At 34.1% G+C, this 285,791-nt stretch overlaps 15 protein-coding genes, 4 long non-coding RNA genes and 1 other non-coding gene across 34 annotated transcripts; 11 read left to right on the forward strand and 9 right to left on the reverse strand.

Annotated features, from left to right (window-relative positions):
* The first annotated feature begins 7,083 nt into the window (after positions 1–7,083).
* On the forward strand, positions 7,084–71,447 carry LOC138125997 (uncharacterized). Of its 4 annotated transcripts, none has more exons than XM_069041629.1 (8): positions 7,084–7,196; positions 8,430–8,625; positions 38,465–38,548; positions 42,690–42,905; positions 60,466–60,811; positions 61,181–61,588; positions 61,638–61,782; positions 71,210–71,447. In XM_069041629.1, the coding sequence occupies exons 2-8, from the start codon at positions 8,438–8,440 to the stop codon at positions 71,341–71,343; spliced, it is 1,521 nt and encodes a 506-aa protein (XP_068897730.1). In that variant the 5' UTR covers positions 7,084–7,196; positions 8,430–8,437; the 3' UTR covers positions 71,344–71,447. The 4 variants fall into 4 exon arrangements, with proteins under 4 accessions (XP_068897730.1, XP_068897732.1, XP_068897733.1 ...); XM_069041631.1 differs by having other exon boundaries at positions 42,693–42,905; XM_069041630.1 differs by lacking the exon at positions 7,084–7,196 and adding an exon at positions 8,227–8,325.
* On the reverse strand, positions 71,343–104,090 carry LOC138125991 (uncharacterized). 2 transcript variants are annotated; one of them, XM_069041613.1, is made up of 9 exons: positions 103,951–104,090; positions 98,059–98,236; positions 80,843–80,975; positions 78,555–78,870; positions 78,025–78,484; positions 74,063–74,216; positions 73,605–73,814; positions 72,782–72,961; positions 71,343–72,728 (listed from the first exon to the last, which is right to left on the reverse strand). In XM_069041613.1, the coding sequence occupies exons 2-9, from the start codon at positions 98,117–98,119 to the stop codon at positions 71,444–71,446; spliced, it is 2,799 nt and encodes a 932-aa protein (XP_068897714.1). In that variant the 5' UTR covers positions 98,120–98,236; positions 103,951–104,090; the 3' UTR covers positions 71,343–71,443. The 2 variants fall into 2 exon arrangements, with proteins under 2 accessions (XP_068897714.1, XP_068897715.1); XM_069041614.1 differs by lacking the exon at positions 103,951–104,090 and adding an exon at positions 99,095–99,202.
* Positions 101,116–102,175, forward strand: LOC138126008 (uncharacterized). The gene is made up of 2 exons (XR_011157571.1): positions 101,116–101,931; positions 101,990–102,175. It is a non-coding gene; the product is annotated as an uncharacterized lncRNA (long non-coding RNA).
* LOC138126006 (uncharacterized) lies at positions 104,059–109,709 on the forward strand. 4 transcript variants are annotated; one of them, XR_011157568.1, is made up of 6 exons: positions 104,060–104,181; positions 104,331–104,519; positions 105,237–108,949; positions 109,013–109,153; positions 109,217–109,358; positions 109,419–109,709. It is a non-coding gene; the product is annotated as an uncharacterized lncRNA (long non-coding RNA). The 4 variants fall into 4 exon arrangements; XR_011157569.1 differs by having other exon boundaries at positions 105,237–105,854; positions 105,908–109,153; XR_011157566.1 differs by having other exon boundaries at positions 105,237–109,153.
* A 9,949-nt stretch (positions 109,710–119,658) lies between these two features.
* LOC138125989 (proteasome adapter and scaffold protein ECM29) lies at positions 119,659–126,590 on the reverse strand. The gene is made up of 20 exons (XM_069041611.1): positions 126,432–126,590; positions 126,170–126,300; positions 126,000–126,116; positions 125,680–125,948; positions 125,489–125,627; positions 125,284–125,423; positions 124,964–125,233; positions 124,477–124,914; positions 124,148–124,364; positions 123,900–124,098; positions 122,862–123,839; positions 122,635–122,809; positions 122,295–122,583; positions 121,939–122,181; positions 121,541–121,885; positions 121,332–121,488; positions 121,122–121,280; positions 120,696–120,973; positions 120,482–120,645; positions 119,659–120,433 (listed from the first exon to the last, which is right to left on the reverse strand). Exons 1-20 carry the CDS (start codon positions 126,460–126,462, stop codon positions 119,701–119,703), a joined length of 5,472 nt encoding a protein of 1,823 aa, XP_068897712.1. The 5' UTR covers positions 126,463–126,590; the 3' UTR covers positions 119,659–119,700.
* On the forward strand, positions 126,534–157,253 carry LOC138125987 (putative autophagy-related protein 11). 2 transcript variants are annotated; one of them, XM_069041607.1, is made up of 13 exons: positions 126,534–126,668; positions 126,753–126,998; positions 127,057–127,274; positions 127,324–127,820; positions 127,870–128,042; positions 128,096–128,206; positions 128,415–128,554; positions 128,608–128,836; positions 128,890–129,067; positions 129,161–129,351; positions 129,404–132,703; positions 156,298–156,438; positions 156,497–157,253. In XM_069041607.1, exons 2-13 carry the CDS (start codon positions 126,912–126,914, stop codon positions 157,136–157,138), a joined length of 5,907 nt encoding a protein of 1,968 aa, XP_068897708.1. In that variant the 5' UTR covers positions 126,534–126,668; positions 126,753–126,911; the 3' UTR covers positions 157,139–157,253. The 2 variants fall into 2 exon arrangements, with proteins under 2 accessions (XP_068897708.1, XP_068897709.1); XM_069041608.1 differs by lacking the exons at positions 128,415–128,554; positions 128,608–128,836.
* A 136-nt stretch (positions 157,254–157,389) lies between these two features.
* sud1 (Prolyl 3-hydroxylase sud1) lies at positions 157,390–159,520 on the forward strand. Its single transcript, XM_069041628.1, has 5 exons — positions 157,390–157,679; positions 157,729–157,890; positions 157,951–158,609; positions 158,664–159,179; positions 159,232–159,520. Exons 1-5 carry the CDS (start codon positions 157,664–157,666, stop codon positions 159,493–159,495), a joined length of 1,617 nt encoding a protein of 538 aa, XP_068897729.1. The 5' UTR covers positions 157,390–157,663; the 3' UTR covers positions 159,496–159,520.
* LOC138125999 (transcription factor cwo-like) lies at positions 159,507–168,253 on the reverse strand. The gene is made up of 6 exons (XM_069041633.1): positions 167,729–168,253; positions 164,119–164,184; positions 163,990–164,068; positions 163,726–163,928; positions 163,215–163,667; positions 159,507–160,301 (listed from the first exon to the last, which is right to left on the reverse strand). The coding sequence occupies exons 1-6, from the start codon at positions 167,791–167,793 to the stop codon at positions 159,899–159,901; spliced, it is 1,269 nt and encodes a 422-aa protein (XP_068897734.1). The 5' UTR covers positions 167,794–168,253; the 3' UTR covers positions 159,507–159,898.
* Positions 168,254–168,969: 716 nt separating this feature from the next.
* mor (SWI/SNF- related protein mor) lies at positions 168,970–177,648 on the forward strand. Its single transcript, XM_069041612.1, has 3 exons — positions 168,970–169,284; positions 169,333–169,566; positions 174,756–177,648. The coding sequence occupies exons 1-3, from the start codon at positions 169,168–169,170 to the stop codon at positions 177,249–177,251; spliced, it is 2,847 nt and encodes a 948-aa protein (XP_068897713.1). The 5' UTR covers positions 168,970–169,167; the 3' UTR covers positions 177,252–177,648.
* scaf6 (SR-related CTD associated factor 6) lies at positions 177,597–192,438 on the reverse strand. Of its 2 annotated transcripts, none has more exons than XM_069041623.1 (8): positions 192,248–192,438; positions 192,001–192,171; positions 191,555–191,945; positions 191,395–191,466; positions 190,486–191,338; positions 178,764–178,897; positions 178,258–178,623; positions 177,597–178,208 (listed from the first exon to the last, which is right to left on the reverse strand). In XM_069041623.1, exons 1-8 carry the CDS (start codon positions 192,270–192,272, stop codon positions 177,914–177,916), a joined length of 2,307 nt encoding a protein of 768 aa, XP_068897724.1. In that variant the 5' UTR covers positions 192,273–192,438; the 3' UTR covers positions 177,597–177,913. The 2 variants fall into 2 exon arrangements, with proteins under 2 accessions (XP_068897724.1, XP_068897725.1); XM_069041624.1 differs by having other exon boundaries at positions 192,001–192,122; positions 192,248–192,436.
* Positions 192,439–192,648: 210 nt separating this feature from the next.
* On the forward strand, positions 192,649–193,922 carry Theg (Testicular haploid expressed gene). The gene is made up of 4 exons (XM_069041634.1): positions 192,649–192,968; positions 193,025–193,168; positions 193,220–193,581; positions 193,631–193,922. The coding sequence occupies exons 1-4, from the start codon at positions 192,730–192,732 to the stop codon at positions 193,792–193,794; spliced, it is 909 nt and encodes a 302-aa protein (XP_068897735.1). The 5' UTR covers positions 192,649–192,729; the 3' UTR covers positions 193,795–193,922.
* Positions 193,795–199,158, reverse strand: AP-1gamma (adaptor protein complex 1, gamma subunit). 4 transcript variants are annotated; one of them, XM_069041619.1, is made up of 13 exons: positions 198,559–199,016; positions 198,306–198,367; positions 197,926–198,256; positions 197,638–197,876; positions 197,512–197,588; positions 196,886–196,906; positions 196,101–196,742; positions 195,517–195,863; positions 195,232–195,466; positions 194,877–195,153; positions 194,660–194,823; positions 194,342–194,434; positions 193,795–194,285 (listed from the first exon to the last, which is right to left on the reverse strand). In XM_069041619.1, the coding sequence occupies exons 2-13, from the start codon at positions 198,346–198,348 to the stop codon at positions 194,184–194,186; spliced, it is 2,571 nt and encodes an 856-aa protein (XP_068897720.1). In that variant the 5' UTR covers positions 198,349–198,367; positions 198,559–199,016; the 3' UTR covers positions 193,795–194,183. The 4 variants fall into 4 exon arrangements, with proteins under 4 accessions (XP_068897720.1, XP_068897717.1, XP_068897716.1 ...); XM_069041616.1 differs by having other exon boundaries at positions 198,420–199,016; XM_069041615.1 differs by lacking the exons at positions 196,886–196,906; positions 198,559–199,016 and adding an exon at positions 199,044–199,158.
* A 22-nt stretch (positions 199,159–199,180) lies between these two features.
* On the reverse strand, positions 199,181–200,099 carry Arfrp1 (ADP-ribosylation factor related protein 1). The gene is made up of 5 exons (XM_069041638.1): positions 199,958–200,099; positions 199,736–199,906; positions 199,604–199,685; positions 199,383–199,554; positions 199,181–199,328 (listed from the first exon to the last, which is right to left on the reverse strand). Exons 1-5 carry the CDS (start codon positions 200,048–200,050, stop codon positions 199,238–199,240), a joined length of 609 nt encoding a protein of 202 aa, XP_068897739.1. The 5' UTR covers positions 200,051–200,099; the 3' UTR covers positions 199,181–199,237.
* A 261-nt stretch (positions 200,100–200,360) lies between these two features.
* On the forward strand, positions 200,361–201,698 carry LOC138126002 (leukocyte surface antigen CD53-like). Its single transcript, XM_069041637.1, has 4 exons — positions 200,361–200,502; positions 200,553–200,741; positions 200,798–200,968; positions 201,112–201,698. Exons 1-4 carry the CDS (start codon positions 200,446–200,448, stop codon positions 201,475–201,477), a joined length of 783 nt encoding a protein of 260 aa, XP_068897738.1. The 5' UTR covers positions 200,361–200,445; the 3' UTR covers positions 201,478–201,698.
* TRNAL-UAG (transfer RNA leucine (anticodon UAG)) lies at positions 201,008–201,087 on the forward strand. Its single transcript has one exon. It is a non-coding gene; the product is annotated as a tRNA-Leu (tRNA).
* Positions 201,684–211,828, reverse strand: Mi-2 (chromodomain-helicase-DNA-binding protein Mi-2 homolog). The gene is made up of 9 exons (XM_069041610.1): positions 211,640–211,828; positions 211,100–211,182; positions 210,922–211,047; positions 210,577–210,867; positions 210,205–210,522; positions 208,696–209,903; positions 208,293–208,633; positions 204,898–208,227; positions 201,684–202,246 (listed from the first exon to the last, which is right to left on the reverse strand). Exons 1-9 carry the CDS (start codon positions 211,674–211,676, stop codon positions 202,110–202,112), a joined length of 5,871 nt encoding a protein of 1,956 aa, XP_068897711.1. The 5' UTR covers positions 211,677–211,828; the 3' UTR covers positions 201,684–202,109.
* A 187-nt stretch (positions 211,829–212,015) lies between these two features.
* LOC138126001 (macro domain-containing protein RSc0334-like) lies at positions 212,016–213,177 on the reverse strand. The gene is made up of 3 exons (XM_069041636.1): positions 212,604–213,177; positions 212,388–212,556; positions 212,016–212,339 (listed from the first exon to the last, which is right to left on the reverse strand). The coding sequence occupies exons 1-3, from the start codon at positions 212,925–212,927 to the stop codon at positions 212,044–212,046; spliced, it is 789 nt and encodes a 262-aa protein (XP_068897737.1). The 5' UTR covers positions 212,928–213,177; the 3' UTR covers positions 212,016–212,043.
* A 69-nt stretch (positions 213,178–213,246) lies between these two features.
* Positions 213,247–241,360, forward strand: LOC138125993 (proto-oncogene tyrosine-protein kinase receptor Ret). 3 transcript variants are annotated; one of them, XM_069041621.1, is made up of 14 exons: positions 213,247–213,591; positions 213,755–213,791; positions 213,846–213,947; positions 214,573–214,603; positions 238,285–238,515; positions 238,578–238,810; positions 238,865–239,145; positions 239,190–239,359; positions 239,409–239,580; positions 239,631–239,685; positions 239,741–239,894; positions 239,950–240,172; positions 240,225–240,310; positions 240,365–241,360. In XM_069041621.1, the coding sequence occupies exons 3-14, from the start codon at positions 213,882–213,884 to the stop codon at positions 241,024–241,026; spliced, it is 2,364 nt and encodes a 787-aa protein (XP_068897722.1). In that variant the 5' UTR covers positions 213,247–213,591; positions 213,755–213,791; positions 213,846–213,881; the 3' UTR covers positions 241,027–241,360. The 3 variants fall into 3 exon arrangements, with proteins under 3 accessions (XP_068897722.1, XP_068897721.1, XP_068897723.1); XM_069041620.1 differs by having other exon boundaries at positions 213,247–213,791; XM_069041622.1 differs by lacking the exons at positions 213,247–213,591; positions 213,755–213,791; positions 213,846–213,947; positions 214,573–214,603 and adding an exon at positions 235,630–236,623.
* On the forward strand, positions 219,131–225,443 carry LOC138126007 (uncharacterized). Its single transcript, XR_011157570.1, has 3 exons — positions 219,131–221,025; positions 221,082–221,179; positions 221,226–225,443. It is a non-coding gene; the product is annotated as an uncharacterized lncRNA (long non-coding RNA).
* Positions 234,601–235,339, reverse strand: LOC138126009 (uncharacterized). The gene is made up of 2 exons (XR_011157572.1): positions 234,936–235,339; positions 234,601–234,880 (listed from the first exon to the last, which is right to left on the reverse strand). It is a non-coding gene; the product is annotated as an uncharacterized lncRNA (long non-coding RNA).
* Positions 241,361–285,791: the final 44,431 nt, after the last annotated feature.

Raw genomic sequence — 285,791 nt, forward strand, 5'->3', positions numbered from 1 at the left:
ATGTGCTAATTTAAAACTTGATTTGTGATACTAGAATTTAATATCATCATAAAAATTCAACTTTTGTTCATTTATCAAGTCTGAGGAACTTATACTCGTACAAACATAAACACCTAGAGCCTGGTACTCTATTGTTACCTGCAATTAATCATCGCAATTTAAAGAAATGTCAACTCTATCCTATCCACATAAATTTTCGTACATATTTGCCATATTTATCCACAATCATTTTGAGTCACTCAATACAAGACGCTCACATTTTCCCAATTCTTGAAGTGAATCATTAGAGGTTTAAAAACAGGATGGTCCCGATATAACCTGAGTAGGTACGTATTTTTGTGGTCAGTAGCGTCGAATGGTGGTGGATATGGGTTAATTGATCCCCATTGTTTTGGACCTAACGAAAATGGGTTTTTTGGACTTGTTAGATCCTTTTAATGACCCAGATTTTTTTTGACAGGTTATATCGGGACCATCTGTATACAGTGTGGTGATAAAGTAAGGAACAAAATTTATAATAGCGTAATGTGATCTTTTTAAGAAAATCGCTCGGACTGGTCGATTCTATTTCGAAAACTGCTATCCTGTGACGTACAATTTGTTTAAATGACGTCATTGGTTTTTGCGCAATAACGTCATCATCACTATTTTTTTTAAATTGCAACCCCCACTGTTTTCTTCTCTTCGTGATAAACCTTCCTGCTACCTCAGTAATGAATGAAAATAGTAATTAACGTTATAAGTCCGGGAACTCATAGTTTACAGTCCGAGTAAAACGTTTGACGTCTTGAAACTCGAAACGAGTACTGTAAAAAGAGTTCACGGACGAATGTCGTTATGTATTTTACTTTATCCTGCCTCAAATTTCGTTTGAAAGAAACATTGAAATTAATTTCAAAATAATTCAACAAATGCACATTTTTGGAACATGATTAGTAACGGCTGTTTGGCAATTGTTTGTTTTGTTGATTTTGTTGAAATAATTTGGTGCGTCAAAATGACTTCTAAAGCAAATCCTCCAGAAGCAGCAGAAGCAGCAAGAGTATAGTCCAATTTTTACCCTTTTGCGATGACGTCATTATCTAGTAACTTTACGTATGTTTGAGCTAGGATCAGAAACAAATTTGAATTGATCATAAATAACTATAAATGTGTCAAATTTGTTGACAATTGCTTCGAAAGGCTATGTTTGTAATCAATGTAATAAGTGAAAGAAATTAAAAATTCTCAAATTGACAGGAGCATAAAATAACCTCAAAGTGACCATCAATAAATAAACGTGCCTTTTTTTGTTTTTTTTCTGTTTCTGTCGTTTCAATAAAGAGAAAGCGAGGAAGGAAATCGTGACGTCTCCTCAAAAGGGTAAAAATTGGACTATAGCAAGTCTGGTGAAAGGTATCAAAAACAATTCAGCCATTTTTGTAAATGGAAATCAGAAAATAATGTGAAGAAAATTACGGAAGAGGTTATGCTGGCTGGCCTGTCTTTTAGATTTGGTTTAAATGGTTGTATTATTTTATTTGTGAACTAACGTTTTTAGTCTGAGAAAGTAAGTGCATCATCATCTTCTTTGTGGCCCAAATAGTTAAATTGTTAATTTGTATTTAGATCTAGTTTTGAATAAAACATTTCTTAAACCTGAATAATTGTTATTGCGATTGTTACTTTTGTGTTTCCAATAGCAACACTTAACCGGCGTCCGGCCGTTTTTTGCGTTTTCCTGGATTCAAACTGATGACGTAAAGTATTGAAATTTGACACAGGATGAAATAAAAAATGCTACCTTAGATAACAATGTTTTTGAGAAACTGACAAATGTTAGTTTAAAAATTTAATTTTAAGCCCTTGGTGCAAAGAAGCCATCGATTTCATTAATGTCATCGGAAACCGACTTATTGTGGAATCAGGCGATTCAAAATCAAAGAAATTCCATTCAACGTGGAAACTGCAAGCATTCGGGCACGTTTCCAGATTCCGCATTTATTTAATTTTAAATTAAAAAAATGTAATTGACCTCAAACAAAAACAAACAAACATCTAAGGTTAACAGTAAAATTTAACGCTAATGTTGAAATTGTCTTCCGCCAACCATTTGGTACTCATTGACAAGAAAAAGTGGGGTTTGTCATTTAAAAAATTGGTGATGACGTCATTGCGCAAAAACCAATAACGTCATTTAAACAAGTGGTGCATCACAGGATGGCATTTTTCGAAATAAAATCGACGGGTCCGAGCGATTTTCCAAAAAACATCACATAACGCTGATATAAATTTTGTTCCTTACTTTATCACCATACTGGCTCAAAGCGAATATAAAAAACATCACGATATATTCGCTAAAATTATACACATGAATTTAGCTGTTAAATTCAATTTATTAAAGAATACACAACCACATTATAGTTATACACCAGAAAGTTGTTTGGAAAATGACAGTTACAAGTTATATTTTGATAGAACAATTTTAACTGACATTCATATTAAGCATAACAGACCAGACATTAGAATTTTAAATAACAACAAAAGCAAGCATATCTTTTAGATATATAGTAAATTCAAAAAACTCCTGGACTGTCAAAATTAAATTTTAACTAAAATGCTTGTTTTGACTGTACTTAGGTATAAAAAAATTTCGGTAGAGTGTACCCACGTCAAAATCTAGTTACAAAATATATTTAGATTATGTGTTCCTTTTTAATTATTGAACTAAAAAGGTTTTGAACACTTTTAGAACACTTGAAGCGAAATGCAGAAACTAAAAGAACTGGACCAATTTAATCAAGTTTATAAAAAACACAAAGAAAAACAGAAGGTGACACACGACAAACTGAAAACAGATAACAAACTAAACAACCAAAATTGAAAATCGCTTCCCATACCTTATCTGAGTCAGATTCCGCTAAAGATATATTGTGGGTGGAACATCCTTAATATCCACATAGTTAACCAGTCAGCTTTAATTAGGTTTTCATTTTCATAATGCTGTTTCTCCACATAGTTGGGTTAAAATCAGAAACGTTTTTTGTTGAAGGTATGGCTTTATAATATAATAATTTGCTCTATCCTCTCGCGCCAATAGAACCACCCTTAATTCGTTTTGAACTTTCCATTTTATCATTTTAACCTTTTTACAAAACATAATTTTGAAATTTATTTGACAATGTCAATTTAAACAAATGAATAGTTTGAAAAATCAAAACCTAAGAACTGCAATTTTAATTTTGACAGTCCAGATGTTTTTTGAATGGACTTTAGCTGTTCCAAATTCACATAATATAACACAGACATATAACACAAAAATTAATAAATATTTAGAGCTCTCCGTTGCTATGAGAAATCTTTGGTGTTTAGAAAAAATTTCGATTTTACCACTTGTAATTTCAGCAACGGGAATAGTACCGCAATGTCTTTTTAAAAATTTAAAAATTCTGGATTTAGATAACACATTGGTAGTTGAAATTCAAAAAGGTATATTATTATACTCATGTCACATCGTAAGGAAGTTCCTTAACATTGACACAGAACATAATAAAACACAACAAAGTCAAAATGTGGAGGCGAGACGCCGGTAATTATGTTGATAAGCACTGCACTATTACTTGATAGTAATATCCGTAATAGTGTATGTACTCCGGCAAAATTGCCGTGCCGCCGGGTGGAGGTGGAATTTATAATATATTATTATACTCATGTCATATCGTGAGAAAATTCCTTAACATTGACACAGAACATAAAACACAAAAAAGTCAAAATGTGGAGGCGAGGCGCCGGTAATTATGTTGATAAGCACTGCACTATTACTTGCTAGTATTATCCGTAATAGTGTATGTACTCCGGCAAATTTGCCGTGCCGCCGGGTGTAGGTGGGATTCGAAAAAATATACCGGGTATCAACCACCAAACCTGGCCATAGGCACATTACACATATTAAAATAATATATCAGTTGCTATGAAATATATTATTGTGTAATGTCACATTGACAGCTATAATTTATCATCCATACAAACAATGCCATCAGGAAACTTTTGATGTAGGTAACGTAGAAAGTAGAAATACTTTTGAAATTTCAAAAAGGGAAGAACCATCACAGAGCAGTATTATGCTCAATTATTGGGCAAATTTGACGAAACAATAATATGTTTCATAGCAACTCATATATTATTTTAATATGTGTAAGGTGCCTATGGCCAGGTTTGGTGGTTGATACCCGGTATACAGTGTGGAAACCACTTATGGAATAAATTCAGTAATTTCAAAACTAATGACATTTGTCAAAAACGCTGAAACAAGTCGATTTTTATTTCTCATGGTGCTTATTTTAAGTTACTTCACGTGTTCATGACGTCATCCATTTTTGAGCTATGACGTCATCACCATTTTTTTTAAATAACAACACTGACTTTTTTCTTCTTTTTCTGATAGACCTTACTACTACCTAAACGATTAATGAAAAAAAGTGGTACCTTAGATAACAATTTTTTTGAGAAAATGACAAATTTTACTTCAAAAATGTAATTTAATTTTTAATGTAAAAATTTTAATTGACCTTAAACAGAAACAAACAAACATCTAAGGTTAACAATAAAATGTAGCGTAAATGTTGAAATTACCCCCCGCCAACTTTTGACACTGTACACCGCGCTCAATAATGTCAGGGCTGATTTGTTCCATTTCAGCGCGAATTCTCTGTCATAAATCTTCTAAATTGTTTGGTCTATTAAAGTAAACCCTCGATTTTAAATAACCACATAGAAAAAAAAATGAATATGTACATTAAAAATTGAATTAAAGTTTTGAAGTAAAATTTGTCATTTTCTCAAAAAAAATTGTTATGCAAGTTACCAAATTTTTTAATTCATAATTTAGGTAGTACGCAGGTCTAGCAGAAAGAGAAGAAAAAAGTGGGGGTTGTCATTTAAAAAAATTGGTGATGACGTCATAGCTCAAAAATGGATGACGTCATGAGCAAATGAAGTAACTTAAAATAAGTATTATGAGAAATAAAAATTGACCTGTTTCAGCGTTTTTGACAAAGGTCATTAGTTTTGAAATTATTGAATTTATTCCATAAGTGGTTTCCACACTGTATATATATTATGGTTAATCAAATTAAGATCCCCTGCGCACTAGCAACTTTTGGGAAGGAACTATTTAGTCATAGAAATAGAACACATTTAACTAAATGTAACCTCGCGCACGGGCGATTTTTAAATCGAAGCAACTAAAAACTTGTCCTATTTTAGGAGGAAACTGTTGCCGGTAAATGAATCAAGTTTGTTCTAACGTAGCGCCGCGCACCCGGCGATTATTTAGTTGCTTTTTCCACAAAATGTCTGTGTTAAAACTGATCTGTATAAGCAACTACAGTCTGTTTTTTAATCAAAGAACCACAACACCGCAATTTACACCTAAAATAGAGCTGACAACATTGTACACTTTTGACCTAGGGTGAAAAATCTCATCATATAGAAATTGAGGTTATTAGAGATATTAGAAGCGCAGCATGTTAATAAAGTTAACAATAACTAATAACAACTAACTTGAAAGTTTAATAAATGTCTTACTTTGCGAGGCATTTTTAGTAACACGTTCAAATTTTAGATGCGAGTTTGCGTACTTTCAAGGACATTAAAAATGACAGGCGTTGGCTGGTACAGCCAACAGATATCATTAAATTTCCTAAATTTAGTAAAATTTTATATTTGCAAACCTAAATCAACAGGTCGTAATTCTTTGATTAAAAAACAAACTATATTAAGTTGCCAGTGCGCGCTGCTCGTCTTTTTCGGTGACTAAACTATTTAGTTGCCTATAGCAAAAGTTGCTAGTGTGTGGAAGCCCTAAGGGCCGAGCAGATGCTGCGGCAACTACAACGTGATTAAGAATGATTGAATCTGTTGGTAACAATGAAAATTTGAATGATTTTGGTACCATTGTAATCAAAACGCATTTCCGGTTGTCAGCTTTGACAGAGTTGACAGGAGAATTTGACGTTTACCACCGAAGGGTCATTTTTGTAATAGCATAAACATACCCGACATAACCTAATTTTTTTTTATTTCGTGTCGAGTTAAAACATCCGGTCAATTGCAATTACGAAACAGAAAAACACCAATATTTTTCAATTGTTTCATTACCAACAGACTCAGTCATTGTTGATCACGCTGTACGTAGAACGTGGAAAAAATAGTAGATTATACAGGGTTATTCTAAATGATTGTAGTCGAAGTAGACGTGAAAACTGAATGTAAAATTTATGGTTGCCGCTCCAAACACACACGGGAGTTAAACTGGGTGCAAAACAACTCAATATTTCTGGATTCAATCGTTAATTAAACAAAAATAAATAAAATTCCCATCACCGCACTTTTAACCTAAAAAAGGACAGTAACAACGACAAAAATTGACAGTTCACATGAAAGCGGCAAAAATGTCATAACATGGGCCTGGCCTACTTCGACTGCAATCATTTAGAATAAGCCTGTATAATTAAGAATAGAAGTGACTCTAGCCCAGAACTTGAAGACCGAGACGAAGTAGTCTTCATTTAGAGTAGAAACTAACCATCCTGTAGAAGTGTAGAGCCTGGCAACATTTCCAACCTATCTGTCTGCCTCTATTTTTTTTATTATTAAATTTACCGTACTGTTTGGAATCTCCAATATTTCCGAAATTCGTCTGTGGGACAATACTCAATACGATCATAAATAAACTATACTTCCAAATAATTCATTTACGTTGTTGCATGCGTAATTAAAGTTTACAGTTTTTCGATTTAGTGTCTTACGAATTTCAGTTTGAATGCGATGGTGTTAAATAGATAATATTTAATAGAACTAAATTATTCAATTTTCACTTGAATTTTCTCCCCCACTCTCCTTCGAATATTTACTTATAAAAACAAATTAAACTTTCCCCGCTAATAATATAATTAGTTGTTTTCGTGCTAATAGCATTTCATCCAATTTAACTCGCACAACCTCCACAAAAAGGTATCCTCTTGCAGGAGCAATACCGAGATCTAATTCTGTCGTAGTTTAATCTCTGCGCATGTCAAACGTTAATATAATTAGAATCACGTTAGATGGTGTCATGTCTCCAATTGTCATTATTTTTTTCGACACTTTTTTGCCCAACTTAATAAATGAACCAGTGCACATCTTTACCTTGTTCCAGCACTTGAACCCTCGTTAAGGTAAAACTGCATTAATTTCGTTGAAACAGCATCACACGCTCGTCACCCGACATCACAAAGCATTAAAAGTTTTACTCGTCGTAATCCTTATCTGGCCAACAATGAGGTCCTGCAACCGACAAGTTGTCGACGAAGACGCGAATTAAAAAGTTTCGTCCTACCATTGTACCAAATGGAATTTTGATTCGACCAGCTCGATCAATTTAAGTTTGCACCGCTTCATGCATTAAGGCCACCACCGCCTCTACTCTTGAACGTCAAAACGGGGGTTCTAAAATCAGATATATTTTTATCTTTTCCTATCTACACAAAAATGTGGAATATCAAATTAGAATAGATTATTTAATTTTTTATTTTAATTTTCTTATTCGTTAGAAGTTTGTTATACTCGTAGAATGAAAACGTTATGAATTTTTCAATTGATCTGGAATCTAAAATGTATCACCTTTTTTAATAATAAATTATTATTTCTCTACAAATTATATTTTTATGCTTTTCCTGTAACTCGCGAACATTTCGGTTCTTCAGTTGTAACCTATCACTACCTAAATACGTTTCATTAATCAAATCAGACATCTTTGTCAGTCCACAGTGGCAAATATTCGATATTTCATTTTTCGTGAACTTCTCATTATCGATCGCATTACCTAATGAAATTTTGGGGGGAAATTAATTTTAACAGAATTATTTTTATGACCTTAGAATATAGATCAACAACAAACAAATTTTTGCTACTTGTTTGTTTCTTTAAATTTTCCAATAATACAATTGTTACAAAAAGTTATCGAAACCTCTCAATTTATATTAAAATTAAAATTGCCTTTAAATATTTAACAACATTTAGCTTAATCCAAAGTTTAATACGCAGTCATTGAGTAGACCTCTATTTTTAAAATCTGAAAACTTATGTTTATCAATATGCAAGAATGACTGGTAGGTAAAGCTACTATAGGTATCACCAATTTTTTATACATTATATAATATCTAAATACAATATTGTACAAATTGTCCAACAGGACAAATCTAGACATAAGTTGTCAGTCTTAGACCGCGTCAAGGAATAACTTCCTGACTGTTTTTATCTTTTAAATTAAAAAGTTATAAAAACTTTAATGATACTAAATTGCAGGTTGCCAGAAAAACTAAACAATTTTCTGTTTCGTTAAATAAGATCTAACAGCATGAAAACTGATGTTCTGGCTCCAATCCATTTGGTTATTTTTCTGTTTGCAGTCCCGACGATGTCTTACGGTTATGTTCCCCAGTACGTGACAGAAGAGCAAGAGTTATCTGAAAGCGACTGTCCATCAGACGGCCAGATGATGCAGCATGTTACATCCGACGTTACAGAACTGTACCGGAGGAAACATCAAGCCGTAAACCATACCCGGAACTCGGCCGGAACTTATTATCACACACACATGCCGGGGTAAGTAGTTACCACCGCAATGAAACTTTTCTAATGGAAATTTGAACACCTGACATGGTTGTTAAGAAATTGTAAACGCGGAAGACATTCTGTTGTACTTGTTGCCGCCGGAGAAATTTTAATTTGGACCTAATACGAAATCATTATATATAATTAGGATTCAAAAAGACAAAAAGAATTCTGAATTGGGTCTAATAAAAATCGGATTTTTATGTTAAAGCAGATAGACAGATATAATAATAGTATATTAAAGTATAAGTGGATATTAAGGTCTTTAAAACACGCGCGATTTCGAAATATAGCAAGTGTTTTAAAGACCAGTTATCCATGAATACTTTACGATATTTTTTTTTAAAGTTAAATGAGTTAACATTTAGACGTCACGTTTCTCCGGTCCTCTCGGGTTTGGTGATGTTTCCAAGGAAAACGCGCAATGTTGCCATGGAAAAGAGCGTTTTTTAAAGTCCGATTTAAACACGCAAAATTGGTTACCAATAAAAAAAAAGTTTGAGAAGAAAAGAGAACTGACATTAATTTTATTAGGTACACTCCGTAACAAAAAATTTAGATTTAGACATTTTTACTTGTAAATTTGTAACAAAATAAATAACTGGAATCAATTTATTTCCTACTGACATAAATGTGCCTTGATTTAGTTATTTTCTTTATGAGACAATCCATCAATTTTTTTTTTATATTTGAAAGAATTATAAATCACATGTACAGGTTCAATAGGCTTGCCCGATATCGATTGACGCGCCGCCAAGCGGCGAAGCGCGGCATTTTTCAGTTTGTAAACAAACAGTTTCGCATTTGACGACGTGTAAAATCAGCTTTTTGAAAGTAAGAAATTCAAATTATTTAGAAAAAAAACAGACTGATCAATCGGGGAGGTGTTTGCTGTGTTCCGGGTTTCAAAAATACCGAAAAAAAGAATCGGTAACTGAAATTTTAATAATGTATTTGGCATGCGTACTTGGCAACAACAAAGAACCTCTTATTCGTGAGAATTAAAAAACAACAATTAATTGTTACTTTTTATACAATAAATAAACAATAGACGCATAACGCAGTTAATTTCAATTGGATTAATAATTTACAAAGTACGTAAAGTAAAACCATTGAATGTTAGAAATTAGTGTCATCAAAACATTTTTATTTCGTTGCATCTTAATATGCACTTGATCTTTAGGAGAATAGACAAAAAATCGCAATTTTGTGCATGAAATTGCTCTTTGGCAATGAGGATGTTCCAGATACTATTAAAATCGCGCTTGTTCCTCTTTAAATATGTTTTTATATTGCTAAATCTCAAAAATCACACTAAAAACATTCCGAATCGAAATTCTGTCGTTGAACTTGCTCATTTGTAGGTATGTATATAAAATATAGCAACAATTTCCGAATCGAAAAATTTTACCTTTAGACAATTTTTTTTCCGTAAACAGCTCGTATCAATCGACTAAAAGCCGCAAGTTATTATTATTTGCATGATTTATTGTACACTTGAATGCGAAAATTTCAAAAATTCCTGTGTTTTAATGAGTGATATTACATATCAAGACAGGCGGAATTTTGAAAACACGAACTGAAAGCTGCGCACTGCCTCCGCGAGGCGGCGCGACAGTCGTCAGAAAACGATATCGGGCAAGCGTATATTCAACAGTAATATCCCAAGTGCATGAAAATAAGCGATTAAATTTTGACGTTTGGTCAAATGTTATGTCGAGTAAATTTTCCACGTAACAAAATTTTGGGTGGAAAATTTACGAGAAATGACAAAAATCCTCAAATTTTAATCAGGTGATTTTCATGCACGCGGGGAATTCGAAATGATTATTTCCTGAATTATTATGAACAAATAGATTTTATAACGAATTATTTATTTGAATTTACATCAGTACAGTAAATAAAAAAAAGTACAATTTTGAAAAATTTTGCCATTTTTTGCATCTGTATTCAAAGATATGTTAGAAATTGCACTTGAAAGTGTCTTTGAAATCATAGATTCATTATTATCGTTCTTCGAAGTTGAAGGAATCGGGTCTTCAGGTTCTGGTAGAATAAAAAAAAATTCAGAAGCGATTAAATTTTGACACATACTCGTAGATATTTACCAGATTAAATTTTGACGTTTCAAGTTGAACCGATATAAAAACCAGACCATAGCAACTACGGCTTTTTATATGTACAGGCTGTTTGATAAAAAATGCCTCAACCCATAACTTTTTTATTTGTTATCCGATTTCAATGAACAAAAAAACCAAAGATATGGTTTTTTTATGCGCTACCAAGCATCCATAAATTATTTTTTTGGCGTTATTTTCAATAGCTAACGATAGTCAACTTTTTTTTTAAGGGACACATGTAGTTTTTTAGGCTCAGTCTGGTAGAGTTTTTTTTTCTAAATCTAATGATGTATTAATGATGTATTAAAATATATTATATTGATATTATATTGATGTATTAAAAGTTATCATGTGGTCCATAGCTAGGTAAGTGAAAAAAAATAAAAAAATTTTTAATTGTGGTTCAGCTTGTTATAAAATTTTCAAGTAAGCCGTGAAAAACAATTGGAATACAAATAGCAACAAATGTCAAGTGTCAGTTTGAAAATTTTCAGGTGCAATCTTGCGGTGTTTTATTATTATTTTCTTGGAAAACATGAATTATGTATTAAAAATAAAATTTTATTATTATTTTTCAATTAAATTTTTGTTTTTGACTAATTACGATTTTTATTACACTCGAATATAAAATAATAGTCAAATGACTGCTATCCTGCATGACTGGCAATGTTGTTATTTTATACTTAAATAAAAAAAGTTTAAAAAAGCAGATGGAAATTTATAAGCTGACGTTTGGATAACATTTACCGCACTTTGTATTCCGAATGTTTTTCACGGGACTCTTAAAAATTTCATAAGCTGAACCACAAAAAAATATATTTTTTTTCAGTTAACTATGGACTAAATGATAACTTTCAATACATCATTGGATTCAGAAAAAAAACCTTACCAGACTGAGCCTAAAAAACTACATATGCCCATTAAAAAAAAAAAGTTGACTATCGTTAGCTATTGAAGATAACACCAAAAAAATATATTTTATGGCTGTTTTGTAGCGCATGAAAAACCATATCTTCATTGAAATCGGATATTAAATAAAAAAGTTATGGGTTGAGGCGTTTTTTATCAAACAGCCTGTATAGTGATTTTTTTATAAACAATCGTCAATGTCAAAATTAAGTAAAAAACCACTCTGTACCGTCCCAAAATGTGCACATATGAACCAGCTGTATAACAATTTGACACCTAATCAGTAATCATAGTTAAGGTTATGTTCATTTCACTTTCCGGACCTGTTTTCCGCGAATTCATTTTCAAAACAAATTTAATGAGAAATCAGCGGAAATATTTTTCGAATTTGAAATAAAGTCTCCCTCGTCAGGGCGAGACGAAGTCGAGGGCTTTTATTTGATAATAATTGGTCTTCTGACCGAATAATTTATGGATGTTTGAGTTCATTAGCAAAAAATTTGCCGATATTAAAATTTTGCACGAGGGGTATACGGCTGATTATTTCCTGAATAGAATGAAAACAAACGCATTATTTCCAATCCTTTTCATTCAAAATAATTTATTTAAAAAAAAATCATGTACCGACATTTTTTATCCGATTGTTGCACAGTGTGCATTTTAGAGAAATTTTATCGGGTTGTTTTTTGTTTTCTCGTTTGGATTGGTCAATAGGCAATTGGTTGCTAAACATATATATGAAGGAAATAATCATCTTTAAGAATTTCACTAACCTTTAAGAAAATAAAGCAGTAATAGTATATTATGATACAAGTTTATAAGGAAGCCTTTAAAGCATACGCGACGAGTTTAAGAGCACGACGCGTAGCGGAGTGCTTATAACGTCGCAAAGGCCCTTATAATCGTGTATCATACGCTATTTTTTATTATACCTGCACTACAATCTGAAAATTATAACAAAAAAAAGTAAATTGAAATACCTTTTCCGGAGTAATCTGTGTCCATCAATCGTTGACATAGAAATGGTCAATTGTTGTTGTTTCGTTGCTATAGTGTATAAATGTCTATTTACCATTGTTCAAAATATAGGTGAATTTGTTGTTACCTAAGCGACCTTAAAGCTTTAGTGTTTTAAGGGCCCTTTTTCGCACGCCTTTTAGTTTCAAAAACAGGGATTATGATTCAGGTATAATAAAATAGTTATTTATTTAACGAGTTTGTGTGTAATTTCGTGGACCTTTAAAACTCTCGTTTCACTCGAGTTTTAAACTGGTCCACTCATGCCAAAAAAAGCCCAAATTACACAAAAACGAGTTGAATACAACGTTTTTTTGTTCGACGAGCCCCTTAAAGGCTCCAAATCGCCAAAAATCTTTAAAATTAGTTTGACGTTTCGTTTTGACAAGTTGTCAAATTTATCAAAATCCGTTCACACAGGAGAAAATTCTCAAATTCTGACAGTGTCGAACAAAAAAATTATTTTTGATTCTCTATCAGATATAACAAAGAAGAACAATAATTTAACATCGCGGTCATGCAAAAGTGAACGATAGCTTGCGAAAATTTCCGTATTTTTCGTTACATTAAATCAGGCTGTATTCATTGGCGTTCGTGCAGCAGGCGTTACTATTTTAATAGTAAAAAGTTGTAATAAATATTTTTTAATAAAAATGAGACTGAGAAGCACACTTCTGTTCACTGAAAAAGCACACACTTACATTTTACTTGTGTAAATCAGATTTACGAGTACCTAATGTCACTGTCATTGTCAGTGGCAGATATTTGAAATAATTCGATTTCAGTCGAAGTATTCTTTTTAAGTGTACTTAAGCATCCCTCAATGAAGGATTATTCTCTATGTTCAAGGTTTATTGTGGATTCTTTAAGTCTGGTATAATGAAAATTCGTTGGTAAATTCTTACCTGATACTTAAGATGGGTAAACATGGAAACAAATATCAAGTAAATTTACATAGCCAAAAACTAGCAAAAATCTCTCCCAAGACTAGTATGCTTTTTCCGTGAAGTGTAATTAATCCATTATTAAAGTGAAAGTAAACTTTCGTAAAGAAACCTTTCCAATACCTATTCGCATTGGCCTCTCAAGCCTGTTTTCTTGCCAACCCCTCTTTGTATTGAAGGATGCAAGTCTTACTGCAATAATTCTGTCGCCACAGCAGCCAACGACCAATTTTCTTCTAGCTTTGCAATAGCCCTAGCTGTCTGCATCGGAGTGAGATGTGGCATTTAAAAAAAATAGTTTCAATAATTTTTTTATCGTTAGTGTCAAACTTTGACATTTTAGGACGCCTATAATTTAAAATAAAAAAAATCAAACTAAAAAAAAAAACGTTCACTTTTGGATGGCCGCCATAGTACACTCTGGCAAAATTTGTGAGGTTAGGTTTGGATGTTTAAGTTTTATTTGCTTGACGATATTGAACACAACACAAGTTTTCATAGCAATACCCTGTATTATGATAATTTGTCCATTTTCCTCTTCACATCTTACTACACAAATTTTTCCAATAGATGAATTGTTGAAGCCATATAATTGAGAATTACGTATTAAATCCTGCATTCATCTGTAAACTTACAATATTTGTGTGTCTTTATCGTTTATATTATATAAAACTATACAGGGTATTTCACGAGTGATAATGAGCCTGACGGAATAATAAATTCAAGCCACAATACATTTTCAAAAAAAGCCGGACTTTTTAACTGTGGCTTGCATTTTAAATTACGTCAGGCTCATTATCACTCGTGAAATATCCTGTATATATATACAGTTACTCCTGCAGCTCTGCACTGACGTCAGTCAGGTCACAACACAACGTAGGTAAAATGAAAATTTAAAATTGACAAGTGACGCACAGTTGATTGTTTTTCGCTCGCTCCGCTAAAAACTCGACTTGATTTTAACTTGCCGTGTTGTGCTGCGAACGATTTTCGCTGAGCTGCGAACGATTTTCGCTTGTGCTGCGAACGATTTTAGCTTGTTCTGCGAACGATTTTACCGTGTCGCATGAAACTAATTCAGTATCCGGGAATAAAATGTATGTGGCGCGCCTAAAGAAGTTCTCACTTCAAAAAAATTTGTATTTTCAAGTGGTCCAAAATCGCGCCTTTGTGTATCTCCATAGAGACGGTTAAACTGTCATTTTTTTCTGAGTAGAAGTCCTAGGAGTAAAAGTGTCCCACAGGCGGCTCGACCGGGTCAATTGTAAGGTCATTTGAAGAATAGGTCCAGGGTGTTTGGGGTATAAGGTAACAAACTTCTCCTGTGTAAAAAAATAGACAAAATAAAACTTTTATTCTAGTAAAATTTTTTTGTATGTGTTATAATTTTCTAGTAATCATTTTTTCAATTTGAAGAACTACTGTGTGAAATCCACCGGATTTTTAAATTATAAAGGCGGCAGCTATGGCATTTTCCTTTACAAATCTTTATTAGCTTGAGCTTGGTATTAATAATTACAGCTTCGAACAGTGGTTCTCAAACAGTGGAAACAGAGTTTAGTCAGTTTAGTTCAGCATAATAAAAAAAGCAAATTGAAAAAAATGTCACTAAGAAAAGTTGTTCATTTAACCTAGCTGTGCATCTCAGAAAAGTTTGTTACCTTAAACACCAAACACCCTGTATGTCACGATTTATTTATCAATTATCAGTTACACGAAATATTTAATAAATAAATTATCCCCATTAAGATAAAGCCTCTAAAAAAGCGAAATAACGAAATTATTATCCAATATTTAACCGATTCGATTCGACTGTAGTAAATAAAGACGAGCCTCCCATTGTGGGACGTGGGTGGGCGTGTCCGTGGATGTCAGATCAGATGTCAAACAAATGTCAAAAATAGCGCAAGACCCTTCAGTGTTAATAGGTAAACAGTTGTAAGTTGTAATCGTTTTCTATTTACGTTTTGATAACATTTGTTGTATTTAGCGAACATCTGAAGTGTGTACTGTGTGTACTCCAAAATTGATGCAGCTCGCGGCAAACTCAATGTAGATCTAATCCGAACCGAACACAGTCCCGGGCGAAAAGTGTATGATTTCTACTATTACGTATACAGGTGTCCCAGAACTCGCGGATCAAACTTACAGGGCGTTTTCCTTGGTGATAACTGGAAGCAATAGCGTTTAAAAAAAAGGGCAGGGTATAATCGATTTTTTGTAATGAATAATTAAAGTTGACCAATCAGAAGGACGCTGTTAATTTGAATTTCACGTAAATTTAACCAAAGGTTTGAATTGCCTAGCAACATAATTCTAGTAAGAATGGTATGGAATTTCAAGTAAATGTTTGGGCAACTGTGAAGATTTTGACAACGTCAAGTTATAATTTGATTCGAAATTGTCAAACTTCGTATTGAAATCATGTATACAGCTGCAGAGTATGTCGAAATGCTCATAATTTATGGAGAATGCCGGCGCAATGCACGTGAGGATGCAAGGGAATATGCAATACGTTTTCCACGGCGTTTGCCACATCCAAATTATAACTAAAGCTCGGATTATATGCACTGAAAAATGAAGAAAATATGCGCATATATATGCATGATTTTTAGCTAAAATGCATTGAAATATGCACAAATATGCACAAAATATGAATAAATATACTATAATATGCTTTATCACTTTTAAAAAAAGACAAATTTCGCAGAATTGATCTATTTATTCAAAATTTATTAATATAAAAACAAAACTGAAAATATATATTTTAAATTATATAATAGTCAATACAACTTTATAGGAATTATATCGGGTGTTTTTTTTTAATTTCACCTCATAGTAGGCGTTGAAGTGTCGATTGTGAACGCACTATACAGCTTACGGATCACGGATCATCTGTTTAAATCTTATGGTTGGTTGCAAAAATTGTCAATTTTATTCTGGCAATTTCCATTTTTTTTTTGCAACCAACTGTACGTTTTATACGAGTGGTGCATTCACAATCGACTCTTCAACGCCTACTACGAGGTGAAATTTAAAAAACACCCGATATTAAAAAATGAATGTTTTAATTGGAGGTAAATTAAACAAAATAACTTCAAATTTTTATCGTTGAATATAGAATAAGTATTCCTACTTAGTAGCAAAGTAACATTTTTTTTCCCAAATTAATTAATGCAGGGTCTATCTGAAATACGTGTGTTAATTTTAACCATTGGAAGAACTCGCCAATTCATGAAACTTTTCTCTATAACATTTTTACGAAAAAGCTTTACAAATTGATTTAAAATTGGGAATAAATTAGCCATCAAAGTGTATACTCGTCTATGGGTAAGGGCGAAAATTTTCTGTTGTGCTAGAAATGGAGCCTTGTTAAAAAGTTACATTGTTATGGAAAAAAATATATAATTAAAATTTAAATTCTCATCTTTGAATACTTTTGCGTTTTGCAAAATGTTATAGAGACAAGTTTTATAAATTGGCGAGTTCTTTCACTGGTTAAAAGTAACACACGTATTTCAGATACACTCTGTATGTATTCACACTCAAATACTCAAGTGCTTGCTGCAAGGCCTTGCAAAACACCTTCCCTGAACTATCTTCGAATAATAATTCCGGATATTGTTACATCCAAGCAAAAATTGATTCAGATATTTTCGGCATATTGTTTTTAATTTTGTTTGTGATTGAATGTTGCAAAATGCAAATTCACGTATAGCGATTAAAATTCTTGGAAAGAACGGGTCGACATCGTTAGCCGGAAGTTTTAGAAACAGGAGATCTGTTCATTCCATTGTTAAATTTATGGTCTTATTTCTCTGGAATTACGCTCTACCAAGAAGTCCTATGTTTTTAAAGCAAGCGGATATTTTCTGATTTTTCAATTTTTCAAATTATGAATTTATTTCGGAAGCTAGTAAGGGATTGTTCAAATCTGGTTCTTGTGTTATAATTGTGTAAGAAAATGTACACAAAATATTCAATTATGTGAATAGCTCGGTGGTCAAGTTCCAAAGTATATATCCTTTTAACAAGGCAAAAACCTTACGGTACAAAAACATTTAAAATTAGCTTGACGTTTCGTTTTGACAAGTTGTGACATTTATCAAAATCCGTTCACATAGGAGAAAATTCTCAAATTCTGACAGTGTCGAACAAAAAAATTTATTTCGCTGGTAGAGACGGGTGTCAGAAGCTAGAGTGGCGATTCAGTTGGGACTTCCGAAAAGTTGACAAGATCTTGACAAGACAAGACAAATAAAATTTATTAGCGAAGTTATGTCCGTTTCACATTATAGCGCTCTTTGTTGTGTCAAAGAATGACCTTGACGACCAAAATTTATTGCTCGCGACTGTACTTACTTACTTAACCCTCCACCATGGTGTTCCGGCATTCAGGAATAGTGAATAGAGTTACAAGTATGTACGAACATAAATAATAATAAATTATATGAGAACATTCCATTCTGAACACTCGTGAAAATTAACAAATATTCAACACATAAGTGAAGCCGGTTTAAGAATGAAAATTTCTTCTGTTTACATTCTGTTTGATTAAACATTGAAAATACGCTTCACAAAATGAGAAACGTATTGATCGGAATCTCCTCCAAATCGTTGAGATTAAACAGAACGGATGAGAGCATTATTGTCACAGATGGCCGCTCAAGTTATAAAATTGTGCACTCAACGATCAAATTAGAACGATTTATGTCAGAATCCTTCTAATAAGGTTTTACTATATAAGACAAATAAAAAGGTATATGAATGATCCAGATGACTCTTCCATGATACTTCCTTCACATATCTTTGCTATTTATTAATTAGAGTTAAAATTCTAATTGTTTAATTATTGGATTGATTAAGCTCTTTACACGAAAATGATATGAATAACTAATAAATAATAATAGTACCACAATCTCTTTTTAAAAATTTAAAAATTCTGGATTTAGGGAACACATTGGTAGTTGAAATTCAAAAAGGTGAGGTGAGGAAGTTCCTTAACATTGACACAGAACATAATAAAACACAACAAAGTCAAAATGTGGAGGCGAGACTGCACGGCGAGACTGCACTATTACTTGATAGTAATATCCGTAATAGTGTATGTACTACGGCAAAATTGCCGTGCCGCCGGGTAGTGGAGGGTTAAAAACGGGACATGAATCGTTTCCTAATGTAAATTTGGTTTTGTCCATTAGTCATTAGTTTCTAGATCTCGAAATCGTCCAGAAACACATGCGTAGCCGGCCTAGTGCGGCAAAACGTAGGGATTTTGAGTTGTCATCGTTTTCGGTTGGCATGTGTTATCAGAATTCTGTCAAGCGTCAATGTTAATTCTGTGCATGGCTCGTTAAAAATGTTTTTCTATTTACAATAACGTACAAACTACAAAGAAGCAATATTTAACTAAAATTAATTAATTTTATTTGTTCCCTACTTGTAAACATTAGTTTATCAAGTCACTGTATTCACCTTGAAAATGTCTCTTAACTGGCTACTACTAGCAGGCATGTAAAATTTTACTGGCTAGCCAGTGCTAGGTTAATAATGAAAATTATTATTAACCTTGGGAGAGAAATTCTACTTCTGGGGTCGGTTCGAGAGTCAATAATGAAGCCTTCTGAGACTAGTAGTGGAAAAAAGTATTCATTGTGCATTTTATAGTGTTGGGTTAATTTAATACAATTTAAAATCTCTCAATCTCTTGCTGGACGAAGTTTACCAATAAAACTAACAATCAGTTTGCCAAAGAAACGTTTACAGACTTTGTATAGCTAAGAATTATTACTTAAAATATATTGGATTAATAACAAACAAAAACAAACTTTTTTGTTCGACACTGTCAGAATTTGAGAATTTTCTCCTATGTGAACGGATTTTGATAAATGTGACAACTTGTCAAAATGAAACGTCAAGTTAATTTTAAAGATTTTACGCGATTTGGAGCCTTTAAGGGGCTCGTCGAACAAAAAAACGTTGTATTCAACTCGTTCTAGTGTAAATTGGACTTTTTTTGGCACTCATACCAAAAAAAGCGTAATTTACACACGAACTGGTTAAATAAATAACTATTTTTACCACACGATTATTGTTTTTGTATAAGATGGCAACTTCTATTTTTTCCGCTTTAATATTAAACTCTTTTTACAAAACTACTTTTACAACTTCTTTAAATTCTTTCAAGTCATTATAATCGTACTTCTTGAATTCCTTTCTTTGAAAGTTGTTTTAATACTATTTTTATGGTATTTTTGCCTCCCGAGCATCTTTATGATTAAAATAAGTTACAAAATATAATCAAAGAAGCAGGAATTTTTCACGATTCCATTAACTATTCGCAATGGCTTGCTTATGCATCCCTGTTTTGAATATTAATATACTTTATCCGTATTAGCTAGATAAGCAATACGTTCTGTTTTTGTTTTCGTGTTATTATTATAACCTCGCAAATGTTTACATTTACAGATGCAAAGCCAACTTTATCAATAATTCCAAAAATTTACATTTCATTGTCCCAAACACAAGGGTTTCATAAATAATAACGTGAACGACTTATATTTATTCTTCAATCCTTAAAATCTGAAATGAATCTTATCATAAAAACTCGTGTATTGATCGACCCGCGAAAACCTCCTTATGATATAAAAATATTAAATTTCTTGTAAGCGGCGGAGAATTCATAAAATGTTCTTTCTTGATGATAATGAATATTTTGTCTGGACCCGTTTGTGCATGCATCGAATTTTTTATGTGACGTTCACTCAAAACCTCATTATTAAAATTGTCCGATGACGGTTTCCTTAATTTTTCCAAAGTCTTCGAGTGAAATACATCACATCTGTTTTTGTCCCGGTTGGCATTGTTCTGAACGATTCATTACAGAGTCGAGGAATTCGCCGAGCTTTTTCGTAGTAACAGAAACCTTCTCTAAACTTTGGAATGTTCAGACCGTCCTCCGAAAACTATGTTTCGACTCCTGGCACGACGAAAAGGTTGAGTTTTTTTATAGGTACGAGAGACGCCGCTTCGCTTTCGCTTTTTTTTTTAAATAAAAATCCCGATGATATGCAGATGGAATTTGACGAAATTAACTGTCATCGACGAACAATTTTTTTTTTTCATACAATTGCAGTGTGATAATAGTATATTATTATACGAGTTTAATAAGACGATTTATTATAACACGTAAAGCACGACGAGCGTAGCGAGGACGTCTTTAATGGAATAAGTCTTATTAAACGAGTGTAATATACTATTTATCTACTTTGCTTTACTAATTTCTGAAATTTCGGGTGCTTCATTTTTCATATTAGACTGGGGACTTTTGCGTAGGTTGGTAACAGACATTGACGATTTCTAATAGCCGTGAAACAAGTTCAGTAATATCTGTCATTCGTTCTAAATATTTAAAATACTACTAAATTTACTTCCTAGCTTCACACTTTACTTTGACGCCTGACGTGAAACGGCTGATGTTGCCAATATATCAAAGCTAAAATTTACCAAAAACAGTTTAATAATACGATCCATTATTAAACTGTTTTCGATGTAATAATGAGCGAATGAGCCCATTAGTAACGCACAGTAGATAAACTACGGGGTGATCAAGAAGGACTGTTTAAGTTGGTAACACTGAATGGTATTTTAAATCGTATAACAGGAGTAACTTTCGGTTGTTGATGGCTTCTCGTTGTTAATGCTATACCTATATCAGATATTTGTAAAATAAACCAACAAAACATATCCAGTTGCAGTGTTATAAATAACCGAATTAAAAAATTTTCTTAATTGTACTGCCAACTTAAACAGTCCTTCTTGATCACCCGGTATTATTAGTAGGTATATTTCATGACCCACATACGGGTTTTAAAAAAATTACTAATTTTCGCTGGATGCGAGGGTATTTCCATCATGTAGTGCGGATTGTTTTGAAATTTATACAGAGTGTCCCGAAAATGGCTCACTACGGTGTAAAACAGATCACCGTAAAGGTGAGGAAAATGTTAAAAAAAAATCTATTGGACTTATTTGCTGATTTGGCGGTCTTTGAAAGTGGCACTTAACAGGTCAATTAGTTCGAAATAAATGTATTAAATTGTGATGAAAACTACCTCTAATTATTAAATCAACATAAGTACATACCTCTAATCGTATACTGGGTGCCCCAAAATTCGCGGAACAACGTAGTAGTACATTGTTAAGTAGTCGTTAAGATATCAGGTAAAAATGTTTCTAAAAAATTAATCTTTTTTGTAAAAGATATGCTTCATGTAGGTACATTTAAACATCCTCGATAAGGTAGTAAGTAGTTAGTGCGCCATTTTCCGGACACCTGTATATCCTGCTAAGTGGACTTACTTTTCATCGTTGAAGATAGTTAAATTAAATTAATTAGTTGGTATTCAGTGTTCAGAGGTCATCGACAATAGAAGTGTGTTGCAGCTTCTCAAATTTCCTCTGTCTCACATTTTCAATAACACTGCGAATACAATTAGAGTTCCCACTACTGCGTTTCTTCCGTTAAATTCTACCGGTTTCTCGTAGTAAAGGCTACATTCTGACCAAGTATACAAACATGTTAAATTTCGTCAACACATTATAAATTCATTCCAAGTATAGGGTGTCTCAAAAATGGTGCCCATTCTCTTGAGGGGTCAAACTATTTGAAGAGTTGAGTTCAATTTCGTTGTGATTTTTTTTTTCCTTTGACTATTTTCTAAGTTATACACATTTTAAAATAAGCAAATTTGGCAACATCGGTTGGTATGCACAATCAACTAAACCAATTCTCCTTTGAGGTCAATGTTGCCACTGTTATTTTAGCGTATTTTGGTAGGTCATTACTCCAAAAAGAATTAATTCAGCTGTAAAATTTGGTAATAAAGGAGATACATCTCTTTGAAATTACCATATTTAAGAGCAAGTTATACAAAATCTGTTGGTCCGATCAAATTTTGTATTGAGATTTACCTTCCCAGACTTCTATTCTTTAAGACCCTTAGAAGATTGGGCGCCATTTTTGAGACACCCTGTATAGTCCATTTTTTTTAAATCAATTGTCAAAGTGTTATCATGTTGGTATAAGCCACTGGTTATTTGATAGTTAGGTATTCAATTGGCAACGTAAAATGTCAACTGTATGTCAGTCATTTTGATGTGAAGGCACTTGCGCTATTGAATCCGCAATTACATTTAAATAAAAATACAAAGTTAAATGAGTTTCCGAAAACAAGCATAACACAACGAGAAAAATTGGGTATGATTAAATTACGTGAAGAAATGCAGACAGAAAAACCGACCATGCTAAATTGCAGTAAAGATGCACACATCATATTCGAGGTATTTTCTTTTAATATAAAACTATCGGTTCGTCACTGCGAGGAACTGATTAGAGACGACTGGAAAAAATTGATGCGAAATCTACCAAGTGAGGACATTCCTCTTCCGCAGAATCATATTCGGTAGACGATTGGGGGCTAGATTCTGAAAATGAATAGGTAAACTGCTTATATGTATAACCCATTAGGTAAATAAATTCCCATTTTCCTGTATACAGGCTGTTTGATAAAAAACGCCTCAACCCATAACTTTTTTATTTATTATCCGATTTCAATGAACAAAAAAACCGAAGATATGGTTTTTCATGCGCTACGAAGCAGCCATAATTTTTTTTTTTTTGGCGTTATTTTCAGTAGCTTACGATAGTCAACTTTTTTTTTTTAAATAGACACATGTAGTTTTTTAGGCTCAGTCTGATAAAGTTTTTTTTTCTGAATCTAACGATGTATTAAAAATTATCGTTTGGTTCATAGCTGACTGAAAAAAAAAATAAAACAATTTTTAATCGTGGTTCAGTTTATTATGAAATTTTCAAGTGTGCCGTGAAAAACAATTGGAATACAAATAGCAACAAATGTCTAGTGTGAGTTTGAAAATTTTCAGGTGCAATCTTGAAGAGTTTTATTATTATTTTCTTGGAAAACATAAATAATAATTTAAAAAAATATATTTTTTTTATTATTATTATTTTTTCTATTGACTTTTTGTTTTTGACTAATTACGATTTTTATTACACTCGAACATAAAATAATAATCAAATGACTGCTATCCTGCATGACTGACAATGTTATTTTATACTTAAATAAAAAAAGTTTAAAAAAGCAGATGAAAACTTCTAAGCTGACGTTTAGATGACATTTATCGTACTTTGTATTCCGATTGTTTTTCACGGCACTCTTAAAAAATTTATAATAAGCTGAACCACAAAAAAATGTTTTATTTTTTTTCAGTTAGCTATGAACCAAATGATAACTTTCAATACATCGTTAGATCCAGAAAAAAAAACCTTACCAGACCAAGCCTAAAAAACTACATGTGTTCATTTAAAAAAAAAAAGTTGACTATCGTTAGCTATTGAAGATAACGCCAAAAAAAAACATTTTATGGCTGTTTTGTAGCGCTTGAAAAACCATATCTTTGATTTTTTTGTTCATTGAAATCGGGTAATAAATAACAAAGTTATGGGTTGAGGCGTTTTTCATCAAACAGCCTGTATGTTCAGTTGCACTTTTCAGTGTCATTCTCGTCTTTATTTCTTGTCTTTTGGTATAAAATTTGGTTGCACCTGAAACTTTCCTGACATTTGAAAATTACTGATATAACCTCAAACCTGATCTAGGGAGATTTTACGATAGAGGTGTCCCGAAACGAAAGGTTTTAGGGTGGTACAGCCTGATCTTTGCGGGAATCTTGACATTGACAATTGATTTAAAAAAAATTGGACTATAGAAAGAAGGTTTTTTTGTGCTTCGCCCAGTTGCAACCTCGACTTCGTTTCGGTCTTCAATCTCTGGACACAAAAAGACTGACTTCTACTATTTATGATATAATCTACTAAAATTATGTTGTAACAGCGCGGCATTACTTAAAATATAATGAAGAGAGAACAAGTGAGGGGGAAAATATTATTAACTTTTCTTTTTATTAAACACACAATGCAAACAAATATTCAAATTTATATTTGACGCGTAGCGGACAGTGCGACCAATGGAGAAGTGAGATTTCAAATGCACTCCCAATGTTCTCCAAAATAACTAAGTACCATCGGATAGCAAAAAAACTGGTACAGTATGTTACTGTAGACACTTCAAACTTGATTGAGTTTTGGAAGTGTCTAAAGCAACACATCGTACCAGATTTTTTTTGCTACATGGTACACTTGCTTTCAAAACTTTCCCGTACACTTATCTTTCGCTGTATTAAATCAGGGTAGTAATTAATCAACTCTAACATTTAAACTTTTGAAAAGTCAATGCCTCGACTGGCAGAGCAAGACAAAATTTTGATGCTTTCCAAATTAGAAGAAGAGTGGTCCATAAGAACGGTTGCTACTCATAATGGGCTAAATAAAAGCACTGTTCTCCAAGTAAAGAAGAGGTGAGAACAAGAAGGGACCGTGAGTAGAAGACCGATCATAATTTTTTTAGTTGCTGTCAATGTCATCTTTAACCTAATCTCAAAATTACCCGTTCACACTGTTTAAATTTTGCAAAATCGTTGTTACTTGATTTTGAATGTGTACGCGATAGTTTTGAAAGCAAGTGTACATACAGTAGTTTTTTTAAGAATGGCCATAGGGATTTACATGCTAATTTTTCAGCCCCCTGTTAACTTTTGTCCTCATAAAAATAGTCAACCCAGTTTTATAGCAAAGTTGTGGGATATGATAATGTACTGAAACAATTTCAATTTAATAACCAGAAGCAAGGAATAAGCTAGCAAAATGACGTTTTTCGTCAAACGTCCGTAAATTATGAGTTATGACATTATACTGCTGCATTGATAATGCTAAAGTGTCACTTCAATGTCATGGCATCTAACGAGCTGACCAGCGTCCGTGAAGTTATTATCTCCGCTGAGGAGCGTCAGTGAAGTTATTATCTCCGCTGATGAGCGGCTGTGAAGTAAACTAGCTAAATCGTTTGAAATTTCTACCTCAAATTGTAACAAATTCGTGTCTGAATGTGAGATATTGAAAGCTGAAGTGTATAAATAAGGGTTAATCAAGAAACTTGTACATTATTGTAAAACGTACGTACAAAATCTATCCAAATAAAAACGGGTTGACAGATGGATAATTATTTCGGATTTTGTTCACAGCGTTGTGAATACTAGTCACAGTCATAGTAGCGCTTTGCAAAACGAGCTATATTAATTTGTCAGTCTACCCAATCTCCTACCTGGTTTCTTAACATTTCTTAAATAATGTGTTATGATTATGAAGGTTTGAAGAAAAAATAGTATATGTTATTCGGAGCAAAAATGGTTTGGTTCCATTTTTGCTCCTCATAACATAATATACTACAAATTATATTATCTACGATCGTGTAAAAAGTAGGCACTTTTTGCACTAAAAATCGTTGTCAAAGTTGACGTTTAGTGAACTGATGGAATCGTGCCATAAAACTTTTAGTGCACGCTTTTATGGCACAGAACTCTGTCAGAATACAACAATACAATTTGTTGGAAACATTGTTTAGAAGTAGGTTGCAATCAATGATAATTATTTTATACAAATTTATGTTATTATCTCACGATCGTAGATAAAATGTTGTAAGACATACGTGTAAAAAATTCCTTTGTTGCACTCACATCCTTTAAAATACTCCCTCGTACCTCGGTCGTATTTTAAACCCGTTCGTGCAATAAAGGATTTCACCTGAAATTTGTAATTTTCATATGTAATTAATTGATTGTGTAATTGTTTAGCTGCCTATGGAGGCCATTTTAAACATTTCATTTAATTTTTAGATTATAAAAATTCCTAATAATGATGATTATAGACTATGTGCTAAAAAAATGGCAACGCCTAGAAGAAATATAATTTATTTAATTTTACATAGATTGTTTATTTTGTCATACTACGAATACAAAACTTTATAACAAAATCCTTATAGGAACGAGACCAAATTCTACCTGTGGTTCTCTGGTGGTTAGTCATATGAGAACAGAAGGCAACGGAGTCGGAGGTAAATATAATTGACTATTTAATTCATCTGTCACTTAATGTTCATTAACCAATGAAACAAATTTAATTTTAGTGATTTCCATGGTAGTCCAATCAATATGGAGTTTTATCTTGCAAAAGGTACAGAAAAGTTTATACTTGGCAGGTATCTTCTATCAGGCATATTATTAATATTGTTGAGTTTGCGACCTTGGGGTTTGCCACTCGCCCCGCCATATTGGAAGATAGGGGTGCAAAATCACATTTTTCCGATTATTTCATTATCCATGCGAGATACCTCTATCTAAGTTATTATAGAAAATGTAGAGCATGCAATTCTCTACATTTTTTGTTATGTTTTTTGTCAGATCAATAGTTTCGTAGTTACAGCGTGTAGAAATCGAGAATTTCTTTTATTTTTGTACTTTTTATTCTTTTCCACACCACCACAGAGGTAGAGCAATAGGGTGCGTTTTTTTTTGATGTGGTGTCCCCAGTGGGCATAGTCCACGATGCAGTAGAAGTTTACTGTTTTACTCTTTTTGATCTCTTTGTAACGTAGACGGACCCGAATGATCTGGATCGAACGGTATAGATGAGCTAAATTCATCAGAGTTTATGAATTCGGGAATTCCTCTTGAGAAGTTTCCTCTTGTTCCTCAGGGTCATCATCATCATCATCAAAAGTATAAACTTTTCTGTAACTTTTGCAAGGTTTTATGTCTCTATTGACTGGACTAGCGGATATTGGACTAGTACAAATATCAGCGACTATTGTATTAGTAATCGAAGTGAATATTTTAAACAAATGGAAATCTTCATTAATTTTTTTTTTATCATACCTGAATACCCTATTTTTGACACTAAAATACGTGCGGAAAATGGCCCTTAAAACACTAAAGCTTTAATTTTGAACAATGATAAATAGACATTTATACACAATTTATAACAAATATACATGGCAACGAAACAACAACAATTGACCATTTCTATATCAACGATTATTCATCGCACAGATTACTTCGGAAAAGGTATTTCAATTTACTTTTTTTGTTATAATTTTCAGATGTAGTGCAGGTATAATAAAAAATAGCGTATGATACACGTGAAAGAAATTTTAGGAATCAAGTACAAAAACCCTTAATCAAACTAGTCTTTAAATTAATACCTAATTGACATTAATGCATTTATTGTGGCATATAGCATCATGGATTGAAGTAATTTACAAAATTGAAATAGGAATCTAGTGAACTATTTAAAGTGTATATTTGGCTGCCTGACTTTTTCTACAGCATTAAAAAATGAGCTATAGCAAAATCATACTCAAAGGTAAAAGGTGCCCGTCAGTCAGAAACTTTAATATTTGCCTATGACATTACTGCTCTCGATCATTTCCATAGAAACATTAACAAAGTAGTGTGCTTGCACCTAAAGTCTGTCTCAATTCTAAATTTCCACCAACACTGCATTCTACGTTGGAAATACAACCGGCAACACTCTTTGGTGAAAAATGCCTCAGATTGTACATATTTGTTAGGTTATCTGTCAATTTCCGTTTTTACAACTCAAACTTTTAGAATAAAGGAAAAGAACTAAAACCTTTTTTAAAATGCAGCAAGTAGGTAGAAAATCAAATTCTAAAAGCAAAATAAACTTATGAACTAATTTTAATGTTTTCGAATCATGTTTGTGAAATAATTATATTGCCAACTTTGGTTATTAAGAATCCCAAATTTAGAAATCGAATTATTTCAATTACCTGTCACCGAGAATGACAGTGACATCAGGTAATGATATATAGTCGTTTTCAGTGACATCCGTGCTGTCACTATGACAGGAGGTTACGTGACAGTATGTTGGCATTATTTGCTGTTTCAGTTTAGTAATTTTGAATTTCCTAATTTGGCAATTTAGCTTGACGCGGCAAATTGACAAATTCAAATTATTTTCTAATTTCAAACAAATCAAAGAAACCATGTAGTCTGATTTGGATTCCGAGGATGACCTGGTTTAACTATGTGTTTCTCCATGTTGAAGACTGAGTTTTATTATTTGTTGTTGATGTTTGACGAAATAGCAATTTTCTTTTACCATAACCTCAATTTCTTGTTTGACATTTTTTTAACTAGGATTTGCTTATACTCTGAATCCTGGTAATGATTGGTATGTAGAATCTGCACAAACATATTAAAAATGACACTGACAGCACAGATGTCGTTGAAAACGACTATATCTGATTTACACAAGCAAAATGTAAGTGTATGCTTTTTGAGTGAACAGAAGTGTAACGATAGCTAATGAAGTGAACAAATTCAGACAAATTTTCCCTATTCATAGGCGTCGAAAATGCAAAGATATAGGGTAATTTCCATCCATTTGATTTCAACTTCAAAAGTCATCTACGCAGAATTATTTTGTATCAAGGATACTCCACATTTTTTTTCCAAACTTATTTCAGAATCACCCTGTATACGGTGGATTCCCAACAGATTGTATAGATTTACTCGTGAAAAAAAAACTAAAAACAAAAGCCTATTGCCAGAAAGATCTTGATACTTAAATGTGTTGAACTGAATAAAAAAAAGTCGTGGCCATTAACAACGACTAAGATCATTTCTAGTCTCATCACTAGCAATTAAAATGACTTCATATTAGGAATTTTTGATCCAATTAAGCCGAGTCATTTTAACATTTTTCATTTCATAATAAACTACGAGAAAAAGATTAATGGTCTATAAGAGACTTGAATTTAAATATTTGGAAATGTTCACGACTGTAATAGAACGCCGCCCTAGGTTTCAAATTAATTCAAATAGAGAACAATAAAATTTTATTTGCGATAGTTAATATACAGGGTGACTGACGAAAAACCTTTGACGCTGTATCTTACTTATTCTTTATCCGATTTGAATAAATGACACATCAGATGAAATAGTTCGAAAAACACTTCATTATTATCCTATTCGATATTTTTTTCCACATCTATTTTTTGACAGACGATAGCCAACTTTTTTTTTCAAATTACACTGTATACCGGGTGATTCAGATTGGTATTCGCGCCCCTATATCTTTTTTATTTTAAGAAAAAAGTATAGCAAACCATATATATTTGTAAATCGCTTATGAAACTACAATAGATGACGTTCTCAAATCTTCTCTACGATGACATATGTCAAAGTTAAGACAGTCAACTTTTTTTTTAAATAGTACACTATACATTTCTTAACCTATTCTTGTAAAGCTTTTTTTTCTACATTTGAATGTGTAAAAAAAGTCGACACTTACATCAGAAAAAAATCGAGAAAAAAAATAAAATATGATTTTTTAATTTATTCGAAAGTGTTATTTTCTAAAAAGAGCTAGTTAGCCATGGAGACAATTGAATTTTGACATCAATAGCGTCAATTATTAAAGTACCTACATTTAAATAAATAGCTATGTTATAACCTACATTTAAATAAATAACGATGATAACATCTGGCTTCCTGACTATACCGCTTTGAATGCATACACGATGAAAATATGTAAAGTCTATCTCAATTCTAAATTTCCACCAACACTGCATTCTACGTTGGAAATACAACCGGCAACACTGTTTGGTGAAAAATGCGTCAGATTGTATTTGTTAAGTTATCTGTCAATTTCCGTTTTTACAACTCAAAATTTTAGAATAAAGGAAAAGGACGAAAACCTTTTTTAAAATGCAGCAAGTAGGTAGGTAGAAAATCAAATTCTAAAAGCAATATAAACTAATTTTAATGTTTTCGAATCATGTTGATAAAATAATTATATTGCCAACTTTGGTTATACGAATCCCCAGTTTAGATATATTTTTATTTTGCCAACATAATTCAACAGGTGGTGGAAATTTAGAATTGAGACAAACTATAGTTGAATTTTGATAGTGCATGAATGACATGATGAGTCTTGGAAATCGTATTCGAATTATTCGAATATTTGAATAGCTGACTATTAAAATTCAAATAAGTGTAAATTCTAATATTCGAATAAAATAAATTCAGGATGGATTGGGTGTTTCACGGTCAAATAATTTTATTTTTTAGCTATGTAATTCTTAAAATAGTGAGATGCAGGGAACCAACATAACGCGAATTTAGCATAGTAAATTCAGTATGGATTTGGTATTTCGTTCGAGTCCCAGTTTTCTCGCCGAGGCGCACCCGAGGCTGAAACAAACAAGGTCAAATAATTTTATTTTTTGGCTACGTGGTAGTCTTGTAAATAGTGACATTCAAGGGACCAACATAATGCGAATTTACAAATGTTTGGCTAACTAGCTCTTTTTAGAATATAACGCTTTCGAATAAATTAAATCATATTTTTTTTTTTTTCTCGATTTTTTTCTGATGTGTCAACTTTTTTTACACATTCAAATGTAGAAAAAAAAACTTTACAAGAATAGGCTAAGAAATGTATAGTGTACTATTTAAATAAAAAAGTTGACTGTCTTAAACTTTGACATATGTCATCGTAGAGAAGATTTGACAACATTATCTATTGTAGTTTCACAAGCGATTTACAAATATACAGGCTGTTTGATAAAAAACGCCTCAACCTATAACTTTTTTATTTATTATTACCGAAGATATGGTTTTTCATGCGCTACGAAGCAGCCATAAAATATTTTTTTTTTGGCGATATTTTCAGAAGATTACGCTAGACAACTTTTTTTTTTAAATGGACACATGTAGTTTTTTAGGCTCAGTCTGATAAAGTTTTATTTTCTGAATCTAACGATGTATTAAAAATTATCGTTTGGTTCATAGCTGACTGAAAAAAAAAATAAAACAATTTTTAATTGTGGTTCAGTTTATTATGAAATTTTCAAGTGTGCCGTGAAAAACAATTGGAATACAAATAGCAACAAATGTCAAGTGTGAGTTTGAAAATTTTCAGGTGCAATCTTAAAGAGTTTTATTATTATTTTCTTGGAAAACATAAATAATAATTAAAAAAAATATTTTTTTTTAATTATTATTATTTTTTCTATTAACTTTTTGTTTTTGACTAATTACGATTTTTATTACACTCGAACATAAAATAATAGTCAAATGACTGCTATCCTGCATGACTAACAATGTTATTTTATACTTAAATAAAAAAAGGTTAAAAAAGCAGATGAAAACTTCTAAGCTGACATTTAGATGACAATTATGGTACTTTGTATTCCGATTGTTTTTCACGGCACTCTTAAAATTTTTTATAATAAGCTGAACCATAAAAAAATGTTGTTTTTTTTCAGTTAGCTATGAACCAAATGATAACTTTCAATACATCATTAGATCCAGAAAAAAAAAACCTTACCAGACCAAGCCTAAAAAACTACATGTGTCCATTTAAAAAAAAAAGTTGACTATCGTTAGCTATTGAAGATAACGCCAAAAAAAACATTTTATGGCTGTTTTGTAGCGCTTGAAAACTCGTATCTTTGATTTTTTTGTTCATTGAAATCGGGTAATAAATAACAAAGTTATGGGTTGAGGCGTTTTTCATCAAACAGCCTGTATATGGTTTGCTATACTTTTTTCTTAAAACAAAAAAGATGTAGGGGCGCGAATACCAATCTGAATCACCCGGTATATTTTTTTATTTGTTCTTATAAAGAATCTTCTTCTGAATATTCGTACATTAAAAGAAAAAACAAAAAATGTATTTTAAATGAAAAAAATTGAAAATAAAAAATCAAGTAATCAAATTAGTAAACAATACAAAATCTATTCTAGTTGCTCAAAATTTCCTCAATGCTGTTGCAGACACTATCGATGCCTTCTAGAAATGCCCACCTTTGCAATCAGTAAAAAATTTCGGGGTTTTTCCTGACATACTCGCACTATCTTTTTTCTTAACTCTTTTTGGGTACCTGGTGGGGTCAAACAAACATTGTCTCGAAAGTTTCGAATGAATATAAAGAAATCCAATAGATTCAAATCTCCAAAAATGCCACACCACTGGTTAACACTAAATCGTCTTTGGAAATTTTCTTCCACAGCAACAATATAATATTATTATTATCAAACTGTTTCGACAAATGAATACTCAGAGCTTATTTAGTCATTTTTAGCATTTAGAACAAACTTCTCTCTTGTTTATTTTGGTCACTTGATTTTTAAATTTTGTACATTTAGTCTTTAATTTCTTGACTTTTGTTTCATGAATGGGTATAGTTTTTTGCATTTTTATATTCAGAAGACAAATCTCTACAATACTCAATAAAAAAAAATAAATGTACAGTGCTATTTGAAAAAAAGAAGCTGATGTTCATCTGTCAAAAACTGGACGCAATATATTTTTTTTTATTTAATTGGTATTGAAGTGTTTTCAAAATTATTTTATTTGATGTATCATTTATTCAAATCGGATAAAAAATAAGCAAGATACAGCATCAAAGGTTTTTCGTCAGTCACCCTGTATCTGAACGTAAGTAAGACAATACTCAAGTGCAGTGCGGTCAATAAATAGTTGAAATGATTTATCATCATGAAAAATAAGAATAATTAAAGTTTGCACAGACCCTGGCACGACAAGGAGCTGCCAATGTATCTTATGCTCGGATAATAATAATTAACAAATAAAATGAGAAAACCTAGAAAATACGGCGGAAATCATATTTTTTAAATAAGGTTTTATTATCCAAAATAAGTGATTTAAAAAAATAGCATGAGAACTTTTATTTTATTAAATACTAATAGTGTTAATTACATGCCGCCATAAATAAATGAACACCCAGTACACGTTTATAAATTTTAATAAAAATTTCAAGGAACATATACAGGCTGATTCACGTAGCCCGTTCATTAGAAGGTTTTTGATTTCCCGAAAACATATTAATATGAAAATTGGTAGTTGACTATAATCGACTACTCCAAGTTCAAATGAAATATTTTCAAAATGGTGGCACTTCCGGAAATACCGGAAATCGACTCCATCTTTATTTTTTTTAATGGAAAGGCCTCATTTTGACTTCACATTTCGATTCTACGTTAAATTTTGAGTTTAGAACGTCTTTTTGTCAACACTTATCTGTCATCGTTTTTGACCTATGTCATCTTTTTTGCAAAAAAGCGAGGTTGCAGGGCTTCATTAACAAATTTATAACTCTTGAACCATCGGAAATAAATAATTGATTTTTTTTTTAGTTTAAAGCACTTGCGACGTTAAAAGCACTCCGCTACGCGTCGTGCTCTTAAACTCATCGCGCGTGCTTTAAAGGCTTCCTTATAAACTTGTATCATAATATACTATTTTTTTTATCAAACAATTGTTTTATTTGAATTTTTATTCAAAAATCACATGCAATAAACAGTAGATATCAACGAAATAATAAAAAATAAGCAAATTAACAAAAAAATATTTTCAATGAAATCATTTACATTAAAATATTTTTTTGTTAATTTGCTTATTTTTTATTGTTTTGTTGTTATCTAATATTTATTGCAATGTTATTTTTGAGTAAAATTTCAAATAAAACAATTGCTTATAAAAAAAATATTTTATTCAAAAAATTGAAATTACGCCTAAACGGCTGCAAATAGGCATACATAATGTTAATAAAAGTGGCCTTAAAATTTAATTTTACATTTATATCTAGTATCAGAAACGGTAGTTGATATTTAAAAAAATGAAGCTTTCGACATTTTTTTATTATGAATTTTAAAAAACTGCAGTAGACATATGAAACATAAAAAAATGTCGTTGCTAGCGCAAAAAAGCGGCCAAAGCTTTAATAAGTCAGTAAAGGAAAAATAAATTATTTATTTCTGATGGTTCAGGAATTATAAATTTTTTAGTGAAGCCCTGCAACCTCACTTTTTTTCAAAAAAGATGATATAGGTCAAAAACGATGACAGATAAGTATTGACAAAAAGATGTACTAAACTCAAAAGTTAAAGTAGAATCGAAATGTGAAGTCAAAATGGGGCCTTTCTATTTAAAAAAATAAAGATGGCATCGATTTCCGGTATTTCCGGAAGTGTCGCCATTTTGAAAATATTTCATTTGAACTTGGAGTAGTCGATTATAGTCAATTACCAATTTTCATATTAATATAATTTTGGGAAATCAAAAAGAGTCTAATGAACGGGTTACGTGAATCAGCCTGTATTTTATTCGTACTAAGAAAGGTAGAAAATTTCAGCAAAATACACGTCAAATGTAACATCGTGCCTCGCAATCAAACATTTTTCATTTAACCATATTTCGTCAAAAACAGGAAACTCTTGCTTAAAGTATTACAATTGCAACAATTTCTGAAAAATTAGTTTAAAATAATTAGTATTCAGTCCTAAAATTGGCTATTAAGTGCAGCACAAAGAAAACTTATATATTATTATATTAAAGTACGAGTAAAAAATTAAGTTGACTATTCCATTCACCTGTCATTTGTTAAAAATGGACCAATAAAAACACAATTTTACACATTTGTTACCATGGTTTCAAAAAATTGGACCGAAATTCCCACTCGTGGAAATTGTATCGGTAATACCACTAGTGATCCCAGCGATAATTTTTAACAAATGAATGCAGCCTTGAGAATTGCTTCCAAATGGACTCATGTGTCTTTTTTGTGTTGTTGGAAACATTTTCTTCGATTTCTGCGTTAATTTCTTCTTCCAATTTGCTGCCAAATTGCCAAAGTTGGTTCATGGAATAGTCCTCCGCATACAACTCGTAGTCCAAATTATGTAGACTATTTTTCAAACTGATTTCACTCATTCAATTGTGCTTGGAAATCCCACTCGTGCTGACGCACTCGTTGATTCTTTCCCCCGCACAATTGATAATTCGTCACCAGTGACCTCATAAAAATTTGGCCAATGAAAATGCTGTATTTTTTTTAAATTGTACAGCGATCATTCAGGGAATACTCATATCGAATTGCCCTCGTGATTGAGAAATTCCATATAATTTTGTTAGTGGCCCACTCGTGGCTGCTGTTTGTTAAATTCCCTCCTGCTACGCAGTCGGGAATTTTTACAACAGCAGACACCAACACAAAATTATCGGGCATTTCTCAATCACTAGGGAAATTATACTTGATTATTTCCTTCATACATATAAAAAGCCGTAGTTGCTATGGTTTTTCTGGTTTTTATATCGGTTAAATTTGAAACGTCAAAATTTAATCGGGTAAATATCTGTGTCAAAATTTAATCGCTTCTTTATAAAATCTATTTGTTCATAATAATTCAGGAAATAATCTTTCAGAATACCCCCCGCGTGCAAGAAAATAACCTGATTAAATTTTGACGTTTTTTGTCGCAACGTTTTGCTTAAAGAAATATTTTTATTTTGACAAAACGTCAAAATTTAATCGGTTATTTTCATGAACTTGGGATATTACTGTTGAATATTCACCGAATAATCGATGCAACTTAAATTTAGGCAAAATTAAAATTATAATAAAGATATCAATTCATATTTAATTAATATTGATGATAATGGGCCGTATCACGACACCGTTATTAAAGTTGCCGTTAACTACAGGGTGTTTTCGAAGTTGAGGCGTTCCTTTTAACATGTGATAGTATGCCGTATTCTAAAGAATTTTATCCAAAATCACCTTAGTAAAATGTGTACGGCAATGAAGATACAATAAGTTAATTTTTTTGAAATTTTTGAAACCGGTCCTGCTCAAATTTGCGCTGATTTGTTAGAAATTGGAATTGACAAAAAAAAAATCAAATGAGGATGGACGTTAATCAAAACTACTGTCAGAGTTGTCATGTAATTAGTCGAAATGGCTTTATTATTAGGAAAATAATGAGCTCACAAATATGTTGCAAATCTATGGGCAATGTTATCACGTTATCAGAATGCATCTGCAGCGTCCAGAGAGTATTGTAAAGCGATTTCCGGAAAGACACCATTCTGGGCCAGGTTAGTTATTAATCTAGTACAGCGGAGAAATGGACAGGACCGGACTCAAAATTTTATAAAACAATAAAAATATACAATCAATTATCTCAGTTAATACAAACATTTTACTAAGAAGATTTAGGCTAAAATTCTTAAGAATAATGTGTAGTACCTCGTGTTACAAGGAACGCGTCAACTTCGAGAACACCCTGTAGAGTCGTGATTAAGTAAACATAAAACGATATAGATTTATGCAATTATAACCTGCCAGAAAGAGATGAATTCGTCACCAAGATAATTAGAGTCATAATTAAAATTAATAAGGATGTCGTGATACGGCCCAATGTGTTTTCTTCAAATAAATGCTATAAAATCTCTGATTTAACTGACATGTCAAAAAATTGTCAGTTTTAATACAATGAGTAGTGTTATGCCAATTATTTTTATGGTGGTGTTACGAATGTCAACGGCGCTGAGATATGAATTTGACTAAATCTAACAAAAAAAAAGTTCCAGCTAGTTCGTCATTACAAAAATAAATTTACTATATCAAGGCCACGAAATCATTCTTTAAGGTACCGAGAGAAAAATTGTCGCCGAGGCCGCTTAAGGCCGATTCAGGACAATCTCGAGGATGTTAAAGGATTTCGCGGCCAAAGTGTAGACAAGATTTTTTGTGCAACCGAAAATTTGTAATTATTATAAAATGAACAAGTTGAAAGAATGCCAATGTGAATAATTAGTCAATACATTACTTTTCAGACGACCACTGTGAAATATGGCACATTTCACACGGTTTTTCCTTAGTGAAAATTTAAAATTGCAAACGATTTCAACACGAACACGAACGAACAGCCTAACCGTGTACAATGAAAAATTTGAGAAATCTGATTGGCCGACAGCTGTGTGTTTTTATATTGTACACGGGCCGATGATTAACGATGTCTATCTCCGCGCAACGGCATAATTATTTTGTCCGCAGCTCTGTCGAATGATATTTGAAGTTTGAAGGGATGCCGAATATTAGCGTTTTTTTGTGGTCGTCGGAAAAATATGGTGTATACCACGTGTTGAAAATTCGATATCACACTCGTTTGCTTAAGCCACGCGCCTACGGCTTGTGGCTCAATTCTGCAAACTCCTGTGAAATCTTTCATTTTCAACTCTTGATATACAATATACTATTGTTTAATAACCACAATTAAGACCATACTCTTATTACACAATTCTTCCACAATTTTGCACACACTAGCTCCACATTTACTTATAACGCTTTTACGAATACCACTTTATTTATTATTCATTTATCTCAGGCTACAAAATCAGCTTTTGTACCTAAATTATCTGGTGACTTAACGCCTGACACAACGTACAGCGTTTTCAATAAATGTCATTCATTAATTTGATTTAATTTGTCAGATTTGTCACAAACGATTCAGATATTGTTGCTTAGATACAGTCATCCTTACAAACACTAACAATTAACTCCTGACTAGGTACAGTCGATGGACAAATAAAACTGGGACAAAAATGACAATCACGTAAGTCAAAATTTACAAATTTGCATCGTTTAATTACGGCTTTATCATAAATAGGTTAACTTTTGTATGACATATTATATAGACACTGACAAATATATTGACAATTCAATGGTCTGATATTACATAGATTAAATTTTAAGTGTCCCAGTTTTATTTGTCCACCGACCGTACGTATTTTTTTGGTCAGCAGCGTCGAATTGGTGTGGATAGGGGTTAATTTATGCTCATTATTTTGGACCTAGTAAAAAGCAGTTTTCCGGACTTGTTAGAGCCTTCTAATGACCCAGAATTTTTTTGGCAGGTTATATCGGAACCAGCCTGTAGCTAATAAAGCTTTCTTTAATTTTAATCATGTTTACTTGTTTTTTTTAATTTAAATTTCCCAACATTTACTAATCATACCTTACGTTTCAGTTGCATAGGAGAAAAAGAAAAAACAGAGAGGACATTACAATGTGAAAAGAACAATGGGACTTTTCTTATGGCCTGTCCGCTACCGTAAGTGATACATAATCCATAATCCAAATTCGAAAAATAATTCCAAAACATGATAAAACTGTAAGTATTACTTTCTGAGAAAAATCCTCGAAGAAATCAACTTTGTTTCTAAAAAGTGCATATTCTTCAGTACTTTACTTATGTTGGCAGCTTTTCATCATCAATAATTTTTTTAAATGACAACCTCCACTTTTTTCTTCTCTTTCTGATAGACCTAAACTATGAGTGAAAAAAATGTGTACCTTACATGACAATTTTTTTGAGAAAATGACAATTTTTATTTCAAAAATTTAATTTAATTTTCAACATAAACATTTTGTTTCTATCGATTTAGCTAAAATCGATGGTTTATCTTAATAGACGAAACAATTTAGAAGATTTGCGGCAGAGAATTCGCGCTGAAAGGAAATAAATAATCCCTGACATTATTGAGCGCAGTGTACAAAGTGTCGTTAGATGTTTGTTTGTTTTTGTTTGAGGTCAATTAAAATTTTTACAATAATAGTTATTTATTGTATAAGTGTTTTAGATAGCATTTTATTCACTCAAAAATGTTTAAACGCGAGAGCTTGCTCGAGCGTTTAATTTTCTTAAGTGAATAAAATGCATCTAAAACACGCATGCAATACAACGTTTTATCCACAATCACACACTCATTTAGAATCAGAATCACCGAAATTTTATCTGATGTCATCCAAAATTAATTTGACATTTCACTCTGACAGCGGCTGTCACCTCAAAAATCATTGAAATTTCGCATTGAATGTTTTATGGCGTGTTTTATGACTTATAAAACACTAAAGTTTTATTGACCACATTAAAGGTTGCCAAGCTATTGAATTATGACCTTATAATACAGGCTGATTCACGTAGCCCCTTCATTAGAAAATTTTTGATTTCCCAAAATCATATTAATATGAAAATTGGTAATTGACTATAATCGACTACTCCAAGTTCAAATGAAATATTTTCAAAATGGCGGCACTTCCGGAAATACCGGAAATCGATACCATCTTTGTTTTTTTAAATAGAAAGACCCCATTTTTACTTCACATTTCGATTCTACGTTAACTTTTGAGTTTAGTACGTCTTTTTGTCAATACTTATCTGTCATCTTTTTTGAACTATGTAATCTTTTTTGCAAAAAAGTGAGGTTGCAGGGCTTCATTAAAAAATTTATAATTCGTGAACCATCAGAAATAAATAATTTATTTTTATTTTACTGACTTGCCAAATATTTGGCCGCTTTCTTACGCTATCAACGACATTTTTTTAATGTTTCATACGCCTACTGCAATTTTTTAAAATTGATAAAAAAAAATGTCGAAAACTTCATTTTTTTAAATAGCAACTACCATTTCTGATACTAGATATAAATGTAAAATTAAATTTTAAGGCCACTTTTATTAACATTATGTATGCCTATTTGCAGCCGTTTAGGCGTAATTTCAATTTTTTGATTAAAATATTATTTTTTATAATCAATTGTTTTATTTGAATTTTTATTCAAAAATAGCATTGCAAAAAATATTAGATAACAACAAAACAATAAAAAATAAGCAAATAAAAAAAATATATTTTAATGTAAATGAATTCATTGAAAATATTTTTTTGTTAATTTGCTTATTTTTTATTATTTCGTTGTTATTTACTGTTTATTGCATGTGATTTTTGAATAAAAATTCAAATAAAACAATTGTTTGATAAAAAAGAAACAATATTTTACTCAAAAAATTGAAATTACGCCAAAACGGCTGGTAATAGGCATACACAATGTTAATAAAAGTAGGCTTAGAATTAAATTTTACATTTACATCTAGTGTCACAAATGGTGGTTGCCATTTAAAAAAATGAAGTTTTTGACATTTTTTGATTAGCAACTTTGAAAAATTTCAGTAGGCGTATGAAACATTAAAAAAAATTCACTAATGGCAGAAAAGATCGGCCAGGTTTTTAGGAATTCAATTAAAAAAAATCTATTATTTATTTCAGATGGTTCAAGAGTTATAAATTTGTTAACGAAGCCCTGCAACCTCGCTTTTTTGCAAAAAAGATGACATAGGCCAAAAACGATGACAGATAATTGTTGACAAAAAGACGCTCTAAACTCAAAATTTAACGTAGAATCGAAATGTGAAATCAAAATGAGGCCTTTCTATTTAAAAAAATAAAGATGGCGTCGATTTCCGGTATTTCCGGAAATGCCATCATTTTGAAAATATTTCATTTGAACTTGGAGTAATCGATTATAGTCAACTACCAATTTTCATATTAATATGATTTGGGGAAATCAGAAAATTTCTAATGAACGGGCTACGTGAATCAGCCTGTATAGTGATTGTGGATAAAAAAAATTTTTGTTCGACACTGTCAGAATTTGAGAATTTTCGCCTGTGTGAACGGATTTTGAAAAAAACGTATTCAACTCGTTCTTGTGTAATTTGGGCTTTTTTGGCACTCGTGGACCTTTAAAACTCTCGTTTCACTCGAGTTTTAAACTGGTCCACTCATGCCAAAAAAAGGCAAAATTACAAACGAACTCGTTAAATAAATAACTATAATGAATTTTTGAAGTAAAATTTGTCATTTTCTCAAAAAAATATGTTGTGTAAGGTAAAGTTTGTCCAGCGAGAGATTGGTTGACATAGAAATCACTAAATTCTATGTAGAGAAAGAAATATGTATCATCAAAGGTTGAATAGGCTGTTTTTTTGCCCAAGAGGAAAAAAGATGACTAAAAGCTTGAGTTGGCTACGGTTTTTTGCCCAAGGGGAAAAAAGAGCCACTTTACTCAATACAATTAGGGAGTAAAGTTGCTGATTATATACAGGTTGTGCAAAAAAGAGACTTTCATAACGTGTTGTACACACTATTTTTTTGCATATCGATGTAAGTTGAGAAATTTGGTCTAAAAGGATTTATGAAAAATAACAACAAAAAAATAGCTACGCTTTTTTGACAATCATCTCCAAGGAGATGGAATAAAATTATGCAAAAAAATTGCAAAAAATTGTTCAACACGCATTCCGTTTTGGAGTAAACACGCGTCAACCCTGTATAATGAGGACCTTTGAAAGTTGTGTAATATCTCTGGCGTAATGGCCATACACTCATCACGAATTCTTTGAGTTCTTCAATAGTGAGTACAGGTGTTTGGTAGACTCTTTCTTTTAATACGCCAATGAAAATGTGATGGGGCCCCATCTTGCTACAACCACATACCCTGTTGTATTGTTCGTGTATTAAGATCCAACTCTTACAACAATAAGAGCTAACTCATTTTGTAAAAAATGTAAATAAATAAAAAATGAAAATATGTATCTATACCTACGATTTGGATACCTCTGTAGATACAGCTCCACAGCGACCATGGCATTTTTACGACATAGATGATACCCCATACATGAGAAACATGCCCACTTTCTAATCGTTTGAGTCATAATAGTTAATAACCAAGTTTTAGCAAAACTGTCAAAGCAAAGTTGATAATTCTCACTTATAATATCCCTCGTGCATTGATTATTTCCGGAAATTTTTTCGAATGCATTTCTAAAACGTATTAATTAGCCCGAGTGGAACACGAGGGCTAATTACGTTTTGCTCTATGGGAAGCAGCTTTTTGAAGAAATATGTCCTATAGTCTTGACTTCGTTCCTAGTGACATTTTTGAAAACGTTACGGATCCCAAGAGGTTCAACTTACAATGAGAAGTCAAACGTCGACAACCAATATCCATATAATTATTTTAGGTACTTATTTTTCACGAGGTCATCAACTCATTAATATTGTGTTGATATTGGAATTATAAAATAAAATGTAAACTAAAATCGGACTTTTTTCGTCAGACAGCCCTCGTACTTCGTACATATTTTCTTCCCTAAACGTAGTAGAAAAATATTTCGCTTGCTGTTTGATATAATGACCATGATTCTTGTGACAAATTTTAAATAGTATTTCATCTTTTTCAGTAACTAAATTATAACAATACAACTTGTTGTGAATAACATCTTATCAAGTTAAAAAAAATTCATAGCTTTGTTACACGAAAAACACCTTTCAGTATTTAAATTAGGTGAAATACGTCAATGCAGTTTCCAATCTAGAACATCCAATCTATTGTGTAATTTTGTTTTTGTTTCAGTAGTTACTACGAGCAGCACAGCCGACTCCCGACGACTTGTGCGTGTAATCTGCCGCCTGATCCCAGATACTGCTATTACAAAGCGGTCCCTCAAAACCAAGAGGGGATGTTCAGGAGTTCCACTCACATAACACCAAACTTGAGGACGTGTCCTGACACAAAAGCTGCCTCCGCAGCCACCATCAAGAAGTATTCCGTCACAGCCAAAACACCAAGGTAATTTACGACGGGAGAAAAATATTATTTTAACGTTGCCAGAAGTTGCCCGAAATTACGTAGTTATTCCACTCCATCGATTTGTTCGCGCATATGTGGCTTGCTTCTGGCTCCTCCATTAAATAAAAATTAATAATCTCCCGGCCGTTCGTGCATTTTAAATGTACACACCAAAACTAAGTTATTGTCGGACGGCTTCGGCTAATGGACGCTCGTAAATCATAAAAAAAACACGTGAAAATTTCAAGCGTTATTTCTCTTCAGTACAAAAGAAAGAATCAAGTATTGCTTAATGCCTCTGTAATCTGAAAAAATTGCCCCTGAAAAATGAACTCGTCGGCGAAAGTCGATCCTGACGCTTTTCGACTCAATCAAAAAGTGCTTTCCAGGCAAATCAGCTTTTAATGGTGAATAGTAGGCGCTGGCTTTTGGTAAATATCTTCGGAATGTTGATCGAACTTATGATTGTCATAACAAACGGCAATCAAATTAGCGTTAATAGCCGTACAATGTCCGATAGCACATTTCAGTCACCCGGAACGGCACGATATCATTATACTGATCTTTTAACAAAGGAAGGAATGAAAATAGAAGTTCATTAATTTTCATTACATTTAATGTTACGATTCTACAAATAACCATTACGAATACATTGCAATCTTTTTTTATATCCTATATCTTCACAAAGCGTTAATAAACAATGGATAATTTGAAAGCCCCTACAATGTTGTGAAACTGTTACATAAATTTATTTAAGATATTTTCCTATTTACTGTAAAATAGGTAGTTGTATATATGTACTACAAATTAAACAAGTTTCAGCATTTGAACGCAGACTAAACGCTTTTTTAAATCAATTTAACTGACTTTATCTTACCAGGAGAGGTCGCTAGATGTGCGACGGTTATGGACGGCTTTTTAAACAAAAAAATCAGGGCGGTTGCCCCTACTGCCCATATCACCTCCCTGAAAGGAAACGCCCGAACGCTCGTAAATTTACGAGAACAAAATGGTGGGCCAGTCGAAAATTTAAATCTAATTTAATTTTTTATTCACAATTGGTTAGTAACGTACAGCTTTTATAACCTCTTAAAGGTTAGAAAGTGAGCGATTAGTTACTCGTGTACACATCAACCGATCAGTAATGGTGAAAAAAGGAGTCAGTAATGAGTCGTAAGCGGTCAGTAATAAAACCCATAACTGATTTGTGGTGGCGCTACTGTCGCACCAATCGCGAAAATCTCTGTACGTTTTTCTGGTATCGTAATTTGCTTTTCTCAGGTAAAAGATTTAGTGTTAATTTGTGTGCAGATTTCCGCAGTTCTGGGGAGGGTACACTCTATTTTACTATCGCACATTTTGTTTGTTAAAAAATGTGAGCAAATGTCAATTTGGTTTGACTTTTGTGAACTAAAATTTAATACAATCTCAATTGTGCGCGCTTACTAAGTTTTAATATTTTGCCGAAATAAACGATAATATTACGGAGGTTGGTTTTTATTTATTTTTTATTATTATAATGTTGCTTGCTCGAGGGCAAGCCTCTCGGTAAACTATTATTCTCTCGACAGGACTGGAACACTTTCCTCCTCGATATGTAATCTATATACAGGCTGATTCACGTAGCCCGTTCATTAGAAACTTTCTGATTTCCCCAAATCATATTAATATGAAAATTGGTAGTTGACTATAATGGACTACTCCAAGTTCAAATGAAATATTTTCAAAATGGTGGCACTTCCGGAAATACCGAAAATCGACGCCATCTTTACTTTTTTAAATGGAAAGGCCTCATTTTGACTTCACATTTCGATTCTACGTTAAATTTTGAGTTTAGAACGTCTTTTCGTCAACACTTATTTGTCATCGTTTTTGACCTATGTCATCTTTTTTGCAATAAAGCGATACTGCAGGGCTTCATTGACAAATTTATAACTCTTGAACCATCGGAAATAAATAATTGATTTTTTTTAGTTGAATTCCTAAAGGCCTGGCCGATCTTTTCCGCCATTAGTGAAATTTTTTTATCTATCATACGCCTACTGAAATTTTTCAAAATTGCTAATCAAAAAATGTTAAAAACTTCATTTTTTTAAATGGCAACCACCATTTGTGACACTAGATATAAATGTAAAATTTAATTCTAAGCCTACTTTTATTAACATTGTGTATGCCTATTCCGAGCCGTTTTGGCGTAATTTCGATTTTTTGTGTAAAATATTCTTTTTTTTAATCAAACAATTGTTTTATTTGAATTTTTATTCAACAATCACATGCAATAAACAGTAGATAACAACGAAATAATAAAAAATAAGCAATTTAACAAAAAAAATATGTTCAATTAAATCATTTACATTAAAATATTTTTTTGTTAATTTGCTTGTTTTTTATTGTTTTGTTGTTATCTAATATTGATTGCAATGCTATTTTTGAATAAAAATTCAAATAAAACAATTGCTTATAAAAAAGAATATTTTATTAAAAAATTGAAATTACGCCTAAACGGCTGCAAATGCGCATACATAATGTTAATAGAAGTGGCCTTAAAATTTAATTTTACATTTATATCTAGTATCAGAAATGGTAGTTACCATTTAAAAAAATGAAGTTTTCGACATTTTTTTTATTATCAATTTTAAAAAATTGCAGTAGGCGTATGAAACATAAAAAAAAACGTTGTTGATAGCGCAAAAAAGCGGACAAATCTTTGGCAAGTCAGTAAAGTAAAAATAAATTATTCATTTCTGATAGTTCAGGAATTACAAATTTTTTAATGAAGCCCTGCAACCTCACTTTTTTGCAAAAAAGATGACATAGGTCAAAAACGATGACAGATAAGTATTGACCAAAAGACGTATTAAACTCAAAAGTTAACGTAGAATCGAAATGTGAAGTCAAAATGGGGCCTTTCTGTTTAAAAAAACAAAGATGGCATCGATTTCCGGTATTTCCGGAAGTGCCGCCATTTTGAAAATATTTCATTTGAACTTGGAATAGTCGATTATACTCAACTACCAATTTTCATATTAATATGATTTTGGGAAATCTAAAAGTTTCTAATGAAGGGGCTACGTGAATCAGCCTGTATATAAAACAAAGTCGGGTTAGTTACGCTATTTATAACTCAAGAACGGTTGGACAGATTTTTATGATCTTTATATTGTTGGATTTGTCTCCGCCCCGATTAGCAGAATAACTATTAAAACATCGAATAACTAACGAAAAAAAAAAAAATATGAAGAAAATTCATTTTGAAAGGTTATGTCATCTGTCACAATCTGTCATTGTGCGCGCATCGACAATTTGAACTTAATTGAGATTTAACGTCAGCTGAGTTTTAACACCAAGTGTGATCAATGGTGTTCAACAACACCTACTTTTGCATTGTACAGGGTGCGACAACATAACTTCCTTTTTTGAAATGCGGGCTATTCAGACTGTAGGGGTAGTAATGGGACGGGAGTGGTTTCATTCGGAAGCAGTGGTTTTCAAGATTTGTTCCCTATTCCTGTCAGCTGCCATCATGCATTGGAAGAGTGGAAAGCCTGCGTTTGCCGTCGAGGTCTACTTTTCAAACTGATTTTCTGTGATCGCAACCCTTCCGAAATTGCTTCAATGTTGGGTCGTGTCCCGAACCAGAAATCAATTGTTACATGGGTCACTACGTTCAGACCATGATTTCAGATAAACCGGGAGTGCGACAAGACGAAGAACTGGAGTCTCACCTCAATAAGGGGCAATTTGTAGTGGAGAGCCCGCTCGCCGGATTTGTCCCCTGGCAATTTTGTTTGTTTTTTTTAATCTCGCGTTTATATCAACCATCAAAGGACTCTACAAAGCCAACATCCGTGCAGGAACATACCCGCTGCTATGTTATGGGCATGGCTAACGCTAGAAATGGGCTTATTCACTTATTCAGTGTATCGCACCTGTATTTAACTAATTATGCATTTAAGTACTTACGTCAACTGTCTGTAATTATTTAAATGCTACCCCAAGTAATGCTACGTCGCGGGGGAAGCTGTTTTAGGGCTGAACATTTATTGCTGTGCGGCATACCTAACCTCGAAACTATCAAACAAAAACAAGTGAAGAGTGCATCCAAACCATCAAACCAACAAACCAGTGGAACAAAATCTTCATCTACAAAATGTTTTCAACAAACACGCATATGCTTAGTAATTCTCTTTCCAATTTTTGATTTAATTTTCCATATTTTCTTCCCGTCAGATGTTGACTGCATCCCAACCAAACTCATTAAAATATTCAATCCGTTTATGGTAATTGTTAATTCCGGATTATTTTTATACAGTGAATTTTTTTATCATTGAACCATAGAGATTTTCATGGTATAAAGTATAAACTTTATTTCGCGTCAATGGTGTTTCTATTGCTAATTTCAAAATTATTTTTCGGACATGAAATAAAGTTTACACCATGTCAATCCCTATGGTTCATTGATAAAAAATTCACTACATAGTTAGTTACAATTCGGGACACAGCAATTTGCTCTACTACTCATTATACTATCACTTCTTGCAAATGAATTTACTGAAAAAACTTAATTTTTCAGTACTCATCAATGAATTGTCGTAAATTCATGGGAGTTAATCACATTTGCACATCACGTGACGTGAATACCAATAATCTCCGTCAGAGGGCGTAGTGCTTAGCATTAAATTTAAATATTGGGTGATTCAAAATGATTGTGGCCAAGTATGGCAACTATGTACGAAAATTTATGTGGCAACTGTGTGGGTAGGGTAGAGTTTGGTAGAGTTGACATTTCCTTGACAGTTCATAGTCGCGCAATTTTGTAAGTTGTCGAATCAATGTGTAATGGAATTGAAAAAATCAATGCACGCTCATGAAATGTCATACAAATGTCAACTCTACCCCATTCACACAGTTGCCACATAAATTTTCGTACATAGTTGCCATACTTGGCCACAATCATTTTGAATCACCCAGTATGTGTAAGCATTAAATTTGTGTATGCATTAAATCATTAAATTTCAATTAATTTTTTTTATTCATTTTATCTTAATAAAAAAACTTCATTCAATTCAGCTAATAAGTTAACACAACATTTATTGATTCTGAGGCGGTACGAAGTTCGCCGGGTCAGCTAGTATACTATAAACTAACGTCTGTAATAATTAAATTCGCATTGTTTGCCATAACATTTATAATCCGAAACTTGTTTCACCGTTTAAACGTGTGTTTATTCATTTAGGTATAAAATAGTATAATTTTCAACGATATTGCACTACAAAATAACAAAATATAGAATGAATTAAAACTAAAATATCTTAAGGTATTTCGTTAATAAATAACTGTGACTGGTCAAGTCCAACATGAGTCTGTGTTAATATAGTTATTTATGTATTAAGGGCATAATTAGGAGATTATGGCACGAGGGAATGTTTATGCCCGTGGTATATACAACGTTTTATTCTATAGTGTGAACATAAAGTTTGGAACAAAATTCATAGTAGCGTTATGTGATGTTTTTTGGAAAATTGCTCGGACAAGTCGATTTTATTTTGAAAAATGCCATCCTGTGACGTACAACTTGTTTAAATGACGTCATTGGTTTTTGCTCAATGATGTCATCACCAATTTTTTTAAATGGCAACCTCCACTTTTTGATAGACCTTCCTACTACCTAAACGATGAATGAAAAAAATTGGTACCTTACATACCAATTTTTTTTGAGAAAATGGCAAATTTTATTTTAAAAAATTAATTTAATTTTTTATGTAAAAATTTTAATTGACCTCAAACAAATACAAACAACCATCTAAGGTTAACAATAAAGTTTAACGCAAATGTTGAAATGATTCCCTGCCAACCATTTGGCACTTACCGACACTTTGTACACTGCGCTCAATAATGTCAGGGCTTTTCGTTCCATTTTAGAGCGAATTCGCTGCAGTAAATCTTCTAAATTGTTTGGTCGATTAAAATAAACCTTCCGTTTTAAATAAACCCATAAAAAGGAAAAATACATTAAAAATTAAATTAAATTTTTGAAATAAAAATTGCCATTTTCTCAAAAAAATTGTTATGTAAGGTACCAATTTTTTTCATTCATCATTTAGGTAGTAGGAAGGTCTATCAGAAAGAGATGAAAAAAGTGGAGGTTGCCATTCAAAAAATTGGTGATGACGTCATTGGTTTTTACGCAATGACGTCATCACCATTATTGACTAAAATAGAATGAACATCATTTATTTCAAAAAAATAATGATGAACCTATTGTTGAGAATAATCTTTGTAAAAAATGAAATTAATCATTGTTTTGATGCACTTCATCAATAACGATTAAACCGAACATTCCTTTTTCGTGACTTAAATACCAATAAAATTCAATTATTAATAAACGGAATATCGCATTCCCGCCATTTTTATTACTTTCAGAATTTTAATAACAACACTTAAGTCTTAAGATTACGAGTATACGCCGCATTTTAGAGAACGGAATCGTTTTTAAAACAAGAACACCATTAGTACAGTTAAAGCGAACTCAGCTTATAAGAACATCTTACTTGAGTCGTACTTTTTTCGTGTAGACGAGTTCGCCCTGCTAGGTGGAGCAAGATCGTAAATTACACCACTTCACAAAACACTTTATCAAGCCAAGTCAGGATAAAGACGGAAAGCTTTCCTGGATATCTCTCTTCACTAGACAGCACTCTGATAGTAGGTGTTAAATTAAAATGCAGATGTCTGTAGGTATGTTAAACTCTTCCATCAAAGGTTATTCTGAAAAAATACCTACGCATTAGAAGCCTAGCAGCATTTCTTTCAGAAATTTTCTACAGACACGTGTACAATGGCCGGCAATAAAAACTAGCCATCACTTTTCTGTCCCGTCAAAATCCAAATGTGTAATTAATGCTTTAATAACACTGACATTTAAATGATGGCTAACTTTTTTTGTCGCCCACTGTACATACCTACTACATAAATGCATTTTTATAAGTAATTTTTAAAGTTATTAGTAACGTTACGATACGCCGTTTTTACTACAGCAAATTTAATAACTTATCTTAAAAAGAAGAATTTCTACATTCCAAAATTGTCATTGGGAAAATTGTTCATATTTCAGGGGCCTAATTCTTCTCTAAAGGATAATCCTGAGTGTGAATTTTTTCGACCTGTTAATTTAGCTCTCATTCCACGTCTTATGCTCCACCGGGACAATGTTGGTCGTGACTTGATTATTTATTCAGGTACGCGAAAACGTTGGAGAGCTATAACATTAGAGCTTAATTAACTAACTTCATGTGCTTCGAACACTACCTGTACAAGACGAATCAAATATTCTGATTTACAAAAATTTTCAACTTCTCTCCTTCGACTAGGGAAAAAAGAAAGCAAATTTCAGATTTTGTGTTTTGAATTTTTTACATGTAGTGTACTTAATTGTTCGTTGTTTGTGTACAAACGTGACTGCGGGGAACAATATATTCGATTGCACTTTCCGGACGACGACGGTTATTCCGGTAACCGGATCGTCCGGATGTCACCCTCACACGTAAGCTCCAGCGAAGTCCGGTTTTCGCGTCGCCTCACGCCGCATATTGGATCAGTTAGTCGAGTGGAAGTTTCTTGTGCGCCCGCAGGGACAGACGAAAAACGCATTTCTTTCAATTTCAACAGTGTATAAGCTTTTTGTATCGAGCTTTGGAGAAAATCACGTACACGCTGTTATTTACATAAATCAACAGATATGCCCGAAATGCTTGCTACACATTCGATGATTCGATGAAGTACTCGTAATCAGTGGCGGCTCGTCAGGGGTGGCAGTGCCCACCCAAAACCAAATGACATATATTTTTTTTAATTTATGAATTTTAATTTTTAAATTTACCAATTATTTAATTGATGATTTGTTATTACAAAGTAAATGTTTTTATAGGTACATCAAAACATTTCCAAGGCGAATTTTTGTCAGGGTAGACATGTCTTCCCTGAGAGGTGTTCGTTGAAATATGAAAGCTCTACGCGTATTATGGCTAACCGTGCGAAACTGCGAAAGAAAGAGACCGAAGTAGAAACGTTTGTTTAAGCTTGAGTAATTAAGGCAAGACATGTCTGCCCTGAGTGAAAAGCATTCATTTGTACATACATTTTATTTAATTTCTCCCAACCTGTTCAATTGATTTATTCCAAATTTTGTGTAATAATATTTAGGGCTAAGATACATTGAAATAACTAGTAATTGTGAGAAATTATTCACTTAATTTTAAATAAAAAAAATATTAAAATAATTTTTCTTTGACCAAGATTTAATTTTTGCAAAACGCTGGCGTTATTCCTAAAAATATAAAAAAAAATTATAAAAGAAAGTTGAATATCAGAGAAAAATCTTCAAAAACCTCCGCGACAGCATATGTCTAAAATAAACCATAAAGCTATTAAAACGATAATAAATAAATTCATTCGTATAATACTCGTACTCTCGTAGCAGGCCAGACATGTCTTCCCTGTAACTTCGTCAAGAATCGGTACCTAATCGGTAACGTCCGCACAACTTAGTCGTTGGCAAGATCGTTGGTTTTCGTGTGGTAATTCGTCAATTCGTCACGAAGAATTTGCGAGAATTAGTAAGAAATAACGGTGATTTGGTTAATTATTTAATGACAAACGCGTTTAATTATCGTACGATGACAAAGTTTTTATTAAACAATTAGACAGGCGAACCCCTTCATTAAATTCATTCTAATCGTAAATTTAATTCATCGTGTCATTGGCTGACGGGTAGTGAAATCAAAAGTATTTTTTTTTGCTGGCCCTGTCTTTTGTTCAACAATTCCAAATTAAAAAGCCCATCGTGTACGACAGGAGTCGATAATTTGAAGACGGTCGAAAAACACGGGAAATCTAAAGACCATACGTATGCGGCCTTAAAATTAAAATTATTTGGAAAGCAAAACATAGAAAATTCTTTGGAAAAGTAATCGGGAAATTAAGACGTCTCATCGATAGGACAATTTTTTTGGATACCCAAGAATTGAGCTTTTCGAGGTCACAATAAAAAAGAAGACTCGTCAAATCGCGGTAATTATAGGGAACTCGCGGAATTCTTGTCTTCTTATGATTCAACACAATAGATCAATTTCGACTAAATAATCTCAGTCAAATTTCGATAGAAAAAGAATTAATAAAATCATTGCGTAAAACGCATACATTTTTTGACCAGGTAATCGATTATTTCGCCGATCGATTTAATTTATAAAAAAATGTAACATCATTTTTTGTTCATATTTATTTTAGTTTAGTTAATAAGAATGTTATATTTTGTTTTTTATTTTATTTAGAATTTATTTTATGTACTTTATTGAGAATTTATTTTTTGTTTTATGTTTATGGAAAATTTGTTATTTTTGTTGACTCTATATTAACACTCTCATCACTTCCATAATAACAAATAACACTTCCTATTCCTAATTCCTTTCCCGGCAAGAGATTTTCTGAACCTTCCCGTAGGTTCTTGCTGGACACTGCAATTAGCAGTGACTAACACAGAAATTCCTTTCCAGCAATTACAACAAACATAATAAAAAATGTAATAATAACATTAAAATGTCTGCCCACCCAGCCAAAAATGTTACGAGCCGCCACTGCTCGTAATGAAATCAAGTTTGTTGGTCAAGCAGTCAAAGAAACAGAGTCTTTAAATAGCTATTTACGTATCAAGTACGCAAAATAGAGTTTTAGAGGACGAATCGTGATTAAGGACAAGGCGACGGAGTATAGGTACTATTTTTTATTATAACTGAATCGTAATCTCTGTTTTTGACAATAAAATGCGTGTCAAACCGGCCTTTTAAAGCACTAAAGCTTTAAAGTCGCTTAGGTAACAACAAATTCACAACGAAACAACAACAATTGACCATTTCTATATCAACGATTAATGAAACAGATTACTTCGGAAAAGGTAGGTATTTCAATTTACTTTTCTTGTTATAATTTTCAGATTGTATTACAGGTATAAAAAATAGCGTATGATACACGTGTATAAGGGCCTTTAAACTCACTTATTTATTTTTCGTTTCCTACATTGCATTAAAATTACAATCTTCAAATTTGCAGTTTTCAAATTCTAAGGCACTGCAGTGGCGGCTTGTCAGGGGAGGCAAGTGAGGCAGTGCCTCCCCAAAAAAAAAAACACCAAAAAAATTTCCTTAAACATAATTTATTATATTAAATTATTTACTTGATTCGTTTTCGTACGTATATTTCACGAACTTGATGTTGTAAACACTGCAACGTTTAAAACAATTTTTAATTTCTGATGAAGGTACGTATAAACGCGTCCAATTGTATCGTTCTACATTGCATGTAAACACTGCAAACGTGGCCGGAGGCAGACCGTGTCTTTACCTCCCCCAGCTGACCAAGATCCATAGAATTTATCCACACGAGATTGACCTTGAAATTTGCAAATAGCAAGCGTTAAATGCAGGGCAAGGGAAGTATACCTCCGGCATCAAACGCGCCTGCGTCAGAACCGAGCACCGTGGCTGCGTGGATATCAAATTCGGGAGGTTCGGGGTTCAAATCCCTGGCCAGACTGTAGGTGAATATTTTCAGAGGTTTTCCTCGTCTAGTCGTGTAGAATACTTGTTCACCAGGTACGCTTTTAATTTATTGAATAATTATCAAGACAAATTATTTATAAAAGAATTGGGGAGACCACGTCCCGACCTTCCAAATTTGCAAACCGTTGCAGGTAGGTCAAAATGGCGTTTTAATGCTTCGTGAGATAATACTCGTATTTGTAAGTGGCTCACAAGAAGTAATGTACGTAATAAATTGTATTCCTGGCAGTGTATACTTTTTAATCAGCGATCAGAAAATTCAGTATGGTGCAAATTAGGATACAGTGATTTAAAAAATGTATTCCCTTCAAGTGAAAAGCATGGAAAAGTCTAAAGATTAAAGAACACATTAATCCAAGTGTGCCAGTTTCAGTTACTTGGCAAATTAGATGATGCGATAAAAATTCACATTGAGTTTCATAATCTTTACGTTAAATATAATCGCGATATAATTAAAAGATTAATTATTGATTGTACAATTTTTTAATCTTGTCAAAACTTGCCTCCCCCATTTACGAATTCACGAGCCGCCACTGGGCACTAGTAATTTCTACTTCCCTTGTTATTGGTACTTGAAGTTCCTATTAATAAAGTCTACAAGGCTGTCTAAATTATCCGATGTACTTTCTGTAAATTTCCAGTTAAAATATTCCCAAAATGGTGAATGATCGCGAATTGTAATTTTTAGTATCCTGAACTTTAACTAAAACAACAGAGCCCAAAATTTCGATATCTCTCAATGTCAAATTGGTGAAATCATTGCATCACAAGCGCCGGTCAGACATAACCTACAATAATAATAATTTATAATAATTCTTCCTCTAGGGAACTCAGAAATTTTACCTTTGTAGTTAGATACATCATGAGCATTATGTAGGTAGCATACACTTTGCGGGACTTTGGTGAGCTAGATCCTAGGTACACACTGTTTGCCTCGATCTGCATTAATTCTGCGCTACGCATTTCGTTTTCAATTGTATCGGACATTCGGACATACAGTTAATTTCAAAATTATAGAGTACACCTGAAAATCAAGAAGTCGATTTATTACAGTTTTTTCCACATGTAAAGATGTCTTTTTGAAATTTTAATGTCATAGGTTAGGTAAGTTTGGCAACATAAAACGCGGGTGATATTTTAGAACACCATAATATTGTCTGTTTTATCTTCTGCACGGTGTTCCTCGCGATGTTATAATACTGGGCTCTCCTCCGCATCGACCACGACCACCCTTCTGCTAATTTGGAAAGATGAGTACTTTCGCGTTTTCGGTTACATTAGGCATTTTGATTGTCAAAATTGACATTGATCATTGACAAAAAATGTAAGTGCATTTCACAGTGTAGAAAATTAGGTGTTCAATCGCGGCCAAAAGTGAATGTTTTTCTTTAATAGTTTGATTTTTACCTTAAATCATATAGGCGTCCTAAAGTGTTACAGTTTGATACTAGCGTTAAAAAATTATTGAAAGTATTTTTTTTTAAATCCCATGACATCTCACTCCGATTCAGACAGCTATAACGAGTGTTTTTTAAATGTACTTTACGGGTAACGGATCACCGATAAGCTGTTTAAATCTTACGCTTTTATACGAGCGGTGCGTTCTCAATCGACTCTCTAACGCCAACTTCGACGCCAAATTAAAAAAAAAAACACCCTTTAGTCTGTCTCAATTCTAAATTTCCACCAAAACTGCATTCTACGTTAGAAATACAACCGGCAACACTGTTTGGTGAAAAATGCGTCATCTTATATTTGTGAGGTTATCATTCTCTGTGTCCGTTTTTACTACTCAAAATTTTATAATAAAGGAAAAGAACGTGCTAACCTTTTTATCTCTTCGAAACATTTTACTAGAGCATTTTTCATTTTAGCGTCAAGTAAATTACGTTGTTTTCGAATCATTTTTATAAAATAATTATATTGCTAACTTTAGTTATAACAATCCCCAGTTTAGAAATATTTTTCTCCACGACCGTTAGTGAATGTAATACTAATAATTCCGAAATCATTTTTAAAAATAGAAAGTAAAAATTCTCACTCTTGGGATTGGAATATTTATTCTGAAACACTTGCTTTTTATGTGTTTTGCATGTATTTTCATTCCATAACAAGTAACTGAATGAATATTCCATAATTATGCTCAACCAAATACATAGATTGTCATGGATTTCAAAACTGTCAGTGTCAGATATCAATGCGATGTCCTAATTGTTTTGTGACAAGTTTTATTCGGAATCGTATTGTAATATGTACATTCCTAACCTTATACGAAGGCGGAAAGTTAATCATTGCTTTTTATCTTTACTTCCCTCTCTTGGTCAGTAATAGGCCTCTTTTCGCCCTATTATAAGGTTTTTCCAGTGGCGTACTTACTGAAAGTCGAAAAACAGTAGAAATGAAACTGCATCAAATTAATTGTTTGTTTGCTAAAAATGTAATGATTCCGAATAAAATAGTATACAAACCTCAGTGGGAATGTGTTTCATTCCTGTCTCGAGCATTAGTTCACCTCGGCTACGCCTTGGTAAACTATCTTAGCTCTCTACAGGAATGAAACACTTCCACCTCGGTATGTAATCTACTATTATTCGGAATCGTATTGTAATATGCGCATTCCTAACCTTATATGAGGGCGGAAAGTTAACCATTCCTTTTTATCTTTACTTCCCTCTCTTGGTCTGTAATAAGCCACTTTCCGCCCTGTTATAAGGTTTTTCGAGTGGCGTACTTAGTGGAAGTCGAAAAACGTGGAAATGAAACTGCATCAATGTCACTTCATTTTTTGAGAAATATTTGTCTAAGAGCAGAAGCACAGGTCGATAAGAATGTATATCCCTTTATTACATCCGTTTACATAAACATTTCAAAGTGCCCTTAATTATGTTTGAAGCGTTTTTTGACTGTTTTTTTTTCTTCACATAGCAAGATAGCCGTTCAACGTTAAAAAGTAAACTTTAGACTTTAGTGATATTATTGAACCTTCAAGTACTAATAATATTGCAACAAGAGAACTAGGAATTACTGGTGCCTTGTTATAAGTTTGAAAATTGTCAATTTACTGTAACTGCAGTAAAAGAAAATAAATTAGTTCATGTCAATTTTTTTTTTGTTGTCCGCTGATCACCTGATTCAAATCCATGTGATTTTTTCTTGTGGGGAAACATTAAACAATTAGTGTACGCTACCCCGATTAACACTATTGAAGAACTAACCGCTCATGTTACGCAAGTGACTGAAAATATTCGGGCGAATCCCATAGCATCATAATGCTAGTTCGGACACAAGGGAACAAGTCTGTATTGACAACGCAGGGAGGCATTTTGAAAATTTATTATATCTCCAATAATAATAATAATCAAAGAGGTAAATTTATGTATTACATACTAACCTAGCCCAACTACTAACAAGTCGTGCTTTTTTTATGTTAGTTTTTACGGAAGAAAATGTACCCGTTTTTATGTTTATTTGAATGACTTTTTTAGTTCTTTATTATGAATGAACGTCTAAATCGTAATACCACAGGCGTGAACGATTAATTTTTAATTTTAACTCTACAACGGCACATTTTCAGAAAAAATGGTAAATAAAAATGTTGATTCTTTTGACAAGTTCTCTTTGTAGTTAAAGTTTCTACATGAACTTCCATAACACCCTGTATATCATTCAGAGTAGAAGGTCTTTTTGTGCTTCGCCCAGTTGTCGACCTAGACTTCGTATCGGTCTTCAATGTCTGGGCTCTCGAGAAAGACTGTTTTTGAATTTTTGAAAGCAAACGAAGAAATATAAGCCTTGGAAAACGGGGAAAAAGACGACGAAAACAGGCAATGAATAACAGAAACGATATTTGACACTTACCAGAGGCTTGGCGGTCATGTTTGTTGTAGTCTGGTGCTAGATCTTATCGTCGAAAGGTGGCAAACTATTTTTTCCGATTCTACGATACCACAATCATTTTGAAGTACTTTGTAATTTGCGTTCACAATAATCTCATAATAAAGCCCAAACGGGTGTCGAAAGAGCTTTCTTTCTTGTGTTATGTATCGCTACGGAACTTTTTAATAATATCTTCTAATATATAAAATTCTCGTGTCACAGTTTTAGTTATCATACTCCTCCGAAACGGCTTGACCGATTTTGATGAAATTTTATATGTATGTTCAGTAGGTCTGAGAATAGGTTGTTATCTATTTTTTATGCCCCTAAGTGATAAGGGTGGCCTCCCCAAAAAAAATTTTTTTATTTTTTGGACAAAATTGTTTCTTTTTATATTTTTATGATGTGGCATTAAAAAATACATACAACCCTAAATTTTCACCCTTTTACCATCAACCCCTATTTTTTAATAGCGATATTAGTAATTCAATAATTTTAAACCCCGGTCGATAACTTGATCGTTCAGTTAATTCAGTGATTTCATATAACCTCAAAAGTACTCGACATGTGTCACGAGCTCACACCAATGATTTTTATTGTGTTACACATTGTTGGATTTGTCTCCGCCCCGATTAGCAGAATAACTATTAAAACATCGAATAACTAACGAAAAAAAAATTATCAAGAAAATTCATTTTGTAAGGTTATGTCATCTGTCATTGTGCGCGCATTGACAATTTGAACTTTGATTTGAACTTAATTGAGATTTAACGTCAGCTGAGTTTTGACACCAAGTGTGATCTCAATGGTGATCAACACGTATTACTGTTACCTATTTTTGCATTGTACAGGGTGCGACAACATAACTTCCTTTTTTGAAATGCGCGCCATTCAGACCGTAATGGAGCGGGAGTGGTCTCATTCGGAAGCCGTGGTCCCGTGGTTTTAAAGATTTGTTCCCTATCTCTGTCAGCTGCCATCATGCGTTGTCAGGAGGGAGCACTATTTGAAAAAAGCGGAAATGCCGCGTAAATGCGCACTGCCATAAAGGGGTACTAAATGCAGAGCGCACCATGTGGAAAGATCCCAGCAGAGGGCCAGCAGTGTCACTAACGCTTGCGCGAGTTTGTGAAGAGTCATAAAGTGGTACCAGAGAGTGGCCGACTGATACCGCATCTAAAGCATTTACGGTATAGGAGGGCTATAGGGAATGCTCCCTCCTGTTAATACTACCTCCATGGTTGGAAGAGTGGAGATGGAGACCCTGCGTTTGCCGTCGAGGTCTACTTTTCAAACCGATATTCTGTGATCGCAACCCTTCCGAAATCGCTTCAATGTTGGGTCGTGTCCCGAACCAGAAATCAATTGTTACATGGGTCACTACGTTCAGACAAACCGGAAGTGCGACAAGACGAAGAACTGGAGTTTCACTTCAATAAGGGGCAATTTGTAGTAGAGAACTCGCTCGCCAGATTTGGCCCCTTGAGACTTTGTTTATGGGTTTTTTTGAAATCTCGCGTTTATATCAACCATCTAAGGACCCTACAAGACCTGAAGGCCAAAATCCGTGCAGAAATTGCACATCACGTGACGTGAATACGAATGAATAATCTCCGTCGGAGGGCGTAGTGCTTAGCATTAAATTAAGGTACAGTTGGTTGCAAAAAAAAAACGGGAACTGTCAGAATAAAATTGACAAATTTTTACAATTTTCTCATAGTGTGTGAAACCTTCTTACGAGAGATAGGTTAGAATTAGAGCCAAAATTCAGACATTTTTAGAAATTATTTGATAGGTATTGTCGAGTAGACAATTAATTGACAAATGGACAAAACAAATTTACATTAAATAATTAAATAAAAAAATTTCGTTTCCCGTTTTTTTTTTTGCAACCAACTGTATTAAATTTGTTTGTGTATGCATTAAATCATTAAATTTCAATTCATTTTAATTATTCATTTTATCTTAATAAAAAAACTTAATTTAATTCACCTAATAAGTTAACACAACATTTATTGATTCTGAGGCGGTACGAAGTTCGCCGGGTCAGCTAGTAATAATATGTAATATCATCAGATCTACTAAAATTTCATTGAAATTAGTTGAGCTTGAAATAAATGAAACCTCTACAGAAAGAGGATTTTTTATTCATTTTTGGATTGAATTGACTTAATGAATGATGGCAGATTTACACTAACTCATGTGTGCACTTCCCTTTTGTAAGAAGAAGCAGTACTTTATGCATACCTGTGCATGTTGCATAAATAACTAACTACCTTTGTTTATTTTTACTAAAAAATAATATTTACAAATGCATTTAATTTTACAAAGACTGAGGGCCGGTTTCACCAACGTGAGTTAAATTTAACTACAGATTAAAATATACGAAAACATTGTTATAACAATAGGTTACTAAAGTAACGAAGCATTTTAACCTACAGTTAACTTTAACTGGCGTTAGTGAAACCGGCCCTAACAGTAATATACAACAAAATAATATTTTTTAAGTTAAAAAGTAAACTTTAAAGATTAATCATTACGGAGGAAAATGATAGGAATGAGTGTTTTTAAGCTAATGCAGTTCCTATTAAGACAGTATTCCGTAACAACTCATGGATACTCGTATGTGTACGAAGTGTATGCAATTATTTACGTCACTTTTGAAAAGGAGAAGTTTTTTTACACAAAATATAGGAAAGTTTTTGTACTTTTTAAGTTCGATTAGCCAGGCTCCCCAGTTTACTCTCCTGTAAGAATGCAAATTTCTTATGTCTGCATAAATTTTCTTTATCCCTAGGCTAGAGAGGGTAATTTCTTCATTTATGTTGGAAAAACAACTTTAATAGCCTTGTGCCATCTAGTTTAATGTAAAGCGTTCATTTTTTACATGACATTATTATTTACTGCTGTTGGAAATTTTGTTATGGAAATTTTTATCCCACGCGTGTTTCCGCTTCAAGTGACGGGTCACTATTGTAAAAATACAAATGTCCTCAAGAGTATCGCATAATGTGACGCCTTCCCCAGAAGCAAATGCATTCAACCATGTTCCAAACGTGTCCGATTTACAGATATTATCGCTGCGCTCCCACCCAACTGTGCAAACGTCCTTCAACCCTTTGTCTTCCGGTAACGTGTCAACCCGACCCTGCAATGTTCCATCGCCCACGAAAAGCTCCGACGGAAATTCACCATTATCGCGGTCAAGAAGCTGCCTACGCAATTAACGATTACGTCATGAGGACGACGGCGGTCAAGAGAACGGACACCCGTCCCGTAGATTCGGAAGGAGACGTTAATTCCAGACTGAACGATCTGGAAAATCTTCTGACTAAATTCGAAGACGAAGATGACGTTGAAGGGGAACAGCTCGAGATATCTGGAGTCAGCGATATATCTAAAATTTTAAAACCCAAGGTAACGTTTCCGGCGTCTCGTCTTTAACAATTTAACCAGTTCAATTATTATTTTAATTAATAATTTTTTTGCCGTAAAAGTTTGTCGAAGCTGACACTATCTGATTTATGACCGTTAATTACACGAATTAACCGTACATTAAAGAAATTTTTTGTTCTAAAATTTATTTTATGCCGACAAAGTACGCATAAAAATACAAAGGTTTGTCGTTTGGAAATGATACAATGTAAAACATTTAAATTTTAGTTTTGGTATCAAGCCTCGGTCGAAATAAAATCCCAAGTGAAAAATATTTCAGATTCTACTACAACATTTGGAATTTAATACAAATAAGCTTGCACGTACCAGACTTTAATTTATTTGATTCAGGTCCCGGCTTCGGTCAAGGCTAAACAAGATAAGATTTTAAAATTAAGGGCGGTGAAAACGAACGTAACGGAAACTGTCGCAACCACCGAGAACGTTAACAAATTGGAAGTGAAGGAGGCGCCAGAAGAACCCTTAGAGATACTCCTTCAAAGACTGAACAAGGAGAATGTTAAACGGAAAGATGAGAAACATGACGACACGAATGAAAATAAAGAAGGGCTTCAAACGAAACCAGAAATTGGCAGCAGACATCAGAGACAGTCGGTTTACTTGGAACAGAAACCACCACTTGACGACAACTCGGCTCTAGAACTACACAAGTCCAAAAGTTACATTGTCAGTTTAATAGACAAAGCTTTAAGCAAAGAACTGGGTACGGTTCCGGGAGATAAGTGTTCAAGAAAAGAGGTGAGATTATTTGATTACGTAAGAATTAGATAAAACTGATTTTTTTCAGTTTTTGAGTATGAACCCCAAAAAAGCTATAGATTTGGTTAATCGGCACATCTCCCCAAAGATCTACGACAGAACCATGAGTCTTGACCTGACCACACCAGCGAGTACCTCAAAGAAAGACGAACAACAGTGTGTTTGCAAAAACGGTAAACTCATCATAATAAATTACAAATAATGAGGTTACGGTTGAATGTTGAGAATCGTGAAATAATTTATAGCGTGCAGGGTATTTTTAAATTGTTGGCCTTATTAATTTAAATGGGCTGTACTTGCCTGTTCACGTGAATTATTTTACTATTTTAACACGCAATGTTCCATCGATCTCTGAAATTGTCACCCCCTAATTTACATTTAATTCCACACATCTCACACATGATTTTAATAATGAGACAAACTTGTTTCGTGTAATTAAATTATAAATCCGAAATGTGAACATTTTTCTATCAATGAATCGTTTATTAATGGATTTAAGTTTACTACTCAAAAAATTAAAGTAGTCACTTTTTTGAACTTCTATTTTTTTATATTTAAAGTAATTTTAATCAAACTTGGAATATCTATTAAACCGTCATGTATTCAAATAATTACAAAATTACAAAAACTTAGAGCCGCAAATGTTCGAACAATACAAAAACTAAAACGAAAAAAAAAACACTTTAGAATAAATGTTTAAGCAGACTTTGGGCCATTTTAGTTTTAAGCAATAACAGATCAGTCTGACAGTTCACCAACATTTAAAACAACGTATTCCTGAGGAATAACAAACTTTCTTGTGGTTTTGTTTTTGGTGTCTGGAAGTGTTACTACAATTATGCCTTCAGTGGTGTCAATATCTGTCAATTTTAACTTATAAAGTTCGTCGCACCGACAAGTGCCCGTAATTCCTGTTATAAGTACGACCTATAACGAATGGAAATACTCCATACAATCATGGAGTAAAGTTGTTGCTCATTACATAGAGGTCGTGCAAAAAATACTTTTTCTACTTTGCTGACACCTAAAACAGTTTCACAAAGATCAATTTTATAGGTAGCATCGTTTCTAGTGATTATTGAATATGGGGTTTGTATTGATAATAAATTTCAATGTTAAATGCGATGTCATTTGAACCTGAATCCATGTTTTGGATCAAAATAAACTATTAAGGGGGTAGATTAGTATTGGGACTCTAGTCACTAGAAAATTATTTTATATTAAAAAAAATTAAATTAATGAAGCCGAGTAGAAAAAATAGCATGTTACACTCGTTTCAAAAGACATGTTGTCGAACCCGTTCCTTTAGAGCACTCACTGCGTTCGTCGTGCTCTAAACCCTCTCGTTCGATAATAGATTGTCTTGTGCAACTCATATAACAATATACTATTTCACTCGTGGATATGTCTATTATTCATTTGGATGATTACAGCACTCGCCTACTGTTCGAGCTGCAAAGTTCAACCTCGTGAGTAATAGTCATCGTTACTTTCTCATTGAATAATACTATTTGACTACCTAAATCAACAGATAGTGTTTTTTTTTTTTTTAGCACAGATTATTTATAAACTACTAACGGTCAGCAGTAACAAATGTCATTACTAAGAATATTAGTTTCTTAATACTTATCTTCGTGAATTTCGGATTTATAGATATTCGCTGCCCAATGCGCATGTTGACCACTTTCTTGTTATAGGTGTGGAACACGCATAACTCCAACTAAGTTTTTGTCGGCAGGCCAAAGTTAGATCATTAATACAATTTTAAAAAAACTCCTCGAACTAATTCAATTTTCTTCTTATGCTTTCATTGATACCATGTGACGTATTATGTACAGGGTGATTCAAGTTTTACCGCCCGAGCGAAAACACATACTTCTAATCGATTTGAAATTCTCAAAAAATTCAGGAATGATTGTGTAACGCTGTAGAACATTCTGTAAAAATTTCAAATTTTTTAATAAAACCAGTAAATACATATTTCGTTTTCATTCAATAACCGCTAGATTAATTTACATAATTTTTCACTGAGAGTCCTTTCAAACATTTGGTAAAAATTTGATTTCATTGAAATCATGAAAGCATCACCGGTTTTTGAAATAAATGGAATTCGATATTAAAGTGCAAAATTTGGCTATGATTTATTATTAAATTGAGCGGTCACTTAAACGGTCTAAAGAATTACTGGAAAAGTTCTCAACAGATGTTTCCCAACAATGAAGTATTTATTTATGACACTGCAATTGTAAATCTTGATCATTTTTCGCTGTTAATATTAAAATTAGAATAATTTAAAACCGAATCATTTTCTTTTGATGCGAATTTCATAAATATGTTCTTTGAATTAATTGTGAATTATGAGCGTGCACGGAAATAGCTATTTGTGTATTAAGAGCGCAAAGTGATACATGGTGCGATTCTGTTTTAAAATTTACCAATATGGCTATTGTATCTATGCAAAATCAATGTTGTTCAATAACAATATTGCTAAATTTTTAAACAGAATCGCACTAATTGTCGATCGAAATCGACAATGTACTATCGGAGGACATAAAAAACTGGGACAAACATCAAATTTGTATAAAGTCAAAAATCAGAAATATACATCGTGTAAATTTGACTTTTTATAAATCAGGTTATAAAAATTATGACATACTAATGACATATTGTCAGAAACATCAAGTTAAGGTTCAGTTCTTAAATGACAATTTTTATTTTGAGTGACAATTCAAAAGTCTGATACACAATGAGCAAATTTTGGATGTCCCAGCTTTTAATGTCCACCGATAGTACATTTACGCTCGCAACACACAAGATTTTTTCTACAATCGCAACTATGGCTACTACATATTCTTTTATTTGGACCAAATCAATGTAATAGAGATATTTTCATATTTGGTGGCGGAAACAAAAGACTGAGAAATGTCAGAAAATTGTATTGTCAGTGTCAAATTTCTCATAAACGCCGTAAAAAGGAATGTCTAGGTAAATTTAAATTTTCGCTAAATAGATTGAAAAAATAAATTCTAAGGAAACCAATTTTTGTCAGTGGTTCAAAAGGAAAAGTTATTCTCATATAATCAAACGTATTACAAATTATTTCTCTAGTTCGACGATGAATAACTTTCTTATTGCCAATTTGCTGCATTTCTGTCGAAATCACGAACGTCTTTGAGAAATCTGACACTGACAATACATATTTGTGACATTTCTCAGTCTTTTGTTTCCGCCATCAAATATGAAAATATCTCTACCTTCTTAAAATCAGAAACTAATTATTCACAATATTGACATTAAAAATTACGGTTTTTGAAAAGTACTCTATGCTCTAGAAGTGTGCATTCTGGTTCTTTTGCTGCACTTACAATTTCGGGAGGTGTACACGAAAACGCTTCCTCAACAGTGACAGTCCTCGGAAAACGTAAACTTTGCGTTGTCAAATGCAAGCGCGAAGACCTACTTTCTACATCGATTGTAGAAAAAAATTTTTTTTTGGTAAAAATCAATTTTTTAAATTTTATGGCCATGAATGAAGTGATATGGGAAAATTGACTGCACACATTTGAAGCCTTATACAGGATGTCCCCAAAGAAAAACAAGTCGGTAGCTCCCTTATTTATCGGGGGATTTTAATTATCTATACACCAAATTAAATGGTTGTTAATACGATACAAAACGGCTTAATAAATTTACATATAGCTCCAAGAGCTTCAAGACTAAACTGTCAAAATATTTTTTTTTCAAATTTTTTTAGTAATTCTGATGCACGATACACTTACAACGGTATGACAAGTAGCTGTGCGAGAACTGGCCAGCACTGCGCATGACATCATGTGCGAGGCACTTATAAAGGAGCTTATGGCTGGTATCATTGTATTTCATGAAAATTGGTAGTAAAAATAAGATTAATAGACTTTTATACATATTAAATATATTGTTATATTACATATATTATTATATCACTATAAAAAAATTATGATATTATGTATGTACTATTATAAATACACTGACCGGCACAAAAAACGACTCACCTCGCGACTCACTTTGAATTTGTTATTGTTGTTATTTGTCTTTGAATTTTTTTTTGGTATCATGTTGTATTGGTAGGTGCTATTTAAATTATTCTTTGCCAAAGAATATCCGACAAACAAAACATTAAACATAGGAAATAAGATTTTAATGAAAAATGATGTTATTTTTTAGAAAAAAAAATGTACGTTATAAAAAATTGTCAAAATTTTAACAGTATTTTGAATTAGTATCTCGTATTGTCAAATTAAAAATTTTAACAGGTAAAACAACCGACAAAAACACAACATGGAAGTAGCGCAAACTTTTCAATAATTTATTTAAACAAAACAATTCGGTTGCCATGGTGACCATAGCACTCCCCATCATTGAAAATATCCCAATTTAACTATGTATTATAAAAAAAAAATAAGCACAAATAATTACCTAAATTTTATTAAAAGTAAATTATTACTTTTTGAATTATTCCAATTTTAACAGAGAAAAATTACCGCGATTTACTACGAATACAGTTAGGAACTTTTCTAGTAATTCTTAAGTCCATAAAGGGTATATATATATTACTACATAAAAGGTACCATAAACAGTCCATATCAATCTCTTTTGTGGATCGCCCAATTTAATAATAAATCATGGCAGAATTCTGCACTTTAACATCAAATTCCATTTATTTCAAAAACCGGTAATGTTTTCATGATCTTAATGACACTAAATTTTTCCTACATGTTTGAAAGGACTCTCAGTGAAAAATTGTGTAAATTAATGTATTTACCTAGCTGTTATTGAATTAAACCGAAATATTTACCTGTTTCAGTAAAAAATTTGAAATTTTTACAAAATGTTCTACAGCGATACATAATCATTCCTGAATTTTTTGAGAATTTTAAATCAATTAGAAGTAGGTGTTTTCCATCAATGCAATAACCAGTTAAAAGAACTCATGGGCTCTTGCCTCGCATATGACGTCAGACAGGACGTTCGGATGCGCGCTGGCATACCGTTGTAAGTGTATCGTGATTCTGATGGGATTTTAATTCTGAAAACAAACAATGTATCACAATCGTAATTTTTACTATTTTTTTAATAGGGTTAATCGTGCGGGCGGTAAAACTTGAATCACCCCTGTACAGTTGAAACAAATTCTGCAGACTATTGAAAAATTTTGTACTTTCATTTTAGTTGACTAATACCTACTTGTATTCTTGCATCTAGCTTTCGTTGATTTGTCTTCTATATAAATACCAAATTGTCTAGGTAAATTACAAATTACTTTGTGAAAAAGTACAATTACAAGTATCTTAACTACTGTCAGGGTGTGAAACAAAAGTTAAATGTTGGTTGGTGAAAGTGTAATTCTACACCGAAACTAAGTTTGTGTACTTTACCGAACCGAGGAACCAACTTCATTTAAAATAGTTGTTGAGCCGCAATTATGCAGGTTAGTTGTGTACCGGTTGTAAAATTTCAAGTTTTAAGACATTAGCGAATTATAAATACTTTCAAAGGATTTTGAGAAAAGCGTAGGATCTGCACTTTAAGGTAAATTGTCTAAGAATCACAGTTTTTACAACAAACTGTGGAATAAATGCTCGATGGCAACATTAGATGCATTACATACAGCGTGATGTGATCATAAGGTTTAGAACAAAATTCGTAGTAGGGATATATGATGTTTTTAAGAAAATCGCTCGGATAGATCGATTTTATTTCGAAAAATGCCATCCTGTGACGTTCAGTTTGTTTACATAATGTCATTAGTTTTAGCACAATGACGTCATCACCAATTTTTTAAATGACAACCATCAGTTTTTTCTCCTCGTTCTAATAGACCTTCTGCCTTCTGCCTAAAGGATAAATGAATTTAATTTAATTTTTAATGTAAAAATTTTAATTGACCTCATACAAAAACAAACAAAAATCTAAGGTTAATTATAAATGTATTGCAAAAGTTCAACGTTTAAAATTCAGTAAAAATTTTGGATAAAACGGAAAACTACTAAAAAATACGTATATCTGCTAGATTAATTGAATCTTCTTGATTTATACAGGATAATTCTGAATTAAGTTTGGAAAAAAAAACGGCAATTGGTGATTGATGATGAGAAGAAGTCATAGACAAAACTTTTTTCTTAAAATAGTTTTTTGTGTATCAAGGCCAAAAGTGCATCTTTTTCGCCCGAGTCTGGGTTTTCTCAGCGAGGCATAGCCGAGGCTTAAAACAGGCGAGGACAAAGGCACTTTTGGCAGAGGCGCACAGTAAATTTTAGGCACCGCACGAACTACAAAGCAAAAGACATCATTGGAAAAATTACAAATTTATTTTGTATCTACTTTTTTCAAATATGTAGATACATTTATTAATACATACATATTAACAATTTTTTATACTTAGTATTTTTTATATTTACTATTTGCAGTACAATCACTTATTTATATAATTTATGATGACAGGACAATTATTACGATTATCATCTGCGATGTCCGGCGGCGTATTAGACATCACTTTGGCTGTTGTATTAGATATTTCTTCATCACGCTGTTGCTATCGATTATATGAACGTTCATTTCCTTATTGTGCACCAAATAAACACCAGAAATAAACGATACAACACTTTTTCGGGCAAATAAAATAGTTTGGTTAAATTTAACTGTCAAATACTCATTTGTTTTCAGTCGGTTTACTCGGTTTTGTCGGTTTCGTTGTTAACTTACTAAACAAACCAACAGGTGGCGCCACGGTCCATGCCCTGAAAAGTGCGTCCGAAAAAGTGCGTACGAAAAAGTGCGTTTGAAAAAGAGTTACTTCTTGTCCGCAATGGAGTACGTAAAATTACCTTTTTCATTAAGGGTGCCTAAAAAAGTTTTTTCGTTTTCGAGATTGAAAATTTAGCAACAATAATAATAATCAAAGGTAAAAGGTGCTCGTCAGTCACAAAGTTTAACGTTTACCTGTGACATTAATCCTTTCGATCATTTCCAAAGAAACATTTAAAAAGCAGTGTGCTTGCACCTATGACTTTATTGTGGTGTTGATGTACTCGTAATAATGGTTGCTAATGAAGTGAACAAATTTTTACTATTCACAGACGGCGAAAATACACGACTATGGGGTAATTTCATCTCCAAAAGTCATTTACACAGAATTATTTTGTGTCAAGGATAGTCCACATTTTTTTTTCCATTATATCAGAATCACCTGTCTGTATTATGCATAACATATTATCATCCACATGAATTTTATAACTAAAAATATATGCTATAATTCTACTGACTTGGAGGCCGATTTTAAGTTGACTTGCAACTTGTATTGTCATGGTAACGGCACAAAATTGCAAGTTTGAGAAAGATGACGCATATTAGTAATTAATGTGTAGGGCAAAGATAGCTACACATTTGCGCTGCATCAACTATTTGTCACCCTGACTTGAATTCGGGCTCTTGGACTATACTATTTTATCTTCAAGGAGACCACAAAAAAAAATCGGACATGAACTCATTTATTTTCTTTTGCAGTAAAATGACAATTTTTAAATTTTAAGGCACCAATAATTCCTGTTGTAATATTATTAGTATCGAGCGATCAAATTAATTTGTAATCTAGTTATTCATGAATCCGAAATCGTATGTCGTTACTTGAACTCCTCGCTGCAATAAACATAGCTTGAAACACAGGTTAGATCTGGACATATCAATCGCAAAGAATTAATTTGATCGCTCGATACTTCAATGTTCAATAATATTGAGCGATCAAATTAGTTTGTAATCGAGTCGTCCATGGATTTGAAACCGTATGTCTTTTGCGATTTAAATGTTTAATTGTGGGATCTAAAGTTACGTCATTTTAAAGACTTTTTCAAATCGATTTGGTTTTCAAAAATTTTGGTAATGTAATTTTTAAATAGATCTGAAAAAACTGTAGCCTCCACATCTAATTTTGTTGTTAATTTCAATTTTTCGGCCACCGGTTAAATATTGGGTAATAATTTCGTTATTTCGCTTTTTTAGAATATTCTAATAGACCCCCAATGACAAGATCTACAGTGAGTAAAATTGTTGCCAAATAGACAGAAACTGGATGTGTAAAAGATTTGCCACTACAAGGTCGATCTCGGTAAACAAAGAAATGAAATGAAATGTGTAACTTGAAACTGACGAAAATCCTCACACATCTACAAGGACAAGCCAACTTGCCCTCAATAACAATGTGCCCCAATCTTCTGTTTTAAACATATTTAATCAAGCAAAGTATCACACCCACACAAACTGCAACTGATACACGAGTGAAATGAGAATGATCCAGACCGTCGTTTGTAGTTTTGAGAAGAATTAATTATTAATTATTTTTTCTGAAGAAGCCACTTTTGTTTGAATGAATCAGTACATTTGACTCAAGAATTTCACACTCAACGCAAAAGTAAATTAAATGTATGGGTGGGAATCATAGGACGGCGTTTGTAGGACCTTACTTTTTTGAAGGAAACCTGACTGCTGCTAGATATTTAAATTTTTTGCGTTTGGAGTTACTGCCAGCTCTGTCACTTGTTTTTCCCAATAATGAAGATGGCGATATACCCCATGAAAATATTTAGTTTCAAGAAATGCCTCCTCATTTTGGCATAGCAGTCCGTCAATATCTTGACATTACATTTCCCGCGAATGAATAGGACAGCGGGGACCAATTGAGTAGCCAGCACTTTCCACCGACTTAACCCCTTTAAATTTTTTTCTATGGGGTCATTTAAAATCGAGGGTTTATTTTGTGTAGAAGATTTACGGCAGAGAATTCGCGCTGAAATGGAACAAATCAGCCCTGACATTATTGAGCGCAGTGCACAAAGTCTTTACACTCGTGTCGATGAGTTGGCGGGGGGCAATTTCAACATTTGCGTTAAATTTTATTGTTTGTTTTTATTTGAGGTCAATTAAAGTTTTTACATTAAAATTAATTTAAATTTTTGAAGTAAAATTTGTCAATTTCTCAAAAAAAAATTGTTATGCAAGGTACCATCGGCTTCATAGAAATCTAGTAGGTACAGTGGAAAATTGTACTTACCTCAATTTTTATACTCTCATTTAGACAATTAAAAGGGCTACCAGAATCAAGAAAACAAATAGGGGGTTTCCATTTAAAAAAAGTATCGATGACGTCATAACTCGAAAACAAATGATGCTTGAAATTTTCTTTGATACTAAAACATGTATTTTTATAAACTAAAATTGACCTGTCCAAAGATTTTTTTGAAAAACATTTTGTTTAATTTTTAAGTAATTTATTCCATACTTTTGCCGCTCACTGTATATTTGAAGGCCCGATAGTTCTAGAAAGTTTTCATTTTTTAGAATTTATATAAACCGCAAAAACCAGACACTACTCCGTTAAACAAATTACGTCTCATAAATTTGATTCATTCAAAATTTTAGAACTGCCAAGGTGGATCAAAGATACAGCATAACAAAATTGTGTATTCCTGTAATCTTGTTGGAACGAATTTATCATTTTCTAACGTTTTGAATATAACTGCGCTTTACTTAAAGTAATGAGAGAAGACACGTGTGATATGTTTTTTACAGAGGAACCCCTGTACTTGAAACAACTGAAACAACTAAGATGGAGCCATCTGCGACACATTCAACGTGAAGCCAAACGGTTGGCTGACTTGGAAAGATTCCTAGATTCATTCAGCGAGGTCGACAGTCCCCCATAAATGTTTTACACAATTTTTATTTTACAAAATTTATACAATAAACAACAGTCGTATAAAAACAAATTATTTACAGAATTTAAATAAAAAATAAATAATTAATCTAGCTTTTTGAGTCTTTTAACGATACGGGTATATATTTAACTTTTGGACTGACGTCGAAAACAGGTAAGTCTATATAAATAGCTTTGGATTTTTTTGTTGTGGTCACAAGTAAATCGTCCTTTATCGATTCCAATTTCATATCCAGGATGTTTTTCCGGGCATGCATGTCGTCCCTCGCCTTCCTACTCGTTTCACTTGCTGCCGTAGTTTCTGCGACTGCTTGCGTCGTAGTTTCGACTTTATCACTTTTTCTTTTAATTTTCTGGATGTGCGTGTACGGAGTGGTCGATATTTTCCTGGTAGTTGAGTCAACGTTCAAAGCAGGAGGCGGGTCGAACTTTTTGTTATCGAGATTCCTCTTTGCACTACTCGGACGTGGAATCTTTGTTGTACTTGAACTTTTTGTCGTTTCATCATATGACAAAGGTACATACTTCGGTTTCTCTCTGGGAGTAATAATATCACTAATAAATTTCGGAGTGTAAGTGCTTACTAGAGGTAAAATCGTTTCTCTTGCGTACTTTTCGGCTTGTTCAAACATCTTTGCGAGTCTCTGCGGTAGAAATTGTACTGTCATCGCAATTACCTCCAACGGGTTGTCCTCGTTCTTGATGGCTTTGGACCCATCCTCTCGCTTCCATTTGCTCTCTTTTGGCTTAACAGGAGGTAGCGAGGGAATCCACTCATTTTGGTCTTCTACGTCGTAAAAATTGTAAGAAATCTCTTTATTGCCGTTAGTAATTCGCGAAATAAAGTCGTTCTTGACGGCCGGTTCCAGCCTAAAAGCTCCAAAGTTCCGCGACGTCGTCGGTCCCAAAATAGGCTCTGTTATTTCCGGCTTATCTTTATCGGGATCATGGGACCGACCGATTTTGTTCGAATGAGGCTTAAGAATCGGCTCAACAATCTCCTTAATTAAACCATCTTTAGGTTTATCTGATTTGATCGTTTTTGTGTTAAAAGCGCGACTAGTCTCAGCTTCTTCAATGTCGGATACTCGATTGTCGTCATCTCTTTTCCAGTCAATAGAATTTGTAACGCCTTTATCTTTTTTGTACTCTTTCTCTAGGTCTTCAGGTCCAATTCGGACTACTGGAGTTGGAATGAAAGTCTTTACGTTCGAAGAAACGTTCAAGGGAAGGTTCAACGGATTGCTGTCATGAATCCTATCTTGTGCTTCTTTCTTTGGATAACCACCAGGTAAGTTACATTCTCCTGGATAAAGACGTAATATCACTGGTACGCCTGAGTCTAAAACTAAATTCTTCTTACAAACTGAAGACCTGGAAGAGAAAAAAATGCCACAACTGCATCTTGCAAAAGTGCTGTGACTTACGTTTTCCCAAAACTATCACTTATGGTAACTTTGTCCATACGCCACTGAGTTAATCCAGATGATAGCCACCCACTGTATGCAGTGTAGAGGATCTGGATACTGGATGGCTCTGATAAAATTGGATGTGGCACTAAGATACGTGAGATGGATTCACCTAGTTTCATCTCCTCATCTTCTTTTCTGTCAGAAAAGAATAATTTTACATAACAAATTTGTAAAATAGAATGTGAAACCTTCATCTGATGGAAAATAGGAAAATACATCAATAAAGCCGAAACTGTAGACAAAAAAATAAAATAAATGTATAGTAAAGTGTCTATAAAAGAACTTATATCAAGACTCCAAGTGAAATAGTGCGGCTCTTTAATTTTATTGTGTCCAACTATGTCGAGCCGTTAAAACCGTGATATCAGATGTCAACAGTCAAATGTCAAATTATTAAATCTGCGTGTCAGTTGTGAATTCGACGTCTCAATTGTTTTGCTTGTGATTTTCTTCAGTTTTTCTATAGTTTAATTACTTTTCATCTTACAACAGCCTTTATTAAAAACCTGCCATTAATAAACTTACATAACCTCTGTTTTTCTATTTGGTACCACATTATGCTACAGAACGGCAAAAATCAAATATATTCGAATTTCGAATTCCACAGGACTCGTGATATACCTACGTTCTTTTATAGACAATTTGCATAGGTGATCAGTACGCAATAAGTAAAAAAAGGTGAATCGCAAGAATTAAAGCATTATATCAGAATAATGGAAATTAAACTGTGAATAAATAATCAGAGCAAAAAAGATGCTATCCCTCTTATATTGCTTACCTTGTCATCATAAAGGTTTCATTAAGGCTGGAGTCCCCGATTAAAGTTAGTTGAATTTTCCCATAAGACACAATAGGGACAGGACTCGGCGAAGTTTCGATCTTGACATGATACTGATGAGCACAGAAGGGCTCCTCATCTCTGGTGATTAAATATAACTGTCCCCGTCCTTTGGACCTGTCAGCATAGTATCCCATATTTCCGCAGCCCCTTGAAAAATTGAACGAAAACATGTCAATAATCGTTCAAAAGTTCCATTATCTTGTTAACAATTTAGAAGCGACCGGAATCTCGACATAACAATGAATAAGTTACGAGGAAAAATAAAAACCGCGTTTGGAAGTCGAAAATATAAAAAATCTAGTTGGTATTCAGAATGCAGACGCAAACAATTCACGAAATGTATCTTTCGAAATATTTTTCCCCGGCTGATTTATGATATTGAAAACAATCCTTACCTCTCATCGGTGCATGGAAAGCACTTTCCCGAAAGGAAATCTTCATATGATTCACAAGGGAATGCCGGAAAATGACATCGAGGAGAAACCGAGTCGGTAAAGAACTTATAGGCTCGTCTATGGTTACAAAGCGACCGTCCCTCGACGGCAGATGCTAAAATTCAACGTATTTACCGCAAAGCGTGTCACGACAAACAAAACAAAATAAAACCAATATTTATAAACTGTAATCTGAATGAGAATAAATAATCAGTAAATTGAATGAAACGTATATTGATTATATGTACAGGATGGATGACAAAATTCGCCCCGAGTTCTAGAGCTATTAATGTAGACGGTATCGCGACGATCGATACGTTAATTGAAATCGTTTATATAGCAGCGGTAGTCAACTTTTTGATTTTTATTTATTTCTTTTTTTATATGTATTATATGAATAAGGAAAATTTGTCCGAATTTGTTCACTTCATTAGCAACCATTGTTACATCAACTCCATAATAAAGTTGTAGGTGCAAGCACACTGCTTTGTAGATGTTTCTATGGAAATGATCGAGAGGAGTAATGTTACGTTTGTGACTGACGGACACATTTTACCTTTGATTATTATTGTTGTTAAACTACCAAGAAAATCAGATAATCACCTTTAACTCATCAGCGTACTAGCAATTTTGACCAAATTTTCATCATTTGTATCTCGAAAACGAAAAAACTTTTATAAGAAAATTTTTTTGTCTATAACTTCTCATCATCACCAATTACCGGGTTTTTTTTTCAAACCTATTTCCGAATCACCCTGTATAGTAAATTAATAATAATAAGCAAACTAATTCATTTCTGTTAAAAAAATTAATAACATTAACTGATAAAATACTGAAAATTTTACATTATTTTCAACGAACATCACAGTTCTCCTAAGGTCTTTCATTGCATTGACTTTTATGTTAAGAGGAATTTCTAGTGATTAATTATTAAAATCAAAATCGTTTCTGGTGAAGTTATCGAAACTTTATCTTTTTAGTAACGCCACAGAGAAAAGTCGAACGTGTTCAGACCTTGTTGACCATGCAAATCACAGAACCAAACTCTTTCACGTAAAAATGAGAGGAATTGATCCGTACTGAATGTGGACTTTTTGATATTTTGTGAATAAATAACGTTAATACAGAGTGTTCTCGAAGTTGACGCGTTCCTTGTAACACGAGGTACTACACATTATTCTCAAGAATTTTAGCCTAAATCTTCTTAGTAAAATGTTTATATTAACTGAGATAATTGATTGTATATTTTTATTGTTTTATAAAATTTTGAGTCCGGTCCTGTCCATTTCTCCGCTGTAGTAGATTAATAACTAACCTGGCCCAGAATGGTGTCTTTCCGGAAATCGCTTTACAATACTCTCTGGACGCTGCAGATGCATTCTGATAACGTGATAACATTGCCCATGCATTTGCAACATATCTGTGAGCTCATTATTTTCCTAATAATAAAGCCATTTCGACTAATTAGATGACAACTCTGACAGTAGTTGTGATTATTAACGTCCATGCTCAGTTGATTTTTTTTTGTCAATTCCAATTTCTAACAAATCAGCGCAAATTTGAGCAGGACCGGTTTCAAAAATTTGAAAAAAATTAACATATTGTATCTTCATTGCCGTACACATTTTACTAAAGTGATTTTGGCTAAAATTCTTTAGAACAACGCATACTATCACATGTTAAAAGGAACGCCTCAACTTCGAAAACAGCCCTGTATAGTCCAATTTTTACCCTTTTGCGATGACGTCATTATCTAGTACCTTTACGTATGTTTGAGCTAGGATCAGAAACAAATTTGAATTGATCATAAATAACTATAAATGTGTCAAATTTGTTGACAATTGCTTCGAAAGGTTATGTTTGTAATCAATGTAATAAGTGAAAGAAATTAAAAATTGTCAAATTGACAGAAGCATAAAATAACCTCAAAGTGACCACCAATAAATAAACGTGCTTTTTTTTTTGTTTTTTTCTGTTAATGTCGTTTCAATAAAGAGAAAGCGAGGAAGGAAATCGTGACGTCACCTCAAAAGGGTAAAAATTGGACTATTCAATGTCAACTCCGCTAAGAAAAAATGTATACAGGGTGTATCTGGAATATGTGTGTTAATTTTAACCAGTGGAAGAACTCGCCAATTTATGAAACTTTTCTCTATAACATTTTACCAAATTCGCAAAAGATTTTCAAGATTTTTTTGCACCCCAATTTTTACCAAACGAGTCCTTTTGTGTGATTAACTATAGTGAAAATAATGTAAGATGTAATAATTAATGAGCAAAAATTTTGAAAGTATATTCAAAACAATAAATCTACGTTGAAGACGTTGTCATTCATTTGAACAATTCAAACTAAATTTTCATTTTTGCAAGATATCGAAAAGGTAAGAAACTTTAAAAATTTATATGTTCAACACAGGCATTATTTAATGTGCAAAAAACAGCCACACAATTTACTATAAAATTAAAATTTTTATTTTGGGTGCCCCAAAATTTGCGGAATAACTCAATAGGGCAATGTTAGAAAATAAAGAGAAAATTAATTAAAAAATTATATACTTATTACATCTGAAAATATGGGGGCTCAAAAGGTGCACCTTTGATCTCATTTATTTTAAATATTAAAAAAGATTTTGACTATTTGCCTTTTACTAGCCAGTGGCATAATAATTCTGAACGATTGTGAACGTCATACTCGGTATACCGAGTGGAACAAAAGTATCAAATAATCGCTGTAACTTTTTAATTTGAAAAATTATGAAAAAATGTTTAATATAAAAATTGTTTGGTTTATTATCATGTATGACGTTCAACAAAAATTGTCAACATTCTTGATATTGCATTTTATTACTTAGTAAGTTGATTTTATCACCTTTTTTTAAATTTTATTCTTTTTTCCCATAATGGCAAAACTGTATTTATGAACACAGAAAGATACGCTTGTTTGAAAATCACACAAAAAATGTATGGGTGCTATTTAAAAAACCAAAGTTGGTTGCCATAACAGCGAAACAAAAGAAGATAGGAACAAACTAGAAAGACCGGATGATGCAGGATAATACACCAATCAACTTTGATATTAAACATTTTTTCATAAATTGTCAAATTAAAAAGTTACAGCCAATATTTGATACTTTTGTTCCACCCTGTATGTAATAAGTGTTCAAATAATAAATCAGATAAGACATTTTTAACAAAGTGACTTTTATAGTAATTCAAAGAAAAGAGGCAGATACGATACCCGTTTCCATTATTTGAAAAATAAAGTTAATATACAAGGTGTGATTGAAATGCGTGACCAAATTTTAACCACGAGCTTCTGGCTTCATGTAGAACTAGGGAAAAAATATTTAAAAAATTTCAATGGGAAAAATAAAGTGGCATTTATTTTTTGAGCAAAAATTTTATTTTAATTGCACATTATAAAAATATCATATTTTATAAAACGTACACCAATGCGGTTTTCTTGTTTTAAAGCATATTTCCTAGAGTTTACTTCGCATTGGCGTACATTTAATAAAATATGATATACACGGTGTATTTTTAAAATGTGCGGAAATTTTACCTACGATGTTGTGGGACAACGTAGAAGACTAAAAGCAATTAAAAAAAATTGTAGCTCAAAAAATAAATGTCATTTTATTTTTTGACATAGAATTTTTTAAATATTTTTTCCGAGTTCTACATGAAGCCAGTAGCTCGTGGTTAAAATTTGGTCACGCATTTCAATAACACCCTGTATTTTCATCAAATTTTTCGACATTTGTGTGCACTTTTACGCACCCGGCGTACCTAAACCAGTTTCGTTCGTACTCCTTTCAAACTCTTAAATTTTGTGTGACAAAAATTAAAATGAGCTCTGTTGGTTGTGACAGTTTTATTAAGATTAAAATTTATTGTAACTCGATTAGATGAAACCAACTTACACCAAATGATGTCGCTGACCGCGCCCACAAACAAATTGCTGCACCCTTTTTGCATTCTGCCTCCGTTCGGATAAAAATCCACGTGTCCCATCGGCTGATACGACCCCAAGCCTCCCAAGATCAGATTCTCTCCGTTGCTGTGAATGACATCCACAAAACTAGCGTCAGTCTGGTCGAGTCTAGCTCTAGGATCTTGCGATTCGAAAAGGGGCCCGGCGGGGTCCAACCCCGTAATTCTGCTCAAATTACCCAACTCAGCGCCGGCGAACCCCGCCACATGAGCTCCCAAGCTGAACCCTATTAAGTGAGTATTTCTTAATGACAAGCCATTATTATCTACCAATCCCTTAAGGAGCATCGCCAATTGCTTCCCTACAAGCCTAGTGTTTGCGGTAGCTTTAACGTAATTTGGTAGTATTGCCCCGTTCTCCCAATCGACGCAGATCACATTAACCTCCTCCTGTAAGTGGAACATAAACCGATCGATAATTCGATGTCTTTAAAGGACATATTTATGACAAAAGACTTACCACCGCCATCAGAGCGCTCCTCATCTCATAGATCCATATATGGCTACAATCGCTTCCGAATCCGTGTATCAAGACTTTGGTAGGAAGGCTTTTGTTAAACCCTTGCTTAGCCCATTCAAAAGCTTCTTTGATGGACGTGAAAGGCACTTCGGCGGGACTCGAACCGCTGCGTCTTCTACTGTGACCGGGATATAGGAGAAATTTCGTGTCGATCTCCTCCGGTTTGCTTGGCAGCATGTCCAAATAACCGAAAGGGCCGGAGGCTTCGAAACAACCAAGATCCTCATAACAAACCTCCGAATCTTCCCGCTTGATCCTGCAATTCACAAAGCAACGATTAAAAATCGTGCTCAAACAGACATACACCGTGTGTCTCATTCAAATATAAAAATAAATTGGTATTGTTGGATTTTATTTTCTTATCAAAAATACTTAGAGCCGATTGCACCAAAGTCAGTTACAGTTAACAGCAGGTTAAAATGCTTCGTTACTTTAATTACCTATTGTTTTAACAATGTTTTCGTATATTTAATCTGTAGTTGAATTTAACTCACGTTGGTGCAACCGGTCCTTAGCTACATATTTACATTTAATCACGTATCTTATTTTTACAACTACTCAAACATTGATCTCACATTACTTTGACGTTTGAAAATATTTCATTTACATACTTGCTTTCTTACTGCAAATGCTTCTTTCATAATAATATTTTCTGCTGACTTTCTTTTACTATTTCAATACCACATCATCTTATATCTTTACATTTTAACCATTTCTCTTCGTATCGTAGCCTCTTTCCCGTAATCACTCTTAATTTATTTTTTATTGTTATTGGTAGCTACATGTATTTTCACGTCCATCTTTTTTAAATGTTGGTCCCTTTTTGCATCTTCGTTTTATGTGTACAATCACTATCAGATTTTTCACAAAGATGTCTAAATTTGTTTTTTTAATATCCTTTGTTTTTATAACATATAATGTATTGAGTGATTCAAAATGATTGTGGATAAGTATGGCAACTGTGTACGAAAATGTATGTGGCGACTCTGTGGGTGGGGTAGAGTTGAGATTTGTATGACATTTCATATGCGTGTATTTATTTGATTTTTTTTTTGTAACATTGCACATTAACTTGCAATTTTCAAAATTGCGGCGACTATGAACTGTCAAAGAAATGTCAACTCTATCCTACCCACACAATTGCTATATACATTTTCGTACTTAGTTCCCATACTTATCCACAATCATTTTGAATCGCCCAATATATGTATTGGTATATACAGGGTGTCTTAAAAATGGAGTATAATATTTACACCACATGATTCTATGTTGAAATACAAGCAAGAAAACTCTAGTACCAATTTACTGTTAATTCAGCAAGTAAAATAAATATTTCAGCACTTATTTTACCATTTTGGTTATTGGTTTATTTATAATTTCATCTTTAAAAATGCTGTTTTTAATGCCCTGCATATTAAGGTGTATTAATTTTAACATGTATCAGAGCTTGTTAAGTGATTTTTTTTTCTATTTGAATGCTTTACAAATTGATTCAAAATTTGGAATAAATTAGCCATCAAAGTGTTTACCTGCCTATGGGTAAGGGCGAAAATTTTCTGTTCTGATAGAAACGGAGCATTGTCAAAAAAGTAACATTGTTATACAAGGTGATTCACGAATAGTGTCTGATTTAGCGCCTTTATTCCTGCAAAACAAATTACTCTCTCATAGAATAATTCTCTGTTTTTCCATTTAAATAAAATTTTGTGATCATAGTAATCCGATTACAGAAAAATAATAATAAATAATTATATTTTACATACTAAATCAGACAATATTCGTGAATCACCCTGTAGAAAAAAATAAATAATTAAAATTAAAATTCTCATGGTTACAAAATGACTCGTTTGGTAAAATTGAGGGGCAAAAAATCTTGGAAAACTTTTGCGAATTTTTCAAAATGTTATAGAAAAAAGTTTCATAAGTTGGCGAGTTCTTCCACTGGTTAAAATTAACACACGTGTAATAAAAGTTGTAAAGATGATTTCAGCTCAACTCTGCTAATTATGTGTTTCCCTTTATCATTTTTAGAGCGATGTGGTTCTGGTCGAATGAATAACTAAAATGTCGCTCTCCTCAATCCTTCTTGTCTCGGAATATTTTGGATCTAACATTATAAATGATTTATTACTTACACAAATTACAAAATGTATAAGTTAATAATTTGAGCAATAAAGAACTATTGAAGTAACATTTATTTATTTGTAGTTAATAAAAACGTAACTTGCCTGCCATTAATTTTCTTCAGTTCCTGCCTTTTCTGCCATTCATTTACAGAATTGACGACAGACTTGTAAATTTCAACGTCGTTGAGCTCGTCTAATGCTTCCAGGGACGGGCTGAGCCAAGGCACCGAAGTCCCTTGAAAGAAACAAATGCAAATTAGTCTCGTAATTTGTAAACCGCAATATATCGATGTCGTAACGTTAATTAAAATTTTGGTTATAATTATGTACGGTACGTTAACTCCCATGGCGTAAAAAATGTATGTTCATTCAAGAAAAACCTTGATTCACTTTAAATAATGACAGAGACACTGTCGAAAGAGTCACAGTTGTGAAAACCCCCGTCCTGTCAAAATAGACCGAAAGTGGCGTCAAGTTCAAGTAAAATGCGCACGTCAACCACCGGATACATGTAATTTCTATTTTACCCCAGTAATAGAACAAGGTGGAAACAACACTGTAGTTCTCAAAACTTATTAAGTACCGTTCGTTCCGACTACCTACTTCTAACAAATTCACAGAATGAGCGAGCTATGGTAGTAATTAAGAAGAAGCTTGCGTGCTGTAATCATCATCTTTTTATTTGTCGTCGCGAGCTTATGTTACGAAAATGTAATCACGTTAAAATCTACACTAATTTATGTGTAATGTAGTCATATAACAGTTATTTAACGTAGGTATAATTCCCATTTCCATTAGAATGACCTGCTTATTGTCTCGTATACTTAACGTTGAATATTAAAAAAAAATCAGATGTGGACCTACTTTTCTTTTTTTTATGTTGATTATCGCTCCTGTAGGCGCGCCAAATCTCTAAGAAAATGAATAATAATGTGTTATTATTTATAAATAAATGTGTTTTCAGTTCACTTCAGATTTTATATACCTGAATTATTATACTGTTTTAACAAAACGCAACGTTCTGAATTCGAGGTTATTTTGACTCTAATTTTAACTCCAATATTAACAATAATTATTATTTATTTAAGGATTTTTTTATTTCAAGAAAATTTAATAAAATTTTGAATTTTACAGTCTAAACACTCTAAACTAATGTGCTTTCAAATTTGACTAAAACATCATCCCTTTTTGTCAATATACTCAGCTATAATGTAACTAGTGGTATGATTATTATCGATGATATTATGAGTGAAATTGAGCTGTCCTGCTTCAATTTCACGAATTTAATATCATCCATGATTAATCATACCACGTGTTATATTCGATGAGACAATATAATGAATGAAATACAAAATTATTCATTTATTTGTCAAACTGACAAATTTATTTCAATCAAAAATCGTAACGACGAATGTAAATAAGATAATAATTTTTTTGTTTTTTATTATCGCTGTGATAGCCATGCAACTAAGGACTTTACGTGTTTTCATTGGATCATTCATGAATCATGATTCATACATTAATTATATTGTCCTAATAATAAATTAATTCATTATCAGAAATTTAACAACATTAATTCATCCTTAAAAGTTATGAGAATATATTCATTATATGTTTTAAGAAAATTATGATCAACAGGAGCTGTGAAAAACACTCGTAAAGGCATCGAAAACGTGTGGCCCAGCTTTGCTTATTATTATTACACATAATCCCAGACTAAGATTCACATAACCTAACTTAGAAATTGTGAAATACAGTGCTATAGGGCTTTAATCTGACTCTGAAGGCCTGACTAATAATTAATAAAACTATAATTCACCAAATGTAGGGAACGCCATTATGTAGTTGTATTTCTCAAAGTAATACGATTAAATTTGAATTTACTAAGAACACTCCCTACAGATGAGAGATTGAATATTCGTTCGGAGTTTCTACCTGATTTGATAAAGAATTATGAATGAGACAAAAATGATCCTTACGGTCAAATACTTTTAAGTTAAAATTACAATGAAACGGTCGGTACCGTCCCTTCTGTGAAGAATTGAATATTATCGATTTATTAGTCAGGCCTTTAGAGTCAATTTAAAGTCCTATATTGGACTGTATCTACGGAACAGAGGCTCCGTCAAATGATCTTAACGGTGACTCTTTCATCTAGGAACCGTTCTCAAACAAAAACCATTTTCTATCTTCGTTTATGACAACGACAACTATCGTAACAATTTACGGCTGGATTATTCTACTTAAGTCATACATTCTCAAATCTTTTGTTTTTCCCTTCAGGACTCAGACTATAATAGTTATTTATTGTGTTTAGTGTTTTAGATAGCATTTTATCCACGCAAGAATGTTTAAACGCGAGTGCGAACCCACGAGCGTTTAATATTCTTAAGTGGATAAAATGCGACTAAACCCCGAATGCAATATAACGTTTTATCCACAATGACAAGCTCAAATTATTATTTAATATATCACAAAGAATGTCCCTTCTGAAACTCAGTGAAACTCAGAACGGGAGGTGTTGGTTGCTAGGTTATTTGTTGTTTCATTTCATTTTCACTTATCTAGTAGTTTGTTCCACTAGTGGATAAAATACTAGTTAATACGGTTCATAAGAGTGAATAAAAGTCGTTTTAAAATGTGATTGTGGATAAAAATAGTATATATGATACAAGTTTGTTTATAAGGAAGTAGTTAAAGCACGCGCGACGAGTTTAAGGGCACGACGCGTAGCGGAGTGCTTTTAACGTCGCAAGTGGTTTAAATGCCCTTATAAACGTGTATCATACGCTATTTTTTATTATACCCGCATTACAATCTCAAAATTATAACAAAAAAAATAAATTGAATACCTTTTCCGAAGTAATCTGTGTCATTAATCGTTGATGGTCAATTGTTGTTGTTTCGTTGCCATGTATATTTGTTATAAATTGTATATAAATGTGTATTTATCATTGTTCAAAATGTAGGTGAATTTGTTGTTGCCTAAGCAACCCTTAAAGCTTTAGTGTTTTAAAGGCCCTTTTTCCCACCCATTTTACGGCCGGTTTCATAATGTATTTTAAAAGCGGTTTTAAATTTAAAACCACCTTTAACTAAAAATTGTGTTTCATATTCATTAAAGGCGTCTTTAAATCCTTAAAACCCCCTTTAACTTTAAAAGCTCGTTGTTGGCCTTTTATCTCGTTAAAGGTGGATTTAAATGGGGAACATAACCTCAATTACATGACAAGTGACATTTCGCTAGGCTAGTGCATTGCCACAAATTGCTGTTTTTTTTTTGTGAATTAGTAGGTACTTACCGAATAATTAAATCAACATTTCGGAAACTTATAGGTATTCAGAAAATAAAGATATTCCATGAATTCATTAGTTTTTATTGCTCAATTGTTTTCTTGCTAATTCAATCTAAGTCTAATAGGTAACAGTTTTTTCCTTTCATGTTCTTCTCTTTCCTCTCTTCTCTTTAAGTGTAGGATCTTATTTTATACAAGTTTTGTTTTAGATTTATAAAATTGCTCCTTCACTTGAAAGGTTGGATTTGGCATTTTTGGTCCCAATCTTTTATTAATCGGATGTTTTAATTTGGCGCTGCTCCACTAGCAAAATGTAAAATGCAGAATGTAAACAAAAATTAAAATACCTACTCGAAATACAATTCAAAGTCCGAGGGAAACAGTTGCGAGTTACCAAAACTTTCAAACGTTTACTGTAAAATTCCCTAGAATTCCCTAGGAAAATGACTACGTACACACGGTGAATGATTCGTTTTCGAACTAATGCAAATTTTAACTAATGTTTCGATAGTCCGTGTTTATGAAATGCAGTCTCCTTTATTTTAGATTTAAAGTCGCATTTACCTTAAAGGCGCATTTTATTAAAGGAGTCTTTAGGGTCGGATTATGAAACCGGCCGTTAGTGTCAAAAACGGGGATTATGATTCAGGTATAATAAAAACATTATTATGTTATTTATAGATTTTTCTTTTGTAACTGAGATGAAGCGGTTCTTTTATATTTTTTTAAGATGAGTTGATATCAAAATTGCATTGCGGACATTGATATACAGGGTGTCCCAGAACTCGCGGATCAAATTGAAACTGTATATTCCTTGATGGTAATGAAGGTAAAAAAACGTTTAGAAAAATATTCAGGGTGCAACAGCTTTTTAGTTATGAATTAATCAAATTGACCAATAGAGCTCGATCTAATTTTCTCTTTATGAGAAAATTGAGTACTTTCCCTCAATTGCCAAGCAACGTATAATTCGATTAATAATAAAATTATTTTCAATATTAATCTGGTCAACTTGTTGAAACAGACGTCAAAAGTGACAGCTACTTTTGAAATAACCAAAAATGGGATAATTTCGCCAAAGGCAGGTGAACAAATGTATAGAATCTAAATCAGGGAACGCAAGAAGTTTCTTCTTCCGGTAATGAATGAAATATGGTTTGTTATGAGTGTTATGACTTATGAGTGAAAATTTCCAGACCAATTGTAACCTTAAGGGGTATGGGAAATTGACGGGAGGGATATGATGAATTGAACCTTTGTTGATGGAAGGTAAAATGGCGACGTAGCGTCAAGTGAGTAATATATATTACTACCTTAAAATCTTAATAAAAAGTGAAATATGAAGTGAATCGGAATCACAAGAAATTTATCCTGACTCCTGTGCATACACTCTGCATCTGCAACGTATTGGCGCAGCTACACGAGCGGGACTCGTCATCGTCGAAATGAAAGAAAAGACTTTTAGGAACATTCTTGACATTGCAAAAAAAGTTGCAGTTACACGTAGGTTTTGAACAACAGATCAAGCATAGTGGCAGTTCGGAAAGAAAGAAGACAAAACTGGATTGAACTAACCTATTTATTTTAGCATCATTATTAGTAAAAATTTAAGATCAAATTTTATAACTAAACGATGTAAAATGCAACAAATGAAATAAGAAACATGCAAAATAAAAAGAATAATTTATAATAAGTGTTCAAAATGACCTCCTTTCATCTGAAGGAATAGGCGAGCTCGTTTTATTAAATTTTCCCTTGCCAGTCGAAGCATATTAGAAATAACAGTAGCCAGTGTTTCGTGAATTTGGTCATTTAGTTCTTCTAAAATATAGATAGGTTCGCGGTAAATATAGTTCTTCAAATATACTTCTTCTACTATCGTCATCAAAGGACTGAAGAACAGCATCTTCAGTCTCTAGCGTTCTAACTTCTCGCGAGGGACCACCAATTTCTTGTCAGGTACGCACCAAGGACCCAGTGTCTCGAACACGGTACACCAACCGTAGAAATACGTTATAATTTGGATGTGACAAACGTCGTGGAAAACGTATTGCATATTCCCTTGCATCCTCACGTGCATTGCGCCGGCACTCTCCATAAATTATGAGCATTTCGGCCTACTCTGCAGCTGTATACATGATTTCAATACGAAGTTTGACAATTTCGAATCAAATTATAACTTGACGTTGTCAAAATCTTCACAGTTGCCCAAACATTTACTTGAAATTCCATACCATTCTTACTAGAATTATGTTGCTAGGCAATTCAAACCTTTGGTTAAATTTACGTGAAATTCAAATTAACAGCGTCCTTCTGATTGGTCAACTTTAATTATTCATTATAAAAAATCGATTATACCCTGTCCTTTTTTTTAAACGCTATTGCTTTCAGTTATCACCAAGGAAAACGCACTGTAAGTTTGATCCGCGAGTTCTGGGACATGTATCATTTTGTTATTGAAGAATTTTTTTGGAAAATGTTCCTATACAATTAGAATTTCACAGCCACCCTATTTTATGTTCACCTTTAAAAAGTTTAAATATCATACATGATGTATGTACAGTGGGGAGCACGGAATTTCGCACGCCAATTTGTACGTCATTAAAAAAAAACTATCTAGTCTAAGCTTTATTGTCATTATAATCAATAATGAGGTGGGATACGCATGATATATGTGATCATGACTGATGTTTCACCTAAACTGTCACGAAACTGCCGCCAGTAGGTATCTCATTTTAATAAAATTAAGTCAGTGAAATGTCCAATGTGTGCGAAATTCCGTGCTCGCCACTGTACAGTTGCGGCCGTTGAAAACTCAGACACTTTGACAACGCCAAACTTTTAGCTTTGTAAATGGTATTGAAAGTGACGTTTCTCAAAATGTCACTCAAACATTATCCACATTAATTTGTCTCGCAATGGCTCTTATACTCACACCATCCCTCAGTCAAACACATTTTTGCAAATCAGATAATTGCGGCATTTCAAAAGTTACGCGCGATTCTGACCTAATATGTCAAATACTGACACTAACTTTATAATCCTTGATGAAAGTCCTGTTTACGCTAATCAAATTTCGGAATTTATACAGAGTGTTTAAATCTGTCCTGTCTGAGATTTCAACGGCCGCAACTGTACATAAACCAGATTTTTTGGTCTATCCAAATTTGCGAAAAAAAATTGAAAAACTGGTGATGACGTCATTGGGAGAAAAAAGAATTGGGCGGAAATATTAAAATTATTGAATAATGTTTTTTTTATTACAATTGAACTGTTTTTTTTGCAAAATTTAACGGTAAAAAAATAATCATATAAATATAATAATTCTAATAAAAATAGAAAATAAAAGAAATAGTTTTTTTTCTATAGCAGATGTTAAAGTGTGCTGCTTTTATCTGTTCAAATCAAAAGGTCAAATAGCATTTTAACCGCAAGAGTAGATAAAGTCCTTTTTCTATTTTGCGTTTAGAATAAGTCAATTCTAGCACCCAAATGACGTCATTTGAGTGCTTTAATAAGTCGTTGGCGTGTTAGAATAGACTAGTAAAATTTACTGTATTGATGTTGGTAGCGTGAACGTCAACTGACAGACGTCAAAAAATAAATCTCGCAGAGAACAAAGCAAATTAATAAACAATGAAAGAAACGCTTAATTTTCATTCTGGGATTTGGACTTCTCCGGCAGTAAATTTTCTAACGTCTTTTATGCAATTTGCCTAATTTGAGGCGGCGTTAGTGATAAACTTTCTTCAGCATTCATTTTCAAACATCAAAAATCTGACGTTTTAAATTATTTTTTTTCACAGCCGGCTAAAATAATGCCACATAAAAATGTCACCAACCATCGCAAAATTCTCTAAATTTAAAATTTTTATTTTTTTATATATAAAATGGTATACAGCGGCAAAATAGAAAAAATAGTATAAAAGATTCATTGCAGAAGGTCCTTCAAGCACTCATTTGTTCCTCAACTCGCCGCTGCGCGGCTCGTTTCGGAATTTCAAATTCGTACTTGAATAGATGCCTTTTGCAACTTATATTTTAATATACTATTTTTTTTTTATTACCCTAACAACGTTCATACTAACGATATTTTAAAACCTGACACGATTATTAAAAAAAAGTTTTAATAATAAAATACAAATGCTATAGAAAAAATTTAATATTATACACGACGATAAAAGGTAATTAAATTATCTCTCGCTCTCGAAGATAACATACAATTTCATCGTCTTGTATAATAAATAACTACCATTTTTTATTTTTAAAATGTTTCGAAGTATCTACATAAACGACTATTCAAGGCATACCACATTGAGCTTTTAAGATTCAAGACAATTTTTGTAATTTATGTTTCTATCGTTAAAGAAAAAATTGCTTTTTTTTGGTTTTAAAATGTATGTTTTTTAATTAAATTTGCAGTTTGTTGTAAATTTCTAAAATACTTTCCTGCACACTGGTAATAACTAATAAAACACTTTCTAATCCATGGTGTCAATAAGACGGTACTTGACTGAAATGTTACTATGACAATTTTGTGGAAAGTTTTTTCAGTATTTTTTTTTTTGTGATTTACATCTATTTGAGTTAAAAGCTAAATAAATATTTTCTAAATTGAATTGAATTTTTCCTCCGAATAAAATTAAAAGCAGTACGAAAACGATGATATTACATTAATGTACTCGTACATATCTTCATTTTACAAGCTCTAACAAGATTAATCAAAGTAGATCCTCTTTATGAATAATATGAAAAGCAACTTTCTTCCCTGTTATAATATTAAAAACATCTATAATGGAACAATATTATTTAATAATTAATATAAAAGTTACAAAACTTGTTCTGTATAAACTCAAGTTTCTTATTATTAATACAGGTAGTAATATTAACTAAGAGCTTTTGCTGAAAAACACTTCACCTTACCAGTTACAAAATCATTATCTTTTTGTTTACCCTAGGAAGCAAATATAGCCGAAAGCCCAGCTTATTTCATTTCTCGAGAAACGAGAGCTATTTAAAGTACATCACAAATAGAATAATAAAAAAGTCAAGTTGTTTCAATTTGCTATTTAAATTTTACGAAGAGTCGAGTTTAAAATATTTATCAGAAATTTCTTTAAGCAAAACTCTTTCAAATACGTCGAATGCAGAGGATCTCCTGTTCATATTGTTGGTTTAATTTTTATTCTACGTCACACGCTTCATCAGTACCTGCTAATTAACGACAAACACAGACGGTTCGAAATTAAATAAACTGCTAAATTTTCTACTTTCTTTTTAAACGAATACTAATAAATGCAATTAGCACCAATACTTTTACATAACAACTTCCTTGTGTCTGAAACAATTTCCTTTGTTTTTTGGCGCGTAACTGTAAGTCATTGCCAAAGGTTACTCGTTTAAGTACTTAATCATGTACAACGTTTTGAAAGTTTACAAGGATGCACTTCTAAATGTAATTCTTCCGTTTACATTCGTCTTAATCGTACAAACAGGATTCACAAAACACAGACTCGACTTTCTATTTACTAATTATTAGTAGCACGTTCTAATTGCTGTGTCCAATATTTAGCAATGTTTGCTTGGTTTGCGGAATAGCGGAAGCTGTGTCCGGTGAATCCGGTATGACTAGACACATTTTAATTATGATGATTATCATAAGACAGTTTAATGACACTTTGACGCCGTTGTAATAGAATCCAGGGTAAGCTTACGCAACTGATTAATCAATCAAACCCTAACTCATCATCTAGTTTTGGTGCGTAGAAAGTGCGAATTACGGGTATCATGTCAAGTTCGAGTAAATAGAAAGTTCGAGTCCGAACTGAATTTCAATCAATAAACGACGCGAAGGGGTCAATTCGGTGAGTCTTTAAGATCGAGATCAGCGGATGGTTCGGCGAAAAATGAATTTCCGATTGACGAGGAAATTTTACAGACCCGGAACGCAGAATCAAAAATGAGTTGTGAATGAATAGATGAAGGTGGGGAAAAGCAACGACCTGAAAACTTAAAAATCGACCATAACAAAGTTATATTTCTTGATGAACTTAAACGTCCTACAATTTCCAAAGAGCTGAGTCATCCCACAAAAATGAAACGAAATTTCATTGAAGAAGCTGGGATCTTTCTATTAAATTTACCGCCAACTAGCATTATCAATTTTATTTATGTATATTAAAAAATAACAAAACGCAACAACACAAACTACCTTCTTCACCTAAACATGTGTCTCTTCATTAATTATGTTTGTAAAGGTTGTTGACTCAGGGGTGATTTTTAGACGGGCAAGCTAGTTAGGTAGGCTAGGCATCAGGAAAGAAACTGAGCTATTCGATAATACTGGTTAACAAATTTTGACGTTGAATTTGTTTCTTTGATGAAAATATTTTTTTAATGTTTTAACCACCCCAAATTTAGAAAATAAGGTAAAAATAGTACCTATATTATGAAACGAGTGTAATAAGACGCTTTATTATCACACGAGTGCTTTAATGGAACAAGTGTGATAATACGTCTTATTAAACGAGTGTAAAATACCATTTCATCTACTTTGCTTTATTCCTGAAATTTCGACTGCTCAAGTTTTCATATTAGACTAGGGATTTTTGCATGAGTTGGTAACAGACATTGACGATTTGTATTTAAATTTGAAAATAATCTAATAGCCGTGAACCAAATTCAATAATATTTGTCATTCCTGCGCTAAAGGTTTAAAATGTTATATTTACTAAATTTACTTCGTAGCTTCACATTTTACCTTGACGCCTGACGTGAAACGGCTGATGTTAGCAATATAACAAAAAAAAAAACAGTTTAATAATACTTACGATTCATTATTAAACTGTTTTCGATATAATAATAATAAGCTAACGCAAAGTAGATGAAACTATTAGATCTAGTTTAGAATATTTTTAATGAATTCCCTTACCATAGGATGTGAATAAAGACAAACTTTCTTTTATCATGGCATCACTAACCCATGGGAATTTGAGGTAGTTGAAAGCTGGGCCTCTGATTCATGGTCTTTCCAATTTTCCATTATATGTAGAGAAGGTAACAGAACTTTTCTACATTCAACTAAAGAATTATTTTGAACATTTTTTACTCGATAAAGGAGTGATTGTCTTTTCTAATGTAACAAACAATGTAGTGTTGCAATAAATCTTACTTTTATGTACATAATACAAAGAGTAAAATTGTAGTGACTCTGAGAGTCGTAACTTTAAAACAAGAACTCTTGAACGTTGCTATCATATTTGTAATTCACAGGCACGTATTAACCTAAATTAGTTTATTGCATCGAGGAAACATGTTCGCTTTTGACCAATGTAATTTGTTGGATGTGCAAGTTAACTTGAAATAACCGACAAAAGTGATACAGTTACCGAGTTGTACTCGTACTGGCAGATAGAGTATGAGAAGTTAAACAATATCGAGTGTGATCAGTGTTTGGATAGGTGACCGCCGAGGGAAACTACGTTCCATTGAAACTTTTTCAATACTTTATAGCTTCATTACTTGATGACAGTATTGTTTGTAATTCGTATAACGTTGTATGAGCACACTCCGTGCTGTACGCCCACTTTTTGAAAAGAATTACCAAGTGCTTTCAAAAGAATTATCATTACTTGATAGAAATATCCGGAATGATAAATAAATCCGGCATCGATACAGTGCCCACTTTTTAGGCTGGCAAATGATGATAAATAATTTATATATTGTTTTATATACTTTTATAAAATAATAGTATATTAAAGAACAAGTTTTATAAGGGTTGATTTGCCGCACGAGTCCCACGTGTAGAAAACGACCCGTACGGGAGTTTTCTATGGGACAAGTGCGCCAATGTCCTTATAAGACGAGTTTTTTATGTTATTTTTTAGAATTTGCACCCTTTTTTTATTTGTTTAATAAAAAAATTAAACCTCCAAATTCTAATGAATTTCGTATTAATTGGTAATTCAAGGTAACGGATGCAACTACATCTCCAACAGATGTTAAAAAGTAGAGTTTGAACATTAATATTCGAAGTTTTTTAGTGTAATATACTGAAATATTGATAAAAATTTCATTAAAGTACAGTGTACTTTTATAAAGCCATAAACGACTCCTACTGACTGACGTTTATAGACGGATTATAAACGCAAATTCTAAAAAACTACTAACTGCACTCAGACATTACTAATTACTAGATATTTTTGTAATAAAATCATTTTATTAAAAATTTAAATACACTATACTCACTATAGACTATACCATCGTCTATTCCTAGACGTTGAAAGAAACTCGTATGGGACACCTTTGGTTCATTCGTAACATAGTGAAGCAATTTATTTACTATTTATGGGACCCACTGGTGACAACCAACAGATTTGAGATTGAACAGTAATTCCGGTTCGTGGGTGCTAAGGAGACATTTACAACATTTGGAAGCCTTTAAGGATGGTCACGGATTTCTTTTTGCAATGCGGGTGAGCTGCATACTCTTAATTGCATACTGGGACTATACAAATGTTCATCAGGACATGCAACGCGACGCAGGAATGAAGATCTTTGAAGATGAAAGTGTCCCTCGTCGTGATCAGTTTTGGGGGGGAATGAAACCCCCTGTAGATGACCTATACCTATAGTTTGTGACAAACGCATAAGGTATTATTAGTTAGGTATGTACATCTTCGTTCCTGCTGGTCCCAGTTGAATTGAAGGTTCAATTATCGTATGACAGCAACTGAAGTGGTTTATTTTTACGTACAATATTAAGATACAAAGCAGTAATTGTCGAAAAGTTGCGAATAAGTGACTACAATGAAAAACCAGTTTCGTATTACAATTAATAACTAAATTTTGGCATTTAAGTAATAAGTTTCTTTCGTAAAACATTTAAATGAATAATAACTTTATACTGTTGCAATAATAGAGAGTAAATTGATTAGCAAGAACTTTAGTTCTTAATTCAACATGCAAGGTCTTCCTATAATTTCCTCCATTAACCTCAGTAAGGTATAATAACGACTGGTTAAAAATGTGAAATTATACTGCGCAAAAGGTAGTAAGGTCATTAATATTGATTACCTAATGATGAACCTTATTAAAATGGCGCGATAGACAAAATATTTATTGCTAATGTGTTTGTAACGATTGTACCAAATTAGTGCAAACAGTAAAAACGAACAAATTCTTGAAATTAAAGAAAAATACGACCAGACAGACCAGACCAGAAATGAATATAATATGACAATATAGATAATTAAGTTGAGGCGTTCCTTTTAACATGTGATAGTATGCGTTGTTCTAAAGAATTTTAGCCAAAATCACCTTAGTAAAATGTGTACGGCAATGAACATATCGTGTGTTCCACAAAAAACTCACTCGCAGCAAGCCATGACAAAAATGAAGTATGTCTTAGTACCAGATGTGAAATGAACTACTAAAGTAAATTTATAGGTTATCTGTCACAACTCACAATATGATGAAAATTTATAAGTAACAAATGATAAATGAACTACTTCCAATGATCCTAAAATCGACATGACCAGTCTATCTATCTCTATAGTCATGGCATACTGCGAGTGAGTTTTTATTGGAACACACGATACAATAAGTTAATTTTTTTGAAATTTTTGAAACCGGTCCTGCTCAAATTTGCGCTGATTTGTTAGAAATTGGAATTGACAAAAAAAATCAAATGAGCATGGACGTTAATCAAAACTACTGTCAGAGTTGTCATCTAATTAGTCGAAATGGCTTTATTATTAGGAAAATAATGAGCTCACAGATATGTTGCAAATGCATGGGCAATGTTATCACGTTATCAGAATGCATCTGCAGCGTCCAGAGAGTATTGCAAAGCGATTTCCGGAAAGACACCATTCTGGGCCAGGTTAGTTATTAATCTACTACAGCGGAGAAATGGACAGCACCGGACTTAAAATTTTAGAAAACAATAAAAATATACAATCAATTATCTCCGTTAATACAAACATTTTACTAAGAAGATTTAGGCTAAAATTCTTAAGAATAATGTGTAGTACCTCGTGTTACAAGGTGCGCGTCAACTTCGAGAACACTCTGTATAGTGTTCCAGAACTCACGTCCCAGAAAAAAAGTGAAAAAACATTTTTCAGCCTCACATAAGTAACAGCGCTGTTGGACTTTTGAAACTCACCAATCCCAGAAAGGAAAAGTTCAGGGGTTGATATATAAAACCTAGCAACGGAAATGATAAGATGGTTTAAAACCTTCTAATTGGTTAAATTGAAATGTTCTTTTCTTGAATACCGTGTAAGCTAACCAATTTTTTCTTTAAGAATATGTATCTGTGCCTCAGGGCGATTTCTAAAGTTTTCTCTGGAGCGCGAGTTCTGGGACACCTGTATAATAGTCATTTTAGATTATTTAAACCCTCCTGATAAAGAAAACTATTCACATGTACAAGATTATTATAAATGATTGTCTCATCGCAGTTGGCGTTGAAAACCCACACAAATGTTGGATTTGCCGCCAGCCTCGCAACGTTGGACAAACAAGTAAACCATGGTAGACAGATTTCCACTACCGCGGGTAGCGCCACCTATCGGCGATACTAGTCTCACTCATGTTATGAGGCTTGCGGCACATTCAACTACGTCGCCAACGCCAACTGCGATGGGACAATCATTTATAATAACCCTGTATTACTATCAATAAACAATAGAAGACGCGTAAACGTTATGTCATTATACAGGATATTTCATGAGTGATAATGAGCCTGGCGAAATTAAAAATGCAACCCACAATACATTTCCAAAGTTAACGTGGCTATTTTATGCAGTGAGACTGGCCATAGCGTTTTACATTCTAATTTTATCCCCGTTAACTTTTATTTTTGTGAAAATTACAAAGCCTAGCGCTGTTTTTAGATTAAACAATAATATTGTCTAGTTATTTAGTTCATTTTGTGATACCTAAATGGTTCTAATAGACAATTTACAAACAAAATGTTATTTGCAAAAAATAGTGTCAACATTACTTTTTAATAACGATAGATTCATTATTTATGCTATAACAAGGTTCTTTTCTTCAATAAAAATTAAATGAAATGTTCAAAATAGCCTCCACAGGCAGCTAAGTAATTACACGATCAATTAGGTACAGTGGCGGCCATTAATTTGGAAACACCGGCCTAATCTAGTTTACTGGATATTTCTAATATTTGATAGTGTAAGTGTTATGTCATGAACTCATGTCACCCATGACATCGTTGAGCGCATTCAACAGACTGGCGCAGCCGAAATTGATATGTCAATAACATTGTCAAAGTGACAAACAATTTACAATAGAAAAATCTTGGTGTTTCCAAATTAATGGCCGCCACTGTACATATTCAAATTACAAAGTTCAGGTGAAATTTTAGCTTACTTAAAATTTAAAATTGAAGCAAACGAAATTCAAAAAACGTCTTTTTGCAGTTTTTGCTAGCCTATTCCTTGCTTCTGGTTATTAAATTGAAATTGTTTCAATACAATATCATATCCCACAACTTTACTACAAAACTGGGTTGAATATTTTCATGAGGACAAAAGTTAACAGGGGGTTGAAAAATTAGCATGTAAAACCCTACGGCCAGTCTTTAAAAAAAACTCACAGTGTATCGTATTGTTTTAAAATGAAATTATGAATCCATGATGACTTTGCTTCCAATAATTTTATTTGTCACAACTGACATTTACGAAAAAATTAAAATAAGACGATTAAAATTTATTCGAACGATGAGAAAACAGACATGATATTGATTTATAGCAAATGTAATAAAATGCTTCTGCCGTTGTGCAAATATGCAGACACTGAACATTTTCCCAAAAAATCTTGGTTTATTTACAATTTTATTTAACCAAGCGAATGACGTTTATGTCAAAATTTACGAAACTGCACAGTTAACGATGTTTTATGTTTTTTAAATTAAAAAACAAATATCCACGTTAACTTTACAAATGTATTGTGGGTTGCATTTTCAATTCCGTCGGGCTCATTATTGTTCGTGAATTACCCTGTATAAAAACTTTAACGGAATCAAATAATGGAAAGTCAGATGAACTTAAAAATCGTAGAATTATTTTTCAGTTCAAAAGAGAACTACCTACTAATTAAAAATACATATTAAAAATTTAGAAAATATTTTTTACCAGATAATAAGGAGAGACATTTAAATGACAATGAGAATATGTAGCATTGACTTATTATTGATTAAAAAAAATAAGTTTTTATTTACCTCAGTACGTATAGTAAAATCCTTATAGATGTGAAGTGTCAAAATGACGTTTGGTTGGTGTCAGCTAAAATTACTAGGCGCGCGTCTCGGGATTTTTGAATTTAAGTTTTTGTTCTGGCATCAATCGTCCAATGTGATAGATTTATATACAAGCTATAAATTCGAACATTTTATTGAAAGAAAAATGAGTTCACAAAAGAAACGAACATTGCTTTCCGCAAAAGAAAAAGTGTGGGTGGTTAACTGCTACAATGAATTGCAATTTAATAACTATTATAATCTTTTAACAATGTTTTCCATTTTCTGGAGTATAACCTCACTCTTAGCATTTGACATACGTACAGTCTCAGCAAAAACAGTAAATATTTTTTTACAAGGTTTAGCGGTACAGTCACTGAATTTTTAAAAAATTTGACACTAACAATTCACATCTATAATGATTTTTCTTTAATACATTTTTCAAAAAAGTATCATTTTGGCCTCCTCAACTCTAATTGACATATTTATTACACAGCTACGGTATCTTAATTTTTACACACCAAGGAATCTGTCACTTTACCGCACGGAGTGTGTAAACTGACACAAACATTTTAAGGTTTCAGGGACCTACAAAAAAACTGTTAGCTTATCATAAATTAAGTCCATACTAAGACAAGATACCGCTACCATTGATGTGTTCAGTTTTCAAAAATCAACATAATTTTATTGTTTTCGTCTGAAGTCTCATGGAGCCATCTTGTGGTGTAAATAGTAAGCATGTCAGTCAAAGCGATTTATCGGTATACATAATAGAATAACTTTCTGCCATTTCATTTATCTAAATGTCAGTCTGTTGACAGGTTTTGCAAAATTATTGCTTACAAACGAGTAATGGGTCGTCGGTCAAAAAGATTAAAACATTAGGTAAATAACTACGGTACTATCAACAATTACTTAAATAAGGGGCGGCTATGACTTTGAGAGTGTCAGATTTTTCGTATCTTTGCTAATTCAGCTAATGAACGTCAAACAACCGTCACTATGAATCAAACTGTAACGCACAAATGATTTTTACTTCAGAACATAAAACATTCATCTTACTTTTTAATAACGAAGAATGGACATTGCTTGTTTGACCGAGTTTCGGCAAAATTTTCCAAATTCAAATTGAAACAGTATATGCAACCAGAAATACTTGCATGCATCCCAGACATCTGTCGCCATACGGTCAAAATGTCAATGTCTTCTTTGATCTAAATAATTGTTGATCGCACGGTATTTTAGAATCCTCTCGGCAACGTCGCAAAATTTATTCAAAATCAAATTTTCTTAATAGGAATCAAGGATGTCATTATGTCAAATTCATTCCGCTAGTTGAGAAGAAATACTTCATAACATTCACACATTAACACATCAGAGTTGAGAAAATTGTGATAATCATTTTCAATGTATGAATACCTGAAAAATAAATCCACTATGACAGATATACGTAGTTGTATTTTTTAAAAAGTGTTCTTTTTCTATATTGTTCTATATTGTGACCTTTATTTCCGTCACTGTAAATTTTTCAAATAACAACTCTTCCAAAAAGGGATTTACAACAACGAAAACTCTAAATTCTATTAAAGTATAAAAATGTAGTAATGCATATCCTTGAGCTGTAAAACTGGTATGCATTGTTATGTGTAAACTTCTATTGCTTAATGTGTAACTACATTCAATGTTTGTTAATCAGTTCCTCGATTGTTTTCTTACAGCCATAATACAAACACTTGTGGTCTAATTTCACTTACCGGCACAGAAAAATCCGATCAGAACCCACACACATATCTGAATGTACATGTAGGACGACATCGTTCATCACCAAAGTTTTTCACAACCATTGGTCTGGATTTAAGCAACCACTACAATTCTCATCACATTGCACTACACTGAAACCTGATGAGCCAATTCATTTCAACTAGTTTCCACCTGTAACAAAAACCAATTTTTATTATTATGTGATATAATTCCGTGAAGACTTCCTCGTCAAATTTCTTTTTTACGACGAGTCATCGAATAAGAAGTGAACGTACAAATGTGTTAGGAGACTATTCGTACTACTTTGTTATCTGATACATTTCACGAAGTTTCACTTTGACCGGTGCTTTTGACGTGGTGTTTTAATTGTTTTGTCGAAAATGACTTCCACAAAAATTTCAATCGCCTAATACCCCATCTAATTCACCTGTTTAAATGTTTTGTTGTTCGTCAAACAACGAAATCGGTGGAACAAGTCGAACAACTTTAACCAATTTCTAGTTACGACCTTAAAATTAGGCCTCAAGTGAATCTAAACAATTTTTAATAATGGAAAAGATTTACCAATTACCATAACCTTTGACCCAAATTGACAGCTGTTCGATTCGCTACTAACATGACTCCGTTGGAAAAGTACCTTATTAATATATGGCACTAGTACAGTAACCCTGTCACTCTCTCTCTAATGAATTTTAAGTAATGAATGACTTGTTAATGAAAGGAAAATCATATGATTTAGATGGCGCAATCTTGCATGTTTCCCAAATGCTTTCTGGAAAAACCGGCTAACAACAGACTGTAAGATTTTAGGCATAATCAGGAGATTATGGCACGAGGGAATGTTTAAAGCCCGAGGAACGAGGGCTTTTAAATTCCCGAGGGCCATAATCGACAATTATGCCCGTGGTACATACAACGTTTTATTCTATTTTATAATTTCTAAAAGATTCAAACAAATATTTAGTATTCCTTAAAGGAAATCAACTAAAAGTTGTGTCCATGCAAATTTAGTTACTCTCGGTTACTCACCACTTTTACAACAATCTTTGTTAGCTGGCAATAAACCACTGAAGGAATCAAAAGGTCGTTTTAAACTATCGATAGACGCACTTGAGCTATTTTGATTACTGTGTATACAATGTATGATTTTCTTTAATAAAACAATGTTTGATACCATTGTTTGAATAATTAAACCAACCGTAGCTTGGCAGATTTTTGACAGATCTGTGCCATAAAGGCCAATTTATGCCCTCATTTGGGGGCGTATAAAGACGATTATTGACTGAAATAGAATAAACGCAGTTTATTTTCATCAGTTTGACCTTACGTTAACGTTATCTAACTAGTTTAACTTTCTTAATAATTCGACATGCAGTAAAGTTAAGAAAGTGCGCTTCGATTCAATTAACAATTGGTCAAAAAGTGATTCACTAACGATTTAACGTCGAATTTTGTATAATTGACTTCATCGGATTTTTAGAATCTAATAATAACATTTTTAACCAATTTAGTCGGGAAAATTAAATGTGGTGTTGCCATAAGGTCAACAAAATCTTTGCTGTTAATAATGTAAAATTAAGTTTGGTTGAGTTTTGGAAAAATATGGATTAGAAAATAATATGTACATTATTTTCACCATCAACATGTTTTCTAGCTAGAACTTTAAATTTCAATATAATTGAAGAGGTATATTAAAAACAAATAATCATAATGATTTCAAATGAAAAATACCATATATTTAAACGAACAGACTCTCGTGTAGTCGTATTATTGTTTGTAGAATCTACTAAAAATTTAACATTTGTTGGTATCTATTAATAAATTCTGTCAATCAAATTTAAATATTTCTGTTTATCAAACAAGGAATTCAGTAGCAACCGGTAGGTACCTACGTGAAAAAAAAATCATTACTTAGTTATTATTAAACGCAAGTAAAATGGTCTGACAATATTTGTCCAAATTATTGTACTCGATATGTTAACAATGAACTAATTATTTAAACCAACGACCCACCACTGTCAACTTAACGGAATACGTCAAGAACCTAAAAACGCATCGCTGAAATTTCAGATCTGCGTAATCGGTTTCATTCATCTCATCTCGTTATTCTCGTTCGTGAAACAGTCGATGATTATTATTTCAGTTATTTCACTGATTACAACAAACCCATTACCTTCCTTGTGTACACAATAAAAGTAAATCAAATTAAAAAACAGAAAGTAACGTTACTTGCATGTTAATTTAAGTCTCGATTCAGTGTTAATGTATATTACACTCTTCTTTGGCATTATTGTCAACACGTACTGTAATTGTCACGTTGTCATAATTTCATTACTTTAATTAGCTGTCATAATTCAGTAAGTGAAACTCATCATGAAAGAAACATCAATTGTGTCGGCCAGAACCTACAATTTAGTTCTCTATCCGTTGATAGGAACGAACATTAAATCCGGCATTAGTATAGAGTAAAAAAATGTTACCATAACTGAAAAGTAGTTAATAATAATAGTAAATTAGTTTATGAAATAATTGTTAATAATTGTTTAGAGAAAGTGATGATAAACACACATCATAATTAATAAAGGTACGAGTTCACTGAGCATTGCTGCCTAAAAATTATATGTCTATCAGTATCATTAATTTTAACAAATTAGTGAAATAAAAGCTCGTCGTTGCTTTACATTTCAGTAGATATAAAAATTACTTCAAATTTTGTACTTAATATGAAACTATAATACAAAGTGTACCTTCCTTACGATATTTTCAAAATAACTTGAAATTGAATTTTACTTGAAATATGACAAGGAAAACGTATAATTTTTAGTAAGTATGGTAGTAATAGTTTGGTTTTTTCACCCAAAGTGTTCAATGAGGTAGCAAAATTATTTATGTAGTAAACAGCATTAAAACTTTTTTTTTGTTTTAATTCTTAAATAGTTATAATAGACTGAGTTATAACGTCAACATATCGGGTGTTCATTTAAATTTATTCTCAAAGTTGGCGTTGCAGAGTCGGTTGTGAACGCACCACCCGTCAGAGTAAAACACAATCAACTTAAAAAGTGAGATTCGATTTAAACAGCTGATCCGCGATCTGCAATCCGTGGTGCGTTCACAATCGACTCTTCAACGCCAACTTTTAAATGAACACCGATATAATGCACATGTGCGTTTTCATTAAATGTAGGTACCTATTTATCATAATTTTCCAGTGCATCAACCAAACTTAAAATTCTCATTACAGCTGAACTGATTTTACTAAGTAATCAGATTCCTAAAACCAACACCTCTGAATTTTTATAAAACCATTCGCTAAATTCCGTCTTTAGGAATATAATCTAGTAAATTATTTGAAAACAGAGTGTAGGTATCATTAAAAAGTAACGAAATGAAGTAGGTACAGACTATGTATGTATTTTATAGCTATTAAGACAACAAGGGTTTTATAGACGATTTAAAAATCGAGATCGTAGTTTAAATCAGAGCGACCGCAGGGAGCGAGGATTTAATAGATCGAGATGTTTAAACTATAAAACACGCGTTGTCTTCAAGATTTTTTCTAACACTAACATCTTATCAGAAATTTTAATAAATTCAGAAATTATTCGAGGCGCGTCACAATACACAAAATGCGGAGGTTGCCGTGGGTACTATGGTAATAATATCAACAAATTTGGAAAAAAACAATTTTCATCGTTGAAATGTGCCAAAACGTTCCAGAAGAAATAAGAAAAATGGGGCAATTTGTTACCAATGAAGTCTAAAAGTGCATACGAAAAGGTGTATGTTTCGTTTCAAGGCCGGAACAATAAAAAAAGCATCACGGAGGTAACGGAAGACGTCATTTTGGCTTTTCTTGATATGGGGTAAGTGTCTAGAACTTCATTAAAAGTTAATTCACACTACGCCAAGAATCATTTGAAGAAAATGTAAAGATTGCCAGTTTTCGATGGCCGGGCACTTGCATTGGATGAAACAGTAGAAGTTAAAGAAGAAGATGTTAGGAACAAGAGCACGAAGCTAATGTGGCAGTTCCAATTCAATAATTGTACTTTTCACTTTTGTGATAATTACTGTAAAAATGATGAATAAAATGTTACTTGAATGATATGTGTGAGCGTATTTTATGACTCTATAAGATACGTTGCTATTGACGACGTGTCTTATAGAGACAAGCGTATTTTATGGGAAACATAAGGTGTGAGCTCAAATGCACCATGGAAACAGTATAAGATATTAGTGTTAGAAAAAAATTTTAACATATTTCACCAATACATTTTTCAAATATGTAATTTGAAGTCAACAAATGGATTTGTCAAATTATTGCCTTAACGACAGGAATTGTTCTGCATCAGAAATCACCAAAAAATTTTAATCATCAGTTTCCACAAATAACAAAAACGTTATTATAAGAAATGCTATTGTTGTACTTTTATTGTTTATTATAACACATTTTTATAAATCTTTTCTTTTCTCTGTTGAATGAGAATATTTTCGCAATAATCGTTAACGCTCATACACTCTTTTTATTTGTGTTGACTCAAGCAAAATTTATTTACTCAACACTTCGCACTTATTCATTTATAAAAACATATATTAATATCAATAATAACTTGAGTCGCAACGAAGAGGAATATAACACTAACCTTTGCAAGCAAATGAGTTTAACGTTAATATGTTGCAATTTCAGTTTATTATTTCTTTCACGCTCTTTCACGTAATATTAAATTCGTTGTGTAACATTTAGCTTCAGCCTGGAAGAGTACAATGTACTCTTCCGAGCCTTACTTTTGCTTTTTAATTTTTTTGTCATATCTATGTGCTTAAAAATCGCCAGTGAAATTTTTAATGAACTGGTTCTTTGAAAGATATAATTTTAATTAAATATGGGTATCAAAACAATAACCAGTGCCATCCTTACTTCTTTGTACAGCATTATTTATCGATACACAATAAATAAATAAATAAATAAATAAATAAATAAATAATAACACGCTTCCTCTACAGTCCTTACACATTCATATTATTAATGGTCGCATAATATAATTAAATTCCATAAAACTTGGAGAAATTGTGAATTTTAACTTTCACTAAAACATCCAGGAAATTAAAAAAAAATACGAACACAGCAACAACCACACAAACTGCATCTTCCGCTACGACCACCACTGCCAAGGTAGTTCTCTACACACCTCCCAAAGAAACCAAATCAATTAAAATCGATCCGTCACACTAGTCACAAATGTGTTGAAATTTACGGTTGTATAACTTTGTTATTGTTTGACATATCTTGCATTTAAAACTGTAGAAATCATCACTTTCCATGCATCGAATACACACGAACGTCATTTGTTTTGATCGACACGCCAATTTTAAAGACCTGACCGGCTCGATGTAAACCCCCTGTATATGTCATTAGAACTACCGTTGATTAACGGACGATTTTATATAACAAAAATTACTAAAATCAGAAGATAACGGTACGATACGGTGCACCGATATTACGTAATTATTTGGTAATAAGTACATGTGTACAACTGTTACTGCAGGAAATTCATACATTATTTGGTATTTGTAGCAGTAATTGACCTGAATCCTTTTCAGGCTCGCACTGTAATTGCAGTTTATTATCGATCATTTGGACATAGCCACATCGTTACGATGAACTATGGCCATCCCCCTGACGACAGCATAAAAATTTTGAACAAGAAACAAATTCTCCACACTTCATCGATAACCTGTTCGGACATGGATAATACATTTATGCTGCAGTGAAATCGCGTCCAGACGGACTGTCCAGTCATGCTGGGATTTGTTTGTTATTATTATAACAGAAAAGTGCATGGAATTTAGCATAAATCAAATAAAATGCAAAGTTGATTTACCTTGAGTAGGTGATGCGCTATTATCCGAAAAGCACTCGCACAACACGTGTAGAATAGACTTGGAAGAAAAGTGACATGCAACAGACACAATTCACTGCATTAGACTGGCGATGTAAAGAAAGAAGCGGTAAGCTGAATACAGCTGCGGTAGAGAGTGGTATTTCTGTAACCTACTAAATGTTATACCAGTTTCCAATCCAAGTCTATGTAGTGACCTCAATGCGACTGCAGGTGAGCATCACGCCGGACCATAAATGTCATCGATCATCACACGGGAGATACCTAAATTAGAAACAAACACAGTCAAATATATAGTAAAGCATTGAACGCATTTACATTGCTGGTAATCAAGAACAAAAATCATTTTTTGATTTTTTTAGTGTGGCACTAACACGCTCTTGAGCACCGCTATCGCAGCTGTAATCATAATAATAATAAAATATTATGGGCCGCATCGCACATAATGAAGATCAAGGCCGTAACTTTCTATTTTATTAATAATGGGGATTTTATGCTGTATTCCTTCAGGATAGAAACTCGTAAACAGCCTGACTTGATACCAACTTAAAGTGAGTGACCCCTTAGAAAATTATTCAATATTTCACCGAACTGGAAACGAACGTTCGATTAGATTGTCACATTTTGAAAGTCAAAACCGGTTAGAATTTTACGTCGTGACAAGTTTCGGATTTCTCAATAGGAAGGGATTTGTGGAAAAAAAACTTTTTAACCAATCTATCGAAAGTCTGGGACTTATTAATTTATTCCAAAAATAAACGAACCTAGATTTGCTGATTATTTATTATGTCATCATGGCAAAAAGATAAAAACGAATCGTGAAAAAACGTTGTTAGATGCTTCAGACGCAGAAATAAACCTACATGTACTAGTTGCTCTTATCAGCTTATCACTATAACTAACCATGTTTACTCAAGAAAAGGTAACGAATTTTATTTCCTCTGTCTTTTAGACCGCTAGCGTTGTTCTATTCTGGTTTGAAAAATAAACTTCCACACATTTTTACCAGAATAAGAGAAAGGCATTTTGCAATAACATACTAGGTATGCATATTAAATTATTAAAGAGTGGCAACTGATTTATAATCAACAATTACTTTTTTGTAACGATGTAATATAATTTGCATACAAATTTTTACCTCTACAGCTACATCCTACAATCTGGTTTTCTCCAAATTTAATGCAGATTTTTTAATATACATTTGTCGCTTTAAGTTTCTAAGGGAGTGTCTTAACGAATTAAATCTTTAGAAAATGTTTTCATTCAAGATTTCACCCGAGGTCATCGAGGTCTCTGTATTCACAAGACGTCCATAAAATCTGATATTCTCACTTTTGTTTGTACATATCCACGCAGGTATAAATTTATCATTTGCTTTTCACTTAATTACGACGATATAAAATATCCATTATTTATATAAAATTATCCCTTCCTACAATCCACATATCTACTGCTCTTTTTTCTATTCTTCTTTTTTTAGATGTTACTGTTTCTAAACTAAAATTTAGAAGTCATTCTCTTTCTTTATCTTCTTCTTTATTTGCATCTTATTTAATTCTTTCTTAAATTTCACCACCATGATATTTTCCCATCCATTTGGTAACTTGATTAAAAATATTAATGTGCGAACCATATTGCAACATCCATGTCCTTCTTCCAACTGTTTCCATTGCTTTTTTTTTAATGTTCAGTTTATAATAAGCATTTTTACTCTTCCAATTTTTATTTTTACTTATTAAGCACAAAAGATGCTATTTGCTGCAGCTGTCAAAATATAATTTATAAAAGTATTGTGTTGTTTATTTTTTAGAAATAGAAAGCTCATCAGAGTAATGTGCCTTTGAAAATCAAAATGTTCGAAAGCTCACTGGAATACCTTTCGTCAGGTATAACCTCATTCCCAAGTATTTTTTGTTGTAATCAATATTCAATTCTACAGAAACACCTTAGATGCATTTTATTGCAGTAGTGTTTATAACTGCAATTGTTGTCGATGAAAGTCTTCCTACTTACATAAAATCAACATTGCTACCAAATAATCTCCCTTGGTCTTAATAGTATATTGTATGTAAATTCAATAAACGGTTAACGCTCCACTATTTTTCAACACTGATTTGTTAAATAAACAAGTGACGTAGGTACCTAATTATTTATTTCATTTTTCATCATACGATTTCTAAACTATCTGACAACTGAGAATAATTGATTATGAAAACTCTGTAATTGCTAAATATGTTATTAGTTGTAGGAGAGCATGATTGAGAACTATCGAGTCCTCAAATGTTGGTCATTGTGTTAAAAAAATTCAAGTTGCATACTTAATACCACCATCTGTTTACACGATAAGTAAAGTAAGTACATATGACGTCATTGATAATAAAGAATAAACACAATTTTCCGCCGCAAATTTAAATTTCGTGGATTTCGTTGACGGGAAAAAGTTTTTTTTCAAATAAAAAGATCCAGATAAGACATATCAGTAGAAATAAATTCCTAACGGTAATATTTTTATCAATGCATTTAATTTAAGTAAGTTTGCCAGCACGAACTCTGATGAATGTGCTTCGAGGCGAGCGCGAGAAGTACCCTTCAGACATCCGATACATTTTTTATACCCTCTCTCAAGAGTGCCGCTTCAGTTCAGATTCACGCAAAAATTTAAATTTATTGTTTGCACCGAAAGGGACTTTATAAAACATTAACACTCGCCCAAAAACTGTTCGGCATCAGCCGTTAACGGCAAGAAATTGCAGCATTTCGTAAAAGTCCCGTTCTTTATTTGCATTCTAATCAAGGCCGGCACCTCGATGCACACCTCGACCAATTAAGAATTAACTGCGTGAGATAATTTTCAGGTGCGTTTCATTCTGTAAAAAGTCGGTAATCGGACCAGAACAATGGCCTCATCTCACGTAATTCTAACAGTACTGGTATAATTATGCAACGTTTTTATCATATTGTCTCATCATTACGGCTCGATTGTGTCGATGTGAACAGAACTAACTGAACAGAACAGGATTCGTTGAGAAAATTTGATAAGCATCTTACGAATCGTGAAGATTTCGTACTATTGCCTCGAGGTTTGCAACTTAAAAAGTGAAATTGCGATAAAAACCTGTTGGGTTCGAGGCGTAACATCGTCGAAAAAGCACTTATATCCAGATATGAGATTGAGATATAAGAAAGAGAATTAGCTGTAGCGATCTATCACTTAGCCTTGCACTGCAATTTGCAGAACCAAGGATTTATGGTAATCGGTAAAAGTGCATATTTTCAACGTAAGACAGTCACGTAATTAGTAATTACATGCCACAGTTATTTACTGAATAATATACATTCACCTCCACGCTTTTATCATAATGAAGAATTTTATGAAAAGACTTAAAATCAAATTTAAAAAAATTACGAAGTTAAATTTTTACCAACTTCGTAGGCAAACAGTAATCTTACCATCTATACGTCTCCGGTATTTTTGGCTTGCCCTCCTACATTACATGAATTTGTCTGTACAAGAATCGAACAATATTACACTAACTTGGAATATACCTGTTATGCTAATTAAGTAAGGTTTAGAGTTTGAAGTGGTGTAAAAGACTTCTTAGAAATGTTGTTTCCGGCACTCACGCTTTTATATTTAGAAGTCAATGACATTATAAACAGTGCATCTCATTGTCATACCAAATAATTTTCACGAACTTACTGTATTTATAGTATTTCAAAATTATAAATCGCAATTCAAAATTACTTACCTACATACTTAATTATTTTGTAACTTGACGGGCCAGTTTATAGAATGAGAATTAAATATTTAATTCGAATTAAATTTTAATGCGCGATTAACCCATCAATCCGAAACTTCGATTGGTTCAATCTGATCACGTGTTCAGTTAATCTCGCATTTGATTACAATTAATTTAATTTCGCTTCTATAAACTGGCCCTACAACTGTTACCGTGAGCATCACATTAATTTGTTGTTAAAATGCTGAGAATACGGTATTTAATTGGCTTTTAGCGGTCGAACGAAAAAAAAATTTATTACCATAATCACCACAAAATTGGAACAAACTTAATAAAATTATTAATTCCAGAAAATGACTGTTTTTTTTATTACAGTCTTATTTTACCCAAATTATCTTAAGACATAAAAATCTTAAACATTTAAGGTAACTGTATTTTAACATTTACATTTATACATATGGAAAAAGAAAATGTTTGTTTTGTACTATGTATAAAATGGGTGCACAAGCGATTTTTTTTAATGAATTTACATTAATTTTTTAGTTACAAACATCTGCGATTCCATCAAATAAATCAGGGCTTTCAGAAATAGGTATCTTTTATAGTATATTAAGTATAAAGAACGGTAATGACAATGTACCGATCGAAGACAATTGTTTGGAGGAGGAGCTTGCGACGACTCCAAAATTGTCTAAGATCGGTACATTGTCATTATCGTTCGTGATGCTTATGAAATTTTTTGCGCGATTGAATATTTATTACAAATCATTCACATCTAGAATAGGTAGGCCCAATGCGATACGTGTTTATACACTTCACGTCGTGTTGCCACAATGTCGATTTTTGTATCGCGTTTCTAAGGCAATCTGCAAACAACTACCGCCATTACGGTTTTTGTGCGCAAATATCGCCAGTTGTGTTGAAAAACAGGCAGTAAAATGAGTGATATTAGTGATTCCGAAAACGAAGTGGATGTTGTAGAAGAAACTTTGAATGTGGGGTGCGTCACAAATAAAGAATTTTTGAAACTAACGACCTCAACGTGTAATTAAGAAGACAAGGAAAATTTGGGCAAGTTCGCTAATATTATTTCATTGCAGCGGCAAGGAATGCCGACCACAAGAACCGTGTGAGTTTCCAGAAAGTGCTAAAATCTTGTCTTCAACTTCTGTCTACATAAATCACGAATTTTCGAAACCAGCGAACTCAACATGTAATCAAGAAGAGAAGGAAAATCCGGGGTATGAACATTTTGACAATTCTAATGTCGCGGCAAGTCTGTTACTAAAATTGTCTCATTGCAGCGGCAAGGTAGGCCGACTACAAGAGCCGTGTGAGTTTCCAGAAAGTGCTAACATCTTGTCTTCAACTTCCGTCTACATAAATGAAGAATTTTCGAAACCAACGATCTCAATGTGTAATCAAGAAGACAAGGAAAATGCGGGGTATGAAAATTTTGACAATGCCAATGTCGCGGCAAGTTTGCTAATGTTATTTCGTTGCAGCAGCAAGGAAAGCCGACTACAAGAGCTGTGTGAGTTTCCAGAAAGTGCTAACATCTTGTCTTCAACTTCTGTCTACATAAATGAAGAATTTTCGAAACCAACAACCTCAATGTGTACCTAATCAAGAAGACAAGGAAAATGCGGGGTATGAAAATTTTGACAATGCCAATGTCGCGGCAAGTTTGCTAATGCTATTTCATTGCAGCGCCAAGGAAAGCCGACTACAAGAGCTTTATGAGTTTCCAGAAAGTGCCCCCACATCTTGTCTTCAACTTCTGTCTACATAAAAATTATTATAATAATCGATTAATTTTGAATAAACTTTACTTACCGTTCTAGAACACCAAAATTTACTTACCGTCGAGTTTATCGTTAGCAACGAGTAAACAGAGCTTACCGTCTTGTAAACAGACGTGGTAAACGAGCAAATAGAGTACAATCGCGCAAAAAAAAAATATACCGCTAACGCAAAAAAACTACATGTAGTTCCACTGAAAAAAATGATAATATCATTCCTTGTATTCTGTGAAAATGTATTTTAAAAGTTTATAGAAAGTTGTGGCCCTGCCACTAAAGTGACGTATCCGTGTGATTAAATACACCACCACAACAAACGTGAAATTTTCGTAGCTTAATCCAGTCAATTAAAATTTAGTTTGCATTCAATCTAAAACTAAAAAATATATGAATATAGGATATATTCATCCATAAACCATATTATACATGTCTACAGGATTAGAATTTTTGAAAATTGCATTGCACATTAATTTCCCTCCGTAGCGAAAAATACGGCACATACAGTACGATTGCGCAAAGCCTTTTTTCTATAATTGATTCAAAAAGTTGATATTCACGCATAAAGTCCATTCAAAAATCAAAAAACCACCAAAGTCGCATTTTCCTCGATAATTACTATCGGCAACGCTGTCTAGTGTAAAATTTGGTGAGGTTAAATGTTTATTAAGTGTCTTGTTTTTCTGATCATGTTTAAGTAAAAATAATAAAACAATATGAACAAAATTCAAACCAATTGAATTTTATTTTCAATCAAATAAATGTCATAATTTATAGTTATCAACATAGTATGAAAAATTATCTACCTAGGGTTTTTTAAATTTTACCAGCCTAAAGCAACAGGTGGTGGTTTTTTGATTTTTGAATGGACTTTAGTTATCCATTCGTGAAGTGGGTCATTTTCTTACACGTATTTTTTTTACATTATTGTGTTGTAAGATTGAAACTACAGAAACAATACATACCTAACAGTGTGAAATGCGATAAGCTTTTCTGTTTTTCACTTCACACACTGTTTTCTATTAGTTACCTTGCAACAAGGTCACTGTGTTGATACTTCAGATTTCCTTCAGAAATTTGAATTTTAAAATTTAGTTTTGAAAGCAATTATAGAAAAAATATTGGTTTTTCTACAATTGATCAAAAAACGGGTGTTTACGCATTAATTTCAGTGCGCAAAACACGCGTTTTTTAACCTTTCAAAAAAAATTTTTTTTCACCGTTAAAAAAAATTTTTTGCGCACTGCGAAAATTTCTGACATTTCTAAAATTCAGAATAAACTGATAAGAAAATTTTATTGAAACAATTATAACAGGCAATTACAAGTCGACATACTTTATTTTGATATATGAAAATTAAAGTTACAAGCAGAAAAATTACTTCCCGCTATAATTTCCGATTCAAGTGAACATCAATATTTTCTTTTATATTTAGAGTTCCCTTTAACATCAAAAAAGGGACCACAATGTTGACGGCTCCAAAATCTTCGACTTTTCCTCTAAATATCCTATTAGAACGTTTTCTGTTGTGTTATTAACCAAACCCGGAAATCGTGTAAGGTTTTTCATACTGCGGTCTTGACTTCTTCGGCAAAATATTCGCAATAGCTTCATTAGCTACTGCTTCTACATCATATTCAGAATCACTGGAGTCTTCCATGAGTCTGCTAACGTCCATTTTCACAGAATTTATAGAAAACACTTGGAAAGCGACACTTATTCAGATGACAGATTTATTTTCAATTTTTATTTACATTAGTAACTACGGGAACGAAAACCCGTGCAACGATAACTTAAAAAAATAATGCTGCCTTTTTTTTATGAATTCAATATTTTTTAATAAACTTGCTGTGCAATTGTAGAAAAAAAGTTGTTTATATTACGTACGCAAAGTCAGTTTTTTGAGCTTTCGAATGTATTTTTTGTCTCGACCTAACATTCTCAACCTCAAAAAACCTTTACTTTGCGCACTTAATATAAAAATAACTATTTTAGAGCACAAAATTTCCAAAATAAAAAATCGCAGATTATCGCATCATAGCTGATATAGTTTAAACCTGAAACCTTCAAAAGTATGCCACGAAATAATAAATAAAACACATTTTTTTTTATCTACTACTTCGTTTAGAAAAAAATTACGCCATCAGAAAAAAACATTAACGAAAAAAAACCATTTAAACTGGATTTTTTTCGTTCTATTATAAATTCTTAGACAAATGTATTTTAAATTTCGACTTGCAAACAACAACCACAGTGACTGAAAAAATTGCGTAAATTAATAAAAGTAGCAAAAATTAAATACATAGATTCGTCGGTTTGAAACTACATATGTACTTAAAAGATGCAAATGTTTCATTGGCAATAGATGCAGTGATACATATTATAGAAATTATACAGTGCCTTTTTTTTTAACGCTGGCCATAGGGGTTTACATGACAAAAACTTTGGATCGTGTTAATAAGCTTTTTAGCAGGAATTTTTAAGTGAAATTTGGCAGAATATTAGATTCGTATTTTATACATCAATTTCAGTTTATTTTATACTACAGAATAAAATAATTACGGAATTAATTTTACAAAAAGTACTTTTAATTTATTACATTTTTTGCCCAGGTTTTATAATCGTTAGACAGTTACAAAATGTTCGACAAAATTTTTATGATCATCTTGGTTAGTGTCTTGCGGCCTGTAGAAGACAGTTTGAACAATTTATGAAATGAAAATTCAAAAATAATTAAAGTTCTTGAAGTAGAATTTTATTTATTTTGATGTAATTATGATTTCATACGTTTTATGTTTATGAAATAAAACTGCACATTTTTCAAAGTCCCCCATTCAATCATTTCTTTATTTGAAAAGGTGTTTGACGTTTGTTGAGTTTACATTACGTCAGCCTACTTGGCAAGCCACGTGGTAAATTTAATAAACCTGTTTTTGCTCTAATTCCGTGATTATTTTGTTTTGTACGATGGCCCGAACTGAAATTGATTTATAAAATACTAATCTAATATCCTACCAAATTTCACTTAAAAATTCTTACTTAAAAGCTCATTAACAGACCCTAAACTTTTTAGCATGTAAATCCCTATGGCCAGCGTTAAAAAAAGGCACTGTATATTAGTGGGAACTGGGAAGAAGATCTTCGCCATAATAAAACTCAAGTATCCATATGATCATCATATCGCGCATGTCTACCCAGTCCATCAAAAGATCGACGAAAAATGTAAACAACGCAAAGACCACGATTATCTCTGTGACAATTTACACCTCCTGGCCTCCTACCTCCACGTTTACGTCCTTATCTGTCGTAATTTTCCCTACGGAAGCGAATTAAAGTGCAAAACCGTAATTTTAAAAACCTTAACAGTATTTATAAATTGTTGCAACAATTGCCCGAAAATTGCAAGTGTATAATAATATGGTCTAATGCTCTAATGAATAGAGATATACCTATATCATTCATGTACAGTCAAACTTCGATAACTCGAACCTCTATAACTCGAATTTTCCATCATTGGAACTAAACCAGTATTCTGTTTTAAAGTTTGACGGGTTTGACATTTCGCGCTCTTCTAAAATTGTTCTGTCTTTCGCTCAAAATGCAGGCTAGTAGTGTTGTCACAATTCGTAAAAGGACGCAAAGACCATCCGAAAAGCAGAAAAAAGCACTTGTGGAATTTATAAAAAAAATCCGCAAATAATTGCATCAAAATTTTCCAACCTCTTTGCACAAAAAAACGCCGAAGCGGAATGGAAAAAAATTACCCAGAATTTGAATAGTGTTCCTAATGGAGCTATCAAAGAATGGTCCTAATGGCGTAAGGTACTTTATTAAAATTTTTGCATACATTATGTAAGTAGGACTAAACAAATTTTTTTCTATTTTGCACCTATGACGCAGTCAGTATAACACTCAAACGGGTTTCGAAAAGGAGCTCTTTTCGATACACGTTTCAGGAACATTTACTTAAAATTTTAATGTTGGCAGTGACTCATAGTGAGTTGTTGCTAGGTGATTACTGCATTTCACGACACTTTAAATTCAAAACTTACAATTGTTCGTCTATTTACCAGCGTTACCAACCCTTATATTTGTCAAATATAATTTTCTTAGCATTATGTTTTTAACTTTTTTTAAATTCAAGCAGCAAAAAAAAATATTGTATTATACTCGTTTTATAAGCCATTTTGTCGCACTTGTTTTCTTTATAATGCGACAAAATGGTGTCTTATAAAACTCGTATAATAAATAACTATTTTAAACGTGGCAAGATTTACGTGCGCGAACAAAAAACAAAATTAGTATCAATAAAAAGAACGCTCGCAAGACAGGCGGAGGGGAAGCGGAAGAAGAATGTTTGAGTACAGTAGAAGAAGATGTTTTTCAAATTATAAAAAAAGTATCTGTCGAAGGGCATGATGTATCCGAATCAAAAGTGTTTACATCTTTTGATGACGAAGTAACCAGTCCAAGAACAGAACAATTTTTATGAGCAGGCTGAGGCAAGTCAATCTTTATATACAAAGCAAATCGTGAATCAGGAAAACAACTCAGCAACAACTGCAGGATTAAGTACACAACAGCAGAAAATTCAGCCTTTTTGTATAACGCAACAGAAGACTACACAGAAAAAGTTGCCAAAAAAATTGGAGAATAAGAAAATTAAACTGAAAGAAACTTATTACTCTGAAAAATTGACCATTTTGCATGACATTGCAAGATCGAAACAGGAAAAGGTTATAGAGCTTCGCAGAATAGCTGATATTCTGAAGGGTATAACTGAAAAACATGCTTTTGATAATATGTTATTAAATTTATAAGATACAATGTTTAAGTATTTCTTGCGTTTTCAGTGTAATAATTTTAGATTTTCTTAAATAGTTATCTTAGATTTCTAGCTATTCTCATCCGTGCTCTTCTACCATTAACTAATTCCAGATTAACCCGTCGTAGAATTTCATCGTCGTCTCTTCCATTGTCATCATTGTACATCCCAAAATCTATTTCAGGAACATTTTCGTCTTCATCATCGGGTTCTGGAATCCTATGAGTGGTATAAATATATTGTGTAAAACGACACATGCATTAATAATTTTGCAGGCAACAGTTGTTTTATGCTGTTTTATGTTGAAGTCAGTTTCGGGAGTAACCACGTGCGTAATGGATATCCTGAATCCCCTAACAAATAGTAGGTAATCAGTATGACCCCTTTGGTGAAGGTTCTTCATGAATGTCTGCACATTGGAATTATTCCAAATTAATGCATCATGAGTGCTACCAGGATATCTTGCGCATACATTTAAAATCATCATGTTTGAATCGCATATGTAAGAATGAAAATTACTTGTCATGTACATAGAAAGTTAAAAATCTTCGGATTTTTTACCAACTGCACATTTATTGAGTGGTAATGTTTGCTGTTGACATATAAATGCTCTGGATACTCCGGGTCTTCTCTCTTTGCAGGAACTATTGCAGCGTGTGTGCAGTCAATGCACCCAATGACACCAGGAATATTATGTTGTTGATAAAATCTAAAAGGATTGCATTTTTAACAATAATGAAAAAACCCTAATTCGAAACCCATACTCCAGTCTAAGAGCATTTAATTCGACAAAACTATTCGGAAATTTAACCCATTCATTAAAAATCGCCGGATGATTTAGAACATTTGTCACTTCATGCAAACTACAACTCACAGTCGACTGACTGATGTCTAAGAACTTATTCGAAGCTACATCAAATTGGTAACTTCCCCCTGCATAAAACCTTAGCGCTGTTAAAATCTATAAATAGTATAAAATTATAATACAACTATACATAGGTACTCTAGTTTTAACATCAAGATTTCTTCAACGAATTTGTGGTCTCATGTAAGGTTCCAAAAGGTCAATTAACCAACGACAAACATTTTTAGATAAACGGAACATCCGTATAAACTGCCGTTCGTTAAGCAGAAGAAAAGGATCTTGAGGATTGTGCTGATTGTTCAGTATTGGGCCTTGTTCAAGCAGTTCTAAATTTTCTATGGCGAAAATTTGCATTAACTCTTCCATGGTGTGATAAGTAAAACTAGTGTTATTTTTGACATTTAATTTTTATCATTACATCCAACTGCGCTAGCTACTTATCGATTAAAACTTTGCACAAAGTGATAATTATCATAGGTCAAAAATATGTGATTTTTACTAATTTCGCTAGTTAACGAACGATTCGTTACTTATCGAATGGCCAAAAATTGCACCCAAGGTCGCAAACGGATTACTTTACCTGTGGATGACCGATATTTACGATTATCAACGCTAGGGAGACGGCATTGCACCGCACGATGCTTAACAAAGACGCACTTGTCATTTGCAACAGCATTTTTTTCATATTTCTGAACCAAATAAACGCACAAAGGGACCAGAAAATCATAGTTTGGGTTGAATATTTTCCATATAGGTAAGAGCTGCGTTCGTTTATATCATTTATTTCATCCTGTGTCAAATTTCAATACTTTACGTCATCAGTTTGAATCCGGGAAAACGCAAAAAACGGCCGGACGCCGGTTAAGTGTTGCTATTGGAAACACAAAAGTAACAATCGCACAAATCGCAATAACAATTATTCAGGTTTAAGAAATGTTTTATTCAAAACTAGATCTAAATACAAATTAACAATTTAACTATTTCGGCCACAAAGTAGATGATGCACTTACTTTCTCAGACTAAAAACGTTAGTTCACAAATAAAATAATACAACCATTTAAACCAAATCTAAAAAATAGGCCAGCCAGCATAACCTCTTTCGTAGGTAATTTTCTTCACATTATTTTCTGATTTCCATTTACAAAACTGGCTGAATTGTTTTTGATACCTTTCACCAGACTTGCTACTCTTGCTAGGTATTAATTCAGCACAGGCTTCTGCAGATTTTCTTACAATTTCTGGCGTATTTGCTTTAAAAGTCATTTTGACGCACAAAATTATTTCAACAAAATAAACAATTGCCAAACAGCCGTTGCTAATCATGTTCCAAAAATGTGACTAGATTTGGAGTATTTGTTAAATTATTTTGAAATTAATTTCAATGTTTCTTTCAAACGAAATTTGAGGCAGGGTGAAATAAAATACATAACGACATTCGTCCGTGAACTCTTTTTACAGTATTCGTTTCGAGTTTCAAGACTCGGCTCCTTCGTCGCCTCGTCCTTAAACGTCTCACTCATACTGTAAACTATGAGTTCCCGGACTTATAACGTTAATTACTATTTTATGCTAACTTACGTCAAAATCGTTCGGATATTAGACGTCAGAGTCATTAGAGGAAGCTCGATTTGCTAGGAGTATTTCGACCGAGGATGTTGAGATTTTGGAGCCTGTCACAATAGTAGGGTTATGTCTGATTATGTTTATGTGGTATGTGGAACAAGAGAGAAAAACAAGGGCATTTGCACAAGTTTTGAGTGGTGGGAAACGATGTAGGAGGACGCCCTAAGGGTGTCTGGTCAGAAAAAAAGCGAAAATTCGACCGGGAACTAAAGTGAACAATTACCTACCCTATTTTCGTTCGTTGGTAAACATGTAGTTTAGGGACCTTTAATGGCGAGAATGCATTTAGCCACAGCCATCTCTCTAAGTAGAGATGGCTGTGATTTAGCACATAGCCTAAGCACGCTTCGCCCCTAATTGTTTAAGCGCGGATTTTATATATTAAAAATTAAAACGCCGACTACATCTGACCTGACCTGACCTGACCTGAAAAATGATGTGACAGCGTCCTTATATCGAAAAGAACTATTATTTTGCGCGTTTGAACCTGATATCTGGGGCCGCCGCAGTTTCTGATCACGCGCCGGCGCAGCTATGCCAATGCTTTGGCTATGTGCTAAATGCATTCTCGCCATTATAAAGGTCCCTAAACTACATGTTTACCATCAGCCTGTATTAGAATGACCTTCGTGAAGATATAAAGGTTTTTTTTTTTAATTTGGCGTCGAAGTAGGCGTTGGAGAGTCGATTGAGATCGCACCACTCGTGTAAAAGCGTAAGATTTAAAAAGCTGATCCGTGATTCGTAACCTGTATAGTGCGTTCACAATCGACAGTTCAACGCGTACTTCGACGCCAAATTTAAAAAAACACCCGTTACAGCTCTTATTAGGCCACGGCTGCATGTGATTTTCACAGTAACTTGATAATTCTTTATTTTGACAAGAACATAATCATGCATCTTATTTTACAAAAATATATTTCAAAGAGTTTCTCTTCTCCATTGCTTAATATTTTAATAAATTTATTAACAACCAAAATTTACATGCGTGTATCTATGTTGCTCATTAATAATAGTATTTAACATTACTAGCATGGTAAAAAGGGTTTTTACTGGCGACAGAAGGATATGACTGGAGAGCCGAAGGCGAGTGTGAAATCGAATTTTTAACACGTGGTATACACGATACTTTTCCGACGACCACAAAAAAAAAACGCTAATATTCGGTATTCCTTCAAACTTCAAATATTATTCGACAGAGCTGCGGACAAAACATACATTGGTGGCCATGGTTACTACAACTGTGTGCAATCATTTCATTGCGCACAGGCTAGAAGGTATCTGATTGGCTAACCAGTTTCATTGCACACGGGTTCGCTATTTGCATGCAATAGCTAACTTTCAATAATAGTTATTTGTGCGAATTTACGCATTTTTCATAGTGGTCGTCGGAAAACTATTAAAAATTCCGGTATTTGAAAAAAAATCGTATGAGCTTTACACGTATTGCTTTGGAAACGCACATCACTCATATGAGCACGGGTGTAAAATTTTACATGCTTGCTATCATTTTGCATGCTAGCCAGTTAAGAGACATTTTCAAGGTGAATACAGTGACTTGATAAACTGATGTTTACAAATAGGGAACAAATAAAAACATAAAATCACATTATCTGATTAATAAAAAAATTAATATCAAATTCGTATCTTCCAAGGCCAATATCTAGATAACGAAAGCTTGTGGAAAATTTTTGCTTGCATTTTTGAGAACAACTAAATGGTTCTAAATACTACCCAAGTGATAGTGCAGTCCCTTTGAATCACCCTGTATGGCCTTAGACGACGTTGCAAACCATATTGAAATACTTATATTAAAAAACCTCTTCTTTCTACACAAAATGCGTATTTACTATTTACTTACCTGCAATAACGGAAAACCATGAACTACTTTCATTTTCAACAGTGTGTTGGTTGTTACCTACAGAATTTGAATTCGTGAAAAAAAATTCCGTCAATCCATGGACACATTTAAAAAAAAGTAAAAAAAAATTACTTACCGCATTAAACGAGAGATCCTGATACTTATAATTAATAAGTTTGACCCAAAAACATTATTACATAATTAATAATTAAGAACTTGACAGAATAATTCTTTTGCTATCGAGGAAGATCAATTTATATTGAAACACCGTAGGGCCTTTATGTAATAGGGATACTGTTTATTTTACCTATTGGTAACATGAGGAAGTTATTCTTGCAAACGTCACTCAATTTTGTATTAACTTCTGCATCATCTTGTGAAGCTTTTTGTGCATGATTATTTGAAGTTTAATTAACTTCTTAATGTGAAAGTAACAAATTATACTTACAATAAAAAAGTACTGATATGAACATGAACGATTCGGCCTAAATGGTGCCGATTAAAGTGAAATTTTATTTACCACTTAAAGACTTACTTATCGATATCTTTCACTAATTACGAACGAGCTTAAAAATGTCAACAGAAGTCGTTACAGTTTTTTTAATGAGCCCCGGGGGATCGCAGCCAATAAAATACCAGCGTTAGTCATGCGATATGAAAGGGAATTTTTGGCACAGTTATTCTGCACAAATGTACAACGAAAGTCAAAAAATAAGGTTTATCGCTGGAAAGCTCGCTTTCTCTCTGCTTGCAGGTCGGCTTATCTTTCAATATACTCCTTGTCATGATCAAGTTCACTACAGTTAACCGATAATTTAAGGCGAAGTTACAATGAAAGTTGAACCAATTAAGTAGCCAATTATGAATCAGTGAACAATTAAAATTGAACTGAAGAAAGTACTGCCTACCTAAGGACACCATTTCACTTTCCTTAATTATTAGTTTATAACATTGGGCGAGGACAGAAAATTACACAATCAAATCAATCTTTTATTTGCATCAGTTTATAAACTTAATGTTTAATTGGTCTTCAGTAAATTTTTAATATCTGTTAGTCTCGATTTGATCTCTGGCTGATTGTCACCTGAAATATCAACCATTACTTGATCGACCATGTCGCGTAATTTGTTAAATTCTTCTTCGTGGTTCCTTTCCTTCAGTTTTTTACCCATGCAAAACACGACGTTTAGCGACTCTTTGCGAAGTTTCGTGTGCTTCGATATTCCCAAAGCATATTTGACTGCTAAAATTATGTTATCGACAATTTTTCCTAACCTCTTCTGGTCGCCTTCTTCCCACTCTTCATTTAATAAAATTAATTTGTCCACGTAATTATACAGCGCCGACACGACACTAACTTGTACGGACCGTGTTATACACGGTAAACATTTTACACAATGTTCTACAAACATTTCTCCGTATTTATCTTGCGTCACTTTACTCTTTTCGGGCCACGTCTTGCCCAAAGTTTCGTAAGCCGTTTCTTTCAATTTGATATTCTTTTCACGTTTCTTCGCAATTTCATCGGATGAAATATCTTCATCCTCTTCCTTAACCACATTCTCGTCAGTCAAAATTGACTGGATGATAGCGTAAACCTCATCAAACTTATCGACTTCCAGCGCCGATAAAATATTACCCAAAGACTCCAACGCGTCAATCTTATACCCGATTTCATCTTTACGGCTTTCTTTAATCACAGCCTCTATTATTAAATTAACATTGACACTTTGATCTTCTTTGAGTGAATCTCTGAAATGACTGTTTAAACGAAAATTAACGCTCGAATTAGCAACTTACTTGCAACTTGAACAAATACTAGCGAGAGCTTTTAACAATTTATCTTTTCCATTCCACGTTCGTCCAGATAACCCATTTAGTAAAATATTTATCAATGCATTTCGATGTTTGCCGTCCATCGTCGTACCTAATTTGCTTGCAACCGTTGAAACGGCACTCGCAGCCTTATTCGTTCGAGTTAGATATGAAATTAAACCAATCTTTTATTACTGACCTGAGCCTTCATAGTCCACGAAGGTGATTCCAGTGCAGTTTTCAGTATATCGCAGATAGCCTCAATATTCTGCCTGATTCCTGTTTCCGTGCCCGGACTGTGCTCCGACCAAATTTCAGTCCACACATCCAAAGTGTTTTCAGTTTCAGGCGTCTTTTCGCAATGCATTGCAAAGAAAACGAGCGGCAGAATCACTTCCGAGTGTGATTTTAGTACTTCTTGGTTGTGAATACCAATAGATTGGATAGTGTAAGCGCAAGCCGATCTTATAGAATCGTCTAAAATGTACGCAGAAAAAAGTAAATCGTGATTGAAATAATTTCAAATTCAAAATCCAAGTGAAAATATTAATCCATTAAATCAGAAAAAAATCATACAAGCATCAATAAAACTGAAATTAAGTTAAAAACAAACTTCGGCAAATACCTTCTCGCTCAAAATACCAATGTTGCAACTTAGCCAACAGCTTCTCTAAACTTGATTGTTTTGCAGTCGAGACTAGATGACCAATAGCGACCGCGTAATGTTTACGAATTGCTGCATTTCGATCTGTCAATCCGTTTACCAAAGCTGCCAATAGCTTTCCTAAAATTTACAATTAGCAACAGTCACAATACGACCATTACTGACTGAGACCTGTATACGGTTGCAAATCTTGTCCCAGTTGGACAACTAAAAGACTGACAAAATGCGTACAAGCAATCCTAGTGCCTAAACCGACAGAACCTTTCAACAAATCCACAACTTTAGGTACCAGTTCTTCCAAAATTGAAGCATCAGCATACTGCAAACTCTAAAACATTTCGATCAAGTTACTCTCGTAAAATCACCACAGAAGTACTTACTTTCGATACTGTCTCTGTCGTAAAGTGCGATTTTGCGAACGACGCCCTTGCACTATCTATAGCTTCTTGAGCTTGACTTTGAGCTCCTAGCATCGTACTTAAATAAGACAATTTGGTCGATTCTAGTTCACCAGTTGCTTGCAGAAGTGCTGGTATCAATTTTGCCAAGAAAGGTTTCAACTGTGCTCCCGCCGAACCTACCAATTCCGAAATTGTTTGCAAACTAATCAGACGAATCTCTGCGACCGGGTTGGTGATTCCAGTATTTAGTAACGGAGGCAAAATTGCCTCCACCATTTTCAGACCAGCTTTACCTTGACTAACGTCACAACCTCTGATGCATAACTGCAAAACATCTTCACAATTCCGATTCAAAACAAAGCAAATTCCGACTTTACTTTACTCAAAACTCTCGCTGTTTTCGTCGCCATAAGACGCGTAGCTTCGTGGTGGTCGTCCATTACTCTGAACAGTTTGCACCACAATTCATCCATAGAATTGACGCAATCGTGGATAGATCTGTTACCTGAACCTTTCAAGAAATCTTGTAACGCCACACAGCAGGACTGTCTGACTCTGTACTCATTTGAATTGATATTATCCAAGAGATCGGCGAGGATTTGATCATAATATTGATCCAACTAAAAATTGAAATGTACAAATCAGTATCATGCAATTAAAAAGTGAACCCTACATCGACAGACAAAATCGATAATTTTTTTTTTCTAGCATAGGACTCAAACTCAACACCTACCATTTTCTGAGGTTCTGTCACTAAAACTCTCCAAATGTTATGCATAGACGCTTGAATATTTGGAGTTGGGTCGAACTGGTATCTGTAGAGTTTTGGAATGATCAATGGAAGATGCGCTTTTAAATCTTCACCACAACGTTCGGCGATAGTTGAAAACCCAAAAGCGGCTCCTTTCTTGGAATTCCAAATAGCGTTATGGTTCGCCAAATGCATGAACTGATAAATGAGATCGGGTTTGTTTAAATCGGACGCGAGAGAACACAACTCCTTGTAAGTCGTCAAATTGCCACTTTAAAGAAGCAATTAAAAAAATATTTTCTTTTGTTTTTAAACACAATACCCAGTAGGTGCTTTACCCAATTGACCTTCTTCAAATAATTTGGTGTCTTCTGTGACTTGCGTAACTTGCCTCGTCCCAGAAGTCAGTTGTTTTACCAAAGCAGTCAACAACTCTTCAGATTTGTAAGTGTCGTACACAACACACAAACCTTTCGACGCAGCATCTTGGACGATATCTACAATTCCGCATTGAGTTGACTTTTATGAATGAATTTTATGTCAACCCACCGTTATTTTCACAAAGCAAGTCCATAAATGTGTTTTGTAACAACTGCAACTTATTGGTGAACGGTTCCCGCTCACCACATCCTTTCAAAATGGCTAACAACCAAATACATGCTGCCTGTTTCGAATGCGGATGTGTCTGGTTGGCCAATTTCAGCAACTCATCTAATAACCAACTCAAGTTGTCGTCCACCATTACCTCAGTCGTGTTAGGTACGTGGCTTTGGGGTAAAGTTGTCCAAGGATTCCGCGCTTCAGGAGACCAAATACTTTGACAGCACATTACAAGGGATTCTCCGATTGTAAAGTGCACTTCAACGTCTTTGGTTTCTTTCGCTGTATTGAGAAATCCTTGAATTATATCCCTGGCATGGGGGAATTTTTCGCCAACGCATAACAATCCTAAAGCTTTTGCAGCTTTTTCGCGGATTTTCGCCGAAAATTTAGAGTTATTCATGACATCCATTAGTCGATTGGCTACATCAATTTTCGTTATAATATCATTAGCAGGACGTTTAGCGTCGGGACTACCCATCTCTTTAGCTTTGCCATTGTCTAGAGGCAACGAACATGTCCTACCCAAGAGACCTATACTAACACAAGCGGCTCCCACCAATAACGGATTTTGATTTTTCAAGAAAGCTACCAAAGTACTGACTGCTTTTTTATGTAATTCTTGGCTTACGGAAGAATTACTCAACATTTTAAATTCCAGGCAAGTTCCGATACTTAAAATAGCGCCATGTTGGGTCTCTAAACTTTTACTGTCCACTTGTTTCAGTAAATAATTAATGGCGCTCTCAAACTCCTTTGCTTCCGTTGTTTTAAGTACTAGAGCGTACAGAGCCGAAGCGTATTCTCGAACTTCTTCTTTAGAAGAGTTTAATTGATCTCGTATCCAAAGCGTGTCTTTCGAAATAAAAGTATTTAACTGGGGTACACAACCGATGATCTCAACCATGCAACTAAGCGGTTCCATTGCTGCAATTATTTAAATTTTATTTCACACATTGCACAGTGCCCAATTGTTTCACAACTTACAAGGACTAGCCATTAATAACTGTCTAACCAACGAAGTGTACTGAAGAAGCGGATTACTCTCGATTTGTTTAGTGTCATCAAATAAATTTTGAAGGTAATCGGTAACAACTGGTGTATGTTCACATGGGTGACTTAAAATATCTCTAGTCAGAGGTATATCCAAATTTCTAATTAAACACAACCTCAAGTAGATGAGGATCTATAAAACATCAATTTTATTTAGAGTCCCATGCGCTTTTTGGACAGACCTCAACGTAAGTACGTAGACTGAATGGCAAAATGTGATTTCCTATGGTAAATCTTTTAGAAGTATCTCTAACGAGAATTTCGGACTCGCTAAACACGTAACTGACAATGTCGGGAAACACGGGAGTAACAATTTTATTCTTCTTTGATAAATCTATATCGTTTTTCCTCGAGGTACCATACAGCGCTTTAAAAGCTTCAGCAGATACGTCATCTTTGCTAAAAACCTCGTTTAATAAGCAACTGCCACTTAACGACAAATAAAATGACAAATTCAAGCACAATTCAATAGATTCGTCACTAAAATGGTCAACATTAATCAGACACTTACCTGTCCCCTGTTAATAAGAGCAACAAATATTTCGAAGGGACGTGTCCTGGAGGAAAGATGGTGGCCAAAGTTCTTACAGCAGCAAACCTAACCATGGACTCTTCAGAACCCATTCTAAATTTAATCAGTGCAAAAAGAATGTTTAACCGACCATCTTTGTCTGCCTCTTCCAAACAAGTGTCAAATTTATACGCCAAAATTAAATTAAGAAGGCCTTCCCTAATTTGTAACTTTAAATCGGGATTTGCAGACTCCAGATTTTTGAAGTAAGTTTCTAGAAGATTAATATCGTGGTAAACGATTTTTGGAAATCTTTGAGCCAGGGCTCCAATTAAAATGTATGCTTGTCCTTGATGCGTTTCTTCTCCTTCTGTAATCAGTTTTTGCATCCCAGAAAGCAAAACTGGCGCTACTTTACTCAATGGACCTTCATCAGCGCTATACAAACAAATTAATTTTTCATCACACATTTGCTACTCCTACTCACTATCTGACGAGGTTCATTGTAAAATTCAACGCCAAAGTCTTAAGTCTTGTGTTTGTATTAGTGCCATACAAGGAGTCAAAAATTAATTGTATTGATGCTGGAAAAGCAAATGCTTTTCCAGTGATTCGGCATAAATATGTTAAAAGTTTCAGACGTATCCTGGTACTAGCTGGTGATTTAATTTGATCTTCTTTTACATTTTTCGACTGGGTGCCTAAGAACATCATAAAAAGGGGCATTACAACTGCCACCGAACCCCAATCAACAGAGCTACAAATCACGTTTGAGCGATACAGATACAAAATTAATTCAAAGCTTACCCGACAACTTTTTTCAACTCCATATCTGCTAAATTTGCTACGCTGAACCGTGTATCAGATGCTGCTACCACAAGGTGGATTAAAATGTCCTCATCTTTAAACACTCCATGCGCCAAAAATCGTACTATTCCCAATTTAATCTAAAATTATTTTTTAGTTAATACCTTCATTTTTGTAACAAATGCAAATCTAAATTCATTTTTACCTCCTCCAGTTCTTCTGGTTTCATTGGATTATTAACAGTAATTCGTTTAAACGAATTTTGGCTCATACAAGGTGGTATGGGCAGGGTAACATTCAGATTTCTTTGTTGATCACTTTCAGGAGTTTGAGGTGATAAAGCTCTAAAAATTATGATTAACCCACAATACTTTTAATAATTAAATTAATTATTACCCATACGGTAATAACAACATATCAAGTAACATCTCTAATAAATGCTTTGTAATGTGGGGCTTCTCATTCAAACCATATAATGTAGATACTTTATCTGGTTCAGTCGGAACTTTTACTTTACCTAGTACTGGGATAACAAGTAATAAAATACTGTCCAAATGAGCAACAGGTTTGTTAATTAAAGCATTTAAAATAACTGGAACTAATTCAGCTTGTTTCTCAACTGTCAAACGAGGAAATCCCAACTTTATATAAATAATTGTAAAATTCTGTAAAATAAAAGGTAATTTATACAACTAAAGGCTAACTGATAATTATACAGTAACAAAAGATGTAGCAGCAGGATCTTGATATTGCATTAACAATGCCTCAACAGGTAGTTGAATTTGAGGTCGTGTTTTGACTCTTTTATTTACATGAATTAGCAATTCCATCACCTTAAAAATTCAAAAATTACTTTATATTTGATGAGTCATTTACACCTAATTACTTTCTTGCGCACACCTTCTTCTGGTGAAGCTAATTTTAACAAAACGGGTGTTAGAAATTTAGCAAGAAGGTTCTGGAGTTGGTCATCGGTTTCAGCCAGTCCTAGCCGCAAAAAAACTCGCTCCAAGAGCACTGAAAAGTTGATGACAAAAATTTTATGATCAATGTCTCCACATAGAGTACATATACTTAAATATTTTATCAAAAGTTGTTCGCCTACATGTTCGTGGCACATAATAAATTGTTTATTAAAAATAACTCACTTAATTCATTTGCAGTGTCCGCCATAGCCATGTTTATTTATTCTTCGCCTGTCAAATGTGTTACCAATTTTTGGTTATTAACGATTAGGGTTAAGTTACTATCTTTGCTAAATTTTAACTGTTTAGTGTTTATGTTGGTAGTATCGGTTGGGCTAACCAGAACCACTGAAAATGTAAATCATTTAAAATAACTTGTAGAGTGGTTGTGTTATATTTCGGATTTATAATTTTTGAAACGTAAATATTTAAATAGTTTCTTTAATTAATGTATTCCTTATATTTCAATTTTGTACGTCTAAAAAATGTGTGACGTAATTTCAGCCACAGCAGACAACACAAGAACTACAAATTCACCCGATTTCACGGAGCCATGACAGAAAATTCCCGCGTTTGACACTGACGCTGTAAAATAAGTTTTCGCGTAATCCATGGGTTGATATATATTTTTTAAGTCTTATATACATCTACAACAGTTATTTTATGATAAACCAAACACTTGAAAAAATGGAAAGTGACACTTTTGATGCCATCAAGATGTTTACCGGCAACGGGGACAAATTTTTACAGGTTTGTTTGTAAATGATTTTGCAATAGCCAAATAACAAATAACATGTTTTGCGTCCAGTTGAAGACTGCGATGGAAAGTATTAACGATAATCCATCCAAAGAAATATGTATCGACTTTGTTTTAACAAAAATAATCCCAACTGTATTTGATAAAAATGTTGACAACATAGTTAGAGACCAAGCAATGGACATTGGTTTTTGCTTCCTGAAACATGTTAATGTTTCCATTTTACATACCAAAGACCAAGAGAGTATATTTATCTCAATTGAAGAAACGTAAGTAGTAAATAATCATTTATTTACAGAAGTAATTTTGTTTTTAAAGGTATGCAAAAATCATTGGTGAATTACGGGATGCAGGTTATGGAAATTGGGACAAACTGTGGATTTTTTTAGTTCAGTTGTGTGGTGAAAAGCTTCATATGAAAATGAGTCTTGCTAATAAACTTTTAAGGGTGGTTGAAGTAGCTTTTCGTAATTCAACATCAATTGAACAGCGATTAAAGGCATATGATTGTTGGACTGAATTAATAAACAACAGCAGTTTGAACATGGAACATATGTGCAGTGCAAAACAAATCAAACTTTTAGTAACGCCAATGAAGGCGAAATTTTCTAGAATGCCGGTAGTTATATTGAAACGTTGTGATACTTTTGTGTATTTGTTAGAAAAGTTAGGAGACAAAGCAACTTTATGTTTGAAAGAGTTTTTAGAGTTTTGTTTTGGGCCATTTGAAGAAAAGAATGATGAGAAGATGAAGCAAGGCCGCAGTGTTCCTGAAGTTTGCAATAAGAGCACAAAAGTTTTAATGGAAATTATAGGTAATTAATTATAAAAAATTAAGGAGTTCAGTAATTGGTTTTTTTTTAGGTCATTCTCATGATGAATCAGAAAGTTGTATAAAAAATGATGACATTAAGTTATATAAACCTTTGATTAATGAAGAAAACTTTCCAAATTTTGCAGAAATTTTAATTAATTCTGTAATAGAATGTTGCATTTTACTTTCTGAATGGAATCATGATTTTTATAGTAACAACACTGTAAGGCTTATTCTTTTACAACTATTAATTTGTTTACATTTTTCTATTTGCAGATTGTAAAGTGTCTGTGGAAGTCTATTCTAAAGTTAGTTAATTGTAGTACTGATGAGGTTCAGAAGAAGTGCTGTATGCAAATAAATACATTGCTGCAGAAATTATTAGAGGTAACAAAAAAGTGGTTTATTTTCAAACATTTAAGCAAATGCCATTTAAAATAATAAAATTAAATTCTTGTTTTTTGTTGATTGGCAAATGTGACATGGCTGATAAATTTTCTCAACTTTTTTGTTGTTTTTTTCTTTAGAATCACTTTATTTAAATACCATAACTAAGACTCCTTATCAGAAGTGCATGCATATTATTAATTTTCAGAAATCAGAGCGTAAGCAGTTCCACTTACTATTGGGCAATGTTCTCAACTTACTAATACAGGATGAAAAGATCCAAAATTTTAAGGAAATTCTTTTCAATATAGGCATGGATTTATTATGCCACGTTCCTAAAGAATCTTGGTATACACAAAAGATTATTTAATTATTTTTAATATATTGCTGAATAATTTTAGGCCTTTGTCAATGAAAAAACTTTTAAGTTTTCTGAGTTCATGTTTTGAGGCTGACAATTCTTCAAATTTTGATAAAATTGCTTCAAATTATTTCAAACGTGATACAAACGTTGAAAATTCCAATGAATTGAGTGAAATTTGGTTAAAATGTGAACTTACAGTAACTCCTGCTCATATATATTATATAGTTTGGCCAGTTCATCATCTCCAAAATTTTAAAGACATCAAAGTATGGTAGTGAAAGAATAATCAATAATAAATATAATATTACCTAATTTACAGCGTCTCAACTCAAAATGGACTCAACTTTATAAAGGGGAAGGCAAAGCTGAAATCATGAAGGTTATCATTTTGCAAGAAATGGAAAAATTGTTTTTAGAAAATCCTTTGCTAAGTTCTAATGTAGTGTCGTTTCTACAACTGATTTCAGCAACAGAAACTAACTCCAGTAAAGATTTCGGTACTATGCCTTTACTGTTGATGTTTTCCTTTCTATTATTACTTCTACCACCTTTAATTTCACTTTAATCGTTAATTGTTGTATTTGTTTTAGTTGCAAAATTTATGAAAGTAATTGAGCTGGTACTCACTCTGCCCAACCTGTCTGAGAGTAATGTAAAAAAATTAAGCACTATTGTTTTAAAATACTGCAACCTAAATCAGTATTTTTATAAGACTGAAAACAACGATGAAGCCATAGATAAATTATGCGTTTGTCTAGAACATCTTGTTGCAAATCATAAGGCAAAAAATACCTTTTTTTATAAATTCATTATGCTGATCATATACTTTTTAGGATTACACAATTTTGGCAGAACTCGCTTTTCATCTAAGGGACGGCCAACCTAACATTTTATTAAAATTTTCTAAACGTTTAATGTCATTTTTAGAAACATTGATGTTGAATGAAGACAATTCCGTCGCTAATACTACTAGAAAATTGATCGAATTGCTGGAAACCAAAGAAAAAGAACTGAGGTCGGGTTCAGCCTCGACTCGATCTTTACGAATAATTAACATGACTAATACACCAAGATTGATTAACACTCGACGCTCTAGTAAAGAGGTTCATAAGTCTTCACCATTGACTTCAGAAAGAAACAAATTAATTTCGTCTCCACATGAAAGCAATCGAACAGTAGAGAGTAAGAAAAAGAATAGTATTTTAATGAATGATGATAAGTCATCTGACTATGTAAAAATTGACTCTGAAATTAAAATTAATGTGGACAATCTTAAAGAACATCAAAAAGAAATGTTTAAGAAGAGAAGAGACGATATTCCCGCTCTGTATGAAGACCTAACTCAAAGTCAAAGCCAAGATATTTTTAAAAGTCTCGGCAAAGTCACCATCAATAGGACTAATGAAGATCTTTCTACACCAGAACAACTCAATAATGAAACAAACGAAGATCTTTCTCCACCAAAGAAGAAAAAACGAAGTGATTATAATCACAGTGAATATGTTAAGAAGAATGTTATAATAGATCAAGCAATTGAAAATGCCGATAAAGATTCGAATACAGATAGTGAAGCACAAATTTCGAGTACTGTAGAAGGTTTGATACAATTCTTGGAAGATGTAGCACCAGACTTGAGCAGTAAACAATTTGAAAACAAAAGTGTAGAACAAGAATCGGTAAATGGAAGTGTTCAGTTAGACTCTAAAGTGGTAGTTGTAGAACCAAATGTGCCACCTCAAGAAACTAAAGATCAGAATATTTCTCCAAAATTGAAGAACAAATCGGAAAAATCAGTTCGTAGAAGTAAGAGGCTTGGATTAATAGAGATAGAGGAAACATTTGTACAGAATAATTCAGGAAGAGCAGTTGAAAATTGTCAGGAAATTAAGGTTAAAAATAACGTATCAGAATCGAAAACAAAAGAAGAGCCATTGAAAGCATCAGTTTATAAGAATAAGAAAGGCTCTACACAACAAGAGAAAGTTTTGAACGAAACAGAAAAACAACCATTAGAAAAATCAACAGAAAAGATCAAAATAAATCGAGAAAATGAAAATCTGATCCCACAAAATTTTGAAGATGGCCAAAAGAGCCAAGAAAATGAAGATAAAACTAATGACAGTAATTGGATCGACATCGATGAAAATGAATCAACCGTTTCATTGCGTAAAAGTAAAAGACAAGTTCATAGAAAATATCCCAACGAATATGTTATGCCAGTGCAAAGGAAAACTAAATCTGGAGTTAATGTGAAAAAAAGTCAGAGAAAACAACACTATAGTTCAGAGAAAATTGAAAAGAAACAATTTGAACTAAAGCATAAGAATGACGTTGAAGAAGAAAGCAAGGAAAACAGTACATTAGATGATAAAACTTTAAAAGATTCTATACCAGAATTAAAGAAAAAACACAAACGGCACGAAACACAAGATAAAACTACTAGGCATCATAGAAATTCAGATGAATCTAAGGAAGACTCATTAACTAAAATTGATGTAAAAGTAGAAGATAAAGCAGAAATTGAACTGTCACCAAAACTAAAACAAGAAAATATGGAAAAAGATACTGCGAGTACAATGCAAATCGAATGGAGTGAACCAGTTTTGCAGGATGGAAATCAAAACAAGGTCATTTCCTTACCTGTACACCAAACAAAAGTACATAAAAAATTAAGAGAGTTGAAGGTAATATCAACGAAAAACAGCCGGGGTAAACCTGCGAAAGGTAAGAAACCTGCAAATGTTTTAATAAATCCCGTTGTGAAAGTTGAAAACATATTATCCAAAGAAGCATCACCTAAAAAACCAATTGACATTTACGAATTCAAAAATGAAGATGAGACGTTGCCAGTGGAACAAACAAAAAAAACTTTAAAAAAGAAGAAAAGTAACACGTGCTTGAATACGAGGGATTACATCTCCAAACGTCGAAAGAAATCAAAAAAAGAAATAAAAGAAGTAACAACGTTACCATTGAATGTAACTGCTGACTCTTTTAGTTCTCTTCCGTTGAGTGAGAGTCAGTCTTTACGAGTTGTACCGGCACCTGAAGGTGATGACAATATTCTTATACAGATCACACGCAGTCCCCCCCGTCATCAAACAGAAGTCGACGAGAACAAAAAGAGTCCAGAAGAAAATGATACGGTCAGTGATGAAAAAACTGTATCGCCGAAAAGAAAGTCTAGACGCAAACAATCACCCAACTCTGAAGATGTAATAGAGAGCTCACAGATCACCCCCGATAATGATACAAACAAACGAAAAGTTTCTTCGCCCAGAAACTCGCGATCTTTCAAACAGACCAGGATCGATGAAGTCATCAAACCTTTATTAGATGTGACTCCGAATTCCAGCAAACGAAAAGTACTTGATCTGCCGGAAACAGAGACGATGAGTATAAATGTTGTTCCAAAACCTTCTAAAGAAAAAAATGAAGTGATTGTATTTACACAAAACAGAGCATCTCGCAAACTTTCTTTAACCGAACCGATCACTGAAAAAATTGAGTTGAGCAAACGCACGAAACGTAGCCACTCGTTGGATAAATTTGACTTCATAACGGATACTTGTCCCAAAAGCAGTAACCCTGAAATAACCGATACCACACAGAATAGCGATATGTTAGCCGACACGCTAACGTGTGAAGCAGTAGTAACCGGTTTGGAGAAACCGAACGATGTTAGTCATGTTACAGAGAGCCCTGTCAAGAATGCAGTGAAGGAAGAAACCAAGGAAGATTTACCTGGATCACCAATCACGTGTGATACTCCAGATCGTACAAAAGAACTTTTAAACAACACATTAGATATTTCGCCTATTAACACAGGGGGACAGGGAGAAGTAACCACTCCGAGACAACCCACTAATGAAATGAAAAATGTAAGAGTGGCAAGGCTGCTGCAAATGGTCAATTCAAGCATTCAAGTCAGTAACTCGGGTGGCAAGTGGTTCGGTAACAAACATCCATCTCCCAGTACTAGTAAAGTGCGTAAGATGCGAATTAGAAAGGAGGAGAATCTGGACATCTTGACCTTCTCGAGAGAAGTTCCCAGCCCATTGACACTTCCCGCCAGCGGTATATTAAAAAGGAAATTGAGTCATGTGGATGAAGGGACAACGCCACCTCCCAAGGTTAGTGTGCATTAATTTTACATGACACTATGTATTACCTACTTTAAGGTTTGTCGGTAAATACAAGATTAGATAAGAATGAATAAGTTAATCTTCTTAACATATTTTAAAACGCTAAATTTATATCCGACGTACGAATTCCTTGTTCTCTTAGAACTAAAGAATTCCATACATATTTCGATGGAAAATAAAGTACTGCAGTTGTAGTGAAAACCATTACAGCACCTTGCAGAGGGGTGGGGAAGGCACTTCAATAGTAAAGCTAGTGTGACACGATACTAAATTTCACAGAAAATTCTGATCGAGGGTCTCTCTCATTTTCTAACAAATTTTCTACAAAATTTAGCATCGTGTCAAACAGCCTTAACGAAATACAGGTCGACCAGAACAGCTTGGCGGGTAACGCAGTGGCCTGAAATCCCTCCCACTAGCGGAGCGCATTTGTCTGTTGGGTCTGGAAGTGTACAAACGGGTGAAAATCAGCGCTTCAAGCTTCAAGTGAACAGCATGTCCGGGCTGTTTTGAGCAGATTTGCTTCATTGAGTGTACCGTACCTACAACCATAGCCATATCCTTGTCTTACAGAGACTCGCGCGTTTCCTCCTGTACGCATCTCATCCGCCAAGCTATTCTGGTCAAGCTGTAGGCGAAGCAAGTCGGAATTTCTGTAGCAGACATACGGAGCTATTGCTTAGCTGCAAAGAGTTTACAAAGCATTCTAAAGTAGAATTCGTTGATCCAAATTTATGACAATTGGATTTGTATGTTTTAGTCTGGTATCCAGATTTGATATTTACACGTGACGTGATTTTTTGAGTTTTTAAATATTTTTAATGATAGCTTCGTAACTTCAATTATATTTATCTCCAAATACATCTTACATCTGTTATAATTCTCCGTATTTTTAGAAGTAGAAATTTTATTTTTTGTATAGTCGTAGAACTTCATGAGTTTCGTCTTTTAAAATACTGAATTTAATTGCAAGATGTAAACCCAACCAACTGCGACATTGGGAATGGGTTCAGTGTTCGATATTTTGCTTCCCGGTGCGCAGATATCGCTAAAAGTTATTTTGAAAAGTATCTAGTTCAGAATCCAATTTTAACCCCTTGTACCGAGTTTCAACACAAAATTCGTAGATTAATTGTTTTAGTGATTTTCAAGCATTCAATAGGCGGAAATCTTGCGTAAAACCTAACTAAGACAGATAGGACCAGTTTACAGAAGCGAAATTAAGTTAATCGTAATCAAATGCGAGATTAACTGAACACGGGATCAGTTTGAACCAATCGAAGTTTCGGATTCATGGGTTAATCGCACATTAAAATTTAATTCGAATTAAATATTTAATTCCCTTTCTACAGTGTGGAAACTTTAACTGGAATAAAATTCATAACTTGAACATAGGGAATTTTTGTAAAAAATCCCGAAACAGGTCGATTTTTGTTTTTGCTTGCCCACATTTTGGCGGACATATATGGTTTTTGTGTATCTGCTTCCGGAAGTTCGCAACCACCTCTAACTTTTTTTTTTCAAATGGAAGAGTATGCCAAGTCACACCTCGTTTGAAAGCTTAGCAAGGAATACAACACACTATTTGTTTCCTGAATATTTTCAAAGCCTACGTGCTAAAAAATAAAAACCCATTTTATAAGTTGAAGACTAAATACGGTGCGATCAATTAAAAAATAAATCGAGTCGGCGTGTTACCTATGGCAACCCATGCTTTAGCATAGGCTCCAAAGCAAACTCGATTTATTTTTTAAATGATCGCTCGGTATTTAATGCAACAAATGTTCAAAATGGGCACCGTTTCTTTCTTAGCAAATTGCAAATCGGTAGTAACATGCTTCCTTACGTTTTGTAACATTTCCGGTGTAATTTGCCTAATTATGGATGGATCCAAAAAAATTTTGGAGCTTTCTAAGTAATATAAAAGGTACCTCTGGTATTCCCAGTCAATTGATCTTTAACGGTGAAACACTCTCTACAACAATCAAAATTGTTGATGCCTTTGCTGATCATTTCAATGTAAATTATATCAAATCTAATTCAAGTCCTAGTCTAACTGATAACTTAATTTATCACATTATCTCTTTTGGCTCGGTTTCCGAAGATCAAGTCCTCTCTGCTTTAAAGAAAATTAAACCGAAATCAACAACTGGTCCTGATGGCATTCCGGCTTTTCTGCTGCCCAATTGTGCCGCTACACTTGCATTTCCTCTCTCAGTCATTTTTAACCTTGCACTAAAAACAAGTGACTTTCCTTCAACATGGAAAAATTCATTAATAACCCCAGTTCATAAAAAGGGTGATAAGTATGACGTTAGTAACTACAGACCAATTTCACTTATCTGCAATTTTACCAAAACATTTGAGTTCATTCTGCATGAGTATTTATTTACTAAAGTATGTAACCATTTATCCAACTGCCAACATGGTTTCTTTCTGAAACGCTCTACAATCTCGAATCTTTGCTGCTTTACCCAGTTTTCAGCTGAGTGTATTGATGAAAGAAAACAGGTTGATGTGATCTATACGGATTTCTCAAAAGCCTTTGACAGATTAGATCCCAATATTCTTCTCTCTAAATTACACAGTTTTGGGTTTTCTGCTTCTTTGCTAACTTTTGTTAAGTCTTACCTAACTGGAAGGAAGCAGTATGTTTTCTGTAAGGGATTCAAATCTAAAGAAATTATCCCAACTTCAGGTGTTCCTCAAGGATCTGTATTGGGACCCCTCTTTTTTTCGATTTTCATCAATGATATAGTCAATGGCTTATCATCTTTGAAACTGCTATTTGCTGACGATTTTAAGTTGTACCGTGAAATCTCTACCATTAGTGACTGTGTGCTTCTTCAAGATGACTTACTCAAACTCAGTCGATGGTGTCATGAAAATAAATTACATCTAAATCTGAACAAGTGTACTGTAATGTCCATTACACACAAAATCAACATCATTGAGTTTGAGTATAGAATTAATAACGTGAAATTAGCAAGAGTTCAATCGGTTGTTGATATAGGTATTACGTTTGACAACAAATTGTCCTTTGTTCCACATATAAACGTTGTCGTTGCAAAAGCATTTCAGGCACTTGGCTTTATTATAAGGTGTTCCATGCACTTCAGAAATATTGACACATTAAAACTCTTATATTGTGCATATGTAAGATCAAAACTTGAGTATGGCAGCATCATTTGGGATCCAAGTTATCAGAGATATGTGGATAAAGTCGAAACTATTCAGCGTCGTTTTCTCAAATTCTTAGCATTCAAGACTGATGGTGTCTTTCCTGAGAGAGGTTATTCTCAACAGAACTTACTCAAAAGATTTGACTTTCTAGACCTTCAGACCAGGAGAAGAAATTTTTCAATGAATTTTTAAAAAAAATTGATCAAATACAAAATTGACTGTCCTGACTTGCTGAGTCAGATTTCTCTTCATGTGCCTAACAAAGGAACTCGCCAGTCGAGAACTTTTTACATATCCACACCCAGAACGAATGTTTTGAAGTTTTCACCTTTACATCAAATGTGCACTTATTATAATGAGTCACAAGACAATGATATTTTCAAGTGATTGCTGAACGCCGTAAAGTTTCCTGCCCCGTAATTGGATTCGTCTGTCGGGCAGTGTATAATAATAATAATAATAATAATAATTTCATGCCTAAAACCGAACAGTATTGAAATTGAAAACCCTATTAGGCATGAAATTAGGCAAATTTCACCAGAAATGTTACAAAACATAAGGGATGCATGTTACTATCGATTTGCAATTTGCCAAGAAAGAAACGGTGCCCATTTTGAACATTTGTTGCATTGAATAAAATTCAACTTATAAAATTGGTTTTTATTTTTTAGCACGTAGGGTTTGAAAATATTCAGAAAACAAATAGTGCGTTGTATTCCTTGCGAAGTGGGCTTTCTATGTAAATTAATCTGTTTGACACGATACAAACATCCCTTAAAATTGTGTATACTTCTGTCTTTGTCACACTCACGGCATTTATCGATAATGTCCTCTCTTTTAATTAAAAATGAACAATGAGTTAGGCATTTCGATATTGTTTAGTGTTATCGTTAAAATATACAATTTTGTTGTAAATATGCTTAAGTCAGACGCAGAAAGAACAAGTGCGTGGCGTGAGAGAAAACGTACGAGTGAAGTGACAGTTCAGAATGTGAAAAAAACGATGTAAATAATAACGACAATGAACCAGCAACTAGCACCTCGGCTCAGCCACCTCCTCTTGCACCGATCAGTGATAATTACAATATTCTGATTTTCCTGTAATACAAAAGTTTCACTTCTATCGTGCGTCTGTACGACACACTCTTTTTTTTTTAAACCTAAAACAATAATTGTGGACTTGACAGCAAAATTATAACCTTAACTTTTTTACGTGGCAAGTGTGATGAAAAATTATACGTATTGAATCTGGCTTTGATTCTCATTGGTCAATTTATGTGGGCGGAGCAGATAAAAAGTTATAACGGCAATACTATAATGACTTTTTTGTAATATCTAGTTGTTAAAGGTGGATATCCTGACTGTTTGTCACCATGTAAACAACCTCATAACGGCCGGAGTCCGTTATGAGCGGGAGCGGCCGTTATGAATGACCAAATAACTATAGCAACGTAGATCTAAACTTTATTTTTCAACTTTTTTACAATTGGTACAATAATTAATGTTTAATGTTATGGGACACACCTTGAATTAATCCAAATCCGTAAGTCACTAGCAGATGATGCTTCAGAATTTTAACACCGACACAAGCGCGATTTTGCAGGGAATAACGATGACCTCACTTGCTCTGCGGCCATCCGGACATCGGGAATATCTTGATCGCGATTTTTTTTATTGATTTCAGTCGTTTATTTTCAACGGAAAGTTAAGTGTTGAACAAATCTGACAAACAGCAGCAAATGGAGACAAGATCGAAGATGATGCTTCACTAACACCTCACTTCAAGACATCGGGAATATCTTGATTGTGGTTTTTTATTGATTTCATTTACTTATTTTCAACGGAAAGTTAAGCGTTGAACAAATTTGACAAACAACATTGAAACAATTTTTTTTCACAAACAACGGTCGACATGATGACGTCCTCCGCACACTTATTAATCATTCGGTTTTTTCGATGGCGTTGAAAAAAATGTATTTCAAAAAGATAATTGTGAACGAATCGTAGAGATATTACAAAAACTATTGTACAATACACGTCCGTTAGGGCCTTTACAGCCTCGCCAGTATTATTCGACTCGCTCTGCGAGCTCGTCTCACAAAATCTCTGGCTCGGCAGTAAAGGCTATCCTAACGGACTTCTACTGTAATAGTATGTATGTCCGGAAGTGAGGTATCGTTGTTGCCTGCAAAATCGCGCTTGTGTTAGTCTTAAAATTGTGAAGCATCATCTTCGATCTTGTCTACATTTGCTGCTGTTTGTGAGATTTGTTCAACACTTAACTTTCCGTTGAAAATAAACGACTGAAATCAATAAAAAATCGCGATCAAGATATTCCCGATGTCCGGAGAGCAAATGAGGTCATCGTTATTCCCTGCAAAATCGCGCTTGTGTTGGTGTTAAAAGTCTGAAGCATCATCTTCGATCTCGTCTACATCTGCTAATGGCATACGGATTTCGATTAATTCAAGGTGTGTCCCATAATATCAAATATTAATTATTGTACCAATTGTAAAAAAGTTGAAAAATAAAGTTTAGATCTACGTTGCTATAGTTATTTAGTCATTCATAACGGCCGCTCCTGCTCATAACGGACACCCTTAACGGACTCCGGCCGTTATGAGGTTGTTTACATGGTGACAAACAGTCCGGAGAAAGCCACCTTTAACAGCTAGATATTACAAAAAATACTATTACAAGACAAAAAAAATAATGTGTGTCACTTAGGAAATCAATTTTAGAGAAAAAAATCATTACATTTAACAAAATGGTAATCAGATGAATTAATAATATTATTTTTATCAATACATACAGGGTATTTCACCAGTGATAATGAGTCCGACGGAATTGAAAATGCAACCCACAATACATTTGCAAAGTTAATGTGGATCTTTATTTTTTGACTTAAAAAACATAAGACATTGTTAGCTGTGCAGTTTCGTAAATTTTGACATAAACTTTATTTGCCCGATTAAATTAAATTGTCAAAAAACGAAGAGTTTTTGGGAAAGTGTTTATTGTCTGCATAAACGCGCAACAAGTCTGCTCGAACAAAAATGATCCAAATCTGAAGTGTGTATCTCGAAAACGGTCGTTTTTGCTCGCGAACAAAAATGATGAAAATTATCAGGTTTACCCTGATTATGTCCGTCCAACTTGTTCGACAGACTTGTCAATTCGAGTAAATCTGAAGTGTGTGCGGTACACAGTTTTAAAAAACGTCGGTTTTTGCAGTGGTGTAGTACAGTTCATTTCAAAATTATCGAGCAGGTACACCTTAAAAATGACATTCCACATGTAAAGATGCCTTTTTGAAATTTGTGTCATATTTTTATATAGGTTAGGTAAGTTTGACAACATAAAACGTCGCTGATATTTTAGAACACCATAATAGTGTCTGTTTTATCCTCTGCACGGTGCTCTTCGCGATGTTATAATAGTGGGCTACCCTCCGGGTCCTTCTCCTAATTTGAAAAGAATGTGCACTTTCGCCTTTTTGAGTTAGATTAGACATTTTGTTTTTCAATATTGACATTGTTTATTAAAAAAAAATGTAATTGGATTTTACACTGTAGAAGATTAACTGTACCTACCAAATAATAAAACCAAGTTTTGGCAATTTGTATTTCGCGACAAATTATTGTTTGAATATGATCGGCGATACTTAGTCGCACTCATATTATGAGGCTTGCGGCACATTCAACTATATACGTCACCAACGCCTACTGCGGTGGGACAATAATTTATAATGACCCTGTAGAACTGTATCGCAGTCTTTCGTGTTCTTGTTCTTTTTTGCTTTTATAGCTAATGCCGCCGCCACTGCATGCCAATACATATAACTTCATATTTAATTCATTCATTAAATATATATAGGTATATTTTTTCGGTTTACAACGTTCTACGGCGTCTTCCGATATCCATTTTCCACTGTCTTCTGTCATTAATTGTTCTTCGTTGAGTCCCCTTTGTCTCAACTCCTCTCGTATGCCTTCTGTCCAGCTTCGTCTTGGCCTTCCTTTTCTTCTTCTACCCTGTGGTGTCCATAATAGTACTTGTTTTGGAATTCTCTCCCTTTCCATTCGTACCACATGCCCATACCATCTCAGTTGGCTAGTTCTAATGTCTTCCACTATTGTGGTGTTAACCTTCATGATGTCTCTAATTCTCTCATTTCTTATTCGTTCTCTTCTTGATCTTCCTGCTGATCTTCTCCAGAAATCCATTTCTGTTGTGAGGAGCATGTTCTCTGATGTTTTCTTTAGCGGCCATATCTCACTGCTGTATGTCACTATAATCTGTTTCAAAATCAAAAATCCATCACTTGTTGAATTATGTTGGCAGAAAAAAAGAAATCCCTAGAATAAGTTTTATTTTTTAAGTTGGCCCAACCTCCCGCCAAAATTTGACATTGAACTGTTGAGTTTATTTACGTAACACAAAATACTCTCGTGTCAAAAGTGGATTACTCCCTAGAATTCGAACTTTTAGGGAAATACCGTTTTTCATGTTGTGTGTAACTAGAATTTTCAAAAGTTATTTTGAATGCCTAAGGTTGGTTACTTTGAATTGAGAGATTCAATCCAAATAAATATGCCGCCAGTAACCAAAATTGAATGTGAAACGAAAAATCATCTATCACTTAGCGAGAAATTAGTCATTCGCAACTGTTACAATTAATTTGCTGTCTTACATTTTTAGGATATCTTTTGTTTGTCACCAGAAAAGAAACTACATAGCCTCCAACCTAACCAAATTTATGGCAACCTAGTAACGAATATCCCTAAATCCTAGGGAGTAATCCATTTTTGACACGAGAGTAATTATTATGTACAAAAAGGTGGTAGCTACCGTATCATAACTTTTGAGTGATATAATAAAATGAGAATAAAAAAACACCATGAATTACGACCTAAACAAGTGTCAACAGTTTTCTTTCATAACACCACTTTTTCTGACACTTGCAAACACTAAAAACAAAAGTTGACGACGTTGTCGGTTGTATTTTCGAGGTAGAATGCAGTGTTGGTGGATTTTTGATTTTGAAACAGATTAAAGTCCATTCACGTTGGATTTTCCCTGCCAAATTGTTGTTACGTTGTAAACCTGCGCCTCCTTTCCTAGTAATTTTTACATTATCGTGTTTTATTCGTGATAGAGCGATTTGACGTGTGAAATATAGATTTTTTAATAAAATTCTATTCCTGGATGATTTTACCATGGCGAAAAGAAAAAAGGTTAATTTTAAAATTGCGTTAACCTTCCACAACTGAGGTAATGGGACGAAACCCGCAAGCTAATACGGACTCAAGAAAAAATAGATTCGAATAATTCGAAAATTAATTAGTTAGAATCCTTTAATATTTAATGTATTGTATGTATTAACATGATTATAATCTATTTACGACCTTTATTGAGCAGTTTTAACAATACAACGTTATTTTAAAGTAATATGTACATCGAAAAAATCATTAAAAATCAAAATACACCTTTCTTTTGTGGTATGCAATTGTAACAATACATTCTTGAAACGTCACAACCACAATCAAAACGTATACAGTGCATTTTTTTTAACTGTTGCCATAGGGAATTGCATGATAAAACTTATACCCCCTGTTAACTTTTGTTCTGATGAAAATATTCAAACCATTTGTGGAACAAAGTTGGAAGATTTTTTAAACTATCGGATAGATTACAATTCAATATCCTAAACTGTCGAAAAAGTTGTGAAAAAAATAATTTATTTTTCACTTTAGTATAATTGCATGATAACTCCAAGGATACGAAATACGTAAACATGTCCATAACAACCGGGGAATAAAACAGGGCGTAATAAGAATAAGCGGGCGTAATGAATTCATAACGCCCTCATCAATTCATAATTGCAAAGATGCCAATTTTTTTCTTTTTAAAGAACACGTATAGTGAAAAATAAAATCTTGTATGCACCACGGCGTCACCGAAGCTCGAGCTGAATTCATCGTTCTCCGGGCGTAATCATCGTTGTAACGCCCTTGGTGCATAAATAGCTATTCTAGCGCGCCGGAATAATAGTACGTCGAGCGGTCGCCAGAATAGCGTCCCTGTCGGCTCAAGTAGCACCTGAGATCTGACCATCTCCACTTTTGACTTTTGTCACTTTCATTTAAAAAATAAATAGCGAGATCTCCTCGAGGCTATGATTAAATTAGCTTTTGGAAGGCAGAACATGTAAACATTTATTTATTTAAAAAAACAAAACATTAACGCACAAATAACTCAACAAATTAACAGAAATTATTAAAAGAAATGTTCAAAGTGTTCTACTGCTAGACAATGTCCCAAGCGATCTTGAAAATTTCTTCGCGTGTTATTCATGCCCTTAATTCCTCCACAGTTTCTGGTTGATCTTTTATGCGTTTTTTTTAACTGTTGCCGCAGGGAATTGCATGGTAAAAATTATACCCTCTGTTAACTTATGATGATCCACTGCAGATTTGGTGCAAATTTTTATTTTTGTAATCATTAATAATAAGACTGCGTAATGCATACTGTTTGAACAACGAACGACAAGCAGTTTTATTTTACTAATTTTACTCTTCAAAGTGAAATTAATGAACGTAAATAATTTGACAAAAAACGTAGTAGGCGATATGGGAACAAAAATTAGGTTTTATATTTTAATTTATTATTTATTTTAATCATAGCCTCGAGGAGATCTCGCTATTTATTTTTTAAATGAAAGTGACAAAAGTTAAAAGTGGAGATGGTCAGATCTCAGGTGCTAGTTGAGCCGACAGGGACGCTATTCTGGCGACCGCTCGACGTACTATTATTTCGACGCGCTAGAAATATTTTTTCACAACTTTTTCGACAGTTTAGGATATTGAATTGTAATCTATCCGATAGTTTAAAAAATCTTCCAACTTTGTTCCAAAAATGGTTTGAATATTTTCATCAGAACAAAAGTTAACAGGGGGTATGAATTTTACCATGCAATTCCCTATGGCAACAGTTAAAAAAAATGCACTGTATGTGTCTCTGAATAACTAAAATTTTATTGCCAAATTTGTTCCATCATTTAGATGCAATCCTTACTTCCATCGCTTCCAATGAAAGAAACTTCACACAATTTCCTATTGGGTTCATTTTCTATACCTAACTTATTCTGGTTCCTCATCACTCATCATGTTAGTCGCAGAAGGTTAAGTCAATGTAGTCATTAAGGGTTTTTTCACTTAATCAACAACGCAAGCAGAAAAATACAACACTAGTAGGTAGGACTTAGGTAGCTATTGTATGTTCCTATCCTATCATACCGATTAACAACTGACACTATTTTTAGTGCAAGTGATAACAAAATGGATGTATTATTACCTATTGTTATCCTCTAGAAAGTTTAATAACAATATTTGAAAAATGACTGTTTCTTTGCTGACAGCTACGAATGACTTGGTTACTTTATCAGCCCGTATTGGTGACATACACAGCTAAAGCATTTTTGAACCAAAAATCACACCGCTACAATATTGAATTATTTGACCTTGACTAGGAAAATCCAACGTGAATGGACTTTATATGCTCTTTATGCTCTTTATTCATTAAAACCTCTAAATAAAACTGAAGTCTGTGTGCAACTCGTGTTCGTCGTTTTTGTTCGAACAGACTTGTTCGTCGAACAAAAACGCTACACACGGACGTGGATGCCTTGAGACTTGAGACATACCTGTGCATATCTACATGAACGCGTAAACGTCGTCAATGTGGATGCAAAATAAAGCCACATTGTTGAATGCACATACAGAAGAACAAAGAACACCGCGATGATGTTTCTGGCTCCGCCAGAAATTTTGCTCGTAGAGTAAGGCCGGTCTGAGATATGACATTTGGTGGGAATGCGCGTAGCCGTAGTCCATCTTTCGTAAAATAGAGGTGTTCAACAGATTAAAAATCAGCTGACTGTTACTGAACCACTATTCTCCGCTGTGAGCTGTGACCGGTTTTGCCACGCCACTGGAATATTTTGTCCGCACAGATTTTCCCCACCAAATGTCATATCTCAGTCCGGCCTTACTCCAATATAATATATGTCTTTAGTCTGTGCCTTACTCTACCCTACGTGCATGTGTCAAGACATCCACGTCCATGTGTAACCCGCTTTATGTGTCATTAATAAATGACAGTTATTAAAAATACAAAGCTCTAATTTCCCGACTCGGCACCCCCCACTTTTCGTCACGTGTCAGGTCGGGTTTTGTGATCAGGTATTGCGGCAGCCCTAGATATCAGGTTCAAACGTGCAAAGTAATAGTTATTTTCGATATAAGGACGCTGTCACATCATTTTTCAGGTCGGCGTTTTAATTTTCAATATGTATTTACTCTTACAATTTTGACAAGTGGTGCATAGTGGGGGGGGGGGGGTTGCGGATTCGGGAAATTAGAGCTTCGTTTAATTAAAAATCACCTTGAAGTTTTTCTTGTGACATCAAAAAAGCGGAGAGTCAAAAGTTGGGTTATATTCAATAAAGGCCAGTTCACACATATTTGTCAATTAAATGTCAGTTGTGGCCAAGATTCCGTGTCCGGAATAGTACACTTAAAATTAAAATTTTTAATTTTGTAGTAAATTGTGTGGTTGTTTTTTTGTACATTAAATTAAATATGTCTAATTTTAAACTACGACGGTGCAAACGGCTATAATTAACATATAATTTTTTTTATAATCTGCGTCTCTAATAGGTCTATTAGTGTATTCAATTTGGAGTCGTTTTTAACATATGTTGCAGATGTAGTTGCATCCGTTACCTTGAATTACCAATTAATACAAAATTCCCCAGAATTTGAAACTTTAATTTTTTTATTTAAAAATTAAAACAAGAGTGCAAATTCTAAAAAATAACATAAAAACTCGTTTTATAAGGGCATTGGCGCACTCGTCCCATACAAAACTCCCCTACGGGTCGTTTTCTGCGCTTGGGACTCGTGCGCCAAATGAACCCTTATAAAACTCGTTCTTATACTATTAAAGTTTCTTAGCTCTTCGACATCCTGCAAAAATAAAAATTTAGATTTTGAATTGGCTTGAATTGTTCAAATAAATGACGTCTTTTAAACGTGAATTTATTGTTTTGAATGTTCTTTCAAAATTTTTGCTCATTACGATGGAAACAGTCACTAGTTCGCATTTTTGCCGCGGGACTTCTTACATAATTTTAACTATGTATAACAACGTGAACTTCTGTGTATTTTTTGGTGCCACCCCTAAGAGGCTGCGAGGGCAGCAGTCATAAACCCTCGCCTACGTGATTTCTACTTAAAAATTAAGGAATTAGAACAAATTAGGCAAAAAATCTTATCTGTAGATCACGATTGGGCCCCTTTGCGTCATATTATGTATGTATTATTATTTATTTCATACTGTAGATGTAGTAGATGTTCGATTACATTATCAATTTGAGTCCGGTAGGTGTGTTATAGTAGTATCAGAGTCGGAAAGCATCCGGTAAGTGTCGCTGAGCAACACCTACCGGACTGTAAATCAAATCTGACATTGGAAAGTGAAAAAGTCAAAAAATGTTCAGTGTAAAAAGCAATAGCAACGGCCGTTGCCACGGGAAAAAGGGTGGTGCGATTTTTACAATATAATGTGATTTTTTATGCTTTTTTTTTTCTAATTTGCATATTAAATACATGTTTAAAATCAATTTTGGTAATTTAGGGAATTTTGTGACAGTTGGTGACACATTTATTTCATGGTTAACATTTAAAGTAAAATTCTAAATTTGAATCTAGACTAAACATAATTGTCATTTTTCGCAAGTGAAATTGCAATTAAAGATGAATTATACAGGGTGGTCCCGATATAACCTGCCAAAAAAATTCTGAGTCATTAGAAGGCTCTAACAAGTCCAAAAAACCCCCCTTCGTTAGGTCCAAAATAATGGGGATAAATTAACCCCTATCCACACCCATTCGACGCTGCTGACCACAAAAATACGTACCTACTCAGGAATTAATTGTTGGTGTTTGTAAGGATGACAGTATCTAAGCAACATAGGTACCTGTATCGTTTGTGACAAATCTCAAATCTGACAAACTAAATCAAATTAATGACATTTATTGAAAACGCTGTACACTGCATGCGTTAATTCACCAGCTTATTTAGGTCCAAAAGCTGATTTTCTAGACTGAGATGAATGAGTAATAAAATAATAAAGTGGTGTTCCTCAATGTGTAAATAAATGTATAGGTAGTGTGTGCAAAATTGTGGAAGAACTGTGTAATAAGAGTATCGTCTTAATTGTGGTTAAATAGCCAAAATAATGTATTGAATAAATTTATTTTTTCACGATCGGGAGTAGAAATCAACTTTTCGGATGTCAACATCGTGACAGAAGTAGAGCATTTTCTCCCTAGGGAGCAAATATTTGCAAATACTTGCTCCCTAGGGAGTTTTCATTTTTTTGACAGTTGTGACAAAAATCTAATTGTGTTGTCAAGGCAACTACTAATTCCATTAAATTCATCGAAAGATGACAACTCATTTGTCATCATTTTTTTATTCTTAAAATTTGAGATTTTTGTGCTGTTTCTACTCCCTACCGTGAAAAAAATAGTATATATACTTCTGGAGAGAATGCTCATTTTTCCCTCGGTGCTTTGTAGCCCTCGGGCTTCGCCCTCTGGCTACAAACTGCACCTTAGGAAAAATCATGCATTTCTCTCCCTCAATATACAGGGTGGTCCCGATATAACCTGCCAAAAAAATTCTGGGTCATTAGAAGGATCTAACAAGTCCAAAAAACCCCCCTTCGTTAGGTCCAAAATAATGGGGATAAATTAACCCCTATCCACACCCATTCGACGCTGCTGACCACAAAAATACGTACCTACTCAGGAATTAATTGTTGGTGTTTGTAAGGATGACAGTATCTAAGCAACATAGGTACCTGTATCGTTTATGACAAATCTCAAATCTGACAAACTAAATCAAATTAATGACATTTATTGAAAACGCTGGACACTGTGTGCGTTAATTCACCAGCTTATTTAAGTACAAAAGCTGATTTTGTAGACTGAGATGAATGAGTAATAAATAAAGTGGTGTTCCTCAATGTGTAAATAAATGTAGAGATAGTGTGTGCAAAATTGTGGAAGAACTGTGTAATAAGAGTATCGTCTTAATTGTGGTTAAATAGCCAAAATAATGTATTGAATAAATTTATTTACACTTTACATATTCGTACTTTCAACTCTAACTGAGAATATCTACTAACTAATGAAAGGTAAACTAGACTAGAAACATTATTTTATAATAAATGTTCTGTGTGCCTTCCGTTGGCATTTAAGCACATTTGAGTACGCCGCGCCGGTACCAATTTTCATAAACAGAATTCAGCATTTCTGGGTTTTTACGAATCTGGTTCGCGGCAGCTGTGTCGCGTTTCTGGAGTTGGCTTTTTGTATTTATTTCAACTTCGTATACCAAATCTTTCGTGTGGCCCCAAAAATTAAAATCCAGAGGGGTTAAATGGAGGATCAGGGACGCCATCGTATTGGAATCAGTCAGAACCAACCTCACATAAATGCAGATGTAGCTCCACAAAAGTACAACGGGACGGAAGGACTCCTTCAGGAAAACGCTCGCCGTATGGTAGCCTTGCCGGTCTTGAATTACCACGTGCTTCGCCATAGAGTAAATGCAAATCGGCGTATTCTTGTTTCGTGAATTTCATAACTTTTTAAAGGATTCGCAAATTTAAAATTAAACTTGACAAATGTCATAGGTGTTGCAGGTACCGTTGCTAAAGAAATCGCAGCCAAGTAACCAGAATTACCTTTTTAAAAGTGATTAACTCATTAGCGTACAGCAAATTTTGACCAAATTTTCAATTATTTTTATCTCGAAAACGAAAAGACTTTTATTAGAAACTTTTTTTGTGTATGAGTTCTACTCATCGTCACCTATTACTGGATTTCTTCTGGCAGGTTATATCGGGACCACCCTGTATAATATACTATTATACTTTACATATTCGTACTTTCAACTCTAACTGAGCATATCTACTAACTAATGAAAGGTAAACTAGACTAGAAACATTATTTTATAATAAATGTTCTGTGTGCCTTCCGTTGGCATTTAAGCACATTTGAGTACGCTGGTACCAATTTTCATAAACAGAATTCAGCATTTCTGGGTTTTTACAAATCTGGTTCGCGGCGTCTGTTACGCGTTTCTGGAGTTGGCTTTTTGTATTTATTTCAACTTCGTATACCAAATCTTTCGTGTGGCCCCAAAAATTAAAATCCAGAGGGGTTAAATGGAGGATCGGGGACGCCATCGTATTGGAATCAGTCAGAACCAACCTCACATAAATGCAGATGTAGCTCCACAAAAGTACAACGAGACGGAAGGACTCCTTCAGGAAAACGCTCGCCGTATGGTAGCCATGCCGGTCTTGAATTACCACGTGTTTCGCCATAGAGTAAATGCAAATCGGCGTATTCTTGTTTCGTGAATTTCATAACTTTTTGAAGGATTCGCAAATTAAAAATTAAACTTGACAAATGTCATAGGTGTTGCAGGTACCGTTGCTAAAGAAATCGCAGCCAAGTAACCAGAATTACCTTTTTGAAATCGATTAACTCATTAGCGTACAGCAAATTTTGACCAAATTTTCAATTATTTTTATCTCGAAAACGAAAAGACTTTTATTAAAAACTTTTTTTGTGTATGAGTTCTACTCATCGTCACCTATTACTGGATTTCTTCTGGCAGGTTATATCGGGACCACCTGTATAGAAATGCGGAAAAATTTTTTCACTACTAGATACGTTAAAACCCTTTATAATAATTATTATTGATTAAATCATTTTGTCCGATGAAAATTGCTATGAAAATTGAATTTCGTCTGTCTACGTTAACCAATGAAATCAACGAAAATCTTTCGTTGCTAGGTGACGGCTGTTCATTATAACCACTTTGCAGATGTCATCAGCATCACATAAGTGTAAAAATGTTCATTTTCAGTATAATATTTCCCATTTTGCTTTATATAGTTCTACAGAGTTGATAAAATATGTATTTGTTTATGTTTATCGAATAGTTTATTATTGAATTTATCATTTGTTTTTATATTGTTGATGTTTTTGAATTAATTTTATTATATTATTTTGTCTAATCCCGTGGGATAAATGGCACTTATCCCACTAATTTGAGTGGAATAAGGAACTTCATTACCGGACGCATTTCATTACTCCACTCAGTAGGATAAGTGACCTTCATTACCCCACTCAGTGGGATAAGGAAGTCATTATTCCACTGAGTGGTGTAATGAAACTGGCGGAAATAAATAAGATTTACCTTTTTTTTTTAATTCGGGGCGGTCTTAGATAAAATTTTGTACATAACACGTGGGCAAAAGCATATTACAGGAAACTCGTGTGATTACAGATGAACTCGGGCTAACGCCCTCGTTATCTGCAATCTTCACACTCGAATCCTGTAATATTGCTTTTATCCCACTAATTGTGTAAATAACTATTAAATCATTTTTGAAAAAGTTTATTATAAACAAAAAATATTACTATACTTCGTCCAGCGAGAGATTGAGAGGTTTTAAATTGTATTTTTAGAATCTGCGTCTCTAATAGGTCTATTATTGTATTCAATTTGGAATCGTTTATGGCTATCTCTTAGAGCACTCGTAGCTTAATAGATCTCTAAGGGCCGGTTGCACCAAATTAGTTTAACTTCCTTTTATCTCCTAGTCTAGATTAAAGTTAGATTATTTTGTTGTACGAACGGTGATCGAGGGTTGTCTAAGCATTGAACGTGGTTTTCAGTGATCGACTGATATCAATCGATCAAGGATGGATCAGTATCATTTTGACATGTTTGCTATCAACATTTTAGATTAGAATTCCAGATTGACTCACACTTTCAGAGAACGCCCAAATAATTTTGAAAAATGGAATGACTGCGATTTTAGAAATCGATTTAGATTACCCTAAGACGTGGTAAGATTTATCATTGAGGAAATTCATGATGAAATTTCCTCAGAAACAGATAAAAATTACGCCCTTCCACCGTCAGATATGGTGTTTATAACACTGGAGCAAAGGGACAACTAATCGGAGACCACAGTAAGCCGAGCGATTCCCAAAATTATTAATGCAATAGCGAGACGCCGCCGTCGTCCAGAATTTATAAATATGCCGAATAACGAAGAAGCAACAAATAAAATTAAACAAGGTTTTTTTAAACATTAGCAATTAGCTCTGGATTGTACATACGTTAAAATTCAATCCCCCAGGAGGCAATGATGCCGAAATAAATCGTAGTCGTTTTTTTGTTTAGATTTTCGTATTTTCTTTTAAGAACTATTGCAGTTCGATAATTTTCAAACCCAACAATATTAAATTCCTGTTCAATTGCTTTCCATCCATCATTTTTCAATCGATTTATATCTGTATCTGTTTTTTTTATTTTCTACTTTATCTTTGAATTAAAAAACTAAGCCCATTGAGTGATCTTGCTGTGAACAAGAGATGTACAACGCGTCTATTAAATAAACCCGGTTCAGTAATAAACTGTAGTTCAATTGAACCGAAGTTCAGTGTAATTTGGTACAACCGGCCCTAACTGGAACCGCACGGAATAAGAGAATTTTGATTCCACTTATATTCCGGTACTATTTTACCTTTTAACTTTCAAAGAACTCAATTTCCAATTATACCTGCATTTGCGATGACAATAAATAAGTGTCAATCGATCATCGACAAATGTAGGGTTTGCGGAACTAAAGGGGAAACAGTTGAACACATCATTTCTTCTTACACCGTTTTGGCTCAAACCAAATATAAGAAATGTCATGATACATTTGCTAAAATTATACACATGAATTTAGCTGTTAAATTCAATTTATTAAAGGATACACAACCACATTATATGTAGTTATAAACCAGAAAGTTGTTTGCAAAATGACAATTACAAATTATATTTTGATCGAACAGTTTTAACTGACATTCATATTAAGCATAACAGACCAGACATTATTAACAACAAAAGCAAGCATATCTTTTAGATATAGTTGTTCCAAATTCACACAATATAACACAAAAATTAATAAATCTTTAGAGCTCTCCGTTGGTATGAGAAATTTTGATTTTTCCACTTATAATCTTTTTTTAAAAATTTAAAAATTCTGGATTTAAGGAACACATTAGTAAACTCTGTCCACTGATAGATTGCTTGACATAAATGTAACTAAAAGTGTTCACGCTACGCTATAAGAAATAGATCCGGCGCGAAATTTAGAAAAATGAAAGAACAGGTTTACACGTGATGTTTTATTATTATTCTGCATGTTTGCACGTAGGAAAGACGAAAGAAAACTTTAGTATAGGAGGGGTAATATATTAGGTTTTATTAATACAGGGTATTTCAAGAGTGATAATGTGCCCCATGGATTTAAAAATGCAACGCACAATACATTTTCGAATTTCCGAAAAAAGCTGGCTACTGAAATGAAAATATCCAGCTTTTTTTCGGAAATGGCTAAAACAAACAAGAGATTATTTAATATTTAATGCATGAACAAAAATTACCTCTGTATCATTTTCGATGTTTGTAATGTCACTTAAAGTGTTCATTATGCTAGATTCTTGAGGCACGCACTCACTTCAGAAATTCAAAGAAATCAACAAAAATCGCAACGGAGAAGATCAAAACAGCAACACGATCAAAACTAATAACTTTTAAAACCAGAGGAACGCAAAACAAAGCTCTAAAGATGAAAAATCGCAAATCTAAATGCTTAAATCACTTGACAGCACTGATAATTTCAAATTTGAAATGTCATATAATTTATTTTTCGCGTGGGTTTTATAACAACCAATGAGAATCAGTGGCGCGAATGCTTCAAGATATTACCAACACAATCTATGATACTTTCTTAATATTTTAATGTTATGGTTTGGGGATTTTGTTATCTAAGGATATTTAAAAAAATGCATTCTATCAGTGGACGTAGTCTAGTTGAATTCGGCAAAATTGCCGTGCTGCCGGGTGGTGGAGGGAAATAAAGTGTCAAGGACAAACATTCGAAAAAATTGAAATTTTATTGGACTGACACTGACATTGCCATACCGGATAAAAGTCAAATTTACACATTACAATTTTTTTTTATTGGTAACCTATTTTACTTAATTAAAGCACGCCTCAGCGTGTATACATCCAACTTTCAAAAACGCGCGTTTTTTAAAGTGTCCATAGCAACATCAACAGCCCGAAAGGACCTGAGAAACGTGAAGTCTAAATGTCAACTTGTTAATGATTGATCTCACAGGAGTACCTTGTAACGTCAAACAAAATACTATTATACTAAGGACAACGTAACATTTTATCTACCCCGCCCAGTACATTTTCTTAGTTACCAATCAAATAGGTTGTTAAGACGATCTGATTTATACGGAAAAAAAAACTCTGGCATTCGAATTGTCTTAATGATATTTTATTTTATAAAACCTAAAACAATAATTGTGGACTTGACAGCAAAATTCTAACCTTAAGTGTTTACGTGGCAAATGTGATGAAAAATTATACAGATTGAATCTGGCTTTGATTCTCATTGGTCAATTTATGTGGGCCGAGCAGATAAAAAGTTATAACGGCAATACTATAACAAATGTTTCAAAAGCTTAATTCAGATAATCAATAACCTTATCGCCAGTTTATAGAAAGAGAATTAAATATTTAATTCGAATTAAATTTTAATGCGCGATTAACCCATGAATCCGGAACTTCGATTGGTTCAATCTGGTCACGTGTTCAGTTAATCTCGCATTTGATTACGATTAACTTAATTTCGCTTCTGTAAACTGGCCCTTAATCTTTTAAATGAATGTGAATAATACAGTTGGGATTAAGTGACAGATTGCAAATCAATTTTGGTTTTTTTCATTTTCCATGTCACATCACTAATGTATTTATGTTCTTATTTCCATTTCCATTTCAAATTGTACCAATAAAAAAAAATATCGTAAAGTATTCGTGGATAACTGGTCTTTAAAACACTTGCTTTATTTCGAACACTCCGGCTGCGGCGTCTTATACTTTAATATACTATTTTGAATTTGGCAGAATGTGTCAAAAGTCGGTGTCTGAGTTTGTAGGAGCCGCAACTGGACATACGTCGCAGGAAGTAGAGTTCAATCATTAGGTGGTTTAAGATTTTATATTGCCAAATATAACGGTCAAAACAAAAATTTTGAATCACTTTCAAACTATTTTAAGTTCAATGAACATTTATTTTTTAACCGCCCGGTTTTTTGTTTTAATAAATAATACACTCCCCACAACAATTATCGCATAACATATGTTTATACGTGTAAAATTTGAACTTTAACTTAATTTTTTTTCTGTGTTCTGTAATGTCTTGCATACCTACAGTCAACAAAAATTAACACAAGCAGTGCAAAAATCAATTATCATTCCAATATACAGGGTCTATCAGAACTGGCGGATCAAAATACATAATACGGTAAATTCATCATCTTCTGGGAATAATAGGAAAAATGTTCAAAAAAATCTATCTTAAATAGTGATTAGGAAAGAAGCAATTTAAACTGACCAATCCTGTTGTTGATGTTAAGTTAACTATAAATTAGTTTTCCTGCTTTATTTGTAAGTCTAACTATGGATACATTTCAAATAATGCATATTATGCATTGTTTGTGCAATGACGGACGTTTTTAGGTTATAGTATTTTTCAGGTTATAGTATTTCTGCTAGGATGTTCCCTATTGGGAAAACGAACTGCGTACTCCTGAGCAGCAACTGTGGCACTCGCATCACACTGTCTATATAAGACAAGCATATCAAAATATTCTGAAGAAGTAAACATTAAGCGTTTTTAATGACTTTTGTAATTGTCAGAAATAATTTATTATGACATAATATTCAATTATTATGTCTTTGCAACAATCAAATTTGTTTCGATAGTTACCAATATAATTTTTTAAGGTAATTTTATATCTACATGCGATTGGTCAATTAACAACGTTCTTATTTTAAAATCCAATGAGGATGGATTTTTTTTTAATATTTTTTTGTTCGACACTGTCAGAATTTGAGAATTTTCTCCTGTGTGAACGGATTTTGATGAATTTGACAACTTGTCAAAACGAAACATCAAGCTAATTTTAAAGATTTTCAGCCATTTGGAGCCTTTGGGGGGGCTCGTCGAACAAAAAAACGTTGTATTCAACTCGTTCTTGTGTAATTCGCGCTTTTTTGGCACTCGTGGACCTTTAAAACTCTCGTTTCACTCGAGTTTTAAACTGGTCCACTCATGCCAAAAAAAGCCCAAATTACACACGAACTCGTTAAATAAATAACTATTTCCTATTATTCCCAGAAGATGATGATTTCACCGTATTATTTTGATCCGCCAGTTCTGATAGACCCTGTAGAATTGAAATCTTAAAGATTAAATTTAGTCTATTATACTTAAGAAACAAAGTCATGCGATAATTGTTGTGCGGTGTGTATAAAAAAATACGAAGCACGTATTCCTTATTTTTTGTATTAATGTGTTATTTAAATTTTATATAATTTGAAAAAGATAGGCAAATTAACTGTGTAGCCTTGGCGAAACCTGGCCAGTATAGCAATAAAAAAAAACCCAAGGAAATGTCAAAAAACGCGTTATCGTTTCTTAAATATGGCTTGGCCAAGCTATACCTCATTTTTCCTATCGTTCGTATTTTTCAAATAACTCGAAAATGACTCGAATAATGACGTATTTGTACACGCTCGCAGCTGACGTAATGGAACAAGATTCAAAAAAAATTATATGCAATGATTATAGGAGTATACTCTTTGACAAAAAAAAACCTCAATAACGCTCAAACTTAAAAATTTACTGAACAACGGTCGAATTTCGACCGCTGGGCGACCTCCAGTAAAAATAAATTTTTCCATTAAAAAAAAGACACTTATTTGACATAACAGTTTATGTTGAAAAAAATAAAAAATCAAGCCGTTTTGTAGTGTTTTTTTTTTACCATTGTATTGGTTCTTTTGTTTATTAAAATCGGACAATAAGCCTTTATTATTATTATTAAAGTGTTTAGTAATGTGTAAAAGCTCATTAATTTTTTTTTAATCCAAATTGAATCCAAAAATATTGAGTTGTTTTGCAACCAATTCTAAAAATATTGAGTTGTTTTGCACCCAATTTAACTCCTGTGTGTGAACGGTGTGTACTCACTTATTCACATCATTTTGATGTTTTTTATATGGAGCGGCAACCATAAATTTCACATTCAGTTTTTACGCCTACTTGGACTACAATCATTTATAATAACCCCGTATTTATATTTATTTGATACTGGAGCTCAAGTCAACTACATGTACACGGACCTCTCTAAAGTATTTGACAGATAATACCACTTTAAATTGCTTAATAATTTAAACATCTATAGTACCGAGCGATCATTTAAAAAATAAATCGAGTTTGCTTTGGAGGCTATGCTATAGCATGGGTTGCCATAGGTAACACGCCGGCTCGATTTATTTTTAAATTGATCGCACCGTATATTTTTCCTGGTAGGCGGTTGCACGCGCCATTTACAAAATCCTGCAAGGAAATGCGACCTTCCTATTGGTTAGTGCAATAAAGTAACCAATAGAGAGGTCTCATTTCATTGCAGGGTTTTGTAAATGGCGCACGCAATCGCCTACCAGTAAAATATAGACTATAGATGTATCTGATGCGGTGATAAAAATATTTAGTTCTTCATCGACAGAACACAGGTTGTTTTCAGTTCGTTGAAATACAAACACCCCGTGGCTTCTCCAAGGGTCCATTCTTAGACCTTTGTTTTTCATTTCATAAATGAAATAAGCTTAGATCGTGATTCCGAATGCCTCTTACTCGTATGCATGTATGTTGACGACTTGAAACTTTTTAAAAAAATATCAACTTATGCAGACCACGTTATACTTCAATTGGATTTGCGGAAAATGGAACTGTGGTGTGATAGAAACGGACAGTCTTTGAATGTTTCTAAATGTAACGTGATGACATTGTCATTGAAACATACCAAGAGGTTTTATGAAGACAAAATTGGTGACTCTGTCTTACAGCGCCTTTCTACTCTAAATGACTTGGGGATTACTTTTGACCAAAAGTTAGCTTTTACAGAAAGTAGGTACGACTCGTACGACCCAAGGATATCCTCATCATTCAAAGCGTTAGGGTGTGTTATCCGCTAACAATAACTTTAACTTATTTATTATTCATTATTAACATTGTCAAATGTTTGGAAAATGTAAACAATATTTTCATCGAAATTGTACATGAACGTAATATTTTGTAAAATCTCTAATTTATGATATATGTAATCTTTTAGCGCAAACGCGTCAATTTTTCCGATCCGGCTATCTCCGACAAGAAAATTTTTATCAAAGATTCAGAAGAGTACGACGATGATAACGAAAACCCGGACAGTACAAATGAATCCCATGATTTAAGTGAAGAAGGAACCAATCAGGTACGTTAATAATGTTGTTAATTGATTTCTCTAATTGCAAAATTGCAAAACATTGCAGGAAACCAACGTATCGTCAGACGCTGTTGACAAAGAAGAAATGCTCTTGGTTTTTAAAAATTTCTGTGATTTAAATTTCAAAGGTTCACTAACAGATAGTAATGTCAAAAGTGCACTCGTTCCCCTGCTTCAAAATCTGAAAGTTCCAGAAATTGTGGAAATAATTTCTGAATATGTGACCAGTTCAGATAGTGGAACACTTAGTGAAGTTTACAGTGCACTATTTAATAGTGAATCATCGCAACAAATCATTGATAAATGTGTATTACCTTCAATTCAAAATGGAGATATTTGCGAAAGTTTTTTACCGAAATTACTTAATGCGGTAGAGAAGCTTCCAGGAGACAAACTTAAGCATATTACTGAGGAATTTACTAAAATTTTTGAAGAAAATTGTATCAATGCTGACGATAATAAGGAATTCACACAAGAACAAGTTCAAGATTATGTAGTTAATAAATTTGATTGTGATAGCATGAATGATTTGATTAAAAAGTATTTTTTAAATTTAGAAGGTCAAAGGCGTAATGAGTTTTTGGTTGGTTTAATGAATTTAGCGAGCAGTGAGCTTCCTGTTAATATGAAATTCGTCAATTGTCACATTAACATTTTACAAGATTTTGTTAAAAAGATGACTGAGTGACTTTTTCGTATCTATGTTTTATTCAACTGATTTTCACAATAATTTTGTATATCCATAATTAATTTAATTTTCTTAAGTACCTACCTACTATATTTAATAAAACTTATATTTATGATGTAGCATAAGTTATTGCACCTCAATCCTAACATAAAACACAAGTTTTCTCGTATCATCAGCATACCAGATGAATAGAACTAGAACATTTTATTATAGGCCATGCCAAAATCACATAACCACCACCTGTTGAATTAAGTTGGTGAAAAGAAAATTACACCAAGTGTATTAATGGCAATTTTGATATTACTTTACTAGGATGCTATAGACCAATCAAAACTAAGTACACAACGTTGTCGGTTGATTTTCTGGGTAGAATGCAGTGTTGGTGGTTATTTGGTTTTGTCACGACTTACTAGATAATTAGAAATTTGGCAACATTGTAAACCAACACGTGTTGTAGCTAGATTCTAGATCTTTAGGTTAGGTTTAAGTTTCAAAGACGGTTAAGCGATAATTGCAAAACAAATCATGAACAAAGAAAAAGGTCAGTACTAACATTTATTTAACGTGACCTATAAAGTTGCATGTTCCAGGATCCAAGCGAAAACTGTCGTCTGACGCTAGCAGCGACGAAGATGAAGACAGCGAATTTGTTTATTTTGAAGAAGAGTCAGATAGCGAACCTGAAATCAACTGTGATAAGTGGGACAACTGTAGGATCGTTAAATTCAATTATCCAAAAATTTGCACTGGTTGTAAGTATAACCTAAACGTCTGAAAGTTTATACTGAGTACCTACAACTTCTTTAATTCAGATCATTTGATGCCCACATGTAGCCCTAATCCTGATGAAAATCCCAATAAAAAAGTAAAATTATTGGCAGAAATCAGAACGAATCTGTTGGATGGGGATTTCATGAAAGAATTTCAAAATGCATGGAACAAAAATAAAGGATTTAACTCTAATGAAACAGAAATAATTGTGGATCCTTTTAAAGTTTGTGTTATAAGAAATTTTTTGGATAACCCACATTTATTGAATGATGTGAGGCAGGAATTTAACGATATTGATTGGAATTTGAGGAGTATGGATTTATATGAATTTTCACAATCCAAAGACCTGAAACATTTAAGTGAACATGCATGCATCAATTCAGTTTACCAATTTTTACAAAATGATGTAATGAAATGGGTTGCTGCATTAACAGGCTTAACATTGACCCATATTTCTGCTACATGTAGTGCATACAGTAATACTGATTATTTACTAGTACATGATGACCAAAGGGAAGATAGAATGGTTGCTTTTATTTTATATTTGACAGGGCCAGAGGGTTGGGATGAAAGTAAAGGTGGAGCTTTACAATTGTTAAATAAAGATAGCGACTGCCAACCCTCACAAATTGTTCACAGCATATTGCCAGCTAATGCCCAATTTGTATTTTTTCCTGTAGCTAGTGATTCATATCATCAGGTTGGTAGACAATTGAACTTGGAATTGACCTGTTCTTATATTAATTAATTGTAGGTGTCTGAAGTCACATCTCTTGGTGACAGTAGGTTAAGTATTAATGGATGGTTTCATACAAAAGTTCCCCCAGTTTATGACACTCCAAGTTTTAAATCTTACCCTGATGGATTATTTGGAGAAAAACAGTACAAAGCAATTGATTTTGACAGCGACCTGTCTTCTTGGCTCACAGATGGATACTTAGAATGTGATGTAATCAGCGAGATTCATGAATATTTTGAAGAACACTCAGAAATATCCCTTAAGAACTTTCTGCGAGAAGAACCTTTCAATGAGTTATCTCAATTATTAGATTCTAACAGTTTGAGTTGGGTTAAGATAGGACCTCCCAATCGCCATTGCTATGAGGTTGCTAAAACGAATGATCTCCCAATAGTTGTCGATAGATTTTTACGACTGTTTCAAAGTAAACAAATGTTTTCTTTACTGGGGCGTTTAACTGGACTTGAATTGAATCAGAATAAAGCTTCAATGAAATTTGAATTACAAAAATGGACTCCTGGTTGCTATTCAGTAAGTGTCCTTAACAATTGATTTCAAACAAATAATTAACGAATCATTTCAGTTATTGGGCGATTACGATTGGTACGATAAAAAACAGTTGGACCTGATCATACATTTTGGATGCAAGTGTAACAGTGACGTGTGTGGAGCGCGAACATTGTATGTGACCACAGATGAGCAAGTGCAGGATGCTTTGATCACGTTGGAGCCTGAAGAGAACAATCTGAACCTAATCTACAGGGATACTGCCAGGTTTACAAAATATTTTAGTAAACTCAGTAGATGTCGTTGTTTTTATACATTAATCTGTTCTTATACAGAATAAAATCGTGTTGATTTTTATTAAACAATAGTCCTTTATTATTTATAAAAGTTACACAGAAGTACGTTTTTAAAATACTATGAATTAACAAGTAATATAGTGGTAGTTATTTTAGCAGTTGCAAACTTAATTATAGATGTCCACAGTAATGCCGACTGTGAATACTGCTCGAAGTAATCTAATTCCTTCAACACAATACTGTTTGTTCATTATCAGTTGAAGATTTGTTTGCTTCATAATATTGCACTTGTCAAAATTCTGCCCTGCAACCACCGATTTAAAAAAGTATTCTTTAAAAAATAACGAACTCCCTTAATTTTTAGACTATATAAATTTTATATCAGTCTTAAAAATTTTCCTGACCTTCACAGCCTTATAAAACCTCATCTTTGTCAACATCACCATTTCAATTCCAATTGTTATTATATTCCGATTTATATTTCCCATTAATATAACTGGGTTGAAAATTAACACTGATAGTGACCGGATGTAAAACAACGTTATGCATATTAGGCACCACTTCCAATATGTCATAATTGCGCAAATACGGCATCAAAGTTTTGTAATCTATGGTTAATGGGATATAATAGGACCCTTTTGCGTGTAATACAAATATGGGAACGCTGAAGTTTCCTTTATCCATCACACTTCTTGCGGTCGGCGAATACGGGCGTAGCTCGTTCCTTGGGATCGATTCTACCTTCATCTGATTGAGAGACGAATTACTTTCGGTTGGTGAAATCCGAGAGCTTTCATGTTCTGAGATTCTTGTCAACAATTCACTACTAGGAGGCGAGCTGCGACTGGAGCTAAAAAAGAACATATTTATTTACCTATTGGAAAATTTCTAGATACATATTTGTATTATAATAGTGAGAAGATCTACAGTGTGGAAACTTTAACTGGAATAAAATTGATAACTTGGACATGGGTGATTTTTGTAAAAAATACCGAAACAGGTTTTTCCCTGCCTATATTTTGGCGCATATGGTTTTTGCATATCTGCTCCCGGAAGCTCGCAACCACCCCTAACTTTTTTTTTCAAATGGAAGGGTATACCAAGTTTGAAAGCCCACTTCGCAAAGAATACAACGTACTATTTGTTTCCTGAATATTTTCAATCCTACGTCCTAAAAAATAAAAAAAATTAATGCAACAAATGTTCAAAATGGACACCGTTTTATAACATTTCCGGTGGGATTTGCCTAATTTCATGACTAAAACCGAACAGTATTGAAGACCGTAAGCAATGTATTAGACATGGAATTAGGCAAATCACACCGGAAATGTTACGAAACGTAAGGGATGCGTGTTACTATCGATTTGCAATTTGCCAAGAAAGAAACGGTGCCCATTTTAAGCATTTGTTGCATTAAATACATAGAATTCAACTTATAAAATTGGTTTTTATTTTTTAGCACGTAGGCTTTGAAAATATTCTGGAAACAAATAGTGCGTTGTATTCCTTGAGAAGTGAGCTTTCAAACGAGGTGTCACTTAGCGTAACCTTCCATTAAAAAAAAAGTTTGGGTGATTGCGCAATGTCCAAGTTAAAGTTTCCACACTGTATAACATCGCCTTCAGTGTTATTTAATCAAGTTCCTGGTGCAACTTCTGCAATCGTCAATTGACAAAATACACTACTGGCCATAAAAGTTGCAACACCAAAAAATAATAATAAAGTTGAATTCTGTGTACCTATGTGTGTATTTCAGTGAAGTGTGTATAAAATTTCGGAAATTTTTAATTACAAATAGGTGATCGGAATTACCTCGAGCATCGAATTGTACTATTGCGAACACGGAATCTTGGACGATTTGTCATTCGATTGACATAAAAATGTAAAACTGGCTTTAGGTGCAACTAACCTTACTTTCGATTTTTGTAATTTTTATCATACTGACATGCCAAAAATAAACTTTTTGTAAAATCGTATCAAAATGAAGACATTTATACAGTAATTTGCGGGCGTAAATAATGCCTTTTGCACCGTAAGGCCTAAAAGAACAACAACTAATTTTAATAGCAATTTTATTTGTTGCATCACATTGGCAACCAACAACATAACTCTTGATTTTTGAGAACGAATCATGTCATTTATTTTTTCAAAGCTTTAAGGTGGATTTAAATGATTTTACAAAAAATAGTGTTTGCATTTCTATTCAAACGTCAATCATAATGACAATAAAGCGTGGCTTATATTGACATTTTTTGAGTTGACATAAATTTGACGTCTAAAATTCCGTGTCCGCAACTGTACAGTGCGATCAACAATTACTTAGATAAGGGGCGGCTATGACTCTTGACAGTGTCAGATTTTTCGTATTTTTGCTAGAGGCCGATTTCAAGTTGACTTGCAACTTGTATTGTCATGGTAACGGCACAAAATTGCAAGTTTGAGAAAGATGACGCATATTAGTAATTAATGTGTAGGACAAAGATAGCTACACATTTGCGCTGCACCACCTATTTGTCACCCTGACTTGAAATCGGGCTCTTAGTTAATAAACGCTATATTCATGTTCAACACTTGTTCTGGGGATAGATCTGAAGATCGCCCTAACCACATAAATCTTCTGGTGCCGTCTTTCGAAATAGCTTTGCACATTACATGTACCGTAATAGCGACCACTGTTGTGGTGAAATAATTCCATTGCAAAAGTTTATAAAAATGAATACATCTACGCGGTTCTAGAAAATCTGATAGATGTATCACTGTTTGTTTACATTAGCTGGTCTTCAAAGAGGATAATTGATTATATCTGTTAGCACTGCAAGTGAGATGTCCTTCGTAGCGTACTCCAGAGCGACGGTCGGCGTCCGTTTCATATCCCATTTAAGTCACGACTTGCGATTCGTGGAAGTTAGAGAAAGTCGTAACAAGTACTGACTCGTTCCAAGTCAAAATTGACAAAATCAGTTACACACGAAATTATGCATGTGTTACCATCTAATCTGATTTAACTACTATCACACGTCAAGTGCAATAACTCACCTAAATGATGTTCCATTTGTTTGAAATTATAACAATTTATAAATAACATTGCCCTCTATTTATAAGTAAAATTAGAATTTATTATCTAATTCCTTTCATAACGTTGCAATTTTTTTTTTTTTTGGCCGGCAGTGTTAACTCATAATAGAGTAAGTACTTACTTCGATATAATCAATTTGTTTGTTTTACAATTGTGTCTCTAGTAATGTATCGACTGTTATGTTTGTAATATCCTAAGGTATTACGCATGAAGTAGGTACATTTTCACGGTTCCTAGATTAATTCACGGTGTTGCCTATTTCAGGATGATCATTTAGATGTAATTATATTATTTATAAATGTCGTCACTGCAATTCATAAATAACTTACTGATTGCTTTATTGAGTGATATATTCGTATGGAAAACCACTTGGCTGAAGGTGTTGATTCAAGTTTTTTTTTTACCTTATTTATTGAAGTAAGTAAGTAAATATTATAAGACATTCAATTTTTTTAAAGCACTCAAACTTATCATCAGGGATTTCGAAGTCCTAGACATGATAGAAGTATTGTTTCTAAATCAAGTGTTACATTACACTCCAAATTTAAAAATAAATAAATATAGATTTTGCTGATTGCTAAATTTTATAAGCTACTCAAGTTTTAACAATATAATCTCGTAGCCTCATTACAAAATTTCCAGTATTTTGAAAAAGTTTATTAATCTGAAGATAACAAAGAGTTTTACCTTTGATTCTCCACACTATTTACGGAAGCACGACGGCCGTTCTCAACTTTTTGTCTTTTGATGCCTTCATTCAAATCTTGACTGAAGCGCATCTTGATGTTGGTTTTATATTTGTAGGAAACTCCATTTCCATTACATTCTGGATGTTTGTCATAGCTTTCAGAATCATTCAGTCTAACTGTGAACGAACCGTTATTGTTATTTGGCTCATTTTTAGGCGTCTGATAATCAGACACTTGCACCTGTAGGTTATTGGCGGCATCCTGCAAGTTCCTGTGTTCAACAACGGGTTGGTTTGAGGCCGCCGGCGGCTGGTGCGACATTCTGGACAAGCTCTCGCAGTGCTTTTGCAAATGGTTGAGGATGCGCACACAGATGCCTTCACGAGGGAAGTGACCTTCGACCTCAACCATAAATCGCATGGCTTCAGACATGCATTCTTGATAACCCAAGCTGCAAAAATTATCATTCTGACCTACGAAAATAACCGAAAGTTGTCGCAGCCTCTTACCGATAGTGTTCCGACGGGCTGCCATGTTCTTGTTGGAGATATTTCATGTGTTTTATGGCCATTTCGATGATTTCAGTCTTCTCGATTCTGCCTCGTCCTTTTTTCAAATACTCCGTCGGGATTAAGCGAGATAAATCCGCTAGGCAATTGTTCATTCGATCTCTCCTTCTTTTTTCGATGATTCTATGGGACATTGGATCTTGCTGCAATGTCAAAACGGGGCTTAGATTTGGTCAAAATAAACGGTAAGAAAGAGTCACCTACCCTTGTCACTTTGTTCTTTTTGTAGGGACCATACTCCGAGTCATCTTCACTACAAGTGGCCGTGGAAAAGTTTAAATTTCTACAATTCAAATTTTGAACGGCATTACAATTGCAAAAATACGAACTTACGTCTCGCAACACTGGTAAACACCTCGTTCATCTTTCGTCCTGTTCAATTCATCATTCGAATTACACCTATAAAAAGGAGATTATTAGCAAGCCGCAGTTTATCATTTGAATGGCACGACACCGCCGCACTTCGCGATTTCGCAAAAATTTCGCACTTGAATAAATAGGAAATTCCGGTCCGTCTTGTTTATATTTACGAGACGTAAGAGAAAAACGTAGGTGTGACCTTGCCATGAACTCGAACCAAAATTAAAATACCAACACGGTTCGTTCTCAAATCAATGCGTCCAAACAAAAAAAAAATCGCAAATTCGAAGTAAAAATCGAGTCGTTGCCCGCCAAGGTCATTTCAGCCCCCCAAGGCGAACGGGGTATGGCGTACACTCTTTGAAATTAATTTCGTCGGCAAATGTGAAATGGAAACACGTGATTCGTTAACGATAATAGATGTCAATCAATGATAAAAAATACTTATTTATTGATCGTTTGACATCTCGTGATGCTCACGTGACGCGAAACGTCAAACGGCGGCGATAAATTTCCAGTCGCCGTCGACGCATCCTCGGGTTTTTTTCTTTTTTTAAGCACTATCTCAAATAATAATTGTGAAATTCTTTTTGATCTCATCCGTCATTGTGAAATACTGGTGATGAATGTTGACTTAAGGAAAAAAACCGATGAAGTTGATTTGGTTTTCCATCCTCATGTAGTAACACATTAAATGACTATTAGTTTGGAATTGCGCTATTTGTTTTCACGAAGAACCGTAACGAAAACATGACTTGTGGCACCGCTCTTCTCCCATGTCTGGAGGACATGGAACTTTATGAAACGTTCAAAATTACACCTGTATTTTGACATAGATAAGATAATGAATCTCAAAGACGCTTTGACTTAATCACACACATGACCGATTTTTTATTTGTCAATAACACCAACACGCGATACCATCTGCTCCTGTTCGAAAATATATTACCTTCAATTTTAGAGACAGAGTACGCATTAAAAAATTATTATGATTGTTATGTTGGCAGAAAACTGTTAATGACAAATGAAGCAAGATCATTGCTCTTCCTAGTTTTGAACGTTCCAAACATTCTATAGAATTCATTTTATGAGACAAATCTGAGGTGAAGTTGGCCGAGCATCAAAAAATGTTCTCTTTCTAGAAAAGTGAAAAAAATTCTTGAACATTCTTTAAAAAATTGTCATCAATGTGTGTTTCATCCCCACACGAAAATAATTAATACTATTCTGATCCTATCAGTAGTTGTTTTCATTTATTACATATGTATAGTAATAACAAAGAGAGTTATATTCGACGAGTTTAAAATCTACACATTTAAACATCCTTACCTTTTGTAAAAAAAAATAATCAAACTCAACTGCGATTTTACTGCTTCTTAAAATTGTAATTGAATATTTTTGACATTTACTTTATTGTTTACTTTCAGATTTTCATTATTTAAACTCGGATCTCGATAAGAATCCATAGAAAAATTATTTAAATAAAAACACTCGTTATTGTTCTAACAATAATACATGTACATCCCATAACTAAATCCATTACTTTTGTCTGTCACTACTTACATATCAACATGAAATCTGCAGATAAATTATGCTCAGTACTAAAAAAAGAAAATGTTTGGCCTGCTAATTGATATAAGTTCATGAAGTTGTTAAATTAAGACAAACGTAAAGAACTTGCTGTTCTGGTGCTTGGTTCAAATAAAAATAAAACTGGAAATTAATTACATATTTGAATTAAAATTTTACTTGGTACAGACGAAATCTACCTAAGTTACAAAATAATTACATCATTATTGCAAAATTTAGCACTGTTCCATTAAATGGATCAGATGTTTTCCTAAATCATGTCCATGTAAAAAATATAAGAAAGTGCATTTTCTTGTTATTCATCCAACAACACAGTACCTATTTCCCTTTTACAAAAAATATTCTCGGCTCACAATAAAAATCGAGTAAATAATTTTCGAAAATTACATCAATTTTTTTGAAATCGCTACTAAAAATTAAAAAAAAAAACATCTTTTTTCTTACGGAATAAAGGGAAGAATAATTTCTTGTTTAGGCAACTGTCATCGTCACTGCATGCAGTTTTCATCTAATGCACTACAATCCAAAACTTATATTAGCTGATTCTTCTATAAAATTTTACAAAACGCGGCTAATTTGAGCAAATGCCGATAATAATGATTCGCTCACTTCATCTTATAAACCAACGCCAAAAATAAGTGGTTCGAGAAAACTTGGATATTCCTGATAATCAATAAATGTTTCCGTTGCTAAGTATAAACTTTGAATCCATCAAAAAAAAATTGTTGCTACACGAATTGAGAACCTAAAAAAAATTTAAACCAGTTTGCTTCCGTTCTGGTGAAGTGATTAGTATATCACGCACACAATACACGTGGCTAAAAGTATGTTAGTATAGTTTATACTCGTAGTTGTAGCAACAGGTACTTCGATACCTTAAGTTACATAAATGTATGTTAATATTTAGAAATCACGTCATAATGATTCATTGCTTAAAAAGAAAGTTTTTCCATAGTATTATAGGTACACATTAAGAAAATCTTATTTTGGACCTGTTTTCAATGCTTTTTGGTGGTATCTCTAAATATGGTACCAATAAAGAGTTTCCCAACACAATCTAACAGTCCATTTCGAATCAACTATCGACATTATTAAAAATTCAGCCATTATTGTGGTTTCGACTGTGACCGATAGATGCTGGGCCATCTGTTAGTGGACCGTGTAATAACTAGGCAAGTGTACCGGATGTGCAACGAGTTCTTTTTTTATCATAACAGCTGCAGTTGACAAGATGTTTAGTGGGTTTTTGCCAGTGTTTTTGAATTTATTTGAATTAAAATTAACAGCTGTGAAAGCTCTCTCTTTAAATACGTTTATAGATTGATAGATCTACAAGTAGGATCGAGTAATTTTGTGTAATGACATGTATAGTTACATCGTAATTAACAGAAGGTAGACTAAAATGACGTGTGTTAATAAATCCAGCCACACTGCTTCAATTTAGTAGGCAGGAAACATGCGAATTTGGAGATTTATCTAATCGAACGTATCCATTAGCTTTGACTACTTCCTCGTGTTGACACAATAATAATAGAAAAATGTCGATTATTAATATTTGTCGGGCACGTGTGCTGGCTAAGCTGTAATTTGATTTGGTGTCAGTCTGTGGTCGACTTGAATCGTCACTTTCAAAAACAAATACTGTCCTGCATAAGGGGGTGTTTCGTTTTTGGCAATCTCTGTCCTCAGATCACTTCGTTAATTGCTATCACGTGCGCGTCCAAAAATAATACGACTTCCTGCATAAATAATATTGCGTCAATGTGGAATAAAATAAAAGTGGAGGGGAGAGGACCGGTGCCCCCTAAAACAATTTGTTTACAATAAAATGCGAATCGCGTCAGTGGCGTCCGAAGCGAATAATAAAATAAGTTTTATTATGGCAATAAGCGCGTCAAACTGGTTATGTCGCAAAATTCCGATAAACTCGCTCGCTTAAAAATAGGACCGCTTTTGGCTGTTTTCGACGAATTTTCACTCTCTTTCAACTTACCCTTCGTATTTGACTCTCTGGATGTTGGCAGAGTTTTCCTCCCAATAAGCGTGCGTCATATCCATTTTCCTAGGGGAATTCTCCACTGTGCGGAGGCTCTAACACATATCACACGGACCCTTCCGGATATTGTATTGTTATGGTTGAATTCGTTGACAGGTGTCGTCGCGGCTCTCGCAAACGCGCTTCACTTTCATCTACTTCTCGGGCCACTGATACCGTCGACGAACACGCTAGAGTACACGTGAGCGGAGTATTTAATCCAAGACAAGGCGAAATCGGTGCGATGCCTCTGTCATCTACGTGACCACTAACACATAACCGGTGGCAAAGCTCCGATTACCGGAATTTCGCGTTTGCCGGCACGGAGTTAGCAGAGGATGGAGTCCGGACAATCCGGGAACGTGGTGCAACCAATTTTAGCTGGGGGAACGTAGATCGAGGATTGTTTGTTTGTTTGCACATGATCGAAACCAGAGATCACGTTTAGCGTAACGTGGAGGCCCACGTGATCGTTGCTATTATACCCATCAAACGGCTATTATGACTGGACACTTTCAACTTATTGGGAATATTGAAATCGGATTGAGTTGGCATTGAAGGACTTATCTTACATAAGTTGAACTGCATTCAATATTCGCATTTTGAGGTGGCAAGAACTGCGCAAAAAATATTTCGGGCGGACGCCGGCCATGGCAACAACGCGTCATCGTTAGTTGCGAAAATTTTAACAATTGATACAGCTTCATTAGATAAACAGGAATATTTGGCGGCGCGCGGCCAAAAAAATCAAACACTATTTTGTATATTTTTGTGTGTAACAAACGGCAAGCACGTTTCAAATTCTTTCCCGACTTAAAAGATGATTTTTTTTCTTTGTCTAACTAAAATTAAATTTAATCGTGTTTCCTGAGTTCAATTATAATTTACAAGTTGTTTTTGTCACGTCGATGGTCACGTTTCACGTGAAAACTTAGGTAACGTACGGAAAATCCTCGACTATCCCATAGGAAACCTTTAGTTTATGTAAGTTGTTTTGATCTTTCTGTTATTTCCACGCGCACCGAATCAAGCAAAACACATGTGAATATTTCTAATCCATGACAGTAAACGTGCAACAACTCGTGAACCGTGGGCACGTGTCCGATACGGCCCAGTTTCACCAGCTACTATCCCCTCTTCGTCCTAAATTTCAAATAACGCGCCACTTACTGTATATCTGGTTGCCGAAATTAAAATTAAACATTAATGTCATTTTTGACAGTTGACATTGTGCGGTGTTTAGCGTCAGTCTGTATCTTTTTATTAATTTATTTATAAAAATTATTCTATAAAAGCTACTAAAGTGATATGTAATTTAGCAAATACATCATCAAAACTTTAATTTTGCATAAAACGAAGTTCTAACACAAGAACTGTGTTTGTGTTTTTGTGACAAAATGATGGCCTACGGCCCAAAAAAGGACGGTAGTCCTAACGTGAAATATTTCGAATCACCAGAAACTCTCGCAGCACTAGAACTTGTAAGACAGTGGCTTCAGAAAAATGGGAAAAAGGTGAGATAAAGTAAATGAGGTTATGTTTGCCTGATGATTTAATTGTAGTACCTGCAAGCTGAACCTCTCACCAATAAAAGTCTGTCATTGTTGGTGTTACAACTTATGCAGTTTCAAGAAGATTTTTTGGGGAAAAATGTTCAGAAAACTCCTATGACCAGAATACCTGTGAGGTACTTTTTAGATTTTAAACCTGGAGGGTCACTATGCCACATGCTTTTGGCAGCATATCGTTTTAAAAGTGAACACAATTGGCGACGTTTTGAAATACCTACAGGAAAAGTAAGTCTCGTTAATTCTATAAATTGAACTAAAAGGATAATGTAGAATCTGTCACGATTCTTTCTGTTTTTTCTTAAGAACTGAGTCATACAACCGTTAGTTGATGTACACATTAATATTTTTTTGTAATATCTAGTTGTTAAAGGTGGCTTTCCGGACTGTTTGTCACCATGTAAACAACCTCATAACGGCCGGAGTCCGTTATAGGTGTCCGTTATGAGCAGGAGCGGCCGTTATAAATGACTAAATAACTATAGCAACGTAAATCTAAACTTTATTTTTCAACTTTTTTTACAATTGTTACAATAATTAATGTTTAATGTTAGGGGACACACCTTGAATTAATCGAAATCCGTATGCCACTAGCAGATGTAGACGATATCGAAGATGATGCTTCAGAATTTTAACACCAACACAAGCGCAAGTTTGCAGGGAATAACTATGACTTCACTTGCTCTGCGGCCATCCGGACATCGGGAATATCTTGATCGCGATTTTTTATTCATTTCAGTCGTTTATTTTCAATGGAAAGTTAAGTGTTGAACAAATCTGACAAACAACATTGAAACAATTTTTTTTTCACAAACAACGGTTGACATGACGACGTCCTCTGCACACTTATTATTCATTCGGTTTTTTCGATGGCGTTGAAAAAAATGTATTTAAAAAAGATAATTGTGAACGAATCGTAGAGATATTACAAAAACTATTCTACAATACACGTCCGTTAGGGCCTTTACAGCCGCGCCAGTATTATTCGACTCGCTCTGCGAGCTCGTCTCACAAAATCTCTGGCTCGACAGTAAAGGCTATCCTAACGGACTTCTACTGTAAAATACTATTACAAATTGCTTATTAGGTAAATTTGTTAACACTATTCAATTCCGAAATGGTCAGCCTACTTTCAACGCTTCCTAAGTCTAAGATCTTTGAGTTTTTGATCTTTTCTTATCCTGAGTCCAAGCATTAGACATCTCATTAAACTCTAAAGAGTTCTGGTCATTCCAATTCATTTAAGTGGTTCCTAGAAAGAATGTATACAATGTGGTAAAGTAAAAAACAAAATTTATAATTACGTTATTTAATGTTTTCAAGCAAAACGCTCGCACAGGTCGATTTTATTTATAAAAATGCCATCTTGTGACATGCAAATGACAAATTACGCGAAACGAGCACTTCACGTACCTAAAACAGGCCGCGAAATCCAATTTGACGGCCGTAACAGTAAACGTCAATCAAATCTGACAGACAAAACTTTTTCAGTTCCCGTTTTTTTTTTTTTTTTTTTGAAGCCAACTGTACTTATTTTGACAGTGATTTGCTTTAACGATTCAGGAACTAGAAAATGTCAAAATTTCAAACTTCTCACTAAATGCCGTTTTAGGTACAATCAATTGAACCTGTTAGACATTGCTAAATTTTAGGAAAAATCAACAGGTGGTGTTTCAATAGAGATGGCAGATCCTATACATTACATGTTACATTACAGCAAGGCGGTCTCTATTTTAATAGGCCAGGACACTGGCTGTGTTGCCAAATTTCTTAGTGGGCCGTTCCATAGCATCTTGACTTTCAAAAATATTGGCACTTCTATACAGGGTGTTTTCGAAGTTGAGGCGTTCCCTTTAACATGTGATAGTATGCGTTGTTCTAACTAAACAATTGCTATCTTATAAAAGAGGATACACATAATTACTTTGACTTGGACACCTGATATACTTTGACTGAAGTAAAATTGCAATACGAGAATTAGAAAAATCTTTCAGTGATGATTGACAGACAGCTGACAATGACGAAATAGTGAGTGATCACAAAACTTCAAAACTAGTACCTAACTTTTTTTATAGGTTGGCGAAGCAACGTTGCAGACGTTAGTGGGCCATTCCACAGACCACTTTCTGAAGTCGGTGTCACGGCCTGTTAAAATAGAGACCGCCCTGATTACAGGCTTGGTTCGCGTAGTCTGTACGCGCCTAAGACTGGCGTTTAGATTTTTCCCCAAAATTGATATTTGACTTTCTACTAAAATCTATTCCATTTAAGAATGCAATAGATGTCGCTTTGAATGGAAAACGTTTAAGGTACTATATCTTTAGAAGGTAGCGCCATTCCGCTCCACAATTTTTCGCCTCGAAATTAAAAGAGAGGACATTATCGATAAATCCCGTGAGTGTGACAAAGATAGAAATACACAATTTTACGGGATTTTTGTATCGTGTCAAAACAGATTAACTTAACATTGCTCGAAATTAAAAGAGAGTGAGATATATCCTGCACCGTTTGGCGTTCGCTGAACATACAATGTAAAATGGCTATGGTCAGTTCTAAAATGGACAAGTCAATTCATTTGAAATAGGCAACCAAACTTACAGATTCACGAATCCTTTGTTCAGTAAAATAAAAAACTCACGGTATAGTACGCCACTGAACAAAGTTTTATTTAATCTAGACCAAAACACAAGACGTTTTATGGCACCAGAAATTCGTTCACATTTCGATGGCGCCGATGGTGCAATGGCCGGCAAAAAAACTAGCCATCACTTTTCTGTCACGTCAAAATCCAAATGTGTAATTAATGCTTTAATGACACTGACATTTAAGTGATGGATAACTTTTTTTGCCGGCTACCGTACAAGATCATAAACATAATAGTATTTACACAGGGTTATTCACGTAAGATGACGAGCCTGACTAGGTAAAAATGCAACCCAAAATTCACATTACAAAGCATTCATTGTGGTTTGGTATTTAAAAATTCAATCAGGAATCCAAGTAGGTATTCTATTAATTTGAAAGGTATATCTGTCATTGTATTTTTCGTTCATTTTTAGTATTTGAAAAGGTTTTCGAACGATAACAGAACCGATATGATCCTACTTACCCATTACTTTTGTGTTTAATTGCTTATTATTATTAAGTCATACTTTGTTGAGAGAGGTATTTTTCTGTCAGAACTTGACATTAAAAGCTGTCTATGTTTTATGTGCATTATGATAATGCCGAATAATGTAATATGGACGAGATTGCTTTGTGAATTGTCTTTTGGGTTGCATTTTTACCTGGTCAGGCTCGTCATCCTACGTGAATAATCCTGTACAGTCAGTTGCAAAAAAATCGAGTACATCATAAATATCAAGAGCACTGAATTTGCCTGTTTTTAACATATGTAAATCAGGCTTTTCTGACTTTTAATGGCCTGCTTTTTCAAATAGGTTATGTATGACACAAGGAATGTCGTTATGTCTGACGTAAGAAATGAAAAGTTTTGACATTTTGCTTGTCTCGGTAACATCAAAATTGATAACAAAAAGAATGAATTAAACTATAGACATTTTTATGTACTCGATTTTTTTGCAACCGACTGTATTTATACAGACTAATTCACATAACTTTCCGACCCTTATGAAATTTAAATGCAGCCAATAATACGTTATTCAGTGATAACTTGATACCTTTATTTACTATTAAATCTGGACACTCTTGACATTTTTGACAATCAGTTGACAGTGTCGATACGATAATGATATATGATGAATTGATAAGTCAGTTTCTTAAATAAAAAAAAATATTGCCGATTATTGCCATTTTTAAATTTTTATAAATGAGACTTTTGTGAGGGATATCTAAACCATACAATATGTAATTCATGTTTTTGGATCAAGTTATTAATGAAAAACGTATTGCTGACTGCATTTAAATTTCGTTAGGGTCGGAAAGTTATGTGAATCAGTGTGTACCATGGACCTAGTATTAGTTAATACTACCTCCATGGTCTGTACAGTCGCGAGCAATAAATTTTGGTCGTCAAGGTCATTCTTTGACGCAATCGAAAATGCTCCATTGTAGAACAGTCGTAAGTATCATAACCTATCATCATGTTGTATGACATTAATTGTCATTTTTTTCTCACTTTTTTTGACTGATTATGTCCATGTCAACAAAATGTCAAAAAATTAATTAATTAGGTACTGTTAATTAATGTCATACAACATGATGATAGGTTATGATATTTACGACCGTTTTACAATGGACCATCAAGGCATGATTTTGACGACCATTTTTTTTTTGCTTGCGACAGTACTATCGCGGCCAAAATACTTTGGTAGTCAATGTGACATTAATGACATTCAATTGTAAAGCAAACTTTAGGATGTTAATAGTTATTTATTTAACGAGTTCGTGTGTAATTTTGGCTTTTTTTGGCATGAGTGGACCAGTTTAAAACTCGAATGAAACGAGAGTTTTAAAGGTCCACGAGTGCCAAAAAAGCCCAAATTACACAAGAACGAGTTGAATACAACGTTTTTTTGTTCGACGAGCCCCTTAAAGGCTCCAAATCGCTAAAAATCTTTAAAATTAGCTTGACGTTTCGTTTTGACAAGTTGTCAAATTTATCAAAATCCGTTCACACAGGAGAAAATTCTCACATTCTGACAGTGTCGAACAAAAAACCTTATTTTTTTACTACTGTCAAAATTATTTTAATCTATCAGTGTCATACGGAGGCAGGGTTCAAAAGCAAAAGATCAACATGGTCGCGGTTTAGACAACCTTCAGAAGCAAGTAAGACGATTCTATATTTATCAAAAACTGAAGGTGCCATATTTTTGACAAGAATAATTTGAAATTGTCATGTATATTGACATTAATACTTGATTTACATTTGAAGTGTCAAAAATTGACGACCAAAGTATTTTGGCCGCGATAGTACATACTATGCCGGCCAAAAAATTTTGGCCGTCATTGTCTGTCAATTCAAAAAAAAAAATTGTAATCCGTACTTTATTGTCATCATGATTACCGTCTTGATTATGAACGTTATTTTTTGGGTGGTAAATTTCAAAATTCAAAATTATTTTGTCATTTCTACTACACAGAACGTTTACCTCAGGTTATCTATGTACGATTGCTCTAATTTTGTTCATTCATGTCGGATTTTTGGAATATCTGAGCTTCAAACAGTTTAAATTGATTGTCAAAATGACAAGAATCGAAAGTAGGGTTACGATTCCTAAAGGTTTATTTACACTTTTCTTGAATGTCAAGAAAGTGACGGCCAAAATTTTGTGGCCGCCATAGTACATACAGAAAAGTGAATTAAATAAGATAAAAGCTATGATACTGTATTTTCTGTTTTTATGTCAGTAACTGAAATATGTTCCTAATTTTATATTTTTATTGTCCCACAGAGCACTGGAAAGTTAGAGCGAGTGTTTGAAATGTTCAAGTGCTTGGAAAAAGTTCTAATACAAAATAGGTTCTATACGGTACCAGTTGTATATATCAGACCCGAAATCGAAAAGACTCTTGCTGCTAAGTTACGAGAAATTGTTTGCAGAAAATTTGCACAGCTTGCCGAAACTGAAGAAATGGCAACTCACATTTGTTACTCACCTGTCGATCCTGTAGAAGAAGAGTATGGACGTCCAGTATTCAAACGCGAGAAAATGGTGATGATGCATTGGTATTACTTCCCAAATTCGTACGACACTTGGATCAGTTTAGATATATCAAGTGAAGGTTTAAGTAACGACGTTCCGAGTCCAAAAACCGACCCATGGCGAATTGCTTGTTCGTGGTTGCTGGAAACTGATCACTATAATGAATGGATGTCCGAAGAAGATTATGAAGTAACTGAATTAGGACACAAGAAAATACATCCGTTGCGGATGTCAGTTGAAGACGTTATGAATCCGTCGAACGATGATAGGTCGAAGAAAAAACAAAAAAGAAAGCGATCACCTTCACCACCGTCTAAAGTTGGAAAGCGGAAAAGTGGACGTAGTCCAGCTATTGGAAAGAAACAAAGACCTGATGAAATGGAGGCTGAAGATCTAACTAAAGACATGGAAGAACCAACTCCAGAACCCAACATAGTAGAAGTGAATTCATCTATGCCCAATCAAAACAGTAAAAAAGACCACGAGTTGCAACCTTTAAAAGGAGGTTCAGTAACAGACTTGGAAGAATCGGAAGAAAGAGGAGAAGATTCACAAAACGGTAAAAATAGCGACAGCAACACTCAAGATGACGGACAGGAAGACAACGTTACTGAACAAACTCATCACATCATTATCCCATCATACTCGGCATGGTTTGATTACAATGCCATACATGAAGTCGAAAAAAGGGCGTTGCCTGAATTTTTCAATGGCAGGAACAAATCTAAAACTCCTGAAATCTATCTGGCCTATAGAAATTTCATGGTCGATACGTACAGACTGAACCCCACCGAGTACATTACGAGTACGGCTTGTCGACGAAATTTGGCAGGAGACGTTTGCGCTATCATGCGGGTACATGCTTTCCTGGAACAATGGGGATTAATCAACTATCAAGTCGACACAGATTCTAGACCCACTCCGATGGGCCCACCACCCACTTCTCATTTTCACATCTTGTCAGACACTCCTTCAGGTTTACAGCCTGTCAATCCCCCCAAAACTCAACAGCCAAGTGCCGCAAAAACTTTGCTCGACTTGGATAGATCGCAGGATATTAAAAAGGGAGACGGTAGCGATCAGATGTCCAATTTTGGACTGAAACTTGATCAATACGCCAAAAAACCGGCCGCTTTGAGAAATAAAAGTGCCGCTTCTTTAACCAGGGATTGGACGGAACAAGAGACCCTACTGTTGCTGGAAGGGCTGGAAATGTACAAAGATGATTGGAATAAAGTGTGTGAACACGTAGGATCCAGAACCCAAGACGAGTGTATTCTCCATTTCTTGCGTTTACCGATTGAAGATCCGTATTTAGAAGATCCGGAAGCTGGAGGCGCGCTAGGTCCTTTAGCTTACCAACCGATACCATTTAGTAAAGCAGGCAATCCAATAATGTCCACGGTAGCATTTCTTGCTTCAATAGTAGATCCTCGTGTGGCTGCTGCAGCCGCTAAATCCGCAATGAACGAGTTCGCCAGCATAAAAGACGAAGTCCCAGCTGCAGTAATGGATGCTCATTTGAAGAACGTCGAGGCCTCCTCGGCTGAAGGCAAGTACGATCCAGCAGCCAATTTAGCCCTGACTGGTATCGCTGGTACAGTCCCAGAGAAAGAAGAAGATGAAAAAATTAAAAAAGAACCTGAAAGCAAAGACGAAGAAAAGCCAGAGGAGAAAAAACCAGAAGAGAAAGAGGAAAAGGAAGATAAAACCATTAAAACTGAAACGCCCGTGGAACCTGTCAAAACTGAGAAACCCGATCAACCTGAAACTAAACTGGAGAGGACGGTTAAAGACAGTGAAATGCAAAGTGCCGCGGCTGCTGCTTTAGCGGCTGCGGCCGTGAAAGCCAAGCATTTGGCTGCGGTGGAAGAAAGAAAGATTAAGTCATTAGTTGCGCTATTAGTGGAAACGCAAATGAAAAAATTAGAGATCAAACTGAGGCATTTTGAAGAGTTGGAAACTACGATGGAACGAGAGAGAGAAGGACTCGAATATCAAAGACAGCAATTGATTACTGAACGACAACAATTTCATTTAGAACAGTTGAAAGCTGCCGAATTTAGAGCAAGACAACAAGCTCATCAAAGACTGCAAGCGGATCAAGGACAATGGGCCATGCAACAACCACAAATGACGCATTCAGCGCCACCTAGTGAAGGAGCTCCAACAAGCACACCTACACCTCCCAGTCCACAAGCCGCTGCCGTAGCATCGCCAGCAGCACCTCACCATCATATTTAAAATAAGATATATTACTTTTAAGTAACACTAGTTTATGATCAAGATATAAATTTTTCTTTGTAGGTATATTCGCTTCACAATTTTGGGCTTTTATTTTTATTACAATTATGTATGTGTTTAATTTACAATGACTAATTTTAAATGATTCTTATATTGAAGATGTCCAAAAATTACTTTTTTTTTATAGCTGAAATCGCATTTTATGTTGAGGTGCCACAGAATACAATAAAACACAAGATTATTCAAACAATTTATTTTGCATGTGGCCTAAGTTTAAGTAAATCAAATTACATTGAATTAAACTTACAAATACTTGGATTCTGTTGTCACAATAATTAAGTAAAATAACATTGAAAAATAGTATTTTTATTAAACCGATGTAATTTTGTACACTTCACTTATTTACATTATTTTTACAATACCTCAGATGCAGATGTGTGCATAGCAAAATATATAAGCAAATATCCAGTTACGAATGTAACTTGAAATGATTCTAGTTTTGACAGGGACTATTTTAAACGTTTTACGTTATCTAAGAAAATATTTTGTCAACAATCGTACAAAATTATGATCACTTTTTGACATGAAAAATGCAAATCTGACTATTGAGAACTTTATATACAAAAAAGAAAAATAAAATGACAGTAATAAAAAAAACAGCCCTAGTAATCAAGTAACTTACTCTCATTGGCTCTCTCCTCGGCTCGCGCCTTCATTCGCGTAATAAAAGCAGCCCCCTTATTTTTCCTAAAGTTCTCGTACGGATCGTTCAAATTACACCCGACACCCTTAAACTGGTCTTGCCGATCACGAACGTCCCCCCCAGAAATTGGCGCATCAATCCCTTGTTCGTTAGCCCCTAAACCGCTTCCGCCCCACCCCATTTTCCTCAGCATTTGATGGCCTTTATTGGAAGAATCGATTTCTTGTTTTTCATTTCGCACAAAATTTGGAGCACTGAAAATGCTCTGCTTGTACAATGTTCAAACAGTATAGTGCAACCAACCTGAAATTTAACGTCGGAGGTGGCGGTGATGGTGATCGTCTGATCGGCGACCTAGACAAAGATCGTGAAACACTTCGCCGCCTTCTGCCGCTTCTCGAATGTCTTCTTCTTGGAGTTCTGGGACTCCTAGACCTCGATCTCGATTTGGATCTTGATTTCGAACGACGCCCTCTTGCAGGTGGCGAAGGCGATTTGCTAGTGTATCTCCGTTTCGGCGGCGAGGGTTCTTTTTCCATTGGCAGTATTATTGGACTAGGGCTACGGGATTTCTCACGGAGACCGGCGGCGATTTGGTCTTCTTTCTCGCGTTTCGCATTGTTCTTTGCCTTGTAGTATTCATATAAACCTAGCTTTTCCCAACCTTCACTGTTTTTACAATGTACATAGTTTATAAGAGAAACGACACGACAACATAGTATGGTTATTGAAAAGATTTAAAAAAAAATTGTGTGTGTTATATCAAGGATATTTGAGACAATAATGTGACCTAATTGTCAATGTTTTACCTGTCTCGGGGCCGTTCATGGCTGGGCAGCGAATAAAAGGCTTCCACAGCGGCCAGGAGACGATCGCTAGGGGGCGCTGGTGGTGGCAACCTAATATCTTTAGGATCTAACGGTTTATATGTTGTATCTTCCAACTAGAATAAGTGTGTCAAAAACTATTACATGATCGGACACTTCCACAAATCAGGTTTTTTTACATATTTACAGTCACAATTCTGAGACACCCAACTCGTTAATGGAGACTGCTGTTTTCAATCGAGGTTTAAGTTATTTAAAGACTCCATCATCGTCGCATGTCTCACTTTCAAAATACACATCTTTGACAAATTCTACAATTCAACACTTTTCAAAAATTATTAATACAGAATGTTCGACAGAAAAGGTTAAGTAAAAATAAATTATATGTAAACCGTACATTGACAACCAGAAGATAAATCACATAAAGCATGATATACATAGGGTTATTCTAAATGATTGTAGTCGAAGTAGGCGTGAAAACTGAATGTAAAATTTATGGTTGTCGCTCCACATAAAAAAAAAACATCAAACTGATGCGAATAAGTGAGTAGAGGTAAAGTCAAAACGAAACATGACATCACGTGGTTTGCGCAGAGACGAATGTAGATCAGTTGAATCCAGTTTACGTATATGACAGTGGCAGAGTTTACGCTATAGAGGGTGTTAGGGGAATGTTCTGAAGATGACGATTTTATTAAAGGTTCTACAACAAAAGTAGATGACCTCGGTGTAGAATTTCTTTTGTCAGATGAAGAAAATTGAGTTTTGGTTAAGTTTTTGCCCCTAAACTGACGACTGTATGATACGCCCCTGTCAACGGTAAATTGGAGAACGCGCATCCTAAGCTCCGCCCTGTCATGTTTCGTTTTGACTTTAGCTATACACACCGTTCACACACAGGAGTTAAATTGGGTGCAAAGCAACTCAATATTTCCTTGATATTTCTGGATTCAACAAAAATAAATAAAAATCTCATCACCGCACTTTTCACCTAAAAAATGACAGTGACAGCGACAAAACTGACAGTTCACATGAAAGATTGAAAGCGCGAAAGCGGCAAAAATGTAATCGCATGGGCATGGCCTACTCGACTACAATCATTTAGAACAGGGATGAGCAACCCGCGGCCCGCCACACTTTCTCATGCGGCCCTTTAAAGATTTTATATTTTGACTTTTGAAACTTTTGTTAACCATTGCATAATTCATTAACAGAATCTTTGCGCAAAAATTTTAAATATGCCTAATGTCACTACGCCTGTAATAAAACTTATTAATTTTCTCAAATCTCGAGCGTTAAATCACCGCCAATTTAATGAGTTTTTAAAAGATTTGGGAAGTGAATATGGTGATGTAATTTACAACATAGAAGTGCGTTGGTTGAGTAGAGATGCTATGTTAAAAAGAGTATATAACTTAAAAAATGATATTCAATTGTTTGTGGAAATGAAAGAATATCGATTTCCCCATTTCGAAGATAAAGAATGGATGTGTGATTTTTACCTTTCTCGTCGATATAACTCAGCATTTGAATGACTTAGGCCCGGTTTCTGGAAATATTTTATTTGGCCAGTTAGTTAATTCTCCGATAAATACAAAAATCATGTAATGTGATTGGTCACTTTCTAGCGTTTCTATAGCTACGCTTGATTTAACCGGCCCACAGAGGGGTATTGGACGGTGAAAGTTGATCAAAAGTCGAAAATTTAAAATTAATTTCATATAGTTGGGCAATGTAACCACAAAAAAATACTCTTTTTAAAAAGATTAAATTTGACCCCCCATGCCATTTAAAAAAAATCAAGTTAGCCTGGTATCTTCAAAATAAATGATGTTGAAAAATTGAAAAAATCTTAGATGATAGATTTTAAACACTTCTAACTGTGTGCCAAATTTAAAGGAGCTCTGCTAAACCGTTCTGAAAATATTTAGCTGTATCCATACCTCTAGCGACCCTGTATATTTAAAAATAATTGGTGTGTTTTGGTGATTTTTTTCTTTTTAAGTCACTTCTGTATAGAGGTTAGTACACGTAAAAATTAGAAGTGGGCCTTGGAAGACCTTGGAAATTAGTTTAAAACACACCACTTTTACAACATACGTTATTTATAACTTCCAGTTGCAGTTCCTTTGTGTTAATGGTATTAAAAAAATTATCAAAATGCTTACTGACTCGAGTCCATCACAGAAAACTTTATAAATGAGAGAAACAATAAGGTTCGTCTGGGCGTCCGCCATCGTGCATTTTTTTTTTTTTTTTTGAAACTGGCAAATGACAACATACTTTATCTACTACCCCACTATATGGTTCAACTTAATGAAATTAAATTTTAAATTTTCGACTTTTGATCAACTTTCAGCGTCTAATACTCCTCTGTGCGGCCGTTAAGTTATCGGACCAGAAACCGGGTCTTAAACATGTTTGATAAAATTAATGCTTTTGAAAGCAAACTTAAAATTTGGAACAAACATCTGTTGTCAAACAACATGTCACATTTTGCACACCTAAAAAAAGAAAACCCTTCAGAAACCTGAAAATATGCCCAGCATTTACAAAAATTAATAACGGAATTTGAATCGCAATTTAAAATATTTAGATCAGAAAAAACCTTTCGTAGTTTTAACATTTTTTCTTCCCCATTTAATATAGACGTGGAAACAGTTTCGGATGAGTTACAAATGGAATTAATAGATTTACAAAACGACACGGATTTAAAAAATAAATTTCAAAATGTTGACACATAATTTCTACCAAAAATACATAAGTTTAGAAAAATCCCCACGATTAGGCAAAGCAAATAGTGACACTTTTTGGAAGTACCTATGTTTGCGAACAATTGTTTTCCGCAATGAAAATAATTAAAAGGGATCATCGATCGAGATTAAATGATGTACGGTTAGAAAGCTGCGTGCGAGTTGCTGTGTCGTCTATATCTGCAAATATAGACCAATTGATGACCAAGAAGCAATGCCAAATTTCTCATTGAGTATTTTATTTCGGTAATTTTTATACTAGATTTATTTTGTTAATAAAGATATAATTTGAGTTCATCATTATCATGTTTCTTAAATGCGGCCCGCTCAACATTTTTAAATTTGAAGCTGGCCCGTTGCAAAAAAAGGTTGCTCATCCCTGATTTAGAATAACCTGTACTTCGTCCGGCGAGAGATTGGGAGATTTTAAATTGTAGGCTTGTATCTAACATGTAACACTACAAAATGTACTAGAATACATTAATTAGAGCATAATTTCAGGGCAAAAATGTTACTGCTCGAAGGATATATTTCAAGTTTTACGTGCGCTAGGTACTACCGCGTGATTTTAAATGAATGTGACTTTTTTTCATAGGTTCATAATATTATTGTTGGTTATTCTGCTTTTTAATGTGATATGTAGTTGACATAAACATAGGCGTCCTCGCCTATTTGACACAATTTATTAATACATAAAATGTCAAAATGACGTACAGTCGCGAGCAATAAATTTTGATCGTCAAGGTCATTCTTTGACGCAATTGAAAGTGCTCCATTGTAAAACAGTCGCAAATATCATAACCTACCATCATGTTGAATGACATTGAATGTCATTTTTTTCTCATTTTTTTGACACTTTGTTGACATGGGCATAATCAGGCAGGGAAAATTGTTTAATTTGTGACAATCTAACCAAATTTTGAAATGACATTGACGACCAAAATTTATTGCTCGCGCCAAAATAATTTATGAAAAATGTTCCCAACTTCAGAAAAAAAGTCACAATCATTTAAAATCACCCGGTACTTTCTCTACGTAGAATTTAGCGATTTTTATGTCAACCAAACTCGCTGGAAAAACTTTACATGTACAGGTTATTCACAAAAGGGTAGGAGCATTACATGCATGCCACCCACATTACACTACCGGCGCCATGGTTTTTGTAATGTAAATGTAAAATTTGGGTTGCGTGTTAGGCTAGTACAGCTCGTACTCTTATGTGAATAGCCCTGTATGTATAGGTGAACCGGATGCTTCATTTTGATTTTTCTTTTTCCTAAAGTAGACATATTCACTGTCACGATACGTCATATTGTTGAGCAATTATCAAACTATTACATGGCTTTTTTGGTTTTGGTTTATTATCAGTTTTGGCAAGTTAATTAGTGTTAAAAACGAAACGTAAACAAAAAGAAGAGTTTGCGAAACAGTTTCCCCACTACTATGAAAAGGTCTCTAACAAAGACAACTATAGAACTGAACAGGGACATAACAGAAGATCGTTCCGAAATTTAAATGCAGCCAGTAATACGTTTTACATTCACAACTTGACCAAAAAACATCAATAATTTTAAACTCTTATATGGTTTGGATAGCCCTCACAAAAGTCTCAATTATAAAAATTACAAATGGCAGTAATCGACAGTACTGGCTGCATAAATTTCGTTAGGGTCGGAAAATGATGTGAATCAGTCTGTATTATTAAGATATAAACGAACAGTAGACAGTGATTACAAAAATATATCAGGTCGTGAGGTGTCAAAAACTACTCGAAAATCGTGCAGTACCATCGAAAGGGTGCTTACAAAAGAAAGTCCTAAACACATCTGAGCGTTACTACTCCTGCCAAGCTTACCATAAGTCAGCCTTATTAACTGAAAGTTCAGAGATTGGGTATTAAAGCGCGTAAATGAAAGGCAATTTCTTATTACACTTTTGCACAAAAATCCTGAGCGAAGACAACGTATCACACAAAAGAGCGTCCAAGAAGTCCGGAAAGATTATTGTCATTGAGGACGAGCTTTTGATCCCGCTGACATTCCAGGAATGAAGTACTATCACTGTAGCTGTAAAAACGATGTACATACCAACCGAAATGAAAATAAAATCGAATAAAAAAATGTTTCAAAAAGTCCTTGCAATGGCAAGTTATGGATGAATCCAGGAACGTATCAGAACTTTCCATTTTTTAAGGTACAAGAAGCAGATGATACATTTCAATGAATGCATCAAGAAGAAACTGCTTCCTTTCATTGCTTAACGAGATGTTTTCTTCTGGCCCAACTTAGAAAATTCTCACCACGCAAGTAGAAACATCGAGTTTTCTAAAGTAGAGAAGAACAATGCCCCCAATGTTTCTCTGGCCAGGCCCATTGAAAAATTATGGGCACGAACCCCAGCTACAATTTTCACATCACTCAAAAGAATCGTTAAAAAAGTCAATAAACTGGCCCAAGAGTGTGGCGAAATGTTGATGAAACACACCAGACATAAATTTTGCCAGATTGGGAAAGGAGGGATGTATGTTTCTCTTAAAATTTTCAATTAAAAGGAAGGGTGTATGTTTCTCTTAACATTTTCAATTAATGTTATTATACTATGTGACAAAGAAAGGTAAACACCCCTTCATTGATCTTGGTTTTCTGTTGTCATCCTACGACGTCCGGTGCCCCTAGCCGTGTGTTCACGGCCTTCTTGAGTCCATGCCTGATGATATCTTAAAATGGTGCATACAAATCTGCCAGTTCTTCTAGCAATTTCTCTAACTGACAAACCTGCTTTTCGTAAGCCTACAATCCGCCCTCTTTCACAGTCACTAAGCTGAGAAAGGTGACCAAGTCTACGCACTCGCAGCATTTCTCGCCTTACAAAAATATTTTTCAACAAATTTTTTAAAATTCAAAAGTAAATTTTTTCAATGTAGACAAAATTTCCTTACGCTTGCAATAACCGAACCAGCAGCACAAAAGGCAGAATACTGCATAGATAGGGCTGCAAATTAAATCATTTCTTATCTGACCCAAAACACATTTGCCCGCAAAAATTTATTGAAATAAAACAATAAGTACTGGGATGTTTACCTTTCTTTGTCACGTAGTATATCTATTCTTTATCTACGTCAGGTTTGAGTTAAAAATGTTCACTATTTTCGGAGAATAAAAATCTTAATGAATAATTCGACTTAACTTATCATGCTTTACTAAATATTTATTTTTTTAGCGGTTCCAAACTTTACCCACGTTGTTATTTCAATATTGCTAATATCCACACCATAATTTAATTTTAGATATAAACTAATCAAAACAAGTTGAAAACAAAGATTCTTCAATAGAAAAAAGCGAAGTTGATTCTGTTGATTTCATTGTATATAAAATTGATCAATGCCTATAAGAACAAGGAAAAATGTATTTTTATTGTTCACTTGTCGGCGTAGGCCCTTTCCCTTTTACAAAACAAAATCTTGTTACTATGGAAACAAACAATGACTTATTAGCAGTGTTCGGACAGATTTAGGCGATTTAAGTAGTGGGGGACGATTTCATAAACGTGCGGCACAGTTCTTGCAGGGCGTCGGGCCCAATGTAATTTCACGTTTTAATAATGGTTTGTCTGTTTTTTGAAGCAGTACAAGACTCGACAGATTACCTGGCGTCTTGTGGTGTGAATATTGTTTCCATTATTATTTGATAATTTATTTTTTAATTTAAACCTTGTCGAATTTTATTCAAATAAATTCGCTGAACACTTGGGACGCCACCGGACATTGCTTCCGACTCACGCTGAATAAAAACGGAACAAAAACTCGGCAAAAACCACACAGTCGACCTGTTCAGCAATACCTAAACACCATCGCAAGTCGGATTAACTAGCATTATTTCGTGCGCTAATTGTATTTATAATATGAAACCACATCAATTGTGAGCGATTAGTACTCGGGCTACTTGGTTAGCGTTTTTGCATGCAATTATATTAGGAACTGATTCTCCGCTTCCTACCTAACGCCTATTTGAATCCGATCTCTGCTTATTAGAAATATCACTGTGAAATTTCACTTCAAGAAGTTGAAGCATTGCTTAGAAATTCAATTTGAAAGATAGCATGTCAACCCCAATTGTCTAAATTCATAAATTGGAGTATCGAGCTATCATTAAGTTATGGGGTAAGCAGACTTACGAAGATATGCTCAATACACTTGATCAGTACCCTTCATACGCTACCGCTACCGTGAAAAATTGAATTACATTTATTCAAGAGGGAGATTTTTTGTTGAAGATGAGAAGAGACCAGGAAGATCGATCTCGGTGTCTAGCCCCGAAAATATTGATGCAGTTCATGACATGATATTGGCAGACCGTCGAATTGGGTTGAAACCAAGGAAGTTAACTTCCTTAGCTGAAACACATAGCTGAGACAGTAGAAATTTCGTATGGACGCGGACATGTCCATCACATAGTTCACGTCGATTTAGATTTTTGACAAAATCGATTCCAAAATGCTTGAATGCAGATCAAAAGCGAGCACGTGTCGAATCATCGCGCTCAATCTGTACCCGCCGTTTTGAAGAAAATGCGCCGTGTTGTGACCATGGATAAAACTTGGGTCCATTTTTTTGACCCAGAAACAAAACAGCAGTCGATGGAATGGAAGCATCGTAGTTCTCCAAGACCAAAGAAATTTCGAGTGCAAAAATCAGCTGGGAAAGTTCTTGCTTCAGTTTTTTGGAATATCAGTGGAGTAATTATGATAGATTACCGAGAAAAGGGCCTAACAATAACTGGAACATACTCGTATTATGTATTATTAATTACTAACCATCCTACAAGAGAAAATCAAGGAAAAAAGACGAGGCATGTTACCGAAAGATGTGTTGTTTTTGCAAGTTAATGGAAACTAATCACACATTGCCATGAAAACAATTAGGGATTTAGGGTTCGAATTACTGGAACACTCGCCCTATTCTCCAGATCTAGCCCTCTCGGACTATCAGCTGTTCCCTCAATTGAAAAAAAGTTAAATCTTTTGCAACGAAGACGTAATAGAAGCTGTGGAGGGATAGTTTGCAGAGCAAGACAAATAGTACCTACGGTGTGATCAAGAATGACTGAGTCTATTGGTAATAATGAAATTTGGCAAATTTGAAATTTACCATCATACCCGGCATAACCAAAAATGTTTCTAATGTCATCTCAAGTTAAAAAATCCGGTCAGGGCCAATTATGAGAAAAAAAAAATCAATACTTTTCAATTGTTTCATTGCCAATAGACTCAGTCATTGTTGATCACGCTGTATATTATTATACGAGTTTTATAAGACGCTTGATTGTGACACGAGTTGGATGGGACACGACGAACGCAGTGAGGAGTTCTCCAACAGAACGAGTGTCACAGTGTGTCTTATAAAACGAGTGTAATATGTATACTATTTTTTCTTCTTTGGTCGCATTATTTTGATAAAAACTCAAAAATTTAATTATGAAATAATCCAAGGACATTTGTGTGGCATAACGCATGAGTTATGGCAGCATTTCTGTGAAATTGATGTCAAATTTCAAATGTTTTAATTGTTGACCAAGGAAGTTCCTTGCACTTACGATACCAAAGTAGAAAAACATTTTTTTCTATAATTGATTCAAAAAAATTGAAATTCACGCATAGTTATCCGTGCATGAAGTGGGTCATTTTTTACGTGTATTTTTTTTTGCATTGTTGTAAGATCGAAACCATAGAAACCATACAAAACAGTGTGTGAAATGCGATTTCACGCACACGACTATTTCTGTTTTTCACTTCACGCACTGTTTTTTATTATATTAGTTACCTATAGGGCATTCATTTTAAATGTTGGGTAAAGTTGTAAACTCAAAACACCATAAATTACGAAAGCGGCAAATTTTCATTGTATCGGTACCGTAAAGTGGGAATCCGTCTGTTCGTATCACCATCTTATCGACGAGCAAAAGAAAGAGTAAAACGAGTAAAAAAATATCAAAACACATTTTGTGATCAGTGACCAAAAAAATGTAAAGAGATTGTTGATTTTAAATAATGTATTTGACAAATAATATTACTAAATAAAGAAATAAGAGTAATTAGTAAAGTATCCATTACATGTATCTTTTAAAGTAAGTAAGAAATAAACAATACAATACGTAAACAAATAAAAAATTAATCCTCATCTGAATCAAATTCACTAGATGATTCACCAGTATTGGCAACAAATACTAATGGTTTCACTTGGTCTTCTAAAAGTTGATCTCGATCCCACCATTCTTTAATTTTGGGCCCGAATATATTGAACACAGTTTTAGATTCACTGAGTTTCGGACAAGTGTCAAAGCAGGCAAGTTTTATTACAAAACCCAACATTTAAAATGAATGCTCTATAGCAACATGGTCACTGCATTGAAACTTAAGAGTTCCTTGAAAAATTTGAATTTTTAATTTCAATTTTTTTAATCAATTATAGAAAAAACATTGTTTATATTTCGTGCGTGAAGATGTTTTTGTGTAATGTGATTGATCACTTTTTAACGTTTCTATAGCAACGCTTGATTTAACCAGCCGTTAAGTTATCGGACCGTTCCAGAAACCGGGCCTTAAAGGCTTATACTTTATACTCGACCTTCGTCTCGGCGTAAAAGACCTTTTCATGCACAAAAAACACTCTCTTCCTGCACTTAATATAAATATAACTATTAATTAATTAATTTAGAAAAACACCTGATACAACCGGGCCTAAGTGTATTAATTTAAGAGGAAACTACGTTGAATAATAAAATATTTTGAGTTTCAAATTTTAGTTGCTTCTATCGTAGGCTAAGAATATAAAGTTTGTCCAGCGAGAGATTGGTTGACATAAAAATCACTAAATTCTACGTAGAGAAAGTAGTATCGGGCCTTCAAATAAATATATATTTAGAGTAGGCGTAGGCGACATTCTAATTCTGTTAACAGTGTAAAGATAATTTTTGTAGGTAACCAATTATTCTCCGGAGTTACACAGGTTGCATAGTAAGCTTTTTCCCAATTTCATATTGTCATATTCTGTAGAGGGTGAAATAGGGAGAATGCACTACAAAAATTAAAAATATTTTCTAACTTAATTTTATTTCGTTAAATGTCAGATGTTTTTTGTGTCATTTTCTACGCTGGAAAAATGTTGCAAACAACTGAATTTCCATAGGTTGCTTAAATATAAATTTATTTGAAGGCCCGTTACTATGGCGGACAATAAATTTAGACCGGCAAACTTCTGACATTTCAAAAAAGTCAATGCAAGCGACCATTTATTGTCATTATGACTGATGTGTCAGTTTGTCAAACTGAAGGTTTTCAAGCTGTTTGGCGTTTCCTTCGCCTTTTTCGTAACTTACAGATCATGACGCACTAGCGTAACTGATTTGTAGTAGCACTTCTCTCTAGTGCACGCTTCTTTTCCCAATTTTAATTTTGATTATCGCTGTCACGATGACAAGAATGACAAAAATCGAAAATGGGGTTAGTTGAACATAATGCCAGCTTCACATTTTGATGTCAACTCAATGACAGGCCGGCCTAAATTTATTGTCCGCCATAGTACAATGGCCGGCACAAAAAGTTAGCCATCATTTAAATGTCAGTGTCAAAAAAGCATTAATTACTCATTTGAATTTTGACGTGACACAAAAGTGATGGCTAATTTTTTTTGCCGGCCATTGTACCTAGCGCACGTAAAATTTGAAATACAGGGTGTCCCAAAAATAACGGACTAACTACTTACTACCGTATCCAGGATGTTTAAATGTACACGAAAAAAATATGGAAAAAATTTTTCAGACAAAAAAATAAATTATTATTATTTTTATTATTAACGGTAATACAATTTAAACAAAGATGTACTCGTACATCATTACCTTGCAATGTTACCGTAGTGGATTTAAAATATTTTTTTCGATTTCCAAAGCTTCTAAATTCACTATTGTGCAGGATTAGATATTGATAGTGAATAATCCTGTACTTTGTGATAATATGTACGATTCGAGGTAGCTGTCATGACAATTTAATACATATATTTCAAAATAATTTTCCTGTTAAGTGCCACATTCAAGGACCGCCCAATCAGTAAATAAGTCCAATAGAATTTTTTAAACATTTTTCTGACGTTTACGGTAGTCTCTTCTACACCGTAGTGCACCGTTAGTCCGCTATTTTTTGGACACCCTGTATATCCTTCAAGCAGTAACATTTTTGTCCTGAAATTATGCTCTAATTAATGTACGAGTATGTATTCTAGTGCATTTTGTAGTGTTGGGTTAATTTTATAGAATTTAAAATCTCCCAATCTCCCTGGGCGAAGTATATCAATACCGCCTCGTAAACGTTTATTGTGAACATGAACAATGATTCGTTTAATGATTGTTCCATAATAACTCACTAAACTGTTGACTTCTAAATCCATCCGAGATTGCAGTAGCACTTAATGACATTTTTTCAAAAAATGCCCTTATCAGTGAACATTCTGTATATTTCATCTAAGGCATCCAACTTAAATCATCAATGAAGTTTGCTCGTTCTTACATCTGCGAGATATAATAGCCTTTCAGACTTATAATACGCCGTTGCATTTAATATTTAAGTTTGATGCAATTTCTTTTTAAATTTATTGTAAATAACTATACGAGTATGTTCTTTCTTAAATCATATATATGTATATTAAAATTTACTACAAATTCATCAATGATTTAAACTGGACCTGACCTGATCCAACATAAGATAATCACTTGGCATACAAATTACTTCGACAGTAATGTCAAGCATTAACTCGTTTTGTCGTTCATTAAATTAGATACTTTTGGAAAACCACCAACATTACGTTTTCACATTTAAAATATAACGATTTTTCTACTTCCACTTCAATAGTAAAAAAAATTAACTAAATCATGAATAAATTTAAACCTGTACAAAATTCATACCTTAATCAGGGGCACCATGAGTCCAGCAGGCAGATCATAGTATGGCGCTGTCGGCATTAATTCTTCAACAACTGGAGGTTCCGGATTTGGAACAAATCCTGGAGGTGGTTTAGAAAAATCAGGAAAAACACCAGGAGGCGGGAAGAATCCTGGGGGTGGTTGTGAAAACGGATGATTGTCCATTCCATTACTTGGTAAATGTACCAAACTCGGTGAATTTGGAGACTGGCCCAATGGCGGTGGTGGATGCGTTGTCAGATTCGGTGGCGGTATTGACGGATTTATCGGAAGAAAATCACTTGGTTGCTGATTTGGAGGTGGATTCATTGTTTGAATTGGAAAACTCTGATTATTAGTTTGATTTTGAGCAGCAGCATTGTTCTGCTGACTCAAACTCTGAATAGTCTGTTGTAAACTAGCTTGAATAGTCTCTAATGGTATTATGTTTGTATTCTGGATTGGCGGTGGTGGCTGTTGTTGTTGTTGTTGCTGTTGTTCAATTGCCTGTTTCTGTTGTTGTAAATCAGCAATCTGTTGCATAGCATGGCAAACGAAAGCTTGATGTTGTGCCTGATAACTATCATAGGTTGCTTTGGTTTGCTGAGCCAAAGTCGCAATTTCCGCAGCATATTTCATCATCTGGTGAGACTGATACTGTTGGTAGCTTTGAGTTGGTTGGCGCATTTTCTCAACAGTATTTGGATCTAAATAATTTGCTTTTGATTCCCATAATTTTAACAACTTTTCCAATTTTGCTCTTTGTTCTTCTGTTGCACTAATGTGAGCATTACAGAACATTGGGACAACCACTGACTCTAAAGCTTCTTTTAAATCATTTGCATTTTTTCTAGCACTATATAATATGAATTAAAAAAAAATCAAACATTATTTATTCACCAACTTGCTTACCAATGATGCAAGAGATCGTTGACCAAATAAATTACATGTAATTTTTGGGAGAAAACAGAGGCCTCAATCACTCTATAATATAAAATATGTATAAAAATTAACAAAATATATTTTCACTATCAAGGAAATAATTAAAATTTATTTCAGAAAAATATCTTACTTGAATAGTAAAGTGTGAACAATGCAGTAAGCTTTTTCTTTGTTACTAGCATGCTGCAAGAACCATGATTTTCCATTACTTATACTATCTTTTGTGCAACTTTCTATGATAGGCTGTAGAATACTGTAGATGTCTTGAAGATTTATATCACAATTGTCAGCTTCTTTTTGTAAAGCACCGGCTTCACACTTTGCCACAACTGCTTCTGCTTGAGCTTGTTGCTGTTGTAAAAGTACTGTATGTTGAGCAGATAAATTCTGTTCACTTTGTTTAATCTGTTCCTTTAAACTATCTTGCTGCAATGTTAACTGATCAATCTCTGAATTATGCATTGTTGAAGGAGAATTCCAGTTGTTTGGACTATTTTCAATGATTCCTTGCTGCTTTAAAACTAAAACAATAATCCATTTCAAGACAAGCAAGAATTAATAAAGTTGCTTCAATACCTGTTTGCTCTGTTGTCACTTTGTACTGATAATAATTAAAATATTCGCCACCATATAAAAATTGGAATTTTGGATTTCCTTTTTGTTTATTTTTAGTCATCTGTTCAAATTCTGGCCCATTTCTAGCAACAAATTGGGCTAGTTTGTCAATTATATTTCTTAATTCAGTATCTAACAACAAAACATAACCTCATTTATGCTTTTTCGCTCGGAATTAAATATATTTTTATAATAAAAGTCAACTCACCCTGCGGGGGCTGCGGCAAATCCATTATATGTTTAATTCAAAACATGGTTTAAGTTACAAACATTAATATTTTTAGAAATACGAGCTTATTTGAAAATTGGCAAAAGCTTCCCAAAAAAATGCACCATCGACGACAAACAGTCAAGCCAACACAAAAAGAGTCTATGACAAAAAGCATTGAATTGAATTGTTTTAACCTTTACTATTACGAGTTTGAAAATGAATTGTAATCATATTATATTTATTAAATCTGACTTTATATAACTCTAATTATATAGTGTCTTAATTTAATAATGTACTTACTTTTGATAATCTACACTTGGAAATCAGCCAATATTGGTAGCATTGCTTTGGCGGCCTACTTGAATTTTTACTATCAGACAAAAAAACTTATTATTACCTTGGTAATGACGGAAGCACTAATGAATTTTCAAGTATCATTTCATTCACATCATAAGTTCATTCAAAAAAACTAATTCATCATGTTGAAATTAGATATTTTAGTTCATCCTACATTTTCCGAACCAAAAGTAGTTGCTGCTGAACCGAAACGTAAAACTCTAAAAAAATGGAGATTTCCTTGGAGAATTAACATGTTATCTCTGCCAAAGCATCCAGCACTAAAATATACGCCTCCACCACCTGAAGTTTTCAAGACATTTGGACCGGTAGAAGCCGGTGTAGAATTTCGTAGCGATCAGTTAGCAAGACCATTCCTCAGGTTTCTTTTACGATATGCAATTGCAACTTCATAGTTATTATTAATTTTAACTACAGGAAACTATACGAAAATAGAAGATTGTATCACGAGCGGGGACCCAAATATATCAAGAGGGTAAACAAAACATTAGAGAAATCTTGGGATTCCATTTACAACTATTACCGTAAGAAATTAAGGGAGAGGAAACTTAAGCGGTTAAGGTAACACAACATCACTGTACGAGTAAAATATCTTATGACACTATTTATTAGACGCAAATTAGAGAAAAAGAAAGCTAAAAAACCAAAAGGTAAAGAGTTAGAAAAAATAGAAAACATGAAAAAGGAGCATTTAAAAAAATTAGCAAACCCTAAAAAACTTTGCCTACCGGAAAAAATACCTCGAAAATGGAAGGCCCTTGAAGACCTCGCGCCTACTATTGATACTCTTGCTCAGCCAAAAATGTATCATATAGTACCACCGCGTGAAATTGGGAAAGTAAACTCTAAAGCTTTAGTGTATGACATAACAGAGCCAATACTGAAATTAGCTCAAATACCTGAAAGAATGAAACAACGCCATTCAGAGCCTCTTTTGCAAGGATACGTCAAGAAAGGGGCACTAACAGCTAAATGTACGTGCTATGTTTTTTGTTTATTCTCTTTTTCATGACATTACTTTAGGCACGCCGAGAATTGAAAAACTAGCACAACCCTCTTTCAGTGCAAGAGAAGCAAAGAAACATGACGAAGACAAATACGATCCATGGATTATTTCTCCAACTGCTTTGAAATACAAACCATCAGCTAGGATTCTTGAACTCGCTAAACCACTTGAAAGGGATTAGTTGCTTTAGGTATTTACAGTTTATTGATCTAAAGTTATGGACGCAAATAACATTGTATAACAAAATAAGCACTGAAATTAATGTTTCTCGCATTGAAAAAGGGTATAAATAAAAATTATTATAGCTAATAGATATTAATGATAAAAGTAACAATAAAATTGCATCGGGGTTCAATTATGGAAAAAAAATCTAATCGAAAAGTGCCTAAAAATTAATTAAGTACTCAATATTAAAAACAATTATTTACAATGTCTCACTAAAAAATAACTAAATCTAATTATAGAAAATATTACATTTCAGTTATACAGTCTACAATAAAAAATAGACTTGTATGTATATTTATAAATATGTAACATGAGAAAATTCACAGATTATTAGCCAGTTTTCCGTCAATCCCAAATCTCCGTTGGGAAATTATTCACCTCAGTCTGGACTTGTACTGGATTGCCGTCGATTGTGTATGATAACCTTATCCTCATTTTTAACGTGCTCTGTTGAAACATATCTTTGTAGTTAAAACAGAAACTTCCAAATTATCCTTTTTTACCTTATTCGGATTAGTTACCCTCAACACCTGCGTGATTTGTCCGTTCGGACCCATAATAGTGCCCGAAGGAGACATCATTTGCAACTGGAATGTCTAAAAATATCGGGTATTTAACAATCACACTACAGATGTTACCCACTATACAGTACAGTACTGTACAAATGAATCAATAATTCTGTTTTAATCGTTTTTAACAACTGTCTACATCCATAAATAATTGTGGGATTTAATAAATAAAATGTCAATATATTCACAAAAATTACCACAAAGTGTTTGTACAAAATGCCAACGAGAATATATTTAAAAATAACAGCCTACCTTAGGAACTGCCGCTTGAAATAGAAAATCGGTCATAGTAGATAACGTCTGATTAGTTGCTACCGCATTTATTGTTAAAGTGTTACTATCTGGCACTTTATCCAATGAGAAACACATGTTTAATCCATCCTTATCATAAGCCGTGATTATAGGCACATCTTTTTCTTAAAAGAAAAAACAATTACATAGAACACCGACTCGTGTGATTGCCTTTTACCATTTACTGCCTTTGTGTTGCTCAACAAATCTCCTCCTATGAAATTCGAATTTTGATTAATTACTAACGGTAAGCTGCCGTTATTATTCTCCACAATCAAACCTAGGTTTGTGGAATCAGTTACGGGGAGAGATTGTAAGGCTGGTGTGTCTATGTTATCCATTTCATTAAATAAATCCAATAAATCTACTTTGTTGCTAGTCGTAGTTGTAGTAGAAACCGGTTGTGGCGTTGTTGTCGTGCCTCCGAAATCAACCAACAGATCCAACAAAGCGTTCTGACCATAAATATCACAATTCTTAGTTAATTAATACTAAAGTGGCAACTGGACAGAAGAAATGTCCAGTATACTCACCGAATCACTGTTAACATGTTGAGGACTCTCCTCTGGTGATTTAACTTCACTTTCAATATCCCCATTTGTTTGCGGTTCTCCGCTTTGTCGCACTATTTCCATTGGTGGCATTCTCTCCAAAAGAGATGGTCTTAAATGAGAATACTTGCCGAAAAACTGTGAAAATTCGACCCCTCTTTGTTGCAACTCTATATGCAAACTTGAACAGAACGAACTTATAATTTGTTGAATTTTGCTAGAAAAAAAAATTATACTACCGACTCATACTTTACAATCAAGTCATACTTATTGGTACTTGTAAATCTAGTGCTTAGCTTGGTGAGGGACATCAAAGCATACTGTTTGGTAGTAGTGGTGTTTTGGGGAGACCATAAGAGTTTTTGATATAAATCGATTACTTGTTCCTCAGTAGGTGGAACAACACCACTGTCATCGTCAATGGAAACTTGCAGAAGCTGATCTCCATATTCACCTATAGCCCATACAGCCACCTGAGTTAAGGGCTGCTTGTCCATTAAATCCTCTGAGAGGGCTTTATACAATTGCAAAGTCATATAAGGTTGCTGATTAGTGCTTTCTGAAATTAGCTGAATTGTTGAAGAAATGACGTCGTCTCGAACGTAGTTGCCCGCCTACAATTAAAACATTATCAAACACCTAATTTCAAATGATTTTGTAATAAATGAAATGATCTTCCCACACAGTAGGATTACAATTATGTACATGCGTGAAATACAAGAATTATCATTATACATGAGAATCGTTTAACGAAAATAATATGGAAAAATACAAATATGCAACTTTGAAATTCGTCAAAATACAAAATAAATTATGCAAAAAAAATTCATTTGAACATTTCATTTACTTACCCCAACTAAAACTTTAAGTAAGGTATCCAAATGCCATCTTTTATTTGGTGAAAACCTTTCTGCCGACATGACTATATTCGACGAGCAATGCGCTTTAAATTCAGGATCCGCCTTCTCCAGGAACGTTATCAATTCTTTCATCATCGTTCTAATATTCTGCGAATTAACTAGAGCAAAAGACAATTCCATGGCCCTTTTCCTGATTGAAATATCTGGATCTTTCAAACATTCCAGAATTGTTGATCTGTGTCTTTGCACCGCTGAAGTATCAACGTGTACCGTTCTCAGTAACGTATTCAACGCCACGTAGCGAATATTTTTGTCGTTATTCAAGAGAAACCTCCCTAAAATATTAACCGCAAGTACCCGCAAACCGCCTTCAGATTTGATGTCCATTATTGATAACACAGTCTCATATAAAATAGTGTTGCCCACGTTTTTACTTGTTTCTGTATTTGTAGCGACTTGAGCTAAAATATCGTTCATAGCTTCAGAGGCATCAGCATCATTTCTACCCAAGACTCTCAAAAGTTTCAAGATTTTCACTTGCAAAAATGGGTCGCTAACACCGGAAACATCATGATCCGGTGAATATCCGGCCAAAATCAAGTTTTTCAGGATCCGAACAAGATTAGGTACAATCTGAAAAAAAAAAACACGATTTCTTCAGAAGAAGTGAAAAACCGAATTTGTTAAAAAAGAATGTATGAAAGTCTGCCAAAAAAGTGGGAAATGTTAGTTCTAATACTCAAACTCATTAGGATGACAAACAAATATTTTCTTACAGTTCTGTGTTTTATTTCAAACTGAAAAAAAAAGAAAAATATAATTATAATAAAATAACTTGGTACGATTTACAACTTTTATAAAAAAAAAATATCACAAGTCAGCTTCTATCATAAGATGTCGTAAATCTTTTTCAACACTTTTACACAGAATGGACCAAAGTGTATGTATAAAAAATAAAAACAAAAGAGAGTATTAATGATAATTAGAATAAAAATCAGAACTATATGAAATAAAGTTCTTTGTAACAGAATTTTCAACTTTTGCCATAATGGTCAATTTGTCTGGGTTAGAATAAATGAAACTGTTTTGTTTCTCTCAGTGATGATCGATTTCATAAAAAATGATATTGATCCATTCTGTTACAGCAAAACAAGCAATGACTGTTGCAATACGCGAAATTGTGCACTTATAAGCGGGGAAACATCCGCATACCTCACACTTAGCACAGTCCTAGATAAAATAATACAATTAGCTCAACATTAACAAACATCAGCTAGATTTCTTAAACACTTCACTTTCATTCAAATGCCAACACCAATTTCTAAGATTTTCTGTCAATAATGTAAATGCACTTAAATTTTAAAAGAAAACCCTCTTAAGCTGGACAGCATATTCGACTTACTTTCTTAAAGTGATTTAAAGTATCCGGACTGTTTTCACACATCTCCGTGATCAAAGTAACTCCCGTTATCAGCACACCTACAAAATCATGGTAAATAAAAATTTGGTTAAGCTACAGTAAGTAGACCATGGTTTTTTTCAGACAACAAGCTTCGTGTTGCTGGTAGAAATATTTCCATGAGTTCAGGCACTCTTTTAATAATTCGGAAAGCACACAAAGCAGCTTTTTTCCTAATATAGGCATTAGGAGACTTCATTAATCTCTCAACTTCTCCAGCTAAATCTCTCGCCATTTCTGGTGAGGCAATCGCCCCTAAAGTACACAAAGCCAATCCAACAACAAATTGTGTTGTCGAGTTTAGATCACTAAAAAGTTCAACATAAGCAAAAATGAAATGTCAATTAAAGAGCATACTTTTTTAAACAGTTTGTTATCAGCAAATGAACATCTTGTCTTTCATCTAATAACAACATAGCTCCTAAATATCCAATTCGTTTATCTGTGAATCTTGAACTCGCGATTAATTTGAGACATTCTAATTGGCCAAAATGTGCGGGATAACCTAACATGTGTATATAAAGGAGCTTGGCAATGTTACGACACCTCCAGACTGAATCTTCTTCACGAAAAGTTGATCTGATATAAGCGCACTCTTTGTTAACAACGCTACGTTCTTCGGCCGCAGTCCGGGCGGCCCGAATTTGTCGAATTAAATCTCTTAAACGCATGGGGGTGGGCATGCGAACTGAAAATATAAAAAGTTTGCTAGAAATTACTAATTTATGATAAATTACCTCGTTCAATGGCTTCGTTCACCGCTTGTTTAATCGTGGCCATATTAAAGGCCGGATTGAACCTGAAACGACGGCAATTAAGACACTTTTCCTTCAATGTAGGGGGTTATTTACCCGTGTTCTGAAGCGTTCATGTTGCGGTTTTTTTTAGCAGAGCGATACACAAAGGTTAATTAAAGAGCAAACAACACATAAACATCGGTCGTTTTCGATTATTAGTTATTTTGAACGCGTATTATTTACAACTATTCACCTGTAATTTTTACACCTCACTCATTTGACAGGTGTCACCAAATGTACGATAATTCACTGGATTTTCGAAAGTAAATGATATTTACCACTTACCACCCAACACAAATTCCTTTCAAATTAAAAAATTATTATACGAACTACTTTATTGTAAATATTAGACCATCCCATAGGTTTAACTTTGACAAGACAGACATATATGCAATATGGCCGGCTTCTGACGTCACACCTGTCGACGTCTCAAGAACGTAAAACACCGCATTTAAAATTGAAGTCGATTGAAACATAAAAAATCTATTGCTAAGATCTTTTTTAATGGTTTTCTTCAAATTTCAAACAATTGTAGTCGATGATGTTATCGGTGTGAAAAGAAACAATTGGTAAAACAAAAGCTACAAATGGAGTGCCACAGTACCACAATTGTTGCAAATATGACGCACACATTTTTAACAAAAGCCGCTGATTTGTGTACAAAACAGAAGCTTTTACCTTCGATTTAATTCTGGGGGTAAAACGCTCCATTCGCTTTCATAATATGGATACATTTTGGTATATGAAATATTCTTGTGAACGTATATATAAACACCTGCTCAGAATGTGATAACTAAAAGATAAGAGCTCACACAGTTATTTTATCTTTTATTTACTTTGTTAGCTTACAGATTATGTATTGGATAACAAAATCAATTTTCTTCATAATTCCGAGATGGTCTTATAAAACTGTTGCGCTTGATGCAATCAACTAACCATTTAATACCTTCATCAACTCCATCACTTAAAATACAATTAGTTTTCATTTGATAAAACTATCACTATTCAATTTTTTACCCAGTTAGTGCAGAAATGGGCATCACCATACAATCCCTTTTTCCTATTAAATGAGCATTCTTATTGAAAATTGGTTTAACTTCCCGTACTCCCATACATTCTGGAATGTCCTGTTTGTTTGCTAGCACAAGTAAAGGGATGCCTCGCAAGTTCTCATTGGCTATCATCTTATCTAAAAAGTAATAAATAACATGTGAAATGTTTATAAAGCGGCCACAAACCAAATGTTTCTTTTGACTCATCAATCCTATCTCTATCTGAAGAATCTACGATATAAATTATGGCGTGCGACTCTGCGTAATACTGAAATAAAGTTACATTTTTCTCATTTCCACTGCACATAATATTCCTACCTTATCCCACAAAGATTGCAATTCACTTTGACCTCCTAAATCCCAGAAATTCAGTCTTATACCAGCAATGTCTATTTTACCAATATTTAAACCTACCGTCGTCGTTATTTTACTAGGGTGCATCCCCGTGTAATTTTTTGTAAGTTTCGTTTTTGCCGCCTCCAAATAAGTCTGAAATAATTCAGTGCAATTGATGTTGGTAACACTTCTCAACGTATTTACCGTTTTTCCTGCATTGTCGAGACCCAAAATTAAAACACAAAACTCGTCTTTTTGCACCATATATTTGTAAAAACCGTGTAGAAGGGTGTACATTATTGTTGACTAAAAATTGCCGATCAATTTAAAGTACTATAATAAACCTTCGCCATTTTGACACCTCGTCTTTGTTGTGTACAGGCATGCCAATTGCAGTTTTGAATGTTGGGTCATCTACATGTGAGGGTTAGATGAGCGAACTTCTATTTTTAGAAATTACAAAAATAAATTATTCAATAATGTTTCTGATTGTTAATAATTGATTTTATCACCTTTATACCAAATTAAATCGTAACTTACCAAAAGACATTTGTTGACTGTATTTTGTTTAGTTCTTCATATCTTTACTTTCGCTACTTTGGTTGCATTCTTCGTTGTCGATTCATGAAATTGCAATGGCTTGTGGTAGCTTAAAACCGTGATTGTTTTACATTTTATTATTGTTGATAGTGATGGCTTCACTCAAAGTTAAAGAATTGTTGTGTTTGTTGTATTCAGGATTGTTATTTGTAAGTAGGCCGTTTTGCATTTTGGTTTAATTTTAACCAAGCGAAATTAGATTTCAGGTGTATTATTAATAGGCTTTTCTGTTGTTCTTTCCTATAAAGTATTTTACCATTTTAAATTCATTCCTACAAGTTCCATTGGGCCTTTTATAGTGTATTTTTTACTTGGGTTTATTCACCTTTTTCTCACCTGGTTGGGAGTTAAAGGTCCAACTAGAGAACATGACATTCACATAATTCTGGTAATAAATAGTTCAAAATCTTTATATTGAACATACATTGATTCATTAATTTATAGTTTATGGTCATTACTTTGGCTTTATTAATCGCGGAATGTGCTGTGGGAGTTTGGTCAATCATATTATGGGATGAAGTTGATGTCGAATCGCTGCATTTAATGACGGATTCTTTTAATGAATTATTAAATAATGATTTCAATAAAAAGCATTGGTTCACTTTGGAGTCTGAGGTAATTTTACAAAGAGACCGGGACGCGTTAGACAACATCGGCAGCGTGGCCGAGCGGTCTAAGGCGCTGGTTTTAGGCACCAGTCCGAAAGGGCGTGGGTTCGAATCCCACCGCTGTCACATTTATTTTTTTTTATTTTTTAGTTAAAATGTTGTGGTTTCAATGGACCAGAAGGATATCGAAAGAAAGGTTCAGTGCCTTTTTCTTGTTGTGATACTGATCTTGAAAATAATGCGACTTGCAAAACGTACACAAATGGATGCCAAAAACCTCTTGCTAGCTACGCGAAGGTTTTATTGATCGACGCCACCATCATGGGTTTTTCATGTTGCGTTTTCCAAGCTCTAGGTATTTTTGCTTTTTATGTGTTTTTAAGAGCTTTGAAAGTTGAACGTGCGGCAAGAGTGCAAAGAAGATTAGCGATGCAAAGAAGAATCTCACAGGAGAATGGAAGTGCTAATCCGACACCGTCATCTCCACCACCAGTAACGCCACCCACTTCAGCTTAAACCGCATTTTTTATATTTTTTTACAAATTTTATATGACTATTTTGAGCACAGAAGTGCCTTATTTTAAACCTAGTATATTTATATACATATATCTAACGTATGTACTTAAGCTGCACCATTATGACAATGTTTTTATTTCATTTTACATATATTTTTTAGACGATTTTGTTTTGGTTGATGAGTTTTTGGATAAATAAAACCATCGTTCTTTTTGTGTTTACTATTTTGCTTACTTAAGGAATGCTGGAGAATAAACATACCAGTTAAAAAATCCTACCCCACTTCACAGAAAGTGGACATTATATTATGCTATTGCTATAAACTACTAAAGATACACAAAACGGTTTCACTCTGCGTCCTCACTTCGCGGCAAAAAGCACATAACCTAAACAATTCATCAACAATAAAATAAATATTTTAAGGATGCAAAATACTTTTTCTTCGAATCGTTTACTCCATATGCTGAAGACAAAAAAAAAAAAATACACAATGGGGACACAGAATGTTATAAGAAAAATAAATTAAATGCAATTTTGAGGCTAGTAATTCACTAATTAATAAACACCAACAGCCAGACATTTTGGAGCTTCTTCTGAGCAAAATAATCGACTTAAAACAGTTTCACAACGGCTTACGATGGGAAGCCCGTTGGTGGTTGTCCGGGCACTGAATACTGGGGTCTGAAATTGGCAAAATTCGCCGCTGCAGCTGCAAATCCTGGTAAACTACCAGCATTGAAACCTGGCGGGAATTGGCTCATCACTTGCGCTGTAACAAAATTAAACGTCAATTAATACATTTTTACTGGTATAGTTTAGCCAGCGAGATTGGTTGATATAAAAATCACTAAATTATACATAGTATAATAGAGAAAGTAGTACCTAGCGCACGTAAAATTTGAAATATATCCTTCAAGCAGTAACATTTTTGCCCTGAAATTATGCTGTAATTAATGTATTCTAGTGCATTTTGTAGTGTTAGGTTAATTTAATAAAATTTAAAATCTCCCAATTTCGCTGGACGAAGTTTAAAATATCCCAAATGTTTTGTCGTAACTGTTACACAGCCAGTCAAAGAAAAAGTGTATCCCGAAAAACTAGTAACCTTAGGAGATTCCCAGTGGTATTCCTGACGCACAACCGGAAGGCCCTAATGTCTCATGAGGCAGCCGTAAAATATTTAAAAAGTCGAAGACATTGGTGAAGGAATATGTGACGCAACTTGAAAATTCGAAAACCGTTGATTACACTGATAAGATAAGTCATAACAGATCATGGTCTCAAGCGCGAATCTACCGAAAAAGAAAATAAACAAACCGTCACGATTTTCTCAAAAAATCCAGTTTGACACTGAACAAATTACAAAAAAAAAGGTATATTTTATCATGTGAAAGTATTCGGAGCCATTTACGTGACAAGACGGCATACACTTTGGAAACTTCTCTATTGAAAAACACGTTGGAAGTGAAATGCTTGGCGTGAGGATTTGGGATGTTATACTTATATTTTCCGATAGTGTTTTTTGGATACAAACGACTACAACGTGTGGCTGGTCCACTCCTACCAACAGAGTCGTCCAGAAGACCGTTTAACGCTCACTAAAGATCCGCTAATATGGATGGCAGAAAATAGTTAGCCTTTATAAAAATTAAATGGAAAAATCCAGAACAGATACTCCACGAACGATGATCCAAAACACAGAAGTCGTTCCAAGTAGAAATCTCTATTCTCTAGATGTTAGTCCGTCAGAGAATGTTTGAGGAGCGTGTGTATAAGGCTTAATTCGTTGGGTTGCAATTCCCGGCAGTTATGAATGAAATCATTTAAATCGTTCCAGAGCTTTCTTAGAAGAATTGCTTAGTTTTAAACTGATTAACAAAACAACGTGATTTTAAATTGTGGATAGCTTTTATGTTTTTTAGTTGTGCTGCTCTGCTCGGAATTTCTTTACATTATTTGTAGTGGCATGTGTTGCAGAAAATCCTAAATTTAAATTTTAATTTATATGTACGGTGTCTCAGCTAAGACTTTCGAGCCTAATATCTCGGTTATTTTGCAACGGATTTTTCTGAAATTTAAAATGCAGATATTTTAGACGGTTAAGAGTAAAATCCCATTAATTCAATAACCGAAACCTTAAAAACGTAATTTTTACATGCCTTTTTAAAATGTTGAATCACTTAAGATTTATATTAAAAAATTGATCGTCAATAAAAAATGCTGTAAGGAGAAACTCGTCCTTGAAAGACGTCTGGTTTGTAAGAAAAAAGAAAAAACTGTGTTAAACGTGGTTGCAGATGCAAAAACGTAGACGCGTATGAAACAAACGCGCACGCACTATCGCCGAATTTTGGTCATCCCTCTTCGCACATACGCAGGTGACATATTTGACGTTTATCTTTCTAACCTTACGAACTCTTACAAAGTTAAAGACATTTGGACGTAATTTATTGTACTGAACGCTTTAATTCTTCCATAAAGGATTAAACACGATCGGAATATTTTAGCAAGGTAATTTAGTTCACGTACGCTTCCTGTGTCTTCAAATAAATTGACGAGTCTCTACATTTGCAGTGTTCCACGAGAAAACGATCTGTGTCATCGAAGTTCTTACGACACTCTCCAAAGGCAAAAATAGTTTCCTTTTTGTATAATATTGAAATTTCTGCCATTGTAGTCTATTTTTAGAGTATTTTCAATAAATTTTGACAGATTTTAAGGGGTGCACAAAATATTGCTTGGTAGCTTTCATCAATTGTTTCAAAAGGTAACTGCTCAAATACCTTCAAAATTTAGATTAAATTTTTAACAACAAAATCTAATCTTTTCGTTGAATCAGACGAGTGATTTAGTTAATTGTTTGAGTAGACACCTATTTTTTACTGTTTAACAATCTAATAATAATTGCGCTTAATTTTCGATAAAGGAAACAATTACATTTTTGGACTTGAAGTAATTTTATTATTACTAATTGAACCTTCACCCTTTAAAGTATCTCTATTTTAAATTTCACGAAAATCGGTTGGCAAAAACCGAGATATTAGCCTCGAAAGTCTTGACTGAGACACCCTGTATAATTATACTGCGAAAAAAATGTCTTTTTTTTAAATACATAAATCAATGAATACTTCATACATTAAGTTCACACAAGCGAAATTAATTGTAATCAAATCCGAGATTAACTGAACACGTAATCAGATTGAACCAATCAAAGTTTCGCATTTATGGGTTAATCGGGCATTAAAATTTAATTCGAATTAAATATTTCAATCTCTTTCCAACAACTGGCCCCAGGCGTGTTGAAGTACTAGATGCCACGAATGAAATACTGTGACCATGGCGACCAAAGGTTAAACTCGAAAACCAACATAGCAATAGACAAGGCCGCGAAAACCTTCACAAACTGAATTAAATACTAACCTGTTGTTTGGCTATTGGTTGATGAAGTAGCAGCCAGTCTTGAAAGGATGCTTCTTTCTGACATTTGCAACCTCTGTGCGACAGGAGGGATTCTCGCTAAAGTTGCGGGAAGTCTTGATACGTCTGACTTCATGTCACTCAACAACTCCTCCAATTGGTTGAGAACTTTGTGCAACACCGCATTGGCGGGTTTATTACCCGCCAAAGATTCTTTACTGAGATGCTGATGCGACTCTGCCAGACATTCTACTTCGGCGAATCTTGCATTCAAGGACATGGCCGGATGATTGGGATCTTGTGTTAGATTCAAATACGCGGCTCTCCTTAACTGTTCTTCTATAACCAAAGCTTGTTCCAGCAATTTGAAACGGCGGGCCAAAAATTTATTTTTGATTTCCAAAAAATTTCCCTTTCCAACATCCATCTTGAATGGTTCATTGATGATGGCAAAACGTGCGTCCGCTTGAATGTCTTGCCATCGACCGTAACCGTGAGTTACGATGCCTGACAATAACCAATAATCGTGCCGACGATGCCAAATTTCATATTCACGACCTGGGGTTGCCGCTTTTTCTTCATTCAACCACAGAGTGTGCAGTTCTGTGAAACCCCCGTCTGCAATATTGAACATGAAACGTTTCTTCACTTCCTCTAGATCGATGACTTCCTTCTTTTCTTTAACCTTTTCTATCTTATCTTTATCCTCCGATTCAACTTCATCGTCTTTTTTCTCAGACGACTTTTGTTTATCATCTTTCTTTTCACCGTCTTCTGTTGTGACCTCTTTTACTTCTTCGTCGTCTTTCTGAGTGGCTTCCTTATTATTAACGTCAACCTCTTCTTTGTCACCTATTTCTTCACTCTTTTTATCTGAAGTTTCAGACTTTACTTCATCACTTTTTGTTTCCGAAGTCTGATCAATTTCGCTCGTTTCAGTCGTGGACTTGGTTGAATCAACTTCTTTCTCTTTAGTCGATTCTTCTGGTGTCTTTTCTTTTTCCTTCTCTTCACCTTCAGATTTTAAAGACTCTTTTTCTTTATCTTCATTTTCGTCTTTACCTTTGTCCGACTCTTCCTTCAGTGGTGCCGGACTAGCCGCCGCACTTGTAGCCGGAGTAGCACTAGTGCTAGTTGTCGCGCTTTTCGGCGTTTCCGCTTCGTTTTGGGATTTGTTTTGATCCATTATCGTCTTTTTAATTACTTCTGGCATGCTGTATTCGCCATTTATGTGTTCAAATTCTTGCACTTTTTTCCTAATCAATGACATGACACCAATTCTTGTTAATACATGCTGTCTACTCAAACCCTCTCGTGGAACTCCATCGGCAAAATTCTCGGCATTATCCGCCCCAGGTTCGCATAAATGTCTCATGAACAAGGAAACGTAAGCTTTGAAGTTTTTTTCAGATTTGCCTCTCAAATCCCTCACTAACCATTGAGAATTGAACGCATCTTGCGGAGGCATCCCGTATCTCATAATAGCATTAAGGAAGGCCTTTCTTTGTCTAGCGTTAAAGCCCAAAACCTCAATATTACCACCCACTCGAGCCAATAGAGGGGGCAGGGGCCTGTCACGTTCATCTTTCCTCTCCATCCTCCTTCGGCTTCGACGATTGAGATCACCTTCGTTCTTTTCATCGAAGTCATCGTCTTCTTTGTCTTCGTCTGAGCCAGCAGAAAAGTCTGAATTGTAATCTGATAGATTTTCTTGCCAGGTACTATCTTCTCGAGTATCAGTGGTCATACCACCATCGTTGTAGTTAACTTGTTTTCGGACACGCTTTCCTTTGCCTAGAGTGCGTGCAATGTCTTCTTGCTGTTGTTCATAATGATGACGCAATAGCTTAATCCAGTAAGCTGGATCCGTATTTTCCGCCTCTTGTTTGATGATTTCAGTATCGACCTCTTCTTCATTGTCCCCTTCTTTAGTAACGTAGCTAGCGACTTTAAATGAACTCAAATATTCATTAGCCCAGTTCTCTTTCTGCTCAATACCCTCTTTTGTACGATCTAGTAGTTCACTTACTGCTTTGTCATCGTAGTGAATAGCTTCGTCTTCTTTGCCTTCATCCTCCTTGAATAATTCTTCAGTTCCAAATCGAAGAATATCATCCAATTCTTGTTTTGTGAAATTTGCTCCTTTGCCACCCATTCCGGGTCTCACAACTAAATGAGTCAACATCATTTTTCTCTTCGCAACTTGTGTGACTCTCTCTTCAACACTGTTTCTGGTCACAAAGCGGTAGATCATGACCTTGTTGGCTTGACCTATCCGGTGAGCTCTTGAAAACGCCTGAATGTCATTATGAGGATTCCAATCGGAATCGTAGATGATAACTGTATCAGCAGTGGCTAAATTAATACCTAAACCACCAGCTCTGGTCGACAATAAGAAAACAAATTGTTGAGCTCCTGGTGCATTAAAACGATCGATGGCCTCTTGACGCAAGGTTCCCGTGATCGCACCATCAATTCGTTCGTACTTATAACCTTCTCCTTCCAGAAAATCTTCCAGAATATCCAACATTTTTGTCATCTGAGAAAAGATCAAGACACGGTGACCTTGCTCGCGCAAAATTCTCAACATTTTTGCTAACAATACGAGTTTTCCCGATGATTTGATCAAACTTTGCATGTCGTAGCCTCCATTTGGTGCAATCGGTGCTTCTTCTGCGGCTACCGGGAACAAGTACGGGTGATTACAACATTTTTTCAAGTCCATCATGATATTCAACAAGGAAACGGACTGACCACCTCCTTTAGGATTCAACGCTTCATAATTACGTGTCAAAATATATTTGTAATATTTCTTCTGCATGGGGGACAGCTCTACTCGGACGATAAATTCAGATTTCGAAGGCATGTTTTTCAGAACGTCAGCTTTCAATCGTCGCAACATGTGCGGACCCAATAACTCGTGTAACTTTTTCACTTGCTCTTCTTTTGAAATGTCGGCGAATTCGTTCTGGAACGTGGCAAGATCGTTGAATTTCTGACTGTTCAAGAAATTTAAGAGATGGAACAATTCTTCAAGGTTATTTTGTAATGGAGTTCCGGTCAATAACAATTTGTATTGAATGTTATAACTTGTTAAGAGACGGAAAAACTTTGACTGGTTGCATTTTAATCTGTGGGCCTCGTCCACGACCAAAACAGCCCATTCTATGGAACCCAAACAAGCAGCATCAATTGAAATCAACTCGTAGCTTGTCAAAAGTACGTTGAATTTGATTGAATTTGCCTTCACTCGACAAACACGACCTGATTTGTTGACATTCTCTTCAAAACTAAATTCATTTTCTCGAATTACCGCTCTCGAATCTTTATCACCTGTTAAAAAAAAAGAAAAATCATCAATAAAATTACTAAAAGATATTTTCTTATTCTTTACTTACCAACATATGTAATGACATAAAAGTCTGGGGCCCATGTTTCAAATTCTCGTTCCCAATTTATGATGGTAGATAAAGGAACGCTCACCAAGAAAGGGCCTTTACAATGTCCTTCTTTATATAAAGAATAAAGGAAAGTAATGGTCTGAATAGTTTTTCCCAGACCCATCTCATCTGCCAGAATCGTATCAATTCCTTGACCCCAAGAATATCGCAACCAATTAAGACCTTCAAGCTGGTAGTTGTGCAGTTGCATACCGCACTCGTCAAGATAATTCGGTTGCTTGTCTAATTTTTTCTTCAGATCAGTGGTTGGTTTTTCTGGTGGTGGAGTATAACGTCGCCTACAAACAAAAAAAAAAAAAAAAAAACACTACTAATACAAAACAAAAAAAGAAAAACATACGCTGTTGTTCTATCTTCGTCGTCCATTAACTCGCGCGTTTTTGACTTCTTTCCTTTACCCTTCTTGCCTTTGCTGCCTGTGACATTACTGGTGCAAGCAGCTCTCAAATCCATGTAATACTCTATGGATGTTTTGAGACCGACGATCTCATCATTTTCTTCTTCCCATGTCGCCTGATCGTACGACAATTCTCTCCATTTGACCAAATACAAAGTACGACCATCTTTCATATTGCGATGGTTGATGATACGATGCACCACTAACCATTCTGGTTTGATACCGTATTTGTAGAATCTTTCTTCCAACTCTGCATCTTTGTAATCACTTCCTAGACTAAGAAGTCGTTTTGAACGTTGATCCATTTCGTCCAAACTCTCCTCAAATTTCGGTGGTTCTTCCATATCGAATTTTCGAACAAAATTTCTGTACAAAAGAGGATGGTTCACTTCCAATTGTAACTCAGTCACCCAACTGCAATGCCAATGGGAATATTCATACCACTTGACGAAAAATTCCCGGTGACGCTTTCGCTTCGTTTTCTTTCCGTTGGTTGCAGAATCGTTTGTACTTGCTGGTTGATCTTCAACCCACCTCCAAGTAAACAACTTAGAGATTTTACCTTTCAAGGGTGGGCAACTACATCTGGGACATTTCCAATCACCGTCAGGTATTTCAACCAGTGGTGGATTCAAACAGTGCGTGTGATAAGCGGATGGGCACGAATCACAGCAAAGCAATTCTCCACCGTCTTTACAAATGCGACAAAACTCCTGATGTTCGTCGTCGTCTTGTTCGGCGGGACCCTCGTTTTCACAATGCGGACAACTCCATTTACCCTCAGGTGTGTCCTCAAGTTCGGGATCGAGACAAACTAAGTGGTATGCTCTCGGACAAGTGTCACAAAGAATAATTTCTCCTCCTTGTTGACACACCTCGCAGTAATCTTGATGTTCGTAATGTTCTTCTTCGGGTTTCCCGCCTGCTTTCTTATTTTTCTTCTTTTTAGCTTTGTTGCCAAACTTCGTCTTAGCTTTTCGACGAGGTTGCGGTGGACCGTCATCTCCTCCTTCTGAAGGACCTGCTTCCTCGCTGGCTGGAGGCGCGGCGGCAGCATTGGCTTTACGTTCGTCGGCTTCTTGGAGCATTTGTTCAAATTCGGCATCAGAATCGCGATCTGAGCCTGCAGCGCTACCATCACCTTCTTCTTCCTGATGGAATTTTTAACAGATATTTTAACCTTAATGAAACAATCAAATTTCAAGAATTTCGTTAGTAAAGTACTAATTAAACGATGACAACAAATCAACTACGTTTTTTTTTGAAAATGAATACAGCAATATAGCTTTATACAGTTTTATTGCGATCGGAATTAAAAAGCATAATAAAATAATTAACAAACCGCTCTCAAAAGGTAGAGAGTATTTATCTATTAAATTAATTACTTCAACAAAGAACAAAAAACAACTAAACCCGTTTAAAATAATTTCAAATAGTTTTGTAAAAACTTACCGAACTTCCTCGCTTCCGCTTTCCGAGTTTGATTTTAAGCGTAGGCACCTTGGAAGCTTTTTTGGAAGATTTCTTGCCTCTTGAACTACGTTTCTTCTTATTCTTTGAATCATCATCTTCGTCATCGTCATCATCCTCGTCAAAGGCCTCCGATTCCGGTTTTTCTTTAGCTGCTCTAGGTCTGCCTGACTTCGGATAATCAGAATCTGCTGAAGATGCTACATTTGCTTCATTATTTTCCGACTGTAAATTGGGGTTGATGTTTGAGAATTCCCGCCATTTTGCCGCAACCAGCATCATCAATTTTGACATAGGAACCTATTTGAAATAATTATAGTAAATTAATTAATTACGACAGAACCAACAACATACTTTAGGATTTTCTTTAGTAAGCAATGGTCGCACATGCTGTTGAAATAATTTGTAAGTCGTGAGATTCTGGAAATCGGACTCTGTGTATTCCAATTCAACATCGGTTAGTCCAAATGTTGAGCACACTTCCTCAATGGTGGGCATACCACCCCCAGTTGTTGAACTGCTTTCTGCTGGGGTTGAGGGTGTTGACGGATGTTTGGTGGAACTTCGCGATTTCCGTCCTTTTTTACTTGTAGCATAATCGGAATCACCAGCCCCATTGTCGTCATCCACAAGAAAATCACTCTCCTGAATTAAAATATTATTGATTAATTTATTAGCGAGAGTGGATTTGACGCTTACATCGCCGCTGTCATTTTTTCGTTTCTTCTTTTTCTTTTTTCCTTTCTTCTCTTCACCTCGAGCTTTTCTCTTCTTCCCCTTTTTCTTCTTGCGGCCGTCTTCCGGTTCATAATCGTCGTCTTCGTCCTGAAAGAATCTGTTTAAAAAAGGAATCATTACGTTAGGTTTTCTTATTTACGCCGTGTTTGATAGGGGCCTCGTCGGATTCCGGTTCGTTGTCGATTGGGTCGCCGGCGACTTCTTCCGGGGCTTCTTCTTCGCCTATGTTAAAAGAAATAAAATCATGTGCGACCCATGTGGACAGTGGTCAGCGTGATCATAACAAAATTTTGGAGGGAAAATATGAAATTTCTAACCCCAAAACGCCCAAACTCATTTTCAGCGGAAATCTCTAATTTGCAATCTGCCAATCTCTTTGTTTGATGGCCTCCATTTTGTTAAGGGTCAGGATATGCCCGCGCGCTGTCACAAAAATAATGAAAACCTACCTCCCCCTTTCCCCGCGCCTAATATAACTGATTACCAGGTTATAATTATTCATTTTTCTAGCATTTCAACGGCGAATTCTCCTTATTTAGATTGTTGATTCGTTGTAAACAAACGTGAGCCACGAAATCGAACGGTATTTCTTTTAATTTCGGACAGTTATAAGTAAAACACATGAATTTGAAGTCGGCTTAGATTTACACCTATGCACCGGGCGACAAAACAAACTTACCGCCGTAAGAGTCCTCGACTTCCTCGTCGGATGCCATCACACAAAACTCTAGTCGACGACCACAATAAATACAATTTTTTTATTCAAGAAAAACCACAAGAAATAAAACTTTGCACGGCTTTTCCTTACGTATATACAATTGTTCTTTCCCTCACTCACTCTTATCCCCCCTCCTAAAAATCCTGCCAAACACGCATGCGTCAAAAGAGTTTCCCGAAACAAAAAATCTCAAACTACTTCTGTTCTTGTTTCTTATTGCTTGTTATTGTAACGTGTGTCTTTCCAAAGTCGTGAATTCCACTAGTTTAATATATTAAAATTTATTATTAAAATGGAATCTAAAGCGAAGCAGGAACACGGAAATAAAACATTCTAACAAGAACTATTTATTTATTTCAACTGAATCAATTCAAAGGGTAATACGACTGCAAAACTCCTTCATAAACTGTCTGATCTGGTGCAAGGAAAAGACAAAAAATAATTCTATCCACCTGATCATTGTAACTTTCCAAGTGCTTTCGTACTTCGTAAGCTGCAACATGGGAAGCCAGCTCGTTAGGGTAACCGTAAATTCCTGTAGAAATACATGGAAAAGCGATTGTTTGCAATTTTTTCTCTAACATAATTTTTAAGCTATTTCTGTAGCATTGTTGCAATAATCCTGGCTTTTCGCCTCGAGGACCTACTGTATGGATCACATCTACAACATATTTAATTAAAACAAATATTTTACCAAGCTCAAACATACATTTTGCTGGCAATTTATAACCTCCAGTTATTTTAGCTTGTCCTGTTTCACAGCCATGAAGTGATCTACACTCTTCCAACAAATCGGGACCAGCACCACGATGTATCGCGCCATCAACTCCACCGCCTCCTAACAAAGAGGAATTGGCGGCATTTACGATGGCGTCCACCTGCAAAAATGTACAGTCCTTTTTTTTTGGATTCTGAACATAATTACCTCCAGAGTCGTTATATCACCTGTAAAAATGGAAATTTTCTCAGTGAGTTTAGAATTTAATGAATTGTCAATGGGTGAATTGGTTTTGCAAGGTATCTTTGGGGCCAGTTTTTTTTTGGCGTATTCTTGCCAAGTGGGGATGTCTGACAATTCTGTATGTTGCGTACAGCGATACAATTTACGCTTCTCGTCCAACGACATGGACAAGAATTTTTCTTTCTCTGTTTGCCAGTCACTCATTTTTAAATTCGTAACACTGCTGTACGTTGCGACAGACACTTTAGCTACAACACCAACTGCCGATTTAATTTTCGTACAAAACATTGTGGTTAAGGGTGTCTAAATGTAGGCAACCAGTTAAACGTTACGGCAATCATTGTTGTCAACATTTGGCCGTATCTACCACACTCTGTACTCGCGGGGGTTGATTAAATTAAGTTGTTAAGTAGTGTGTTTGCTTACATAATGTGTTTCTATGATAAGATTAAAAAGTGATCTAATGATTACAATATAAATATAATGTAAATTGTAATACCAGGAATGTACATGTTCATCAGCTTCACCCTTATTTGCATTCAACAGTAATTTTTTTGTTATTTGGTAAGGGGAGCTCGACTTATCGTTACCTACCTAATGATAACAACTTTGATAAATCACTAATAAAGTTTGATGCGGTCGGGACTTAGTTTAATTTATCTACCATACCGATCGCACGCCCGTTCATCACGCGCGAAATATTTGTGAAGTCCAAGCGTAATTTTAGCTAGTTTAAAGACTAAAGACGGAATGTGAACACTCTGTAATTTTTCTAAAAACGATAAAGTGAAGTGGGTCTTTAATTGATTTGTCAAATTCGCAGAATTTAGTACTTATATCTGTTGATGTTGACGAGGTATTTGGAGTAGTTTGTGATAAAGATTAAAAAAAGTGAGATAAGAAAAATAAAAGTTAGTTGTGTGTTCTTAATGTACATAACGAGACTGATGCCGTGAGTTACCCGCAACTTAAAAATTGTTTCTACAGTCGCGAGCCATCTGCCTAATATCGTGTTCACTAACTAATAATTCTTGTCTTCGGCTTTCCATATACCAATAAATCAATGCGCATTCCTGCAAAAATATTTGTTTAAATAATCGTATTTTTATCTATAGGTTCAGAGGTTCAATCAAACCAATGGGTTAAGGCAAGGTGAAAAAATTTTCGTTGTGTGTTTAGATGTTTTTTAACCCATTCCAATTTCAGGTTGAAACCTAAAAGCTCAAAGTTTATGTCAGAAATATGTATTGGTTCAAAGTGATATTTGTTTTTATCGTAATTAAGCAGTTGGACAGTATCCAAAACGAGGTAATTTTTGTTTCATCTATGTTGTAGTTTGAATTAAAATGTTTTTGTAATAACAGAACCATTCGAATCAATCACTATCTTATAAATAACACGAAACATAAACATCCGATCATTTGATTTTCTAAGGCCAGTCGATTTCTCGTTAAAAAACACTAATGTTGACTTTAGCTAGCAGAAAATTAATTATATAAGCTAACATATTTTATCGATTATGCAATTAGTTAATTATTTCCCTTTTCGAACCGTCATGGTACTTACCTACTTAATTTTGATACGAAGACATTTCATCACAGGTTTTCAGTATATTTGTTGTGCAATTTTTACAACAAATCGGGAAAAAACAAATAATAAAACAAACATTGATGAACTCACAACGTATTTATTAAAGATAAAAAGTGTGCCAGAAAAGAGCCATATTGGATCCAAACAACGAAATGATTAACTATTGATAAATAAATTTGTTTGATAACGTTAGACTACTTATCACGATGTCAATTACGAATGATGCATTTTTAAAAATATAGCAGTTCACTATAATAGATTATTTACCATATGGCTTGGCTTAAAAGATTTTCACTTCCTCACATTATATCATTTTATTTCAACTAATTTATTGATTTTACAGACTAAGGGAATTGATGACGACAACACAACAGGTAGGTACAAAATCAACAATTTTATGTGTTTTATATGTGACGTCCGAATTTTCAAATAATGTGTTACATCTCTCTGTGACTTCTAAAGTATATTGCTTTTCGTTTAGATGAGAATTCAATCTGTTTAGGAATGCTAAGATTTATAAGATTCCTAGAATATCAATTTTGAGTAGTTACACATAAGTCAATACGTAATAGTTCATCTTATTTATTTATTCAGTTTTCTACTCACCATTAGTTACTTTGAAAGTAACCCCACCAATTATTTAGGTATTAAGTAAATGAACAGTTAAATTTATTAACAGTAAAAGAACAGATTTGCAGTTTTTACATAATAATTACAATCAAAATATACCCAAACCACTTTATTACGTAATTGTTAATTAGTAGGTACCTATTCGTAGTTACTGTTACTGTTATATTGGATTGTTCACTATGTTCAGAGACTAACACTTGGAAGCAAGAAAATATATCAAAGTTCACAAAACTGTAAAAGTGTACATGTATTTTGTACATAATTTGGAAGTTGATAGTTTAACGGATCTTTTTGTAAAAATTGTGTGTATCAAATATGTAGGTACATAGACAGAAAATTTTTGCAATTGAAGGATATACAGGGTGTTTTCGAAGTTGAGGCGTTCCTTGTAACATGAGGTAGGTACGTACTACACATTATTCTTAAGAATTTTAGCCTAAATTTTCTAAGTAAAATATTTGTATTAACGGAGATAATTGATTATATATTTTTGTTGTTTTCTAAAATTTTGAGTCCGGTCCTGTCCATTTCTGCATTTCTCCGCTGTACTTGATTTATAACTAACCTGGCCCAGGATGGTGTCTTTCCGGAAGTCGCTCTACAGTACTCTCTGGACGCCGCAGCTGCATTCTGATAACGTGATAACATTGCCCATACATTTGCAACATATCTGTGAGCTCATTATTTTCCTAACAATAAAGCCATTTCGACTAATTAGATGTCAACTCTGACAGTATTTTTGATTAACGTCCATCCTCATTTGATTTTTTTTTTTGTCAATTCCAATTATTTCTAACAAATCGCGCAAATTTGAGCAGGACCGGTTTCAAAAATTTCAAAAAAATTACTTGTATCTTCGTTACAGTACACATTTTACTAAGGTGATTTTAGCTAAAACTCTTTAGAACAACGCATACTCTCACATGTTAAAAGGAACGCCTCAACTTAGAAAACACTCTGTATTGTTGCAATTTAATGTTTTTCTCCCACTCAAAAAATAAAAGCATTGAGCAGATAACAATCAATATTTGCGATGTGTAGGTGTGGAAATTGCACTGTACGTGGATCACTTACCAGGAAGTAATTTATAAAATTTGATACTTGAGATTTTAATTTCGAAGACTTTCCATGCAACACATAAAACTTTTCGAAATAATCGAAGATATGCAAAAAAAAAAGATGTAGCGATTTAACAGTACCATTATAAGCATCTGCACAAACTAGGGTAGATAAACCGATAAAGCATTTGGTTACAGCGTGCAAAGATCTTGAGTCTCCTATTTTCATCGGTAACAAGAAATAGAAAGAAATTTTCCAGCATTAGCTTTTCCAAATTTCCATCACCAAGCTAAATTATTAGATATCAATTAAACCAATTACACTAGTAAGCAGCTATCAACAAGGAGTGTCTCGATCTAGCCAACAGTTGTATTCTATCGCAGGTCGCACATTTCTGCATTCTACTTCAACCATCACATTCATTCTGCTTAGTCTTCCGAAATTTTCGTTTCTAAAGGTGTTCAACAAAAAGCTATTGATGAAAAAATTTTAACAATTTAAATGATTGTAAATACATATGGCTGGTTTTCTGCAGAGAAACTAAAAAAATGTAGAATTAATTGAATGACAGAAAAGTAATAGAATACATAATATTATATTAATTAACAGCAGCAATATTTTTGATTTTTCCTTTAAAATTTAATATCATTGTTCAATGAATTAAGAACTAAATGATGTAACCAATGCCGTTGCAAAGCAAAACTAAAATATCGGGTGTTTTTTTTTTTTTATTTCACCTCATAGTAGGCGTTGAAGAGTCGATTGTGAACGCGCTATACAGGTTACGGGTCGCGGATCAGCTGTTTGAAATCTTACGTTTTACACGAGTGGTGCGTTCACAATCGACTCTTCAACACCTACACTTGCGAGCAAAGAAATCGACCCACCCACACACACAAGTTTGAATGCATTTTTTTTTCAGTGACCAGGAATCAGATTTAAACAAATAATATGTCGTTTGAAAGACTGTTTCTTAACGTTTTCAATGAGACTACATTCTCTGACAACTGCTTATATCTTCTCAAGTTTAGCGCCTTAAAATGAAATTAAACAAGACTATAGCAACAAGTCTTTAATTTTAGTATAATAGTATATGTAGTAGTATGTATATCACGTATTACCTCCCCTTGCTCTAACAACAGCTTGCATGCGACTGGGCATTGACCTAATCAAATTTACCTACTATTCTTTCTTGTGGAATGTTATGCCACTCTTCTTCCACTGCAACCATCAGTTCTGGGATGGACGTAGTAACAGGAACTCTGGCTCAAACTCTTCTCTTGAGCTCGTCCCACAGATGTTCGATGGGGTTTAGGTCGGGGCTACATGCTGGCCACTCTAAAACTCGAAGTCCCACTTCCGCAACGTACTCTCTGGTGATTCTCGCAGTGTGTGGCTTTGTATTGTCATGCATTAACATGAACTGGCTGCCCACAAACCCAGCATAGGGCACCACTGGCCTGCCAAAATCTCTCCGACATACCTTGCAGCTGTCAAACTCCTTCTATTGCGACCACGGGCTGCCCCAACCATGAAGACAGGTTCAGTTCGTCCTTCCGCAGATATCCCACCCCAGATCATACAGGAACCGCCGCCATAACTGACGCGTTCATCGATGCAGCACTCGGCAAATCGTTCTCCAGGTCGCCGGTACACTCGTCCTCTTCCATCGGAGAACAGAAGAGACATCCAATGGTCTAAGGTCCAATTCAGATGCTTCCGTGCGAAACGAAGCCGTGCTTGTCGATGAGCTGCAGTCAACTTTGGACCAGTTGCAGGTCTGCGAGGTGTCAGGTTCGTCTCCTGCAGTCTTCGCCTCACTGTCCACTCACTAACAGCCAGCCCTCGGATATCACGGAGCTCCCGTTGAATTTGAACAGCATTCAGTCGACGGTTCCTCAACGATGTTGATACAATGAAGCGGTTATCTCTCTCCGATGTATACCTACCGACGTCTACCTGTTCCTGGTCTCCGATTGAAGGAACCAGTGTCCTGAAATCGCTGGTAGACTCCAGTCGTTTAGTGAAGGGACATTTGGCGGGGGAAACTTGCGCGGTCCAAATATCCAACCAATAGCAACCACTCTTATTTACTAATAAATGAACCTGGTCGAAACACAGAACGGTCGAACGAAATAGCGTTGCTGCGCATTCCCACCTAATGTCCCTTCACTAAACGGCTGGAGTCTACACCCGTCGAACCGCTGATCGGTTCAGATTTAGTTGTTGAGCAACAAATCGCTGACTATGCCCAAGTTGTATGCAAGCAACGACTTGGGCAGCTACCTCAGGTGTGGTATGGTATCCATTATATTCACAGATAATGTGATTAATGGGGCTGCTAATGTCATATGTCATTGCTCGCGAGTGTACTACGAGGTGAAATTTAAAAAAACACTCGATATACAGGGTGTCTTAAAATTATCGTATTCCGAGTTCGGGGCTTAGTAGGGGACATCCTGTTGACCAAGTAAAAATGTTAAAAAAAAAATTGCTCACTTTGAAAAAAATATCAAAGTTGCCAATATTTGTTTAAAAGTACCTGATTAATATTCTAGCTATGTCGTACTTCTCTTTTGAATAAAAAATGGAAAAATAAAACTTTTATTTTTTTCTAGATAAAGCTGTTTTTTCAAGAAATGTCTTTTCATTTATATTTTAATATTTTACATAATCATCCTCACCATACATATTTTAAAATGAATGTCAACCATTTATATTTTTTATTTGAGGAAAACATGAAAAGTTTGAACATTCCGTCCCATATATCTTTGTAATTTTTTATTTTATTTTTTCGAGATTCCTGAGATTTTTTCCTACAAGACCCCCGACTTGGAATACGTTAATTTTGCGACACCCTGTAATTAGTGGGTAACTTCTCTAAATTAGAATTAACAAATGACAGGACTATACCAGTATTTAAGGTAACATTTTAATGTGTATTTATAAAGTTAAAAAACAATAAATTGTTATAAATTTACGCTTAAAATATTCCCTATTCAATTCTTAATTTATTGAAAAGTTCATAAATAAGTCGTAAGCTATACAAAAATAAATGATTTAAAATTAGAAATTTGTGGAGCAAGTGTAATTATTTAAAGAGTCAGTTCTAGTTTATTGAAAATGAACCACTTTGAAAGTGGTTCATTGTCGTTCCTGATATATTAGGTAACTGACAAATCATAAACTGTTCATCAGTCAATGGTTATTTATTAATAGTAACACATGTGAAACATGGTTTCTGCTTCATTTTGGTGCATTAATTAAATTCAAAGATTTGTGTTTAAACAATGGTTCAAATTACTTGCATTTTGCTGCAAACATTGTCTGCTTTGTTTGGTTCCGAAGTATAGGGTCGGGCCTCGTATACGAGCACGCGAGAAATCACGACTTCTAATTAAATAAAATTGTAATTAACTGTAACTAACTATTGATAAGTTATATTTGAGAATTAATAGTAGTTTATTTAACGAATTTGTGTGTAAATTGGACCTTTTTTGGTATGAATGGGCCAGTTTAAAACGCGAGTGAAACGAGCGTTTTAAAGGTCCACGAGTGCCAAAAAAGGCCCAATTTAGACACGAACGAGCTACCACCACAATAATTTATTTTATTAAATTTTTTTGTATTGTAATCTAGTGCATTTTGTAGTGTTGAGTTCCAAGCCTACAATTTAAACTCTCCCAATCTCTCGCTGGACGGAGTTTACCAGTTTAATATGAACAGAGGGATTATATTATATTATACCTACACCTCCGACAATGACTTTATAGTCTTTATACTTTAATATTACTTTAGTCTAGACTCTAGCTCTCAAAAGAGACGGTGTTTTGTAACTTAAATTCTTGCTTTTATTTATTTCAAATAACCATTGTTAAGTTACATTCATTCACACAACAAAAATACTATAACAATCTTTTTCCCTATCCACGACCTCCACCTTTTCATTTATTCTATGCATTGCTGCGTTAATTTCTCTGTTTTTCTTCTTTAGTTTTTCATTCTCTTCTTTCAGTTCCTTCATTTCTCTCCTATATTGTTTCTGTTCCCCTCTGATAACTCTTAAATCCTCCCGTGCCTCCCGCTTGTATCATCTCGATTATTATTTCCAATTTATCTTCACTCTTATCTCTTTTATCGGGGTTTTCTTCATTTTCTTACTTCTTCCAAAAAATTCTCTTAAATCGGGCTAGTTACTTTTTATTTTCCCGCCTTACATTGCTGTCCATTATTCCGGGATTTTCCTCCAATTATTTGCCAAGGACTTACTCAATTCTTCCCCTGGCCTGTTCAGACCTGACCGAGTTCGTTTCGTTTGTGGCATTTCTGTTTTGCCTACTCCCCTACTCGTAGTTCACCTCTTCCTAAATTCGACCCTGTTTTAATTCACAATATGTTTAGCTTGGTGGCGTTTTTCTGCTACGGTTTTTATTGAAAAACACTTTTACATTTATCTTGTATTCTGTACGTTATAGTGAATAACCATCCAACTATATCAACTAATCTTACTTTGAATCTGTTACATCCTCTTGTCTAACCACCTACACTACCCTACACCACCTTATACACGTTGTTCATTTTTTTTTTCTAACTCGCAATCTCCCACAATACTGAATTTAATTACGGAGCAGAAATCAATCGATACTTCGTTCAGCGTCGTCACTAAAACATGATGTTTTAATACAGCCTGTCCCAGAACTGCCTCTACACAGAAAACAGGCATGTGCCGACAGCGAAAGACACTCCAAAATGACTACAATAAATTTTCCTATGGATAACCGAGTTATAAAGTTATATTACTAAAAAATCGGACAGGTTGCTAGACAGCAAAAATAATTATTGATACGGCAACAACCACCGAAAAGTTTGGATCACAGACAATTAAACTATAGTAAGACACTTCAATCCCATATAATAATGTTGGAATAGCTTCGACGGTGCTGCTCCGCACGCATTTGGCCAAAACACTCCGTCGTATTTATTCGTAAAATTTCGATTATTACCGTTGTATTTAATACAGTCAAAAAATATTTGTCAAATGTGACACTTTTCTGAAAAACATAAAAATGTACTTATTAAAGATATAAGACTTTCTGTGAATAAAAAGGTAGGAATTAGTGCCATTTATTAAATGAAAGTAATTACAATAGCCAACGTTTTCAGTATTGAGAAATTGTCAATAAGAAAACAATAAAGAAAGGAAAAAAATAACATTTTCTACTTTTTGGGCAATTTGTGAATCTGCTACGTAATTTATAAAGGTAAAAACTTAAGTAATGAAACTTCTTAATAAAGTTATACTTTCAGTTTCAATTCAAGACAAAAAGAAACCAAACAATAGTGTGTGCCCCCGGTACCTATTCTTTTAAGGAGCATGACAAGTTAAAATTGAAACTAAAATACACAGTGGGCCGAAAAAAACGGTACAAATTTTGTTCGTTCATATCTTCCTGAGTTATTAAGTTTTTTAAATGATTAATATACAAGTGAAAAACCCAATATTTATAGAAAAGATGAAGGCCTCTTGTTGTGCAGAGATAGTCCTAACTCAAAAGTTGTGCGTCATAACATGAAGACATGCAAAAATTCTGGTTTTGAAGATTACCTATCTCAATTATGAGTTTCCAGATATGGTTCAATATGCCCTCCATTTTTATTAGCTATCATTTGTAATCGTCTTTGTCCGTCCCCAATTGCAGAAGCTACATATTTGTCTCTGAGGTAGCTGATTCCAGCATTCCGTTAATCGTTCAGGAGCCTTCAGCTCAAGGTATATGATTGTTTGTGCCGCCCGGTGCGATGTTGATGTTGCTCCATCTATCACTAGTGAAGACGATTGCAAATGGTAGCTAATAAAAATGGGGAGCATATTGAACCACATCTGTAAAACTTATAATTGAGAGAATTTTAAATTATTAATTTAAACAACTCCATCAAGCATGCTTTATAAAATTAGTTCGGCCAACTGCTCGCGCCGCGCTGGAATCGTGTTTCCAAAAATTGGGTCGCAATGCGACGTCTTACTATAGTTTAATTGTCTGTGGTTTGGATATTCTAATAATAATTACATGGAAAACTTCGAAACCCCGGCAACGCAAAATTGCAGTCATTTTACACTGATTGGTCAATAGTCCAGTCAATATAAACATAAAAAAGGGTCCGACCTTGCAAAAGGTCATGTAGTTCTGATTTTTTAATATGTTGTTTGGATCTCAGTCAAGAGTAAAAAACCAAATTTGCAACTTCGAAAGACTTGTGCGCGCTGCGTGGTAGCCGAAGAACAGCAAAATTTTCGCACTATTTTCAGTTTTTTCTCAATATCTCCTAAGATATGAGTCTCACAGAAAAAGTTGAAGTTACCTTTTTTAAACTAGATTAAATTCGCTACAGTTTGAGGTCCAAGCAAACTTTGTGCATGCAGTAGTTTCCGAGATAGAGCTCTTCAAAAATTGGGTATTTTTTCCAAGAAGTGAAAATTTTTTGTTTACGTATCTTATTTTATTAAATATCATCAAAAATACTCGCTCCATGAGAAAAGTCATGGGCAATGAACTTGAAGCGTATTTATTTAGCTTTAAATTGAGATCTGACGGGCAGCTGCAGGTCCAGTGCTTCTCGCAAAAAAATGGAATTTGGTAAAAATCAATGAAAACAAGTTTTCAGCGCATCAAACATATAGGGCCTAAACCGATCAAATAAATTATTTTAACGTAATTCAGTATGTGTGGTTAACAACTTAAAGGGAGTCTGTGAAGTTGGTGGAGAAATACTCTTTTCACTCGCGTTTTAAACTGGCCCACTCATGCCAAAAAAAGCCCAATTTACACAAGAACGAGTTGAATACAAATTTTTTTTGTTCGACGAGCCCCTTAAAGGCTCCAAATCGCTTAAAATCTTCAAAATTAGCTTGACATTTCGTTTTGACAAGTTGTGACATTTATCAGAATCCGCTCACACAGGAGAAATTTCTCAAATTCTGACAGTGTCGAACAAAAAAATAATGTATTGAATAAATTATTTACATTTTACATATTCGTACTTTCAACTTTAACTAAGGATAATAACTAATAAAAGGTACTCGTAACTGTAAACTAGATAAACATATTTTATAAAAAAATGTTCGATATGCCTTCCCTTGACATTTTACCATTCACGATGTTTTGGCATAAGGGGAGGCCATGGAAAAAGTGCATTTAAGTTGGCAGTAAAGCTGTCTGTTGAATTAGGTTATGTTTTTCTAAGTTTGAGGTTATAAACTGCGTCATTGTCTAGTGCATTGTTGTCAGTTTTTCTAGTTTGCAATAGATTAATACTCACACATTTTTAATCCAATTTAACAAAACAGGAAACTGACTTGAACAGACTACAGAATAGTAGGGACCGGGACCGAAAGTGGCTCCTGTTAATTTATGCACCCCTTAGATAACCCACCTATACAGTGTCTTAACCAACCAGTTAGTAACTTCTCAATGAATTTTTCATTTTAATCAAAACATTCCTAGAACTAGATTGCATAAAATCTTGTACCTATTTTATTAAGCCTTACTTTATTCGAATCTTTCTGCAAAATATTTACACACTCATCGTCCATGACAAAAAAGAACAAAACTATTCAACTTCCATAATTTCATTAGAAAATTCTGAATCATCATTACCTGCATCAAAATCCCAATCAAATTCCGAGTCAGATTCTCCTAATGAAATTATTAAAGGAAGAACGTTTTCAAATGAAAGATTTCCCATTAATTTTGCCCAATCTTCCGAAATAAGTTTTTCACAATATCTACAAAAATGTTGGCAAATTTCAGGAGTACATTTCAAAATAAATTCAAGCCATAAATTCACAACTCTATCGCGAAGTAATTTCAACTGGGTCGTTGTTTCTTCGTTCACTATCCGTACTACATGTTTATCTTGTACTCACCTACGATTCAATTTATACACAAAAAGAACTTGACTTCATTGTAACTTACTGAAAATATGTTTTGCAGTCTAATGCAAACATTTTTGTAATATCTAGTTGTTAAAGATGGCTTTCCGGACTGTTTGTCACCATGTAAACAACCTCATAACGGCCGGAGTCCGTTAAGGGTGTCCGTTATGAGCGGGAGCGGCCGTTATGAATGACTAAATAGAGAGTTTTCGCTTTACGTTCCGTTAAAATAACCGGTACGCTATTCGCGAGAAATTACCGTAATCGATTATTGTAATAATGAATAGGTTACGCTATTGCCTAGCAACACCGGCGTTAGCGTACACGGTTATCTGAAAAACGTAACGCGAAAACTCTATTAGAGAGTTTTTGCAAACCGTTTTATCGAATTTAACGTACGTTATTCTCTCGTCGCTAGGGTACAGAAAAATTTGTCGTTGTCGTAAACCTTAAACCAAAGACGTATTACGTCTTTTCTAGTTCGTTGTCGTACGTACGTTAATCGAATAACGTATATCAATTAGAAATTTAATTTTCGAAACTGTCGTCTAGTAAAGGTTCCAAAATTAGATTTATAACATTAATGATTTCTCAAAGGATAGGCGCTATCTCCATAAATTTTGATTCGTTGGCCATTTACAAAACTGCTTATAATAATTAATATAATGAATTATTAATTATCATAATTCCATCTGGACATAGCAGTGATTGATATTTAAATTTATTTATTTTATTTATTTTTAAATAAGTTAACGTTTACCGATAAGCTAAAACCTTTTGCAAAAACTCTTTTTAAAGACGTACGACATCATCTCTACGACATAAAATGACGTTGTCTTTAAAGTTTCACGGGCACAATCAAACGGTTTGCAAAAACTCTCTATTAACTACATATAGCAACGTAGATCTAAACTTTATTTTTCAACTTTTTTACAATTGGTACAATAATTAATGTTTAATGTGATGGGACACACCTTGAATTAATCGAAATCCGAATGCCACTAGCAGATGTAGACGAGATCGAAGAGGATGCTTCGAATTTTAACACCAACACAAGCGCGATTTTACAGGGAATAACGATGACCTCATTTGCTCTCCGGACATCGGGAATATCTTGATCGCGATTTTTTATTGATTTCAGTCGTTTATTTTCAACGGAAAGTTAAGTGTTGAACAAATCTCACAAACAGCAGCAAATGTAGACAAGATCGAAGATGATGCTTCACAATTTTAACACTAACACAAGCGCGATTTTGCAGGCAATAACGATGACCTCACTTCCGGACATCGGGAATATCTTGATTGCGATTTTTTTATTGGTTTCATTAATTTATTTTCAACGGAAAGTTAAGCGTTGAACAAATCTGACAAACAACATTGAAACAATTTTTTTTCACAAACAACGGTTGACATGACGACGTCCTCCGCACACTTATTAATCATTCGGTTTTTTCGATGGCGTTGGAAAAAATGTATTTCAAAAAGATAATTGTGAACGAATCGTAGAGATATTACAAAAACTATTGTACAATACACGTCCGTTAGAGCTTTTACAGCCTCGCCAGTATTATTCGACTCGCTCTGCGAGCTCGTCTCACAAAATCTCTGGCTCGGCAGTAACAGCCCTTTCACAATGACGTTAACGTTACGTCGATGTTAAAACGTTAATGTTAACGTTAGATCTAATTTCATGTATTTTAGTATTTTTTTTTAAATTATTTCCGTTGGCTAATGTTAGAATGTAACGTTAAGAATCCAGAACATTTCTGGGTCTAACGTTAACGCTAACAATATCATGTAACATTAACTTTCATCATAACGCCATTGTGAACGGTCTACACTGAAATACATGTAATTTTGAATTTCTAGATCTAACGTTAACATTAACGTTTTAACATCAACGTAACGTTAACGCCATTGTGAATGGGCCTTTAAGGCTATCCTAACGGACTTCTACTGTAAAATACTATTTTAGACGTTTTAAAGTAGCGTAATTATGACCGCGGGAAATGCGGCAACACGTTATGTATATTTTGATAGCCCCGTATGTCAGGCACTTTAGTGACAGCAGAGATGACAGAAATCAAACATGTATCCAACGTTAAAAAATGAAATCATAGCCTCCACTTATGCCAAAACATCGTGAATGGTATATTATACACACAAATGAGTACGCCGCGTCGGTACCAATTTTCATAAACAGAACTCAGCATTTTTGGCTTATTACGGCGTCTGCTATGCGTTCCTGGAGTGGGTCTTCTGTATTTATTTCAACTTCGTATACCAAATCTTTCGTGTGGCCCCAAAAATTAAAATCCAGAGGGGTTAAATCGAGGGATCGGGGACGCCATCGTATTGGAACCAGTCAAAATCAGTCTCACATAAATGCAGATGTAGCTCCACAAAAGTAGAACGAGACGGAAGGACTCTTTCAGGAAAACGTTCACCGTATAGTCGCCTTGCCGCTCTTGAATTACCACGTGCTTCGTCATAGAGTAAATGCAAATCGGCGTATTCTTGTTTTGTGAATTTCATAACTTTTTGTAGAATTCGCAAATTTAAAATTAAACTGGACAAATGTCATGGGTGTTACAGGTACCGTTGCTAAATAAATTGCAACCAAGCAACCAGAATTACCTTTTTAAACCTGATTAACTCATTAGCGTACAGCAAATTTTGACCAAATTTTCAATTGTTTTTATTTCGAAAACCAAAAGACTTTTATTAGAAACATTTTTTGTGTATGAGTTCTACTCATCGTCACCTGTTACAGGATTTCTTCTGGCAGGTTATATCGGGACCATTCTGTACAGGGTGTTTTACCGCCCGAGCGAAAATACATACTTCTAATCGATTTAAAATTCTCAAAAAATTCAGGAATGATTGTGTAACGCTGTAGAACATTCTGTAAAAAATTTAAACGGGTAAACATTTCGTTAATTCAATAACCGCTAGATTAATTTACATAATTTTTCACTGAGAGTCCTTTCAAACATTTAGTAAAAATTTCATGTCATTGAAATCATGAAAGCATCACCGGTTTTTGAAATAAATGGAATTCGATATTAAAGTGCAAAATTTAGCTATGATTTATTATTAAATTAGACAGTCCACAATAGAGATTGACATGGGTTATTTATGATAGATTAAAGGGACTAAAGAATTACTGGAAAAGTTCTCAACAGATGTTTCCCAACAATGAAGTGTTTATTTATGACACTGCAGTTGTAAATCTTGATCATTTTTCGGTGTTAATATTAAAATTGGAATAATTCAAAAACTAATAATTTTCTTTTGATGCGAATTTCATAAATATGTTCTTTGAATTAATTGTGAATTATGAGCGTGCACGGATTTTTTTTTTTTTATTTTGGTCAAAATCAATTTTTTGAATTTTATGGCTCTGAATGAAGTGATACGGGAATATTGATTGCACACGTTTGAAGCCTTATATGAAGGGAATGTAACCCTAAGGTTTCGTAATTTTTACTAATTTTTTAATAGGGTTAATCGTGCGGGCGGTAAAACTTGAATCACCATCTATTTGAAGAACTGTATTTACCGCGAACCTATCAATATTTTAGAAGAACTAAATGACCAAATTCACGAAGCACTGGCTACTGTTATTCCTAATATGCTTAGACTGGCAAGGGAAAATTTAATAAAACGAGCTCGCCTATTCCTAAGATAAAAGGTGGTCATTTTGAACACTTGTTTTGTTATAAATTATTCTTTTTATTTTGCATGTTTCGTATTTCATTTGTTGCATTCTACGTCGTTTAAGTTATAAAATTTGATCTTAAATTTTTACTAATAATGATGCTAAAATAAATAGGTTAGTTCAATCCAGTTTTGTCTTCTTTCTTTCAGAACTACCACTATGCTTGATCTGTTGTTCAAAACCTACGCGTAACTCCAGCTTTTTTGCAATGTCAAGAATGTTCCTAAAAGTCTTTTCTTTCATTTCGACGATGATGAGTCCCGCTCGTGTAGCTCGTGTAGTAAATATTGAAAATATCTATTATGATTCATCGAATTATACGTTGCTTGGTAATTGAGGGGAAGGTACTCAATTTTCTCATAAAGGGAAAATTAGATCGAGCTCTATTGGTCAATTTGATTAATTCATAACTAAAAAGCTGTTGCACCCTGAATAATTTTCTAAACGTTTTTTACCTTCATTATCATCAAGAAATATACAGCTTAAATTTGATCCGCGAGTTCTGGGACACTGTATAAAAAAATGGATCGGCGTTCGTTAGTCTCGCTAAAACTCAAAAACGGCTTGACCGATTTGAATATTTATTTTTTTCTTTTGTTCGCTTTAATACCGGGGTGCTTTAAAAAGAAAAAAAAAATTGGAAAAGTTGCCCGGAAAATTGGAAAATTCGGGAAAAACTGAAAGTTCTTTTTTCTATGGAAACGGCTGGAACGATTTAGCTAATTGTTTTTTAATGTTCGTAATAATCCGTATGAGGTTTTTATGTAAAGAAAAACTGGAAAAGTTTTTTTGTTTTGTTCGTTATAGTCGTGAAAAAGTTTTCAGGAAAAAAAAATCGGGACAATTACAAGGGAAAGTCGAAAAATTCGGGCAAACTGCAAAAATTATAATTTTTGTATGCATTCTGATGATAGGAACGACATATTTGATTAATTCTTTTTTTTTGTTCGATATGCGCCGGGATGGAAATAACTCAATTGAATGTTTTGAATAGAAAAAAAATTCTGGAAGATTCGGAGAAAAATCTGGAAAAACTAAATTAAAATAATTCGGGGAAAACTGAAAGTCCTTTTTTGTATGAACTCTAGACCATAACTCAGGATTGGATTCGAACGATGGCTATGCCTAATTCTTTTTTGGTTTTGTTTGTTAGGGTTTTGGATAAGTTTTCGGAAAAAAACAAGGGAAAGTCGGAAAATTCGGACAAATTTCAAACATTATAATTTTTGTATGCACTCTCGATCATAACTGACAATAGGAGCTACATACACTGACCGGCACAAAAAACGACTCACTTTGAATTTTATTAATACACCCTGTATTGGGGACCACCCTGGTCCCGATATAAACTGCCAAAAAAATTCTGGGTCTTTAGAAGGATCTAACAAGTCCAAAAAAAAAACCCTTTTCATCAGGTCCAAAATAATGGAGATAAATTAACTCCTATCCACACCCATTCGACGCTGCTGACCACAAAAATACGTAAAGTCCATTCAAAAATCAAAAAACCACCACCTGTTGCTTTAGGTTGGTAAAATTTAAAAAACCCAAGGTAGATATTACATATTTCGTACTATGCCGGCCAAAAAATTTTGGCCGTCATTGTCTGTCAATTCAAAAAAAAAAAATTGTAATCCGTACTTTATTGTCATCATGATTACCGTCTTGATTATGAACGTTATTTTTTGGGTGGTAAATTTCAAAACTCAAAATTATTTTGTCATTTCTACTACACAGAACGTTTACCTCAGGTTATCTATGTACGATTGCTCTAATTTTGTTTATTCATGTCGGATTTTTGGAATATCTGAGCTTCAAACAGTTTAAATTGATTGTCAAAATGACAAGAATCGAAAGTGGGGTTACGATTCCTAAAGGTTTATTTACACTTTACTTGAATGTCAAGAAAGTGACGGCCAAAATTTTTTGGCCGCCATAGTACTATGTAGGTAACTATAAATTATGACATTTATTTGATTCAAAATAAAATTAAGTTGCTTTGAATTTCGTTCATATTGTTTTATTAGCAGCACGTTTCATTTATTTATTGATTCTTATTATTTTTACATAAACATGCCCAGAAAAACAAGATACTTAAACATTTAACCTCAAAATTACAAGTCTCACCAAATTTTACACTAGACAGTATTGCCGATAGTAATTATCGAGGAAAATGCGATGTTGGTGGTTTTTTGATTTTTGAATGGACTTTACCTACTCAGGAATTAATTGTTGGTGTTTGTATTTGTAAGGATGACAATATCTAAGCAAAATAGGTACCTGAATCGTTTATGAAAAATCTCAAATCTGACAAACTAGGGGCCAGTTTATAGAATGAAAATTAAATATTTAATTCGAATTAAATTTTGATGCCCGATTAACCCATGAATCCGAAACTTCGATTGGTCCACTCTGATCACGTGTTCAGTTAATCTCGCACTTGATTACGATTATCTTAATTTCGCTTCTGTAAACTGGACCTAAATCAAATTAATGACATTTATTGAAAACGCTGTACACTGTGTGCGTTAATTCACCAGGTTATTTAGGTACAAAAGCTGATTTTGTAGACTGAGATGAATGAGTAATAAATAAAGTGGTGTTCCTCAATGTGTAAATAAATTTAGAGGTAGTGTGTGCAAAATTGTGGAAGAACTGTGTAATAAGAGTATCGTCTTAATTGTGGTTAAATAGCCGAAATAATGTATTGAATACATTTATTTACACTTTACATATTCGTACTTTCAACTCTAACTGAGAATTCTACTAACTAATGAAAGGTAAACTAGACTAGAAAAATTATTTTATAATAAATGTTCTGTGTGCCTTCCGTTGGCATTTAAGCACATTTGAGTACGCTGGTACCAATTTTCATAAACGGAATTCAGCATTTCTGGGCTTTTACGAATCTGGTTCACGGCGTCTGTTACGTGTTTCTGGAGTAAGTTGGCCTTTTGTATTTATTTCAACTTCGTATACCAAATCTTTCGCGTGGCCCCAAAAATTAAAATCAAGGGGTTAAATGGAGGATCGGGGACGCCATCGTATTGGAATCAGTCAGAACCGACCTCACATAAATGCAGATGTAGCTCCACAAAAGTACAACGGGATGGAAGGACTCTTTCAGGAAAACGCTCGCCGTATGGTCGCCTTGCCGGTCATGAATTACCACGTGTTTCGCCATAGAGTAAATGCAAATCGGCATATTCTTGTTTTGTGAATGTCATAACTTTTTGAAGGATTCGCAAATTTAAAATTAAACTTGACAAATGTCATAGGTGTTACAGGTACCGTTGCTAAAGAAATTGCAGCCAAGTAACCAGAATTACCTTTTTAAAACCGATTAACTCATTAGCATACAGCAAATTTTGACCAAATTTTCAATTACATATTTTTATCTCCAAAACGAAAAGACTTATTTAACAGGTTATATCGGGACCACCTGTATAATTAAGTAATTCATTGTCTTAGAAAAAATTTGTGATATCATGTTGTATTGATAAGTGTTATTTAAGTTATTCTTTGTCAAAGAATATCCGACAAACAAAACATTAAACACAGCTAATAAAATTTTAATGAAAAATAAAATAAAAGTAATTTTTTAGAAAAAAAATTATGTTATGAAAAATTGCCAAAATTTGAACAGCATTTTGATAGTATCTCGTATTTTCAAATTAAATCTTTTAACACGTAAATCAACCGACAAAAACACAACATGGAAGTAGCGCAAATTTTCTAATAATTAAACAAAACAATTCGGTTGCCGTGGTGACCATAGCACTCCCGATCATTGAAAATATCCCAATTTAACTATAATAAAGAAAAAAAAAGAGTGTGTGCTTAATACCGCACGTCAGAAGTGAAAACTTCTATGATACATACTCGTTACTGATTTTAAGTAATATGTAAAGTTGACTCAAGTTGCAAAAAACCACTTTGCATTTGCAACAGCATTTTTATGGCATTAGACATTTGAAATTACTTTAACACTGTACTTATATGGAAAATATTCAACCCAAACTATGATTTTCTGGCCCCTTTGTGCCTTTATTTGGTTCAAAAATATGAAAAAAATGCTGTTGCAAATGACAAGTGGTTTTCTGCAATTTGAGTCAACTATACCTACTGATACGTTATTTATTTTCCTAATGGTGAAATTTTCTCAAAATAACGATTTAACAGACGTCGGGTCGAGATGCAGTGAAGACTGCTCGAGAGTACAAACTAAATCTGCATTTTAAATTTCATAAAAATCCGTTGGCAAACAACCGAGATATTAGGCTCGAAAGTCTTAGCTGAGACACCCGGTATAATAGTTCCCCCCCTGTAAATTCTAATAAATTCTTTGCTGTTTCTAGTAGAGTGTCTAAAGTAAAAGCTCGTTTTTGCTGTTTAGCATACGAATAATTTCGGTCACATCTCTTAAAAAAAAAATTATTCCACTTTTCTGATTTTCCTCTTTTTGTTAGTCCTAGTATTCTCCAGACTCTTTTTTGTAATTATGCAATATACCGGGTGTATTATGAAAAATCTTTGGTGTTGTAACTTCCTTATTTTTCATACGATTTTAATAAATGATATGTCAAACAAAATCGTTTTCAATGGACTACAATTTGAATTGATCTAATATTTGTTCTTGAGTTCTGTTTTTGACACATGATAGTCGACTTTTTTTTTTTAAATTGCACTATTAACTTTTTTTTGCTCAGTTTTATAGAGATTTTGGATATGGAAATGTGAACAACCATGCTCATGCATAGAAACAAAGAGAAGAAATTTAAAAATAGTTTTTTTTTTTAATCAAGCAGTCACATTAAACAGTAATAAAAGTGCTTTCTAATTTTGCAAAATGACGAAGAGAGCTATGGACATTCAAGACAATGTCTATTTGACTCCAGCCGATAACAGAGATGATTTAGTAAGAATAATCGTAGCAATATGTATATGTATGCACAAATACTACCAGAATTTTTATTAAACGCCGCAATGGGCGTCAGTGGAAGGTGTCGAATGTGTCTTAGAGAGAATGGAGGTAATTTGGAATATTTGCTATAGTAAATTATGGTTACTTGACTTTTGGGAATTCTATTTTTTTTATTAAAAACAAATTTTTTATTTTTTATTTTAATGTTTGTGTATTCAGAAGATAAACATCTATCAGAATAAATATAAAAAAATATACAGTGCAACTTAAAAAAACAAAGTTAGCTGCGGTCTGTCAAAAAATATGTCAAAAAAAAATCAAAGCATGTCGCACTATAGTGTTTCTAAAACGATTTTGTTTGACGTATCATTTATTAAAATCGGATAAAAAATAAGGAAGTTATAGGTATAGCGCCAAAGATTTTTCACACCTGGTATAACAGATCTTCCCACCTACAAATTAATTATACAGTTTAGGATTTAATCGAATACAAATTCATTGTTCTCACATTGAAGATGTCCATCAATCTGTTAATAATCGCATCATTCTTAGATCGGGCCTATCTAGTTTAAAATGTAATATCTATTCACTTTGATTGTGACCACAACGAAAAACATAGTAGGCGCTGTTTAGCTGTGTGCTGCATACGTTTTACACCAAATATTTGTGTGGTGTGAACATGATGTGAAAATGTCAGAATTGTCAAAACTGGGCCATGGTAGTAAAGCAATGATTTTAATGTATTTATCAATATTAATAACGGAAATCAATATTTGAAGTAGGAGAAACTAAAAACGTCTGTCTGATTCTGTGATCACGTCTGTTGAAAAGTCGGGTTATATCCAGGTACAGATTATTTAACGTAAAAACTTCGAAATCACCTCATGCAATTCTCGATATTAATGAAGAACGAAGGAAATGGTCATTTGGCAGTAAGACAAACGCGAAAAATGCCTGGGATTAATAAAGGTGATCAAAACTTTCAATTAGCATTGATTAATACAAATATTTTCAGATAAAAACTAATCAGACAGAAAGTTAAAAAAAAAGATTTACAGGGGATAAAAAGGCAGAAGGTATCAAACTACAACACTTACTAGCCGAAATGTACAGCAAAAAAGCACAAATAGAGTTAACTTTATTGGTGATGTTCGTCTTTGTGAGTTGTTTTCCTGTTGGCTTCAATAAATGTCTCGAAACAAGTCAATATTAACCGTTTGGTCCCAACTTTGAGAAGACGACGTGGCATTTTCTTTTTGAATTCTAAAATTTTGTACCAAAACTCAATTTTATAGATATGCGCACAGTGTACGTCGAAAAACGTTTGCGCAAGTCGTTCTCCGTTCTGTCTTCTGTGAGCGTGACGTTTACGAGACAAGAGGCTAAATGACCCAGGCCATTCCATACTTGTGCGCAAGTCCCATAATTTTGGGCGTTATTTAAATTTGACGTTCACGGACTTAGAAAATATCGCAAATTTATTGTTTAAAAATTAGAACAACACTTGCATATCTAATAAGAAACAATACAATAAAAGATCTTCTTTATGTAGTAAACTCATTTATACAGGTGTCCCAGAACTCGCGCGTCAACTGTTAACTGTGAATTTTAATATTTAATCCAACAAGGATTCTACAACAACAAACGTGAAAAGTATATTAGTTTTGAAATTAAATCGATTTTAAGATAACCAATGACACACGCCTTCCTGAAGGTAACTCTACTAAATGTATGCGTTCCCGAGGAAACGATTTTAGATGTTGCTGCTAAAAAAAATGTGATGAAATGTTTGGACGAGTTTTATAAGGGTTGATTTGGCGCACGAATCCCAGGTCTAGAAAACGACCCGTAGGCGAGTTTTTTATGTTATTTTTTAGATTTTTTTAAGATTTTTAAATAAAAAAATGAAAAATTAAATTTTCAAATTCTAGGGAATTTTGTATTATGTAATTGGTAATTCAAAGTAACAGATGCAACTACATCTGCAACATATGTTAAAAAGTAGAGTTTGAACATTAATATTGGAAGTTTTTTGGTGTAAATGACAATAATACACTGAAATATTGATAAAAATTTTCTTGGAGATCAATTAAACTACGAGTGCTTTAATAGATAGCCATAAACGACTCCAAATTGAATACGATAATAGACCTATTAAAAGATTCTAAAAACGTAATTATATCTTTAGTTTGTGTTCTACTCATCTACTGTTCTTTGCCTTACGCGCAGCACACGGTACAGTACTTACCATGCGGTACATGTAACAACAAAGCACCCAAGTTACTTACGCATGCGTATGGGTAAGGATCGTCCTGGGTTATTTAGCCTCTCGTTACAATTTGTTGGAAACATTGTTTAGAAGTAGGTTGCTAAACGACATGGTTCTGAAACGACTTTGGTTATTCATAAAATAGTAAATCAATAATAATTGTTTAATACAAATTTATGTTGAAACCGGTGTGATGATCTCACGATCGTAGATAAAATGTTGTAAGACATAAGTGTAAAAAGTTCCTTTGTTGCACTCACATCCTTTAAAATACTCCCTCGTACCTCGGTCGTATTTTAAACCCTTTCCTGCAATAAAGAATAACTTTTTACACTTATATCGAGCGATCAAATTAATTTGTAATCGAATGCAGGTTTTCACGGCCGTTGTCAATAGGGTTATTGTTTTCCGGGTTGTGCCGCGGTCGTCTGGATTGCTGGGTAGCTGACGTTTCAATAGCCATGCTGCTATCTTCTTCGGAGCGTGTAAGTAAACAGTTTACTTAGATACTTACAGATAGCAGCATGGCTATTGAAACGTCAGCTACCCAGCAATCCAGACAATCGCGGCACAACCCGGAAAACAATAACCCTATAATCCTATAAATTCATTTGTAATGGAGTCATCCATGGATTTGAATCTGTATGGCTTTTGCGATTGATATGTCAAGATCTAACCTGTGTTTCAAGTTCAAGTAACGACATACGATTTCGGATTCATGGATAACTCGATTACAAATTAATTTGATCGCTCTTTATCTTAAATAACTATTAAAGATGGAATAGATTGTAGATATGCGATTTTACTTTACTACTGGCCCGAACCTGACGCTCCGAGCCTGACGATCCGAACCTGTCGATTTTAGCGTGACGCCATGAAACTAATTCACTGCCCGTATAATGCGCCTAAACAAGTTTTCACTTCAAAAATAAAATGATAGAATAGAACAAAGAATTTATGTAGTGAACAAATTCGATAAAATCGAAGTATTCCCGGACATGTCAATCCTATTTTTTAAAAGGGTATCTTTTCAAGCATTATCATTTTTGGATCGTTTTTGAAGTGAAACTTTTTATGGGAGGGTCTTGAAATTCTGATCGGCAACCTTTTTGTGTGACGAAAAGTGGTGGGGGTAAACACTATTGGGTCGAGTGGGAGCAGTGTCTCTGTCTTTGTCACACTCACGGCATTTATCGATAATGTCCTCTCTTTGATTTGGAGGCTTAAAAATGAACAATGAGTTACGCATTTCGATATTGTTTAGTGTTACTTATCGTTGTTTATAATTTATTTTCTTCATTAAAATATACACTTTTGTTGTGAATATGCTATTTAAAAGTGATTGATGAATAATTACAATGTTTCCCTGTAATACAAAAGTTTCACTTCTATCGTGCGTCTTTACGACACATTCTGTTTTTTTTTGTTTTCACACTATGATGTCATCAACAATTTTTTCAAATATTACGCCATGTTTTTTCGTCACATTATACAACATGTCTCAGAAATAAGTACATTAATTTTAACCAGTGACAGTTCTCGTCAATAACAACAAAATTTTTATATATCATTTTTTCGAGTAGTGAATCATAGATATTGTGTTGGTGCATGGTGAAGCATCGGGAGTGCTCCTCGAGTCTAGAGAATTTGCGTGCTACTTCTTGTGGGGGTACATGAAGGACTTGATATATTCGACACAATTGAAGTTTTAAGAAAACGCGTGGAAAATGCTGCCACAACAATTCACAATAAGAGAGGAATGCTGGAAAGAGTGGAAGAATCATTTCGTCGGCACCTTCATTATTGATTGATAAACGATTGATAATAACGGAGGTCACTTTGAACAGTTTTTGTAATGGTTAGTGATTACTGATTATTCTAATTACTTCGTGAGAATTTTTACGGATTAATACACTAATTTCAGGATACATTTTGACATTTTGTCATTATTTGGGTATGGGCGATTCATTAGGGTCAGTTTTAAATATTTATTATTAAAATTGTTTTCATTTGATATCCACCAGATGATTCTCTTTTTTCTCTTCCACCCTTATCATTATAGGTTACAGCAACGGGCGCAGCAATTAGCCGCTGTACTAAGTTCGCAAGAAACAAGTGAAAGTTGTCTTGCATTTGTTTTTTGTTGTTCGCTTATCGGCATCGGCGAAGCAAGTAATCCTCATAGGCGGGTAACGAAATTTGTGCCAAATCTTTCAATAATTTTAATTGTATAACTATAAAGTTTAGGAAAAATAGTTATTTATTTAACGAGTTCGTGTGTAATTTTGGCTTTTTTTGGCATGAGTGGACCAGTTTAAAACTCGAGTGAAACGCAAACGAGAGTTTTAAAGGTCCACGAGTGCCAAAAAAAGCCAAAATTACACAAGAACAAGTTGAATACAACGTTTTTTTGTTCGACGAGCCCCTTAAAGGTTCCAAATAGCTAAAAATCTTTAAAATTAGCTTGACGTTTCGTTTTGACAAGTTGTCAAATTTGTCAAAATCCGTTCACACAGGAGAAAATTCTCAAATTCTGGCAGTGTCGAACAAAAAAAAAATGTAAATATATTGTTGCTATTAACGAGTTCTATTACCAGTTAAAATTAGTGTAGGTACAGTCGTTGACCAAAATAAAATAGGACAAAGTAAATTTCGATTGTGTAATTCGATATTTTTGCGAAATCCATCTCTTAAGAAACAAAAGTGTCAAAAATAAAAAAACAATTCTGATAAGTGTCATCATTCGACAATATTTCAAAAACTCACAATCATTCAATTGAACAAAGTGACAGTGACGAGATGACAAGTGAATAAACGCAACCTAACTTTTTGTAAATCAATCGTCAAGTCAAATCACGTTGTAATCTGAGACACATACGCCTCAGTTACACTACACAAATCTTTGAATTGTGAAACTGTCTAAGGTAACACTTTGTCCTATTTTATTTTGGTCAACGACTGTACTTATTTCTTATTAATTTATAGTTTTCTTTTACACTACTCTGAAAACTTATCCTTGTAAATAATTTTTTCTCATCATCATTAAAGAAGCAGAAAATGTTAGTTTACAAAATGTCTTTGGCAAAATGAAAGTCCAAAAGAGTGTTGTAAAGGGTTAGATTGAATAATATTTCAATATATGTATTTTCATTGGAAATGTAAGATTTTCAAAATTACAAATGATGCGTTTTTCATCCAGGTGAGTCTAAACTTAAACTTCAAAGAAGGGCGATTCATACGACTGAAATCTCAAATTTTAAGGATAATTGTAGGAATCATTTTATAAATTTCAGAATTCTCGCTATATTTTGTTTAAATTTTTACTGTATCCAATCTACCTCTCAATATTTTTAAAAGAAAACATTAAACATGCTTGTTATTCTCTGGAGGAATTTAAAAAAATTGATTTAAAGGCGCTAATGAATTAATGATAAACTCATACATCTGTGTAAACATTTATCATTTAAAAACAAAACAAAAATATATGTAAAAATATTTTCTGTATTTTTTATGTTTTAGTAATACCTCCGGTTTCGGACCCAAACTGTACGTTTCCTATAATCAATGCTACTTGTACAAACGCTTCCACAACAAATTTTATTTGGATCGAACTTCCAGAAAGCGACAGCAACATAACGACTAACAATAAAACATGTCAAGAGTTCAACAAAACTGACGATGATTTTGTTATTGACCTCAAGAATGTAAATCCAGATTGCATGGACAAGATTCTCTCAAATACACACAAAGGTATGTATTTAGAAAAGTATACATATTTTTTAAATAACAATTTAACAATTTGTCTTATGCAGAATTCGATGTAAAGAACATATTTAGTCAATGTCCTCAACAAATATGTTTTGTTGTAAATGATTGTCCAGTCTCGAATTTAGGAGTAACAGCTTTCTACAACGCAGAAAACAGCTTCATAAGTCTGAATCTTACGTGGGATAAAACTTCCAGCAACAAAAGTGTTGATATTCAGCTTGAAGAAGCAGTTAATAATAAAGGGTTTGAATTAACTGAATTAACCCACAACTTAAATGTTAGTGTTCAGTAGAATAATTGAAGAGTTACCTAAATTTTTTCTTGATTTTAGAATAATGTTTTTATAAAGCCGACACATCCCCAGATGCCTGAAATCGAGCCGGATCGCGCTTATACATTTCTAATGACTGAAAACGGCAGAACTCTGTGCAGCGTCAATTACACTGTACCTGAATGTGTTGGAAGTAAATGCAACTGTGAGAAATTCAATCCGAGACCAAAAATTTTAGATGTCGACCATATCTCTAACGAACATTTTTTAATCAAATGGGATCCTGGGATAATGTCTGTTGGAAATAGATCGTACACAATTGAAGATGTGAACTTTTACTAGTAAGTTACTGTTTTATTGTCCATATTAGCTTAGCCCCCTTTAGTGAACACGTAGATACGAATGCCCCCATTGAAATCGAAAATCCAAAACACAGCTTCAAGAAACATACTTCCGAAGTAGTGTTGAAATTGTTCACTGGCGAGTTGCACAAGTTGAGTGGCACATTCTACAATAACTTTTCGTGTGCAGTAACAGTTTCTTTGGATTTTAAAGGTAATTACATCGATTACACTTATAGTAAATGTAACAATTATTGTTTCAGCACCTGATCGTTCCAATATTCACTACATAATATTTATTATCGTAACTATACTAATAGCCTTAATCGCAGTAAAACATCGCTATTTGTTGAGATATGGTAAGAAATTAAGAGATTTCTTGTTGCCTGGATATAGTCACATGAGTTCACAACAAACGGAACTACTACCGCTACAGTAAGTTAACCAAAATAAAAATCACCACGTGCTACTAACGTATTTTTCAGAAATCTTCAAATTCCAATGAGGACAAATATGCAATACACTCCAGTTGAAATTTTGGTAAGTAAGGTTTTCAACTACATACAACATATGTGTGCTGAAATTTTACCTTTAGGAAGGAATTGTTGATGGTTATGAATTCCCCAGAAACAAAATTGTTTTAAAAGAAGTTATAGGTAATGGTGCATTTGGTCAAGTATATTCGGCCAAAGCTTATGGAATTGAAGGAGTCGAAGATTACAAAATGGTTGCAGTTAAGACTCTAGGAGGTAATTGTCTTTTTACTAATTAATTACTCTCCAAAATTTCAAACATCTTTTCCAGATAACATAACTCAAGAAGCGGCTAACGATTTTATTGCGGAGATTCAAATATTTAAGAAGATTGGCAAACATCCCAACATTGTAACACTTCTAGGCTGTTGCACTTTAGAAGCACCATTTATGATGATAATGGAGTTTGTTCCTTGCGGCGACTTGAAGAATTATTTACTGGAGCTACGCGAGCAATGGTTGATAAAAAAGAACAAACAAGTCTTTTTTGCCGAGTAAGTATACGAGTCACTACATTTACTGAGCAGTTAGTTAATTGAAAAACAGTACCAGTGATGGCGCGTACATCGATCCTGCGACGCCTTCCAGTCCAGTCTCCATCACATCAAGTCGATTGCCATCGACTTCTGAAAGTAAGCCATAATCGTCAGTCAAGAATCTGTGACACAAAATTGATATAATTTTAGCTGTATGTACCACCCTCGACGATCCAATGACGCCCCTGATTGCACATTACCATGAAGCTTTGGAGAGGGTGCTGGACCATAAAGAGCTGCAAAACTTTGCCCTCCAGGTAGCTCGAGGAATGTCTCATCTGGAAAAAATCCCTATAACACATCGAGACCTTGCAGCTCGTAACATCTTGATCAACGAATACAAAACGTTGAAAATCTCTGATTTTGGACTTTCGCGCAGTGGTCCTTACATCAACCACAAATCGAAGAAACTGCCGTTAAGGTGGATGGCGATCGAGGCCATCGTCGACCAAAAATACGACAGTAAGAGTGATGTCTGGTCGTTCGGTGTTGTGTTGTGGGAAATAGGTACTCTTGGGGCGTTCCCTTATGAAAGTATTCCGGACTCGTTTCTTCTGCAGTTCTTGCAATTAGGTCGGAGATTAGAAAGACCGGAAATTTGTACTGATGAACTGTATTCGTTGATGAGACAGTGTTGGACGACGAATCCAGAAGAGAGACCCACGTTTCAAGAATTAGTTGACACGTTGGATATAAAGAAACAGAAGGTTTATGTGAACTTTAGTCAACTCAATCCGACTTACGTTTTTCCCCCGAGTGATGTGCATCAGTGCATCGGAAATCCAATAAAGATTGTTTCTATTGACGTTTAAGTGTGAAATAGGTTTGACTATTTGTTGCTGAACGTGCAGATTTTTGATTGTAAAATAAAATTGTCTTATCCTGTCTAATGCCAATTGATTGGGGAAAGACGAGTCTCGCACTCACACCACATAAAAATCAGATATTTTCCCATTTTTTTTTTCATTTTTTCATTTCCATTTATCGTCAACTCAATCATCGTTGTCTCGTCTCAGTCCGCATTTGAGGTATACTTTATTTTGTAGCTCAGACCAGTCAACTCTATTGATGTGTTATCAACAAAATCAGTGTTTTCTAAAAAAATTGTTTATTATTGTCAATAAATCTTGTAATTGTAAAAACTCACATTGCCATCAAATTATTTGTAAGTATGTAAATACAATATAGCATACGCTTTAAAAAAAATCTTATTTTCAACATGCTTATCTATATACTCTACTGTGTATTAGTGGCTACGTCATAAAGGTGGCAAAACTGAAACACTTCGCCAGTATCGGTCACCCTTAACATGAACACTGCATCAAAATCGTTATCACATTTGAATCTTGTCTGATCTCTTATCAAGAGATTAATTTAATTTTCTTCTTAAAATTACATTGTTTTGTGAAAACAGGGATGTTAGTTGTTGAATGTTTTTATAGTCTAGAAATCAAAAACCGTGGTAGTACGTAATAGATTATTACATATTAGTTTTTTTCGAATATTTATCTGTAATTCCAGTGATGACTCGACTATTTTCATATTCGACATATACAGCATGGTATTGAAATGCGTTAATAGTAGGTATACACATGAGTTTTATAAAACTTACCTATATTAAGACACGACTGCTGCAAGCACGAGTGCCTGTAAAGGACGAGTGCTCTTAAGTTTTATAAAACGATTTTTTTTCTAATTTCCATATTAAATAACGGGTGACTGTTAAAATTTTCACTTTGAGTTGGCTTTGAACGAGTTTTTATTTTTTCTGTTACTTTAAACAAACGCAAGAACGAACAATAAATGTCAATCAGTACAATTGAAACATAACCAATGAAAACCATATGAAAAAAATGCTGTTGCAAAAAACCATTTGTCATTTGCAACAGCATTTTTTCAATGTTTTTGAACCAAATAAAGGCACAAAGAGACCAGAAAATCATAGTTTGGATTGAATATTTTCCATATAAAAGTTTTAAAGTAATTTCAAATGGCTAATGCGATAAAAGTGCTGTTGCAAATGCAAAATGGTTTTTTGCAACTTGAGTCAACTTTACCTTTACATTACCCTTGTAAAAATACGAAATGACGTTCCACAAAAAAAAGAAAGACTAACCTCAAAATACATATATATCCAAATTCCAAATGTGATTTATTGCGAAGGGATGATATGAACGCAAAGTTGAGATTGAAATTAAAAAGGAGCTAACAAAAGCAAGTCACAGCTAGTGTCGAAAGTGGCTACCAACGTTTGCTAATTCTTTATTGACAGAACTAATAGTTCGACACTTCGAAATAAAAAGTAGAGCGGTACAGGAAAATTTACATGTGCAAAAATTCCAAAGGTAACTAGATGTAAATCATTTTATTCCACACTGTATATGTTACATGTTTTAAAACATTTTTTTAGTTTTCTTCAAAAATAAAATATGCATGTAGCATATCATTAAATTCAGAAAAAAAAACCTTCTTCAAAAATGTTAAAAAAAATCAAGTTGGCATTGTACAATGGCGGACAAAAAATTTCGTCCACAACTGTCATTCCACTCACGCATGCTGTAAAGCAGCCTTTAGGAACGAATAACCTCACATGTTGACATGTATCAATCAACTAACAATCAACTGTACATAGAGACCGCCTTGACTGTACCCCTATTTCATAGCGACCTGTTTATGTCGATGGTTTTCATCAGGATTTGTACACCCCCAGATTATTTAAAATAAAATAGAAAACAGTTCTGACAAGAATAACGGGGACTGTCTTCAAGACAGGGTAGGAATTCAAATTAGGAAAATAATTTTCAGAATGTACACTACACTTCTATTAAAAAAAAAGCGTATAATCTGTTTCAAAATCAAAAATCCACCACCTGCTGAATTATGTTGGCAGAAAAAAAGAAATCCCTAGAAAATGTTTAATTTTTTTGGGTTGGCTCAACCTCCCGCCAAAATTTGACATTGAACTGTTGAGTTTATTTACGAAACACAAAATTATTATTATTATGCACAAAAAGGTTTTAGCTACCATATCATACTTTTTGAGTGAAATAATAAAATGAGAATAAAAAACACGATGAATTACGACCAAAACGACTGTCCAACAGTTTTCTTTCATAACCCCACTTTTTTCTGACACTTGCAGACACACTAAAAACAAAAGTTGGCGACGTTGTCGGTTGTATTTTCTAGGTAGAATGCACTGTTGGTGGATTTTTGATTTTGAAACAGATTATACACGTATTGAGGGCTACTGTAAATGGGTATAAAATTAATTAATCGTTTCCAAGAAAACGTATTACTGACATTTTGTATGTATGTCGAATGTGTGAACACTGTTTTTTATAAATTTTTAAATTGTTAGATTGTTGAGAGTAGTATATAAAATGTTGTAAACTGGTTTATAATCTTTTAAATAGATGATGTTGGCTCTAAGGACAGCAACAGTTTTAAGCAAAGGAATTCGTGGAATTCGAACAACTACTGGTTTAGAAAAAAGAAAAAAAGTACTTGAAAAAACAATTAAAAAAGCTGTCGATTTCGAAAGACGGAGAAGCGAGAAAGCATTGGCCGAAGAAAGACAGGAAAGAGAAAAAGCATTGGTCTTATATAAGCGAATAATAGAAAAGGTCTTCCCAGACAAAGATGTGAAGTTGCAGGATATAAAGCAGATTCCAGGTTATATAAAGCGACAGGAAAGTCAAGATCTTCATTGTCAAGAACGATGGACAAACCTCGAAAATGCATTTCGGTGCCAAGGTCTAGATATATTAATGGTAGGTGAGGATATCCGATACTTTATTGATGTAGGTAATATCGAAGCTCATCCAAAAATTGAATATGACACATACATGGACAGAATTTTGCTAATTGACTAGAAATATTGGGTAATTATTGTATATATTTTGGGATTCATAATATGTGTAACATTTGGGGCAGTATAATTTGCATTCCCTTTTTAATCTTGGTTGGATATTTTACTTTTTTGTCTTTCACAGGTATGTTTCTACTCTACTTATCTATATGTGACTGTTGGGTCTCCTGTGATGTACTTCTCGACTTAAATCAGTAACGTTTATAGTGTGTTGAAAATTGAAAAGTAGAAATGTATAAGGGGCTAGGTATAAAAGAAAAATTTAAATTTGGGATTTTCCGCTAAAAAATTTATAAAATTTAAAAAAATATGATTTGGATTTGACAATATGGTTTACTGATATATGAATACCATTATTTGATAAAAAAGATGTTTTAATTACAAATAATATTTTTACTTTTCTTGGATTTTCAATATCAAAAATGAAATTATATAAAATAAAAAAATGCTATACGATAAGCGCTATTATCCCTAAAAAGAGCCAAATCTTATACAAACAATCAAATAAACAACAAACCATCAAATAAACAAACTGGCTCAAAGGTTAAATCATCCAGCGATAGCATTTTTCTCATTATAGGCGTTCAATAGCTTTGAAATAACTACTAAGTAGGTACAAAATTTAACATAACTATTAAAGCTTTCTCAAGAAAAAATAATCAAAATCAGTCCTGGGTACGTGTATATGAAGAAACATTTTAATGAAAGAGAGCCATAAACTAAAGTGAAAATTTATTTCTATAAAACAATTACTTCTGGTACTTGGCCTTTTCTCTTTTTTTTTTTTGGAAACTGTGTATTTTGTTTTGAGAGGTAATCTTTAAGTTTGGTCTTAATGTAAATGAATTTATGTTTTATTTCTGTACCTGTTTTTAATGACATTGATTTTGCTATCTTTGCGTATTATTTATTATTATTATTATTATTGTAAAGCTGACTCACAGGTGAATGAACCCAATTACGAGTCAACTGAAAAGATCAGCTATTAATACTACTGATTCTCATGGCGAGAAGACTATGGAAACTCGATTAGGTTGTATAGGAACTTAGTGCTCTGATCTCTTGCCAGTTGGTACAAAAAACGTCTAACTTTCCCTCCACATCAGAGTAATTTTTGACCAACTGATATAGGCTAGAATATTGTAGCAGATTGGTTCTTGCAGTATCCAGATAGAAGGTATTATGCTTACGACAACTAAAAGAGGGGATTCTGATTGAAAACTGAGATAACAAGTAGGGGCAATCAACTGAGCAATTAAAAACGTCTGAGAGAAACTTAATGCTGGCTAATTTACGCCTAGAAGCTAGGGATGGAATCTGCACCTGCTCTAAAAGGGTCTCGTGTAGCACACCTCTCTGTGGATACTCACCAGAAGAAAAATACATGAAAGATTTGGCAAACCGTCTCTGGACATTTTCTAGAGACCAAGTATGAATTTTGTAACAAGGTGACCAAACAATACTGGCGTACTCAAGAGTAGATCTTACATACGTTTTATAGAGACAAAGGAGAGTTTGTGGATTATCAAATAATTTCCCATTTCGTATGACAAAGCCCAGAGATTTATACGCTTTAGACAGAACATATTCAACGTGTCTCCGAAATGTTAGTTTGGAATCGAATACAACTCCCAGATCTTTAAACTCATTAACACGCTGTAATGCCGAATTTTCAATCGAGTAGTTGAACCTGATAATAGTGTCCCTCCTCGAGTAACTTACTACATTACACTTATTAATATTAAGAAGAAGGTTGTTAGTTCTTGCCCAGTTTTGAATCAGATCAATATTGCACTGTAGTTTAAGACAGTCTTCGTTAGTTTCTATGACATTATAAATTTTTAGATCATCTGCGTATAGTTGAAAAGGCACATCCAGGAGGTCAGTCATATCGTTGCTAAATATAACAAAGGACCAAGGACAGATCCCTGAGGAACTCCAGAAAGTTGCTGAAACAGCCTGGAACTAAAACCTCTGTACTGAACGAACAGGGCCCTGTCACTAAGATAAGACGCAATAAGTTGAATTAGATTGTCCGAAAAACCAAAACTATCCAGTTTAGTTAAGAGCAATTTGTGATCAACACGATCGAACGCTTTTGAGAAATCCATGTAGATGAATGACATCAATCTGTTTACGAGCGTCCAAGTTTACTTGGAGAAAATGCGTTACCGAAAGTAAATTTGTAACCGTAGATCTTCAGGCCTGAAAACCGTGCTGAGAGAAGAATGTCATATGTGCAACATGATTGTAGATGCGATTAAAAAGTACAAGTTCAAATATTTTTGAAAAGTTGTTAATAATGGCAATAGGTCTGTAATTAGTTATCTCACACCTGTCACCATTTTTATAAACCGGAGTAATTCGTGATTCCTTCCACTTAACCGGAAACGCAGAACACCTAATTATGGAGTTGAAAATTACTTTTAACGGAGGTGCCAACAGATGTCTACAGTCACGAATCAGGAAAGAAGGTATCTGATCAGGACCGCAAGTTTCATTGTTCTTTAGTTTACTTATCGCTAATACTATTTCCCTTTCTGTTAACCGGTCAACATACAAAACATTTTGATTGACTGTTGGGTTGTGTGTACTAATACTAGAATTGCTGTTCGTATTAAACGACTGAGAGAAGTAATTTGCAAATTTGTTCACAATATCTTTAGGATCTTTGATTATTAATCCTCTATAATTCATAACAGCCGCAATTGAAGTTGTTTTTCTCATTGAATTCAGATATCCCCAGAAACATTTAGGATTCGTCTTGATTTTATCGTTCATGTTTACTATAAAGTTCCTATATGCAGCTTTTATTTTAGTTTTCACTTCCGATCTAAGGCTCTTAAAACAAATGTAGTCTTCAATTGCCCTGGAATGTTTGTACCTCTTTAATGCTTTATGCTTTCTTTTTATCAGACCAATGATTTCCCTATTAAACCACAACGGATATGAACCAAGTGATTGACGTTTCTTGGGAACGAACTCGTCGAAAATCGAGAATAGTGCTTTATACAATAAATCAACACCTTCATCTGGATTAGGAATACTGTCAAGAACCGTCCAATCAACATGAGACAATGCCAGATACAATCCACGGAAATCAGCTTTTTTATAGTTGTAGTTGTCGCAAGTAGAAGTGGGAAAATTTTCACAAAATTCAGCACAAACTTCGATGTATAATGCAGGATGGTATTTATCCTCTCTAAGAAGGATATCATTAGCTTTGGTGACACAACATGAACCATTACTCAAAACTAAATCCAACAGTTTTCCCATGTTATTAGCTACATTATTGAATTGATTCAAAGTAAAAAAATTGCAAAAGCATGAAAAATGTGTGTAAATTGAAGATGACGATTTGCTCTGAGACCACAGAATGTAATCAGGCATATTGAAATCTCCCAAGAAAATCACGTCTGTATCGTAGAATAGGTTGTTCGAAATTAGGAAATCAAGAAGTGTTGTGTAGCAGTCAACCTTAGACCCCGGGGGAATGTACAATGCGCAAATAATCAAAGACTTGTTACCAAGAACAGCCTCAACAGCTACCAAGTCTACACAATTGACTTCAGACAAATTACCGATGTTGCTAGTGTCCAGTTTCACAGCTTTTATGTTACTTTTGATTGCTATCAACACCCCACCACCCCTTTTAATTTTGCATGTGCCAAAGTCTCTGTCACATCTGAATACATTGTAGGAATTTATGTCAAATATTTCACCATCCATTACAGACTGAGACAGCCAGGTCTCAGTCAATACAATAAAGTCATAGAGGGAGGAGTTACTAGACAGGGACAACTCTTGCAATTTAGAATTCAAACTTCTTACATTCTGATAATAGATGTGTAAATTTTTAGTCCGCAAGGAAGTATTACCTACCCTATTTGAGTAAGAAACTTTTAATTGCTATTTTATCAGACCACCAAAAATGTCATCCTTTAATTTCTGAACATTCCTCTTGTAACATGGGCAACGATCGTGATCCCAAGCTGCATGAGCAACTTCCTCAGAGTCGGTCTCCTCCCTATTCATGGTGTTGTGAGTTAGGCAGTTAACATATTTTAACATGTCATCAGTGGCTTTACACTCTTTAATCTCATGTTTACCAGCACATCTTGGACAACTAACTTGATTCTTACAATTTTTTATCGAATGGTTATACCCATTACATCTATATTTAACGTTAAAGTTATTTAACGAATGCATCGAAAGTTGCATCTTCCCCGATTGTCTAAAAATTGCTCTGATTATACCCGTCTTCAAAAAGGGTAATACAACGGACCCGGGAAACTATCGTCCCATATCTCTACTTCCAATTATATCTAAAATATGGGAGAAAATAATGGCGGAACAGATATGTGAGTTTCTTGGGGAACTTGAATGTTACAATTTTCATAAAAATAGTATAAACCTTATTACCTCATATTTACTCAATAGATGTCAATATGTCTCTGTTAACAACCAAATATCAAATAAACAAACAATAAAACATGGCATCCCCCAGGGATCCATACTAGGGCCGCTTCTTTTTTTAATATATATAAATGATTTCCCAGCCACCTTTAGTGATACTGATGTAACACTCTACGCAGACGACACCACCTTGGGTATTCCGGGTGCAGAGCATAAAACCCTGTTTACTAAAATTAAAAAAGCACAGTCGCTGGCGGCTACCTGGTTTAACAGCAACCTGCTACGTTTAAATACCACCAAAACAGAAACAGTATTATTCACTTTAAAAAAAGTAAGGGCCACGACAGACTGTATTAGTAACACCACCAAGTTCCTGGGAGTGCATCTAGACAGCACACTAACCTGGCAAAACCACGGATCTTATCTAGCTAGCAAAATATCAAAAAACATATATATACTTCGTCGCCTGAGTGAAACGGTTACGAAAGTCATCCTGAGGATCGCCTATTTTTCTTTGATCAACTCTCATCTTAACTATGGGTTATTAATATGGGGCCACTCACCAATTAGCAAACAACTCTTTGCATACCAAAGGAAAGCAATTAGAATTGTAGGTGGATTAAGATACAGAGACGATTGTAGAGATACCTTTAAAAAGTTGCAAATCTTAACATTGCCAAGTTTATATATATTCAGATCATTGATATATATTTGCGAAAACATAAAAAAATATAAAATCTTGAAAGAATTTCATATACCGGGACATTTTTTTAACTCTGAACATAGTCCATACTTATTCCCTATGTTCAGTTTTAAAAAACACAGATCAATGCATTGTGAGTTGCTATGTAACCAACCATACTGAACACCAGATATTTTGAAATAATGTTAAAAATTGTTCCGATTGATGGAATTGGTCTATCATGTGTTGCATTGGAAATGTCACGCACATTTCTAATGCTCTGATTAGCATAGAATAACTGCATTATGTGTATTTCTTCTTCAAATAACTTGACCATTTTGTTAAACTGTCAAGTATTTATTTTCGTTACCTTGGTTACGTGATTACATACAATCATGCATTGACCTGTGTTTTTTAAAACTGAACATAGGGAATAAGTATGGGCTATGTTCAATGTTAAAAAAATGTCCCGGTATACAGCACTAGATCTAATAATCTGGCGATCCCTTCACACAGATTAACTAGATGTCGGACTTCCTCAAACTACTATGCCATTAGATTCTACAATACATTGCCTGTTGAATTTCGTGATCTGCAAAATAAACAATGTAGAACACTGCTGAAAAGCTATTTCATTTCTAAAGCCTACTATACACTACAAGAATTTTTTGAGGACAGTTTCTTAGAATTAAAGCTCATAGGCACATAGGCAATTATACATCCATTTATACAGGTGTCCCAGAACTCGCGGATCAAATTGAAACTGTATATTCCTTGATGGTAATGAAGGTAAAAAACGTTTAGAAAAATATTCAGGGTGCAACAGCTTTTTAGTTATGAATTAATCAAATTGACCAATAGGGCTCGATCTAATTTTCCCTTTATGAGAAAATTGAGTACCTTCTCTCAATTGCCAAGCAACGTATAATTCGATGAATAATAAAATTATTTTCAATATTTATCTGGTCAACTTGTCGAAACAGACGTCAAAAGTGACAGCTACTTTTGAAATAACCAAAAATGGGATAATTTCGCCAAAGGCAGGTGAACAAATGTATAGAATCTAAATCAGGGAACGCAAGAAGTTTCTTCTTCCGGCAATGAATGAAATATGGTTTGTTATGACTTATGAGTGAAAATTTCCAGAGCAATTGTAACCTTGAGGGGTATGGCAAATTGACGGGAGGGATATGATGAATTGAACCTTTGTTGATGGAAGGTAAAATGGCGACGTAGCGTCAAGTGAGTAATACATATTACTACCTTAAAAATCTTAGTAAAAAGTGAAATATGCAGGTCCTGTGAAGTGAATCGGAATCACAAGAAATTTACCCTGACTCCTGTGCATAACACTGCATCTGCAACGTATTAGCGCAGCTACACGAGCGGGACTCGTCATCGTCGAAATGAAAGAAAAGACTTTTAGGAACATTTTTGGCATTGCAAAAAAAGCTGGAGTTACACGTAGGTTTTGAGCAACAGATCAAGCATAGTGGCAGTTTTGAAAGAAAAAAGACAAAACTGGATTGAACTAACCTATTTATTTTAGCATCATTATTAGTAATAATTTAAGATCAAATTTTATAACTAAACGATGTAGAATGCAACAAATGAAATAAGAAACATGCAAAATAAAAAGAATAATTTATAACAAGTGTTCAAAATGACCACCTTTCATCTGAAGGAATAGGCGAGCTCGTTTTATTAAATTTTCCCTTGCCAGTCTAAGCATATTAAGAATAACAGTAGCCAGTGTTTCGTGAATTTGGTCATTCAGTTCTTCTAAAATATTGATAGGTTCGCGGTAAATATAGTTCTTTAAATATAATTCTTCTACCGTCGCCATCTGAAAAAGGACCCAGTGTCTCGAGCACGGTACACCAACCGTAGAAATACGTTATAATTTGGATGTGGCAAACGTCGTGCAAAACGTATTGCATATTCCCTTGCATCCTCACGTGCATTGCGTCGGCACTCTCCATAAATTATAAACATTTCGGCATACTCTGCAGCTGTATACATGATTTCAATACGAAGTTTGACAATTTCGAATCAAATTATAACTTGACGTTGTCAAAATCTTCACAGTTGCCCAAACATTTACTTGAAATTCCATACTATTCTTACTAGAACTATGTTGCTTGGCAATTCAAACCTTTGGTTAAATTTACGTGAAATTCAAATTAACAGCGTCCTTCTGATTGGTTAACTTTAATTATTCATTACAAAAAATCGATTATACCCTGTCCTTTTTTTTAAACGCTATTGCTTTCAGTTATCACCAAGGAAAACGCACTGTAAGTTTGATCCGCGAGTTCTGGGACAGCCTGTATATATATATATAGGTATCATACTTTTTTTTGTGACAAGTGTAAATACAGGTTTTGTATAGTAACACGAATAAAGATTTATTTATTTATTTATTATAGCATCTTGTAACATCTAAAGCATCATAAATGGTACATCCATCCAATCCAATCATACAGTGCCCACTCTTCAAAGCCATATTATAAGTACCTAAGTATATCCACCTCCAACACAATTTGGTAGACGTCGTTTCGTTTCTTAATAGGCGAGTACTTAATTAGTTTACAGTGGGAAGTAGTGGAGAAAATATGTTTATTCTGTTTAACCAGAAGCGACGTGATATGATCTTCCTGGATGTCTCTCGATATACCAGAAATACCCAGACGTGGCTGAATAACTTTAACATCATGAATGTCATAATTCTCTTTCATATTTTCCTTAGAAACTAATTTCTTGAATTCCTCCTTAGGGTCTGAGCACTTCAGTAATACTCCTCCATCTTTTATTGATTTAACTTTAACAACATCAAGTTCGAAATCAATGATAGGATTTAAGTTGGATAATATATCCGTTTTTGTTTTAGCAGCTGATTGAGCAAGATTTTTCGGTTTGACTACAATCGTTTTTAACGTCTGAGCATAAGTAGAAGAAGGAGGCTGTTGCCTAAGCGGGACATGAGCAGAAACATTCTCAGGAATTTTGTTGATGAGGTTACCGATTTCAGTTCGCAGAAGTTGATTTTCATGTTGTAGGTTGGAAACCTGATTACAAAGTAATGCAAAATTCTCCGAAATCTGTTTTGAAAAATCTGATAACACATCTTTCAATCTGTCCGGAAGATTATTTAAGTTCACATCAATTAACAGAGGCGGCAAAATAGTAGCTCTCTTATCACCATCATCACCATCGTGCTCAGACACAGGAGTGCAAAAGCCACAGCTCCAAGTTTTTACATCCCCCGATTTTTTCATGGTAGCTAACATCGATTTAGTAACTCCAACGCAAGTCACATGATAAGAACCATTGCAACTTTCACGCCGACAACTCAAGTATTCGTCATTTTTCCCAATGCATTTGTTACATTTGCGACACTTCACCGCCATGCTAGCAGGCAAGAAACCCGACAAGTTCAGCAAAAACGAATTTGAAAATAGATAAGGTTGCTGTGATAGCAAAAAATGCTATCAGCAGCAACAAGGAAGATAACAATCTGCCAAGAGCCGCTAATGTTTCCACTCCCAACAAATTAGATAACAGTGAAAAATATTTAATGAGAAAGTACTTATCTTTGCAGTAAGCAGGATGCAAATTTCACAAAAAAAGACCAGTAATTTACCAGGGAAAATGTCAATAAATCACGGATCAGCACACCACGGCACGGCACCATCGAACCACTCGACATTATGACATTATACAGTTGGCTTCAAAAAAAACGGGAAATGAAATTTGACCTAATGTGAATTGGAAATTTAATTTGTCAATTTATGTCAATTTGTGTCTGTGTGACAGTAGTATTTCTGACACATAAGTGCAATTTTTTAACCTAAATTCTAAAAGGCCGTTTCAAACTACCTATAAAAATTTAATCAAATCTGACAGAACTTTTTCTGACAGTTCCCGTTTTTTTTTTTGAAGCCAACCGTACAGCTGCATTGATAATGCTAAAGTGTCACTTCATTGTCATGGCATCTAACGAACTGACCAGCGTCCGTGAAGTTATGATGTCCGCTGAGGAGCGCCCGTGAAGTTATTATCTCCGCTGATGAGCGGCTGTGAAGTAAACTAGCTAAATCATTTGAATGAAATTCCTACCTCAAATTGTAACAAATTCGTGTGTGAATGTGAGATATTGAAAGCTGAAGTGAATAAATAAGGTTTAATCAAGAAACTTGTACATTATTGCAAAACGCCAGCAAAAAAAATTGGTCGTCAAAATCATACTTTGACGCAATGGAAAATGTTCCATTGTAAAACGGTCGTAAATATCATAACCTATCATCATGTTGTAATTTTTTTCTCATATTTTGACACTTTTTTGACATGGGCATAATCAGGCGGGGAATTTTTTGTAATTTTTGACAATCTAATCAAACTTTGAACTGACATTGACGACCAGAATTTTTTGCTCGCGACAGTACTTTACAAAATCTATCCAAATTAAAACGGGGTGACAGACGGATAATTATTTCGCATTTTGTTCACAGCGTTGTTTATACTAGTAATAGTCATAGTAACGCTTTGCAAAATGAGCTATATTAATTTATCAGTCTACCCAATCTCCTACCTGCCTTATAAACATTTCTTAAATAATTTATTATGAAGGTTTGAAGAAAAAATAGTATATTATGTCATTCGGAGCAAAAATGGTTTTATGTGCTTTGGTTGGTTTGTCTGCCTCACTGACTTCGGCAGCCGAACTACCAGCCGCAACACATAAAACTCCATTTTTGCTCCTCATAACATAATATACTATTGTTTGTGTTTTTTTTTTTTTTGTTCATTATCGACTGTTTTCGTGCAAATCTGTATTTTTTCTGTGTACTATTCCATGAAGAAATAGTAGTCGATGCGTCATGTACAGTGCGATGCTCTTCTTCATTTCATTAACAAGGCAGCTTTAGGTAAGGCACTGGCATCATTTTAAGAGTTAATTTGTCAAAATATGTATTTTTATAACAAAAAAAATTTATCTAGACGCTTGTTCACCCTTAGGTAAAACAGGAATAAACTGCTTCTAATAAATACGGGGTGCCATTTGAAAAAAATGAGTTTTTGACATTTTTAGTTCGTTTTGTTTAAAAAATCGCAGTAGGCATATGCGACTGAGCAGGTTGTTGAGTAAACACTCATCAGATGCAGCAAGCATTCAGAAATCAAACAGCGTCAATCATTTTAATTTATGTGCAACGATTTGGAAGGTACTATGGCGGATAATAAATTTTGAACGACTTGTTATTCCTTTGACATATAAATGTAAAACTGGCTTTATGGTCAACTAACCTCATTTTTTATTTTTGCCTTTCTTGTCATGTCACCAGTGACAGATTAGTCAATCATAGATTAACACAAACATTTTGGTGTGCCTATGTCGTCTTTGCCGTCGAAATTGCGAGTCGCTGCAGCCCCTAGGCTATCGAGTGGTGTAGAATGTAGATACGTACAGTCGATGGACAAATAAAACTGGGACAAAAATGACAATCACATAAATTCAAAATTTACAAATCTCCATCGTTTAATTACGGCTTTATCACAAATAGGTTAACTTTGGTAAGACATATTGTATCAAGGCGGTCTCTATTTTAACAGGCCGTGACACTGACTTCAGAAAGTGGTCTGTGGAATGGCCCACTAACGTCTGGCAACGTTGCTTCGCCAAACCTTTAAAAAAAGTTACTCGTTTTGAAGTTTTTTGATCACTCACTGTCACTCACTATTTTATCATTGTCAGCTGTCAGTCAATCATCACTGAAAGATTTTTCTAATTCTCCTATTGCAATTTTACTTCAGTCAAAGTATATCAGGTGTCCAAGTCAAGGTAATTATGTGTATCCTGTTTTATAAGATAGCTATTGTTAATAAAATTTCATAGAGTCCTGTATTCTGAACAAGTATGCTATCCAAAATGAACATAGAACTCCTTTTAGTTCACCGTGATTGCATTAGCTCCAGTGCAAATTCCAACTCGTACATTGTACAGCTCAGGACAAGATTTTTTTCTAAAGTCGTACACAGAGACCATTAAAGACTAATAAAGGTGCAGTATGAATTGTAAAAAAAAAATAAATAAGAACTGCAAAAGCTACCCACTCGGGTGTATGGACCCTACCCCCAATAGAAGTTTATATTTTAAAATGGATTTTAGACCTAATGGAACAAGCAACCAAGACCTCACTACAGACGTAAGAGTACAAGTAAAAAAGGGGCGAAGATATCAGGATACTTAAGGGACATCACATGGAAAAACAAATATCTAACAATTTCGAAATAAAAAAATATAAAACAACTCAACTCCTTCAAAGTATTTCCGATTTTCATTTCCAAATTTACTTTCAAATCTTCCAAATCATGTACGAGTATCATAACTCGCATTGCTACTATTAATTTCAACGTCATCCAAAATCTCCATCATGTGCCGAAAGTGGTTTTACAGTAGACGCTTCCTCCGTACCGGTCATATCCCTAAGTTTAAAATGATTTTCACAGACAACACAGTCTTGTTAACGCGCCAGTTTATTCATGCATTCTAATCTTTTTCGATGGGAATTTGAAAACGGTGACGTAGGAAGACTTGCTTGAATCATAATCTGACTTGCAATTGACTAGCAATTGGGTACGCAACATTTGTGTGACATGTTTATTTTTTCAATTACTGAAATTAATTGCACAATTAATTGTCTTGTCAAAATGATTTTTAAATGAACCGCTTTTCTATGGAGTGCCAATATTTTTGAAACTCAGGATGCTATGGAATGGCCCACTAAGAAATTTGGCAACACAGCCAGTGTCCTGGCCTGTTAAAATAGAGGCCGCCTTGATTGTATACACACTGACAAATATATTAACAATTCAATAGTCTGATTTACATAGATTAAATTTTAAGTGTCCCAGTTTTATTTGTCCATTGACCGTACCTATCTAGTTCTTAGAGGTTTAGCATCAACACAAAATCAGGAATGTCTTCATCATAGATGAAACCAAATTTAGTTCAAGTAGAGAGTTCAAAGTAGAGATCAATCCACAATACTAACAAATTATAACATTTATTTATTAAACTTAAAATTAAAAGTTTAAAAGAAAAAAAAAATTACAAATAAAACTGAAGAAGTCAATATTTGATCATTGCTCCATTTTGCTGTACAACCAAGAGCAATCTATTCCTCATGGACAGGCACAGATTTCGGTGATAGTTCGGGGGTGCCTCGTTCTGTTCCACGGAAGACACCCGGCTTCTTCCAGAACCTGGACGCCGAACCACCGTCCCAGTGTGTTGCCACTTCCGCATAATGGCATGGATAGTGCCCTTCGATAACCCTAAATTCGTAGAAATTTGCCCATACGACAAACCCCTCTGGTGAAGGGTTACTATTTTGGCTTTAGTAAATTCAGATACGGCTGGCATTGTATCACTAAATTATTATTATAAACTTAATAGACGTTTACTTCAAACCGTCAATTTTTCGATTTAATTTATAAACGTCATAATAACAGTAAAGGGCAGCTTACAATGACATTTTTTGATATGCCAAAATTTGATCGTTCAAAATTTTTTGTCCGCCATAGTACGAATTTTCGAAGGGACCCCTGCAATTCGAAATTCTGGTAAAAAAACGCCACTGATCAAAAACAATGGCAGATATTATAAGTAAAAACGACCTGTATAAATTTAATTCATAATTTAACATACCAACCGATGTTGCCAAATTTGCTTATTTTAAAATGTGTATAACTTAGAAAATAGTCAAAGGAAAAAAAAAATCACAACGAATTTGAACTCAACTCTTCAAATAGTTTAACCCCTCAAGAGATTGGGCGCCATTTTTGAGACACCTGTATATTAACACTCTCATCACTTCCATAATAACAAATAACACTTCCTATTCCTAATTCCTTTCCCGGCAAGAGATTTTCTGAACCTTCACGTAGGTTCTTGCTGGACACTGCAATTAGCAGTGACTAACACAGAAATTCCTTTCCAGCAATTACAACAAACATAATAAAAAATGTAATAATAACATTACAATGTCTGCCCATCCAGCCAAAAATGTTACGAGCCGCCACTTAGTGTCAGGTATATTTGGCTCAACAATATCTGAAATTATATTATCACTTAAATTTAAAGGTGTGTAACCTTTATCCGCTGAAACCAAAGCATTAAAAAATGTGTTATCAGTTATCACGAGCTCTATTGAGAAAATAATTTTTTAGTGAAGCAATTTGATTGTGTTGTAGAATTTCTAGATTTGAAAAACCCCTACCACCATTTTCGCGTGGCAAATTAAATCTTTCAATAGCAGATTTGGGGTGATGTTTTCAAAATTTTGTAAAGGGAACTCTAGTTTGAATGTTCATATTCTTTAAATTAGTTTTGGACCATTTTATAACACCAAAAGAATAGGTCAACAATGGAACAGCATATGTATTAACTGCTTTAATTAAATTATTACCGTTTAATTTTGATTTTAAAATAGATTTAATTCTTAAATAAAATTGTTTTTCTAAATTTTCTTTTATAATTGAATGTTGAATATCTATGATTTGATTGATTAATACCTAAATATTTATAAAATTCTCCTTTATTTAAATTTTTAATGATTTCTCCTTCTTTAGTTATATATTCTAAATTTTCGTAATGACCGCGACATATTGATTGCGTTTTACACTTATCAATACCAAAACTCATGCCAATATCATTTGAGAAATTTTCAGTTATTGTTAGTAAAGATAAAATGTGATTCTTTTTAGATGCATAAAGTTTTATGTCATCCATATAAAGAAGGTGATTTTATTTGGATAGTGTGGTATTATTAAGTCTAATATTGAAACCATATCCAGTGCTATTTAATAGATTTGTCAAAGGATTAATGGCTAGACAAAACCATAAAGGACTTAAAGAATCTCCTTGATAATAGGCTCGGATTTTAATTTAGTATTGTTTATTGATAAATTTAAAGTAGTTCTCCAAAATGTCATTACATGGGATAAAAAGTTAATCAAATCCAAATTAATTTTATATTTTTGAAATTATTATTTTTTTATGTTTATATTGTAACCAGGAATCTGAAAGCCTAAAGCATATTGATTGGTAAAATGTACCCATCAGTCACCAACTTTAATATTTACCTATGACATTACTCTCCTCTCGATCATTTCCATAGAAACATTTACAAAGCAGTGTGCTTGCACTTAAGACTTTATTGTGGAGTTGATGTAACAATGGTTGCTAATGAAGTGAACAAATTCGGACAAATTTTTCCTATTCATAGGCGTCGAAAATACAAGGATAGAGGGTAATTTACATCCTTTTAATTTCACCTCCAAAAGTCATTTACGCAGAATTATTTTGGGTCAAGGATACTCCTAATTTTTTTTCCAAACTTATTTCAGAATCATCCTATATACAGGGTCTATCAGAACTGGCGGACCAAAATAATACGGTGAAATCATCATCTTCTGGGAATAATAGGAAAAATATTGAAAAATTCCATCCTCAATGGATTTTAAAATAAGAACGTTGTTAATTGACCAATCGCGTGTAGATATAAAATTACCTTAAAAAATTATATTAGTAACTATCGAAACAAATTTGATTGTTGCAAAGACATAATAATTGAATATTATGTCATAATAAATTATTTCTGACAATTACAAGTCATTAAAAACGCTTAATGTTTACTTCTTCAGAATATTTTGATATGCTTGTCTTAGATAGACAGTGTGATGAGAGTGCCACAGTTGCTGCTCAGGAGTACGCCGTTCGTTTTCCCAATAGGGAACATCCTAGCAGAAATACTATAACCTGAAATAGTATTTTACAGTAGAAGTCCGTTAGGATAGCCTTTACTGCCGAGCCAGAGATTTTGTGAGACGAGCTCGCAGAGCGAGTCGAATAATACTGGCGAGGCTGTAAAGGCCCTAACGGACGTGTATTGTACAATAGTTTTTGTAATATCTCTACGATTCGTTCACAATTATCTTTTTGAAATAATTTTTTTTTCAACGCCATCGAAAAAACCGAATGATTAATAAGTGTGCGGAGGACGTCGTCATGTCAACCGTTGTTTGTGAAAAAAAATTGTTTCAATGTTGTTTGTCAGATTTGTTCAACGCTTAACTTTCCGTTGAAAATAAATTAATGAAATCAATAAAAAGTCGCAATCAAGATATGCCCGATGTCCGGAAGTGAGGTATCGTTATTGCCTGCAAAATCACGCTTGTGTTAGTCTTAAAATTGTGAAGCATCATCTTCGATCTTGTCTACATTTGCTGCTGTTTGTCAGATTTGTTCAACACTTAACTTTCCGTTGAAAATAAACTACTGAAATCAATAAAAAATCGCGATCAAGATATTCCCGATGTCCGGAGAGCAAGTGAGGTCATCGTTATTCCCTGTAAAATCGCGCTTGAGTTGGTGTTAACACGTTCGCTACCGCGCGGCTCATATATGAGTCGGGTGGTTTTTCATTATAGACCGCTGGCTCATATATGAGCCGACAATGCCATTGTATGTGATGTAAAATTTCTCTGTATAGTCTGTTGCTAGAGACTTGATACTGCGGAGAGGCCTAAGCGAATGTGTGACTCACATGTGTGTCGCGCGGTCTCGGCTTTTCTTTAGCGGTTATGTTGTTTTCACAGTTCATCCCTTATCCTTGTTGAATTGATTGTAAATTTGAAATCAATTATAATTGTGTCATGTCTTCAAAAATACAACGCATAACGGAAGCTGAATTGCAAGAAGAAGCAAATAAATTTTAATTCCGACTATGAAAGTAATGACAATCCCCATGAAGAACCATATCAAGATTCTGGCAGTGATTGGAATCCTTCTTCGACTGAAGAGCAAATGTTGTAAATGTTTACCAAATAAACTTTATTTTGTATTGGAATAAATTTAGTTACTTTATTTTAATTTTCTTAGAATCCAGATTCATGTCTCATATATGGGACACATGGTATATTGGTCAAAATTATTACTATAGACCATTGTCTCACATTTGAGCCATAGCACTATAAACTAAAATTTACAATTTTTTGACAAAATAATCTTCAAGTAAGTTTCAAAATATTGTTAACTTGCTAGTTTTCCAAAAAAAGCGAAGTGGTCTGACAGAAAAGTTTTTTTTTTAAATGGCGGTAGCGAACGTGTTAAAAGTCTGAAGCATCATCTTCGATCTCGTCTACATCTGCTAGTGGCATACGGATTTCGATTAATTCAAGGTGTGTCCCATAACATTAAACATTAATTATTGTACCAGTTGTAAAAAAGTTGAAAAATAAAGTTTAGATCTACGTTGCTATAGTTATTTAGTCATTCATAACGGCCGCTCCTGCTCATAACGGACACCCTTAACGGACTCCGGCCGTTATGAGGTTGTTTACATGGAGACAAACAGTCCGGAAAGCCACCTTTAACAACTAGATATTACAAAAAATACTATAACCTAAAAACGTCCGTCATTGCACAAACAATGCGGATACCCAACAATGCATGTGCATCATTTGAAATGATGCATATGCAATAAAGCAGGAAAACTAATTTATAGGTAACTTAACATCAACAACAGGATTGGTCAGTTTAAATTGCTTCTTTCCTAATCACTATTTAAGACAGATTTTTTTGAACATTTTTCCTATTATTCCCAGAAGATGATGAATTCACCGTATTATTTTGGTCCGTCAGTTCTGATAGACCCTGTATAAATAAAATATCATATTGAGTCCTTTGTCCGGTTATTTTTATTCATCAAAATAACTCCTGAACCTCAACATGGTAGCAGAGCGTGGTTTCTCGTGAAGAAGTGATTCTTGTTGCTGTAGCGAACGGTGTCGAGGAAGCGCGGATTGTTAGCGCGGTCGACGGATTGCTGTTTTCTTTTGTTCGCTGGATTTGAAGCAACAGTATGGAGTTTCACGGAACCTAGAAACTGAGAGGTGCTGAAAATTGGCATATATGGAAGTTCGCTGTCAAGAGGGCTCCTACGAGGTGTGCACTGGTGAATTGTTGGAGCCAGAGTTGGCGGAACAAGGCGAGTCTCCCGAGGCACGAGCGGTACACGAAACAAAGCTGAAGACATGGGACAAGGCGGATCGTTCAGCGAGTCAGGTCATCGTTAAAACTGTTGAGTCGGGTAATGGCGTTAATGATAACTTGCGAAAAAGCAAGAGACATGTGGCTAAAGTTACATAGTGTTTTTGAGCAACAAACAAAACAAGTCGCACATACCGTGCAAGCGGAGTTCTTCAGTTTTATGAAAACATTGACCGATGATATCGTGACGCATATTGCCAAATTCGAAGGACTTGTTTTGCGCACGCAACAGTTGAATGTAAAGCCAGATGAGTCGTCGCTCATGGTCAAACTGCTGGACTCGCCTCCTGATGAGTTTGAAGGTCTTCGACAGGCATGGTGGGCTCGACCAGAAAGTCAACAGACGGTAAACAACCTTATCGAAGTACTGACATCGGAAGAAAAGCGTCGTCAACAACGTGCCGAGAAACAGGATGACCTAGTCGCTCTTTTTGCAAGTAAAGCGAAAATGCAAGGCAAAAATGAATGCGGCGAAACGAGTAATCAGAACCTTTCTACGGAAACAAAAAAAACAAGTAATTATAATGGAAATAAAGTCTCCAGAATTCGATGCTATTTCTGTGGGAATATTGGACACATACGTCGTAATTGTAAGAAGAGAAAGTCAAGTTCGACCGCATCCAAAGACGAGTCCAAGGATGAGGCATTCATCTGTGAGACACTGAATGCAGAAGAAGACGACGTATGGAATATGGATAGCAGACTCCGGAGCAACAGATCATGTGTCACATCGAAAGGAATGGTTTTCTGCTCTGAAGTTTTTTGAAGTGCCTATCAAAGTACACATCGGCAACAAATCAACGATGGATGCACTCGGAAAAGGGATCATTCATTTCGAGGCCCTTGTTAATGGCTGCTAGAAACCTTGCCATGTGGAGAACGTATTATATGTACCTCAGGCTCGAAGAAATTTGTTCTCAGTCATATCAGCAGTAGACAAAGGGATGTCGTTTACATCAAACAGTGAAGAGTGCAAATTCATTCGAGACGATGTTGTCTAGGCTCGTGGTACTCGTTCTGGGCATCTGTTTAAAATGATTATCCGTATTGTTAATCCTGAATTATCAGTTTTCACAGCCATGCAAAAGCTCATGTCATTAAACGGAGTAAAACTTGTTACAAATCCTTACACCCCACAACAAAATGGCTGTGCTGAGAGGCCGAACAGAACAATCACCGAAATGGCTCGAACATTGCTTTTGGCGAAAAACTTGCCTAAGTTTCTATGGGCGGAAGCGGTCACTACCGTGGTCTACACTTTAAATCATACTGGACCTAGTCGTATTGAAGGCAAAACACCGCTTGAGCTTTTTGTTGGTAAGAGCACACATTTGGACAAATTTCATGTCTTCGGGACTTCTTGTTATGTCCATGTTCCCAAGGACAAACGCAAGAAGTGGGACCCAAAAGGGAAGCGGGGTATCTTTGTCGGATATTCAGAAGATATCGAAGGTTTTCGAGTGTGGCACAAAACGGAAAACCGAGTGGTTCGGAGCAGAAATGTTGTTTTTGAGCCTGAGAACACGGGGAAGCTTTTGACTTTGTTCCCTGGTGAGTCACAAGAGGTTTTGCCGAATCAAGAAGCTAACGAACCAATAGTAACTGCCGATGCAACAGCCGGTGAATCATCGTCTGCATCGAATGAGTCAAACGAAAATGAGGTCCCGATTCCGAGACTTTCATCTGCTGGCATGACACTTCGTGATCGAAGGTTTTTGAAGACACCGAAACGACTTGTTGAAATGATGATTATTGAAAGTGACGAACCCCGAAACTTCGCAGAAGCTGTAACCTCAGATGAGACGTCACGTTGGAGAACTGCGATGAATGAAGAGATGGTATCTTTGGAAGAAAATTCAACGTGGGAACTTCACAACTTACCTGAAAGACGGAAAGTTATTTCTAATCGTTGGGTTTATCGAAAAAACGCAATGTTGTTGGTGAAGTTACTCGATTCAAAGCTCGACTGGTTGTTCGTGGTTTTTCGCAACGAGAAGGAATTGATTTCGACACAATTCGAGCTGTACTGAGTATAGCTGCAGATGAAAAACTCGAGTTATCGCAGTTTAATGTAAAAACCGCATTTTTACATGGTTTCATTAATGAAGAAATTTATACAGGCTGTTTGATAAAAAACGCCTCAACCCATAACTTTTTAATATATTATCCGATTGCAATGAAATAAAAAACCAAAGATATGGATTTTCATGCGCTATGAAGCAGCCATAAAAAAAATTTTTCTACTAGAGTTTGGAAAACTTCAACATTGTAATACTAATTTGAGTTAGGAAAAGTGAAAAATTTCCTACTATGGGCGGAAATAATATTTCAACACTAAAAGTTCAATTTTGGTCGTCTCCTGGGATACGTAACGTAAAAACTGGTATTTAATTGAGACAAAAGCTTAAACGCCTTCAAAATTTTTCATTAATAAATTGTTTCTCTATGGTAACGAAAGCAGAACAATTTTGATTTCGCTTTTTAATTTAGAAATAATTAATAGTATATTAAAAATATCCAAATTTTATGTATTTTCCAAACTCCAGTAGAAAAAATCATGTGTGCAATTCGTAGGAAAAGTGTTTTTTCCGTACTCGACGCGTTTTTAATCTCGACTTCGTCTCGATTAAAAATCCCGCATCTCGTAAGGAAAAAAATCACTTTTCCTAACTTATTGCACAAATAGCTATTTTTTGGCGTTATTTTCAGTAGCTAACGATAGTCAACTTTTTTTTTTAATGGACACATGTAGTTTTTTAAGCTCAGTCTGGTAAAGTTTTTTTTTCTTAATCTGATGATGTATTAAAAGTTATCGTTTGGTCCATAGCTGACTGAAAAAAAAAAAAAACAATTTTTAATTGTGGTTCAGCTTATGAAATTTTCAAGTGTGCCGTGAAAAACAATTGGAATACAAATAGCAACAAATGTCAAGTGTGAGTTTGAAAATTTTCAGGTGCAATCTTGAAGAGTTTTATTATTACTTTCTTAGAAAACATGAATAATAATAATTATTATCATTATTTTTTCTATTAACTTTTTGTTTTTGACGAATTACGATTTTTATTACACTCGAACATAAAATAATAGTCAAATGACTGCTATCCTGCATGACTGACAATGTTATTTTATAATTAAATAAAAAAAGTTCAAAAAAGCAGTTGAAAATTTCTAAGCTGACGTTTAGATGACATTTATCGTACTTTGTATTTCGATTGTTTTCCACAGCACTCTTAAAACTTTTATAATAAGCTGAACCAAAAAAAAATGTTTTATTTTTTTTCAGTTAGCTATGAACCAAATGATAACTTTCAATACATCATCAGATTCATAAAAAAAAACCTTACCAGACCAAGCCTAAAAAACAACGTGTCCATTAAAAAAAAAAGTTGACTATCGTTAGCTATTGAACATAACGCCAAAAAAATACATTTTATGGCTGTCTAGTAGCGCTTGAAAAACCATATCTTTGATTTTTTTGTTCATTGAAATCGGGTAATAAATAAAAAAGTTATGGTTTGAGGCGTTTTTCATCAAACAGCCTGTATGGAGCAACCAGAGGGATACAATGATGGAAGTTAACGTGTTTGCAAGTTATTGAGAAGTCTCTATGGTCTCAAACAGTCTCCAAGATGTTGGAACAAACGATTTAAAGATGTTTTAATGAATCTTGAGTTTCAGGAAAGCACAGCTGATCCCTGCTTGTATTTCCGTATAACCGGGAACGACAAAATCATCTTGGTTTCTTGGTTCTGTATGTAGATGATGGGATTGTAGCTGCAACAAACAGACAGAGTATCAACATATTCCTGGACAAACTGAAGGAGGAGTTTCAAATTACAGTCGACACTCTCGGTTGTTTTCTGAACGTCCAGATCGAACCATCGATCGATGGGACTATTCACATCACACAGAAGAGGTACATTGAGGACGTCTTGCGTCGGTTTCGCATGGACTCAGCAAACCCCGTGTCAACCCCAATTGAGAAATGCGAGCCTCTGGGCATCACAGAAGAATCTACCTCTACTAGTGCACCGTATCGAGAATCTGTGGGTTGTTTGATGTACTTGGCTGTTGCGACACGACCTGCCATTGCTTTCGCCGTTGCCTATGTATCAAGGTTTCTCGAAAAACCGAAAGAACGCCACTAGTCAGCAGTCAAGCGCATTTTTAAGTATCTACGAGGCACAAGTGCGCTTGGAATTCGATACGATGCTCTCGGAAATGCTCAGCTCGAAGCTTACAGCGATTCAGATTTTGCCAGTGATCCAGACACTCGAAGATCTGTCAGTGGAATAGTTTTCAAGTACAGTGGCGGAGCCATTGTTTGGGCAAGCAGGCGTTAGCAGAGCGTGTCCTTGTCGATTATGGAGGCTGAGTATGTGGCTGCTAGTGAGGCCGCCAAGGATGTTGTTTGGCTTACACGACTATTTAATGAGATCGCCACAAAGCTTGCGAAGAACCCTATTTTTCACAAGAGATCAAAACACATTGATATTCGTGCCCATTTCGTTCGGGAGCTGGTCGAAGAAGGAAAATTGATCATTAAACACATCGTCAGTAAGGACCAAGTTGCTGATTTGCTAACAAAACCGATCCCGAGCACACAATTTCGAAGATTACGGGACAAAATGGGCTTAACAGTAAATTTGACGTTTTAGGGGAAGTGTTAGTATTTAAAAACTTTCAAATGTGCTGCGCTAGTTGTGTTTTGTTTTTGTTACTAGGATATATTGAGTCCTTGTTATTTTTGTATGTTTTTCGTTTTTTCACCTCTATATAAATAAAATATCATATTGAGTCCTTTGTCCGGTTAAATTTGTTAACATTCTGGGGTTCCCACGATCCGAGCCCTGCCGAGACCGCACGAAACAACAGACGCCACTGGGAAAAAAGGCCGGAGTCAGCATCCGAGATACCGAGTGGAAATATTTGAACATTGCGTTGCTGAGATACGCTAGAAAAACAATCTATCAATCTATCAATTTTCAATCACAAATTGTAATAAAAGACAAGACCAATATATCTATTGTATTTGTTGTGACTGGCGAGTTGCAATTTTAACACATTGAAGGGAATTAAGAATTTATAATTCCCTAGTATAATTCCCAAGGGAGTTATGACTATCATAATGGTTACCGTATTTAAGGTATTACTGACATATAATGGATCAGTATGGAATAAATATCTATTACTGACTTGGGGTGATACATAAACTCGGTACAGGTTGCAAAGACACACTTGTCATTTGCAACAGCATTTTTTTCATATTTCTGAATCAAATAAAGGCACAAAGGGACCAGAAAATCATAGTTTGGATTGAATATACAGTTTTAAAGTAATTTCAAATGACTAATGCCATAAAAGTGCTGTTGCAAATGACAAGTGTGTCTTTGCAACCTGTACCGAGTTTAGACTTTGTCAACGTTTTGAAATACAAACAGTGTAGGTACTCTTCAACATTGAATATCACAACCGCGCTGATGCTGCTTTCGTCTTTTCCCTTGATCTCGGTCTGCCATTGTGTAAATATTTCCAATTCTTTCTGGTATTGTAATTTTGATTTCGTAGGCACCATTTGGTACTTCGCGGCACTTGCCTCTTCCAGGACGTCATCAGGAACACAGAATTCTTCGTCATCCATTTCCACAACGTGGTGTACACAATCACTTTATTGACTTTGCAAAACTTTGTTTATTTTGTATTTTATTTTTTTTCCATAACAACAGATCTCTCCGAAAATGTGATTTATTTATTTTATTTTAATTTTATTTAAAATTTGAATATAAAGTTACAGACTCATTTTCTAAGGAGTTATGTCAGGTAGGTTGGTAACGAAAATTTATGTGGCAACTGTGTGGGAGGGCTAGAGTTGACATTTAGATAACGTTTCATTAGCGTGCATTTAATTTTTTTTATACCATTTCACATTGATTTGACAATTTTCAAAATTGCGCGACTATGAACTCTCAAAGAAATGTCAACTCTATCCTACCCACACAGTTGCCACATAAATTTTCGTACATAGTTGCCATACTTATCCACAATCATTCTGAATCACGGATTTTTATGAAATTTAAAATAGATATTTTAGACGGCGAAGGTTCAATTAGTAATAATAAAATAACTTCAAGTTAAAAAATGTAATTTTAACACATGCTTCTTTTATTGAAAATTAGGGGCGATTATTATTAGATTGTTAAACTGTTGAGGTCCAGGAGTTTATTGATTCGGGCTAAGCTTATCGGACTATAATAAAAAAATGGACTATAGATATGTGATTTTACTTCACTAAAAATGCTTAAAAACAAAGAGTTCTGAAGGGGCCTTATACAGGCTGTCCCAGAACTCGCGGATCAAACTTACAGGGCGTTTTCCTTGGTGATAACTGAAAGCAATAGCGTTTAAAAAAAAGGGCAGGGTATAATCGATTTTTTGTAATGAATAATTAAAGTTGACCAATCAGAAGGACGCTGTAAATTTGAATTTCACGTAAATTTAACCAAAGGTTTGAATTGCCTAGCAACATAATTCTAGTAAGAATGGTTTGGAATTTCAAGTAAATGTTTGGGCAACTGTGAAGATTTTGACAACGTCAAGTTATAATTTGATTCGAAATTGTCAAACTTCGTATTGAAATCATGTATACAGCTGCAGAGTATGCCGAAATGCTCATAATTTATGGAGAGTGCCGGCGCAATGCACGTGAGGATGCAAGGGAATATGCAATACGGCGTTTGCCACATCCAAATTATAACGTATTTCTACGGTTGGTGTACCGTGCTCGAGACACTGGGTCCTTGGTGCCTACCTGACAAGAAATTAGAACGCCAGTGACTGAAGATGCTGTTCTTCAGTCTTTTGATGACGACTGTAGAAGAAGTATATTTGAAGAACTATATTTACCGCGAACCTATCAATATTTTAGAAGAACTAAATGACCAAATTTACGAAACACTGGCTACTGTTATTCCTAATATGCTTAGACTGGCAAGGGAATATTTAATAAAACGAGTTCGCTTATTCCTTCAGATGAAAGGTGGTCATTTTGACCACTTGTTATAAATTATTCTTTTTATTTGTTGCATTCTACATCGTTTAGTATTAAATTTGATCTTAAATTTTTACTAATAATGATGCTAAAATAACTAGGTTAGTTCAATCCAGTTTTGTCTTCTTTCTTTCAGAACTGCTACTATGCTTGATATGTTGTTCAAAACCTACGTGTAACTCCAGCTTTTTTTGCAATGTCAAGAATGTTCCTAAAAGTGTTTTCTTTCATTTCGACAATGACGAGTCCCGCTCGTGTAGCTGCGCTAATACGTTGCAGAGTGTATGCACAGGAATCAGGATAAATTTCTTGTGTTTCCGATTCACTTCACAGGCCCTGCATATTTCACTTTTTACTAAGATTTTTAAGGTAGTAATATTTTTAAGGTAGTAATATTACTCACTTGACGCTACGTCGCCATTTTACCTTCCATCAACAAAGGTTCAATTCATCATATTCCTCCCGTCAATTTCCCATACCCCTCAAGGTTACAATTGCTCTGGAAATTTTCACTCCTAACAAACCATATTTCATTCATTGCCGGAAGAAGAAACTTCTTGCGTTCTCTGATTTAGATTCTATACATTTGTTCACCTGCCTTTGGCGAAATTATCCCATTTTTGGTTATTTCAAAAGTAGCTGTCACTTTTGAAGTCTGTTTCGACAAGTTGACCAGGTAAATATTGAAAATAATTTTATTATTCACCGAATTATACGTTGCTTGGCAATTGAGGGAAGGTACTCAATTTTCTCATAAAGGGAAAATTAGATCAAGCTCTATTGGTCAATTTGATTAATTCATAACTAAAAAGCTGTTGCACCCTGAATATTTTTCTAAACGTTTTTTACCTTCATTACCATCAAGGAATATACAGTTACAATTTGATCCGCGAGTTCTGGGACGCCCTGTATGTCTAATTTTTTTATTAAAATTTTGTTCAATGGGTTGATTTCTAGAATCATTAAATTTGAACTGTTGTGCTGAACAGACCCATCTACATGAGTTTGTATAGCATGCCTTCTACCTTATAAAAACAGAGCAAAATCATAAAAAAAACAAAGTGTTCTGACGGGGGCCTTATAAATTTTGCACTTTTTGAGTTACCTTGAAAATCAGGTTGTTTTCCTTAAAAAAGTGAAGTGTACTCAAAGGGCTCATATAGTAGTTATGTTTACAATTTTTAAAAGATGTAATATTGGCCAAAACAATTTTTGAAATTCAAGTATGCCATGCCTATGTCAACATCATCTAATATTTCTCTTGACGAAAATGATAGTTTTTTTGAATTTAAATATCCTCAAGACTCAAGATTTCGTTTACGAACTACCCACTGGAAAATTAGTGATAAAGATTTAACCGACGCAGGTCCTTCGAACGTTAATATAAATCTTGACGAAAAATTCGGAAATGTCAAGAAATGTCAAAATACAATTTATGAAGATAAATTAGTTTTTCAATGTGAAGAGTGCAACAGGAACTTTAAAAATGAAAAGGGTCTTAAAATTCATAGAACAAGAATCCATGGACTAATGGGACAATCTTTTTTGTGTGAATCATTTTCCTCAAAAATTGATAAAACAAGAAGGAAAAATGAAACAATCCATCAATCTCTACCTACTTCCATGGACTATGAGAAACAATCCGGATCACAAGATAGTCAACCTGATGGATCTCAACGATTACGTTGTACTCTATGTCCTGGAAAATCATTTAAGGATAACAACAGATTGAAAATTCACGTAGATAAGTATCATGTCGATAATAATCTATCAACTTTTTCTACTTCTTCTTCAACCGATTCAATAACAAAATTGCTAATTAATTTGAAACTTCAGTTACCAACTATTAGAAGAATTCCAAAAGCTTGCAGACATTTAGCTGCAGATAAATTAAGTTCCATTATTAATAATTGTCTTTCGACCAAATTATTATCATCCTTTGAGAATCTTTTGCTTTTTTCGTATAGAGCTTTCAATGTAGCAGAGAAATCTGATAAGTCGTTGAATAAGCATATAAAAGAAAATCTTTCTAATTTTGAAGTACCTCAAATACGAACTGGTTCTAAGAAACGTACAAATTTATCATTAGCTAAGAAAGTAGAAGCAAAAGTAGCCGATTTTGATATCAGAGGAGCTGTTAAATTATTGTCCTCGGATGACTCATTAGCTTCATTCAACGAAGATGTTGCTGAAGAACTTAAAAAAAACATCCTTCACCATCTCGCGAACTTTTTTTCCCAGACCCTTTCAAACCAGGAGACATTAGTTTAATAGTCAATGAGCAAAACGTTCGAGAAGCTATCAATTCATTTCCTGCCGGTTCTTCACCAGGTTTAGATGGCATGAGACCACAATACTTGAAAGATATCATATCTTTGTCAGCGGGTGAAGCAGGTCAGAAGGCACTAAGAGCTTTAACCAAACTGTGTCTTTATGTGCCCTTAACAAAAAAGATGGAGGAATTAGACCGATCGTTATCGGAAACTGTTTGCGAAGATTGACCTCAAAGCTAGCCTGTTTTCAAAGTCGAAATATTGTAAATTCGTATTTATCTCCACACCAACTTGGAGTTGCAACTAAACTAGGATGCGAAGCAGCAATTCATACCACACGAACCTTTGTTAATAACGATCAAAACCGTGGCAAAGTTCTTCTTAAATTAGATTTCAAAAATGCCTTTAACTCAGTCGAACGGGATTGTATTCTGAAAGAAGTCCAATGTCATACCCCACTTCTGTACCCTTATCTTTATCAATGCTATAGAAATCCTTCAACTTTATTTTTCGGTAATCATTTAATTTCTTCTTCTGTTGGAGCTCAGCAAGGAGATCCCTGCGGTCCCATGATTTTTAGTCTTGCCATTCAACCAATTATTTTATCTTTGGATTCTCAAATGAATATATGGTATTTAGATGATGGAACCTTAGCTGATTACCCAGAAGTAGTTTTATCCGACTTTAAGAAAGTTATAAATTTATCTCAGGAAATTGGCCTTGAATTAAACTTTAACAAATGCGAGATCTTTTGCTGTTCTGGAGACACAGATTTAAAAGTCATAAAGGAATTTCAAAATTTAGCACCAGGCATTAAAATCTGTGACCGAGAAAGTTTATCTCTTTTAGGCTCTCCAATCTTTGACCAAGGTTTCAAAAGCACCGTCGAAAAAACTATAATTACAGTTGAAAATCTTTTAAACAAAGCTGAACTCCTTAACAGACACGTGGCTTATACTTTAATCAAAAACTGTCTTTTCATACCAAAATTTAATTTTTTATTAAGAACAACTCCATTTTGGAAATTTTCTAATTATGTTAATTCAATTGATTCTTCTTTAAAGTCTTGTTTAGAGAGAATACTTAATTTACGTTTAACTGATTTACAATGGCGTCAGTCCACTTTACCGATTAGATTTGGTGGTCTGGGAATTCGTCGCATTTCCGATATTTGCCTCCCTGCTTTCCTATCTTCAATTAATGGGGTTAAAAAGCTTGTTTCTTTATTACTAAACTCAAAGGATAATGAGCTTAATATTCACCATTATGATGAAGCTTTAGCAGTCTGGGGTGTAGCAAATGAGAACGAAATACCAACAATTCCACAATTTCAGAAGAATTGGGATAATATTAATATCAAAGGAATAATTGCCAATGACTTAATCTTTAATTCACCTAGAGACTTGGCTCGTTTTAAAGCTTTGCAATGCAGAGAATCAGGATCTTGGTTACATGCAATACCTTCTCCTAATATTGGTACTCTTTTAGATAACACTTCCTTCCAAGTTTGTATTGGTTTAAGATTGGGTTGTAATCTTTGTACACCTCATATTTGCAAATGCAATGCGAAAGTTGACGAAATTGGCACCCACGGTCTAAGTTGTTTCAAAAGCACTGGTAGATTTTCAAGACACACTGAAATTAATTCCATTATCAATCGGTCTTTAACTTCAATTCATGTGAATTCAACTTTAGAACCAAACGGACTGTCTCGGGCGGTATAGGACGATTGCGCCGGTATTACCTGAGTTGTTTTAAGCCGATGGTACGATTGCGCCGAGGCTACCCAAGTGGTTGTTAATACCTGGGCACGATTGCGCCGCACCCCTGATTCTGTAAGCCCCTCAATAAAATACAGGTAGTAGGTAATGGTGGGCCTCAACGATGTTTAAAAGCAATTATGAAAACCAAATAATATAAAAGATTCTCAACAAACCATTTATTTACAAAAAAATATATACAAACTACATACGTATATTTCGGAATTTAAAATTTTCGAAAATTACAAGAATCTAGCGTTTATTCTAGCGATCACTTGAATATTGTTGGCCGAAACTAATGATTTTAGTAAAACGCTGTCCGAATATTCTCAACTACCCCAACTTTATTTGCAAACAGGTACAGGTACTTTTCCAATTACCCTTCCCGTTAAGGGATTAAACTTAGTACTGGCGCAATCGTACCTGTGGATTACAGGTAGTTTGGGAGACCCCGGATTATGGCAGGTCATATCGGCGCAATCGTCCCCTGCCCGTCTCGGGATGACGGAAAACGCCCAGATGGGATGACTTTAGTACCGTGGATTAAAGGTCAACCTTTGGTTTGGGACGTTACTGTTGTAGATACACTTGCAGACAGTTACGTATTGAAATCATCTGAAGTCTCAGGTTTTGCCGCTGAAATGGCTTGCAAACGCAAACATAGCAAATATAGTTCAATCATTTCGTCAAACTACGTGTTTAAAGGTTTAGCATTTGAAACCTTAGGCCCTTGGTGCAAAGAAGCCATCGATTTCATTAATGTCATCGGAAACCGACTTATCGCGGAATCAGGCGATTCAAAATCAAAGAAATTCCTTTTCGAGAGGATTTCCCTTGCCATTCAACGTGGAAACGCTGCAAGCATTCGGGGCACTTTTCCAGATTCCGCAATATTATCGGAAATTTTTGTATTATAAAACAAAAATGTTTATGTAATTATGTTATACTTAATATAATATTAATAGACAAAATATAATATTTTTGAAATATTATAAATTTTGTTCTACTAAGGACAACGTAACATTTTATCTGCCCCGCCCATTTCATTTTCTTAGTTACCAATCAAACAGGTTGTTAAGACGATCTGATTTACACAGTAAAAATTTCTGACATTCGAATTGTCTTAATGACATTTTATTTTTTAGAACCTTAAAACAATAATTGTGGACTTGACAGCAAAATTCTAACCTTAACTTTTTTACGTGGCAAATGTGATGAAAAGTTGTACAGATTGAATCTGGCTTTGATTCTGATTGGTCAATTTTAGTGGGCGGAGCAGATAAAAAGTTATAACGGCAATACCATAATATTTTTAATAAATTGTATGTTGCAATATTTTAGTTTTCTGTAGTGACAGTCATATTCTCTCTCATTAATTAATTTGTAACTATTTTCGGCAGGTGAAAAGTCTGTAAAAATATGAGATTTTTTTTTTTAAGTTTTGACAACCCATCCAGAAACATACCCAATTATACTTTTACGAATATTTTTCTCAAGCTCAAAATTTTGCAGTTTCGAAATATATTTACATATATTAAAGGTCTCTGGTGAAATCTCATTCTCGTCTCGAGCAATATTGTAACAAGGTGGGAGTTTCAAGAGTTTTTCAGCTGACGGAAGGTATTACTTCATCTTGCAGATGAAATAGTTGGTCTTTTGATGTTTGCATTAAAAAAGCAAAATGTATACATGACATTTTATGTAAATATATCATTAAACTTACCTACTGTATGGAATTCTTAAAGTGGGTACAGCGGTATTTTTCAATTTATTATTTGCAGTAAAATAATGATTCTCGAAGTGCAGACCGCATACAGTGTGGTGATTGTATACTTTCCAACTTCCAACTATCTAATGTTATTAATTGAGTATTATTTATCCGCTTCAACCAATCACTAAAACGCTCCGGATATTTTCCCGGATTAGGAAATCTATGACTGGTTGCAACTGGGCGATAACATGTAGAAACACTGCACAATCTCATCATGATTTTTTACAATGTTAGACTTATGCCAAATTATTTGTATGACATACCGTGACATGATTTGAATTCCAATATTTTTGTCATATCCCCCTCTTTTTTAAAATGGAGAGCGCCACCCTGCGGCTTGTGGTAGGTGTATTAACCGTGCTCATAACCCTGACACAAATTTTGTAAACTCGGTATAGGTTGCAAAGATACACTTGTCATTTGCAACAGCATTTTTTTCATATTTCTGAACCAAATAAAGGGACCAGAAAATCATATTTAGTTTGGGTTGAATATTTTCCATATAAGTACAGTTTTAAAGTAATTTCAAATGACTAATGCCATAAAAGCGCTGTTGCAAATGACAAGTGTGTCTTTGCAACCTGTACCGAGTTTAAGCAACTTTACATTCTAGATTATACTTATTTTTTCTATGACTTTTACTGACTGAAATCGAATTATTTCAATTACCTGTCACTGACATTGACAGTAAATCTTATTTACATAATCAATTGGACCTGTTACACATTGCTAAACTTTAGGAAAGATCAACAGCCTATAGTATAATTCAGAATAAGTGGCATCGCGGTAGGCGTTGATTCTCTAAAGTGAGCTTTATGTTATGTCAAAAAATTTAGTAAACATGTGAAACCGTCATTACTTTATTCTGAGGTTATGCGTTACATAATTTTGACATGGTTGTCACCCACAGCAGAGATAATCCCCAGACAAATAATACACTTTTCATAAATGAAACAAGGAAATTCCAAATACTTATAACAAGAAAATAAACACAAAACGATTCCAATGATAATATCAAGGCCAAATTAAAAGCGAAGGTTACCAACAGCATCGAAACTAGGGTATTATTAGCAAGGGTCTTGCTGCCAACGTAAATTTGAATTTCCAACGCCTACCGCGATGCCACTTATTCTGAATTATAATATATATAATGATATTATCATTGGAATAATAAATATATTTTAATAACATAATTACATAAACATTTTTGTTTTATAATACAAAAATTTCCGATAATATTGCGGAATCTGGAAAAGTGCCCCGAATGCTTGCAGCGTTTCCACGTTGAATGGCAAGGGAAATCCTCTCGAAAAGGAATTTCTTTGATTTTGAATCGCCTGATTCCGCGATAAGTCGGTTTCCGATGACATTAATGAAATCGATGGCTTCTTTGCACCAAGGGCCTAAGGTTTCAAATGCTAAACCTTTAAACACGTAGTTTGACGAAATGATTGAACTATATTTGCTATGTTTGCGTTTGCAAGCCATTTCAGCGGCAGAACCTGAGACTTCAGATGATTTCAATACGTAACTGTCTGCAAGTGTATCTACAACAGTGACGTCCCAAACCAAAGGTTGACCTTTAATCCACGGTACTAAAGTCATCCCATCTGGGCGTTTTCCGTCATCCCGAGACAGTCCGTTTGGTTCTAAAGTTGAATTCACATGAATAGAAGTTAAAGACCGGTTGATAATGGAATTAATTTCAGTGTGTCTTGAAAATCTACCACTGCTTTTGAAACAGCTTAGACCGTGGGTGCCAATTTCGTCAACTTTCGCATTGCATTTGCAAATATGAGGTGTACAAAGATTACAACCCAATCTTAAACCAATACAAACTTGGAAGGAAGTGTTATCTAAAAGAGTACCAATATTAGGAGAAGGTATTGCATGTAACCAAGATCCTGATTCTCTGCATTGCAAAGCTTTAAAACGAGCCAAGTCTCTAGGTGAATTAAAGATTAAGTCATTGGCAATTATTCCTTTGATATTAATATTATCCCAATTCTTCTGAAATTGTGGAATTGTTGGTATTTCGTTCTCATTTGCTACACCCCAGGCTGCTAAAGCTTCATCATAATGGTGAATATTAAGCTCATTATCCTTTGAGTTTAGTAATAAAGAAACAAGCTTTTTAACCCCATTAATTGAAGATAGGAAAGCAGGGAGGCAAATATCGGAAATGCGACGATTTCACAGACCACCAAATCTAATCGGTAAAGTGGACTGACGCCATTGTAAATCAGTTAAACGTAAATTAAGTATTCTCTCTAAACAAGACTTTAAAGAAGAATCAATTGAATTAACATAATTAGAAAATTTCCAAAATGGAGTTGTTCTTAATAAAAAATTAAATTTTGGTATGAAAAGACAGTTTTTGATTAAAGTATAAGCCACGTGTCTGTTAAGGAGTTCAGCTTTGTTTAAAAGATTTTCAACTGTAATTATAGTTTTTTCGACGGTGTTTTTGAAACCTTGGTCAAAGATTGGAGAGCCTAAAAGAGATAAACTTTCTCGGTCACAGATTTTAATGCCTGGTGCTAAATTTTGAAATTCCTTTATGACTTTTAAATCTGTGTCTCCAGAACAGCTAAAGATCTCGCATTTGTTAAAGTTTAATTCAAGGCCAATTTCCTGAGATAAATTTATAACTTTTTTAAAGTCGGATAAAACTACTTCTGGGTAATCAGCTAAGGTTCCATCATCTAAATACCATATATTCATTTGAGAATCCAAAGATAAAATAATTGGTTGAATCGCAAGACTAAAAATCATGGGACCGCAGGGATCTCCTTGCTGGGCTCCAACAGAAGAAGAAATTAAATGATTACCGAAAAATAAAGTTGAAGGATTTCTATAGCATTGATAAAGATAAGGGTACAGAAGTGGGGTATGACATTGGACTTCTTTCAGAATACAATCCCGTTCGACTGAGTTAAAGGCATTTTTGAAATCTAATTTAAGAAGAACTTTGCCACGGTTTTGATCGTTATTAACAAAGGTTCGTGTGGTATGAATTGCTGCTTCGCATCCTAGTTTAGTTGCGACTCCAAGTTGGTGTGGAGATAAATACGAATTTACAATATTTCGACTTTGAAAACAGGCTAGCTTTGAGGTCAATCTTCGCAAACAGTTTCCGATAGCGATCGGTCTAAGTCCTCCATCTTTCTTGTTAAGGGCACATAAAGACGCACCATACAATAAATGGCAGATTTCTGAAGGAAGTTGCCCAGATAATAAAAAATTGCACAGTTTGGTTAAAGCTCTTAGTGCCTTCTGACCTGCTTCACCCGCTGACAAAGATATGATATTGTGGTCTCATGCCATCTAAACCTGGTGAAGAACCGGCAGGAAATGAATTTATAGCTTCTCGAACGTTTTGCTCATTGACTATTAAACTAATGTCTCCTGGTTTGAAAGGGTCTGGGAAAAAAAGTTCGCGAGATGGTGAAGGATGTTTTTTTTTAAGTTCTTCAGCAACATCTCATTGGAATCGTTTTGTGTTTATTTTCTTGTTATAAGTATTTGGAATTTCCTTGTTTCATTTATGAAAAGTGTATTATTTGTCTGGGGGTTATCTCTGCTGTGGGTGAAAACCATGTCAAAATTATGTAACGCATAACCTCAGAATAAAGTAATGACGGTTTCACATGTTTACTAAATTTTTTGACATAACATAAAGCTCACTTTAGAGAATCAACGCCTACCGCGATGCCACTTATTCTGAATTATACTACCGTGTGAGCAACAAGTACTGATTGAGTTGGCAATAAATTCTGGTGATTTTTGGTGACTTTTATGTCATGTTCCAACGAGAAAACCATTTTATTAATAAACGATTACAAAAACCAAGAGTTTTAAATTTGAAATGTATACCAGCTGTCAATAATGTCAATAAAACAAACCGAAATAGGTACAATTCAGTCTTGAAAATTTTATGTAAAATTTTTTTTTGCCAACTGAAACAGTTATTGTTGCTCACCCTGTATATTAAGGGTGATTCAGAAATAACTTTGGAAAAAAAATGTGGAGTATCCTTCACACAAATTAATTCTACGTAAATGACTTTTGGAGGTGAAATCAAAAAGATGAAAATTACCCTATAATCTGTTTTAGAATCAAAAATCCACCAACACTGCATTTTATCTCGAAAATATAACCGACAACGTCGCCAACTTTTGCTTTTAGTGTGTTTGCAAGTGTCAGAAAAAAGTGGGGTTATGAAAGAAAACTGTTGACAGTCGTTTAGGTCGTAATTCATCGTGTTTTTTTAGTCTCATTTTATTATATCACTCAAAAGTTATGATATGGTAGCTACCACCTTTTTGTACCTAATAATTATTTTGTGTTACGTAAAAAACTCAACAATTCAATGTCAAATTTTGGCGGGAGGTTGGGCCAACCCAAAAAAATGAAACTTATTCTAGGGATTTCTTTTTTTCTGTCAACATAATTCAACAGGTGGTGGATTTTTGATTTTGAAACAGATTATACAGGGTGAGCAACAATAACTGATTCAGTTGGCAAAAAAAAATTTTACATAAAATTTTCAAGACTGAATTGTACCTATTTCGGTTTGTTTTATTGACATTATTGACAGCTGGTATACATTTCAAATTTAAAACTCTTGGTTTTTGTAATCGTTTATTAATAAAATGGTTTTCTCGTTGGAACATGACATAAAAGTCACCAAAAATCACCAGAATTTATTGCCAACTCAATCAGTACTTGTTGCTCACACGGTATATTCTTGTATACTCGAAATGTTTTGGATATGGATTGTCAAACTCAAGGTCGCTTAAAACTTATGATTGAACTGTACATTGGTGAGATCTGTCATAAATTCCAATAACCTTATTGGCGCGCCTAGTTACTTTTGCTGGTAGTGCCAACTTAACGACAAGTCCCCAATCCACATCCATAACGTTCCGACTGTATTTTCGACGCCTATAAATAGGGAAAATTTGTCCGAATTTGTTCACTTCATTAGCAACCATTGCTAGAGTACGTCCACTGATAGAATCCAGTTTTTTAAATATCCTTAGATAACAAAATCCCCAAACCATAACATTAAAATATTAACAAAGTATCATAGATTGTGTTGGTAATATCTTGAACCATTAGCGTCACTGATTCTTCAAATTTGAAATTGTCAGTGCTGTCAAGTGATTTAAGCATTTAGATTTGCGATTTTTCATCTTTAGAGCTTTGTTTTGCGTTTCTCTGGTTTTAAAAGTTATTAGTTTTGATCGTGTTGCTGTTTTGATCTGTTCCGTTGCGATTTTTTTTGTTGATTTTTTTAAATTTGTGAAGTGACTGCGTGCCTCAAGAATCTTGCATAATGAACACTTTAAGTGACATTACAAACATCGAAAATGATACAGAGGTAATTTTTGTTCATGCATTAAATATTAATCTCTTGTTTGTGTTGAGCCATTTCCGAAAAAGGCTGGATATTTTAATTTCGGTAGCCAGTTTCTTCAGAAATTCGAAAATGTATTGTGCATTGCATTTTTAATTCCGTCGGGCACATTATCACTCGTGAAATACCCTGCATTAATAAAACCTAATATATTATTCCTAAATTAAAAATTTAAATAAAGGAGAATTTTATAAATATTTAGGTATTAATTAATCAAATCATATTCAACATTCAATTATAAAAGAAAATTTAGAAAAACAATTTTATTTAAGAATTAAATCTATTTTAAAATCAAAATTAAACGGTAATGATTTAATTAAAGCAGTTAATACATATGCTGTTCCATTGTTGACCTATTCTTTTGGTGTTATAAAATGGTCCAAAACTAATTTACAGAATATAAATATTCAAACTAGAGTTCTCTTTACAAAATTTTGTAAACATTACCCCAAATCTGCTATTGAAAGATTTAATTTACCACGCGAAAATGGTGGTAGGGGTTTTTCAAATCTAGAAATTCTACAACACAATCAAATTGCTTCACTAAAAAATTATTTTCTCAATAGAGCTCGTGATAACACTTTTTTTAATGCTTTGGTTTCAGCGGATAAAGGTTACACACCTTTAAATTTAAGTGATAATATAATTTCAGATATTGTTGAGTCAAATACATATACCTGACACTATAGCAAATATAAAATAAAAAGTCTTTACATGGGAGATATTTTAAAGAACTAGAACAACCAGAAATTAATATTCAAGCTTCTCATGCATGGCTTAAAAAATCAAATATTCATCCTGAGACTGAGGGTTTTATATTTGCAATACAAGATCGTGTTATAAATACAAGAAATTATAAAAAACACATATGCGGTTTACAATCGATCATTGATAAATGTAGGATTTGCGGAACTGAAGGGGAAACCATTGAACACATCATTTCTTCTTGCACCGTTTTGGCTCAAAGCGAATATAAAAAACGTCATGATATATTCGCAAAAATTATACACATGAATTTAGCAGTTAAATTCAACTTATTAAAGGATACACAACCACATTATATTTATAAACCCGAAAGTTGTTTGGAAAATGACAATTACAAATTATATTTTGATCGTACAGTTTTAACTGACATTCATATTCAGCATAACAGACCAGACATTATTATTTTAAATAAACAACAAAAGCAAGCATATCTTTTAGATATAGCTGTTCCAAATTCACACAATACAGGGTGTTTTCGAAGTTGAGGTGTTCCTTGTAACAGGAGGTACTATACATTATTCTTAATAATTTCAGCCTAAATCGTCTTAGTAAAATGTTTGTATTAACGGAGATAATTGATTGCATATTTTTACAGTTTTCTAAAATTTTGAGTCCGGTCCTGTCTATTTCTCTGCTATACTAGATTAATAAACTGACGTGGCCCAGGATGGAATCTTTCCGAAAATCGCTCTGCGTACTCTCTGGACGTCGGAACTATATTCTGATAGTATGCCCATACTTTAGCAACATATTTGTGAGCTCGTTATTTTCGTAATGATAACCCATTCCGACTAATTAGATGTCAATTCTGACAGTATTTTTGATTAACGTTCATGCTCACTTGATTTTTTTTTTTGTCAATTTTAGTTGCTAACAAATCAGCGCAAAATTAAACAGGACCGGTTTCAAAAATTTCAAAAAAATTAACTTATTGTATCTTCATTGCCGTACACTTTTTACTAAGGTGATTTTGGCTAAAACTCTTTAGAACAACGCATACTATCACATGTTAAAAGAAACGCCTCAACTTCGAAAACACCCTGTATAACACAGACATATAATACAAAAATTAATAAATATTTAGAACTCTCCGTTGCTATGAGAAATCTTTGGTGTTTAGAAAAAATTTCGATTTTACCGTTTATAATTTCAGTAACAGGAATAGTACGGCAATCTCTTTTTAAAAATTTAAACATTTTGGACTTAGAGAACAGATTGGTGGTTGAAATTCAAAAAGTATATTATTATACTCATGTCATATCGTGAGGAAATTTTTTAACATTGACACAGAACATAAAACACAAAAAAGTCAAAATGTGGAGGCGAGACGCCGGTAATTATGTTGATAAGCACTGCACTATTACTTGATAGTATTATCCGTAATAGTGTATGTACTCCGGCAAAATTGCCGTGCCGCCGGGTGGAGGTGGGATACGAGGTTCCTACTGTATTGAAGTTTTCTTTCGTCTTTCCTAAGAATAATAATAAAACATCACCTGCTCTTTCCATTTTTTTTAATTTCGCGCCGGATTTATTTGTTGTTGCGTAGAGTGAACATTTTTAGTAACATTTATGTCAAGCAATCTATGAGTGGACAGAGTTTACATCAACTCCACAATGAAGTCCTAGGTTTAAATACACTGCTTTGTAAATGTTTCTATGGAAATGATCGAGAGGAGTTTGTGACTGACGGGCACCTTTTACCTTTGATTATTATTGTTGCTAAACTACCAAGACTATATCATTCATTTTTTATAAACCAATAAGAATCTTTGACTTTCTTTAGTTACCATGTATTACAGCGGTTATTGTAGTAACCAGGGCGATTTCGAATATACGAACCTTTGTATATTCGAATATACCAACCTTTGTATTTTCGCTCGCCGCCTTAACTTACAAAAATGTTTGCGCTAGCCGTCACATTAACGTCACATTAAATCGCTCTGCTACTGAATGCGCCCAGTCGGTTTCGGGAACCTGTTTATTTATTTATTTATTTTATTCATGATATAGTCTACCCGTATACAAATGTAGGATGGAAAATTCTCGATTACTCGACGTGTTGCCGGAAACACCACTCGATCTACGATCTCGTGGTGTTTCCGGGCAACACGTCTCGTATAATCGAGAATTTTCAATCCTCTAGTTGTATAATATATGATAATCACCTTTAACTCAGCAGCGTACTAGCAATTTTGACTTAATTTTCAATCATTTGTATCTCAAAAACGACAAAAATTTTATAAGAAAATTGTTTTGTCTATAACTTCTTCTCATTATCACCAATTACCGTTTTTTTTTCCAAACTTATTTCAGAATCACCCTGTATGTAATCCACGAGCCTACTCGTGTATCAAAATAACAAGCACCTACTGAAGGGTTAATCCTCTCAGGTACCGAACAGATCACCGGAGCAATTTGCCAAACCAAAATAATCGTCTAGATAGGGCGCTGTAATTGGTCAAATTTTTTTATGAACGAAATAATCAAAAATAAATTTTTTAATCAAAAAAAAAAATCACAGATAAATAACTACGTGTCAAATTAATAAAATTAAACACAAATCTAATAAATAAGAACTATATTTTGACTGATCGAACTTCTAAAAACTCCTTTCCACACCACCTCGAAGGTAGAGTACTAGGCGTGTTACGTAAATAAACTCAACAATTCAAAGTCAAATTTTGGCGGGAGGTTGGGCCAACCCAAAAAAATGAATCTTATTCTAGGAATTTCTTTTTTTCTGCCAACATAATTCAACAGGTGGTGGCTTTTTGATTTTGAAACATATTATACAGGCTGATTCAACTTTTACCGCCGGTGGCAAAATTGACCTTAAAAATTATGATTTCACTTTCATATTTTGCAGACCTAATTTATTATCCATAAGGCACATAATATCAAAAAATGAAATTTATAAGTTAATTAGGTCAAATTTTGCCATTTTCTCCATTATTAATTGTTTAATTTATTCAACCTTGTAGCATATGCACACTCAGGTATTTTCACACAATTTTACCATGTTAAATTAATTTTAGCGTATGGTATTATTGAAATAAACGCATTTTGATATTCAAATTTGTATTTGCTTCATGATTTACGACATAATGTCCAAATATCTTAACAATAAGATTTATTAGAGGATTTTTATTGCTACAGCAGTGGGTCCTTTGTAAAATCGAAGAAATTCGCCTAAGCAGGTCAGTTTTACAAGGTAGTCATTGTTAGAGAAAATTTACAACACTAAAAGCCAACAACCATCAATAAAAGCAACTTTTCCATTAAAATCGATTTAATTCAAAAACTATCAAACATTTTTCGAAACGGATTGTAGATATTGATTTTATACGCCATTAGCCACATTCTGATGCAAAAATTTTAACATAAATTTTTTTTGAAAAACAGTTTTTTATAAATATCTGGTCAATAAAAATTTTTTTTTTGAAATAAATTATACCGGTCGAAAGTAAATTTTTCGAAAAATGAACTCATTCATCATTTTGCCACCGGCGGTAAAAGATGAATCACCCTGTATATTTATAGTGAAATGTTTTTAATAAACAATTGTCAGTGTCAAAATCAAGTAAAAAACCACTCTGTACCACCCTAAAATGTGCGCATATGGACCAGCTGTATAACAATTTGACACCAAATCATAGTTAAGGTTATGTTTACTTCACCTCCCGGACCTTTCTTCCGCGAATTCATTTTCAAGACAAATTTAATGAGAAATTAGCAGAAATCTTTTTCGAATTTGAAATAAACTCTCGCTCGTCAGGGCACAGGCTCAGCTATATTTAAAAATTGTTGACACTCAGTGTGACTAATCGTATGTTCATGAAAATCACTGTTTGGCTCATACCAACATGACAACGTTTTGACATATGTTTATTAAAAAATTTCAATTATAGGTACAATCGCGGCCATCCAAAAGTGAACGATAGCTTGCGAAAATTTCCGTATTTTTCGTTAGATTAAATCAGGCTGTATTCATTGGCGTTCGTGCAGCAGGCGTTACTACTTTAATAATAAAAAGTTGTAATAAATAGTTTTTAATAAAAATGAGGCTGAGAAGTAATTAATACATTATTAAAATGAAAGTAAACGTTAGTAAAGAAACCTTTCCAACACCTATTCGTATTGGCCTCTCAAGCCTGTTTTCTTGCCAACGCCTCTTTATATTGAAGATGCAAGTCTTACTGCAATATAATTCTCTCGCCACAGCCGCCAACGACCAATTTTCTTCTAGCTTTGCAATAGCCCTAGCTATCTGAATCGGAGTGAGATGTGGCATTTAAAAAAAATAGTTTCAATAATTTTTTTAACGCTAGTGTCAAACTTTGACATTTTAGGACGCCTATGATTTAAAGTAAAAATCAAACTATTAAAAAAAATCGTTCACTTTTGGATGGCCGCGATAGTACTTGAAGCGATACAAGTAACTTTATTTGAACGGTAATTAGGTACCATGGATCTACCAATAGCAGATTCTAAATCATAGCAACTACTGGCCAGATAAATTTACTTGAAGGTGAATAAACCGGGCCTTAATGTGTATAAATATACAGGGTTGGTCCCGATATAACCTGCCAAAAAAATTCTGGGTCATTAGAAGGATCTAACAAGTCCAAAAAACCAAAAGGTCCAAAATAATGGGGATAAATTAACCCATGTCCACACCCATTCGACGCTGTTGACCCCAAAAATACGTACTGTCGCAAGCAATAAATTTTGGCCGTCAATGTCATTTCAAAATTTGGTTAGATTGTCACAAATTTAAAAAATTTCCCTGCCTGATTATCCCCACGTCAACAAAGTGTCAAAAAATTGAGAAAAAAAATGACAATTAATGTCATACAACATGATGATAGGTTATGATATTTACGACTGTTTTACAATGGAGCATTTTTGATTGCGTCAAAGAATGACCTTGACGATCAAAATTTATTGCTGGCGACTGTACCTACTCAGGAATTATTGTTGGTGTTTGTAAGGATGACAGTATCCAAGCAATATAGGTACCTGAATCGTTTATGACAAATCTCAAATCTGACAAATTAAATCAAATTAATGACATTTATTGAAAACGCTGTACCCTGTGTGCGTTAATTCACCAGCTTATTTAGGTACAAAAGCTGATTTTGTAGACTGAGATGAATGAGTAATAAATAAAGTGGTGTTCCTCATTGTGTAAATAAATGTAGAGGTAGTGTGTGCAAAATTGTGGAAGAACTATGTATTATAATGAAAGTATCGTCTTAATTGTGGTTAAATAGCCAAAATAATGTATTGAATAAATTTATTTACACTTTATATATTCGTACTTTCAACTCTGAGAATATCTACTAACTAATGAAAGGTAAACTAGACTAGAAAAATTATTTAATAATAAATGTGTGTGCCTTCCCTTGGCATTTAAGCACATTGAGTACGCCGGTACCAATTTTCATAAAC

This window comes from Tenebrio molitor, chromosome 3 (assembly GCF_963966145.1).
Source record: "Tenebrio molitor chromosome 3, icTenMoli1.1, whole genome shotgun sequence".
In the NCBI taxonomy this organism is placed as follows: Eukaryota; Metazoa; Arthropoda; class Insecta; order Coleoptera; family Tenebrionidae; genus Tenebrio; species Tenebrio molitor.

Bases quoted from the DNA above. Each gene is read 5' to 3' on its own strand.
- LOC138125997 (XM_069041629.1), top strand. From the start codon at position 8,438: ATGTCTTACGGTTATGTTCCCCAGTACGTGACAGAAGAGCAAGAGTTA. The intron at 38,549-42,689 runs GTAAGTGATACA...TTTTTGTTTCAG, and splicing joins CTTATGGCCTGTCCGCTACC to TAGTTACTACGAGCAGCACA. The intron at 42,906-60,465 runs GTAATTTACGAC...TCCGATTTACAG, and splicing joins GTCACAGCCAAAACACCAAG to ATATTATCGCTGCGCTCCCA.
- LOC138125991 (XM_069041613.1), bottom strand. From the start codon at position 98,119: ATGTCGTCCTACATGTACATTCAGATATGTGTGTGGGTTCTGATCGGA. The intron at 72,962-73,604 runs GTAAGCAATATA...CTTTTCTGACAG, and splicing joins GAAACCTTTATGATGACAAG to AAAAGAAGATGAGGAGATGA. The intron at 72,729-72,781 runs GTAAGTCACAGC...TTTCTCTTCCAG, and splicing joins AGTGATAGTTTTGGGAAAAC to GTCTTCAGTTTGTAAGAAGA.
- LOC138125989 (XM_069041611.1), bottom strand. From the start codon at position 126,462: ATGGCTATGGCGGACACTGCAAATGAATTAA. The intron at 124,099-124,147 runs GTCTGTCCAAAA...GATGTTTTATAG, and splicing joins GTCTACGTACTTACGTTGAG to ATCCTCATCTACTTGAGGTT. The intron at 121,489-121,540 runs GTAAGTACTTCT...GAAATGTTTTAG, and splicing joins CGACAGAGACAGTATCGAAA to AGTTTGCAGTATGCTGATGC.
- LOC138125987 (XM_069041607.1), top strand. From the start codon at position 126,912: ATGATAAACCAAACACTTGAAAAAATGGAAAGTGACACTTTTGATGCC. The intron at 127,821-127,869 runs GTAATTAATTAT...GTTTTTTTTTAG, and splicing joins AGTTTTAATGGAAATTATAG to GTCATTCTCATGATGAATCA. The intron at 128,043-128,095 runs GTAAGGCTTATT...TTCTATTTGCAG, and splicing joins ATTTTTATAGTAACAACACT to ATTGTAAAGTGTCTGTGGAA.
- sud1 (XM_069041628.1), top strand. The intron at 157,891-157,950 runs GTAAGTATAACC...TCTTTAATTCAG, and splicing joins TCCAAAAATTTGCACTGGTT to ATCATTTGATGCCCACATGT. The intron at 159,180-159,231 runs GTAAGTGTCCTT...GAATCATTTCAG, and splicing joins GGACTCCTGGTTGCTATTCA to TTATTGGGCGATTACGATTG.
- LOC138125999 (XM_069041633.1), bottom strand. From the start codon at position 167,793: ATGGATATGACGCACGCTTATTGGGAGGAAAACTCTGCCAACATCCAG. The intron at 164,069-164,118 runs GTAAGTTCGTAT...TTTGAATTGTAG, and splicing joins GTTTACCAGTGTTGCGAGAC to AAATTTAAACTTTTCCACGG. The intron at 160,302-163,214 runs GTAAAACTCTTT...GTTCTTTTTTAG, and splicing joins AATAGTGTGGAGAATCAAAG to CTCCAGTCGCAGCTCGCCTC.
- mor (XM_069041612.1), top strand. From the start codon at position 169,168: ATGATGGCCTACGGCCCAAAAAAGGACGGTAGTCCTAACGTGAAATAT. The intron at 169,285-169,332 runs GTGAGATAAAGT...ATTTAATTGTAG, and splicing joins TTCAGAAAAATGGGAAAAAG to TACCTGCAAGCTGAACCTCT. The intron at 169,567-174,755 runs GTAAGTCTCGTT...ATTGTCCCACAG, and splicing joins TTGAAATACCTACAGGAAAA to AGCACTGGAAAGTTAGAGCG.
- scaf6 (XM_069041623.1), bottom strand. From the start codon at position 192,272: ATGGATTTGCCGCAGCCCCCGCAGG. The intron at 191,946-192,000 runs GTATTGAAGCAA...TTATTGTTTTAG, and splicing joins AGTGACAACAGAGCAAACAG to TTTTAAAGCAGCAAGGAATC. The intron at 191,339-191,394 runs GTAAGCAAGTTG...CATATTATATAG, and splicing joins AACGATCTCTTGCATCATTG to TGCTAGAAAAAATGCAAATG.
- Theg (XM_069041634.1), top strand. From the start codon at position 192,730: ATGTTGAAATTAGATATTTTAGTTCATCCTACATTTTCCGAACCAAAA. The intron at 192,969-193,024 runs GTTTCTTTTACG...TTTTAACTACAG, and splicing joins TTAGCAAGACCATTCCTCAG to GAAACTATACGAAAATAGAA. The intron at 193,169-193,219 runs GTAACACAACAT...ACTATTTATTAG, and splicing joins AGGAAACTTAAGCGGTTAAG to ACGCAAATTAGAGAAAAAGA.
- AP-1gamma (XM_069041615.1), bottom strand. From the start codon at position 199,099: ATGTATCCATATTATGAAAGCGAATGGAGCGTTTTACCCCCAGAATTA. The intron at 196,743-197,511 runs GTAAGTCGAATA...TTTTTTTTTCAG, and splicing joins CTTTAAATCACTTTAAGAAA to ATTGTACCTAATCTTGTTCG. The intron at 194,824-194,876 runs GTAAAAGGCAAT...TTTTCTTTTAAG, and splicing joins CAACACAAAGGCAGTAAATG to AAAAAGATGTGCCTATAATC.
- Arfrp1 (XM_069041638.1), bottom strand. From the start codon at position 200,050: ATGTACACCCTTCTACACGGTTTTTACAAATATATGGTGCAAAAAGAC. The intron at 199,907-199,957 runs GTAAATACGTTG...GAATTATTTCAG, and splicing joins TCGACAATGCAGGAAAAACG to ACTTATTTGGAGGCGGCAAA. The intron at 199,686-199,735 runs GTAGGAATATTA...ACTTTATTTCAG, and splicing joins TGCAATCTTTGTGGGATAAG to TATTACGCAGAGTCGCACGC.
- LOC138126002 (XM_069041637.1), top strand. From the start codon at position 200,446: ATGGCTTCACTCAAAGTTAAAGAATTGTTGTGTTTGTTGTATTCAGGA. The intron at 200,503-200,552 runs GTAAGTAGGCCG...AAGCGAAATTAG, and splicing joins TGTATTCAGGATTGTTATTT to ATTTCAGGTGTATTATTAAT. The intron at 200,742-200,797 runs GTAATAAATAGT...ATTAATTTATAG, and splicing joins ATGACATTCACATAATTCTG to TTTATGGTCATTACTTTGGC.
- Mi-2 (XM_069041610.1), bottom strand. From the start codon at position 211,676: ATGGCATCCGACGAGGAAGTCGAGGACTCTTACGGCG. The intron at 210,523-210,576 runs GTATGTTGTTGG...TATTTCAAATAG, and splicing joins TTACTAAAGAAAATCCTAAA to GTTCCTATGTCAAAATTGAT. The intron at 208,228-208,292 runs GTAAGTAAAGAA...TTTTTTTAACAG, and splicing joins TTATGTCATTACATATGTTG to GTGATAAAGATTCGAGAGCG.
- LOC138126001 (XM_069041636.1), bottom strand. From the start codon at position 212,927: ATGTTTTGTACGAAAATTAAATCGGCAGTTGGTGTTGTAGCTAAAGTG. The intron at 212,557-212,603 runs GTAATTATGTTC...ACATTTTTGCAG, and splicing joins GTGATATAACGACTCTGGAG to GTGGACGCCATCGTAAATGC. The intron at 212,340-212,387 runs GTATGTTTGAGC...AATATGTTGTAG, and splicing joins TTATAAATTGCCAGCAAAAT to ATGTGATCCATACAGTAGGT.
- LOC138125993 (XM_069041620.1), top strand. From the start codon at position 213,882: ATGTATTGGTTCAAAGTGATATTTGTTTTTATCGTAATTAAGCAGTTG. The intron at 214,604-238,284 runs GTAGGTACAAAA...TTTATGTTTTAG, and splicing joins TGATGACGACAACACAACAG to TAATACCTCCGGTTTCGGAC. The intron at 239,581-239,630 runs GTAAGTTAACCA...CGTATTTTTCAG, and splicing joins ACGGAACTACTACCGCTACA to AAATCTTCAAATTCCAATGA.